Below are 274,560 nucleotides of genomic sequence, written 5' to 3' on the forward strand. Positions count from 1 at the left end.
AAAATATACCCCCCGCCAAACAAAAATGAACAGAGGCAGGGCACAGCGGCTCACACCTGTAATCCCAGCACTTTGGGAGGCCAAGGCAGGCAGATCACTTGAGGTCAGGGGTTCAAGACCAGCCTGGTCAACATGTTGAAACGCCGTCTGTACTAAAAACACAAAAATTAGTCGGATCTGGTGGCGCACGCCTGTAATCACAGCTACTTAGGAAGTTGAGGCACCACAGCCGCTTGAACCCGGGAGGCACAGGTTGCTGTGAACTGAAATTGCACCACTGCACTCCAGCCTAGGCAACAGAGTGAGACTCTGTCTCAAAAAAAAAAAAAAAATTAGCAGAGCTTCCAGGAACCTGTGAGACTATAATAAACTATCTGACATTCATGACATTTATGTCATCAGAGGTTCAAAAGGAGAGGTGAAAGAGGGTTAGGCCAAAAAAGTACTTAAAGAAATAATGGCTGACAACTTCCTAATTTTGGCAAAAACATAAACCTACAGATTCAAGAAGCTGTGAAAACTTCAAACATAATAAACTCCAACAAATCTATACCGAGACACATCATAATCAAATTTCTGAAAGCTAAAAACAAACAAAAAATATTACATGGGTAAAACTATTTGACTGACAGCAGATTTCTCATTACAAACCATACAGACCAGAAGGAAGTGCCACAATATTTTTCAAGTGCTGAAAGAAAAGAACTAACAGCCCTAAATCATATATCCAATGACAATGTCATTCAGAAATGAAGAAGAAACCAAGACATTCCCAAATGAAGGTGGTAGGGGAAGGCAAATGTGCCTCGGGAGATCTACTCTAAAAGGATAGCTAAAGAAACTTGTCTGGACTGGATATCATAAAAGAATTCTTGGAGCACCAAGAAGAAAAAAACAACAGGAGTAAAAAATATACTTAAATACAATAGACCTTCCTTCTCCTCTTGAGTTTTCCATAGTTGAAGCAAAAATTATACCACTGTCTAACGTAATTCTCAGTGTAACTGGAGGAAATATTTAAAACAATTATTTTGAAAAGTGGGAAGGTAAAGGGGCATAAAGAGAGGAAAAGTTTCAACATTTCGCTCAGACTGGTAAAATGTTGACACCAGTATACTGTTATAAGGTACACATCAGTAATATAATATCTACAGCAATCACTTAAAAAGCTATACAAATAGGTATCCTCAAAAACACTATAGAGAAATAAAAATGGAACTCAAAAAAATGTTAAGTAACCCACAGGAAAGCAGGAAAAAAAACAGAGGAAGAAAAACAAAGAGAAAACAAAAATTAAAATGACAGACTTAAGCCCTAACATATCAATAATTACGTAAAATGTAAACCGTCAGCCGAGTACCATGGCTCACACCTGTAATCACAGCACTTTGGGAGGCTGAGGCGGGTGGATCACGAGATCAGGAGATCGAGACCATCCTGGCTAACACGGTGAAACCCCATCTCTACTAAAACTACAAAAAATTAGTTAGGCATGGTGGCACGCACCTGTAGTCCTAGCTACTCGGGAGGCTGAGGCAGGAGAATCACTTCAACCCAGGATGCGGAGGTTGCAGTTAGCCGAGACTGCACCATTGCACCCCAGCCTGGGTGACAGAGCGACACTCTGCCTCAAAAAAATAAATAAATAAAACGTAAATGGTCTAAATACACCAATGAAGAGAGAAAGATTGGCAAAGAGGAATAAAAATGCCGACCCAGCTATGTGCTGCCAGAAACTCGCTTCAAATATAATTATATAGTCAGATTGAAAGTAAATGGATGAAAACACATATATCATACATACAAATATCAATCAGAAAAAGGAGTGGCTTTATAATATAAAATAGACCCCAGAGCAAAGAAAATTACCAGAAACTGAAAGAGACATTATATAGTGTTAAAAAAGTCAATCTACCAAAAAGACCTAGCAATCCTAAGTGTACATGCACCAAACAACAGACTTGCAAAATATGTAAAGCAAAAACTGATTGAATTAAAAAGAAGCATAAAGTCCACAATTATAGCTGGAAACTTTAATGCTCCTCTCTCAACAGTTAATAGAAAAACTAGACAGCAAATAAGCAAGAATGTAGAATAACTCAACTGAATATTCACCAAGAAGATGTAATCAACATTTATGGAACACTGCACCCAACAACAGCAAAATACTCTTTTGTTTTCAAATGTTCACAAAACAAGGTAGACCATATCCTGGACCATTAAAAAAAAAATACTTGAATAGGTTTTAAAGACTCGAAATTATACAGTATATTTTCCAGCCATGATGGAATCAAACTAGAAATCAATAACATAAAGACAACAGGAAAATCTCCAAACACTTGCAAACTAAACAACATTCTTCTAAACAACCCATGAGTCAAAGAAAAAGTATCAAGGGAAATTAAAATATATATTTAACTAAATTAAAATGAAAATATAATGTCAAATTTTGTGGAAACAACTAAAAAACTGCTGAGAGGAAAATTTATAGCACTAAACACATACATTAGAAAACAGGAAAAGTCTCAAATAATAATCTAAGCACCTACCTGGAGAATCCAGGAAGAAAAACAGCAAAATAAACCCAAAACTATTAAAAGAAAAAAAAATAAAATAAAAGATGTGAGCAGAAATCAATGAAACTAAAAACAGAAAATCAATGAAACAAATATTAACTTATTTGAAAAGATCAAATATGATTGACAAAATTCTAGCAGGACTGACAAAAAGAGAAGACATGAATTATCAATATCAGAAATTAAACAGGGAATATCATCACAGACTCTGCAGACATCAAAAAGATAATAAGGAAATACTATGAACTCTACACATATAAATTTGACAACTTACATGAAATGGGCCAATTCTTTGAAAAACACAAACTACGACCATTTACCCAATCCTGAAAGATTACCATACGATTCCAGTTATAGAATGTTCTTGAAATGACAAAATTGTAGAAATGGAAAACAAATGAGTAGTGGCCATAGATTAAGGAGGGTGTAGGAGAAAAGTGGGCAAAACTGTAAAAGAGCAACAAAAAGGACCCTTGTGGTGCTGGAACTATTCTATACCTCAGCTGTATCAATGTAATTATCCTGGTTGTGTTATTGTAGTACAGCTTTGCAAGATGCTACTATTGGGGAAAACTGAGTAAAGGATACATGAGATTTCTCTGTATTATTTCTTGCAGCTGCATGTGAATCTACAATATCTCAAAATAAAACGTTTAATTTAAAAATAAATAGGCCAGGCGCAGTGGCTCATGCCTGTAATCCCAGCACTTTGGGAGGCTGAGATGGGCGGATCACTTGAGGTCAGGAGTTCAAGACCAGCCTGGCCAACATGGTGAAACCTCATCTCTACTAAAAATACAAAAATTAGCCAGGCGTGGTGGCACACACCTGTAGTCCTAGCTGCTCGGGAGGTTGAGGCAGGAGAATCGCTTGAACCCGGGAGGCAGAGGTTGCAGTGAGCCAAGATTGTGCCACTGCACTCCAGCCTGGGTGACAGAGCAAGGGTCTGTCTCAAAATAAATAAACAAAATAAAATAAATAAAGCCAATTCAAGAATGTAGGTGGGAGAGGTAAAAAGAGGTAAAAGGAAGAATCAATGCCTGGTTTTTGACACATAATTTCAAAAGAAATCAAGAAAGAGTACATAGAGGTGAAGGAACAAGAAATAGAGGTCCACATGCAGAATTTCAAATGACAAAAAATAGCCAACTATTCTTACCAGCAAAAAATTCCAGGAGATTGTGAAACGGGAGGATCCCTTGAGCCCAGGAGTTTGAGGCTGCAGTGAACTGTGATCACACCACTGCACTGCACTACAGTCTGGATGACAGAGCAAGACCCTGTCTCACAAAAAAAAAAAAACAAAAAAAAAACAAAAAAAAACTTTTATATGTTTGTTATTTAAATTAGGAGGAAGAGTAAAAGTAATATAGGAAGCTAAATTATTTTCTTTTACTACAAAGATTCAAAAGCTAATTTTACATATAACTGTCTTAACCTATTAGTTAGATTAGACCAGCAATTCCCAAAGAACTAAAACCAGAAAAAAACTAGAAAAGATTGCCTCAATTTTTATTTTCAGTACTTTCAGCAGACTAAGTATTTGAATTGGCTCCCCAGCTTAACAGAATAAGAAAAGCTGTATAACGTTTTTCATCAACTTGAAGATATTTAGGTTGCTATCTAAACAATGAAAAATGAGGACACCAAGATCCAGAGGGGAAGGAAATTCAAAGAGGTGAGCCTGGCATTTGGATCTGATTTTCTCCAGATGCATCAGCCCATTCTGGAAGACAGAAGTGACGGACTGAGAAGCTGAGCATATCTTTTCTTTTGGGGGAGGGGGTTGGTTTTTTTACTGCTTGGTGTTCTCTGAGCTTCTGGAATCTGTGGTGTGCTGTCTGTTGCTAATTTGGGGAAATTGTTGACTATAATTTGTCCAAGTTCTCCCTCCTCTTCTCTTCTCTCCCTTTTCCCTCTCTCTCATCTTTTGGGATTCCAATTACACATATGTTAGCCCACTGATATTATCCTACAGTTCTTAGATGCTTTGTTCTGTTTGTTCACTCTTTTTTTTCCCTTTGTATTTCAGTTTGAATAATTTCTACTACATTTTCTTCAAGTTTACTGATTCTTCTCTCAGCTATGTTGAGTCTACTGATGAGTCCATCAAAGGCATTCTTCATTTCTGTTACTGTGTTCTCTATTTCTAGCATTTTCATTTGATTTTTCTTATAGTTTCCATCTCTCTTTTGAAATTACCCGTCTGATTATCCATGGAACAAAGTGGATTAATCTCAAAAACATATTGCTACGTGGAAGTAAACCAAACTCGAAATACTACATACTTAATGATTTCATTCACACAACATTCTGGAAAAGGCAAAACTATAAAGACAGAAAACATATCAGTAGTTACTAGGTACTAAAGGTGGCAGGAGTGGATTGGCTACAAACAGGAATGAGGGAACTTTGGGGTGACAAAATATTACATATTTTTATTAAACAAATGTATATATTAATAAAAATTTATAGACTGTACACTTAAAATGGTGAAATTTTACTGTATGCAAATCATATGTCAATAAACCTTATTTTGAAAAATATAAAACAAAATGATAGAAATAAAATAAAGCCCTGCCATTACACATACTCCAGAAGAGAGAAATTTTTTTAACTGGCCACACTAAGCATTGTGAAGACACAGAACAATGCGAATTCTCTTACACTGTTGGAGAATTGTAGATTCCTGCAAGAACTTTGGGAAATTATTTGACAATATCAGCTAAAATTGAACATATGCACACCCCACAACCCCGCCATTCCCTTACTAGGATTATACCCAAAGTAAAATTCACAAAAATGAATGCCAAGAGACAAGTACAAAAATGTTTATAGGCCCTTATTCATCATAGCCAAAAACTGGAAACAGTTGCATATAATTGGTAAGTCAATGCACTCTACATTTCTATATACTAGTGTCGTATGCACTTTTCTAAACACATTTTGTGCTTGTTTTATACTTTATAAAACATATTCCATATATAAGTATACAAAGCCTTTAATGCTCGACCCATGCCCACCTCCACAGCCTAATTTCCTGTCCTAGACAGTCTCATTCAAACAGACCACAGCCTCTCACTCTCCATGTCTTTGCACACTCTGTTCCCACTATCTGGATAGTCTGCTACGTGTCCAACTTTGATACTCTTCCTCTACGTGGCAATCTTCAACTTCACTTCAAAGCCTAAATCAGATATTATCTCATTCCAAAAGCCTTCATTGAACTCCCACTCCATGCAAGCTTCCCACAACAAGGCTGCGTTAGGTACTTCTAATTTAATTCCTCATAACACCGTATGCTTTAGGTCAGAGTTTATCAACCTCATCACTTTTGACATTTTGGGTCAGACAATTATTGATGTGAGGGGCTGTCTTGTGCATTTTTAGGATTTTTTTTTTTTTTTTTTTTTTTTTTTTTTTTTTTTTTAGCATTCTCACCCTCTACTCACTAGATGCCTGTATTATGCCCCCTCCCCACCGCACATTGTGACAAATGTTCTCTGAGCAGCAAAACCACCTCTGGTTGAGAAGCACCGTTCTGGGGCTTTGGAGGAGCCTTCCCGTGCCTGAGTTCAGAAACAAATGAGATATCAGCCAAAAGTCAGGGAGATGAAAATCGGAACGTTAGTGATAGAGTTGAGTGGAGAATGTGGCTCTACCCTGCCATCCCGGAGACAAACAGTGCAGGACGACCAAGGGCCCCCACACAGGCAGGCCCCTCGCGGGATGGCAGAGAGGAGACTGGGATGCCAATGTCCTGGGAACGGGCTGGCTGAGGGAAGGGAAAGATGGAAGGAGCTGGCCGACTTGCTGGATTTCTCCTTCCAACTCCCCAACCTGACATGAAAAAGATGGAGCAGGGTGAGGAGAGAGGCCAGGGGATTACTCAAGAATCCTTCCAGAGGGAGGAATGACGATAGCCCTAACACCGTGCCTCTGTCACAGCCTTGGGGACATCATAATTCCTGGCCTCTTGTCGGTCTCCTGCATGGAAATGGAGGGTATGGACTATGTCCTGCTCATCCCTGCATCCCCAGGGCTGGCCCAGGGCCTGGCTTGAGCTGGGAGTTCAGTATATGTCCTTTTGTTCTTCTAGTCCCCACCATTGCTGGTATTGCAGTGTGCCTGGGACCCTTAGAGCCCCACAGTATCTCCGGAGAAAGCCACGCTCCCTACAGTGAATCCTGAAGCCGCCCCTCTGCCTTCCGTGTCCCTGGTTCACAGACATTGCTCACCAAGGGAGCCTGATACGTGAAAGAAGCTCAAAAGTTCCATCAACCGGGAAGGCGTGCGGCAGCAACGGGCACTTCCTCTGCACCACAGCCATCTGACCACAAGGGGGCGATGTCCCCCTTCCAATGCCTCTACAACCGCCATCCCTAAAACTAACTCCTCACCCCAGGACCAGAGCGGACATAGGAGGGAGGTGGACTCCCCACTCCCCTTTCTAAAGGAAGGAGGTGGCCCTGCACTAGGTGATTGCCCTCATGGGCCACAGCTGGGCATCTGGCTGACTCAGGTTCTAGGCTTCTCCTTCCCCCGACCTGTCCCCCTCGAGGTTCTCTCCTATAGAGCTTGGGGCATCCCTAGCCTCTCCAGACCCAGGGAGGTGACCATTCCCCGGTGCTATCCTGGGGGCTCCACCAGCCCTGGGCTGGTCAGGAAGGCACCATGCTGGCCCTCAGCTTCCTACCCCCACCATCCCCACTTCTAAGTGGTGCTGCTACCTCTCAGGTCCTGCTTCCCTGTGCAGCCTGGATTCCTCCCAGTGCAGCCCGGAGACCTTGTCTAGCCTCATCCGCCTCTTGGGTGACTGTCCTAGATTCTCTGTCACTGGATCTTTGGACCAGCCAATGCTGTCAGTTGCCTCACCTGCTGAGGGCGTGGTGAAACAGGTGGTCACTAGGATGTCATGGGCCCTGAGCCTCCTCTCTAAGGCCTGTCCTTGCTACCCCTTCTCTTGTCCCACTCTTCTCTGATCTCACAAGGACTTCTGCCATCTCAGGACCTGGACCCCAGCATGCTCCTGCCCCCACCCCATCTACACTGTTCTGGATAAGCCCAAAGTCTTTGGAAGCAGATAGAGATGGGTTTGAATCCTTATGCAGCACTTATTAACAGAGTTGTTACTTACCTTCTGTGAGGCTTGGTTTTGTAATCTGTGAAATGGGAGTGATCATGGCCACCCTTTTGAGTTTTTTGTAAGTGACATCCTGTGCATCTCATGCAGGGCCCAACGCTATCATAGACAGCCAGTAAATGTTGCTTCCCTCCCACCATTTCACATGAGCACTGGACTCGGCATTCTACACACAGAATCGTGAATATCCACGTAACTTTGTCAGCTAGTTATTACTGGTCCATTTTATAGACGAAGAAACTGAGACACCACGAAGTCAAATAATCTGTCCGGGATCACGTAAGTGGGGAACTAGTAAAGCTGACACTTGGGCCCATATTGGATGGACGTGAAGGCAAATCCTGCTCTGCCTGGGCACTCTGCCCCAATGTTCTGCATGCAGGTAAAGGAGAGTGTTTTACCGTCCATGTTTTCTAATAGGCTTCTCAGTGCTTTGATCCTACCTCTGCAGAAGCACCCACCACCGCTCCTTTTAGGGAAAAGAGGCCTATTTACCTTTTAATTTTACTTTCAATCAGTCAGATTCAGTTCCACGTTCATAGAGACTTGGGGTAGTTCAGGGAAATCAAAGCCTGGGTGTCCTTGGAGAAAGGTTGACGTTCATGCCCACTCTTTTTTTGGGGGCCATTGACTTTGAAAAAGAGGGAAGTCTAATAACTGAGTCTGGGAAATAAAGATGCCTGCATTTCACGTCCTCTGACCCAGATCTCGGAGGATTGGGAGCAGCTGTTTCCATCTCCACAGGTGCTGGAACCTCCAGGAATGTGGTCACATGGAAGGGGAGGAGCAAGGGTGAGTGGAATAGAACTTCCAGAGGTCAAATCACCCAAAAGGTCCAGTGGAGCTGAACACTGCACTGTCTGCCATAGGAGAGGAACTCACCTGCCCTGCCAAGCAGCAGGCCGGCTGCAGGGGAATGGACAGGTTGGCCTTGCAGACTCAGGGAGCAAGCACCAGGGCATGGGCCATGCAGGGCTGTGAGAGGGCAGCCCAGAGACACCCAGGTCCCAAAGGCCCAAAGAACGGGAAATGGGGGTTTTGAGAGGGGAAGGATCTTGCCTAGGACCCATTGTGACCAGAGCCCCTTCTGCTGAGCCACACCCTGGAGCCATAGGCTCTCTGGCTTCTGCCACTGCTGACTGCCTGCGTGGTGGTCATTGAGGAAATCTGGGCCAGGTCCAATCCGCCACGAGGGATTGATTGATAATGGGAACAGAGACTGTGGGTCTCCGTCCTGACCGCTCTACTGAAGCTTTTAATAATCAGCCTGCCTCTAAGTGCCTGAAGACTCTCGGCTTCCAGCTGTCTATTAATTGTGCCTCTCAGGCCCTTGGACAGTTGGTTCAGCCTGCTGCCCACTGTGACCGCTTCCAGGAAGGCCAACGAGTGACTGCAGTTCCCAAGCTGGCCACTAGAGGGAGCCTTAGCCCGTAACAGCTCTGCCTTAACTGGCGGAGGAGAAGAAAACCAAAGGGTCCCAGAATCCCTGCCCGTCTGGACATCCCAAAGTCCTCCTCCCTTAGCTCTCCCCAGCCCAAGTGTAGGCCCCTCTTGTTTTCAGAAGTTCTTGAAAAGGGAGGTCTCCATCCTCCCCTGAGAACCACTGGCAGCAGCTCCAGCCAAAACCCTGCCTACCGGTGCCTCAGCGGCGTGGGGCCTGGGGGGAGGCTGCCTGGGAGACAGAAGGCAGATGAGATGGGACACGGAGGGACAGAGAGGAGGGAAGGAAGAGGGCAGATGCAGACAGGAGGGGCTGGAGGGGAGGAGGTGCTGAAAAGGGAGACAGGGGAAGAGTGGAAACAGGAGAGAGGAGACCCCAAGGGGGAAACCTTGAATTCAGCCTCCCCTGCCTGCCCTTCCTGCCGGTCCCAAACACCCATCCAGAGGAGGACCCGTCTCCCTCCCGCCAGTGTCGGCTGTGGCTCCAGGCCTGCCCTGTTTACCTGGCCCAGTCACACTCTCCCAAACACCAGTCCAGGATTTGGGGTTATTAGAGGCTGGGGAGGGTGAGATCCTGGAGCCGGAATCTGAGAAGAGGAAGCGCGGTGAGACGGCTGTAACCCAGCACCAGGCACACACACAACGCTGACGCTGCCCTGAATTCCACCCGGCTGCGGCTCTCACCTGATCTCCACCTCTCTTATCTCCGCTTGGGATAGAGTTCAGCTGGTTTTAGTCATCTGAAGGACTGTCATTCACAGAAGCTTCTCCTTCTCCGGCTGACACCTGCTGATACTGCAGCAGGAATGATCCAGGTTAGGTATCAAGCTCTGTCCAAAAGGCTGCCCCTGGAGGGGGCTTCAGTTTTCAGGGACAAATCGCCTTCCTTCCTGCCCTCTGTCCTCCCCATCCTGACGTCTATGGAGGAGAAACCTTGGCAAAAGTGACTAACGGAAGCAAAGAGTAAAGCCCAGGAAAACACGTTGATTGGGGTGGGTGGGGGTCAAGGTCTTCAGAGCTGTCTATACTTGCTGTGTCTCTACTTCCTATTCACTCAGCAGTTCACCAGCTCTACAAATATCGTGAGACTTTCATGAGCCTGACACTGTGCTAAGCCACTTCCTTGGCCTCCTGCCTCCTGGTGATGCTGTTGCTCTTTTCTCAAAGGAAAGGACAAGGATGATTCCTTTGTGGTCAAATTCAGTGACCTTCCTCTGGGGCTCACTCAGTTTGATCCTAAGGTGGTGGCTGGACTGTTGACCAGCCATTCTTTCCTTCTAGAAACTCTCAGCTCCTTTCCCCATCAAAACAGCACCCCTCCTAGGTCGTCCTCCTTCCTCTCTGAGACCTCTGTCTTCTTCACAGGACCCTCTCCTCCTCTTCTTCCCTTCTCCTTACATAGCAGTGTTCCCCTGCTTCTACCCACGACCCTCCGCCGTCTACAATACCTCTGTGTCAGGATGACTCACAGCCTGCAAATGCACAGCAATTTTCCTAGGTCTCTATTTATTTTGTACATCACACAACCCTCGCTACTGCACTAGCAAGAAACTTTAGGTTGTATCTAATACTTGGAACTTAGATAGCGCCAAGGCCTGGAGACAGGCCCGCTTGGTCATCCAGTCCGTTGTCCTCAGGGGTCACCCCGAGATGTCCACCATCTAATCTGGGTGGCCATGTGAGTTAAGCTGCTCTCTCTGTAGTCTCTGGACTCCACACATGGAGCATAGGAAGCTCTGGCCTGGAGCCCCAGGCCTTGTCCTCTGTGCCCAAGATACAGGGGAATGGACAGATTGACCTTGCAGAGGAGTAAGCACGAGGACAGAGCATGCAGAGAGGCAGTCACCTCCCTGGAGATAATGTTGAGAACTCCATGCAGCCACCCACCCCAACCCCAGACCCTTTCCCATTCTCTTTCTCCAGTCCAGGGGGGCATTTGAACTGACCCAACTTGAGTCACGTACTCTTCCCTGGACCAGTCTGCTGTATGACTGGAGGAAGTGGTCATCAAGATATCCCAATACACTGACATGGCCCCTGGCAGCCATCCCTATACATACCCCCCTCTTCCCATGAAAGAGGGGGACTCAAGCTGTGCACCTACCCCCTCCCCATATGGTATCTAATATAACTCTTAAATCCTTCCCTCCAGCACATGTTGGAGTATGAATCAGAAATTTCCAGTTGTTCCCAATACCCACTCTCCTCTCCTCCTTTACTAATACATCCCCAGAAGTATGGCTGTACTCATGGCTGCACAGTATAAAAGTTACATTTCCCAGCAGCTAGTTGAGGCCTTGTGACAGCTTTGGCTATTGTGATCTGAGCAGAAACAATGTATATAATGTAAATGTACCACATCCTTAAAGAGAAGGGCACGCCCTCCCCTTCCTCTTTTCCTGCTTTTCACTGACTAGAATGCAGTTGTAATGGCAGGAGCTGGAGCAACCATCATGGACCACATATTGAGGATGGCAGGGCGATCAAATTGAAGGACCCTGGGGTCCTGAACAATTTCACAGGGGAGAGCTATAATACAAGTAAGACAAAAATAAACGGCCACATTTAAGTGTTTGGTAATTCAAAGCCTTTGTTATAGAAGCTGAACTAATATGCTAACTGATAGAGCTAAAGAGATCTTCAGGGCAGGTGCAGTGGCTCACGTCTATAATCTCAACATTTTGGGAGGCTGAGGCAGCAGGATCACTTGAGCTTGGGAGTTCAAGGCCAGCCTGGGCAACCTAGCAAGACCTAGTCTCCGCTTAAAAAAAAAAAGAAAAGAAAAGAAAAAATTAGCTGGGCATGGCGACACACACCTATAGTCCCAGCTATTCAGGGGACTGAGGTGGGAGGATTTCTTGAGCCCAGGAGGACAGAGCTGCAGTGAGCTATGATTGCACCACTGCACTCCAGCCTGGGCAATGGAGCAAGACCCTGTCTCTATAATAAACAAAAACGAGAGATCTTCAGTCCATTTCTATAGCACTTTCCAGCTATGAGATTTGGGGCAAACTACTTAATCCTTCTAAGCTTTCATTTCCTTAGCTGCCTACCTATTTCCCACAATCATTTTGCAAAATGAATGAAATAGCATTGAATAAAGCACCTAATATAACATTGACATATACTTGTGGTTCAACTGATGTTGAAACTGACAGCCCAGTCATCTTTACAAAATACCAACCAGATCCCCTGCCCCCTCGATTCGGAATCTTCGAACACTCCCACTGCTCTAACTACAAACACCAAACCCTTCCTGTGGCCTACAAAGCCCTGCCTAGCTCACCCAGCCTCTCTAGCCCAACCTTCCCCACCTCCCCCGGCTCCTTCTGCCCACTCTGACCTTGCAGTCATCTCACTGCCTCCACAAACATTGATCGAGGGCCTTTCACAGTCCAGACACTGTGCTGGGACTTCGCACATACACACCTGGAGCCCTGCTCTTGCAGACTTTACGGTCTAGTGAGGGAGAAAGAAAAAAATAAGTTCACATAAATAAATAAGCATAGCTAACATTTATTGAGCACTTACTACCTGCCAAGTGCTGTCTGAGCTGTTTTTACATATATAAATTATCAACTCCTACAATCCTCTGAGTTAGGTGTTACTATGATCACCCCACATTTTACAGATGTGGAAACAGAAGCACAGCAAGGTCAAGCAACTTGCCCAGGGTCACACAGCTAGTGGGCATGGAGCCTGAATTTGAACTTGTGTAGTCTGACACCATAGCCTGTGCATTCAACCATGAGTCTGTCCTGCCTTCAAACTCATGCCAAATTACCACTGTGAAATGTGCTATCAAGGGAGTGTACGTGGGGTTCAGAGGCACGAAGACTCTCCTGCCCCTGGGCCTTGGCATGTGCTGTTCCCTCTGCCTGAAACACCCTTTCTTCCCTCTTTGCCTGACCAACTCCTGTTCACCCTTTGGATTCTGACATTCTGCACATGTCACTTCCTAAGGGACGCCTTCTCTGCTCTCCCCAGACCAGCCAGATCCCTTTAGAAACTCTTGCTCCGTAAAGCACCCTTGCTCCCGTGCACGATCACACTGTGATTATATATTTGCTGATTCTTTATAAGTTTTTCCTGATCCCATGAGACCCGGAGTGCCGTGAGACAAACAAGCACATTGTTAGTGCTCAGGGCCAAGTACAGTGCCTGTACACAGTAGGTGCTCAGTATGTATCTTTCAAATCAGTTCATTGATTGGTTGATTGACTTACCCCAAGCTGGGCCTGCTGTCTCCAGAGTGCTATGGCTCCATCTCTCCTGGTGGTCTCTTGCTGTCCTCGAGGACCCCTGCCCATGCCCCAGTGGCCTTGGCTCCTAATACCCTACACCAGCCAGAGTCCCCTGAGGGAGGGAGAGGTAATGGTTCGGCCAGATCAGATTCTGCAAATGCAAGAGGGGCTGAGGGAGGGCCGGGGCGGGGAGATGACAACCTTCCAGGCACCCCTTGGTTTCCCAGGGCCAGACCTGGGATGGGGGTTTCTCAGGACTGATCTGGGAGTCAGGAAATGGAGCAGAGGTTAAGAGGAGGGGCCCAGAAGATGGACATCCTGTCTCGATGGCCAGAGATGATCTTTCAAACCCCATAAAACCTGGAGCCATGGAGGCGGTTGTACCAGCATCCCACACGCCGTAGTCTGGAGTCCAGAGCCGGCCAGATCGATATCGTGTGAGAGGCTTTCTGCTCCAGCCTTTTCTGCTGCCAAGTGTCCCCAGAGGCCTAAGGAAATGGCGGAGAAGGCAAGAGGCACCAGAAAAGGAAAGGAAGCACATGTTTCTCAGTGTCCCGCAGGGCCAGCAGTAAGCCGAGCACCATGCTAGGTGCTGTGTGGTCATGCAGCCCTCCAGGATAGGTGTGACCCCATATGACAGATAAGGAAACTTGGGCCCAGCCATACCTATCCTCTTGGCTCCATCTGGATGAGGCGGTCTCCTGGCATGTGCCAGCAGCCATACCCAGGACAGAGCCTCGAAAGGGCCTTTTGCAGTCTCTGGGCCCAACATTTCCAGGTACAGGAGCTCACCCCTCCCAAAGCACCCCTTTCCATTTCAAGCATCTCCTCCCACCTCTGGCCTCCCTGTGGCCCTCATCTGTTACATGTGGAGCCCAGAGAATGGTGACTCTTCCAGCGAGGGGGCCATCAAACATCGGAGGCCAGCATCCCATCTCATCCTCCCTGATCCCTGAAGCTCTTCTTCTCCAGGTCGAGCTCTCAGCTCCTTCGGGTGCTCCTTGGGGCCCTGACCCTTTCCCACCACACCCCAGCTTGCCCACATCCACATCCAGTGTGTGCCAGGCACCCCCCCCCCCCCGCAGCTGATCTGATCTGCAGAGCTCATGGAGACATTCTCTCCCCTCCTTTGATCCTGCCCTTCTGCCAACCAGTGCAGCAGGGGTCAGCTCACTGTGGGAGAAGCTCCCTGCCCCACTGATGACCCCATGATCCCTAGGACTGACTCATCAGTTAGCTGAACACCGGAATGCTTGGAGAGAAGGCGGTAGGAAAGGAGATGCCTGTGTGGAGACGCAGCATATTCCGAGGGACTAGGTCTCTTGTGTACATGTGTCTGTGTGTGTACGTGTAGGCCTGTATGTCTGCACATCTTGTGTGTGTGCATCTGTGTGTCTCTGTGCATGTGTGTTCATGTGTGTGCATCTGTGTGTGCATGTGTATATGTGTGTCTGCGTGTCTCTGTGTGTCCGTGTGTGTCTGCATGTCTTGTGTGTGTGCATCTGTGTGCCTGTGTGCATCTGTGCGGGCATGTGTATGCATGGGTACCTGTGTGTCTCTGTGCGTGTGTGTGTGTCTGCGTGTCTTGTGTGTGTGCATCTGTGTGCCTGTGTGCATCTGTGCGGGCATGTGTATGCACGGGTACCTGTGTGTCTCTGTGCGTGTGTGTGTGTCTGCATGTCTTGTGTGTGTGCATCTGTGTGTATGGGGGGAAGGTGTGTCTTTAGTCCTATACCTACTGTCAGTGTTTTTAGAATGGGCCATATCCTTCCCATGTTCTGACTGCTTGTAAATTGCTAAGCACTAATAAATAGGCATTTTCACCAACTAACAGGGAAAATTCCAGAAAAACCAGTTTCTTAAAAGAGGAAGGCAGACTTTGATTTCACCACCCCGCCCCCCACCCCAGAAGGTATTGTAAAGCCCGTGGAGCTGAAATGAAGCAGCCTGCAAAGCCTCTTCCAGGTGTCCCCTCCCACCCAGCTGCGCAGGCCCTGGGGGTGAATCCCATGAAGATATGGCCATGGCTCCTCCCCTCTTAGACCGCCCACGGGACGCAGGAGGAGGGACATTTGAGGCCTGGAATTTTTAAAATACCAGTGGGCTCCACTGCAGATGGGAGGGGATGGTATCCTCCCACCCCCAGAAAGCGAGGCAGGGATCTAAGCCAGTCCAGAGGGGACTTCTTCCCACTGTGCCTTCCTCCACTCCTCAGCTCCCCACCCGTCCAAGCACAGGTGCCCATGGGCCTACACACACCCCTGCCCTAGAAGAAGCCAATCTGAGGAGAGGGCTTCTAGCGACTTTCAGCCTGGGTTGCACAGAGTTACCCAAGAGTGATTAAAATTCCCACTGCCCAGGCTGGACCTTAGACTGACCCACTCAGAATCTCTGGGGTGGGGCCCAGGCTTCAGCACTTTCCCGCCGAGCTTGAGACAAGAGAGAGCCTCATAGCCGCCATCCCTCTGCCCCTCCTTGCCCCCGCTGATGTTCCTACCTCTTCCAAGGCTGGACTCTCTTCACACCCTGCACGCCTTGTGCAACCAGAGTTATCCTGCTCATCAGGACCAGGACTGGCCCCTACTGGCCTCGGCCAGCCCCAGGCAGCAGAGATTCCAGAATCTTGTCAATAAGGCAAGCACCCAAGGTGAGGTCTAGGGCTGCTTCTCTCCCATGGAGACCCACACTGGATCCTCATGTTTCAGGTGGTCGAGGCAGAGCCCGGGGCTGAGCATCTCAGCCTGGCCTAGTACCAGCAAGAGATACACATGCAAGCAGCTCAAACTTCAGCACTCACGCAGATTTTCTGGGGATCTGGCTAACATGAAGATTCTTATCTGCAGGCCTGGGGTGAGGCCAAAGGTCCTGTCTTTCCTGTAAGCACCAGGTGATACTGATGCCAACGGTACACGGGCCACACTCTGCATAGAAAATGCAAAGGTGGCTGGGCGCCTTTAATCACACCTGTAATCCCAGGACTTTGGGAGGCTGAGACAGGCGGATCACGTGAGGTCACGAGTTCGAGACCAGCCTGGCCAATATGGTGAAACCTCATCTCTACTAAAAATACAAAAATTAGCCAGGAGTGGTGGTGTGTGCCTGTAATCCCAGCAACTCAGGAGGCTGAAGCTAAAGAATCACTTGAACCTGGGAGGCGGAGGTTGCAGTGAGCTGAGATCGCACCACTGCGCTCCAGCCTCCTGGGTGATGGAGTGAGATTCTGTCTCAAAGAAAAAAAAAGAAAAGAAAAAGAAAAAGAAAAAAGAAAGAAAGAAAATGCAAGGTCCTTTGGGTATTCTGTGTGATAATGTGTGTCAGGAGAGCTGCCCTTCTTCACCCAGAGCCCTCTGCTGCAGCCCCGTCCACTTCCTTCTTGAGGTACCAGCAGCACAGCCACCACACTGCTGAGTCCCCTCAAAGGCCAGCTGCATCAGCTCGGCTCACAGGCCATAGCTTGTCTCTCTCATCAGACACTCCTCCCCTGTACCAGGCCAACCCCCGAGGTCCCTACATCCCTCCGCAGCTGGACAGTGTCAGGGGATGACCTCCTGACCTCCCCCATCACACACCCAGGAGCCCTGGTCCACTCCCTGGGAAGCCAGCCTACAGCCTAGCCCGTAACCCCGTATCTGACCAGTGACATCAGTTTGGTTTCCCGCTTGTCCATGGCTCATCAGAGTGTGTCTCTCCCCTCAGAAGCCAGCCCTGAGAGCGGAGAAAGAGGCAAGAGCTAGGAAGAGCCTGGCCGAGAAGTCAGCTCACCTGGGTTCGTAGCCTGGCTGGGCCACTTACCCCGGCTCTGTGATTTTGAGCAAGTGTCTTCACCTCTTTGAACTGCAGTTTCTTCATCTGTGAAATGAGGACAAGGATAACCCTTACCTCTCAGGTGCACGTGCGTGAGAAATGATACCCAAGTGCTTAGCACAGGCTCTGGCACTTAGCAGGTGTTGGCTGAATGCCAGCCTTCACCAGTGGTGATGCCGAGTACCAGCTCTTCCAGCTAGAAACCGTGTGACCTCTCAGTGCATCGGTTTCCTTATATGTCTCTGTGTATAACAGTGCCTACTTCACGGTGTTGTTGGGATGACTCAGCATGACGTCATCAGCATGACGATATCTAACAGATAGCAGGGCGCAAGACATGTTCAGTCTCCACCTTGGACAGGGTCTGAGTTTCCTGTGTCTTGTATCCCTCATAGCAACAGGTTTCAAAGTATGATCCAGGGACCCCAGGGGTCCCTGAGACCCTTTCAGGAGTGCTGAGGTCAAAACCATTTTCATAATGCTATTAAGCCATTATTTGACTTTTTTGCTCATTTTCCCACAAGCATACAGTGTTTTCCAGAGGCCCATGATGGGTGATATTGCAACAGATTGTATGCAGAAACTGATATAAGAATCTGGCTGTCTCCTGGTAAGCCCGACACGAATAGGCCTTTACAAAATGCAAAGCACACGGTGGCTCATGCCTGTTATCCCAGCACTTCGGGAGGCCAAGGAGAGAGGATTGTTTGAGCCCAGGAGTTCGAGACCGGCCTGAGCAGCATAGTGAAACCTCTTTTGTACAAAAAAAAATATTAAAAAATTAGCCAGGTATGGTGGCACACACCTGTGGTCCCAGCTCCTTGGGGGCTGAGGTGGGAGGATCACTTAAACCTAGGAGGTTCCCTAGTCATAGCGAGCGCGAGCTATGATTGTGCCACTACAGTCCAGCCTGGGCAACAGAGCAAGACTCTGTCTCAAAAATAATAATAATAATGCAAAGCAAAGTCACCCTTCTCACCCAGTGCTTTTGTTTTAGAAAATATTTTTTTTCACAAAAATGCTATCTATATTAACATGTGAAGAATTTATTGCTATGGAAGTGAATTAAGTACTTTTAGTGTTCTCAGTTTTAATTTATACTATGGTAAAAGATCAAAATTTATACTATGGTAAAAGATCAAAAGATATAATCATTCTAAACAAAAGCCCTTTGGGGTCCTGAGTAATTTTAAGAATGTAAAGGAATCCCAAGACCCAAAAACTTGAGAAGGCCGCCCACAGGAGGACCGTGAGGGCCACTGAGGGCTCAGCACAAACCTGCTCAAATAAGCTGGTCCAAGCCCCCCTCCAGCCACACGGTGAGCTCAGGGGAGAGCTTGCACCATGTCATTGAGTATTTTGGATCTCCCAGAGACTCCTGTGCTGTGCTAGGCATGCCTCAATAGGTCCCACTCCCAAACTTTCTGAATTCCAAAGAATTCACCCAGAAACCCTGGGCCTGGTACACGAATGAACCACACATTTGCCACTTGATGGGCACCAGCCCTGAGAGATGTTGCCTGACAACCCGTGTTCCCCCTCTCTCTGACAGACCTCACCCCTTCCGGGATCAACCACTTCCCCATTCTCAGTCCCCGTAGTTTCAGGAGGCTCCAGAGGCAGTTGTGTGACCCAGATCCGGATAGAGTGATTGGTTTCGAGTTAATCATATGAGCCAGGCAAGATCCAGATCACAGCCAATGAGCACGTGTCCCAGTTTCTTGCTGAGAACATTGGGAGAAAAGAGCCCTCTTCTCCTAGGGCTATCGAGCTGGTGGGATGGAAGCCCAGAGTATCTGGGGGCACTGCCACTCAGATACAGCTTGCCTGAAAGTTAAGCCAACTCAGACCCAAGTGACGGGGATGAATTCCTGATTCTACCATTTGAGCTCTTAAATGCAGCTAGGCCCGGACTTCTCAGTCACTTGGGCCAAGAAACTTATTTTTTTCTTAAACAAGTTTGAGTTGAGTTTCTCTTCCAGCTGAAAGAGTCTGAATGAATAAACGCATGGAACCAGAACCACAATGCGGATGGTGGGGAAGCCGCTGGGAGGATTTGAGCTGTCCACCAGAGGCATTGCTGAAGCCCACCTGGATCTCTGGAGAGGCCCCTTTTTGCCCACCAGAGACGTGGCAGACCCCTGTCCAAACAACACAGATAGATAACGGCACAGAGTTTTCTTCAACTTTATCATTTATAAAGCCATACAATGCATCGCAAAGAAACAAAGCAGCTGTACAGGAGTGGGGACGCGTCAGTGTACAATACATTCATGTCCAGGATAAGGAGCATACACCAGGATTTATACACGGTGGCAGCGGCTATAGGCACGATGATACAAAATATAAGTATATTTCCATCTATATAAATACACAGCTGGGGTGGGGGAGGATGCTGGGTGATCTTGTTTCTCTCGCAGAGGGCCTGGGAGGCAGGGTGGGTGGTGGGAAGGGATTTCTTACATTTGTTCTGAATGACGGGTCTGAAGGGAGGAGAGAAATGGGGAAACGCAGCCTGCACACACTGATGTGCTCTCACACACACGCACAAACCAAACATAGACACAGGAGAGTTGCAAACGGCTTAACACTGACTGGAAAACAAGCTTGGGACATCCCTCTACAGTAACTCCACTGCTGGCAAGAGCCCAGGCGTGGGATATGAACAGAGGTCCTCCAACATTTTGGACATTTGAGGACAGAAGGGCCAAGAGGGACGAGGCCCCCACCCTGCCCCTCTGGGTGGCCCACTCCTCACCTGGGCCATCGCTGAGACTCCACCAACTGGTTGCCCTACAGGCCTCACCTCCCGATTCCCCTCACTGCTGGGCAACATTGAACTTGAAGTTCCATTGCCCAGCACCTCCAACCCCTACCCCCAAGTTCCCTAAAGAGATGAGCAAAACACACGCACATACATACATCCACACTTGCACATGCACACACACGTCCTGTGTTACCACTGGCCAAGGAAACGCAAGTCTCAGGATTCCAGGGCCTGGACCTGGGGTAAAGGGCTGCTGTGGGACTCCGCCCCCTAACCTCTTGGAGGACCCCGAGTGTGGGGGTAGAATTGGGTGTCTCCCTTGACTCACATGATCTTCCCAGGTCCTAAAACTGGAAAAAAAAAAAAAAGTGGGAGAAGATCCAGGAGGCAGGAGTGATGGACAAAAGTGGGAGTGAAACTGAAAAGTGGGCGTGAGACTAGATTTGATCACACTCACCACCCTTCTGTGTTCCCTGGACAGCATGTTCCCCTGGAGCCCCTGCGCAGGCTCATCAGAACAAGGCAGAATCCCCTACTTGCCAACCTCCTGAGAGCCCTTTATAGGGGCATCACGCTTGTCCAGGAGGACTGCCCCTCCTGCTCTCACACAACCACTGGCCCCTCCATCCCTCTCCTGGCCAGTCTCGGAAGACCCAGGGGGCCTCAAAAGCCAGGGGAGAAGGAATCCTGGCCATTGGTGTCCACAGCTTTCAGAGCTACTGGAGGAGAGGCTCAGATGAGGTGGCTCAAAGGCCTTTCCCAAACTTAGAATGTGATGTATCTGTCACTCAAGTGCCTGGCTAAATAAGAGAGCCAGAATACCATGCTAGCAGGCTGATCAAACCGCTCACTTCCTCCCTGTTTTCCTTCTCTGGTCCCCTCTCCATTGTTTTCTCGCCCAATCCTTCCCTCTTGCTCCCCTTGGGAAAGAGCCACATGGAGCTCACTGGGCCCCTCCCCCAGCTGAAAGGACATGACCCTCTTCCCTCCAGACACCCAGCTGGACAGCTGGCGGCAGCACGGGACTGAGCCTGCTGGGGTCTGCGTCGCTGCGATGGCCATGACTCCCCGGCTCTTTCTTGCCCATCTTCTCCCAGACCCTTTCCCATCCCAGCCCATGTTCAAGGCCAGACAGCGCTCTCCTGGCTGACACACAGATTCAACAATAAACAACAGTAAAGATTGAGGGAGGGAGAAGACAGAAGAGGATAAACATTTACAAAATAATAATTAGTAAAAGTGCTTTCTTTTAAAGGAAATCTTTGGCAAGAATATACTGCAGTGCGGAGTGGTGTGTGCGTGGAGTGGTGTGTGTGCGTAGGCGTGTGCATGGCTGCACAGCTCCCTGTGACACAGGAGGGCTCTGGTGCAGGGCCCAGAGGTGGGGCCACTGTGGGGACTGGGAAACCCTTCCTCATCATTCACCTTGAAAGGCCACACTCTCAGAAACTGACTCCTTCCGCAGGGATGCTGGGAGGGAGTTACCAGCTTTCTGGCATCAATGGGTCCTCCCGCAGGGGCACACACAGCTCAGGCTGGAATGGAGGGGCTGGTCATGCATGCAAGGTGGGCTGCGGTGGGTGGTGAGGAAGAGGAAAGCGACTATGAAAGCTGACCCCAGACTCAGTCCCGGGCACCAGCCAGGCTGCTTGAAGGGTCTGATACATCGCCCAGCCTCAAGTGTGGACAGAACATCCATGCCAGGAAGAGGCTCCTGGGCTGTCCAGTGGGAGATGAGATATTTACAAAGGAAGGGGATGGGAAATATCTCCTATCTTGGGAGATAACTGGGGTTTGCTAGGGAATGAGGAGAGGGGGAAACCCAGATATTTGGCTTGAATATCTCAGAAGGAAGAGCACTTTGGAGGGACTTCGATCACCAGGCACAAGGTTTCACTCTGGTAAGCAGGGGGTGGCCGGTGGGGCCTCTGCCCCTGCTCTCCACCTTCTGCAGACACCCTCCTTTCCAACTCCCTCAAATAGAAAGTCCACACTGACACAGCTCCTTGGAGGAGAAAAAATACAAAAGGCACACACACCCCTATGTGTGCCACACACACCCATGTCCCCGCATGCTCACACACTTGCTCAGGCCTGCAGAGGCAGGGACAGCTCCCCACACATCCTGGGGGCTGACTGCTGGGCCCCTGGCTTGCTGAAAAGTAACGGGGCCAAAGGGTGGAACATATGCAACCCCTCCCAACACTGAGCCCCACACAGTCTAGGGAAGGCCAAGGCCAGGGCAAGGAGACCCTGGCTGCTCCAAGAACAAAGGCCCCCTACATTTCAGGCTTTACTTACATATGTAAAAAGGGATAGGAATTGGTTTATACCCAGGGAAGGCAATAAAGCAATATGGAAAAACAATAAATACTTCTTGTCAATTTACCTATTCTTTTTTTAACCTTTTCTTACATTTTATTAGCTTACAGATTCTGTCAGTATGTCTCATGTATATATTATATAATATTTATACATCAGTACAATGCCTCTCTCTAGGGGACCCCCATAGGCTTAAGAATGGAGTCCTGGTGAATTTTCCATTCTGGCTTAGAGTCCTTAAATGGTGGTCAGGTGTCTTCCCAACTGTCCAGTGGACCTTAGGCCCTTTGGCCCAAGTGCAAGCCTTCTGCCCTCTGCTGCATGGGCAGTGTGGCTCAGCTGGGGAAACCAAGGCAGAAAGGGTGACAGTGAGGTTTGGCATTGTAGGTAGGCGATACGGTGTACAGGTAGCAGCCCCAGGAGCTCTGCTGAGGTCAGAGGGTGCCTGCAAAAGCCAGACCCTAAAACACTTACAGAGGGGAGGATAAGGACTCCAGGTTTCTCCCCTGAGCCTCACTGAGCAGGAAGCAGGTTCCCCAGGGTGAATTCCAACACAGGGACCCTGCAGAATAGAACAGGGCTGGGCAGAGCAGGAAGGCTCAATCCCCAGCCCCTGAAAAGGCATCATGCAGGTAAGCAGGTCTGAGATAAGGCTGGTCCTGGGGCATGAAACCCAGGAACAGGGCTGAGAGGTGGGAGCTAAGGCAGAGTCCAGGGCCCCAGCAGGAGCACATTGCCTTCCTTGCTGCTGAGCCACAGGCCTTGGGGAAGACACTCCGAGCTCAACAGCTGCCTGTTCTCACAGATCTCTTCGTATGGACACACATATTTCTACCTCCTCAAACCAAAGCTCCAGCCTTCTGGCCAAGGCGGGACAGGGTGATGCCATTGCAGACCCTCCCACTCCTGCTGGGGTCTTTGCAGAGGAGAAGGGTCTGGCGGCACCCAGGGCCACTAGAGTGCAGGTGCAGGCACCAGGAGAGAGCCTCTGCCACCCACAGCTTGGTTGTTTGTCCCTCCCCTGCTGGCCTGCCACCGCCAACCCTAATCTTTGGACAATATGCATGTGTGTCTACAAACACATGGGACAAGGACAAGCCGAGCTGTTTATAATTCGAGTGGATAAAGGCTGAACTAGATCAATGTGTGAGGATGTGGGTGCAGACACACACTCACACAACAATATAGTGAAGGCACAGCAAAGAGACCTGAGGTGCCTTGGGTCTGAGATACTTTCAAGCGAACAAGTTCTGCCACTTGATGTCCCACGGTGGCTCTGTTTGGTTTGACAATCTACCCTACAGGTGGCCAGAAAAAGATTCTCCCAGCTTGATTTCCCCTTGCAAAGCAGTTGAGTTAAGGAGACAGAGCTTTTCCATCCACCCCCCCGCCAAAATTGTGGATTCCCAAGGAGGTTTGTTCCTTCTCTTTTGAGGACATCCATCTTCTCGGGGTAGGGAGGGGGTATTAGGCGGACCTGGTTAGTTTTGGAGGCTTTGGGTTTTTGCAGTTTCCATCTACCCAGGGGAATCCAAGTTCTTCTCCTCCATCTTTTGCTTTCCCTCTTTCTCTCTCTCTCTTCCCCCTCCCCTCTGCAATTCACTTCCCTCTCCCCACGTTGCACTTTCTTCTCTCCTCCGAAATTGGCCCAAAGTCCTCCTTCTGGGTTCAAGAGTGGTCAGGATTCACGGGTCCCCTCCCCACGCGCCCCTTCCCCAAGGCACTGGCCCTGGGCAAGAGGCAGGGTTCATCTCTTTTGGCCAGCGTTCAGCATGACCTTGGAGACGAAGTTGACGATGGCAGAGGCCGGCTGGTTGGGGTCAAGTTCAGCAAAGAGGTGGCAGGCGTTGTCCGTGGTGCTGCCCTGCTTCCGGGCCACAAAGCCGAAGAGCCTGCAGGCAGGAGAGGGCAATGGGCATGAGGGGAGGGCAAATGGAACCCCAGGAGGTAGACAGCAGCCCAGGTAAGCAAGCTGGTCTCAGGCCAGCCTTTCTCCCCCATCCCTCCAGTAAGCCTCAGCATCAGGGACTCGGAGAGGCACAGAAGAGAATCCTCTGTGCACTCTCCTGACTGCAAGCCAAGGCCTGGAAACAGTGTCCCGCCTTGTTTAAGGATGGGCAGAAATCCCCCTTGGAGGGGTGCGAGGGAAGCTGCAGGGGACTGACAAAGCTGGATAGTGAGGGGTGGGGAGGAGACCAAAATAAAATGGGAACATTCCTAGACAGGCCTCTCCCCGCCCATCCCAGCCCTACCCCTACTGACTGTTCTGACACACAACACATATGCCAATCAGGAAAGTGCTGTCTGCCTGCAAAGAGCTGGGCCTCCTCAGACACCACAAGGTCAGGGAGACAAAGGTCAAGTAGTTCACACCCCTTCACACACACACTGATTCTTCCTGGGCTCAAGAACCTTGGAAGCCAGAAAATAAAAAGGGAAGGTGGACCCCACACCCATTCCCCACCCCCACCCGCAGGCCTGGAGTGACCCAGTGTTCTCTTTGCAAAACAGAGTTAAAAATATGAGGGCAGAGAACAGAATGTGAGCTCAGGCCCCCTCCCAGCCAGCATGTTGCTAATTAGAGCGAGATGGGGAAATGAGGACAGCTGGAGATTCCGATGGAAACCCCTCTCCCTACCACAGGACCATGGCAGCTAAAGTTAGCAAAGGGGGATTCGGCTGTTCGCTGTGTGCCATACACACCACCACACTCATACACACCATCACACACACACCACCACACACATACACCACCACACTCATACACACCACCACACACACACCACCACACACACACACCACCACACTCATACACACCATCACACACACACCACCACACACACACCACCACTCATACACACCATCACACACACACCACCACACACACACACCACCACACTCATACACACCATCACACACACACCACCACACACACACACCACCACACTCATACACACCATCACACACACACCACCACACACACACACCACCACACTCATACACACCATCACACACACACCACCACACACACACACCACCACACTCATACACACTGCCCACATACCACCACACTCATACACACCATCACACACATACCACCACACACACACCACCACACACATACACACTGCCCACATACCACCACACACACACAGCACACACACACCACACACATACACACCACACACCACCACACACACCACCACACACACACCCCACCACACACATACACACCGCCCACATACCACCACACACATACACACCCAACACACACCACCACACACACACACACCATCACACACACCACACACACACCACCACACACACACAGCACACATACACCACACATACACCACCACACACACACCTACCACACACATACACACCACACACATACACACCACCCACATACCACCACACACATACCACCACACACACACCTACCACACACATACCACCCACATACCACCACACACACACCACACACATACACACCCCACACACACCACCACACACACACACACCATCACACACACCACCACACACATACACCATCACACACATACCACCACACACACCCCTACCACACACATACCACCCACATATCACCATACACATACACATCCCACACACACCACCACATACACACACACCATCATACACACCACCACACACACACCTACCACACACATACCACCCACATACCACCACACACATACACACCCCACACAACCACATACACACACACACACCATCACACACATACCACCACACACACACAGCACACACACACCACACACACACCACACACCACCACACACACACACCTACCACACACATACACACCACCACACACATACACACCACCCACATACCACACACACAGCACACACACCACACACACCGCCACACACACACTTACCACACACATACACACCACACACACCACCACACACACACCACCCACATACCACCACACACATACACACCACACACACCACCACACACACACCACCCACATACCACCACACACATACACACCACACACATACACACCACCATCACACGCACAACCATCATACACACCATCACACACATACCACCACACACACACAGCACACACACCACACACACCACTACACACATACCTACCACACACATACACACCACATACACCACCACACACACACCACCCACATACCACCACATACACACCACCACACACATACACACCATCACACACACTACACACCACCACACTCATCACACCATCACACACCACATACACACACCACATACATACACACCACCCACATATCACACACACACCACCACACACATACACACCACCTACATAACACCACACACACCTACCACACATATACCACACACACCACCACACACACACCACCACACACACACCACACACATACACACCATCACACACACCACACACCACACACACCACCACACTGACACATCACATACATACCACCCACATACCACCACACACACACCACCACATACACACCACCACACACACCACACACATACCACCACACACATACACACCACCCACATAACACCACACACACCACACACACACTACCACACACATACACACCACCCACATAACACCACACACACCACACACAACCACACACATATACACCATCACACACACCACACACACACCACCACACACATACCACCACATACATACACACCACCCACATACCACCACACAAACCACCACACACATACACACCATCACACCACCACGCACACACACCACACACACACTACCACACACATACACACCACCCACATAACACCACACACACTACCACACACATACACACCATCACACACACCACTACACACACCACACACACACCACCACACATACACACCACCACATACATACACACCACCCACATACCACCACACAAACCACCACACACATACACACCCTCACATCCATACACACCATCACACACACACAACACACATATCACCACACACATATACACCATCACACACATCACATGCACACACCACACACACACCACTGCACACACGACACACACACCACTGCACACACCACACATACCACCACACACACATATACCACACACATACACAAACCATGCATACATACATACACAGGCCACACACATACACAACATATACACACCAAACACCACACACACAAACACAACATATATGCACCCCACACACACACACACACAATCCTGCATTTCCTACAGCTGTGCTCCCCCAGCCTTGTTTCAGTGGCCGGGAGCAACAGGGCCAAAGGCCTGGGGTAATGCCCAGGTGGAGCGGGGAGCTGGGGTCCACAGGGCAGCCCCCAGCATCTGCCTTTCCTGGCTGGCTCGGACCCTGAGAAGGGGTGGGGGTGATCCTGGCAGAGGGAGGGAGCATGCCAGCCCTGGCTGTGGGTGTCTACCAGGATGGAGACCCAGCAACTGCACCTGATGGGAGCACCGAGCCTGCCCTCCCCTGATATTCCTTTCAGCTGTGGCTCCCAGGCTCCCGCAATAGACCAGTCCTGTCATCTGCCACAAGGAATAGATCCAGGCAAGAAGCCTCAGCCCCTAAGGGCAGGAGGGAGCCCTTGCAAGATCCCAAGAGCTAACATCTCCTTGAATTTTGCACCTGAGATCCCTGGCTGGCCTCGCCTTGTCCCTGTCATGATTCCCTCTTAGCCCACTGCCCTGCTCAGCCTCTCCCTGTGGCCTCTGTCCCACCCATCAAAGCCTCTTCAGCAGGAGGTTCAACTCAAAACCAGCTCCTGAAGGAGGAAAAGAGGGATTTCCAGGCTTAGGGGCCCCGCTCCCTTCTGTCCCTGACCCTCTCCCCTCGCAGGGCCCTGTGGTGAGTGAGCACAAGCACCTTCAAACACGAAGTTCCAGCCTGCCGCCGTGGCCAGCAGAGACATGGGAGATGCAGGGACTCGCAGCACTGATGATCCTATGAAGCCTGGACAGGGCTGAGCCCCACCATCCCACATGGCGTCTCCTAAGCCGCCATCACTGACCATGTGATAGACTAGTCAGTCCATTCATTCGGACTGAGGCATCCTCATGCTCTTCCAGCCTCTGTTCTCTCATTTCTTCACTCAACAAATATTTACCAGCCTCCCCATGTGCCAAACATGGCCCTTCCCTCGGGGAGCCTGCAGTCTGGTGGCCATGAGGCTCCTCCCCTGAAATAGTCCCTCCTACTCCCATTCTCATTTTGACCTGTCCAAATTGAACCTGTCTTTGAAGACCCATCCTTAAATATCTGCTCTTTCCACCTCTCTGAGGTGCTAATGTGTTCTCTTGCATGAGCTCCCCAGATGGAAGCTGAACTCTCTTGCTGCCTCTCCCTCCCTTGCAACTGACATTTTTTTTTAACAGTGAACATTTTGTTTTTCTAAAGCAACCTTGTATGAAGTTTGCATGTATAAAGGTGAAAGCAGTATTTTACAGCTCCAAATGCATGACATTTACCTATTATAAAGTCAATCAATGAGGATAATAGGGTTGTTGGAATAATCCTGACAAAGTGAAAAGTGGATGACAGATCATAGTGACAGTCTCATGTCAGCTTCAGACCCCAGGTTATGCCTATATTTTGTTTTGGTTTTGTGACTGTGAGAAAAGCCTAGTTCCTACTGATAGACAACTGCAAAGAGCAGCAGAGTTTTCCCTCCCTTCTGAACACCAGGTGCAATCCAAGGATGCTAGGATCCTTGGAACACAGTTTGAAAGTCACAGAAGCATCTTAGTGCTATTTAGACATCTATCTTATCTGCTGTGCCAATGGGCCTCCTGAGGGCAGGGTCAGAGACCCAAGCAGGATCTGAGTTCCTTGGAGGCCCCTAGGACATGTCCACTGGATGGAGGAATCCACCCAAAGGTCCCAGGCCATCCCCAGAATTCAGACCTTCTGGGCTCCACATTCTGGTAAGGCTGCCTTGCTTGGCCACAAGACTCATAGGAAAGCCCAAAAAAGCAAGAACAAGTATAAGGGAGCTAGAATTGGGGCAGAAAGGATCATGTAAGCAACCCCTGCCCCACCTCCATTGCTTCCAATGAGACTCTGTTTTCCGTCCACTTCCTGCCATCCCTGCTGCTTCTGACCCTGGGAGAATGAAGGTGGCTAGACCAGAGGCTGGGCCTCTGGCCTGGAGGAAGGACAAGGCAAAAGGCCTGTATGCCTGGTCAAGCTTCGCTTGGAAGCTGAGTGACCTCGGCACAAAGGGTTTTGCTGCTCTTTCCCTACCCCTGGCCCTGGTTTCTAAATGTGCCCCATGCTTCCCTCACTGTGAAGTACAAAGGCCAGCCTGCTGGGTGGGGGGTAAGAAGTCACACTTACTTAGCAGGGGCACCACCCTCTGTTTTCATCCACCTGTGGAGAGAAAGTGGGCTCAGGGTAAATCACCGTACTTTCTCCCTAGAGCCCAGCCCCACACACAGCCAGACCTTCTGCAGGAAGCCAGGGGACCAACCCCCCATTCCCAGGGCACAGGAGCTGCCCAAGCTCACACAGAGATGCATTCAAGGTGGAGAGAACACTGCAGCCTGCCTCCTGAGGGGCTCTCCCCATCGTGGAGAGGAGAGGCAGGTTCAGGGTCAGGGCATGACAGAAGGGGTGGCTATGGGCACTGAGTCCCTAGGAGAGTCCCCATATCTATAGTGGGAAAGACTCAAAAGATACCCAACATGATTATTCACACATGGGCAGATCTTCCAGCTGAATGGAGAATGTACACACATACACATGCACATGCATGCACCCACACAGACGTGTGGGAGGGAAGAGAGCTATGTGGGAGGGAAGGTGTGTACAAGAGACTTACTTTCTTTCCTGTGGATCCAGGTCACAGAAGGTGACAGTATTGAGGGGGTAGTGGCGTCTGAAAAAGAGCCTGCAGCACAGACATCAGATAAACAGAGAATGAGTGCTAACGGGGCTGCTTATCCCCTCCTTCCACCAGCAGGTCAGGCCACCTTTCCACCATCTGTGGCTATCACAGGTCCACACAACCTCTCTCTTATGAGCAAGATGGCCTGAGCTGCTGACACTGGCAACCTAAGCAATGTACAGAGACAGATGTGCCATAGAATTATCCCAAATGCCAGGGGCTGGGAAAGGAGGAAACTGGCACTGAGGAATAGGAAATGTGGGGAGGGGTTGGAAGAAGAAGCAAAGAGGCCGGGAACACTGTTAGGAGAGAGTCCAAGTGGATGGGCTCTGCTCCTAGAAAGCAAGTCCTTTTTATCAGTTGTATTTACAGCCATATACGCAATGCTGGCAAATTCTCACAGAAGGATGGATGAATGGGTAGATGGATAGATGAATGGAGATATAGATGGATGAAGGGAAAAATGGGTGGTCAGGGATAGATGAGGGATGAATGAATGCAGGGATTAGATGGATAGATGCATGGATGGATGGATGGATGGATGGATGGATGGATGGATGGATGGATGGATGGATGCATGGATGCATGGATGGATGGATGGATGGATGGATGGATGGATGGATGGATGGATGGATAGATGCATGGATGGATGGATGGATGGATGGATGGATGGATGGATGGATGGATGGATGGATGGATGGATGGATGCATGGATGGATGGATGGATGGATGGATGGATGGATGGATGGATGGATAAGTAGCTGGGTAGATGGGAGGTAGATGCAAGACAGATGGACAGGAGGGTAGATGAGAAGTTGGGTGCAAGGAATTAATCAATTGGTAAATGGGTCGGTACATGGATGAACAGATGGGTCACAGGAAGGAGAACCCCACCCAGGAGCAGGCACAGGAGTCTTACTTTCTCTGGTTGTCAGTCAGAGTGATTCCCTGGGCAGAGACTTTGAAGTGAACGATGGTGGCAGCTGGCGTGGGGTCTGCAGCCAATGTCTCAGATGTGGCTTTGGAAATGGCCTGTGGCCCAGTGAGTGACTCCATGTCCACAGAGTTGACGAAGAGCACATTGCAGGCTGGAAGAAACCAACCCAAGGGGGAGTCATGGGAGCCGGGGTGGGTGAGGACATTAACCCAGATCCATTCTTCAGGGAGAAGGTAGCAGATAAATTTCAGGCTAGCCTTGAGCCAAGGCATCTGCACATAGAAATGTGATCTTCCCGGAGATATTTGGGCCTGGAGAGACCTCCAGCCTGCATCTGCAGGAGGGATCAGGGCAGGAAGGCAGAAAGGAAGGCCTGGGCATGGGTAGTTTCAGGTGACCACTCACCTGCCCCTTGTTTCAGCAGGTCTGCTGTTGAATTGGCAGGGCCGGAGCTATCTTTCGATTCATCTGTGGGGTCTGAGACAAAAATTCAGTAGGAATTAAAACCCTAGAGCTGGAAAGAAGCACAAGTTTGGCTGGGCTGAAGTTGAGCTCTGCAACTCTTTGGCACAAGGGACATTGCTTTTCATACCAGAACATGGCAGTCAGCCCTGAGTTAGGCTCATTCTGAATGTTTGATGATTGCTCTAAGCACCCAGCACACTGGTTGTGAGCTCTGGAGTCCAGCAGAACTAGGCTCAAACCCTCACCCCAGCACTTACTAAGTATCTATAAAACAAAGACGATGATCATGGCACCCATGTCACTTGGTTTTTGAGAGATTCCATGTACAATTTAGCCAGTGCTTAACATAAAGCAAGCCTTCAAGTGAAATTGGCATTGCTGTTATTGTTTTGCATTGATATATCTTTGTGTAGGTCAATAAATCCTCTAATTTCCGTAATTCATTAAACCATTGATCCAGCATAACTCTAATTCCAATGTTAATAAGAATTGAGTGATAGACATATTAGCTTGATTTAACCCACAATGTATGCATTTATCAAAACATCACATTGTACATGGTAGATAATTTTTTTTTTTGAAACAAAATCCTGCTCTGTCACCCAGGCTGGAGTGCAGTGGTGTGATCACAGCTCACTGCAGCCTCAAACTCCCAGTCTTTAGTGGATTCTCCCACATTAGCCACCAGAGTAGCTGGGACTACAGGCATGAGCCACCATGCCTGGCTAATTTTTTTACTCTCCTGTAAAAATGGGGTCTTCTGATCTTGTCCAGGCTGGTCTTGAATGCCTCACTTCAAGCAATCCTTCCACCTCAGCCTCCCAAAGTTCTGAAGTTATAGGCATGAGCCACCATGCCCAGCCAATATTTGCATTTTTAACAAGTCCCCAGGAGATGCTGATGCTGTCGGTCTAGGCCCATACTTCGAAAACGACAGGTTTATACAATCTAAATATTAAACAGTTTTTTAATTGCTGAACTACTATGGTAAATTCCATAGGAATATAATTCAATTCGTGTCTGAATTGTGTCATTGGTTAATAGTGCTATTTAAGTTGTATTTGAACTTATAAGCTAATAATGTTGGTCCATTACCATTAATAGTTCAATGAACTGAACTGGATAAATAGAAATTGTCCAAAAATACTGGAGGTGTTATGTGTGGGCATAGCCCCAGGAGCTCCAAGACAGACTAGAAAAGATCCTAGGGCCACAGCCTAGGAGTGCTTCTGAAGGTCCTATTGTTGAACAGAGAGAGTGGGGAGAAGGCAGCCCAGCTCCCAGTTCTGAGACCTTGCACTGGGGGTGAGGCCAATGACCCTCAGGTGAGCCCTGTGTCTCCGAGGGCTGGGCAATAGAGGCCTGTGCTGGGAGGAGTTCCAGGTGCCCACCTGCCATGCTCCAGGGCTGATGCGCCTCCATGAGAGAAGCTAAACACCCCCTCTCCAGCCCTGCCGTCTCACTCAGATTCTCATCCTGCATGTCCTCATGCTCTTGGAGTCCATTCCAACTTCCCACAATCAAAAGAAGACTTGCTCTTCCCTAACAGCTCAGCGTCCCCTCAGTCAGGGAACACCCTCCCAGCACACAGATTAGAAAATCCAGCGACATCGAGGCACTGCCTTCCCTTTCCTGAGGCTGCTTTCTCGTCTCCATCCAGACCAACCCCCAACACCTCAGTCTGCCTCCCCGCTCTCTTCCCCAGATGCCCATCTCATCCTCCAGGACATGTCTCCTGTCCCCTACTTCTCCTGTCTCCTGTCATCCCTGGGATGACACGTGGTCTGAAGATTCCATATGAATTTCTTCACACGGAGGGTTTTCCTGAACAATCTGGCAAGTCCATTTATGTATGTTCCTGGAGTCAAGCTTTTTCATAAATTTTTTCTTCTTTTTTAATAGGAAAAAAAGGAGAGTAATTTTGAGTTTCTCCAGATTGGTAAAATGATGTGTGTCCTCCAGCCCTGGCCCATGTCCAGAGTGGCTGGCAGGATCAAGACATGACGGGGGCCAGCTCAAGGGTGTGGGTGGTGAGCCAGGAGTCTCACGTCCCTACCTCGATTTGGAATGACCAGCTTGCAAGGCAGGGCCAATGGAATGATAGAGTGCTGGTAGACCAGGGCAGACAGCGATCCTGCAGGGAAGCAGACAGCATGTCAGGGGCAGCGATACTGGAAGTCAGAGGGGAAACCTCCACCTCCACCCTCATCCCGATACACACGATCTTCCACTTCTTTGTTACTTCTACCTCAACCCACCAACAAAGCTGAAAATTCACACCCTCTTTTTAACAAGATCCAAAAGAGAAGATTCCCAAGGTTCACTCCAGCAGTCATAAAGTTACCTAACAACTTTCCTTTGCAGAAAGTTCCTCCTAACATTGCTCCTAACTCGCCCCACTTACTGGGGCTCCTCTGAGAACAGGGCAGAAGGATCAGAGAATTGTGGGATCCAATCCCAACTCAGTCACATGTCACCTGTTGGTTCTCAGGTAAGTGTAACTTTGATGACTCTCATTTTTTCATGTGTCAATTCCTCCCTATTAGGGAGGATGACCCCTATCAAACAGGATAGTTGTGAGGCCAGACGTGATAGAAGGTGCTGGGACAGTGACATTCACACGGTAGGTGGTCAATTAAGGCAGCTGATTTTACTATTGTTACTCCAGTTATAATGAGAATAAGTCCCAGCTGGGCAGGACAAATACAGAATGCAGTTTGGCAGAATTAGGAGCCGCACTGCAGAGGGAGACAAGCCTCCATTCATTTTCTCCGCTGATTTCACGACAAGGGTGGCTGGCAGAGCCTGTCAGAAAGAACTTGGAGGAACCCAGGACAGGGCCAAGACTCAGGCCAGACTGTAGAGACGGGGGCAGCAGGGACAGCTCACCGAAGTTTGGCTCATTGGGGCAACCCTTGAGCTTGACTCCTCTGGGGCCGGTCTCTATCAGAAAATGCCTGACCAGCTCATGGGTCATGTCTCCTGGGACAAAGAGAAAGACATGAGGCTCAGTCCCTTCCCATGGCTTCCTCCCACCACCTCCCAAGACTGCTTCAAAACTTCTGCAGTATGCAGGGCCAAGATGGGAGAAATGGCCGAAGAGAGAATGTGACTGGAGCCCCACGGACTGCAGCGCCCTCTGCTGCTCTCCCACCCCGCAGGAAACACATGGCAGGCACCCAATCTCCTGCTTTCCTCATCTTTGACCCCAACCATTGCCAAGCCCAAGACACCCGCTTCCGAAGAGTCTGATGGGAGTTAGGGTCCTGTGCAGCACCCTGGGTCCCTCCAGCACCTCCAGGTTTAGCAACTGTAAAGCTCACCTTGTCCTGAGCCCCGTTCTGGGAGATGAGGTTACCTTTTTTATTCTGCTGCATGATGGTTGGAGGTGGCGAAGACACCTTCATGGCCAGCCCGTAGGCGCCTCGGAAGGAGTGACTGTCACGGATGATGAAGGCCCCGGGCTCCTGGTCCTTGAGGAGTGCGATGGCTGCATGGGGAAGGGACAAGGAGAGGAGAGGAAGCAAGACATTGGTGGCATTAGTTTTACTTAAGTCTCACTGAGCCTACCGACCTTTGTTCTTTCTTAGGTGAGACAACGTTCTTTGAAGTTAGAATTTAACTAGTCCTAAGGGTCTTCCTGTACTCCAGTTGGCAACCTTATTCTGTTGGGTTTTTTGTTTTTGTAAGACCGGGCCTCACTGTCACTCAGCCTGGCATGCAGGCACAATCATGGCTCACTGCAGCCTCGACCTCCTGGGCTCAAGGGATCCTCCCACCTCAGCCTCTCCAGTAGCTGGGACCACAGGCCACTGTTCAGCATGTGCCATTTTGCCTGGCTAATTTTCTTTCTTTTTTTTTTTTTTTGTAGATTCAGGATCTCACTATGTTGCCCTGGCTGGTCTTGAACTCCTGGCCCCAAGTGATCCCCCTGCCTTGGCCTCCTGAAATGCTGGGATGACAGGTGTGCGCCACCACACCCAGCTGGCAAACTTCCTCTATAAATGGTCAGAGAGTAAATATTTCACGCTTTGCAGGCCATGCAGCCTCTGCTACAACTACTCCACTCTGCCACTGCAGCAGGACACCAGCACAGAGAGGATGCAAGCCAGCAGGTGTGGGTGTGCCCCAATAAAACTTCATTTACAAAAGCAGGCAGCATCCAGATTTGACCCACGGGTTGCCGTTGCTGACCCCTGTCCCACACCCAGACAGGCTTCCCCTGAGAATCATTCCCACATTCCCAACTTTGTTCTCTCTCTCTGTAAAATGCAAAAACCTCCCACATCAGGCAGACAGAGAGCTACGGTTTCATGTTATCTTGGCAGACCTTTTACTTTGCCCAGGAAAACCAAGGCTTTGCTGTTTTTAAGAACCCTTCCAAGAAGTGTCTACAACCACTGCTTCTGTGTTCCCACACTTCACTGCGGGAAGTGCCTCCTACTGTCTAACTTCAACCCCAGCCCCCTCTGTGATGACCCCCTGCTACAAAGAGGACTGAATTTGCCTCTGTTCCTTGCCCAGGGAAGACACAGGAGGCCTCAGCCAGCTATGACCTCTGATGGACCACAGAGCCCAGCACTCACCCTGCTCCCTGGAGATCTCAGGCTTGTACCAATACTTAGAAGTGTCCTGGACAAACTTCACTTTAGCCCGTGTCTCCGGGCTGTTGTCTAAAGCAGGAGAAGGGAAGAAAGTGTTATGGGTTAAATTGTGTTCGCCCAAAACATACATCAAAGTCTTGACCCCAGTGCTTGTGAATTTGACCTTATTTGGATATAGGGTCTTTGCAGATGTAGACAAATTAAGATGAGGTCACGCAGGATTAGGGTGAGCCTTAATCCAGTATGCCTGTAGGCCTGGTGTCCTTACAAGGAGAGTAGACAGAGATACACACAGGGGAGAGCACCATGGAAGGTGCAGGCAGATACTGAGGTGATGCATCTACATGCCAAGGGACACCAAGGATGCTGGAGGCCACAAGAAACTGGGAGAGAGGTCTGGGACAGATTCTCCCCCAGAACATCAGGAAGGACCTAACATTGCCAACACCTTGATTTTGGACTTCTAGCCTCCAGAACTGTGAGAGAACACATTTCTGTCATTTTTAAGCCACTAAGCACATGGTCCTTTGTTATGGCAGCCCCAGGAAACTGACATCAAAAGCTGATGTCCTCGAACGCACAGTGGAAGGGACCTTCGGCCTCCTCATCCATCCCCTATCCCCTGCACGCCCTCTGGGTGGCTGAGCCACCTCCTGGTGGAGGGCCTGGCACTGCATTCTCGCAGAGCCCACCGAAAGCCTTCCTCCACCCCATGTCCCCCTTTCCCTAGAAGACTGTGACTAAACCCTTCCTGCGGCTTTTCTCCCACGGGCTAAAACGCTTGCTTCTAGAACCTTCCTCCACAGGCTCAGTTTCTCAACTTCAGCACACCCACCATGAAGATGAGGGCAGAAAGATCCATTTCTGCCCCCTGTTCCCCCAGGCCCCTCCTCACTTTCCACAGGGAAAGCCTATGTTCTGCATCACAAAGTACAAAAAAAACTCACTTCTCTTTGGATTAAACAGGTGATAGCTGGCCTAGAATCTAGAGGCCATCTACTGCATGTCGGGCACCCCGCTTCTCAGGCAGACAACACCCCCACACACACCCATGCCCAGACTCTTTGCAGACCTTGCAAATTTGTCGTAGAACATGAGATTCTGGAGGGAGCTCAGACAGGACAGAGTCCAACTGCCTAATTTTACATATAAGGAGAAATTCAGAGACGAGAAGTGACTTGCCCAAGTCACACAGATGGTGGCCTTGGTAAGAGGCCCTAGCAGCCAGTTTAGGACCAGCTAAACTGTATCTTCCTGTCTAAGCATCAGGATGTGTGGCCCTCACTCTCAACCTCTTCCTTCAGCTTTTGGCACCAAAGAAAACCAAAAAAAAGGGAGGGGAAATAGAAAGAGATAAGGATTCCACATTTTTCCTCTCCTGTCTTCAGAGACCGAAGCTGGCATGAAAGACACTGTAAAGTTAAGAGAGCAGATCAGGAGACACAAGTTGTGTCTCCAGTGCTTAGTCAGTTTCAACCTATGATTTACACTCCCTTATGCTTCTGGGATCTGTCTTCCGGCGATCGTGAGGGGAGAGGTCAGCTCCCTTTTCTGGCAGCTGTGTGCTGAAGAAGGTCTCTGGGTTAGGCAGCTGGGCCGTGCAACTGCTTCAGGCTGCCTTTCTCCGTCCGAAGCCCCAGGCCCCACTGCTGCCATGGCCTGTTTAATGAGCTGTCAGAGGCGGCTGCAGTCCCACATGCCTTCCTGTGTTGACTCCAAAGGCTATTTTAAGCAGGGAAGATGGTGGGAAACAGGAAGTGTCCCAGCTACTAGACGTTTTGCATCCTTCAAGGAGAGGGGCTGGGAACCAGATGTTCCCGGGGGGCGGCAGGAAACAGGGGGTGCAGGGTCATTCTAGGTGTCCTGGCTTGGCAGGCTCAGGGCAGGACCTGAGAGTGATACCAGGAGAATCTAGGCAGCTGGGGCCCATCTGAGGCGGCCCAAAACATTCTAAATCTGCCTCAAACATTCAGGGCCACGGTGCACACAGTCAAGTTAGAGGCTGGCCTTTGTGTTTAGACAATGAACTATCTAAGTAGAGGCAAAGGTGGCAAGTTCTGGCGATGGGTGAAGAATTCACTGCACAAACCTGCATGGGCTTTGATGAAGTTGGGTCTATGAGGAGTGATGTGGCCACTGCGGGGGTGGCAAAGGTGTGGAGATCCAGGTTTGGAAGGCAGGTTTTCAAGGTCATGCTAAATAATGATGACCCCCCAAGATACGGACACATGATAAAGATAACTCCAATGATGCTTGAAGACCATTAGTTTTGGGGTGGCGTGGCCTGGATTGGAAGCCTGGCTCTGCCATTTCTTGACTGTATGATACTAGACAAGTGACAGAGCCTCTAAGCCTCAGTTTGTAAACTGGGGTTAATAATATTAATACCTACTTGACCAAGTGGCCAAGAAGCTTAAATGAGACAGTACTTAGCTCAGAGCCTGGCACACAGCATGTGCCCAGCAAGTGGTAATGGCTATGAGGATGATGATAATCATAACCGTAATACTATTCATCATTATTCTTTTTATCATCCTCATCTGTATCTACATCCTCATCTCAGCATCCACAACCACAGCACACTTATGGGGAGGACACCTCCAACTCTCCTTATACAGATAAACTAAGTCCCAGAAATCAGTGATTCACCCAGGCTCGCCTGCCAAGGGAATGTCAGAACATTCACTGGGACAGATATTTCACTCTTGTACATACTTCATCAGCAGGAGAGGTGAAGATGGAAGTGGAGAGGCTCACCTGGCATGGAGTACTTGGAGAAGTCGGGCAGAGTGTGGGAGAAGGAGACAGTGCTGCCCCCGCTGGGACTGGACATGCCGCTGGCGACAGGCGAAGACACCTTCCCGTTGATGGTGGCATAGTTGGGGAGGCTGCCTGCCCGGTCTCCCACCGACATCCTTCGCTTCTCTGGCAAGGCCGGTGTTGGGCTCCCTTGCCGGAAGGCTGCTGAGTCCGGCGACGGGGAGGTGGCAGGGCTGCTCAGGCCAGGGTAGTAGGCAGGGGAGACAGGGAAGGAGGGCGTGGAAGGAGCCTGGTAGCCAGAGGCACTGCTCTGCCGGGACACTGTGGGTCTCCGATCCTCGGGGGTAGAGTAGCCACCATAGGCCACATGCCGGTCCAAGCAGGGGCTGCCAGGAACCACAGATCCAGACCCTCCCAGGTGACGGCCCAGGCTGGGGCTTCCAGGGCTGGGTACTGCATTGCCATGGAGACCGGAGGCCAGGTTGCCTTGGTGAGTCCCAGGGTGCCGGCCCAGGCTGGGACTTCCGGGGGTGGTGGCCACATTGTTGTGGAGGCCAGAAACCTGGTAGGCCCCTGTTGGGTGCCGACCCAGGCTGGGGCTCCCCGGGGTGGTCGCTGCACTGCTCTGGGGGCTGGAGACCGTGCTACCATGGAAGCCAGTGCCTGGTGGACCCATCACCTGGCGATGGCTTAAACTGGGACTGCTGGGGGCAGCCATGCTGGGGTTGATGGCCCGCCGGCCGAAGCCAGGGCTAGGGGGAGTGTTGGTGCCCACTGTTCTGTGACGCGCCTGAGGGCTCCCAGGCACGGTGTGGACGCCAGCCACACTGAACTGAGCTCGGGCCTGGCTTTCTGGAGACGAGCTGAATTGCTGAAGTGAGTAGTCGGGGCTGCTGTAGCTACTGCCCACAGTCGGGAGAGGAGAAGAGCTCTGGTAGTTTCTCTGGGCAGACGGGCTGGGCTGTCCCAGGCTGCCGGAGCGGAAGCCAGACTCCAACAAAGGCTGGGTGGGCGTCCGGGGACCCTGGTCACTGCTCTCTCCGGATGGGAAACTCCCCACTGAAGTGCTGCAGAGAGATGGAGGGTTGCGATGTCAGCGGACAGAACTGAATGAAGGGTGGATTTACAGCGTGCTCTCTGCCCTCCCCTCCAACCACAAACAACAGGAAGAATGGGCCCACGGGCAGTGCGGCAGAACGTCAGAGTTTTATACGTTACCTTACAGAACCATCAGGGGAAGAAACTGAGGCTCAGGGAGGTTAAGCAGTAGGCTTAGGACCACACTGCTTATAAAAGACCAGGGTTTCAACTTAGCTGTGTCTGATTTCCAAGCCCACGTCTTCCCCACTGCACCATGCTCACTCCTGAGCCACGTCAAAGTGAAGAGCCCTCTCCTATCGAAACTGGAGGTGGCTGTCATGATAGAGCCTCCAGCATCACACAGATTCCCAGTGGAGTTTCCTGGCTCCTGTTCCCACTGGGGGTAGCCCTGCCTTGACTCAGTTTCCTCAAGTGTGATGTCATCATCCTCAAACATTGACTGAGAGTGCTAGACTGGGGCTTTCACTCCTGGATGGCTCCAAAAAAGCAAAGACAAGGAATCATAGGGGAAGGCTTCACATCAGGGGATTTCAGGTCATTATAAGGTCTGCTCTCCAGCCACTGGGAATGTGGCCACCAATGGAGAAAGCTGTCTTGTATGGTAATGAGGCTCCTGTCATTAGGAGCATTTAAGCAGAGGCTGACAGACTTACTGGCCTGAATGTTGTAGAAGGAATTTCCTGCATTGGGAGGTTAGATGAGATGAGCTCAGAGGTCACTACCAATTCCGACTCTGAGACAATTCAGTTCAGAGGAGACTATACCTGGGGTAATTGCCACAATCAAAAGTTCCCTTGTACAGTTAAGTCTAGGTCCGCATGGAGTGACATATGAGAGCACAGCAGCACAATGTGATGGCCAGTGAGTTTTTTGTTTGTTGAAGTTTTTCCATGTGGAACATGACAGGGCTGGATTAGCTGACCCTGACTCCTTCTAGACCCAAATTTCTATCCATCTATGGCGAGAGAAACAAAGGTGGACGGGGGCTTTGCATAAACTAGTAGCTGTGGGGAGGTAGCAGGTAGGCTGTGCACCGGGAACTCCCCATGGGGAGGGGTCCTTACTTAGCCAATGGGCCAAAACCTGGAGCTGCAGGCCGGAAGGATCTTGTGGTGGGCTGGCCCTCCCTGGGCCAGGTTGGATAAGCTCAGGTTCACGGGGTGATGTGAGGTTTTGGTCGGGAGTGTGCTCTTGGGCCAGGCAAGAGCCAAGGGTAAGGAGACGGTCAGAGGCCAGGCTAGGGCAAAGTCTACTTTGCATCCCAGAAGGCGCCAGAGCAGAAGGTCACCACCTGGTATAATCTAGAATAAACTGGATTCGGAGGAGTGCGAGACAGAGCCAGGCTAAGCAGGGCGAGAGAAGGAGACACTAAAATGGAGTTCTGGAAGGTTAATCCTAGGGGAGAAAGGCTAGCTTCCTGGAAAGGGCCAACACTTCAGCAGGAGGGATTTGAGTGAGAAACAATGAACAGCTTGCTAATGCCAGGGCTCACTGAGCACCAACAACGGTGGTGGCTGGGGCAACTTAGGAAAATCCCCTTTCCTTTAAAACAGGAAATGCAACCCTCTGCTGGAGTCAGGCCTCCTGAGCAACGCAGCCTGCTGCCTGTTAAGAGGCTGGGGAGGGGGAATGCTTGGCTTAGAATCCAGAAGACAGCTGCCTCCGCTCATCTGCTCCCCTAGTCTTCCCATGGTACCCCCGCTTGCAGGGGAGGCTCAGCATTGAGCCAATGTAGACAGTGCAGCAAACTGGACCCACTGGGCCTGGCAGGGGAATTTGCAGGCCCTGTGACATCCCAGGCTAGGGAGGGCAGTGGGCACAGTGAAGAAGGGATGGTCAGGGCAGAGTCTCCCCTCCTGGGGGGCGACACCTCCTGGATCCTCCTCCTTTGCCTGGCACTCGATGCCTCGCCTGAGCTGATCGCAACCCTCCTTTCTTATGTTGTCATCCCATCTCTGTGTCCCCTCCACCTTCACCCCCACTGCCCCAGTCAAGCAGCTCCTTGCCGCACCCCTCCACTGAGTCTGTCAGCAGGGACTGTCCACCCAACTCTGGGCTTTCATCTCTGCATGATGCAATCAGAAATATGAACGCCAGTCGTCCATCCACCGAGGCACCCCCTAATGGCAGGCCACATGCCCTCAGCATCACACTCCCAACGTGGCCACAGCCCAGTCCTCTGTCCCTGCTGGGCTGTCCTTCTGGAATGCCCTCTCTCTCTTTCTTCATCTTTCAACATCCCGCTAGTTCCTCTGGACCCTCCACAAATGCCTTCAGCCCTCAGAAATCCTCCCTGCATCCCTAGCCAGAAATAATGGCCCCTTGTTCTGAGCTCCAAGCCCTTTACTCATGTGTGGGCTTTGGGCCCATTTGACTCTCATCGTGTGCAGGGAGGGCGCCATGACGCAGGTCTGGGGCAGAGGACAGAGATGTGGGCTCTGGAACCACACGCTTCCACCTGAATCCGATTTATGCCACTGCTTAGCTGCGGGACCTTGAGCAAGCTACTGCACCTTTATGCCTCAGTTTCCTCGTCTGAAAAGTAGGAACAATAACAGTGCTCACCTCCTAGGATTGCTGTGAGGATTAAATAACTGCATAAAGCACATAGCAAAAGTGCCTGGTACCTAGGATGAGCCCACGATATAAGTCATTACTGTTGGTAGATTTTCAACTTGGAGAAGGACTTTGCCGCATTCACCGTGGTAAGCCTCACTCCTTCCCGCACAGTTTTGGATGGGTGGAATTGAATGAGGCCTGGCAATTATAGGTCACTGGGCTCCCCACAGGATTCAGCACGCAGGACACGTGCCCTCAATGCACCTTGATGAAGTGGTTTGCAAGGTGCCACCATCCGGGTATGATTTCTGCCTGTCCATGCCACAGGCAACAGATCCAGGAGGCCTCACCCATCCCGTCCCAGTCCCAGGCCTGGATTCTCATCCCCCACCCACTGCCCCTTCCCAGCTTACCTGTCAGCACTAAGGATGGGGCTGCTGGTGGAGAGGGGGCTGGGGGAGACAAAGGATCCACCCAGGGTCCCGTTCCTCAGGGGTATCTCGTGGCCATAGGCCTGGGCGGCTGGAGCGCTAAAGCTCTTGGGCTCAGAGTCCTGAGCTCGGGGCCCAGCCACAGCTGTCCGTGCCACAGACTCCACATAGCTCCGGGGCTCTGGAAGGGGCAAGGGGAAAGAGACTCTGAGCACAGATCCACAGGGGTGCAGTGCAGGGCCCACCCAACCTCCCCTGGAACACAGCCTCCCGGACTCCTGCCTGGGAACATAGGAATAGCCCCCAAAGGACAGGAAAGGCTCCTGCCTGCCCAGACCCACCCTGCCCTGCAGTGACCTTTCACCAGGGCCTTGCTCAGAGGAGGGGGCTCTGAAATGGATCCCAGGCTCCGCCTCAGAATATGGTCATCAGAGACTCTTCCCTCCAAGAACTAAGAGTCTGTCCACAGCTGGCACCCTCTTTGGCTGCTCTCTTTCTTCAATGATCTTGCTCATTGAAGGCCCTTCCAGGTTCTCCTGGTGCCACTAGAGTCTGAGGCCCTACAGCGGGCCCAGAGGTCCATCCCCGCCTTGCCTGTATCCCAGGACAGTGCCAGAGTTCATGTGAGCTCCACCCCCTACCCAGAATCCAGAAACAGCCTTAGCCACCTAGCAACAGGCCTGCATTGGTGAGACTTGCCCTGTGGGGCTGCTGTGGACTCGCCAGTCCCTTCCATGCCGAGACACACCCAGGCCTCTCCGCCTGACACACTCAGCATTCCTCTAGAGACTAGCGTCAGGGAACCCCATTCCCAGGCGGAACTCAACATTCCATCGCCCACCTCGGGCATTCCTGTAGCACCAAGCAGTTTACAGAGGACCTCATTATACACGGCCCTACCTGGTGTTCAAAACGGCCTAAGAGGAGGGGGTGGGGGACACATGCTAGAAAAGGCCACTTTACAGATGAGGATACTGAGGCCTGGCAAGGGAAATGACTAGGTCCCAGATGGCCCGACTCCCAGACCAGCACCTGCCCGACTCCTCTAGGGCCTCTGAGGCTAGCTCCTAAACGAATTCCATTTGAAAAAGGAAGAAGCAGCAGAACACTTTTATTTACCCCAGGCCATGGTCGGGGAGGGATGTCATTCCTACCACCTCCACACCCCGCCCTGTCCCTGTCTTACCCAGGAGGAACCTGGCCTGAGTACAGAGCCATACTGCCCAAACTAAGTCATCCACTGAAATCAGCCTGAGAAACTGAAGAACCAGAGTCTGTGCAGCCCTCAGGAGGCCAGGCCCCTGCAGCCCCCGCTGGCCAAGACAGTGATGGTAAGAGTTGGAGAAGAGCCCCCTCCTCCAGGTCCCTCATGGGTGACAGGCCTGTGGTCCAGCTGGCTGAAATGCAACCTTCCTCCCCTTAGCCCAAAGAAAACCTTAATTTGGAAGGAGCCTCGTCACCAGGGTGCTAGCGGGGCGTTTCCAGCCTTGCTGCCTAGGGGCACAGCCTCCACGGAGTGGCTTCTGGGGTGGCCCCCAGGTCTGACATCCTACACCCAGGCCAGCGGCCTCTCTGGACACCGGAAAAGAATGGTCCCTCAGCACAGGAGCCTTTACAGAGCAGATCCCAGAGGCTGCAATGGAGTCTGCACACAGCTCCAGCCACAGCCTACCCATCTGCCTTTTGTCCCCACACAGAGCCCCCTCCACCCGACAGCAATGACAGTGGACAAGGCTGGGGTAGTTTGTCTGCAAAGAGACAGGCACGGGTGGTCTATTCTAGGTACCAGGCACAGGGTGATGTAGATCCAGGCACCTCAGCACCCAAAGCTGGAATCCATGTAGGCAGTGCCAGCAAGACCTCCTCGAAAGCCTCCCTCAACCAGCCCAGGCCACCCACTCCCCTCACAGAAAGCCCAGGCCAATTCACACCAAAGGCATGGATTCTGTGCCACCCAAGCATGAGGCTCTGCTGGAACTACGAGACAATGCAGAGATCCCCTGAGCAGGCCCAGTACACTTTTTTGTAAAGACTTAGTAGTAAACATCTTAGGCTGGTGGGTCAGGCTGTCACTGTTGCAACTACACAACTCTGCTCTTGTGGTGTGAGAGCTTACATAGACAATAGGACAGTGAATGGGCATGGCTGGGTCGCAATCAAACTTTTTTTTACCAAAATAGTCAGTGGGCGGGATCTGACCAGCTGCCACGGTGTGCTGACCCCTGATCTAACCTGTCTCCTCAGCCCAGAGAGGTGGAGCCATGTGCCCAGGACATATGGATAATTAGTGGCAGTGAACACTAGCACCAGAATCTCCAGACTCACAAGCTGGCTCTGGATGACCTAGACAGGGCCCATAGGCTCACAGGACACCCAGAGCTGGCTCTATTCAGCACTCCAGCCCATCAGCCAGAGAAGAGCCAACTCCACAGGGTTATTCCTAATGATAAAAAGAGCAAACAGTTATACAGGAAAAGTAGGATTCAGGGGGTGTAAGTACCTTGCCCAGGTCACAGCTGGCAAGGGGCAGAGTCGGCCGAGGAACCCAGGCAGTCTGGCCCCGACCTGCCCTTACCTACTGCACATGCAACCCTCTGCAAGTCGGGGAGCCAATAGTTTCAGTGAGTGCTTCAGTCTCGAGCAACTGGTAATCCAGCTTGGGAGAAGAGATCATCAGAGGGAGTCTCACCCACAGCCATGCAAATAACACCCAAGGTCAGAGTCCACTGTCCCCTCCCGTCTCTTGCCACCCTAGGTCACTCTCTGAAAACTCTTCCCAGACCCTTCCAGGCACTCAGCATAGCTTCGCCCGGGTCTCCACGGCTCTCAGAACCCCTTCTCTCCCAGCCAGGGAGACAAAGCCACTCTTTGGCTGCCCGTGGGCTCCCAGAGCCTGCCTAGCTGATCTGTGTGCCGAGACCTCACACAGCACCTGGCACACAGCAGGCCCTCAATCTGCATGTGCTCCACAAAGTCACAGAAGCACGACACTTACCCTCCAGCCCCATCCAGAGACACACAGTAAGATCTCAGAAGCCACATCCATTTTTCTCACTCCCTAAAGTTCAAGTTGAAACCTATATGAATGATACTGTGAAGGTCTGTGCTCTTCTCCAATCCACTGACATCGCTCCTGATCCGCTCTCTACCCTGATCTGCGTTTCTGGAGGCTGACTTCTAGTTACTATGTCATCCAGACCCCCTTACTCTCTGGCTCAGGACAGCTTTGGCCTTTGGCTAGTAAGGAGGGACTGGCAGGGGATGAGGGAGGGAGACAGAAGAGCAAGGTGCCAGTGGCTACATCCCCTCCCCATCTCCCTCTAGCCACACTCCAGTCAGCGGCCCTGCCCTCCAGCTCCCTCCTGGTTCCTGAAAGCCTGGGATGATGGCTCCCTGCTCCTGATAGGGAGCACTCGGGGTGCTTTACCATCCCTCACTGCTCTGCCCAGACCTTTTAAGAGTCCATCAACTGTCCTAGGTTATTCCATTGGAATGAACTATCAGTTTCCCACCATGCCCTTGACCCACACATTAGGTAAGCAATTCCCATTGCCCTATGCCCCACCCCTTTAAGGAAGTACAGGTACCCCTTCTAGCAACTGTAAAACTGAGATAAAGTGGGCCGCACAACTCCATCCTGTAGTCTAAACACAGGCACCTGAGCTGCAGCCTGGAGTCTGCGGGTAAGATGGCATAGAGGGCCCATGGGACAGTGTATTAGAACCCTGAGATGGCTCGATAGGATGGCCAAGTTCTTTAGGCAACAGTCCCATTGGCCCCTTCAGCTCCTAAACTGCAGAACACCAGAGCAGTTCTCAAGACACTGGGAGTCTGAACTTGGGGAACAGGATGGCTCGCCCAGGGAGAAGCAGCTGCATCCATTCCCACCACAATGTTGGAAACAGCCCTTGTGCCTTGGGTGGCCAACCTAGCCAAGGCCACTCAGACCCAGCCCCACCTGGCCCTGCCCTCACCGGGCCCCCACCTCCTTTCTCCTTCCCAGCACATCCTCTTCCTTGGTCAGCTGGTCTGCCCTCCGACTGCCACCCCTACCTGCCCTTCCAGTCCCACACCATGGGGTGGAGATGAACGAAGCCCTTTCATACAATCTCTACTCCTCATGAACCCAGAGCAGGAAGGACCTTTGAGAAGTTATTTGATTTCCTGAGTTCATCTCCAGAACTGTTTAAAACCCATCTTCAGGGCTAAACATCAGTTTTCCCAAGTTTTCAGATGCAGATTTCCACATTGAAAATGCTTCCTTTTTCTGTCTATTCCCTGGCTCTTTCTCTCTCTCCCACCCCAGGACAATATACTTCTACTTGCAAGCTCTCCCCTCACCCACCACCCGTGCACTTACTAGAGACTTTCTGGGACTCAGTTTCCTCATCTGCAAAGTGGGAATGAGGATACCCACCTGCCCGGCTAGGATCGGGTGAGAAGAGACAGGAAAGTTCCTCCTAATTCTTTCTTGCCAATCCCAGGCCCGGTGTTCAGAACCACTGCTCCTAGCCGCCCATCCCTGCCTTCCTCCACTCCTCACTCGCACCACCTCTCCTGCTGTTTTCCTCCTTTCCTCCAATCCTGGAGCAGCTGCATCATCAGAGGCTACAGGGAGTTGGGCAGGGCGGGAGAGGTGGGGACAGGGAGGGTACTTCATGTAGAACATTCCAGGAGCCCAAACCCTGCCAAGTGACTGCTGGCGGTGGAGAGCAGCTGCAGCACAGGGTGACTTGGGCTCCTCCAGTCTGGCACTGTCAGCTCCTCGTCCACACCCTGAAGCGTATTTTCTGTCTCCCCAAAGAGGCTCTTTGCTTGGAGAGAAGGGGCACACCCACTCTAAGTTAGATCAAGACATGTGGGTGAAAGAGGAAGAAGGGAATATGGAAACCCCCAGGTCCCAGATCTAGGAGCTCAAAAGTTAGAATTCCAAACCTTTTAGATTGGGCCACATGCCCCCTCCTCCCAGCCCCCATGCCATCCTATTCCTACCCCGGCTCAGCACTTTTGCCTAATATTGAAATGTCTGTTGGCATCACTCTCCTCACCAGCTGCCTTATGCATCCTTATATTCCCAAAGCCTGGCACACAGTCAGTGCACACAATATTAAGAATAAATGAAGCAATGAATGAAAGAATGAATGAATGTAAAGTGTTTCGCACAGTGCCCGGGACATAGCAGACATCCCTCAAATTCTTCTTCTCCCCCAGCTGAATAATCCTGCCTCTGGCCATTTTTGCCTCACGGGCATTTTTTTCTGAATTTCCCATCAAAGTATCAGCAGGGAAATCAAGTGGAGCCTCAGAGGGTCAGCAAAGAATGAGCTTTAGTCTGACCAGGGCTATGGCACATGAGTCAGGAAATAAGGAACTGGCTGCCCACAGCTTTGCTCCCTGCCCCTTCCCCACTCCACTCCCCAGACCATGGGCAGCAATTCCAACTCCCACACTGGAATCCCAGGGCACGGTGCCTGCAGGCCTGAGAAGAGCTTTGAAACAGCCACTTGAGGAAGAGACAGGAGACCAATAACTCCAGTCTGGCTACATTACCTCCTAACTGTGACCTTGGGCAGATCCCCCAACACCACCCACGGTGCTGATGTCAGCTGCATATCTGTGACAACAATGGGTGTGGCTGAGTTAACCCCTAAGCACCTTCCCCTCCAAACTCTGTGGCTCTGGCCAGAGCACTTGGGGCCCTGTAAGATGAGAGTCATTCAGGAGGTGCAGTTAGCAGATAGTTCTGTTCTATCGAGGCCCACGCCCCTGAAGTCACCCCAAAGTGAGAGACAATCACCAGGCCCTGCCAGCTTGCTGGATAGTCCACTGGAGAGTGTTTGGGATACCACGGGTCTAAGTCAACCAGCTTCGAGGAGAGCTGAGAGCCTATTGCATGGTCCGGCATCTGAAGCACAGGAACGTTGGCTCTGAGCTCTAGCTAATTCTAGTTTCTCTCTCCCAGCTCCTGCCCTGCCAGGAGCAGCGGTCAGCCTCCAGCTTGGGAGAAAGCCCTTTCCCCAGGCATGAGGCTGCAGGGGAGCGAGGAGGGGCCGTTCTCAGCAGAGGGACGCATGCTGTGGCCCACCTACTCTGTCTCTGGAAGCTGCCCTGTTCTGCAGCCCCCCAAGCAGCCTGATGCTGTTGCCCAAACCCCAGCTGGTTAGGAGAGGGCAAAGTCTTCTGGGAAACTCCAACCATCCTAGCTGGGTGACAGCAGATTTAGAGGGGCACAGGCCATGCCCGCTTAGGGGGTGGAAAATCGAGGTGGTGTGTACAAAGGAAAGTGGGAAATAGGCCTGAGAAAACCAGCCAACTGGCCCAGGGCCCAGGTGGGAAGTCAGAACACCTAACCCGTCAGAACTGGAAGCGATCACAGCACCCACCTTGCCCCATCTTCCTGGTAGAGATGGGGATGCCAGTGCCCAGAACCAGATGCTGGTCTCCCACCCAGGTTGGCACCCACTTTGTTTCACCTGCTGGTTTGAGTCCTCACTCGAGTTCTGCTCCTAGTGAGTCCAAGGCCTCCCACCTGATTACGCCCCCTCTCTGCTTCCCTGGTGCCATTGCAGGGCTCATTTAAATCAGGGGTTCATCTGGGACCCATAGACATGCCAGCTCCTTGAAACTGCTTTTCAGAATTACTTGCATGGGAATCCCAATGCGTTATTGTATACATAGTGAGTCCATAGATTTCCTGAAATACGCAAAGTTGTCTGAGATTCCCGAAAGACAGACCCGGTACTTTCAGTGTTGATAGGAAACCAGGCAGGGCTTCCAGAGGGCAAATCATGGCTCTAAGATGGGGTCTCTGAACCAGGAGAATTATCCCCCCAGGGGACACTGGCAATGCTGGAGACATTTTTGATTGTCATGACTGAGTGAGAGCTACTGGCATCTAGCAGGTAGAATCCAGGGACACTGCTAATCCTCCCACCGTGCACAGGGCAGCATCCACAACAAAGACTCATTCAGGGCCGGGCACAGTGGCTCACGCCTATAATCCCTGCACTTTGGGAGGCCAAAGTGGGTGGATCACCTGAGGTCAAGAGTTCAAGACCAGCCTGGCCAACATGGTGAAACCCTGTCTCTACTAAAAATTTTTTAAAAATTAAAAAAAATTGCTGGCCGTGGTGGTGCATGCCTGTAATCCCAGCTACTCAGGGGGCTGAAGTGTGAGAATTGCTTGAACCCGGGAGGCAGAGGTTGCAGTGAGCCAAGATTGTGCCGATGCACTCCAGCCTAGGCAACAAGAGCGAAACTCCATCTCAGAAAAAAAAAAGGAGTCATTCAGGCCAAACCGTCAGTGGTGCCAAGGTGGAGAATCTCTGCTCTGAGAAATGCCTGTGGAGCACACCCTGGGAAAGGGGATCTGAGTCCCTCCCTGTCTACCCCTGTGAGCGGCTGCACACCAGGCAGGCTGGCGCAAATGGTGCTGGGAGAGGAAGGTGCAAGAGGAGCGTTTGGGTCAGCAAGGTGACATTGCAGGAGCCCCCAGACACTGACTGCGCCTGTGCCTGGCAGCTACAAGCTCCCCCATCAGGACTCAGGAGGTGCCCAGGGTGATATCTCATCACCAAGCGTTGAGGGACAGGAAGGCCATGTACCTGGTCACCTGAGTTCCAGTGAAGAAAGAGAGCTGCCTCCAGCCAGCCTCTTCAAGCCCTGCATGAAAAGCCATTTCCAGACCCAGAGAGCAGGAAGCCACAGCAAATGCCACTTACCTTCTGAGAGCCTGACCACCACCTTCCCCTCATCTTCCTCTGAGGGAAGATGAGAAGAGAGATGGGAGGAAGGAGAGGCAGGAAAGAAGGGCAGGTGGTGAAGATGAGGAAGAGCAAAAAAGGAAAAAGAGAGAAAGATATTAACAGGGATTATTTCTTGAGAAAGAGAATCTGTGGAGAAAAGGGAGGTGGGAAAGCTGGGGTGAGGCCAGGGCCAATTTGCGCTGTCCACAGAAGGGCTCCAAGGGGAAGGCCGAGGCCCTCCCTGCACAGGACCCCAAGGCTCCAGGGCATAGTTGAGCTCCTGACTCTCAGGAGCCTGAGCCCCTCACAACCCCCGTGCCCAGGGCTCTGTGGGCCGAGTGTCAAGCAGGAGTGTGCTGGCTGGTGAGAGGCAGCCGCTAGCCCCCTTCTACTGACTCCCCGTGGCTCAGTGTCCCTGGCCATGCTGACACTCTGAGTGGGAGGCTGTGCCCAGCTGTGTAGCTTCGTGGGTCACAAATGCATGCCACTGCCCACCTACCTGGCTGGATACATCTTCTGGTAACTAAGGAAAAAAGTAAAGTTGACCCCAGGAGCCCCCACCCAGCCCTAAAACCAGAGCCCAGGGAGCAGCTTTCTGAGTTCAGTGGCCTCACATGGCCACCAAGGGCCCAGGGAGCCCTGTCTCCCTCCACCATAGGAAGGAGAGGAGCTGGGAAATGGGAGGAGGAGGTCAGAGGTGTGAACCTGGGGTGGTGTCTGCTCAGAGGAGCACCTTCTGCCAGACAGGCCCAGGGCCCTGCCCTCTACCGTGCCAACAGGACCGGCTGTTTGACCCCAGGGAGGCCGGGCAACCATCCTCCTTCCTTCCTCAGAGCTTGGGGTGCTCTCCTCAGCAGCAGGGTAAGATGCAGCCAGCATCGGGAATGGGGATGGGGGATGAGCACAGGCCGGAGAGAGTCAGAAGCCCGGAGGTGGCAGGTCTTTGAAAGGCAGGAGAAGACCTGGGCTGGGGGCAAGGGGGTCGAGGAGATGGCAGCCAGTGATGGCCACTGCCAGTCATGGGTTTCTGTGGTAGGGTTCTGTGGGCCTGAAGAGGCAGACCAAGAGACCACTCTGAATGCCAAGTGATGCCTCGTGGATGCCAGGTGAATGCCTGTCATGCCTCGTGGATGCTCAGAGCAGAGCCAGCTGGGCTGCCAGCAGAGGCCCTGGCACAGAGCAGCAGGGGCATGCTTCTCTGACTGTGTGTGAGTGTGTGTGTGTACATGTGTGTGTACCCATGTGTGCATGTGTGTGCGCCCATGTGCATGTACTCAAGGGCCTGAACACCTCGAATGTGTGGCTTCCAGCAGAGATCTCCACAACACCAAGGAAACTGAGACCAGGCCTCCAAAGCCCCAAGCTAGAGGAGGATGGAAGTTGTGCCAACTCCACAAGTCAACAGGCAGGAAGGCTGCAAGGAAATCTGTCACCCGCCAACCCTACAGAGAGTCCTCACCCAGGCCTGACGTCAGCATGGGCACAAAGCCGGCTGCTGACCGGATTCTGAGGCCCGGGTTTCTGTCCAGAACCACAGGAGTCCTCCTCCCCCTGACCCCCCTCCCCATCTTCCCTCTTCCCAACTCACCTCCTGTGGGGTGCAACAGGATGTCTGCTGGGTTGTGGGGTTTCAGGCCCAGAGCAGACAGGGGTGTCTTGGCCAGACCCGGGGGGGACCGCACTGTGCCAGGAAGAAGAGGGGAGACACAGGGAGTGAGAGGTGGGCAGGAAGGCAGACACACCAGGCATGTGAAGGCTGTGGGACCAGAGATGGTGCCGAGGAACCACCCTGAAGCCCAGCGCTTTGGCTCTACTGCCCTTTCCTGTCTGCATTTCTCCACGTTTCAGCAGTTTAAAGGATAGAGGGAAAGATTCAGGAAATGGCAACCTTGTCCTGGCTTTGGCCCCAACCTTGAGAGAACCATTTCCACCCCTAGGCCCTTAGCTTCTCGGTGCGGTCCCTTTACTTTGCAATGGCTTATAACACACATGCAGGCTTCTGCAACTGTCTCTGACATTCTCTATAATAATCTCTCATCCCTCTTCCTCTCCCCACCCAACGTGCGCGTGCGCAGACACACACACACACACACACACACACACACACACAGTCCATTTAAAACATGCACTTGGATGGATTCAGAAGAGAACAGAAGAAAATTGGGCCTCAGGATGGCACACCCTGTAAAGGACAGAGACAGAAGGAGATAATGGGCCGGGGCTATGCCAACCCTAAGACCTCAGGCCAGCCCTTGGCCAAGTATGTCCCTTGAAAAGCCCAGGAGAGAACTTCTCAATGTGGGGCTCTGTCCCCCTAAACCTCAGTGTCCTGGAAGGAGGAGAAGGCTGCAATCTGTGGCCAAGAGCACCTACTCCCTATGCAAAGCCTGGGCTCCTCCCAGGCCACGCATCTGGGTTACAAGTGTCATGTAACACGCAAGGTCAGAAAGGGCTGCTGGCTTTTTCCCATTAGCCAAGAACCCGGCCAGATTCGGAGCTGATCTGCAGGGTGGCTGTTATGCCCAGTCACGAGATACCTGGGTGGCAGCTGCCATGTCTCCTGACACAGCTCTGAGAAGGAGTTAAAAAATGAACTCTGTGTCTCCTATCAGCGACATTGGGAGCCTGCAGAGACCACAGCCCCAAGGACACTCTGCCTGCCGAATGGCCTCAACAGATTAGCCGTGGCCCTCAGATGCCCAGGAACTACCAGCAGCAAAAGCTCCACGACCCTCCCTGCCCCTGCTGCTTTCCCCAAAAGACAGTGAGACCTACAGGAATCTTAGAACAATGAAAAAATACACTCTCTCTCCATGCAAGCAACATACATAACTCATTCGTGCAGGTGAACACCCACATGCACATGCGAACAGGAAGACATCACAGGGGTCCGGATGGGTGGCCCACCCCTGCCCTTCACCCTCACTCTGTCCTTGGATGTCCAAAGGACAAACACAGCATAGGGGACAAATGGGTACAAACATACACCTCCAGTTATGGGATAGGTCTAGGCCTCACGTCTCTGTCTATCCTCCCTCTGTCTTTACACACACACACACACACACACACACACAGATGTACACACACAGATTCTGTTTCTACCACTGCCACACCCCCTCTTCCCTATCATGGTGTCTTGCTCATAGACACCTATCAAACACTTATTAATGTTTGTCAAACCAATGGCGATTGAATGAAATTAATTATGAAATAATACACCTGGCCTCAGAGACAGTCGTTCGTGGAATAATCACGAAGCAGCCCCAGCCCACAGGTATGTGCATGTTTAACCAACTGGTGCAGCGGAGGCACAGGTGGGCCCACGAGGAGGTGAACGAGACGAGAGGACCAGACAGGGCAGGAACTCTCTCTTGGTTCCTCCCTTGTTCACCTCCAGCTCCTGAATTCCTCATTCCCCCGGTTCCTGGGCAAGTGGGCCCTTCTGCTGAGGCAGATGAGTGGGCGACACTAAAGCCAGGCAAGCCTTTTGCTTCCTGAGAGAAAAATTCCACACGTTTTCTCTGCCTTCGGTCTTCTCTCCCTAACCCTGTGTGTCTGTGGAACCTCTGACTTCTTCTCGCCAAGGCACCCATGGCTGGCCAAGAGGAGGGAGAGAAGGTGGCAAAACCCAGTTCTAGCACAGCCCAGGTGGCTCCCACCCCAGGCAGGGTGATGCCCTTTCCCTGGCCATTTAGGGCTAACAGTGAATGGAAGCAGATGTCAGCTTGGAAAGTGAAGGCCTGGGAGAGAGGTTCCCCGCGGCCACAAGAGGCTGCAGCGTTGACTCTCGTGTCACCTGCTCTAGGTTCACCCTGTCCAGCACAGCAGCCACAAGCTACACATGGCCGCAGAGCACTTACAGAGTGACTAGAGTGAACGGAGATATGCCATAAGTGTGAAACACACACCGGGTTTTAAAGACTGACTATGAAAAAGAACACAAAACATCCCATTCTTTTTCACATTGATTATATGTTGAAATGCTAATATTCTAGACTGGGGTTAAATAAAACATAGTAAAATGAATTTCACCAGTTTCTTCTTACATTTTTTAAGAGATTGTAAAATAGCTCAATATTTTTATTGACTTATTTGCCTATTGAAAGGATATTTTGGATTTAACAAAAATGTCATTAAAATTAATTTAGCCAGTTTCCTGTTATGTTTTTTAATGTGACTACTGGAGAAATTTTATTATAAATGTGCTCATATTATATTTCCATTGGACAGTACTGCTCAAGGGAGAGCCACAGCTTCCAGGGGCCGCCAATCAGTCACAGCTTCAGCCTCCTCATGCCCAAGATGGCAGCCAACACAAGTTCTGCTGGCACATGGGCCACGTACATTGCCACATTCCTTTCCAGTACAGGACAGCCAGCCCCCAGGGGAATGTACAGCCAGCTCCAGTTCTCCCTCCTCTCGCCACTGCCAGTGGATAGCTTGGGCCAGGCCCAGCCAACCTGATCCCTGAACAGCACCAGTGTCTCCTTCTTGTGCTGACCCAGGCCTCTCCTGAGTACACTGAGTCCCTCGCGGCCTGGTATTAATCCATCACTTCCTTCCCCACAACCACCTCCTCCAGTTCCTCTTCATGTCTCTTCTATAAAAAGGAACACTGCCCCATGCCTCGGCTCATTTGGGTCTTGGCTTTAGGTGGACGTGTCTCTGTCCTTTGGGGATCTGCCTCCCCAGTAAGTGTATAGGGGCTGGGGGCTAAATGCCTCTGCCTGGAGGCCAAGGATGGATAAGCTGGGGGCTGTGTCAGCCTGAGGGTCCTGGGTCCCTCTCTCCTTGGTAGAAGCTAAATAGGTTGCCTGTAATAGAAGAGGTGTCTGGATACAGGCAGAAATGGAGGTCAGAAACAAAGCCAAAGTCAAGTCACAAAGAGTCACGCTAAGATGGTGGGGTCTTTTGAGTGTGGACGGTAACAAGACTCTAAACAAGTAAGAAAACTCTGCAATGTGGGAGCCCAGAGTCCCACGGTCACTCAGTCTGGACCCTAAAACTCGGGCGGCTGCACCCTTAGATGTATGAGCGTGGACGATGGGGAAGACAATGGCCACAAACAATGGAAGAGAAGGGGCCATGGGGGTGAGGAGCAGCACATTCTGGCCCCACCTGGGGCACTGTCACCTCCAACCCTCAGGCCTGGGGCACTCCCACAGGCAGGGTTGAGCTGAGGGGCTGAAGGGGACACAGGGAAGACAAGCTTCACAGGGAATTCTTACCCCCACTCGGCGGTGGGCTGCTCGGGGAGGTTCCCTCCATCTCCTCGAAGGCCTCCTTGTAGCTGTGCAAATGGGGCTGTGGGATAATACGGGCAGAAAAAGAGGGAAACCATGAGAAGGAGAAGTTTCCCCTTCAGATGACCTGGGGTATGAGGACAGTGAGTTAACCAGCCCCCAAATCCCCTCGTCAGACTGGCTCCTCACTGGTGCTCAGGGCAGGAGAGAAAAGATATCCACAAGCCCCTTCTATACAGAATGACTCATTAGCCTGGCTTTTATAGGCCAGTACACTCGCTCCCTCAATGTGGCCCGTGGACCACCTACATCTGAATCTTCCAGGGCACACATTTAGAATGCAGATTCCCGGGTCCCATCCAGATCTACTACCCTGGAATCTCTGGAGGAGGATTTGGGAAGCTACAGTTTTAACAAACTCCCTTTTGGTTTACTCATGCTGTAGTTTGAGACTCACTGCCTTCAACTACTGAAATGTCTTAGAAATGCAAACCTTTTGGAATGAAAATTAAAGCTCCTGAGAAAAACCTTATAACTGCAAAGGGTTCAAAAATAATTTTTCCCCTCTCCAGGATTTAGTTTGGAGTTTTGAAATTGTGTTCACCTATATCATGCCCAGGATTCTTACCACCTTATTAAGGTACTCTCTAGGAATCAAAAAGGAAACTTTGATCTCAATATTAATGCAAGAAGTAGGGACTTAAAGCTATTTAAGGAAGGAAATGGGCCCCAGATTCCACACGTCAGAGAAGAGAGTTTGGGTGAGGACGCAGGGGGTACAGATCACTGAGTATACTGACATCAGTGCCAAGTTGCCCATCAGGTTTCTGGAGATTTGAAGTGGGCACCACTACCCTCTGTGGCCCCAAGATACAGCTTAAGGACTCACCTCTTTGGGCCGCCCTCCAGGATTGAGAGCGATGGTAAGAGCCAGCTCGGGGGAGACACACTGGACAGGGGAGCGAACCCCAGGGCTACGAGGGGATGTGGCTTCTGGAGACTGGTTCTCATACTGTCCATCACTGGCCGCCCGCCTCCGCAGAGGGGCTGGGGGCTCTGCAGGCTGCTTCTCCCGAGCCTGCACCCCTGGGAGGAAAGCAGGGTGTAGAGGACAATGAGCGTTTTGTGTAAGAAATGATCCATCGGCCTAATCCCTTCAGAGAAGGCAGTGCCTCCTAGCTCAGAGGCCAAGCTGGGGCTGGCCTGCCATCCCCCAGTGTCTTGCCCTCAGCCCTCCTGGGCCCAACTCTGTTCACACCCCAGGTTTTCTCTGCAGGAGAGGGGATCTGCTTAGATTGGCTCAGACTTCACCAGGAATCTCTCCACACAGGGCTGAGACCAAGAACACAAAGGACTGATACAAGAAACAGATGTCAACTACTTCCAACCCCTGGAGGCGGAGGGCCAGAGCTTCCAGACAAGGGAGGGGAGGTGGAGGGAAAAGAGAGTCTCCAAGGCAACTGCATCAACCAACCAGCAACATCAAGCCTGTGGGGAAGAACTCTTGGAAAGAGCTAAATTGCATCATCTTGCAAATGGTGCTCCCAAGGAGAAACAAAGACATGACTAAGCCTTGTTACGAAGTCCCCAGCCTCACTTGGCCTCTGGGATAATTTTGGCTTTCTCTGGGGTTCCCCAATTTCATCCGGTGTACCGCTGAACCTCTTACCAACTCCCCTTATACTGGCCCCTTAGCTCCCCGCCCCAAAGATGGCGGCAGATCCCACCGTGTCCCTCCCAGCTGAAGAGCAGGCAGAGAGAAGTCATGTGCTCCATCTGCTTTTCTGTACTTCCCATCTCAATCCCACTCCACAGGCCTGGGGATGCTGTTAATCTCACCCTCCTTCCTTCCCACTCCCTCTTCCCACAGCTGGGCTGAGGCATGGAATCCATTGCCTCATTGAGCTGGTTCCCAGAATCCTAGAAAACTCACTTCCTGGGTCCCAGAGGCCAAGACCCAGCCTGAAGTGTGGGCTTCTGGTCCTGAATATCTTCTGGGAAGAGATTCCCAGCCCTGCTTTCACCACCGCTAGGACTTACCAAAGGCCCCAGGTCACATGGGTCAGTGCATGTGCACACATGCACACACACTGCCAGCCCCGAGGAATGTGCCAGTACAGCCAAGCAGAAATCACCCTCGTTCAGACAGAAACATCTTCTGCCATCCACAGTGAGGACTGCATGTCCTCAGGCGCGCCTCCCAGCACCCCTAGTCTGGCACAGCCACAAAGGCTGCCACAAACAGCACCACCTGTGAAGACTTCCTACTTGTCATGAACAGCAGGCTGCCAGCTGCCAAGCCTACAGGCAGACACACACTCACACTCACATAGGCAAAGCCGCTCTGAGACACGCCCTCATACTCTCCCATAATCAGGGGCTCCCATAATCGGGGGTGGGGGTGCGTCGGGAGAGCAGCAGGACCGGCATTTGCACATCAAATGCAGAAGGTACCGAGAGATGCCCTGAGTCTCCGCTTTGGGCTCTTTATTAATCAGGGGCAGCCCTGCTGCCATCTCAGCTAAGAAAATAGCACCCAGGATGGGGACAGTAAACTGGACGCTGACCTCACTCTGCCACTTACAAACTGTTCCACTTAAAGCAAATAAGCCCCGTGCCTTGAAGAGCCCTTATTCACAGAACAGAAAAATAGGAGTCCCATTGGACCCAGCCAGGGGCTGCCAGGAGCATCTACCTGGAGAAAAGAGCAGTGTGGTTTTGGGAAGGGTGGCCAGCTTGCTTCCTGCAGCAACCCCACACTCCCAGGCCTTAGCTCCCCAGAGCCCCCATCCCACTCAGGTCTCCTGGGCAGCTTGGACCAACACTGCCACTGGTTTCATTCCTGGCAAAAACATTAGAGAGAAACAGACATAGCCATTGATTTTCTAACAATAATTGTGACAGAAGAAGCCCATTTGGGAAACGCTCTTGGGGTTTGGAACTGAGTTCAGCCCCAAGGTTAAAAGAAATGCATTAGGGCTGATCTCAGTTCCGGGCTTCTCTGCCCCCAGCAGCTCTTTCTGGCAGATCCCTCTGCCTTTTCAAGGTGTGGCCAGTTTCCCTGCTGGGGGATCTGACGTTTGCCCTTAAAAAATAGATCTGTTTGCATTTGAGGCACCGAATCTCCTGGAAAAACCAAGAACATTCTACCCAAACTTCCCAAAGCTTTCTCCACGTTCAGGGGCCACGGATGCCTGCAGCAGCCTGGGGTGCAGGGGGCACCTGACAACCGTAGAGAATGTGAGATCCTGGCATGAGGCAGTCAGCCATCTGAAGGTGAGCTGCACCTTCCCAATCCTCTCTCCGTCACCACCAGAATGGCACGTGGGAGCATGTTCTGACCAGAGGCAGGGAAATGGAGGGAATGACCTCCAAAGAGCTAAGGAGCTGCAGGGCAGCACCTCCCTCTACGGAAGGGGGAAGACCCTGCATTCCACTCCCACGGGGCCAGCCCCTCCCCCTGCAGAGCACCAATGGCCCCATGGCACCAATGGCCAGTCAGGGCCACTCACATTCTTTGAACACAGTGTCCCACTGTTGTCCCCCTTGGCAAGCCCAGATCTGCCTGGAGTATCTGGAGAGACATGTTCCCTCTCTCTTGTCTTGCTCTATGGGAGGGGAGACTGGCATGGCAGAGGGGAGAGAAGAGAGCCCCATTGTTCCTTAGCCAAGCTGGGGTGTCTGGACACAAGCTGACAGCCAGTGTCAGGGAGAGAACACCCTCTCACGTCCCAGAGGCTGACCGATAACAAAAACAGGCCTGCTCTCCCCACCTCCCTCCCTCCCACCACTACCCTCCACCCCAGGACTTTCTCAGTCTTTGGCCCCATTCTCTCTCTCAGGGCCTCCATCTCCTACACCCACCCAGGCAGAGGCAGGTGCCTTGCACAGACACACATGTGCATGCTTGCATGTGCACACACAAACACACACACACACACACACACAGCCTAACAGAAATGGCAGCAGGACACTGGGATGATGGGGGTACATAGTGGGGCCACTCGGTCACCCTCAGAACCTCTAGGGCCAGCCCCTGTCCCAGCAGGAGGCCATGTGGCCAGAGGAAGAAAGGAAGAGAAGCTCCCAGGAAGCTGAGAAGGCTGGGGTGCCCTTATGACAACAAAGTGTCTTTAGGATCCTAACACCCTATGTTCAAGGAGCCCTGGGGGTCCTCTAAGGGCTGCTTCATACATGGGCATCAGGCCTTCCCCACAGCCCTGCCAGGATGAGCAGTTACCCTGGCCCCAGGGTTCCACACAGGCCCCCAGTCCTGAGGAGCACGACACCAGAGCAGCCCCCTTCCCAGGGAGGCGTCACTCTGCTGCCAGGACAGTGCTGTGCTGGACAACAGCTCACTCCAAGGCTCCCCTAGCGTGGGCCGGACTGCTGGAGGCAATCCCTTCATCTCACACACACACACACACACACACACACACACTCACACGCACACTCACACACCCTGCAATTCTGGGAGCTGTAGCCCTGACACAGACCGATACATGTACTTTGGCAAAGCACTGCTGCCCGCCGCCCCTGGATCACGCGGACGAGTACGCTGGTGTCAGGCTTCATGATGTGCCTCCTCTGCACCCCCAAGACTGGCCACTGCCACCCTCACAGACCCAGCTCTTCTTTCCAGTCTTCCGGTTTCCAAAAGACTGGATTCCTCAGCTCCAGGTGGCAGGGCTGGGTGTCCGACAGCATGCCTGGGGCTCCGGAAGCGAAGGCCACCTGCTGGGCCAGGGCACCGGAAAGCCACACGGCGATCACACTAGCAGCCCTAGGGCAAGCCATGCCAGCTCCCCTTAAGGCAGGCCCACCATCCCAGAACCTGCCCCTACCCAGGCCCTGCTGAACACTGCACTCCCCACCACTGGGCTGAGAGAAGGGCAGAGGGAGAAGAGAGGAGGGAGGGGCGGTTGAAGGGAGCAGTCTGCTAGAGCCATCTCCTGATCATCCCTGGACTGGGAGAAGGAGGGGCCATGGAGGCACCAGATACTGCCATTGGGAATCAACAGTTCCCATCACCCCTAGGCCTTTTCCTGGAGCTGCTCAGGGCCATGGTGTGGGGCAAGCCTGAGCACGGCATCTTCCCTGACCCAGCCTCCAGGGTCAGAAGAGCAGGGGAAGGAAGAGGTGATTCCCTGGCCCGGGCTCAACACCTAAGGGCCTGCGTCTCCCAGAGGTCAGAGGTAGATGTTAGTGGATGGCATCATTCTCAAATGAACTACCGTGACCCCAATGAAGCATCCACGAGGTCCAGGGCATGTCAAATCCCGTGCAAAATACACAACAGGACAGGACTATCGTCTGTCCACTTCTCAGATTGGGAAATTGAGCTCTAAGTAGTTAAGAGACTTGCCCAAAGTCGCAGAGGTGGTCTCAGGCAGGGCCAGGACCCCAACCCAGGGCTTCTGACTCTTAGCCATGGGATCAGAGATTAGGAGTGGGACCAAAGGGGTATGCTGTCCCCAGGATGTGCCATGCTTAAGAGTGGACAGAGCAGCAGGGGCTGGGGCACCACTCTATGTTGTGTCTGGTGGCCCCAAGCAAAGCTCAGCCTGGCTCCTGCTGAGACCTAGCCCTGCAGCCCAGGCAGTCTAGCCAGGGTGGCCGGAGTGCTGAACTGTCCGGAGCCCTCACTGAGCACCCTCATTGCAAAGGCCTGTATCTCCGCAGGGGACTCTGAATGTTAGTCTAGTCATTCCAGACATTGTTCCCAGCAGGCAAGGCTAAGGCTAGCGTGGGGCCCATGTTCATGCAGACGTGAGCTCTGGCTCATGCAGAGAGGAGGGAGAGAGGGCTGGAGAGAGGAGGGATGGAGAAGTAAGTGAGGAGACAGAAGAGAGGATAGTGAGAAATGGGGGAGGAGAAGGAGAAACAGATGGAAACCAGAGAACAACAGAAGAGGGAGAAGACAAGACAGAGGAGAGAAGGAAGAAGGTGGGAAAGGTTTGGAAGGAATAGCACGTGGAGAAGGAGTGAAAAAGAGAGAAACTGATGCTCAAAAGTGGGCCAAAGAACTGGAAAGGCAGAAGGGGGAAGGAGAGCCACCCACCGGAGAGGGAGGAAGATCGGAGCTGGTGGCGAGGAGGGGGCGGGAAGCTGCCACTGTGTCCGATGCCCTGCAGCTTGGCGTTGTATGCTGCCCACCCCCACCCCAGGGGAGCCAGCAGGAGTGGGAGGCAGGCAGGAAGGGAGGATATGGTGCAAGGCAGGCACCCCACCAACAGCACGGGGAACAGATGAACATGGGAAACACAGAGAATGAAGGGGACGGGGCATTAAACAGGACAAAACAAAACAAAAACAAAGAGAAAATCAAGATTAGTTGGTGTTTTGACTCTGGGATCTGGGCACACACTGGAGGGAGATGGGGAAGGTGTCAGACAGGAAGAGAGGGGGATCCAAGGTCCTGCTTCTCTAAAAGGCAGATGGACCTCCTGCTGGCCAGCACCACAGTGTGTCCCTCTCTTCTAACCCCAGGGTGGAAGCAAAGGTGCCCGCATGGGACCAGGAGACTTCACGTGTCCCTCACCTGCTCCCATAGGCAGCAGGCCTGTCCCTGCACCACCCCTCTTTTCCTGGGCACCTGCCTCTCCCTGGACCCAGGTAACACACCCAGCCTGAGCCCAAGGGTCACCCTCTCTCACACTCTGGCTCCTTACCACAGCCATCTGAGTGATCCTCTTTCCTGGGGAACACTTTGTGCTTTTCTGCTCTGGCCCCCAGCTCCTGGTCATCACCAGAAAAGTCCTTAAGATGAACCTTCTCAGATGCACTAGAAGGACATGCTATGTTATCCTTTCCTTGCCCCTTGTTGACTCCTAACCCACCTTCACACCACAGGGGCCACATGAGTGGTCAACACTGCCCCTGCCCTGGCCCCCAGAGCTTCAGCTATGTTACCTTTCCTCTCCTTCACAAGCTGCTCCATGCCAGTTCCTATGCTGGTTCCCTCTCTTATCTGTAGTCTCGAAACATGGGAGGCTCCAGGACTCCATCCTTGGGACCTCTCCTTACCTGTCCTCAACCCCTCGGTGACATTGCCCAGTGCTATGCTTTACCTGGCATGTATACGTTGACAATTCCCACATCTCTAAGTTCCAGCCTCTCCTCCTTAACCTCTGCAGACATTTCATGGTCATCTCAAACTTAATGTGTCCAAAAATCATGTTTCTAGTGTTCCCCTGAAACCTGCTCTTCGTACATTGTTACCCATCTCAATAAAGAGCAACTCCATTCTGTAGTTGCTCAGGCCCCAAACCTAAGCGTTGTCTCTGACCTTTCTCTTTCTGTCTCATTCCATGTGTAATCTATCAGTAATCTTGTTGGCTCCACCTCCAAAATATGTCCACAATCCAAACTCTTCTCCCCGTTCCATGGCCACTGCCCAGCAGCAGCCACCTAACTGCTCTCCCTCCTTCCATCCTGCCCACCCTGGTCAATTCAGAACAAGTCAGATGATGTCACTCTTGGGCCCAAATCCTTCCTAAGGCTTCTCATGCCATATGGAGTAAAAGCCACCACTCTTTCAATCACCTCGAAGACTCTCTGTAAGCTGTCCCCATTCCCATTTCCTCTCTGAACTTGTGTCCTGCTATGCCTCCCTTGATCACTCTGCTCCAGCCACACCAGGCACACTCCTGCGTCGGGGCCTCTGCACTTGTTGCTCCATGGTGCTCATCTCTCACTGCCCAGTCCTGATCATCTCATGGAAAGTGCAGCCAGCCACCCCCTACCTCTCACTGCTTTATCTCAATGGCACGTATCACCTATCTGACATAACCTATGTATATGTGCTTATTTGTTTAGTATCCATCTCTGCCATAAGGGCAAGGATCTTTATTTGTCCTGTTTGCCACCATTTTCACAAAGCCTAGACTGGCAAGTAGCACACATTAGAAGTTCATGTCGAATGAATGATTGAATGAGCCTTGAACTCATCTCCTATTTTCAGAACAAAATGTGAAAAAAAAAAACCAAGGGTTTTCAATTCAAGCTCCCAAATCTTGACATCAGTATTTCCCTCTATCTTTATCTATCCTTTATTCTAATTTCATGAAGAGGCATCTTACCTCCTGGTTGAGCCTAATTTACCTATGTGGACTCCTAGGCCTATCCCCTCTTACCTCCTTAGAGACCTTATTCTATCAACTTCTTTCTTTCTCTTCTTTTTCTTGTCCTTCCTCCCCACATGTCCAACCTACTCCCCTCCTCTTCTACATACAAACATTCTCATGACTCTTATATTTACAAAAAAGTCCCCAATCTCTCACTATCCTCTTTAGCTACCACTCTCTCCCCTCTTATCACAAAACCACTCAAAAGAGTAGTTGGCTTGCTGTCTTCACTCCTTCTCCACTCATCCTCAATCCCCCATAGTCTGGTTTCTGTCACCAACACGCACTAAAAATATGCCTTTGATGTTTTACACAGGGTTGCCTAATTTGCAAGTCCGGTGGATTTTTCTCAGTCCTCCTCATAATCTCTCCAGGCTGACACTGCTAACCTCCTGCCCTTCCTCCGTGAAACCCTTTACTGTCTTGACTTCTGTGATGACATGCTGTCCTGGTCTCCTGCCACCACCCGAGCACTCACTCTCAGCCCCTTTGCAGCCTCTACCTCTCTTCGTGGCCATTCCATCCTAAGTTATTTTCTCTCCAAGCCCTCTGACATTGAGATCTCATATACACCCAAAGCTTTAACCATCACCTTTGTGAGAATGATTCCAAAACCTGCAGCTCTTCCCATTCTTTCAAGCTCAATTCCAAAGTTCAGTTGCCTTCCATACGTCTCTCCCTGGAGGCTCTACTGTCCCCTCGGAGGACTCAACATGTCTAACACCAAGGCTTCATCTTCCACCCAATGTCCTCCTTCTGCCTTCCTGCTTGTTAACAGAACCATCATTCTATTTCTATTCATGGAGCTCAGAATCATTCCTGATGAACCCTCTCCCTCACCCACTCCAGTCAATCAACACATAAGTGCATTGGTTCTACTCCCACAGGATCCATGGCATCATCTCTTCATTTGTGTTCCTATGGTCAGCACCCTAATCCAGCCCCACATCACTTAGGCTATCTAATAATCTCCCAGCATCTCCTGGCTCAAAGTCTCTCCCATGTAGTGTCCTTCCTGCCCAGACCCACCAGACACATCATCCTGAACCTCAGCTCCGGTCATGGCATGTTACCCCTATGAAACCACAGGAATGGCTTCCTACATTGCTGCCAGGTAAGATGCAAGCTCCTTAGTCTGGTATTGAAGACCATCAAGAGACAGACCCCAGGCTACCTATCCTGACCTGTCCCTCACAGAGACTACATGTTCTCAATCTACTTGCCATGCTCCAAACATTTTCTTTGCTCTCCTGTCTTCACTGTGAACCCTCTCTGCCCAGTGATCCCAATTACTTTCAAAATCCTATCCATCTTCCAAGGCTCAATTTAAAAACCACACTTAACACTGCCTCCCCCAGCTCTAGCTGATAGTGATCGCTTCACCTCTCTCTTTCAGAGCTTTCTCCTTACCTCTCTTATTACAAAAGACTATTTTAAAGTTCCAGTTCCTTTTCCCCCTTCTAAACTCTAGACTCCTTAAGGATAAGATCTATATCTGATTTCCAACATGCATTGAAATCTCTACCTCTAGAGACATCTGAGATCAGTCCAGTCACACAATCGGGGCATAAGATAACCCAGTTGGACTCTCCAACTCTGACTCTTATTTCTTTTTCTTGTCTTATTGCACTAGCTAGGACATCCAATACAATGTTATATGTACGTGGTGATAACAGACATCCTTATTTTATCCCTGGCTCTAATAGGAATGCTTCCAGTGCTCCACAGGAAAGTGTGATGCATGCTATAGGCTTCTGGTCCCTACCCTTTATCAAATTAGAAAACTGCCCCTACATTCTCTATGACTTAAACTGGAATAAGACACAAGGGTGATTGGATCAAAGTGGAATAAACCAGGGACATGAGACTGAGGTATGGAGGACAGCCAATGGGGAAAAGGCAGACCTGGAGGAGGAAAGCCAGGAGAAACCAGATCAAGTTCATGGCCATGAAGAGGTTCTCCCACGGATCTGAGCTTCCTAGGTTACCATGTCAAAGCATATGTTACAGCTTCTTACAGCAGAGATGTAGAAAGAGCAGAAAGAAGTAGTGCTGAAATCTATCTTCCCTGCCTCCCAGACTGTTCTACACATTGATCTTGTCTGTCTGCCTTCATCTACACAGGTACTGCAGATACCCTGAAAGGCTACTAAGGAAATTACACATGCAGGACCTGCTGACATAAATTCTGTTATAATGACAGGGCTTGAACCAAAGAGGCAACTTCATAGCCCTGGGAACCAAACATAACTCTCCCCTCTATACATTTCATCCCTTCTCCTGAGTCACTCCCAGTTGATGGAGGAAACGGAAACAGGGTTAAGGAATGGGAACATTGTGCCAACAGTATCCTTCCCTCCCTAAGATTTCATGGCAGCCAAAGCCTGAGAGGCTACAGAATATGGAAGTTGACAGTGAAGCCCTCGAAAGCTGGTAGGAGAGAAAGGGCTAAAAGGCAGTCCACTACAAGATGGGCATCCTCCTAGGGCCATTAGGGTTATGGCCTCCTCTTGAGCAAACTCCAGGAGAGCTACATGGAAGGGTTCTTGTAGGGGAGGAAATGTATTCTGCTCCCCCAGAGAGAAGGCTCCTGGATCCTGCCCCTCATTAGACTAACATGTCACTAAAATTTAGGCCACCACTCCAACCTCACAAAATATTGGGAGGGGAATTAAATTCCCAGGGAATTCAGCGAGCCCCATCCCTCTCCCCTCAACAAAACCAAGAAGAAAAGGGTCTCTGCTGACAAAGCCAGGGGGGTGTCTTTATCTCAGGGGCCCAGATGCAGGAGGAGGCAGAAGTCAAAGCCCACCTGGACCACCCACGGAGCGTTTCATCCCTAGAGTTAAGAGCTGCTCATCCTGTGTTCCTATGCTCAGGTAAAAGGAATGGTTACTGCTAGTTCAGCTCTCTATGGGAGGTAAGGCTGATTGCCAATTTCTATGGTGTAAATACTCCCACAATGGCCAATTTCAAGCTATTATACCAATAGTGGAGCTGGGGACTCTGCTCTGCTCTGAAGTACAGGAGCAGGGAGCCTGTGCCCCCACACCAGGTCCTGAGCCAGCTGGCCTGCCCCAAGCTGCTTCCCTAAACCCACGGTCCATCTCCAGGGAGGGTGTCTCCTTCCCTCCCTGCAGCTGGCATGGTGACTCAGCTTCCCCTAAATTTAGGAAAAGGGGTGGAGGACAGAGACAGCTGCCCAGGCTCCTCTCCTCCTCGCTGAGCTCCCACCACCCTGTCAGCTGAGGGGCTGGCACAAGGTCCACCCAAACCCACAGTCTCTGGTCCACCCCTGTCTGGGCTTCACCTCCAGAATAAAGTCACCCAACAGGTCTTCCTGCCAAGTTCAGCCACCCTTGTGGAATGGGCATAGGCTTAGACCTATGGGAAGGGAACCTCGCAGCTGTCCCTCCCAACATGGCCCTGGACATGCTGCCATTTCTTGCCTTTGTCTCCCCAAAAGCTCTTCTGAGTGTCCCACTTTCCTCTCTCCCAAAAGAAAGGCCCACTCTCCGACAGGAAAAAGAGCTTTTTCTCTCGGTGCCTGCTTCCCATACAGGGCTGGTTCTCAGCAAAGACCAACAGGAAAACTGACTTGGAAGGGGAAACTTGGCCTCCCCTCAAAGACAATATCCTGAGAGGCCCCAGCAGATAGAGCCTAAGGGCCTGAGGATACCCTCTCAGCTCTTTTGTGGCCTCTGGGAGTGGGGCCTAAGGGGGAATTTGAGTCTATAAAGACCTCCCTCCAGCCTTCTCCACATCTCCCCCAAGGAACTGAAGTCTGAGGACAGACAGCATGACAGGCAATTGCAGAGTCTCCTCTCTGTCTAGAAAGTCTGTACTCCAACCCCAAAGTCACCACCTCCTGGAAGCTTTCCCTGACTGCCCTAGGTGGTAAGCTTTGCTTTCCCAGGCTCTGGGTTCTTGGTCCCACCTCTGTCCTGTCACAGTACACATTACTCTCTAATGAAATCATCTGTCTGTGTACCTGTCCACTCACTAGACTGTAAACTCCTTGAGGGCAGGAATTATTTGACATTGAACTTTGAAACTTGGTGTCTGACTTGGTGCCTATCAGACAATGAATGCGGGAAGGGATAACTGGCTAACATGTAGGCTCCAGAGACCCTCCTCCCACCAGTGAAAGCAACACCTGCTTAGGGGTCATGGCTGGACCTGTACCTCTCCCCAGGAAGACCAAATAAGGAAGGGGTAGAAGGAGTCAGAACAGAATACCTCTTACCTGCTACCCTGTGGGCCACCAGCCCTTCCAAATTCAATGGCTCCTCCTCTGGAGTCCGGGAGGGATCTGAAGTCGCTTCCTTTGGTGAGAGCAGAGGCTGAGCAGTGAGGCCAGGGAGGGAGGCTGGGGGTTGCTGAGGCCCTAGAGGGCTGTGGGTGGTCGGAAGGAAGGCAGGCAAGGAGGAAGAGGCTGGGCTCTTTGAACGGAAATCCTGGTTAGGCCCAGCTGAACACGGCTGATAATCATAAGGTGAGTAAGACCTGCCAGGAGGGACAGACTCCAGAGAGGCCCGTGGGGCTGGCTCAGGGGTTCCCAACGAATGCCCACTGGTGATGTAGCCAGATCTGGATTGGGTCAGTGGATGGGACTGACGGGAGGATCCGGAGAGGGGCTGGGAGGAGAGTGGAGAAGCCCCTGGCCAGGCCCCGGGGACACTCTGGGACTTATGTAGTGGGGCAGCAGTGGAGGCTGGCTCCAGGTCCAGCATCAGCATGTTGAGTGCTTCGATGGACTGTTCAATCTCCTGCTGGGAGGCTGCCCGCGGGAACTCAGGGAGACTGGGGATGGGGGTCTCTGCCAATGGCTGAGGGCTGGGCCTGCTGGCTACAAGACTCTCCAAGTGGACTCTTTCCTGCTGGCGTGGAGGTGGGCGAGGCTGAGGCTGCGGCTGCGGCTGCTGCTGCTGCTGCTGCTGCTGCTGCCATGAATTCAGCCCCCTCTGCACAGCCTCCCGGCTGCTTCCCCCTCGAACTGGAGCTGGGGGCAGCTGGGGTTCAGCTTCCGAAAAGGATTGAGAGCGGAACATACTGCTGGGGTCATGGGCATAGTGGGAGGTGGTCACTGGCTGTGGCCAGGCTGGGTGGGGACCCTCCCGCTGGTAGCCAGCTAAACCCTCCTGTGCAGAGTAGGAGGGCCGCATGGGGACCGTGTGGCCAGCATGGGCAGGCCCTGCCCGGCTGGCAGACTCGTAGGGGTAGCCTCCTCCATTGACCATAGGCTCCATGGGGTAGGGCTTGTCCAGACCATTGGTCAGTGGGGACAGGGCCTCTGGGTAGCCCCCCTCACTGGTGTTGGTGACCCCGTCCAGGGAAGACAGTGTGCCCACGCTGCCCGCACTGTGACCATCCTGGTTTGGCAACTCATCATCCAGGATGTCTGTCTCCCGCTCAGAAGCTAATGCCCCGCCATTGACATGAACCTGGGCAGGGACAACATGGCGTCCAGAGGAGGGCACAGCCGGGCCCCCCGCTGGGCGGGACCTGAGGTGCTGGGTGTGGTACATGGCGCCTTGCTTCTCTCGCTCAAAGCCAAAGCCACTCAGCAGGCGGTCCAGCTCCCGCTTCTCCTGGGGACTCAGGGCAGCAGGGGCACTGGAGGCCCCGGGGACAGGCTCATCAGTCTTGTCTGTCTTGGTGGAGGCTGTGGAGTTGCCCGAGTCGCTGCTCACTGAAAGCGTGTGTTCCACGTGGTTGGGGGTGGCCGACAGTGTAGGACGTGTGGCATTGACAGCCCCAGTGCTGCCATGCAGGGAGTCTTTCTTCTTCACCTTGGCATACAGGCTCCCATCTAGTGGCCCCTGCGTGTGTCCCACCACCTCTGCAAGGGACAGAGCCGGAACGGAGACAACAGACAGCAGACATTAGTGGGAGGCAGGGGTATCATCCACTCTTCCAGAGAAAGAAGCTAACACCTCCCATTCCCTGCATCCTAAAACCTCCTCTCAGCACCCTGAGGTGGGGAAAAGGGGAGATGACAGAAATACCTCTACCCTAGGCTTTAGGGCAGAGCCTCACCAACACAGGGTCAGGCAGCGGAGCCCAGCACTGAGCAGGAAGTGCTGGGGGCAAATCGCTCCAGTCCCAAACCTAGCTCTGGCATTTCACCAGCTTCCTGACCAGAGGCATGAATAACTCTCTGAGCCAGTCTCCTGGTCCATAAAATGGGGATCATAATAGAATCCAGTTGAACCACCTGAAATTGCCAATATTCATTAAACACACAGTGCTTCGAGTTTAAACGAGTTGACACATGATGTGCCGAGACCAGTGCCTGGCACGTGGTGGGAGGTCAACAGCTGGGAGCCCTAACCATTGCCATTATAAGTATCACTAATTCCTGAATGACCATTTCCAACGCATCCTTGGTTCCCTCCGCCACCCCACCTCAGAAAGTCTCACCCCTGCTTCGATTTCTGGAGTTCCCACTCTGGATTAGAGGCAGAACGCCAAGAGTAGCCACTGCCTTGAATGCCCATAGAGGTATCAGCATGGACGGCCAGTCGCCCCTGAGGATAGCCTTTGCCCAGGTAAGCAGGGGGAGAACTCAGGAGGACAGTAGGGTGCAGCGAAGGGCCCCACCATGCCCAAGGTGGTGGTGGCAGGGAGGCTGAAGGCAGAGCTGGGACTCTCTGAGACAAGCTAGCCCTCAGCTAGATTTGTCTCCAGCTCAATGCAAAGGATGCACTAGAACCATTCAGAGATACAACGTTATTCATGCTGCCCACTGCCACATTTCCAGAGGCTCCTCCCAGCTCCTCCCCAGCACTGCCCACTCCTGATAGACCCCCACCCCTCCACCAGCAAGCTCAGCCCATACCACCCAAGACTCCAGGAAAGGGATGCGGGTTCAGGGAAGGTACGCCAGGCAGGATCGCAGCAGGTCTGCAAAGACGAGCGTCCTGATCCCACCGCTCTGAGCCAGCCCAGGGGCCCCTGAAGAACGGGCCAAGGTGTGGCTCAGCCAAGCCAACAGTCCCTGTGTCAGAGGGGACACGCTTTTCCTATGCTGGAGGATGAGGAGCATATAGGGTGCTGATGCAGGGGGTTCAGGGACTAGGGCAGGAGGAGAAGCATCTTAGGGATCGTGAACACAAAAACAAGCTGTCTTCAGGGGTGAGAGAGTCCTCTTGTCTGCAGACAGCTCAGAGGACCCCCCTGAACAACACTTTCTCTGGAAGGAAAAAGTGAGCGCTGGGTGGCTGGGAGCCAAAGGGCTGACTCAGGAATGAAGAACTTCCCCGCCCAGAGGAACTCAGTGATTTCACACCCTGTACAGTCAGCAGCCCAGCCGCCAGCCCCAACAGACACACACACACATACACACGCACCTCCCCTCACTCTAATCCAGGCTCTCCGTTAGCAAGGAAAAAAGACCCTTCCCAAAGCCTACACCAGCTCCAGCCAGACACCAGCAGTCACACTCCAAGCCAGACAAAAAGACAGAGAGCACCCAAATCAGAAACACCCAGGCATGAGCATGCACTGGGTGCCACACAATGCCAAGAACCACAGTCAGAAAGCACTGGCATGAACATGTGCCCACAAATACCAACAACAGTGGCCACCATGCAGTGAGCACAGCCCAAACGCCAACACTTTGCCGGGTACTCTACACGCGCATCCTCTCTAGCCATCGTCTCCGAGCCAGACAGTATTACACCGATCACAGCAAGGGAGAAACTGAGCCTCTGAGAGGGGAAACTGTTTATTTGCCAACAATGCTGCCTGATAAAGCCAAGATTTAAAATCAGAGCTAATTTCCTTCCAAGAGTATGTAATTTGTATTATGCTACACCTCCCTCATATCACAAACACAGACACACATACACACAAATTAGAATAAACACATAACAGGCAGGAACACCCCCAAATAAATACTGAAAGCCACAAATATTTCAGAAAATACAAATGTTCCTACCATGCCCAAGGATCAGCCCTGAGGCCAGAAGTGGCAGCCTCTAAAAATAAACACTCTGACAGAAGCCCATGGCCAAAAACAAGTGATCAGACGACCACAAAACAGGAACATCCCAATCAACATACACACACACAGACCACAGGCCAGCCATGTTACAACACAGAGAACTTAGCACAAAGATGCCCCACCAGGCACTTGCATACCCCTACACACACACACACACACACACACACACACACACACACACCCTGGGGACTGGATGCCCTCCTCATTTACTGACCTCTCCAGATCCATCTCTCTGCCCCCAGTTTTCCCCAAGGCTTTGGGACCTCAGCCAACACCAGCCCCAGACAACACAGGACCAGAGTGTTGCAGCGGCCCAGGGCCCAGGGCTAGGGGCTGGTCTGAACTGAAAAGGAGTTTTGGCTAAAATACAATCTGAATCTCCACCAACCTGGCCCGGTGCCTAGACCCCTAAAGGCTGCTAAGACGCACGACCAGGCACAGCTGCCTCTTCCAATCCCCCTATTATCATTTTAAAGGGGTCTTCTCCCTGTAGGATGAGGGAGGCTGACCTTCATGCCTGCTCCCTCCAAAAAACTGAGCTCCTTGCTACGCAAAAAAGAGAACTCGGCCTGGCATGGTGACTCACACCTGTAATCCCAGCAGTCTGGGAGGACGAGGCAGGTGGATCACCTGAGGTCAGGAGTTGAAGACCAGCCTGGCCAAAATGGTGAAACCCCACCTCTACTAAAAATACAAAACATTAGCCAGGCGTGGTGGCACGTGCCTGTAATCCCAGCTGCTTGAGAGGCTGAGGCAGGAGAATTGCTTAAACCTGGGAGGCAGAGGTTGCAGTGAGCCAAGATCGCACCATTGCACTCCAGCCTGGGTGACAGAGCAAGACTCTGTCTCAAAAAATAAAAAATAAAAATAAAAAAAAGAAGAGACCCCAGCTGCCCGTTTCTAGAAGGGCGAAGCACGGAAGACAGGTGCCTCTGATGCACTCACATCTCTGGGGTGGTTCTCTCGAGGATGGGGCCCCTCGGACCAGCTGGCTGAAATCTGAAGAGCTGGCTTTCCTTCTCACTGTCCCTAGAAAGCTGCAGGCTCCCTCCTGGGCCAGGGCACCCCCTCTGCCGCCTACACTGTGAGATGCCAGAATTCTGCTCCTGGACCAGTGATCCCCTCCATCCTTTGTGCCTCCTCATCCCCCAACTTCATGCTCATGTGGTCTGAGAAGTGGAGAGCTGCAAAGCAAAGGCTGGTGTGTCCAGTGGCTTTCCCACTTAGACATGTTCCATAGTGAGAGCCACTGGGGGCAAATTCAAATCTGAAAGCACATACGCCCCTGCAGCATCTCAGTCATGATTAACAGAGAGCTTTCAGCGGCAGAGCTGTGAAGGCATCCCCCAGGCAGGACAGAGAATTGACTACCTGATATCTCAGCCCTTCCTTGCTTCTGCGGCCAAGCCCCACTCTGCATCGATTTTGAAAATGTCAATGTTAAACTTATTCTGTCATGTAATCTATCCCCAAGTGGGCTCCTGTTTGCAGCAACAACATCAGGAACAATCATAGCCAAGCCACTAAGGCATAGTAAGAAAATCGAACAGATGTAAATTGTTTAATTAACTCATTTGCTAACTACAAATGGAAATGTCTCTTGGCCCCAGATTGCACCCTCCAGGCCACTCAGCACCTTTGCTGAGCTGTCCTCCTCTTCCTATCCAAGGGAAGTTTTGAGAATACCCAGGCGGGTCCCAGGCTTATCCAGCCCCCATGGGGGCTCTGCTGAAACCCCAGTATAGCGGTAGGATCTGAGGAGCACGTGCCCCTCCTCCTTCCATCAGAGACAAGACAAAAGTCCCCCATCCCCCACTCCGGCACACACACTCTCATCATTCCCTTCTCCCCATCCACCATGGCCACATTAGAGCTTTTTACTGGGACCACAAGAAGCCGGAACACAATGTTGGTTTCAATCTGTCAAGTCAGGAAGGGCAAAAGACAGAGGGGGACAGAGAGGACAGGAGTGAAATTACGTAGAGGAGGATGGGAGAGGGACTTAAGGGAGGCTGGGGAGGTGGCTTTATGGCTCTTAATCTGAGGGGCCCCCAGCACCATCTTCTTGAAGTCCCAGCAGCCACACAGGGAGTGGTCAGTTCGGGGGAATGCATCTCAGATGAGAGGAGGCTGGACATCCAGAACAACAGGGCACAGGCTAGAGGGAGGGGTCTGCATGTCTGAGGGCTGTGGGCATTGTCACGGGTGACAGTGGAGTGGGATACACTGAAGCAGAAACACAAGCTGCAGGCGGCCCCAGGTGGAGAGCTGCAGGCCCCAAGCCCAGTGAGCCTGGACATCTGCCCTTGTGGGCTGAAAGGTCCAGTGCCCTGCCCATTCCTCTTGGTGGTTGCAAAACCCAAAATCTCTCCATGGCCCCACTGGCTTTGTTTGAGGATGTCTCCCTGCTCTTCTCAGCAGCTGCAGAGTCCCAGACTCCACCCTCGACGCTGAGCTTGATTGCACCACGGGACCTTTATTCCAGGGCCGCCATAGTCCAGACGCACGAGTCACGCTTTTGGAAAGCTCTGAGGAAAATCCCCAGCTGACTTGGGTGTGCACCCACTCCCCGAGGCTCCCTCCCAGCAAAGGGTGCCGAGGTGTGTGTGGCACTAGCTGTGCAACCAAGGATGGGATGCAGGAAAGTAAGGACGCAGCCATCTAACACACTTGAAAAAGAACAAACGAAACAAATAGGGGATGGTAAAGTCACACCGTTTCAGGGCGGCTGTTTTCTAATTTTGATGTTCATAAGAACCTCCTCTGGAGATTGTTAAAAATCTAGATTTTAGGACCCTATCCTCAAAGACTTCCAGCCCGAGGCCTGGGGCGGGGCCAGGAATCTGCATTTTTGCCAGCTCTCCAGGGGTCCTGGCACACACATGGCTAGAGGACATTAGAGAAACCCACCCCAGCTCATCAGCACTTTGGGCTCTGAGATCAGGAAACCCCACTTCTGTTCCTCATGAGAAGCAGGGAGGTTTTGCTTATTTAGATGTTAGGACAGATGGCCCAACCACGAAGAATAAAAGGTGCCAGCTATATCGACTGCAAGAAAGGAGTCACCTTCATTGGTGATGACTCAAGGACAGACCCTTCCCTGTCCGACCAGCAGGTAGGTTTTGAATAGTGAATGAGTTATTAAGGTTTTCAGGATGGATCCCTTCATGATAAAAAGTCTTTTGGGTCCACGTCCAGCAAATAACAATTCATTAAAATGCATTACCCAGAGCCGTGATGACCACCCAACGTGGGAGAAAATCAGTGCCATGCCAATAGGAAGAAGCACCGTGTCTAACCTGGACATAGGCAGTTTGGAGGCAGACTGGGCAAAACTCCTTAAAAGGAGGAGTGGGGAATCCAAGGCCATGTGCATCTGAGAGGTAGGTGAGCTTTGATGAGAAGTGAAGCTTTGCCAAGAGCCTGCCCAGAGAGCAAGTTCTGGTTGCGTTTTCCCTTATCCGCACACTCTGCCCCAGCCATGGGAAGAGGCAGGAGAGGCTACGGCTGGGGCAGGCACCAGGGCAGGAGGGGGGGCTGGGTCCCGGGAGGCCACAAGGGATGTGGCTCTGGAGAGGAGACAGGGAAGTGTGCCCTCCCACCCCACCTCAGCAGCCGGACACACCAACACTCAGAAACATAGCTCCCATCTTAATGGCCATATCAGCTTGCATTGACCACTAACCCACTCAGAGCCCAGCCTCCGGGCCTGTCAGGTGAGGATTTGAGTGCATGTGTGCAGCTTTGCTGAGTGATAGCACTCAGGAGCTAAGGCTCTTAAGCTAGACCTGGCATATCCAAGCACTCTCTACTTTTCCTCTCTCCATCCCCTGCTTTACATTTCAACAGCTCTCATCATCCACAGGGCAAAGCCCAACCTCCACACTGGAAATGTCAGACCTTTTACCATCAGGCCTCTGTCTACCTTCTGAAGCCTCACTTCCTTGTCCTCAATACCCCGAACAACCCCCACTCTATTCCTACTCAACTCTTCATACGCTCTTTCCCCTCTGTACATGCTGTTCCTCCCCTGCAATGTCCTCCCTCATCCTGTCCGTGAAACTCCCAACCTCCTGGGTAAACACTTTCAGACTCAGTTCACACTTCCCTGGGAAGTTTCCCTTAATTTAACTTCTTCCCCACTGTCCTCCAGACTCAGGTAAACCTCTACCATGCTCCTGTTGTCCCTTGAAGACATCTTTACTGTGACAACAGTCACCCACAGAATGGTCATTACTGATGTCCATGTCTGTCTTCCCACTTTGCTGAGAGCTCGGTGAGGAAGAGCCTTTATTTCTCTCTCTGTCTCTCCCTCTCCCTAGGGCGGGTTCCCAGATGGTGCCATCCACAACAAGGTCTGTGTGAATGATGCCTCTTGACGTTCAATGTGCAACCTGCATGGCTGTACAGAATGGCCCTAGAGAACAGTGCCTGTTCCATCAGTGCTTCTTGCATTACACTGAGTAGCCTAGAAAGCTTTATGTAGTTCTGTCAGCCATTGAGACATTCTTCTTTCACCACCACCCAGTGAAAAATCAGGGGTTCTAGGTGGACCCCAAGTTTCTCCCAAAGGTGAGGGAAGAGAGTCAGTGCAGCCAAAACATGAGAGACGGGTATTCCTCATATTCTGCAGCAAAGGCTGAGCATGGTGGAGGTCCTTGAGCCAGAGCCTACCCCATGGCATCCCCTACAGACCTCTCCGGCCACACTCCAGCCCAGTGGACATCAACTTTCCTAGACCAAGGACCCCTGGGAGATCTGGTGAAATAAGGGAGTTGATGAACACCCACGCCATCTGTGGATCCCAAGATACAGCATATGCATCGAAAAGTTAGGGTGCTGTCTCTGGAGATCCTCTCTGTCACCCACGACTTGTGTGGAGAATGCCAGACTCCATCCAGGGGAAACAGGGCGGCACACTGAGCAGAAGCTTTGCAGCTGCGGGAGCCTGAGAAGTGGCTCAGAGCACCCCACTGGGTTTTAACCTGCCAGGGGAAGTGATGTGAGGAAGGCATGAGGGTAGAGAGGGCCCCATGGAGAACCCTGGCATTTGGCTCCAGGAAGACCCCGACCTCCTGCAACATCCTGGCATTGGTGGCAGGGACTTCCTCGGGCTCAGTCTGTGACAGTCTTGGCCTCCACCCATGCCAGCTTCCCTTCCCACAGACAGCCAGGGATTGAGGCAGCCCTTTGTTCCCCACAGCCTGCAGTGAGCTCTGGAACTTTCTCAAGGGGAATGGGCTTCCGCAGGGGCTCTGAAGTTCTGCAGAATTAGAGGTTGAAGAGAAATCCCTGAACCTCTGAAGGAGAGCCACACAGAGAAGACACACCCTCTGAACAGCAAAGAGGGCAGGTGCCAAGTGCAGCCCAGGAGACTTAGGTGCACGTTGGGAACACGGACAAGAACAGGACCTTGGGCCCCAGTGGGCAGGGACAGACCAGTCCATGAGTGATAAATAGACACCTGTTTTTCTTTCCATTTAATAGCATACACCAGAGGGAAGCCACTGCACCTTCAGAAAGTGAACAGGAGAGAACAAGATTTTTCTCAGGGCTGTGCTGTCAGTCTTGTCACAGGTGGCTTTGTCCTCTAAGCAAGTGACCTCACCAGTGTCACCCACAAGCTTGCCTCTGGACCCAGGGAGGGTGGGCCAGCTGGGCATCTCCTGGCCACCTCCGCATTCTGCTGAGTCCAAGAAAAAAAGATGGAGGCTCAAAGCCCGAGACCCACATGGAACCCAAATCTGAATGTCAGCCTGCGGCCTTGAAGATGGAGAAAGTCAGCTTCAGACTGAAATAAAACATAGAGCGCCTCCCACCCACGGCTGCCTCCGCTGCTCCAGGCCCTCTGGGGGACAGCAGAACTGGGATCTCCAGGGCCCGGGAGGTCGGCTCAGCCAAGAGAGCTTTTTAAAAGCCCTGGGGCTTTTAGAGCTGAAGGGTCTTAGGGGAATAGTTAATCTCCCTGCCCACCCCTCACTTTATAGGCTGACAATGAAGCTCAGCAGGCTCAGGACCACCCAAGATCACCCAGCAAGGAAGTACAAAACCGACTCCTGGCTCCCCGTTCAGTGCTCTTGTCCCTAATGCTGCTTCAAGGTGAAGATGGCTAGGGCTGGAGGCGCTGGAAGACAGATTCTCCAACTATGTCTGTGGACCCAGAACCTCAGGACAACATAATATATGGTGCTTCTGTCAAGCGATGATGATAAATGTGTCCCCGGACCCTCCTTAGGACGGACTCATGGCAATTTTCCCAGATACCATCTTACTTGAATTCATACCATGCCTTCCATAAAAAGGGAGTAGGAGCAGAAAACCTGGTCGTGACCTTGACTTCAGTCCCGAGGGCCCAGGGGCCTGGAGGGCAACTGATCTGCCCTGCCGTGGACAGCCCACGCCTGCAGGACAAATGTGAATTCTCAGACCCAGCCTCCTGACTCTGGCCTGGCCTGTGTTTCCCCCAGCTTGGAGCTATAACCCGAACCTGGCACTCCCACCCCTACCCTCAGCCTATACAGGCAGCAGATAACACAGGCACACTCGGGATGGTAAAAATAGCTCCAGAGCCCACAACAAGCTGAAGTCCTTCTCTGCCAGGCCAGGGTGCCAGCCTGGGCACTCAGAGATCCCTGGCTAGAGGGGAGTCAAGCTGCCAAGATCTCTGCCAAAGTCAGGAGACAGCCGTGAATGGGAGCCCACAGGAGGCTGGTGGGGAATGGTGAGCGCTGGAGGTGCCCCAAAGCTCAGGCCACAGATGCAGGGGGGGCGTCCTGAATAACATCTCACCGGAGCTATCCACGCTTCCACCTCATTCCCTCTGCCCACCCCATTCGCGCACAAGACGAACCATTACCCCGAAAGACTTAGGACAACTCAGACACACAGCCCCCCACCAACTCAGGCACCCTCGCCCTGAAAACTGTGGCACTTACGTGTCCCAGAAGCAAGTCCAGGAGGGGGACCGCGAGGCCCGTCACATCCACATCAGACAGCAGCAGAGCGGGCCACAGCCCTGCTCAGCCACAAGCCCTTCCCAGGTAGGGTCGTGACAGAGCCTGCCCCTCCACACCCTCCCAGCACAGAAGCACCAGCCCCCCAGCCCAGGTTCAGCAGAAAGCCACACAAGGACACTCACAGGCAAAACAGCTGCCCAGCAGACACTTACCCTCTGGAGGGAGAGGGAGGAAGCAGAGGGAAGCCCGCTCTTATTTGATCCTGGTGCCCCAAGTTCCCAATAATTCCTACATGGCTGCAGCTCCAAGTGCTGTCTGTGTCCTACTCAAGCTCCCTCCGACTGTCAGGGGTGGGAGGAGCCAGTGCCGCCTGCCTGCCCATGTACACACACACACACACACACACACACACACACACACACACACACCCCACTCCCTCCCTCCCTCCACTCTCCTGCACGCTCTCTCCCCAGCTCGGCTTGCTCTGCCTCACTCTGGCTTGTAGGAAGCCAGTGGGATAAAACTCTGTCTGTAATTTCAGCCAGCTGGGTCCCCAGGGCTTCACTTATCATCCTGCAGCTATGCAGTTCTTGAATGACATCACGGTGGCTTCCCAAGCCCTCCACTCCCACCGGCCGGGAGTCAGGAAAAGTGGCCAGCCCAGCCCAGCCCCAGCCCCAGCCCCAGCCCCTGCTCAACTCTCACCCAGCACAGTCTAGCCCAGCCCAGTCCCAGCACAGCCCAGCCCAGCCCAGCCGGGTCCCAGTCCAACCCAGCCCAGTCCCAGGGTAGCCCAGCCCAGCCCCAGTCCCAAACCTATGGCAGCCCCAGTGCCCTGAGGAGAAGCAGGGAGAGAACCTGGGAGTAAGGTGAAACTGAGCCCTGAGCAGGGAGGCAGGGATGCAAGGGCCAGAGAGGGAGGGGAGAGAGGTCCTATGAGGGTATTGAGATTTATTTCCCCAAATTTTCCACATTTTTTTTCCATTCTCAGCAAATGGAAGGCAGAACAGATGACAACAATTTTCCAGCTGCTGAACAATAAGGTGGAAATCTTTTTTTCCCTTTCTCTCCCCCTTTCCCCTCCACAGGGCAGAGTCTAGGAGCCAGGACACATCCTTGACTTGGAAAAGGAAAAAGAAAAAAAAATCCCACAGGGCCCTGCACTTCCCAGAGGTGAACACAGGACCTGAATATAAGGACTGGGGTGTCACCCAGGGAGGGCTCCAGGAGGGGACAGGAGCCCAGACATGAAGTTCTCAGTGCAAAGCTTTGGATTCTGGCTTGGCAACCTGACATTTTGGGGGCCTAACTTTGGGAAGGCCAGTGTGTGTCTGGCCAGGGATATTGGTCCTCCAGACCACCTGAGATGCTTCCATTGATTGGCTGTTGGTATTTTGCTTGTTCCCAGCTGTGGAAATCATGAATAGCAGAGTATCACTTTTCAGAGTTCGCAGTGCCTCACCCTCATTCCCAACCACCCAGATGCAAGGGAGACCATGCAGCCGAAAGGCAGGTGAATGGCCTTCAAGTTCCCACCATTATCCTGGTGTGCCCTAAAAAGTGCCAGGAGTCCCTAACTGATAATAAGACACCAAATCCCCACTCTTATTAGCATGTCATTTGTGACTTATTTGCATATCAATTGAATCTCCCAACCCAATTCTCAGAGTGGACAGGAGGTGATCGGGGCTTTGCGGCCAGGCCAGTGGGAGCTTCAGCAACTGGTGTCTCCATGCAGAGGGCCCCAGTTAGTTTCAACCCCAAAGTGCTTCCACAGACACAGGCTTGCCCTGAGCTATGGCCACCCCATCCTCGCACTCAGACCTTCCCAGCTAGGTTTGGTATTGCGAGATCGGGAGGGAGAGCCCTGCCAGGCACAGCCCAACTACTTCTCCCTCTGTTTCCCCTCCAACACCTGAACCCTCAACCCCTCCCCATTGTCAGCACCCCTCTCTGGCTGCTGTTCTTTGAGGGTAAAGAAAGAAAATAAGGGGAAGAATGAAAATGGTACCCAGTGCCCTATATCCTGACCACTGACCTATCTTCACTGATGAGATAGAGTGGGACAGCTTGGTGTCACAGACTTCAAAGAGACCATTAAAAATAGGGAGACCAGAGGAGGGGAAGCAGAGAGATTCTGTGCCTCAGGCTCCACCTGGGGAAGACCACAGTTTGGACAAACTATTGCAATTATCCTCCTACATCCATAGAGCCTTCTAGAACTAACCAACAAACCCTAGGCTCTTGAAAGGTTTAAGGCACCCCAGTTTACCCACTTGTCCCCACCCTACCCAATCCACAACAGTGTTAGCAGAGATTTTGTGTGCACACAACCTCCATGTTTATTTGCCCATCTGAATACCACCTACATTATTATTTTGTACATTATAAAAATAAACTTCATTTAACTTAAACTAGTTCTAAGCGCAATATCCATGATGTCCCAGATTGAATGGGCAAAATAGATATCTTTTTTCCAATATGCATCAAAATAAATATACCTAATGTCAGTTCATATATAATTAGCAGTCTGACCCCTGAACCATGCTTTGGAAAACACTGCTACACAATAGTTCCTGCCAGTGGCAACCCCATCTGATGGTTCTCCACTATCATCTAGGGGGACTAGCCCCCAGGAAGTTTTATAAGAACCCTGATTCCCTGGCTCCACCCAGAGGCAAAACTGTCTAGAATGGGGCCTGAGAAATTGAATTTGAAAATGCTCCCCCGCTGTAAATAACAGAGAGCCAAGTTTGGCAAAAACTGCTCCTGGCTGTACTCAAATGCTTCCAGGTACAGGGATCTTACTGTCTTCCTCCAAAAGCCCAGCTCATCTTTACGGGGCTGTAACAGTGGATTTTAGCTCAATATAGGAAAAAACACCCTGGAGCCCTCTTTTCCACTAACTGGCCTTACGGTGCCCGATGGAGTGGGTCAGAACAAGCCAACCGCCCCCTCGGGAGAGCCCTTCAGATACTGAATGAAATGCGCCTGTCCTGCTGAGTCTCCCCTTTGACAGGCAACCCCTCTCCCTGCAAGTCCCTGAGCCTGACATACTTTCTGGTTGCTTCTCTGCACTTGCTTCCAGTCGTTCTTTATCGCTTTGAAGCAAGGGACCTACAAACAGCCCATGTGGGCACTCTGACCTACAAGAGGCACAACAGGCCTGTCACCTCCCATTTTCTGGAAACCATGCTTTCGTTAATGCAGCCTAAGATTATGCCTGGCCCTTCTCATTCTCATCACTTCAGTATCTGCCGGGCTAAGAACATGGACTTGGAAGTCAGACATTGGTTTGAATACAGATACTACCAATTACTAGCTTAAGGCAACCCTGAGCCAATTACTTGTCTGAGCTTCAGTTTCCTTATCTGTAAAATGGGTATACTAGTCATTGTATCCCAGCAAGTAGTGCAAAGACTGATATAACACATGAAAAGCTCTCAGCGCAGTGTACAGAACACAGAAGGTGCTCCAAAGGACAGACCACCAGCAGTGCAGCGTGGGCTTCCCCGTCTCCCTTCCCTAGCCCTGAGCCCCCTGAGCAGTACCTATGGGACCCTATCTCACCAGGTCATATGCATCACACCCAGTGCTTAAGCTTCGGGACATACAATTTGGCCTACCCTATCTCTGCTTGAAAATCATGGCCTGGAATGGCCAGCACAGAGAAGAGGCTTCGGAAATGGTGCAGACTCCAAGGATGTGATGCCATTCCATTAACAAATACTGAGCCTATCCCAACATTGATTACTGCCAATGGTGTGCCTGAAAATGCACTGCCACTTCCACCTGCAGAGATGAATTCATCATCAAGGACCACAAGGAGAGAAGGATGGGCATGGCCTCAGCTGCCTGCTTAAATACGAAAGGATTTCCCGGGGGCTTGGGCAGAGGACAGGGCACGGCAAATCCGGTTAGAAAAAGAATATGCTTCATCTTACCATGTTTCCTATTTGGGGGGAAAAAAAAAGACATTTTTTTTTCTTAAAACAAACTACAGAAAATAGCAGGAGACTAAGCTTGAAAGATGACGGCATTATTCTGTCTTCAGAGGCAGCAGTATTCCCTGTACCCCCTGAAATGGCCCTGAGCAGTGCAGTTTCATAAAACACAAGTTCTAGAGGCAGAGGAATGGACCTGGATACCTTCTGGAAACTTCTCAGGTGCCAAGGATTCTTCAAGACCCCAGATTTGCCACGTGACACCGCACTGTGGGCAGCCAGCCCAGGCAACATCCTAGAATCCCCGCATAGTCAAGCCAGAGGATGTCATGAGTCTATCAGGCCCAACCCACCCACCCGATTTCATCTGTCCAACTCAGGGAGGGGAAGAGTTTCCCACTGTCACAGATGGTCAGTGCTGGAGTGAGATTGCCACCAGGACTCCTGGCTCTCAGAGGGAGTCCTCCCCACTGCCAGATCTCAGTCAGATGCCATGAGATGGGTGCTCAGAGACTGTGAATTCTCATTACAGAAGAACCACAAATGTCTGCAGGTCTAGCTGTGCAAAGAAAGTAGGATATTAGCGCGCAATTCTACAATGAAGACATACTTCCCAACTGTAGGTCAAGTAAATGCCCCCGTTCCCTCCAGACCATCCTTCCAGCCAGCAGACCTACAACTGGAGCCAGGCGGCCAGGGCCCCTCACCCACACTGAGGGGTCTCTCCAGAAGGGAAGGGGGCCCAGCCTTCCTGGCCACCCCCTCCCAAGGCTTAGCCCCTTCCTATCAAGTTCTTTCTTTTCATTCATAGGTATAAACCAACATTCCTGGTCTGGCTCTTTGTTCTTCCTCTTAAAGAACAGAATGGCTGAGTGCTTTGGTTTCCAAGCAGGCCCGTCCCAGAGCAGAAGGAGGAAACAGAACAGTGTCCCTAGTGAAGGACTACTGCACACCCTGCAGGTGGGAGAGGTGAGATCACAGAGATGAGAGGAATCACAGAGATGAGGATCACAGAGATGAGAGATCATAGAGGAAAGAGAAGCACCTCCAGGTAGCCAGGGCTCCCCAGGCAATGTGTGACAATACTACAGATATTTGGGGTTATCACACCTGGAGGAAATACTACTGGTGTCTAGTGGGTAGAGGCCAAAGATGCTGCTAAACATCCTACAATACACAGGACAGATTCCCACAACAAGCAATTATTGTGGTCCCAAGCAATTATATTGGTCCCAAATGCCAACAGTACCACAGGTGACAGGCCCTGAGCTAGACTGAGGGATGAAGGAGCTTGGGGTGTAATAGACTGATCCCTGAACTAAGACTCAGGAGTCTTGCGTTTCAACCCCATCTGGGCCACTACTTCGCTGCTTCAACTTGGGAAAGTGATTTCCTTTTCCTGGGACTCAGTTTCCAACGTGGTAAAATCAGTGGGACGAGATAGGCTTTGAACCCTAAAACTTCTGGTTCTATGGACAGCCATCAAGGAAGAGAAAGGCGTGGCTAGAGGGAGCAGTCAGGGCAGGAGAAGGAAGAGATCTCCCAAGATAGGCATGGTGTCAAGGTCTCAAATGTCTGGGGATAGAGGGAGGAAGGGCCCGCTGCCTGGGGTGGGCACAGCAGCTGCATATGTGATGAAAACATGTCCTCAGACCTCCCCAGGACCTCCTTCCTGCCTCCCAGCCCAGTGGACAGGGAAGGCAGGGCCATAGGAGCAGGACAAGCTTCAGGCACCCCTGGCAGGGCTTCAGCATTCCAGGGTCTTCACAATTCCCATCCCAGGAAGGCAATGGGTAGGGCCAGGCCCAGGAGCACGTTCCCTGAGAACAGGACAGGCGACCGAGTGCCAGAGATTACTCAGGAAGGGAATTGTCAACTCCCAGGCAGATGTTCGTGTTGGATGAGGGTCGGGATATATCCACTCACCGCCCTCCTGCTTCTCCCCACCCTTACTGCTCCCAGGACACGGACACCATGTCAGTGGCAGTCCTCACTTGCTGAGGATGGAGGAAGAATGGGGAGAGGGGATATGGGGCTTTGGGAGCAAGGGGGAAGGAGAGGGTAGAATGGAATAAGGCAGGCACGTTGTTGACTATGTGCCTGCACGTTAATGGAGGTTCCCTTGCTTGGTTCCACAACTGCCTTTCAAAGTGGATATTGTCATGCCAATCTTCCTGATAAAGAAACAGGCTCAGGGGTTGTGGCTTGCTCAGGATTACATTGCCAGTCTGACTCTGACACTCATGCTCTTTCTGCTTCCCAGAAAGGAAGGAGAAACAAGAAAGGAGATGGAGGAGGCAAAGGGTTAGATCTTAGAAGATCCAACAAGAAAAAAGGAGTGGAGAGTGACAATAAAGTCACAATGCTGGTTTATAACAAACTCCAGCAGCCAAGTGAGCACTGTCCCCATCAAACTGGTTCCCTGGGAATTTTATGCATTCATCCTCACAATGCTACCAGGGCTCAAAGCTCTTCTGGAAACAAGTAGAACACTGCCTCAGGGCTGGTTTATAATTCACACGAATGAAACCATCTCTGCCAGTGAGGTCAATCACTATTCCTGACCCCAAACAGGCCCATTCTTTCAGCATCCACATATAAGTTGGGTTACCAAACTGGCTGGGCAGTTTTATAATTACAGCTCCCAACATTGATGGGTTGGGGTACGCAGTGGGGCAGAGGTCCATGTGGTTCCACGCAGAGAAGTGGGTGTGAGCAGAGGAGCCCATGTGGTTCCATGTATGAGAGGTGGGTGTGAGCAGAGGAGCCCATGTGGCTCCATGTATGAGAGGTGGGTGTGAGCAGAGGAGCCCATGTGGTTCCATGTATGAGAGGTGGGTGTGAGCAGAGGAGCCCATGTGGTTCCACGCAGAGAGGTGGCTATGACTAGAGGGGTCCATGTGGTTCCATGTGTGAGAGATGGCTATGAGCAGAGGAGCCCATGTGGTTCCATGCATGAGAGGTGGCTATGACTAGAGGGGTCCATGTGGTTCCACGCAGAGAGGTGGGTGTGAGCAGAGGGGTCCATGTGGTTCCATGTGTGAGAGGTGGCTATGAGTAGAGGGGTCCATGTGGCTCCATGTACGAGTAGGTGCAGAGGAGGGTGGAAGATCTGGGTGGGTATCTGCTTCCTTCCCCAAATAAGTCCATCTAGGGCTAGGCTGAAAGTGACTCACTTATGCAGAGGCCACCAAACCATGGAGCACAGGCCTGCCTGGGAGACAGAAGCCAGGGCACCACCCTTGGGCCTTTCTACCTTTGCATCACATGAGGAGCACCCATCTGCTTCTCAAAGGTTCTCAAGCAACGTACAGACAGAGAGACAAAGGCAGGGAAGAAGGAGAGATCTGAGAAGCTTTGAGCTTTCATATCAAAATCTGATCTCACTGCCCCTGGAGAAGGAGAAGAACACACATCAAAGAACACTTTGCTGCTAACAATTTTTTTAAGCAATCAAAGGCATAAGTCCCAGATAAGCAGCCAGGGCATCGACTGCCTGTAAAGATGTAAAGACTGGGCAGTCTGAAGCTCCCCACACCCATCAACAGGGCACAGGGAGATAAATGGCCCAGGGGTTGAACAACCGAGGTCCAGTGTCCTGGAACCAGGAGTGTCTGAGGCAGAACACCCAGGTCCCTGAGAGATAGTCTTGTGAGTGCAAATAATGCTTGAGCAAAGAAAGAGGGGCAGGAGAAAAGGGACTTTGGGGTGAGACTCCTGAGTCCCCTATGCACAAGAATGAGCCAGGGCCTTGTCAGAACCCTCTAAAAGTTGCCTTGTTTTCCCATGTCCACGAGCCATGGTCACTCATCCCACCTAGACAGATGCGTGGGGTGGAAGGATTCTCCTCAACTTTCAGAAAATCTAGAATATCTAGTCCTGGCACCTGTTCCTGTTTCTCAGATCCCCCAAAGGCAAGAGAGTTCTCCTGAATGTCAGACCTCCATCCTTCCAGGAGCAGCTAAAACTCACCTCTCCAACTCTACCCCCAGATCTCTAACCAGCCACGGTGTAACAAACAGACCTAAAGAAAACTGCTGTCTGGCTGCAGCCGCAGCAGACTGGGAGCCAAGGGGCCAGAATTCTAAGGGGTGATTTTGGACAGGCCTCAGTTTACTCCACTGTGCAATAGCAGAGGGCAAGTATGGGTGATCCCTAAAGTCCTGTTTGGATCTTGATCCTCAAGGATACAACTCAGAGAAGATGCTCTACCAGGCACTGTTTGGATCCCAGAGCCTCTGAACTCGGCGGTCCTGTTTCTCCTCTCCTGCTTGGTCCTGCCCGGGTGGCTTCAGGCTCCAAACTTGTATGAGGCTATTTCTGAAGCAGCCACGGAGCCCCTGAGGCTAGGACAGAAAAGGGGACTTAGAGGAAGTCTGTAAATACATGCCAGGCTGCAGAGGTTCCCAGGGCCATGCAGGGCAATCGAAAGGCTGATTTATTTACATCAGTGAAATGCTGAAACTCAATCCCCGGAGCAAGCTGACCTGGCAGACAGCGGCAGGCAGCTCCTCACCCAGAGCAGAATTAGCTAGTCCACAGCCTCTCGGGCCTTTCCACTGGGGCCGGCAGAGGGAGGGGACAGGGAGAAGGCTGGGGCTGACCAGCTCAGCCACTGTGGCTCCAGATCCCTTGGGCTGGCCTCTCCCTTCCCCATCACTGGCCTGCACATGTCTCCAGGACACAGGCACAGCACTGGGCAGAGCTGGACAGGCAGGCTTCCCACATTAACTCAGTTCCTATTCCCTAGGTTCTCAAACCCCGACTGCATAGGCCAGCAGGGCAGGGCTCCTCAGGACTCCTACCCTTGCAAGAAGTGATGAGAAATGTTATGCTGAGAAATGGTGGGTGTCAGAATCCAAGCTCTATCCCTACCTGGCTGTGTAAACATCAGTAAGTTACTTAACCTCTCTGTGCTTGTTTCTTCATCTGTGAAATAGGCACAAGAGAACTCAGGTCACAGGAGAGTCAGGAGGAGTACAAGAAATTATGGGTACCTAACAGTATCTCACATATGGGAGGGTGTATATTAAAGGAAGTGAGGGGGTAGATTCTCCTCCTCATCCCTAACCAAATCACTGGGTGGGAGCATCAATTAATACAATCCTTATGAAGGCCAGTCTGGCCCTGTCTATAAAAATTATTTCTTCATATATTCTTCTACCCAGCAATTCCACTTCCAGAAACATGTCCTATAGATAGACTTACCCAAATGAAAATGGTATATGTGCAGCACTACTCACTGCAGCATTCTTTTGGAAACAGCAAAAGATTGGAAACAACTTAAATGTTTCTATGATTTAAAGGCAGTTTTTAAAAACCTAGTTATTAAAACATAGCACACACATACAGTGGAATAGTATGCAGCTGAACAAAATGAGAAGACTCTTTACCTGCTATTATGGAAAGATCTTTACAATGTATCATTCAATAAAGAGGCTGAGGCCAAAGCCAAATCCTTACTATGGCTACAAGGCCCCAGGTGATCTACTCCCCGTTACCTTATTTCCCAACACAACCTCCATTCAGTCACGCTGTCCTCCTCCTGGCCTCCCAAACATCTCAGGCGGGCCCCTGCCTCAGGGCCTTTGCACCTGCTGTTACCTCTGCTTGGAATACTCTTCTCCAGATATTTGTCTGGCCAGCTCCTGCACTTCTTTCAAGTCTTGGCTCAAGTGTTTCCTCCTCAGAGGGCCTGAACTGACCAACTCCCCTTTTTAAAAATGTTAGCTAATTCAATGCCCACATTCCCAATCACCCTTACTCTGCTCCATTTTTCCCAGAGTATTTCTCAAGTTCTAATAGGCTCTGTCAGTTACTTATTATGGTTGTTTTTAAATGTGTTATTGTCTGCCTCCACTAGAATGGAACCACCACATGGCAGGGATCTTTGTTTCATTCATTGTTCCGTCCCCAGCATCTGGAACAGTAAGTGGCCGGCACAGAGTAAGCACTCAGTAAAGACCTGTTGGATGAAGAAGCGAATATGACTGAGAACAGCTTATGTACCAAAGAACATAGATGATGTGGGTTTTTTCCTTCTCTTCATCTTCTTCGATTGCATGGACTCAAGGTTAGGCCTATCTTCATGTCATTCCCACCCTCCTGCATGCTGATGTGTTTTCTCAAAGGGAGGAGGCCATAACCTGCAGTCTGATGGTCACTGATGACCAGTGCCAGGGAGGTAGGACCCCTGAGCAGAGGGAGTGGGTCACACCTGGGGATGGAGCCCGGTATTTAGATGATGTTGGGGAAAAGCTTCACAGACACCTAGTTCTGTATAATGGGAAGAACACTGGACTTGCAGCCAGAGGCCTCAGTTCAAAGTCCAGCTCAAGAACTGGGATGGTTGAAGGTGAACTCAGGGAAGCATTTTATAAAGTGCTACCCATGGTCAGGTAGCGGTATTAGCAAAAGTTAATGCTTAGTCATGACTTCCTGTATAATAGTTGCTGAGCTAGGTGCCCAAAGATTATTTCTGTTAATTCTCAATGCTCTAAGACAGGTACTAGCCTTCTCCCCACTTTACAGGTGAGAACACTGAGGCCCAGAAAGGCTCAATGATTTGCCCAAGGTCAACAAAAGGCAAGAGGCAGAGCTAGGGCTCAAGCCCAGACAGCCTGAGTCCCAAGACCATGCTTGCAATCACTACAGGACCTCCCAAGGATCTTCCCACCTAAAGACTATCACCTCCCAATGACGTAGGTTCCACCTCTTCCCAGCTAAGACTAAGACACTGTCCTTAATTTTAAAGGAGGCAGCCTATTACTGAAGCTATGTGAGCTCAGTGGCTTTGGTAGGATTTTAGAAGGTCTTGTGCCTGGGAGAGGGACATAGAGAAGAAAGAAGGAGATTTACAGGGGATGAATCATCCATGAGCAGCTGAGGAAGTAGAGGGAGGGTTATCAAAGGAAAAAGGACTGATCATTTGCCAGATCCCAGATCCCTTGAAACCTTTTCCCATAAACGGCCTCAGAACTGTCCATCAGACAGAAAGCAGGGACTCGGAGAGTGGACCACGAGGGAGGGGCTCTGCTGCAGGAAGATGGGGTGCCAGGTAGCAGGCAGGGGAGGCAGTGGGTAGATGCAGGCAGGCTCCAGGGAGGATGCCGCCTCTCCAAGGCTGATGGAGAGACTGGCCCCAAAGCCAGGCCAGGACAATGAGTGAAGAAGCTCAACTTTGCCAAAGCAAATCAACCTCTGAAAAGGCAGGGAGGAGCGCCCAAGGTCTGAATCGATCCAGCAAGGAATCATCTGGAATAATCCAGGAAGAGGACCTTCACCACAGAGGGCTAGATGCTGCTGTGAGCTGAATGGGGAGGCTGGAGGACTGGAGGCTGAAGGCAAGAAAGCCCACTGTGGGAGCCACACACCCACCAGAGCCAGGGGTGGCATCAACCCACCCCCACCTGCGTGGGACTCTGAGTGGCCTGGTGGAGTCTCCCCAGGCAGCCACATGGGGAGGAAGTGAGGAAAGGCAGCCCTCAGCCAGCCAAGTTCACCAGGGCAAGAAATGCAGGCTCTGTGGACACATCTACTGCGGGTTTGGTGTTCTTTATTTTGTAAAGGTTGCTTTGAAAAACTGAAAACGAAACAAAGGAGAAAAGAGGCCCCTGCACCCCTTCAATAGCAGATGGGGGAATGGAGCCCCAGGACTCTGATGAGAGCTTCCGGGACAGCTCAGCTCAGCTCAGCTCCTGGGAGCAGCAGGGGCCCCAGGGAACACCAGCCCCTCCCTCGGCCCCACACTGCAACTGTTCTCGCCTCCCTGGCCTCCTGCAAGGGTGTCCTGGCCCTCAGCTCACCTCCACCACCTCCAGCATCCTGCTAAGATCCCACCACCCCACCGCAGTGACCAGAGCAATTGTGTGAGGAAGCCAGTCAGATTTGATTGTTTCTCTTTCCTTTTACTTTCCAGACGTTGAGCAACGTTTTTATGCCACTTCTTAATCTGAAAAACAATTCTGCCTTCAGTGCCGTCTATCCTCCCAGGGGCCCTTCAAATGCAGACCCTCTGCAAAGCCAGCTCCTCTGATCACAATCATCCCCAGAAGACAGGGGACTTGCCCGAGCCCCTTACCCACAGGCTGTGGGTCAGAGTGGACACAGCACCGGGCTGACACCCCCACCCCATCTCCAGACAACCCCAGGGCACAGCTTTCTGTATCCCCAGGACTTGCACAGTGGCCACCACCTAGCAGAGGATCAGTTAAGTATCTGGAGAAGAAAGGAAGGAAAGGAAGAAGAGAGGGAGGAAATGATGGGTGCAAAGCGGCTTTAGGTGGGTAAGAAAAAGTATTTGATAGAAGCTTAAATTTCTTTTATTGGATATAATTTGAGTCAGTATCTTGGGGTCCTGACAGGTCCGGATGACTTGCACTTGTCTACAGGTCTGGCAGGAGAGGAAACAGGGAGGGAGACTGAGGGGAAAGAGTTCACACTCCCCCGACCCCTGCCTCGATCTGGATATTTGAGCACAAGGGAGCAGACTGTGCCCAGAGCTCCGGCTAGCTCTGAGCGTGGCTCCGGCCTTCCAGCCTGCACCCGATGGCAGAGATTACAGAGCACCAAAGGCACATTCACTCGGGAGGGTATTGGTTTACTGTGTGTTCCATGGGCAGAGGCTGCTGCCCAAGCATGCCAGCTGCCTCGCAGAGCAGGGCCAGCTAAGGGTCCAAGGGCATTGAAACAAACCCAGCGCTGCTCGACAGGGAACAGGGCAAGCAGGTGGCTGGCAGATACCGGGTCAGTGGTGTCATATTTTTACCTGCAAGGTCAGGCTTGCCTTGTATTTGAATTCTCAAGACTCTGATTGTGCCAGTGAGTCAGGAGAGGACTCTCCTCTTGGAGGAGGCAAAAGAACCAAGAATCCTCCTCAAGGAGCTGTCTCATCCAGGCCTCTGTCTTGGCCTCTATGCAGACCAGCACACACTAAGATCCACACCTCTTGTCCCTCAACATCGGCAAAAGAACCAAGAATCCTCCTCAAGGAGCTGTCTCATCCAGGCCTCTGTCTTGGCCTCTATGCAGACCAGCACACACTAAGATCCACACCTCTTGTCCCTCAACATCTCTACCCAAGGGGGCCAAGAGGACAAGAGGACCAATCTCCCTGCCACAGCTGATTCACCCTCTCACAGTTGGGAAGTTCTACCAGGGGGCTAACCCAAACCTCTCCTGCTAGTATCTCAGCCCTTTGTCCTGTATGATGTGATAGATCAAGGACAGAAGCTTTCAGTAGCATCTTTGAATTCCTCCCTCCCCTGCTACTGCCCCCACCACCTTGAAGTCACAGGCCAGAAGGGGCTATCCCCTCTGGAGGCCAGGTGACCATTTCCCAACAAAAATCAGTTCAGAGCCAAATCCCAGGCTCTCAGCACCCACATATAGAAACTCACCCCTGAAGTCCTCTGCTCAGATACAAGGGGCACATGTATCACTCTCCAGAAACCTTGGACTATTTCCCTGAGTTATCTGGGACCACCTGCAATCCTGTACTCCCCTCTCTTGCTGGTTTCTCCCACGTCTTACTCAAAAGTTCAGACGGCAAGAATGTCAGACCCTGAGAAAATACATCAAGGGCAAACTGTGTGGTGCACATGAGTTCCCTCCCGCAACCCCACCCAGAGGGAGCACTGGGACTCTGCTCCCCACTGCTGAAGTGTCTCACTCTTGAACCTGGAGGGCACCTTCTCACCGTTCTCCCATCTGGCCTGGGCCCCAGGAGATGAAGGGAGACAGGGCTACATAGGCCCGGGACTGGCTGGAAGATAGAACTCATGGGCTTTTTTGCTGTTCTGCCATCCAGGGATCTGAAACTCGGCCTCCCTCTCTGTGTAATGGGGCAGCCTTTCCAGGCTAATCCAGGCACCTCTTCTAAAGCTGGAAAGAGATCAGGCCACATAGCCTAAAGCATTTTGGGCTACAGATGAAGATCATAAAATGACAGGTAGCAATACAGATCCCTGACTGGTTGCAGACCCACCATGTTGGAATCCTGCCTTCACCATTTATCCAGAAGACTTCCTTGGACAAGGTCCTTAACATCACTGTTACTTGCCTCAGTTTCCTCATCTATCAAATGGGAACACTATTTGTGACCAGATGTTAATGTGAAAGTACTTGGGTCTCAGTTGTAAAAGAGGCCTGAGGACAATGAATGACACATTTCAAAACTAAGGCAGGAGACAACCATGCAGGCCTTGCAGAAGAGATGACTAACATCAAGAAGTGAAAAGACCACTCACAGAATGGCAGAACATATCTGCAAATTATATACCTGATAAGGGACTTGTTGCCAGAATATAAAACGAATGCTTACAACTCAATAATGAAAAGACAAAACAAAAATTTAAAAAGTAAACAGAGGATGTGGATGGGCATTTTTCTAAAGAAGACCATAATGGCCAATTAACACGTGAAAAGATGTTCAACATCATTAATTCTTAGGAAAATGCAAATCGAAACCACAATGCGATACCCTTTCACACCCACTAGGATGGCTAGAATCCCAAAGACAGAAAGTAAGTGTTGGTGAGATTGAGGAGAAAGTCTCACACATTGCTGGTAGGAATGCTAAATGGTGTAGCCACTTTGGGAAACAGTCTGGCCGTTCCTCAAATGATGACACACGTGATCCAGCAATTCTGCTCCTGGCTATCTACCCAAGAGCAATGACAACCTAACTCCACACAAAAACTTGCACATACAAGTTGACAGCAGCATTCTTCATGCAAGCCAAAAAGTTGAAACAATGCAAATGTTCATCAATTGATGGTGATGTATGGATAAACAAAATATGGTATGGTCTACAACAGAATATTGTTCAGCAACAAAAATGAATAAAGTAGTGATACATATTACAACATGAATGCACCTTGAAAGCACTGGGTCAAGTAAAAGAGACAAGACACAAAAGACCACATATTGTATCACTCCATTCACGTAAAATGTCCAGAATAGTCAAATCTACAGAGACACAAAGCAGATTAGGGTTGTGAGTTGGGGGCAGAAATGGGAGTGGCTGCTGCTGTTTATAAGGTTCCTTTGGGTGGGGGTGATAAAACTGTTCTAAAATGAGATTATGGTGATGGTTGTACAAGCCTAAATATACTAAAACCCATTGAATTGTATACTTTAAACAGGTGAAGTTGTGGTATTAAATTATATCTACACAGCTATTAAGTTTTTGAAGAGAGTGATGGCTGAAAACAGTTTTGTGGTTCCAAACTATACTGCCATACACACCACGCACAAACATATGTATCAAAAGTGTAAAAAGATCAGGAAGTGGAAGACTGTAAGAGGAACTGTGGAGAGCATGGTGTTTGGCAGCAAGTCCCACCTTGCTATGGGCGTCTCCCTCATCTCAGTGAGTCTGCTCAGAGGCTCAGCAGGTACCCTGAGGGTGCATGGAGGATGTGAAAGACAGGGGCCTAACTGTCTTTCACATGCGGGGGCGCACTGGCCACCTCAATCCAGGTCTTTGCGGGGGCCAGGAATACTGACGGTTTACTTTGGACCAAGGTGAGAGAGAGCCAGCTCCTGGGTTACCTGAAATGTTGACCATGAGGGCCACCTGCAGGGGTGAGAGATTTCAGCAGGATGAGGCTGGAGGGAGCGAGGGATGACTGGGCTGAGGAAGGGGGTCCTGAGCATCTGAACAGAACCATGTTCGCCACCCAAAGGGAACAGGGAATGAAAGACTTTTGGGCAGTTGGACGGGGTCTCCCAAATACCTACAGAAGTGCCTCAGGAGAGAAGCCAGAGGGCATTCAATGCCTCCAGAATCTTCCACTGGCAAAGAACCCAAGAGATATCATTTGTGTCTCTGTCTCCACACAGAGCATGCCTGTGCAACCTCACCAGGCAAGGAAGAATGTTCTGGAATGTTCCCCCTTTCTTCTCTTCCTAACCCTAAATACGTATGTCAGGAAAACAGAAAGAAAACTTACTGAGCCTCCCCACCACCATCACCACCCCCGCCCCCCAACCAACACACACACACACACACACACACACACACACACACACACACACAGCTAGCAGCCAGATAGGAGCTGACAAGGAGGAGAAGCAAGTTCACCAGCACCGGGCATATTTATTTGTTACCAACTGAAGGAACTTGTATTACCTGAGAGTGGCTAGAAAAGGGATGGAACTTGCCCTAATGTCATCTGGGGGAAGGGGAAACAGGGTAGACTTAAAGGGCAGAAGTATACAAAACAAGTAGCATTTTAATCACATCCTACAAGTTCCGCTTGTTCAGCCCAATAAGTACAAAACAGCACCCACCTATAGGTGTTTGGGGAGGATTAACCAAGAGAACATACAGTCAGTGGTGCCTGGCACCCAGAAAGTACACAGTGCTCTCATCTCATGGTCATCGTCAGCATCAGCGTCCTCAACACTGTTAGGGTTTTGGAGCTGGAAGCCCTTTTTGAAATCCATTATCCTTAATTCGCTGATAATGAAACTGAGAACCAGAGAAGGGAAGTAATTTTTCCAAGGTCACATAGCAAGTTGATGTCAGAGGCATGTCTCCTGACTCCCAAGAGTGGGGCTCCCAGAACAGAGCCAGCTATAGGTGGTTCCCAGAGAGCAGAGGGACATGGTGAATGTGGGCTTTTTCTAAAGAGGAGAGGGCTAAAATCACATCTGTATCTTCTCTCCTCCAGCACTTCAATAATAATAAAAACAGACACAAATCACTGCCAGCATGGCATGCACCACTCTGCTTTTCACATTTTATGTATATTACCTCATTGTATATCAGACAACGCTATAGCGAAAGTACTGTTATTGAACCCATTTTACAATTAAGACATTTGGATCTCAGAAAGGCAAAGTTACTTGGCCAAGAAACACACCTATAAACAATAGAGCATAGAACCAGATCTTCTGATTCTGGGTCCCCCGGCCTTAATCCCTAGAATAGAGATTGGTCTGTTCAACCTAATTTCCAGCTTCTCATCTTCTATGCACAACTTCCTTGCTCCCTTTGAAGCTAGGCATGGGTGTGTGGCTTGTTTTGGCCAATGAAACATGAGCAGAAGGAAAGCATGTGAGTTTTAGGCAGGAGCAGTGTGCAAGTCATGGTGTCCTCTTCCCACAGCCGCAGCAGCGAAGGAAGCACCTGCAAGATGAAGCCACCCTCAGCCTAGAGTATCTGTGATGAACAGAGACCTTGCTGACCCCCAGTGAACACATAGAATGAGCAAGAAATACACTTTTGTTGGGTGAGGCCACTGAGAAGGTGGGACCATTTGTCACTGTGGCATAATTGAGCCTCTCCTGACTGATAAAACCACTAAGCCATGCTCCTTCCTGCTCTGAGCCCATGGGTTGGGCCCAGAAGGAAGCCTGGCAGGACCCTCTTAGGTCTTCACACGTCATGAAAAGACACAATGCTTGAGCTCAAAGAAATGGAAAGAAATACTATCTACTCCAGCCCTCACATTTCATAAGAAGTAAAAAGGACCTATGGAAAAGTAGTTACCAGAGACACCCAGAACCCAAATCTTCTGCCTCCCAGGCCAATGTCTACCCATGCCTGTCTATCTCTCCATGTCTCTCATCTATTTATTTCTTTCTCCTTCTTGGTCTCTGCCTGTTTGCTGTATCTCTTTCCCTCCCTCTTTCCTCTTTCAAAAAAAAAAAAAAAAAGTATCCCAGAGTCCTTGGATAAGCCCAGCTCATAAGAAGTCATCACAGAACAGGGATTCCTGGCTCCAGGCAGAGGCTCCTCCCCAACCCAGACAAAAGCACTTGGGGAGTGGACTGGCACCCTGCAGAACTGGAAGATCTCCTCTGAGGGCTGAGAAGCTTGGGCACAAAACCAAGGCCCCCTGTCACCAGCTCCCGGTTCTGGTGGGATTATCCATGGAAACAAAGGAAGTACTGATGGTTGCCAACCAGGAGAAACCCAGAAGTGGGGTGGACACCAGCCCCTCGCCCTTGTCAGCCAGGCTGGGAGGCTTGTCATTCCCCTGCGTCACCCTGTCCTTTGTCCCTGAGAAATCTACTTTCTGAGAGCACCCCTCACTTGCCCAACCCCTGTTCCTATCCTCTGTTGAGTCAAGAGAAACTCTAAACAACCCATGTCCAAGGGAGTCACGGAAAGGTGGGGATGGATGAGAAGGCAGGGAGGAACCCAGGCCTGGTCAGCCCGCAGGCTTCTCAGAGGCAGAGGGCAGCCCACATCCCTTGGTTCAGGGCTTGCTTCTGAGAAGGCTTGCCCTGGAACACTATGGAGGAATTTGGAGCCTGCTCTATACAGCAGAGGCAAAAACACAGCGCCACCCCTACCCATGGGGACCTGGAATCTGGGCACGGGGCGTCAGATCTCAGGCCAAGTTGCTAATGGGGCTTCTGGAGGCTGCAAAACTGGTGTTAGCCAGAGTACTGAGCTGGCAGGCTCCAGACCTAACTGGAGAGGGGCAGAGGCTCCTGCAAGGAGGGGACCAGACCTCTCCCCATCACCCATCCTTGACCTCCCCTTCCTCCCCACTCAGGATCAAAGGCCTGGGGCATCCAAATACATGTGACCCAGAAAACTCCTTCTGAGGTGTGAAGAGCTGCACTGTTGCCCCACTCAGATTCCTGTGTTGCAATCCTAACCCCCAGCAGCTCAGAATGCCACTGTATTTGGAGATACAGCCTTTAAAGAGGCAATTAAGGTGAAAAGAGATCATTAGTGTGAGCCCTACTCCAATACATCTGGTGTCTTTATAGGAAGAGATGAGGATAAGGATACAAGCCGAGGGAAGACGATGTGAAGATACAGGAAGAAGACAGCATCTCAAGCCAGGGAGAGAGGTCTCAGGAGAAACCAACCCTGCTGAAACCTGGATCTCAGACCTGTAGCCTCCAGAACTACGAGAAAACTCATTTCTGTTGCACAAGCCCCCCGGGTCTGTGGTGCTTTGCTGTGCTGCCTGAGCAGACTAATAATACTTCAGGCATAAGAAGCAGCAGAAGGCACTGCTCTGGAAATAAAGGGTACCCAAGATGGCAGACACCCCACTCCTGGCCACTGTCCCACAACAGACAACTTTGTCCAGTTGGAGGGTCCTTATTAATGAGCTTCCATTTGATTCTTCACCCTCATCACGCCCCCCTGCTCCTGGCCCAGGAGCAGGTGAGCCCAAAGTCTCCACCACAGCCTCAGCTTGCTACACAGAGACACAGCTGGACCCGTCCCACCATGAAACGGGCTTCCCTGTGTGGTAGTGAGTCCCTGTCATCATTAGGGCTTGCGAAGTGAGACAATGATCCTGAAGGAGCCACCTGAATGGATTAGGGGTGTGGGTTCCGGGGTGCTGGTAAGCTGAGCTCCAAGGGAGGTAGAAAGGGATTTGGATTCCAATATCAACTCCACCTCTTGTCTCATGACTCTGGACAAGATTGCTAACCTCGGCCTACTTCCAGGGTCTTCATCCAGGAAATGGGGTTGGCACAGGCTGAGCTGAGCTAATGCCAAGGAGGGTCCATACATGGGGGTTTCCTGCCCCATTGGCAAGCCCCCTCCCTCTTGGGTTTTATGACTAGCCTGGCCACCTGAGCCTGAGAAATCAGCCTTCAGAGAACAGAAATTCAACAGAATTCGGGAGAAGGCTCTAAGTGTCACAGTACTGCTAGCTGTAAACTTGAACTTGGAGTTGGTCTGGGGGACTGCAGGCAGTGAGGAAAGGGTTAAACGCAGAGCAGTTTCTGAGATGATGGTTAAGTTAGGGGCAGCAGGAGGGCCTCCTAGGGGACCAGGAGCTCTGAGCCCGGTGCTGGCCATGCCTCACTGCCAGGAGAGGGCAAGGTGGGGACACAGGTCACACTAGAGGATGCAGGCCAGAGATGACATCTGCTGCTGACTGCCTGGCTGGGTGCTCCCTGCCCCCGCCATCTGAGTCTCCTGGTGGGCTCCAGAGGGAATGGTCTGGCCCCTACTATCACCCTCCCGCAGTGGGCCTGAAATAGAAGAGGTAGGCAGGGGGCCACTTTCAGAAATGGCCCCAGGTCACCTTGGACACTCTTCCCTCTACCTATTTCAAGAGGCCAGCCACTCATCAGAAGCATTCCTGAGTGAGCGGCGCACACTCTTCTCTGTGGGTGGGGCAGGGGCTCAGCTGTTGCCTGCACTGAAGTCTTGCTGAACACCTGCCTCAGGGCGAGCCCAACGGCCTCCGGGGTGCCACACTCCAGCGCACCCCTCTCGCCTAACCCTCCCTCTTTCTCACAGTCAGGATTGGGTGAACTTCTCTGTCCGTGGGTGAGAGGTAGCAGCCAGAGAGGTACTAGGCTCAGTGGGACCCAGGTACTGCCACAAAACCAGATGCCCAGAGCTGGCCCCTAGGGACGTCAGCCAACCCAGGATAGCATGGTGGGCAGTGCGGTGGCTTGAAACCCAGATCTGCTCTTGACTGGCTTGGCAAGTGGGGCAAGTTACTTAACCCCTCTGTGCTTCAGTTTCCCCATTCAAACATAATAAGAGTCACAGAATGGCTGGGAGCATCAAATGAAACGGCAACTACCAAGTTCTTGGTGCCATGGCTGCTGCATGATAAATCCAGGCCTTTTCCCTTAGCCATGTCTTGCAGGCACCTGACACGCTGGCCACAGTTGACACAAATGTGTCAGGGACCCCCGAGGACACACAGCCTGCAGCCCCTCCTCAGGTCATGCTGCCCACAAGGGGCTCAAAATGATTTGTTGACTGAATCCCCATTTCACAGCAGGGCAAACCGAGACCCCAAGGGGCGGTATCTTGTCAAAGGATTTGAAGCCAGGTAGTTTGGTTGCAGAGGCTGCATTCTTAACCACATGCTAAACTGCCTCTCATGAAGGCTGCTACAGGCAGGTAGAGGGGACAGAGGGCTGGTGAGGGAAGGTCCTGGCTGCCTCTTCTGCCCCCTAGCCCTTCCTTTTTTCCCTTCTAATCCATTCCCTCAGACAGAGGGATGGAACCAGCGGGATCTTTTGGCCAGCTAAAGGTCAGCTCGTCCTGCAAGGACAGAGGGGCCCTGTCTGGAGGCTGAGAAGCTGGCCCTCTGCCGAGAGGGGGAGCCGCTCTCGGCTCTGCTGTCCCTGGGCTGCCTCCCACTCTGACCGTCTGCTCTTCTTCCTTCCCCCACAGCCAACTACATCCTAAGCCCCGTCTTTCCCACATCTCCTCCTCGCCCTTAATTATTTTACCTTTTCTTTGCCTGGCACTTTATAGTTTACTAAATGTTTCTACATTTATCATCGCATTGACTGTGCACCAAGGAGAGATGGAGAGACAGTAAAAATTCTTTCCAATTGCCAAGTGTTCTTGTTAAAAATGCAAACATCCCCAGCACAACGACCAATTAGGCTGGCAGCCACTGAGACCTCAGAACAAATTTGCTCCAGCCTCTGCTTTCTGCTTGGCCGCTCAGCGCCAGGGGATGGAGGAGTGCTTTTCGGGAGCAGCCTGGGGGGTCGGAGGGGCCTGGTGGGGTGTCTTGGCCAATCTAAGGGTGCTGGGCCCCTGGGGGAGGAAAAGCACCCCAGGAAGGGGTTGGGAACTGAGGCAGGTGTGAGGACAGGCCATCCACTTTTCGACATTGCACAGAAAAAATGTGCTCTCAGCAAGTCCCCAGATTCTAGCCCAACCACCCTCCCTCATCCCACCTCTCTCTGAAACTTTGTGCACATTCTTGTGCCCCCAAGGTCAGAGGAGAAATCTTTATTCAAGAAAAGGCCCAAAGATTTTCAGAGAGGAGTCATCAAATCCAAAACCTTGGGGAGGGAGACGGAAGACAGCGCTGTGTAGAGGAAAGAGGGCAGGGGGAGGCCCCCAGGCCTGCCTGTCTCTAATTCAACTCTGCCATGGGCCCCAGGGGCCCCAGGATGGCACAGCCCCACCCAGGACTGGCTTCAGCTGGGAGGAGAAGCCGGACGCTGGGTGCTGGCATCCTTGAAAGGGCCATCCTGAGTCATGGGGGCAAATCAGGAGGTTCTGCCTCTGGGAGAGGTCTCAGTCACCCCAACGGAACACAGATCGGGAATGGGCTGGACCATCCCGAAGGTCCTCCCAGCTCCAACATTCTGCGGTCCTACGACCACCTCAAGAAAAGAAGCTCGTGGCCAAACCCCAGACAGGGCATCTCAAGAGTTCCTGGGCTCCGGGCATGCTCACTTTCAGAGCCCGCCCCACGTCTCCTTACACATATGCAGATAAACCACATACATAAATAGAACTCTCAAGAGATGACCTGAGTTGCAGTGGACGATTTGACATAATGTTGGGTTTGTAGCTAAATTAAACATGTATTAATTTCAATGCTGTTGCTTCTTTTCAAATTTCAGAGTGTATCAGTTTGTTCCCAGCTCTCAAACGTTTTTGTTGGCTGTTGATGAAAGCTTGCAGGCCCTAGATCCTGTGTCTCTGTTCCTAGTACCCTGACCCCAGAGAACTCAGGCAGCGAGCCTGAAGAAACCCAGCAGTGGGTTTAATACACACGTGACAAATGTTGTTTCTGCAGCACAACGGGGGGTATCTCAAGCTCCACTCAAGGCCGCGTCCTCCAAGGAGTCTTCCCAGATCACTCCAGCTCTCAAAATCCCTCCCTGCCAATCCCAGAGAACTCACTGTCCATGGAACTCACTTGGCTGCAGCAATACACTTCCACAATAACCCCCTTGTGGCCATTTTGCTGCCTTCCTTGGCTCTGTCCTCATTTTTATTTAATATATTCATATATGTGCCTTATCTTCCCCCAGTGGACTGTGAACTCTCAGAGGCACCTCAGACTTCCCCTCTGCCTCCTCTCGAACCCAGGTCTCTTGACAGCAGGCCAAGAGAAGCAAGGTCATGTGAGCAGAGGCTGTGCAGTTTGGATAGGGGCTGGGAGCCACTGGGTCCCACCTACCCTCCATGCAGTCATCTCGATGCCCACTGAAGTTGTCGTAGGAGTCCCAGCGGATGAGGGGGTCGGAGGTGTTATAGTCCACAGACACGCTCGGCCCGTTCTCCAGGTGCTCCATGCCTAAGTGGGATGGGAAAGGCAGGGGCAGTCAGGGAGACAGTGCAGAGAGGGAAAAGGATCAGCAGCTGGAAAAACAGAGAAAGCCCACAAGCTCCCCAAAAGATGCTCCCTGAGGGACTTCTCGTTTTCTTGAGCATGGCGGGCGGGACCAGTGGTTTAAGCTGGACTGAGAACTGGGAGTCCAGTTTCTTACATTCTTGAAAAGGCTCATGCTGGGTCATAGGGGTAAACCAGGACAGGCACTGAAGAATGAAGACCCCCTGGAAGAAAGCAGGGAGGACCCCTGGCTGGGTGTCTGCCTCTTTGTCTTCTGTGTGCCTGGGGCTTCTGAGGCAGTGCCAAGAGACCAGGAAGTCTGCCCCTGGAGTCAGACCCTGGGGGTGGGGGGCAGGCTGGTTATGAGCTGCATGGGGTCAGGGATAGCAGGGAAATCACAGCCCTGACATTGAAAGGACATAAAGCCTCCAAAGGTCATACCGGGCATGGCCCTGCCCCCTCTTAAAATGCTCTCCACTCCAGACAGAAACCTAGGGAGCACGGCAGAATCTCCTAGCCACCCACAGAAAACCCAGCTTAGCATTAGGACAAATACCTAATGCATGCAGAGCTTAAAAGTAGATGATGGGTTGACAGGTGCAGCAAACCACCATGGCACATAGATGCCTAAGTAACAAACCTGCACATTCAGCACATGTATCCCAGAACTTAAGGGAAAATAAAAATAAATAAATAAATTTTTAAAAACCCAGCTCAAAGACAGCATAGCTGCTAGTCAAATCTGTCAGGGTGAGTTACCTTCCTGGCTTGGCAGTCCTTTCTTTAGTCTATCCAGAGTCCCTCTGCCCATAACCTAACTTCATCCCCTTTCATTCCATTCTCAAATAAGATGGTGAACAACTGGTCTCCACTTATAACCAGTCTAGAGGCTTCAAGGTTATTATTAAACTGGCCTTCAGGTTGAATCACCTCAGTTCTCATAAATACGCATCATCTATCCAGCACCTTTGAGTATCCCCTGCCCGCCAGCCACTCCCTCCATCTACCGTGGCCCTCACTCTCTGAATATAACAGGCTGATGACCTAATGTGACCAGAACAGTTTATCCAACCCAGTGCCTCTATGTCTGCTTTTTTATTTTTATTATCCAGAGATTAAGTCACTGGTTCATGTTTAGCTAGGGGTCCACTCTGAAACCCAGATCCTCTACTGATGGCCTGCGTCTCAAAGATAACTTGGTCATTGTGGAACAGACCGGGGTGGAAGGGTGGTGGGGATAGGGTCAGGATAAAAGGAAGGAGTGAGAGAATGAATTCTAACTTGGGTTATACCTTGAATTTTCTCTGGCCCATAAGAAAATACAAACTCCACTTTGCCATACTCTGGAAATCGATCATCTGGAAAAAGAGAAGGAAAAACAAAAATAGGCAAAAAGTCCCAAAAAGGACTCCATAAAAAGTTTTCTTCTAGAAAAAATTAAAATACCATGTATGTACATGGTTAATAATATAATAATCAACGTATATTTATACATATATACATGAAATTATATCTATACAATGAAATTAAATCTCCTGCCACTCTAGCCCCTGTCCTACTTGCCTGAGGTAATGAGGTAACTGATTGTATTTCTATTTCTTTTCTACTAGCAATTTACCTCTAAGACTCTAAATAATAGCCATTATTTTTATGCCACTATTTCCAGATACCTATTTTATTTTATTTTATTTTATCTTATCTTATTTTATTTTATTTTGAGATGGAGTCTCATTCTGTCGCCCAGGTTGGAATGCATATTTATATTTTTGAGACAGAATCTTGCTCTGTCATCCTAGATGGAGTACAGTGGTGCGATCACAGCTCACTGCAGCCTCAATCTCCCAAGCCAAAGTGGTCCTCCTATCTCTGCCTCCAGAGTAACTGGACTACAGGTGCAAGCCACCACGCCCAGCTCATTTTTGTATTTTTTGTAGACAGAGTTTTGCTGTGTTGCTGAGGCTGGTCTCAAACTCCTGGGCTCAAGCAATCCACCGGCCTCAGCATCCCACAGTGCTGGGTCTACAGGTGTGAACCACCATACCCAGCCAGACATGAATTTTAAATAACTTCTGTGGATTGACCACTATGAATATGAATAATTTGGTTCACTTACACTACTACCCCCACTTCCTCTCTTCTTAAATCTGATTATTGTTTTTATTTATTCTATTGATTGTCTTTGAAACTTTAAATAAGATAGTTAAGCCTCTATTTCTTTTTCTCTTTTTAGAGACCAGGTCTCACTCCGTTGCCCAGGCCAAAGTGCGGCAGTGCAATCATAGCTCACTGCAGCCTTGCACTCTTGGGCTCAAGTAATACTCCTGCCTCAGCCCCTGGAATAGCTGTGATGACAGGTGCATGCCACCATGCCCGGCTAGTTTTTTTTATTTTTTGTAGAGACAGAGGTCTCACTATATTTACCAGGCTAGTCTTAAACTCCTGGCCTCAAGCAATGCTCCCGCCTTGGCCTCTCAAAGTGCTGGGATTACAGGCATGAGCCACCGTGCCTGGCCATGCCTCTATTTATTGATCTGTCAATTTTCGATGGCATTTCCTGACTCCTACTATGTAAGAGAAGGAAATCTGTGACCCTCCCTTCTCTCAACTTCTGCCCAACCCCTTATTTATTTTATCAGCTATTCCTTTATTTTTCCTTGTTAAGACTGCTATCATTTACATTCTGTACTATAATTATGATGGCATCTTCTGGCTCCAGTGCAAGGAGAGCTCATTAAAGAAACACCCTTTTACATGAGCCAGGCTACACTAAGGAGATCTGGACCCTCCTCCAAGCCCCAGTTCCAGTCTTTCTCTGCCTGAGCCCAGTCTAGACACAGATCACTGCCCACTGCTTGTAGGAAAATAAGTTACAGCAAGGATGGCATCTGCTCCATGGGACACCTATCATGCCTGTGCATGTCTCCATCACTGCAGGCATCACTTCATAGTATCATGTTTGTGTGTCTCTCACTGAGGAAACTGTGAACTCCCTGAGGGTAGTGCCTGACTTCTTTCTGTTCATATCTATAGGGTCTAGCACATGCCCGACACATATAGACACACAAGTGATGCTTGGTGGGTGGGTGGATGGATGGATGGATGGATGGATGGATGGGCAGATGGATAGATGGACAGATGAATGAATATGTGGATGAATGGATAGATGAATGAAGGGATGGATTAATGGATGGATGAATGGATGGGTGGGTAGATGGATGGGTGGGTGGATGGATGGATGGACGGACAGACGGATGGAAGGACGGATGTATGGATGGATGGATAGATGGATGGATGTGTGTAAAGATGAATTGGTGGATGGAGAGAGAGATGGGTAAATAAATGTGCATTTATATGTCCCAGGCATGAATGTGATATAGATAAAACTTCCAATGAATAAAAGAAAGAAGCAAAAGCAAACACCAAACCTTTCCGAACCACCTCTTCTTCTCTCAGAAAATGGTTTCCCCTTGCGGCAGCCATACCTCTCCACTATTGCTCTTCTGCCCTACAGGGTAATTATCCCCTGCTGGTCTGTCTGCCAACTCAACAAGATTTTTGAACTCCACCAAGGCAGAGACCATGTCAGGTTTCACTTTGAATCCCCAGCACTTGGTACAGATCCTAACACAAAGCAGATGCCCAATGAATGTTGAAAAGAAATGATTATCAACAGGACACACGTGACAAACTGGGAGGACAAGATGAAGGAGAGACAGGGAAAGTAATAGAAGGCTGCAAGATATAAAACAGCCCAAGGTCTGGGAGGAATTTACCTCCACTTCTACTAACAACTGGAATTCCCAGACCATCCCGATCTCAACTCTCTCTCAAGTCTCTCTCAACTCTCTCCCATCGTCACCCTGAGACTAGACAGACCACGTGGCCCAGAAAAGATGGTCCCCATACCCATCATATCCTCTCAAACTGAGCTCCTCTCCCTGCTACAGGGGTGCCCACCCCCAGCTCCACTCAAGGAGCGCACCTTTGAAAGCATCATCAAGGTCCTCCTTCCCAAAGACAACCCCCAGGTCATGGATGGCACAGGTGTGGAACTGCACACGGAAGATGACGTCTCGGGCTGGGCTTCGGAACTTCTTGTGGTAGCACTTCAGCTGGGTGGGAAGATGGGCAGAACCAGTCAGGGGTCTGAGGCTGGGAGGTCAGGTCCCAGGGAGCCTCCTTATCAGCTCCACTGACTGAGCCCCCAAGGCTCACCCCAAACCCGATGAGGGAGAGCTCATCAACACCAAACAGGATCTGAGAGTTCTGTGGGGAAACTTCTAGAACAGCAAAGAATTGGAGATCAGCCTTGGCCTCTGGGGACAAAAATGTCCTCCCAAGAAGTTTCTGCATACAAGTCAGAGTGCAAAAAGTAAGACTTGCATACAAGTCAGAGTGCAAAAAGTAAGATGGATTTAAATGGCAGCAGGAAGGACTAAAGCTAGAATTCACAGAGTCCTTGTCACCAATAAGAAGCCAGGAGGTAACAGCTCACACTGAGTGGTATTTCCCTGGAGATGCTCCAGAACAACAGCTAAGCCCAGGGTGAGAGACACGGACTGTGTGAGACTGGAAGGTCTTCCAAGAGCCCTGAGAGCCTATGGTTCCAAGCCCGGCAGCCCAGGAGGAGTAGCTGTCTTGTCCCGAGAGGCAGGAAGGGAGTAAGAAAAGAAGAGAGAGAAAATAAACAAAGATGGGGCTTGAGACAGAGGAACAGCACTCACCAAGATGTCTCCCTTCAAGAGCAGTCCTGGCTCGATGGTGATGCAGACGCTAGTCTGGCTGTCTCCTGGGATGTTGCTAAGGGAGAGAGGTGGACAGAAACCGAGAAGGCTGCTGGAGGGGAGATGACTCCCTGCTGCCCCTATGCCACAGGGTTAGTGGGAAATCTCTCTGACTCTGTCCTTTCAGTCCTCTTGAGAACACTCTCTCCTCTCCCCACCCTTCTGACCTGGTCCTTAGCCCTGGGCCTTGGGCATCCCTGGCCTCTCATGCCCATGTAATACTTACTAGATGCCAGACGTGTACACAGGTTGCATGGCCTGGTAGATGCGGAGAAATGGCCGACATCCTGTAAAAGTGGGGTGGGTGTTAGCTAAGACAGCAGAAACTGGCAGGCGGGAGGGGCAGAGGAGACAGTGAAGGGAGAAAGAGAGAAAGGAAAGAAGGAACAGGGGAAGTCGAGGTAGGAAGGGGAAGGAGGAAAAGAGGAAAGAGAAAAAGAGGAAGCAGAAAGGGGAAGAAATGCCAACTTTTCACTTGTAAAGCAAACTAAATTTATAAAAACATTGCCCATCCAACATCATTGGCCAGCAGGCGCTGCAAATATTAAACCCATTTTGAAAATGAATAGATTGGGGCTTAGAAAAGTTCAGGAAGCAATGCACTTGAGAGTCCAATGGAAGTCTTATGACCCTGTAGCTCTCGTGTTGTCTGTTACTACCCAAGGTTGCCTCTTAGAGGAGAAGATGGAAGATGAAAGGGAAGAGTTGGTAAGGGGGAGGCTGGAGGGCTCAAGGCAGGTACCTCCTTTAGACTCAAAGTTGGGGATGCCGTGCATGATCACGTGGTGCAGAAACAAGGGCTTGTTGTTCATTTTGATGGAGCCGGAGAGCAGGCCGCTGAAGTAATGCACATACCTGCAGTGGTGGAAGAAGCAGCTTCAGGGAGAGAGGTCTGCGCTGGTGCAGCAATCACTGTTCTGTCTTTTCTAAGAACATTGCCCTAGATCGCTTACCTACTCTACCCTCTCCCCAACCAACATGGTCCCCCTCCCCAACCAGGCCTCCCTCCCAGACATTCCTGCCTGCTACTGGGAGCCCCAGGTAGGAAGAGTGAGCAGGTATACCAGACCTAGAGCTGGGTCAAGCCAAGCATCCCACTTGGAGTTCGCCACCGCCCTCTGGTGGTCAACATGAATATCTCTTTCCTGCTTCACTCCCAGCCCAAGAATCTCCTGCTGTACCAAAATTTCCACCCCGCATCCCTGACAGGCAACATTTAGCTGCACAAGGCAGGCCCAACCACCAAACAGCTCTGACACCCTCACACCCCCACACAAAGCTCAAATCAAGCTTGCACTCATACTCACAGCCCCAGCTCTGCCCACAGACCCAGTAGCCACAAGGGACAGTCTAGCAAATAGTGAGCAAGACTTTAACAGATGTAGTTCACTTTCTCTACATCACACTAAAGTGCATGAAGTCCCTCTCTTGGTATCCTTGAGTTTACTTGGTAATCGAGGTAACTAGCTTCTAATAAGTATTACTAACTCTAGGGTCAACATCCCCCAATATTTTTTTGTTTGTTTGTTTTTGAGATGGACTTTCACTCTTGTTGCCCAGGCTAGAGTGCAATGGTGCAATCTCGGCTCACCACCACCTCTGCCTCCCGGGTTCAAGCAATTCTTCTGCCTCAGCCTCCCGAGTAGCTGGGATTACAGGCATGCGCCAACATGCCCAGCTAATTTTGTATTTTTAGTAGAGATGGGGTTTCTCCATGTTGGTCAGGCTGGTCTCGAACTCCCAACCTCAGGTGATCAGCCCGCCTCGACCTCCCAAAGTGCTGGGATTACAGGCATGAGCCACCGCACCTGGCCAACATCCCCCAATTCTTTAACAAAGATCTGTTGGAAGAATGGAAGGACTAACCCATACCTTCTCCTTCTAGACAGAGAGGATAAATAAGGTCCAGGAGGGGTCACTGGACTCCAGAGACACACAGCAAGAAAACACAAAGCTGGGAGTGGATGGGGAGAGCAGGAAAGAAGTCTGGACCCCAACGCATCTGCCCAATAAACTAGAGATCAGTCCTTCTGCGTCCATTAGTCAGCATTTTCCCTTTTCTTATTGGCCAGGGAATGCCAAGCTGAGTCAGTTAGACCAATCAGAATGTATGCCAAGGCCTCTGCAGGAGCCAATAGTAGGTCTCTGAGGAGGGTGGAACTAGAGCCCACATGACCATGATAAGATCCCCTCCTGTCTCTTGGCTCCTTGGCCCACCTCCAGGCCTGTGCGCCTCTGTCCCTGGGCTTGGGTGGGGCCTCCTCGGACTACTCAAGTAAGATAATCTGATGGGCAGTACCCGCTCCTATTCAGACCCCTGCCCCATTACTCAAGCCGGAAACCTGGAATAGCAGTTCCTATCAGATCTCTGGATCACGCCAACAGGATGTGTCTGTGTTCAGGGGACAATGAGTCCGGGGGCGGGTGACAATGAATGAGAGAGCTACAGGCAAAGCCCCTCCCTCTCTCTTTCCCTGCCTTCCTCTCCTCCATCTGCTCCATTCCCTGCAAGTGACACTGACAAGAAGGCAGGAGGGTGGCAACAAATGCATAGTAAACCCACAGTTGCACTTCCACATCTGGGCTCAGAGAGGTGACCCACCCACAAACAGAGGCAGTGTCAGATAGGAGCCAGGCAGACACGCCCCAACGGCACGCTGTGCAAGCGCATTTTGAACACCAGGTGATACGGTTTGGCCGCATCCTCACCCAAATATCATCTTGTCGTAGTTCCCGTAGTTCCCTCATGTTGTGGGAGGGACCCAGTGAGAGATAATTGAATCATGGGAGTGGTTTCCCCCATACTGTTCTCAGGGTAGTGAATAATTCTCACAAGATCTGATGGTTTTATAAGGGGAAACCCCTTTCCCTTGGCTCGCTCTCTTCTCTTGTCTGCCACCATGTGAGATTTGCCTTTCACCTTCCGCCATGATTGTGAGACCTCCCCAGCCACGTAGAACTGTGAGTTCATTAAACCTCTTTCTTTTGTAATTTGCCCAGTTTTGGATATGTCTTTATCAGCAGCGTGAAAATGGACTAATACACCAGGGAATCCCTAAATAATCCTATTCCTGAGAGATGACACTGATCCCTGGTCTTCAGACCTTCACTGCTCAGACTCAGAGATGTGATTCTCTGCCCATTCTCTCCAAGTCACACTGTGCCATTGGAACAGCATGCTCCTCTCTTAGTATCCTTATCCTTCAAGGTCAAAGGTCAAACTGTGATTATGGTCAGCAGACACACATGGCAAGCCAGAGACTGAGAAGGCAGTATTTGACCAATCGTTCTTCTTCCCTGAGAAGACTCTCATTGATCCACAGCTGCTGTGTCTGGGGGCCTAGCCAGAATTTTCTGCACATAAAGACATCCCATTTCTGGTTGCTGACTCTGAGGCTGGCTATCAACTGTTTTGTGCCCACTATAAGGTGCTGAGTTGCCTGAGGACTCACTCACTTCTTGGGCTTCCAATTACATTGGTGGGAATAGCCCCCAGCTGGGACAGCAAAGTTCTAGCCAGCCAAGCAAGGCAGGGTGATGGGGCATGTGTTGAGACCCAGCATGGTGAGGCTAAAGAGCTCCAGGACTCACAGCTCTAGGCCCTTGTTGGCCCAGTCAATGTGCACAGGGACTAAAAAGGCAAATGGGATGCTTTGGCCTCCAGGCCCTTCTAGTCAGTGCTATTCCTCTGTCTGGATCCTTTACCCTGGGCACATTCACTTGGAGGCTTCCTTCTCCCTACCCAGATCTCATGTTACACGTCACCTTCTCGGAAGGCCCTTCCATGTGAATCAGCCCTCTTGCCAGCCCCATCACTCTCTAGCCATCATAGTTTGCTTTTTCTTTGCAGCTCTCATGACTATCTGAATTGTTTCCTTATATGTGTATCATCCACTAGAAGCTGAGCTCCCTAAGCCCTTGCCTGGCAGATTCCGCACCATGTCACCTGTGTGCAGAACGGTGCTGACATCACAGCACACAGCAGGTGGCAGGCCCACAACTCCCAGCAGCAAACGGAACTGGGCCTGTGTCCCACTGTCCAGGTCTCCAGCTTGGGCTTGGGTTTCCCACCACCCTGGCTGCAGCCTCCCCCAAAGACCACCTGCCCCTGATGCTGCCTGTGCCTTCCTGTGGATGAGATGTCATTGAGCAACACGTCACCCACGGAGCAGGATCCCTCAGGACAGTGGGACACACAACCGGGGGCCACTGCCCTGGCCCAGGCATTACTAGGCTTTCATGTACTTTCCAGTTCTGCCACTACTCGCTATAGACCCTGGCCATGTCCCCTCCCTCGGCTCAGCTTCAAATCTGCAAAATGGGATGCCTAGGTCGTCACATGACAGCTCACCATGATTCCAGTTTAGGCTCAAATTCACTCCCTCTAAGAGGTATTCCCCAACCATCCCCCTTAAAAGAGCCCCGTTCCCCTCCTTTCAGTTCTCGTGTCTGCAGTGCCCTCTTTCCTTCCTAGCCTCGTTGCTGTCTGACATTGTTTTGTTTGTACGGTTATTTGTTTCATGTCCATCTCTCTCATTGGGTATCAGTTCACCAAGGGAAAGGACTTTTTCCTATTCGCCTGGATATCTCAGTGCTTGGAGCCATAGTAGATGATTTAAAGTTTGCTGAATGAATAAATCCATCCCTGCCCTGTTTCCTGCCTATTGTGAGACTCCAATGAGACCATATGGTTGAAAGCTCTCAGTAAAACTGTCTAAACTCTCCCAACAGAAGGTGACCCTTATCATGAGTCTCTGACCTCCCACAGCAGGGGGCAGTGACGCAGTCTCCTGTAGACTCATCCAAGCACTGAAGCAATCCTGCCTCCAGGGCCAAGAACAGCACACACCTTCCTATGCCAGCGCCTTTTTATCCCCAGACTCCTGCTTGCCCACGAAGGTTGCACTGCTCTCTAGCACAGGCCTCAGAGTCAAGTGCTGTGCCAACCTGCGGGCACACACCACAGGCTGGCTCCCGGGCTCTTCTGTGTGCCTGAGCTCATACCACTGCAGGCTGGCATCTGAAAACATGTGCCTGGTACACCCTCACCTAGGCACAGCTATCCCATCCCTGTGGGTACACAAGTCTTGTCTCCACATACAGTGAGTGCACACATACATGCATGGGGCTGAGAGCCCCAGAGACCCACCTTCTTTGGGATGGCTGGCCAATGGGCACAATCTTATCCTCATAGAACCGCTTCATTGCAAACCGGTCCAGAGCCTGGTCCGCACTGCAGGGAGAGACAGGTGGTCAAAAGAGGCAACTCCTGCATCCAAGAGCCCCTTGTTTTCCCCACCCCTGCTCCCTCAGACCTGCAGAGCCCTCTGGCCAGCCCTTGTCCTGGAGGGAAGACAAGCCTCTTCCCCCTGCCATCCTGTGCTGAGAAGCTTTCTGGAAAAGAGTGCTTCAGCATCTCTCCAACTGTGTGGGGTAGCACTCAGCCCAGGCTTTAAAGCTCAGCAGCCTGGGAGCCCAGCTCAGGTCTACACTTATGAGCCCCATGCCCTGGTACAAGTTCGTGAATCTCTCTGAACTTCACTCTCCTCACCCATCAAATGAGGGTGATAATTGCCCCTTCCTCAAAGGTGACTATGGAGATGAAGCGAGGGAACATCCATAAAGAGCTTGACACACAATAGGGGTACAGGAGTACAGTAGGGGTGTGGCCTCATCTTTGCTCATCATTAAGCAAAGATGAGACTGGCTTGGGTTGCTCAAAGTCCTAACGCTACAGCCTCCTGGCAGGCCCTCCACAGAAGATTCTACCCGTCCTCACAGAGCGCTCAGAGAAATCACTTTGAAATGAAAAGATCACGAAGCTCCAGTGACTTCCCATCACTCTTAGAGCAAACTCCAAAGTCCTCAGTGAGGCCACGAGGCCCCATGGCTCTGCCACCTCCTAGCTTACCCTCCTCTTCCTCTTCCCTCACTTGCTCAGCTTCAAACACCCCAGCCCCTCACATTCCCGTCCTTCCTCTTCTTTCAGTGTGCAAGGCTCATCCCGCAGACCTGATACGGCTCAGCCCTTCCCATCCTGGTCACTCAGGTCTCTGCTTCAGTGTCGCCTCATCAAGAGGCCTCTTCTGACCATGTACCCGCCTCTCCACTGCCCTTCTCGAGTCCCTTTACTCTTTAATGATAATTAGCACCTGCTATTACTAATGTATTTGTTTGCGTGTTTAATGCCCATGAAGGCAGTGACCTGGCTTTGCCCTCTGCTGCATTCTCAGCACCTAGAACAGAGCCTGGCACATTGGCTGTCCAATATTTATTTATTTTTTTTCTTTTTTAGACAGAGTCTCCTTCTGTCACCCAGGTTGGAGTGCAGTGGTGCCATCTCGGCTCACTGCAACCTCCGCCTCCCAGATTCAAGGGATTCTCCTGCCTCAGCCTCCTGAGTAACTGGGATTACAGGCACCTGCCCCATCATACCCAGCTAATTTTTGTATTTTAGTAGAGACAGAGTTTCACCATGTTGGCCAGGCTGGTCTCGAACTTCTGACCTCAAGTAATCCACCTGCCTTGACCTCCCCAAGTGCTGGCATTACAGGTGTGAGCCACTGCACCTAGCCATATTCCTTGTTGAATGGATAACAAAATGAATGGGTGAATCCCTCTGCCTCCCTGAAGAGTGGGATAGGAAAGGGAGTCACTGACTGGATGTTCTTTATTCTTGTTCCAAACACCTAGGTAGGAAGAGGGCCCCCTGTTGTCCAGAGGCAGAGGAATGCATGAGACAACTTCTATATTCTATATTCTATATTCTATATTCTATATTGTTCTGCCAGACCCAGATCTGATCCGACATTTCTTTCTGACTCCCTTCCTGCTGGCCCAGGGAAAAAGAAGGTGGTTTGGTAAGGAAATGGGGCTCCGAAGAGCTGGCCGTATGGGGTGCTCAGGGCAAGGCCTGCCTCCCAAGCCTGCCCCACCAGAGCCCCCAAAAGAGAACTGGACTCTCTTCCCTCCCACCCTCTGTCCACAGGCTCCTGCCTCAGAGCTGGGGGCCCCTGAACCCGTCCTCATCGCTTTGCATTCCCTCTGTGCTTATCCCGTCACTCCAGGGAACAGAGAGGCTGTGGGTGGATGAGAAGAAGGGGTCACACTGTCAATGTTCCGGAGGATGGGCGGCTCCAGGCCCCTCTTACCTGGCAGAAATGTTGCTGTAGTGCATGTAAGCCGCGATGACAACTCCTATCCTGCCTCGGTTTCCCTGAAAGAACCCCCAAACACAAAAGCATTTATTTCTAAGGCCAGCCCTGCTGCCCCAGAGCTTATCTAGAAGCCTTGGTGGAAAGGAATTAGGGCTGGAGAGAGGGGTGTGGATTTAAGGGAGAACATAAGGAGGAAGGAGGCCTCAGGGGAGGGAAGCAGGTGGGGACTAAGTCTCAGAAAAAACACATCTGATCATTCACTGCCGTGGACATAAGCTGATGTCACCTGCACTTCTTAGAGGTGCCCCCCAAGACAGAATCTATTATCCCCTAGAAAGAAAAATACACACAGACTTATATGCTCACAAAATCCAAGGATATAGGCAGGTACACACGATCATCCAAGGACACATTCAGGCACTCACACACACACACCCATGCCACAGCTCTGACCTTGTTGTGTAGAACAACGACATTGTGGGGGTCTGCGTTGAGCCATGTGTCCATGGCCTTACAGATGCTGCAGATCTTCTCCAGGGCTGGGGTGTGGAGGTCGGGCCAGCCAAATTCCAGTACCTACGGCCCAAGCCATGAGTGAGAAGAGGGCAGAAGCCCTGCAGAGTCAACCAAGCCAGCGGGAGCCGCCCACGCCACGTGCTAGTACCTGGGCGGCGGCCCGCAGCTGCTGGTTCCTGCCAGGACTTGGTTCCTCCCTGCCCACTGGTCAGCAAGGAGGCACGGGTGTGAAGAGTAAAGGCCATGCATGACCCAGTACTGGGGACCCTGGATCCAGGTCTTGGCCCTGGCAGTGACTCACTGTGGGGCCTTAGGCCTCATGTCCTCTTCCAGTCTCAATTTCCCCATATGTGTGTTTAAAAAAAAAGAAAGGCTTAGAGCTGATGACCCCAAGGTCCCTACCATAGAACTGACTTCCAACGTGCTGAGGGGCCCCAAGCACTGCCCTCAAGCTCTTCTCCCACGGACAGCTCTGAGGTCTGGCTCAGGCTGAGAGAGGAAAAAGCAAAGGGCTGTCTGATGTTCATGACTCTTTTCTAAGCCCTGGACACACAAACCATCCACTTTCCAGGCCAGTCAAGAGCAGCCTCAAGGACACAAAGGGCAGACCTGAAGAGCAGGCTTCAGGCCTCTCAAAACCTTTCTAGACTCACCAACTTTAAAGTAAAAGAGAACTCTGCAAGGACCCGTAGAGCATACCTAATCCAGCCAGGCCACTTTCAGAGGGGCGCACTGAGGCCCAGAGAAGTCCGTCACCCCCCCAGGGTCACACAGCAGCATGTACCAAACTCTCAGAGTTAGGAGCAGATGCCCATGACAAAGCCCGCACACAGCCCCCCGAGCAAACAGAGTAAAAAGCAGCAGCAGGGCCAGCCTCGCTGGCTCACGCCTATAATCCCAGTACTTTGGGAGGCCAAGGTGGGCAGATCACTTGAGGCCAGGAGTTTGAGACCAGCCTGACCAACATGGCGAAACCTCGTCTCTACTAAAAATACAAAAATTAGCCAGGCGTGGTGGTGGGCACCTGTAGTCCCAGCTACTCGGGAGGCTGAGACAGGAGAATCGCTTGAACCCAGGAGGCAGAGGTTGCAGTAAGCTGAGATCATGCCACTGCTCTCCAGCCTGGGCGACAGAGGGAGACTCCGTCTCAAAAAAACAAAAAAACAAAAAACAAAAAATGGCAGCTGGAAGGTCAAAAGCAGCAACTCCCAACTACTTTAAATCCAAAAACTAAACATCTCACAATTCCAGCCTCACCCAAGAGATTCTGTGTACTCCCCAGCAGGCAGACCTGGGTGGAAAGTCACTGCCCCAAGCTTTGCTTTCTGTAATTTACATTATGGAAAGGATAAATAGATCATTTTCCATTTTCCAGATAGAAGATGGCACTCTGACTTTGAATAGGCTTTTCAAACTGTCACAGCATTTTCCCCAAGATTATTATGTGGGAACCGCAGACAGGGAGTCCATCTGTTCTTCTCCTCCCCCACCCCAAAACAGCCACTGGCTCACCTTGGCATGGAGCTTCGTGATGTCAGGTCTCCGCTCAGAGAGGTTGAACAGCTAGAAGGAGAAAAAGGAAGAGAGCATGAGGAGGTGAGAGTCAGGAGCGCAGTGAGGGGAGAGAGAACCATGGGCTGCTGGTCCCAGGAAGGATGGTGGCATCATCACCAACTTCCTCTGAAGAGCCCACGACAGCACCCAGCAGGGCATCGATGTCCTTCCACAGCCAGGGGCCTGGCCATGAAACAGCCATGAGCTCCCTGGACCTCCTGTACCTGCTCTCACTCTCTCTCCCCTGATAGGAATTCTATCCATACATGAACATGCAGGTGAGTCCCAGCAGACACACCATCACCAAGAGGAACTAAACTGTAGGTCCTCAGGATGAAGAGGGAGAGAGAGAGAGAGATGAGGACACTGAGCCACCCCACTCCATGAGCGGATATCCTGAATGGAAGACGAGACAGGGATGGAACTTGTCTCCAGTCCCGCTTGCCTCTCGTCACACTGAACGGGAATCCAGTGGTGTGAGATGATAAGTAGTTGGCAATCTCTGGTTTCCACTTCATACATAGACCTTAGAACCTCATCCCATGAGGCTGCAACTTCTCTGTCACCAGACATCCTCCATCAGAGGGGCAAACCATCCTGGGTGGTCCCAATCAGACCCTTGACATACCTCTCCCAGCACATGCTTTTCAATGCGTGACCACTGGGGTCCCATTCCTGACCACTGGAATCCCACGGAATTCCCCAGTCTCTGGAATTCCTGCCTCTACCTCCGAGGGGGGCATGCAGAACTTCCCACCTCCACCCCACTGCCCGGGAAACTCAAAGGCCACTGTGTCGTCTCCTGGGGAGAAAAGGGGACAGCCCAGTCTGGAATAGGCAGGATAGAGAGAGGGGTGGCAGGGCACCAAGTCCCCTAGAACCCTGGACTCCTAAAATCGGAAATAGGTGGATTTTCATCCACTCTTGCACTCTGTAAAGGAATACACTTTATTATGTTACAATAGCCATCACTCAATGAATGTCTGCCACCTGCCAGCCTGTGTTAAGGACTTTACATGTAACAGCTGGCTTAATTCTCTCACCAACCGTAAGAGGTAGATCTTAGACCCACTTTACAGATGCAGAAGCTAGGGCTTAGTGAGGCTAAACAGCCAAGATCTTGTAGTTAGTAAAAGGAGAGCCAGAATTTGAACCCAGAGCTTTCTGATGTTTAAAGCCAGGCTCTTAACAATGCCCCAATGCAGCTAACAGATGGGTCTCTACAGTGGTTGAATAGTATCCTCAAAATGTCATGTCCGCCCAGAACTTCAGAATGCAACCTTGTTTGGAAACAGTGCCTTTGCCAATGTAAGTAGTTAAGGATCTCAATATGAGATCAACCTGGATCTAGGGTGGACCCTAAGTCCAATAATTGATGTCCTTATAGGAAGAGAAGGCACACAGAGACACTGAAGAAGGCCACATGGAGATGGAGGCAGAGGTTGGGGTGATGCGCTACAAACCAAGGAATCCCACCAAAAGCTAGGAAAAGGCAAGAAGGGATTCTGCCCATAGGATTCAGAGGGAGTATGGCCCCCTCAACACCTTGATTTCAGATTTCCAGCCTTCAGAACTGTCAGAGAATAACTTTCTGTTATTTTGAGCCACCAAATTTGAGGTAGAGTCATCACTTGGTGTCTATGGGGGATTTGGATCTAGGACCCCTCCACCCCGCCGTGGACAGTAGATATCAAAATCCATGGATGCTCAGGTCTCTTACATAAAATATGTACTATTTGCATACAACTTGCATATAAAAAATGTACTATTTGCATATAACTTATGCATATACTTCCGTAGCCTTTAAATCATCTCTAGGTTACTTGTAATACCTAATACAATAAAAACGCTCTGCAAATAGTTGTTCTGCTGTATTGTTTTTATTTGTATTGTTTTTTATTGTTATTTACTGTTGGGTTTTTTCTGAGTATTTTCAACTCATGGTGGATTGAATCCACAGAGGTGAAACTCGTGGATAGAAAGGACCGCCTCATTTGTTACAGCAGCCCTGGGAAACTAATGTGGCCTCCTACATCCCACCTCAAACACCCTGGGGGCAGCCACCTGAGGTTGTATAGATCAGATCTGTGGGTCCAGTCCACAGGCACCTCCCTCTAAAATGGACCCGAGCCCTCCTCTGGGGCCAAGGACGGATCGGCCTTTCTGCGTTAGTGGAGACCACTGCCAGTACCTCTCTCCCATGTGCTAAGGTGACTCCTCTGGGCCAGGCCAAGCCAGGTGCCAGCAACCCAGGGTCCCTTAAGACACATGTTGCCAAGACTCTGCCCTCAGACTTCTCAGAGGCACCGACCCTGTGCCAGCTCTGCCACTTCCTGACCCTGCAACCTTAGGCAAATAACCCCACCTCTCTGTGCTCCAGCAAGTGCCTGCTTGCTAGGGCTGCTGCAAAGGTTAAGTGCGTGGAAAGCAGTTGGAACAGGGCCTGGCTAGTAGCAAGCGCTCGATAACCTGAACTCTTATTGTTACTCTCTTCTCCTGGCCAGCACACACATGCACACACAGAGTTCCAGATGCCACATTCCAGCTGCAGCACACTGCTTAGAGCAGAGCTGGGCTGGAGAGTGATGGAAGACTCAGGCAAGAGAGCTGCCTGAGGAGAAGGGCAGATAAACAAAGAGAAGAGGGTGGGCTGGCACAGGGGCTGGTGGCAGGGATACCAGCCATGAAGAGGTGGCTAGCAGATGGAAGCATAGAGGGCACAGGACGATGGGCACAAGGCCCCATCCTCACCAGGTAGTTGCCTCCATGTTTGGACTTGAGCATCTGGGCCACCTCACGGAGGTTGCTCCGGAAGTTCTCCTCATTGGCTGTGCTGGGGAAGGAGACAGCGATGATCCTCTCTGTGACGTACACCAGGTCCAGCTCACAGCTGTCCTCCATGGTCCGGCTCACACTCATGTTTCTAGGGAGACAGCAGGCAGCAGAGGGTCCAGATCAGAATCCAGCCCACAGGGAAGGCCCCAGACAGCTGCACCCCATACACATCCTGTGTGACCCCCAGTTGCAGTCCAGGGTGCTTGGCTGCTCTTCAACCCAAGGCCAAGGCCAGAGGCTTCCTCTGGCAAGGCCAGTGTGGCCAGCTTGGGAGTGCCGGTGAGAACAAGCTGGGTAGGGCTGGCAAGGACCTCAGGCCATTTCAGAACCAAACTGATAACACCAATTCTTGGTTCCCATCAGTCCACTGCCTTCAACCTGTGACTCCAGAGCTCAGAGCCAGAGCCAGACTGGCCCAGGAACCCGGAGCTCTGGCTCCCGACACTGTGACTGCCTAGCCAGGCAGAAATCTCCCGAAAGGCCCCAGACTGCTCTGGAACAGGAAAGAGAGCCTGCGCTGAACGCTCTCCAGCCCTGGAATGGAGCCTTCCACTGCCCGCCCCTCGCTCTCTCGAGCTGTGGAGTGGGCGGGAGACCTCTCAGGGGAGAGGGCAGCTCAGGTGACAAGTCCACCTGGGTTCCAGGTAAGCCAGACCACAGCACACATTCCAGCCCTCCCGGAGGCAGGCTGACTCCTGCCCTTTGTTCCTTGGCCTTCTCCCCACCTCTGGCAGCTCCCACCGCCTGCCAGAGCTGCTTCTTGGCAGCAGCCTCCCTGATTTCTAAGGGCCCAGGAAACAAGAGGGCATGGAGCCCTTGCTGCTGCAGTGGTGGGTAGCTGCCAGCACCATGCATTTCCCGGAGAGGTGGGGAGGTCCCTGGGCTGGCCATCCTCTCCACTGGGCACCGGGTGAGGAAGGGAGGGGCTCACATCTTTACATCTCTCCCAACTTTTCTTCCAGAGGAAGGGTCCAGGATGCCCACTGGGGAAGCCCACCTCTTGCTTCTAGAAGCACCTCCCCCATCCTCCAGCTTTTTACCCCATCATCAACCTCCTAGTGTCTCGTTTCCCCTTCTATCAAATGCAGGCAGCACTCACATTTCGTTCTGCTAACCTTTCACCACAGCGGGATAAAGTGGAGAGTAAAGGCCAGTGAAAGGAATACCGCCGGGATATTTAAAAGTTATGAGGGCTTTCTGGCACTAGACAGAACAAGGCCCCGGATGCTGAGAAGCCGTGAAGAATCCAGACCTCCACCAGGGTTCAATCCCAGCCCAGGTGGGGCGTGGAGGTGGGGCAGCCAACGATGAGGCATGGCAGGTCCTCTCTGGTGGGATGACAGGGCCCCAAGTGGGATTGGGGACCAGCACCCGGGGGTAAGGAGCCCGGTTTGAGTTTGACTCTGAGTCCCGGCCACTTCTTGTCCCTATGGAAAGCTTCTCATTGCAGCTGTGGGGGTGGTGAAGTTTCTATCTCAAGCCAACTGCCTACCCAAGGGCAGTTCTTGTAGGTGGTGACCAGTTTGGGACAAGAAGCCACATGCACACATACCTGCAAGCAAGTGGGTGTGAGGGCGGGGAGCCTCAGCTAACTTGCAGCATCCCCTCCTCCCCACCCTCCAAAACCCCTCTCTGTCCTGGCTCCAAGGAAGAAACTAGAATGTCAGAAAAACTCGCAAGCCCAAGCTCCTGTGATTTCAGCCTCTCCCTCAACACAGGAGGGGGAGCAAGAGGTACTGCTGAGGGCCGTGAGTCAGACGTGGCCCATAGGGATGCTGACCTGCCCCTGTATACAGGCTGGATCCCGGGAAGGACGCAAAGGCAGAACAGTGCCACCAACCGGACAGCCTCAGCATCACACTCTGAATCCATCTGTCCAGGTCTGAGGGAAGGAGGGGACCCTCTAAGAAGCCACCTCCAGTCCGTGGACAGCCAGCAGAGGGGCCAGAAACTGCCAGGGGCTTCCACTCTACCCCAAGGCTGGCATCCCCGATCATCTCAGGAGCCTCGGTGGGTGAAGGTGAGGCAGAGGCGGAGGGGAGCAAAACAAACTCTGGATCACCAAGACACAAAGTCCCTCGTGCATCCCCTTCCCCCGGCCCCTGCCAGCCTAGCCAGATAGGGAACTTTCCTTTTATAAACTACTCTGCCCAGTCAGAACCCCCTGTTTGCAGAGAGGAAGAGATTCAGCACAGGCCTCGATGCCCACCAGCCCGAAATGCAAATCCAAGTGCTGCTTCTTGGTAGCTGTGTGACCTTTACAAGTCACCTCATCTCTCTGAAACACAGCTCTACCAAAGGGAATTAAATATGTACCTTGTGGGGTTGTTGCAAGGACTAGATGAGCTCATGCAGGTAAATAAAGACTCAGCTCAAGGGCTGGCTAAGAGCTCAAAACACAACTGTTGCCAAGGGCATCTGCACCCATCCCCTCCTGTGCCTTTCCCATTTGCCCACACTCCCCACCCGTGGCTTTATGGCTGCAGTCTGGGGCACCCAGAGTCAAGACTTAACAGGAACACCCACAGTGACCCCCCTGCTTGCACTCCCGCCCCCTGCCCCCATGGGCCAGGCATACCTGATGGGCTGGAGGTGGGGCTGGACACTCGGGGTGACCCTGGCGGAGCCCTGAGAAGGAGAGAAGAGAAGCGGCATTATGCAGGGGTGGGCAGGATGACGGGAGGAGCACACCAGAGAGCTGTCCACAGGAGCAAACACGATCCTCTTCTCCTTTCCCTGCCAACATTCCGACCCTGCCACCCTAACCCCTGCAAAAACACAACCCGCCCGAAGCCAAAGCCATCAACACTGATTCCACGTGAGCGTGCCTGCCTGTGTGCAAGCCCCAGAGGGACGAAAGGAAGAAATCCCGAATGCTGAGGACTGCACCCCACCGGGCTGGTGCCATCCAAACTGAGGGCACACTCAACAGTTACGGACTCAGTGGAAACACATTTCACTTTGATTCACTCACCCACACAAGAGAAACCCCAAGAGGAGAATACGACTGCCACCACGAAAGAAACAGGAGCGATGAGAGTAATGGCGCCCCTCTGTCCTGCCACCATCACCCCACACTTCTCTGCTTGAAAGTAGTGACGTCAAGTCATTCACTTGAGTTTAGAGACCAGAACAGCCAGGTGGAGCATGCAGGAACCAAGACGAGGCCTAAGGCAGTGAGCCATGCTCCTGAGGGCCCACTCCCCACTGTCTGTGGCAGACAGTAGCCATCTCACCCACTCCCCTTTTCACAGCTGTCGAGTGGTACGAACTTAAGCAAATGGGCCCAATCCATCCCAGGGCAGCAGGATGGTATGGCGGGTGTGAAAGCACAGGGTCAGAGGCCCCCAGACCATGGAGTTTGGATTCCAGGATCCTGCTGGACAGCCCTGTCAGTTGTAATGTAACCCCTCTGAGCCTCTTGTAATGTCACATGTAAAATGGGACAACCTTCAGGCTGGCGGTGAGAATCCAAAGGAGTTATGCATATAAGGCACTTCGCATCATGCCTGGCATTCGCCAGATGACAGCTGTTGTTTCTGTCGTTACTTTTGTATCAAGAAAAATGAAAAGGGTAGTTACAACCAAACATTCACCTCTATAGAAAATCAAAAACCTGCATCGCCTCTACCCATCCTTCCAGCCACCTCATAGGATGCAGAATCGGGATGCCCCGATTCTAGATTCTCAGACCTCCTGAGCCCATTGACACCGTCCAAACACCCATGTGCCTCTCGGAAAATGGCCTTTTCCTCCCACCAACTTGCAGCCTCTTCTTCGGGGAGACAGGACCACAATCTGCCAAGAAAGGAAGAAACTGAGGCACAGAATAACTTACCCTCAAGTCCCTAGGAAGTTGATGGCCAGGCAGGATTCACACTCCAACCCGGGGCTTGACCATGGGGTCTCCAAGAAGAGGAGACCCTGCACCCCTCTCCTGGCTCTGCAGTGCCTACGAGGCAGGATAGGTGGGCTCCGAGGCCCAGCTCCCAGCTGAGCCCCAAGTTAGAGCAGCTCTGCTAAGAGGGGGACCCTCCATCCAGCCTTCGGGAAGAAGGCTCTGCCCAGAGTCCGCTCTGTCCCAGCTGCCTCGGACCAATGAGCAGCCCCGCAGCAGTGAAGGAAGGAAGAGCCAAGTGCGGCTATCGGGGGGAAGTTTCTAAGTCTCACAGCTCTTCTGGCCCTGAGGACTCCAGTTTGCATGAGTCAAGCTTGGGGGTGGGGGGATTAGAGAAGGGTGGAGCTGGGAGTCAAGGAGTGATTGTGTTTGGTTTTCAAGACCCAAACCAGGCTGTTCCAAAACTACCCGCTCAGTGGAACACAGAAACCCAACACTTCATCTATCTCCATTCCACTAGTCCCTAATGAGGAGTCCCTGAATCTCCCCAGGCCCTAGGCCCTGCTCCAGGCCCCAGGGCCACCCTGCTATAAATAGCCCCTTGGGTTTCATCTGTTGCTGATCCATAGCCACTTTTGGAGGAAGCCACCACAGCTGCTTTGAACAACTGGAAGCCACAACGGTAGCCAAGACGTGAGGTGTGGCCGGAGCATGGGACCAGACCCAGGGAGCTGGAGAAAGACAATGGGCCATATTGAGATGGGCTTGGCAGGGGGAACTGGGGAACCAAGGGGAGCTGGGAGCCTGTAAAGGTGCAGGGGTAAGCAGGACGAGCAGGGCAGCAGACCTGGCTCCCGTTTCCCCACCGCCCTCTTCCAAACGTTACAACACTCCACATTCCTCAGCCTCCCCACCCCAAAAAAAGCCAGCGAAGATAAATAAAAACTTGGCCCAAACAGAGTCTGGCCAGGCCGCCTCCAGAGGTGATAAGGCAAAGTCCAAGCCCGCTCTGCTCCACCGGGCGGGGGGGAGAGGGGAGCAGGGGGAGGAAGCCACCCTGGACAGTGACCCCACTGCGGAGGATGGGGGACGAACAGCTGGGACTGTCATCCCCTGATGAATCACTGGGCTGCCCTCTCACTGACGGGGCTTCCTGTTTTCTGCAAAGTTTGGGGGCACGTGACCCTTGCTGGCAGAGAGAGAGCAGACATGCACGGTGACACGTCTGAGTGTCGGTGCACACAGACAGAACTCAGAGAACAACAAATGGGCTGGGGCGGGGGGGTGCGGCATGTCAGCAAACACACCCTAGTGCTCCAGAAACACAGGTGACCTCACACGAGGGTAGCGATGGCGCCTTTGGAAGCATGCCTCATCGTGTAGCTCTTTACAAGCACGGTGGGAATAAGTCAAGGCATCCGGTCATCCCTGAGCCTCCAATCTTCATGCTCACTCTCTCATTCAGCAAACATCCACCGAGTGCCACCAGCTGTGTGCCCAGCCATGCTCCAGACACCAGGGGACAAAGGAAGTGAAGTCCCTGACCTCAGAGAGCTTGTATTTTACGGACCATGATACTCATCAACAGACCCAGCGGGAGGAGGAGAGGTTCCATCTCATTTACCCATCTGTAAAATGGGCCCCGTACAGCGCTCACATAATCTTCTGCCTACTCTGCATAGAGCCCCTAGGGCAAACAACTACAGGACTTTACAAACTGTTTTAAAAAGAAAAATAAGTTCTCTGCCTGCCTGTAATCCTATCTTTTCCTCTCTGGGGATCACAAAGCACTTTACCCACAAGGCTTTGAACTTCTTCCTACCTCCTCTCAAGACATAGATCGATTATAGAACTTTTCATCCAACTCTCTAAACACCAAACAGAACTCTCCCCTATCCTCACCTCCAAAACACTGTCCTTCCTTTGCTGAAAGGGCACCATGAAAGGAGACTCCACAGCCTCCCGGACATAGTGTCTTACTTTTCTCACTGTCAGGAAGTTCCTCCTGGTATCTAACCCCCATCCTTCTTGCTGCAGATTCAGCCAACTCTTTTTGCCTTGGTCCTCACTGCAGGCAAGAGCTGATCACCACTCAGACACTACTGGGTCGCTCAAGGTCTATGACCCCAGGTTCTGTTATCTGCCGCCTTCTTCCCCGTCATGAGGCAAGGAGCAGGAACCCCCAGCCTTGGGTGGGGTTGGTTTGAAGCAATGCCTCTGTGGGAAGAGCCCTGCCTTCCTTTGAGGTCCACAGACCAAACACAACAGCTCAGGACCAAAAGAAAAGCCATTTCCTGAGCCCAGGTCCCCAGAGGGGCACAGTTGGGAGGAGGGTCTGTAAGCGAACACCAGGGGCCTTGTCAGGCAGCCAGAGATTGGTGACTGACCTACGTCAGGGGCCCGGCCCCGTTCCTACATCTCCTCTGGGGGCTGTGGCCAACCCCCACATAGCACCCCCTTCAGCCACACCCCTTCCCCTCTCCTTCCTGCCCACTAGCCTGGATTTTTCCAAAACAAAGTGCGACACAGCACACTGTCCACAAACTCCACTACACACCAACTCGGCAGGAGGAAAACAGCCATTCCTGCCTGTGAGTCCTGGGCCATGAGCCAGAGACAGCAACGCAGCTTGACAAACAGCCACATTATCACAGCAGCAGGCCCAGGTCCTCCTCCCCCGGGGTGGACTGCTGGAGAGTCCCGTGGCTGGGCAGGGGATTGGCTCAATGACCCTGGGGCCAACCCAACCTGAGACAGGTGACAGGAGCCTTAAAATTTAGGTTTTCTCTCCTCCTTTGCAGTACACAGGCCGTTCTGCTAACTGCTCACTTGCTTACCCTTCCAAAGCTCATCTTGTCCCTCCTCCCATATCCAGACAAGACAGCACACTTACCCATCTTGACACACAGGCACAGACATATCCATCCCAGATCACCAATACTTTCTTCTTAAAAAAGTCAAAGAGCCTCAGTCACAAATAAACGGCCACCTCTTTCTTCCCTAGGACCAAGGTCGTGCACACTCTTGCAATCAAAAGTTCTTCGTGATGTCCAACTTCACTCTCTCTTGCTGTAACGCTAGTTGACGGGATCCATCTGGCCCAGGCTGGGAATGTGGGGACAGCAGCTCTAGGATTTGGCTCCTGAGTGTGCCCAGACCATTGGCTAGAAGGCTTGGTTCACACACCATCACCCTGTCCCCTTGCCAAAGGTTAGGAGTTCGGGATAACACCAGACCCCAGCAGCAGTCCCAGGAAGGGATGGAGTGGCATTCACCGAATCATTCAGCAATGCCAAGCCTCTGTTTCCTCATCTATAAAGTGGACTCATAGGCTCTGCCATACAGGGGTATCAGGAGGATCTCAAAATAGCCAACACAGCTCCCAGCCCTTAGTCAAAATAACAGTAGTAAGAATGGCTCACAGTTATTGAGCACGTATGATATATTTTGAGTACATGAAGCTTGTATATCCTTGGTAGTAGGTACACACAAAAGATTAGGTTCCCCCTGCACCCCAGCCCCAGAAACATCACAAGCAGGGACAAGGGCCCCTCCCCAGTACGAGTACCCCATGCCCAGAGGAATTCACGCATACCTTGAGCGGAGCCTTCCCCACTAATTTAAGAGGCATGCTCCCTGCTCCACCTGGAGAGGTCCCATGTGGCCCTTGGGATGCTGCCGCTTTGTAGGGCTGGACATGCAGGACGGCCCCAGGGCAATGTGGCGGTGGCAGTGGGCTCACCACAGGAGTCAGGCTGCCTATAGGAGCTGCCCCTCCTGCTCCCGCAGCACTCCCTCCAGGGCCCTCCCCACCGTGGGTCAGGCAGCTGTCAGATGATAGGGCCTCGTGCCATCAACATCTACCCCTGTGCCAACCACCAAAACCACTCCCTGTTCCTCTGCAGCCCAGGGCGGGTGAAGATGGAGGGGCCAGCACAGGAGGCACTGTCAGAGAGGGGCAGGGAAGAAAGGAGAAAGCCCCACTGTGCTGGGAGTCTGCCCCTGGGGTGTGGAGACAAGCCCAACCCCAAACGAGGCTCAAAGCACGTCCTGGAAGAGCCCCTGAGCCCTTCTGCGGGATCCTTCCATTTCAGGCATCCGCCCCTTCCCCTCTCCCCAAAATGGGAGGCAGGAGGAGCCCAGGGGGACCCGTGGACCCATCTACCAGCCTCCTCCTGAAGCAACAGCATCTAAGCCACACAGTGGTGCTTGCTATTTTCTAAGACTCTTGTCTCCAGGGAAGCAGGCCCTACCACTTCCCCAAGGACTAAGACGGCCCCAAGAGTCAGGGCTCCTTCTCTGCCTCAGCCCTCAGTTTCCCTTGCTGTGGTTTTGCACATTTCCCCTTGCTCCCCATGGCCACTCATCACACACCAGCCTGCCGTAGCATGCCCTCTCTCCTCCCGCCCGGCCTGAGCACTGAGGCCTGGCGCAGTCGCGGACATATGAGCTCTGGATCCCGCTTAGATGGAGGTGGCAGCCAAGACGAAGGCCCAGCCTGTAAGGAAACGGGCCTGCCCACAATCCCAGCCTCTCCTTCTACAGAGAGGTAAGGGAAGCCCACAAAACAAGGCATTATCCACCTTTCACCCCATTCCCCCTGGCCACCAGGGCCCAGCCCCATCCTTCTTCTCCCCCTCCACACTCACGTTGTCCTCGAGGCTTTTCCGTGTGTTTCCACCCCGGGAGGCTCCTTCTCCCTGCAGACAGAGAAAAGGCAGTCAGAGAGGGGAGGCGAGAAAAATAATCAAAACGCACCCAGGTCTTCCACCTGCTGGGTTCGTCAGGAGTGGCAGATGAGGAGGTTGGCAGAGGGGCCTGGAAATAACTTTGGTGTTTGTTTCACATTTCTTTGCTCATATCAAGGCCTCCTCAGAGCTAACCAAACCCTCTTGTTTACAACTCACCACCACTTCTGTGGGAGATACTGTTATTCTCATTTTGCAGATAAGAAAACTGAGGCACAGACAGGCTCATGCTTTGGCCACAGTCACATAATTAGAACCTTGGCGGAGTCAAGGTTTGAACTGAAGTCCTTCATCTCCAAGCCCATGATTTCCTGCTGATCATCACCAGGAGATCTCTCTCGGCAGTTAACCTCAGTTTCCCCACTGCGGAACCCACCTACTTTCCTCCCTTCAATCTTGCACATAGCCTGGAGGAAACGGTCCGTCTCTCAGCTAGGTCAGAAAGACCTGTTTGGAAAGATCTGCCTGGCTTTCTCACATTCTGCATATTTCATAAGGAAGCCCACATTTAACTACCGGCTGCTCCCTCTCAGCTCCCACCCCGCCTCTCCCTCTCTGCCTGCCCAGTTGCCTAGCAGCCCATTTCCGAACACGCGGGGACAGTCAGACGCCCTTCTCCCAGCGTCAGCAGCCACCCCACTACTTCCCCGCAAGTTCCCCAAATCTATTCTGGAAGCATTTCCCCAACCACATCTGTCCGCTCTCCCCCAAATCCACTCTCCACTTCTGGCCTTCTCACTCCTGCTCAAGCTGTTCCGGCTCCCCCCACCACCATCTGCCGTCACTCACCGTATCCACTACATTCTTTGGTGTGTTCTCAGTGGTGATGGGCTGTAGACAGAAGGAGAAACAGCATGAGCCCTCAGGGCAGACATCCCAGGGATGGGCTCTCTCCCCATGGCCGGTGGCCCTGATGGGCAGAATGCCCCCTCAGACAGGGATGATGAGGCCAACCCAAGACTCAGGCATAATCTGGTTGGCCCCAAGCACAGGGGGAAGAGTGTGGCATGCGGAAAACCATCCTAATAGTGCTAGAACCATCCAGTTCTACAAACCTTCACCAAAGACCCACGCTCGGTGCCCGGCGTCAGTCCTCTGGTTCATACAGTTGCTGACCCTCAAATTGGAGGGGTCAATGACCTACAGCATCTCATTCATTCCCAAGAATCCAGGAGGTAAGTACCATTGCTACCTTTTAGCCCCACTCTACAGATAAGAAACTTAAATGACTGAGCCAACATCATCAACTCTAAGAGAGACGGCAGGATTTGAACCCCATGTTGGGGCTTTAAGTGATATCCCAACAGCCTGAAATAGTGCAGCCAGCCAGTCTCATTACTTCAGTGGGCTTTCAGGCCGCCCACCATTGGGCCTCACACACCTCCATTTCCAAACACAGAGGCTCTGCTCCATCAGCCCCGGCCCCTAAACCCTTCTTGCTTGTTCCCACATCCAGGTCTTTACTCGTGGAATGCCTCCCCCTCTTTTCCTACAAGGAGGGCTCTCTTCCTCCAGTTAGCCCTCCCTGGCCACCGCAGCAAGTGGGATCTCTTTCCCACCTCTGAACTCCAACCACCTCCCTGTCTGGTCCTCAGTGTATGAATAATCTCATCATGGGAACACATGACTTTTTTCCCCAACTACTCTTTTATTTGTGATTCTTATTCCACCTTCATCCAAAATAGATTCAAAGCAACATTTGGACCAATTCATTTGGAAACTCCCTCCTACCAGGGCAAATGTATGCATAGTGGGCCATCAACAAACACCTGTTGGCTGATCCCATTCCTTACCCTGGCACCCTCCTTTCTTCACTCAGAGCAACAGAAGGGCTTCCTACTAAAGATGGTCTGATTTCTCCCCATAGCAAGAAGAGAAGCTTCTTATGCCAGGTTCACCTCCTGACCAGAATCTAGGGCTCCGTTTCCAACTCAGTAAAGTGGTTATGGGGCCTCAAATTGGGCAGAAAGGCCTGAGCACAACTGCAAAGGTTCTGAAGCAGAGCTTGGCGAGGACGAGTGTGACCCAGGTTTGAGACCGTGTGTCTCGGCGCAAGAGGCAGCTGCTACAACCCCATCCCAAAGAGCTGAGGGAGGAGCTGCTCATGTCCAAAGGCAGGGGAATGGACAGAATGCCCCTCTAAAAGGTTCCCGCATCAGGGAGGAGGAGTGGGCCCAGATGGGCATGGAGGAACAGACTGGGCTGAGCGGAGGTAACAGTGCTCTCTCTGGAAATGGCCCAGACTCTTCTACCCCTACTGCCTGGAAGACAGGCGGCTGAAGTCAAAACTCCTTTCCAGGGGATGAAACTTCCTAAGCAGTTCAGGGCCAAGGCAGCTGGGGATGGTAAAGGGACAATGGGGTCCAGGCACAGGGGTTGGGGGACCGGGGCAAACCCCTCCCACACATCTCCTCCACTCTCCTCCCCACTGCTAGGTACACCCCCTTCTCTCCACCCAGAGTCTGAGGATGGCTCTGGAGGAGGAGTAAAGATGCCATGTTCTGCCCTTTCTCAGCTCAGCCCTAATCCTAACCCACTAATCCCCTAGCCCACTCAGGGTAAGCTGGAGCTCTTGGAGCTGCCTGCTTATTAGGACCAGGTGCTCCCCTCAGCCGCCAACAACCCAGCCCCACCCACCCCCTACCAGGGACCCCACCCCCACTAGAGCAGTGTCAGCCACTCCAGGCCCTCTCCACCCCCCAGCCTTTCCCTTCTTTTGCAGGGGCTCTGTCCTTCCCATGTGGAGACCTGAGGGTGGGCAGAACAGCCCAGCTGCCTCATCTCAGAGCTGCTCTGGTCTCCTGTGGGAAGGAAGGGAACTCCCGGAAGGCAGACCACAACGGCACTGAGACACAAACCCAAAGCCCTCACTCCTGACCTGTCCGCTACCCAGCCTGCTAGAATGGACAGACATGGAATGGGCTGGACAAGCTAAAGATGATACACCTGCCCCAGGCCCTTTCAGGGCCCAGATAAGCCTCTTCCTTCTCTGGTTAAAGCCTCCTAATAGGCCTCGACCCTCAACAGAGCATGATCCCAGGGGTCTCAAACTTGAACGAGCATAGCACCACCTAGAGGGCTGTTGATACACAGGTGCCTGGGCCACCCCACATATACACAGTTAGACCTAAGGTGGGACCCAAGGACGTGCATTTCTATCAGGTTTCCAGGCAACACAGGTCCCAGATGCTTCTCCGAGAACAACCAGCCCGAGCTAACAGCTCCCTTGCCACCAGGCAGGACAACTCCAACTCAAAATCAGCTTGGGAGCAGGTGGCAGGATTTGGACCTACTGCTCCCTAAAAGACCTTGGCAGCAGACTGCTGGGGTCCACATGCTAATTCTCTCGGCTGCTACCTAACTATGCAACCTTAAGTGGGTCACCTTGTCCTTCTTGCTCCTCAACAGGCCCGCACAGGGTTATGTTTTGGGGATCAAATGCAATAAAGCACATAAAGCACTTAGAAGTGTACAAGACACTAGGAAGCTCTCAATACTTGTCAGCTATCACTATTATTTATCATCTCTACCCTTGGGGCAGCACTTCATATCCCTGAGGCCCAGGCCCTCTCCAGCCCACCCTGCCTCACTGTGACCCTCCTGCCCCACCCCTCCTGGGTCTGGCATGGTGCAGACAAGGGAGCTGAAGTCAATATTAGAAACCACAGGCCTCAGCAGTGCAAGAGAAACTTTCTCCTCCTGCCAGTGATCATCTGAGCACCATCCCCTTTGCCCCCACCCCTTCCCCATGCCAGCTGGAGGGCAGCCACATGGCGACGCTTGCCAGAGATCAGATGCCTTCAGCTTACTGGTTGAGATGCTTTCTGAGGAGCTAAAAATTTCCAAACCCCCACTCCCCACACCATCTAAACACCCGAGTTGTCCTGCAGTGTTTGCAAACACAGCCAGTATGCATGCTGCCCACCCCTCCTTTGCCCTCCAACCCAACTCTCCCAGGATTCAAGTCCTATTTCTCTGTTTCCCAACCACTGCCAGCCTTGGGGCTACTGGAAAGGAAAAAGGCATGGGACTGGTAACAGGAGGGCAGGATCCCCTGAGGCTGCCACTGCTCCATGCCCTGCAGGGAGACCAGAGCCAGTGGGAAGCCCTACCATTGACACTGCCTAGTGAGTCCAGCTGGCACTCCTGGGACCCTCTGGAACTGAAGCCCCTGACCTTCGTCTTCACTCCATTCCTGGCCAGGATGTTTCTACAGCTACCACACACACACACACACACACACACATACCCCATCCTTGCATGCCACTCCTAGGGACATGGGCTCTGAGAGGGACTTAAGACATCATCTCCTCCATCCCCCTGTTCCACACATGGGGAAATTGAAGTCCAGGGAGGTCTGATCTGTCGAGCCTTTCATGGTGAGGTTCGTGGCATGACTGGAGCTGGTTCCCAGGTTTGTAAAGCCCACTTCCAGGCTCATCTCACTGCCCTCACCCTTGGCCCCAGCCATCCTGCTGGCAGGGTTAGCTGGTACCTCCCTGCGGGCTCTTCTTCTCCTTCCTCCTCAAGTCAGCTGCAGAGGGATGAAGTGGGTGGAGCCCAAACACAGACAGACCCCTAGGTCTGACCCCACCCACTGCCCAGTCCCAAGACAAAGCCTGGAGCTTAAGGTCTCCAGGCTTTCCAAAGTGAGAGCAGCTGACTCACTGTCCCACCAAGGGTCTTCCAGAGTCCCCCTTACCTCCAGGAGGGACAACTCAGAATCCAGTTTAGGAGCAGGTAACAGGTTGCTACCTGAAAAGCAAGCCCTGCTCTTAGCGGGCCCCTCTGCTCTAGAGTCCCAAAGCCAGCAGTTAGAGCACAGCAAGGTGGGGACTAGGGCGAAGCCCTTGGGGCACAACATTGAAGAAGGCATCCCTCTCACTGTCTGGTCCTGCGAGTGCCACTTGCATAATCCTGAGAGTGATGACTCTTCAGATCTTACACCATAGAGGCCTCACTGGCCTGGCCCTCGTCCTAGCCCTGGCCCTGAGATGCCTTTTCATAAACTTAGTGCAAGAACTACAACTATTCTTTCAGGGCTGGCAATGCCCGGAACATAGTGCTGGGCTCTTTGCTTTCCTGATCACCAGTCCTCAAAACCACCCTGGGAGGTGAGCATTACCACACAGTACAGTTTAGGAAACTGAGCACCTGGGAGATGCAGTGACTTGCCCAAGTTTCCACAGCCAGTCAGTAGGAGAGCTGCTGTTTGAACCTTGCTCCTCACCTCCCCATCATGCTATCTCCCCTCTCCCTGGCAATGATCTCCAGGCAGTTCCTCTGATAACTGCCTTCCTGTGGGGAACAAGCTTTCTGAGAAGTGAAGGCTAGTTGTAGCAGGTCTTCTGTCCAGGTCCTCAGTAGGAAGACACTTCTTAACCACACTTCCACAGAAAGAATAGGAACCAGGCTGCAGTAGGAAAGACTGAGATCAGACAACAGAGAAAACTTCCTGCATTCGAGGGGTCGGGAACCACAGGGTGGATAAGGGAAGCTCCACATCCTTTCCTCAATTTTTTTTCCAAAAAAAGACATACATGCCCTCTCCACACATGCCTTTACCCTCCCCCACTGCATGGGCCTGAGGAGGGTCGAGGAGGGGCCAGGAGGGGCCTTTGTGCTGGAAGGTTGGGGGGTGGCTGCCATGACTGCCTGGAGGCTCACACAGGAGGACACGTCAGTGGCCTGCAAGGAGGGTGGGCTGGGAAAAATATATCTGTGCTGCTGTTTTGGAGGAAGGAAACAACAGGATGGGGGAGGTTCCCAAGCCTGAGCCCAGGGATGAGGGGAAGGGGACTGGGGAGGGGGGTGTGCAGAATGCGGGCTCAGCCTCCGGAGGAACATTCCGTCCAGAAATTCCTTACACCCTGCCCCTTTCCACCCTCCAACTCTCCCAACTCTGGCCCCCTGGGAGGCCTGGAATCTGGGCGGTCTGGGGGCCAAAAAGACCACCCCATGACATCACATCTACTGCCACGGCAATGAACCGTGAGGTCACGGCGCACTGCCTATCAAGAGGGGAAGGAACTGGGAGCCGGCAGGGAGGGCTAGCGAGGGCTGGAATGGCCTCAGACCCAGGACCCAGAGAAAGTTATTCCAGGCTCACTTGTTTCAAAAATAGAAGCATAAGCAAATGCAGGGAAGGGGCTAAAAACAGAAGGGAAGGGCAGGGAAACAGCCTTCATGGGGCACTTGGAGCATGGCAGCCTCTGAGATGGCACGTTAGAGGCGTGGCCCCATTTAATCATCCCCACATACAGACCTATGAGAGCCCTTTATCAACAGCATAATTACAAAACCAAGGCAGTGGCGGAAGGCAGCAGAGGGAGACAGCTCTTTCTCCATGCCCCGTGCCTCCCAAGGCATCACCTCCCTTCACTGTCACAAGCAAGGGCTCTAGAAGGAGTACTTTGAACACCTTTCTGCAAATGAGGAGACGGAGTTTCCAGGGAGGGTGGCTGCTCAATGTGAGATCAGGCCTGCGCCTCTGAGTCTGAGACCTCTGAGGTCTGCACCTCCCAGAGCCCTGTGCTCTCCCCTCCCTCAGTCTTGAGAAAGTGGGAGCCAATGGGTAAGGGCTGGAGAAAGAGTGCTGAGCAGACAGGGCTGGCAGAGGACGCTGGCAGCGGAGCCTGCGACCCTGAAGTGTATCTGCTCAGTTGCTCCAGGGGCCCCATCGTCTCCCAGCAGGCCCAGGCCACCAGAGGAAAAAGAATAGGCTCCATGTGATTAAGGGGAAAGTTATGTCTGATTTCTTCACAGGGGAAGGATCTGGCCAGATCACGCCTGTCCTCAACCCCTTCTCCTAATTCACCTCGAGGGGCCCAACACCCAAATCCTGGCTGAGGCTGTGCAATGGTGGACACCCCCACTGCAGCCAGCTTGCACAGGTTGGAATATTTTGTGCTGTTTCTTGTCATGTCCTTCACTGGTTATGGCTTTCCTCCCCGACTTGACCAGGCACTGGAAGCCTATGCCCTTCCTCCACACCCCTCCAGCCACCCTTGCCTATAGCCTTGGAGCCACACTGAGCATCTATGCCAGCCCTGCCCTCCCCGACAGTCCCTCCCTGCCAAGCCACCCTGAAACTGGCAGCAAACTCCTAGTTCTAACACTCTGCTTTGGGTCACTTCCCCACTCGGGGACTCAGGATAGCCCTTAGTGCTTAGCACGTCAAGTTCAAGTTCCCCAGTGTGGTTTGTGGACTCCTCCAATATCTGGCCCCTTCTCCCTCCAGCCACTCCACTGCTTACTCTCTCTTCTCCAGCGTGCAGCCTCTGGTCACAGCTGCTCAGTCCCACCAGGCCTATCACGCTCATCCCTGCCCCCATTCCTGCACCCACACTGCTCCCACCACCAGCCCCAGGCAGGGCCACCAAGGGTTGTTTGGGCCCCGGTGATACAAGATTGCCCAGTTCTCTCTTCCCCCTAGCAAGACAGACTTGCCCAAAACATTTATACTAGATTGCCTGGCCCTCTTTCAGACTCAGCAATTGGTACCCTGGTCCTACGCCCTCTCTGTTTCAGCCCTGCTAACTTCCAAAACACCCTCCCTCCTTCCCTCTTCTCTTCTATTTGTTCCAGACTTAAACTAGGCTTGAACAGAAGGCAGGTTTCCCCAACCACCACAGCATGAGCAAATCAAGCAAATCACTTCCTCCCCTGAACACCAAGGCTACCACCTCTCGTCAAAACCCCAGAGTCAGGCACTATTTCCATAGTGTAGTTCTCTCTCTCCCACTGAACAGACGGTTCCCCAAGGTCAGGACCCTTCACCCTACTTGGACTTTTCAAAGCAGGGGTTACAGGGGAGGTGTTCAGCACATTCAGGGATGCCTTGGCCTTTGTGTATCTTGTCACTTCGTAACCCAGTCAAATGGCAGGACCTCAGTGAGCGTGAGGACTTCTACCCAGGCAGCTCCCTGAGGAGGGGATCTTCCATCAGCATGGTGCCTTATACCTGATAGGCATCAGTGAGAATGCTTTGTGTTTTTTGTTTGTTTTGTTTTTGTTTTTGTTTTGAGACGGAGTCTCGCTCTGTTGCCAGAATGGAGTGCAGTGGTGCGATCTCAGCTCACTGCAACCTCTGCCTCAGCCTCCCGAGTAGCTATGACTACAGGTGCGAGCCACCACGCCCAGCTAATTTTTGTAGTTTTAGTAGAGATGGGGTTTCACCATGTTGGCCAGGATGGTCTCGATCTCTTGAACTCGTGATCCACCTGCCTCAGCATCCCAAAGTGCTGGGATTATAGGCGTGAGCCACCATGCCCGGCCTAAATGCTGTTCTTTAAGAAGCACTTTGAACTCCTTTTGGCAAATGAGGAGACTGAGTTTCCTCCTCTTTCTGATGACCTTAACCTACCAAGTTCTACTTTGCAGAACAATGGAAAAATGAGTTTATTTGCCTTTCAACATATTCTCACTCCCATTCTGCACCCATTCCATGTCTTGTCTCTCTAGGCTAAGCAGCCCTAGGGGTTGCTCAGGTTGGGGTTTTCAACCTCCCTCCCCATGCTCAGCATCCTCTTGGGAATGCAATGCTCAGAGTTTGCCCATCCCCTTTGAAAATCAGCCATTTTTTCAGGATTTCCCAAGGATGGCCACCCGTGGCCTGCCCAGTGCCTTGGGATGAAATGCATCAGGTCAGAGTTCAGGCTGACTGAAGTGACTGTACATCACCCTTGAGGGAGCAAGCCCGCACACTGAAGCTGAGTGCTCCACTCTCTTTCTCTGCTTTCAATTGACATCACAGCCTTCTCTGCTTCCGTGAGGCAGCACAGTGCCTTCTAACCTCAGCTCTGACACTGGGAGACCTTCAGAAAGTCACTTAAGAAGATCAGAGCCTATTTCCTTATCTGCAAAAGAACAGGATGGGACTAGATGGTGTCTACAGTCCTCTCCACCCTGTGGCTCCAGGTCTACTCCATGCCCATCTGTCTTCAAGAAGCACTGACACCTGTGGCAGAAAGGAACCCTGAAGCCCCAGCACATAGAACAGTGCCTAGCACTGAGGGGTCCTAAGCCCAGGGGGTAGGTGCTCAAGAGATATGTATTGGCAAGATGGCTGGATGGTTACATGGATGGACAGACCCTCCCCCACATCCCAAGCCTACTGGCAAATAGAGAAGCTAGCTGTTTAGAAAGAGGGGCCCAGGAGAAGTCCATCACCCAGCAACATCGCATACTTACATCAGGAGTAAGCACCGAGGGCAGCCTAGGGAGAAAAGCAGACCAAGAATCCACTCCTGACCCAGCCCTGCCACTGCGAGCTATGTGACCGTGAACAAGGCACCCAGTTTGCTCCATGCATTGTTTGTTCCTGTCTTCCCAGGATGGGCTCAGGCCTGCCAGGCTTCCACACAAGTCACTGTGGGGTCCCAATGGTCCCACGTCATGGAAAGGGCTTTGAAAACGGCAAGGGCTATGCAAGTGACAGTGATATCAGTCATTATTTGTGCTTAGGAGGGTGAACTCTGGTGCCAGACCACCGTGTCAGAATCCCAGCTCCCTCTTTTAATAGCTCTGTGGCCTTCGGCTTCAGTTCTTCATCTGTGACATTGGGATCATCACAGCACCTCCCTCATTGCACTGTCATCAGGATTAAATCAGTCTATTTTTGTAAAGTGTTTAGAACAAAGCTCGGCAGATATGAAGTTCCAGTAAAGGGTTAATCTCTCACTGTTGCTATTATTACTATTATGAGTGAAACCAGCCTCCTCGGACTCCCATGGTGTCCCTCTTCAATCCAAGCATGATTTCCTACTGGGCAATTTCTATTCCCCATTCACCTCCTCCCCTCCAGACCCCCCACCCCGACCTACAGACCTCCAAGTCATTCTACAGTGACATTCCAAGCCCCTGTGCTGGGCCTGCCTGGGCGAGGAGAAGCAATGTGCACACCATTCCACCCCCAGTCCAGCTCTCCTGCCCACAGAAGACCTGACATCCGCCGACCTTGGTGGCCAACCCATTTGGCGATCACCCTTGAAAAATTCCTTTGACTCTTATTTTTCAGAAGTTGAGAAAAGCTGCTTCAGCTCTTTCCAAGGATCAGGAGTGTCTGTGGCAAACAAGCCCCCTCGCCTCTCCATCCTGCCCCACCAGTGCCCCACAGGAGGGTGGTGACCCTAGGTCCCTTCTACCCAAGGCCTTGGGCAACATCTGTCGAGTAAGATGAAAACATGGTTGAAGATTAAGCCACTTTGCCCTGGCTGGCCCGGGCGCAGGCTGGGAAATGTGTTTGGCTGGCAGGGCCTGAAGCTGGGCAGAAATTCTATGTCTGAGAGGAGGGGTCCTAATCCCAGGGGTTGGAATTTAAGCAAGATCAGTGAGAAGGCCAGACGGAGAGCTGGAGCTGAACTGAGACATGAAGAAAACACAACACACAGAAGGACAGACACACCATGAGGGACAGGGAATGGGCAGGGAGGCTGGAGAGCAGCCTACTGCGGCTGAAGGGCAGGCAACAAATGGAAAAGGAAGGAAAAATACAAACCCGCCCTTTCCTCCCTCTTGTGAACCTGTTCAAAGCACTTGCCTCGCCCGCCCGTGAGGAAACAGGTGCTGAGTGCTCTTGGGGAAGCCAAACTTTCTCCCGGTTTCCCCTGGGCCACTTTCCCACTCCCCAGGGACAGTAGCAGAGCTTCCAGTTGAAGGCAGCTGCCACCCTCCCCCATGGCCCCCCACCTTTAGGACTCGACAGCCCCACCCATTCGCCAGCTAGGGAACAGGAGCCATAGCAGTCCTGTTTACTGAGTACCCAATCTGCCAGACATCGGGCTGAATGCCTTCCTTCCAGCCATTCAAGAAACATATATGGAGCACCTACCGTGTGCAAGGCAGTGGGGACACAACACTGAACAGAACAGATAAAACTCCCTTGTCGTAATGGAGTTTACACGCTAGCGTGGGCAAAGCCCCTTAAACAAGACAAATAAGTAAAATGCATCGTGTATCGGGGGCGATGCATGCTGAGGGGCAGTGGAAGCATGGAAGGGAGACTAGGTGCTGGGGAAAGGGAAATGCTGACCCTTGAATAAAGATTTGAGGTTCGGCCAGGCGCAGTAGCTCACGCCTGTAATCCCAGCACTTTGAGAGGCTGAGGCAGGAGGATCATATGAGGTCAGGAGTTTGAGACCAGCCTGGCCAACCTAATGAAACCCCATCTCTACTAAAAATGCAAAAATTAGCAGAGTGTGGTGTTGTGCACCTGTAGTCCCAGCTACTCAGGAGGCTGAGGCAGGAGAAATAGCTTGAATCCGGGAAGTGGAGGTTGCAGTGAGCCAAGATCGCACCACTGCACTCCAGCCTGGGCGACAAAGTGAGACTGTGTCTCAAAAAAAAAAAACAAAACTTGAGACTGGGGGAAAAGCCTTACGGGTATTTGCAGGAAGAGCATTCCAGGCAGGGGGAAATAGCAAGTGCAAAGGCCTGGAGGCATCATGTATGTTCAAGGACCAGCAGGAAGGCCAGATGGCTGAAATAGAGCGAGTGAGGTGCTGAGAAGGAGACGAGGTGAGAAAGGAAAATGACAAGACACAGGTGAATGAGAAGGAGCTGAAGCAAGAGGAAACCTGTCATGTAGGGCTGCTTGGGCCAATGGAAGTACCTGAGCTTTTGCTCCAATGAAATGGGCCAGCACTGAAGGGCTTTGAAAACAGGTGAATTAAATGGATTAATGTGCTTACTTTGGTCTTTTGGCAACCTTACAGCATAGGTACCATCACTAACTCCCATTATGAAGAAGACAAACAGAGGTCCAGGGAGGTTAGCAATGTCAGGGTCATACACCAAGGAGCAGGGGAGCTGGGATGCAGAAGGAGGTGGTCTAACTTCCTTGCTCTTTACTGCTGGGGAGGCGGGTTGTGACTCAGGCAGGGGAACCTCTGGGAGCACAGTCTGGTGTCATAGCCATTTCACCACCAGGCGGCTGATCCAGCCTCCTCGAAGGGCAGAGCCCCTGCACAGGTTGGGCACACCATAGAGACACGCAGCCTTGCTCAGGCATGAGTCCCTTCTGGATTCTAACTGCAGTCCCTCCAGCTGGAATGCCAACCTATTCCCTTTTGTCCCAACCTCTGACCGCTCTTCATGTAAACAAAGCTCATGAGACTCCCAGCAACCAAACATCTAGCTTCTGCCTGGTGGTCCCTAAACCCTGGACCCCCAGCCTCATAAAGCAGCCAAGAACATTCTGTTCTTAGCCACAAGGTGGGAGTTCAGCTGGAAAAAGGAGAAATGTACACTCGCCCCTCCCCGCCCGCCCTCCTCGGACTCCCATGGTGTCCCTCTGCAATCCAAGCGCGATTTCTTGCTGGCAGTTCCAAGCCCGACTGCAGTCCACCCCCAGCCCCCGCTGTTGCCAGATGACCCTCCACTGGGCTCCGTGTGAATAACACTCCACATCTGCAGCAGCAGGGCTGGGCAGCACTGAGGCCCAGGAGAGCCTGGCCCTAGTGAGACCAGGGAAGGAGGGACCACTGCAAAGAAGGTAAACAGCCCCAGCAAGGCCTGAGCCGGAACGTGCAGAGCAGTGACACTCAGAGTCCCAAGCACTTCTGTGCACTTCATTTCACTCCATCACCACCCTGAATAGGGAGGGAGGGAGGGAGAGGGTACACTCATCAACATGGAGGGGGCCCTTGGAGCATCCTGACAGAAAGGAAAATTGAGGTCCAGAAAGAAACAGGATGGGACCACCCACTTGTCATACAGCAAGTGGATATTGATGAAAGGAAGGAGACTCTGCGGCCTGACTGAGCGCCCAGTGTCTGGGCTGAGCAAGTCACCACAGAGGTGTGTGAGGTACCTACAACTGCTTGAGCTCCAGAACAGCCTCGCCCCGCCCCAGGCTCCTGCTAACATCAGTACCAACACAGGCACCTCCACAGCCTGATCCAATTGTGCTCACAAGGTGCCCTTCTGGGACACACCCCCACACCTGTACACAGGCACACACGTGCATGCGGGCAGCCCCCTTCCTTCCCCAGCAGCCCCCAGAGCCTTGTCTGCCTCCAGGGCCACGGTGGGGAGGAAGAAGACCTCTGAAGGGTGAGAAGGTGGTGAGAGGCAGGAAGGAAGACTGCCCAGTGTGCCAAATCAGCCCAGCTGGCATCAGGGTGGAGCAGGACCCTCTCTACAGCTCACAACTCACAGGGATCCTGCCCCAGTCCGGGCTATGGTGCAAGCCTGATTTGGGGGTGAGGGGAAAAGAAGTGGGGTAAATGGAAAGGGAGCAGAAAAGCAAAGTCAAGCCAAGGGGCTTAGAGGCAGAACAGAGGTCGCCTGTGGGGTGAAACTGCCCAGGTGAATGGGCTCTGAGGGTCATCCCCCACCTCCAGCCCCAGGGTGCCTGACCTGGCACCAGGCAGGCAGAAGGAGATGCGTGGCAGCCCCTGGTCCTTGAGCCCCGGGACAACAGGCACCTGGCCAGGCCTGGAGACACACAAGATGCCCTTTTATGGGTTTTTCTAAGGACGCAAGTCTCAAGGTTGGAAATAGCAGGCACTGCATCTCATCAGAAGGGACCTCATGACTCATTTCCTCCCAGGCCTGCTTCGGCCCAGGGAGGTCGACCCTCCTCCTCCACCTAATTGCCCGACACCCCAGTTACCAACATATTTGGGTCTAAAGAAAGCTGCAGCTGGGAGCTGCGGAGGGAGGGGAGGCGGGGCTTGCAGGGCAAGGAAGGGCGTCACTCACCACCAGCTCATGGTTGGATGGAGGAACACAGGGGGCAGCCACCTGTGGAAGGAACAGAGAAAGGGCAGGTGAGCATCTCTTGTCTCCAGAAACAGCCAGCACCTCCTGAGGTCACCACATGCCTCCCCCCCCGCCCCATTCCCTCACACAGGCTGACTCCTTCCGGGTTGAGCGTTCTTCAGCAGACTATGGAGCAACATAGAAAAAATACTCCAGCAATAACACCTGGAAAAGGGAGCAGGGGCCGCAGAAGGCAAAAATGAAATGAGTGTAACAATTAAAATTCTGAGACAAATATGCAGATGCTGGGAGACTGGAGGTCACTGCACCGGCATTTCAATAACAGAGGCTTCAGGTAATAAGAAGAAGGATTTTTTTTTTCTCTATGTCCTGAAATTTCTACAATGTGGTAAAATTCATTTTGCATTTTTAAAAACTGTGATTAGGACCATCATCAGAAAAGGGAGAGTCACCTCCTTGGTTCTCCCCATTGCTAAGGGATCTCCCCCAAAGTTCAGTGCTGCAGAAGGCTCCTACCAGCTCTGGCAGTTTCCCAGAGCATGCAGGAAGTGGGTGGTAAAGTGACCCACCAGCCCTTCCGAAGAAAGCCATGAGTGCGGCTAATACATGTGGAAGGCTTGGAGAGGCAGAAGCACCCTCTGTGAGTGAGCTGTAATCTTCACAAGTTTCATGATCCTCATCTTCCTCTCTGATCCAGAGAAGGAGATGGCAACTTGAACCTCCAGACAGAGGGAAGAAGGGAGAGGGGGAGAGTAGACGGGAGGAAGGCAGCCGGGAAGAGGAGAGTAGAGGGGAGGGAGCCAGAGGGAGGAGGAGAGTAGAGGGGAGGGAGGGAAGGCTCCATTGCTCCCTTCCCTGAGATAACATTTTCCTGGCCAGGCCTGGCAGCCGAGCTATTACCCTGACAATTAGCAGGGGCATTATCAGAGACTGAATGTGCTCCTTTTTTCTAGCCAGGACACGTTTTTCTTGGAGCTCAGTCCTCCACCTTGGCTCCAATTCCTGACCTGAACACCAGGCAAGGGGCCCACAGTGGGCACAAAGTGGGAGACTCTCCCTCGGGCATGAGGCTATCTGGGAACAAGCCATGGATGTCCAAAGAGGGGGTAGCTGCCTCCCCCAGACAGGGGGCAACCCCTCTCCACCCACCAGCCCGGTGGAATGGTAGCAGCAAGAGCCCTCAGCCCAGCCCCAGCTGGTGCTGACTGGGCATTGGGCACCCTAGCTGAGCCCTCCCTCCAGCTGACCGCATGCTGTCATCCCACTAGCCCAGGGATTCCCCAGGCTTGACACACCAGCCCAGACAAGGACAGCACCTGTGGGGCAGTGTGCTCCAAGCTCTGGAAGGGGCAAAGTTGGCTGGGAGTTGGCATTCCTGGGTTCTTGACATAGTCAGGCTACAGACTCCCTGCCCAACTCATTCTCTAGCAAACAGGCCCAAATGGAGTCCTAGCATTTATTCCCCTTTGCTCCACAGAATTCTAGGACTAGTGGGAGAATCACAGGGGGCCAAACAGAACCGACAAAAATAATACCCAATACTATTGAGTGTGTACTAGATGACAGGCATGATTATAAATGCTTTATCTCTGTTAACACCTTTAATCCTTGCAACCACCCAGTAAGATGGGTTACTATTGTTATTTCCTCAGTTGCGGTGCACAAGGCATGGAGAGGTTAAATTGCCCAAGGTCACACAGCTGATAAGTGGCCGAGATTTGAACCCAGGCGTCTAAGTCCCAAGATGAGATGTGAAGGGAAGCTTATCACTCGTGAGAATTTCGGGAGAATGAGGAGACACAGGGGGAACAGAACTGCCCCCAGAAGCCCAGCGTCCTTAATCTACACCAGCATGGGGCTATGAGTGATTGTTTTAGAAGAGGCCTCTGAGGGACAGAACCCAGGGCTGGGGGAGAGGGTGCCAGGGTAACAGACTGGGAGGGAAGGGGAGTTCCCCAGAGCTGGCTGTGGCCTGCAGGGCTCTCTGCTTGCCCTGCCTACGAGACCAGGTCTCAGCTACAGGGGACACTGCTGTCCCTGCCAAGCATAGCACCAAACGCTGCTCTGGGGACTGGGAGGTTTCAAGGTCATGGGCCAGGGCCCCAGGGTGCCTTCCCCCAACCCACTCTGTCACCATGGGTCCCTCAGTCCTGGGGGAGAGAGTACAGTTCCCAGGACAGCACCCTTGCTGTGTTCTTTCTTCTGAGCTTGGGTTGGGCAGGGACCGCGAGCCAGGCCAAGCTGCCAGAGGACGGGCTGATGCCTGCCGCTGCCAGGGCCCCAGCCTCCACCAGTCCCCTCCCTCCCAAGAGGTGTGTTTCTGCTCTCCATTTAGAAGCTAGGGATTGGAAAAGGGAGGGAGGGGGTTATGGCTACATTTTGAACTAGGAACAGAAGAGACAGGTGTTCTCTGAGACGAACAGGACGGTCTCCCTCCCAGACCTACTCTCAGGCAGTGGACAGGAGGGGGCCCAGGTATCCTGACCGCAGGTCCCTTCCCTGGCCTCCAGAGGCAGAGGCACCCCCTAAGAACCTGGCCCTGCAGGGGAGCTGTCAAGCCCCAGCCCGAGGGCCTGATGCCTGGGTGCCCCCTCATGGCCTGCCACCCCCCACGACGTCTTCCATCCTCCGCCCACAGTCATGCATTCCAGGCCCGCTGGCCGGCCAGCCCACTGACTTTGTTGTGTGTTTCAATGTTTCTTGTCTCTCTCTTTTTTTTTTAAGCAGAGAAATGTTTCCTTAAAAGGCTCTCGCCTTCCCTCCGGCACCCTGGCCCCTGGCCACCCTCTCAGGAGTCCAGAATGTGCCAGGGAGAGCCAGGGCCCCCTGCCACTCTGTGGCCCATGCCCTGTGGCCCCACAGTCCTGGAGTCCCCAGGGGGCCCAGGTAAGGAAGCCTCCCTCTGCAGAGCGGCAGACTCTGAGGGTGGCTCTAGGGGGTCTTGGTGCCAGCCCTGCTATAGGCTCACCTCCCAGAGCTGTCAGTGCAGGATTCCAGGGCTCAGACCCAGAAAGTCAGCCTCAGGTAAGCCCCCTTCTCCCAGTGGATCTCATTTAGAGATTTGGAACTGACAGGGTGTCCTGCTCAATCTTTTCACTCTGAATAACATAGCAATAAAAATCACAGCAGCAAATAAACTCCCATCACCCTTGCTCTGTGCCAGGCACTGTTCTCAGCAGTTTGCATTAATTAACTCATTTAATTATCGTAACAATGCTGAGCGTAATCATTATTATCCCCATTTTGTGGATGAGAAGACTGAGGTACACAGAGGCTAATGAGTTGGCCAACAGGAGGCACAATGTAAAGTCCGGGTCCGGGTCTGGAAACATGCTCTTGTCCTCTGTGCTAGAAACACACATGTCCACAGAGCCATCCACAGTCACAGGAACAATGCTCATGGAGTGAGTGCGCTATGTCTACACTCAGCCCTTTCCTCACACTAACCGAAGCTTAATTACTGTACCAAGCCCTTTGCTCTCATTGGATGCTATTATCCCCGCTTCACAGGTGAAGAAACTAAGGCACAGAAAGGTTAACAATTTGCCCAGCACTGCAGCAAAGCAGTCTGGCTCTGGAGGCTGCGAGGTGGAGCCCCGGGGGTGCAGCTGGAAGGTGAGCATGGTAGCCTCCCAGACCAGGGCTGATGCCTGGCACTCGTCAGCCCCCACACCCACTAGTATTTTCTCAACTTCAGAGGTCCCTGAGCACAATGGCAACAACAGGGCACACCCGCGGAGACACCCCCAGGACACGAGGGCCTAAAAGCGCTAGAGAGCAGCCAGCCCAGGCAGGGAGCTTCCTGCATGACCCAGGCTCTGCTGTCCTCTCCCTCTTCGTTCTATGCTCGGCCCCCTTATCCGGGACCTGAAGCCACACACGGGGATGGGTTCCTCTCAATCCCTCCGACACCTAGTTCTGTTCTTCCTCAGAGCCTGTGCGTATGCAGTTCCCTCTGCCTGGAACGCTCTTCCTCCAGCTGTCTGCAGAGCTGTGTCCTTCCTGTCCTTCTAGCTTTGGCTTAAATGTCACCACCCCAGAGACCCTCCCTAATTCCGTTATGTTTCTCTCTCTTTCACACACGCACACACCCACACAATATTCTCTCTCCCACACTCATATCTCTTCCTTCACAGACCTTATTACAATTTGTAATTATAGGTGTGTGTGCTTCCTTGTCTATAATCTGTTTCCCCCTCTAGAAAACAAGTGTCATGAGGGCAGGAAGCACATCTTATCCATCAAACTAGTCCAGCACAGAGCCAGCACACAGTAGGTACACACTAAATGTCTGTTGAAGGAATGAAAGTGATTCGAGGCCTGAATCACTTTCAGGTGCCAGGGAGGCACCTGGGGTCACTTGTGGTAACAATCGCTGCTATTTGTTAAGTACCTACTAGGCGCCAGGCACTGGGGCTAATTTTATCATACACCTGATCTCTCTGAGACCCTCCAAGCCCACAGAGTCAGCAATATTGCTCCCATTTCACATGTGGAGAAACAGAAGCTCCACAAGGTCACGATGTTTGCTCAGGTTAATCAGCTGGGAAGGAGTTTAGATCATAATCCCACTACGTCTGCATTTGTGAAAGGTAAAATTTCTTGAGATCTTGGCCCTTTGGGTGTCTGCTGCAGTGGTTATGCAGTGGTAACCCATTGAGGTTTTTGATTAGTCTCATCACAAGACTTAGGTTGTCCATCATGGTATTTCAGGTGACTGCAGTTATACAGCTGAGGGTACACAATTACCAACCACAGCAATATGTGCTTATATATTTCCCTTTTGCTTATTTCTTTATGAATACATTTCATCTGCTCATAACTGTTATACCAATGTGACTATCATTAAACACCTGAGTGTTTATGCTTGCAAAAATATAAGTGTTATTATTGCCTATTTTATTGTGTAAAATGGCCTATGAAATGTTCTGTCGTGTTTTTACATGTTTCTCAAACCCCCTTTTAAAAATGTAAATAAACATCATTTAAAGAATGTTTGTTATTTTTTCCAAAATTATATTTTTGGGATTTTACCATTTGGGATTATGACATTCAGGATTCTATGCTCGGCTCCCACTGGGAGGAGGTCATCTGCAGGTGGAATCTCGGTCTGTGGACTCCAGGCACTGCTCTTTGCAGATCAAGAGAAAACCCAGGCATCTGCCTAGCACTGCCCCTCTCACCTCCCAACCCTGCAAGTGGCAGGACCAGGGCCCCAACTGGGTGACACTCCCATCCCCAGGCCCCCAAGAAAGAGCCAACATCTCAGCCTTAGTTATGTAAAATCCCAAACTCCTAAGCTTGCCTAGCCCTCCAAAGGGGCCCCACACACACATTCACATTCACCTGGCCCCTGAGACTGAAGAGGACAGCCTTGCCCCCAGCTTAAACAAGACCCATGTGCATCTGGGAATTCAGCATTTCATATAAGACTGAGTGGAAAAGGGGTCCCCCCTCAACCATCTCCTGCTAGTCCCTTTTTCTTTACTGTGGTAAAATGCACATAACATAACCTTTACTATTTTAACTATTTCTAAATATATTCGGTGGCATTAAGAACATTCACGGTAATGTACAACCATTGCCATTATCCATTTCTAGAATCTTTTCATCATCCCAAACATCCTTACACCCATTAGCACTCATTTCCCCTCCCCCAAACCCCTGGTAACCTCTAACCTACTCTCTTTCTTTATGAATTTGCCTATTCTAGGTACTTCCTGTAAGAGTAATCATATAATATTTGCCCTTTGATATCTGACTTATTTTACTTAGTATTAGAAGCTGAATTCTATGTCCTCCTTCATGTATCAAAGTCCTAACCCTCGGCAACCTCAGAATGTGACTGTATTTGGAGACAGGGTCTTTAATGAGGTAACTAAGTTAAAATGAGACCCTAATCCAATTTGACTGGTGTCCTTATAAGTGGAGGAAACGAGGGCACAGAAATATACCAGGGAAGACCGTGTGAAGGCACAGGGAGAAGGTGGCATCTCCAAGCCAAGAAGAGAGGTCTCAGGAGAAACCAACCCTGCTGATACCTTGATCTCAGCCTCTGGATTCCAGCCTCCAGAACCATAAGAAAATTCATTTCTATCGTTTAAGTCACCCGGTGTATGGTATTTTGTTATGGCAGCCCAAGCAGACTAATACCCTTAGCATCATATTTTCAAGAGTCATTCAGGTTGTAGCATGTATGAGAACTTCCTTCTTTTTAAGGCTGAATACTGTTCCATTGTACAGATTACACCACCTCGTGTTTTTCCATTCATCCATCCATGGACACCTGGGTTGCTGACACCTACCTCACATCCCTGCCCCAAAAGGCACATGAAAGGGAAGGAAACTGGGGTTTGTAGAGTACCCACTGTGTGTCTCTGAGCTGGGTGTTTTACATGTCTTATTTTTTGTGATCTTCTTGACAAGTTTTTCAGGTAAATGGGCTTGGAGAAGTTAAGCAATTTGCCCCAAGTGGAATAACTAGTGGTAGTCACTGTGGCGGAAACAGAAGTGTTCGTTGCTAAGATCTCTGCACACCAGGCACTGTTCCGAGCTTTTGTGTATGCATCCTTCACTCCTCACAACCACTCACGAGGCAGGCATCAGCATCCCCGTCCTCCAGGGTCTCAGGCAGTCCTCTCAACCATTCTGCCAGACCCGAGACGGCGCAGCTTCCAAAGGACGGTATCAGGGCTGTCACCTGGGTCTGCCGGACTCAAACACCTGCCTAGCCCCACCTGTCATGCTGCCTCTACAGTGGGACAGGGCCCATGCTGTGGCAGAGGTGCCAGGGCTGCGGGATCACAGAGAGAAGTCAGGGGATCCAGGCAGGCTCCATGAAGCAAGGGCAACTGAGCCTGGCATGGAGGATGCATTGCTTCTGTTTGTCCACTGTGTGTCTCACCCACTACCCTTGAAAGCTCCGAGAGGAGGCAGCACATGGATCATTTCCATTGAGAAGTCCCCATGCCTGTCTCAGAGTCTGATGCTCACTTGGTGAGTGGATACAGTTTTGAAAGGTGGAGATGGGGAAAGGACATTTGGGGGTAGGAATAACACATAAAAAAGGCACGGAGGCGGGAATGCTTGGTGTGTTGAAAGAACCACTAGAAACCCTCTTTGGCTGGGACACAGGATGGGTGAAGGAAAGGAAGAGGGGCATTGAAGCAGGCATTGGAAGGGATGAAGAGAAGAAGGATGACGTAACTGTCTTTCTAGGCTTGACCATGGGCAACCTTGAATGCCCAGTGAAAGAGTTCAATTTTAGCCATTGGCACTGGGGAGCCACTGAAGGCACTTGAGTAGGAGAAGGACCAGGTTGAAATTATGCTCCAGATAAAAATGTCCAGGAGTAGGATCTGGGGGAGGTGACGGGTGGGAAGTTTAAGGCAAGCAAGGATGTACAGTCACATCACTAATAACAACAAGGAGAAGGAGAAAGTGGGGGAGAAGAGGACCCTATAACCCATAGACAAGAGGCCATCAGGCACCCTGAAACCCAGGGGCCCTCATCTCCACCCCAACAAAACACACATTTGCAGTGACCCCCATCCCCACCCTTGACTTCTCTTCCTCACCCAGAGCACGGGAGGGTGCCACTACCCACTCTTAGAGCAGACCTGGCATGCCCACAGCTCTGCCTGCAGTTCACCCTCTGGGCCCTGTCCCAGGAACCTGTGGCCAGGAGGCAGGCAGCTTCTGAGCCCTGGCCTCTGAGACGATACCAGAGGGGTCCAGAAAAATCCAGACAATGATCCCAGAAGGCCCCAGTCTCCATGCCTGTGATGAGGAAATAGGCAGGTGACCCCCCCAATCTGTGGACAGGGCTCACACCATGAGTCCACTGGAACTCAGGAAGGCCCCAGACAACCCCTCCAACCCGGTAAGGCAAGCTGGGAGGCCCAGGGGAGAGGGCCAGTTGTTGGCCTGGCAGCCAGGAGGGAGGCAGGCCTCCTTCAGGATTTGAGGATGCTCAACAGACAAGGAGCTGCAAGAATGCCAGGGCCATGGAGGGAGGGCGTGGGGACAAGATTACCAGGCTTACCTGGAAGGGCCAGAGGTCTCAAGGATCCCAGCACAGCTCAAAGACACTGGCCTCCCAGGCTGAGCCTCAGGCCCTCAGAAGGAGGGATCCTGGAGAGAAGGTGGCCACTGCCGTGGCCCCTTTCCTCCCCAGGCCTGTGCCCTCCCCACCAGGCCGCTGGCCTTCACCAGGGCTTGCTCCAGCCTCTTCAGGCTCCCCGGCCTGCTAGGCTGTTTCCTTCCCTTATATAGAGTTCTGTTTGGACCAGGAAATGAAGCGCATCAAGTTCCTGGAGGCAAGAAGGGGCCTGTTTCCAGCGACACCAAGCCAGGGCACACACGCCCAAGCCCTGAGTGTCCCTCCAAAGACAGTGGGGACAGGGAGCGGGCCTGGCCATTTCCCCAAACCCAGAACAGGCTGGGACCCAGAACCTGCAACAGAGAGGACACAGAAGAGTCCCAGAGGGCTGGCTCAGCCCTGTCCCCAAGGCCCCAGGCCCCACCCCTCCCCAAATCCTCCTGAGCCAAGCTCCTCTTAGATCACTGGCCCCATCAACCTGTCCCCAAAGCTGCAGCTGCCCACTGCTTCCTCCTCCATTTCCTCTTCTTGTCTCAGGATCCTCTTTCCTGGCCCCACTCATTGACCCCCCAGCCCATCACTAGGCTCCCTATCCTGCAAGTCACTCGAGATGGGCTCTCCAGACAGAGGAGATCCTCTTCAGACAAGAACCTCCCCACCTCTAACCACACCCACACACAGAGCAGCTGTCAGGCCCACATAAAGGCCACTCAACAACCACACCTGAACGAGGCAGGGAAGAGCAGGTGTGCCTGGCCCTTCAGGAGCCTGTGGAATGTGGAGCTCCGGGCAGCTTCAGTCAGAAGCTGACAACAGCAAGGGGAACTCAGGGGGACCAGCAGTTCATGCTGTGGGACCCATGGGCCTCCCACCCACTGAAGCTAGCCCCTCCCAAGCCAGCCTGGACGAAGGCACGACACCATGGCATTCAGATGGACCCACCCCAGGTGAATGCAGGGAGTCTTCTCTGAAGATTTGCCTCCAGACAACCCAAGCAGGGATCTCAAGGGCCTCGGCTCAGGGGCCACACTCACCCACACCCCGAATCAGGGAAGCTGGGAGAGGTGAGGCTGCACACCAGGCTGGACTTCTTAGGAGCATGTGCTGATGAGCAGGGGGGCCAGAGACGTGGGGCTCAGCAAAGCTGCACTGAGTACCTGCTGTGTGCCAGACCCAGGGAGCACGAGAGAGCACAAGCCTGCCGGGACTCGGTGAGAGGGTCCCCGCAATAGCCAAGACAAAAGGCCAGGCCAGGCAGGGCCACAGGGAAGCACCAGCAGGGGTCAGAGGGCACGGAGGGGCCCAGGGCATGACCCGTCAGCATCCTGGATTCACGATCCTGCCCACACTCGGCCACATCCTGGCCTTCCTGCATGGCACTGACAACCCCAGCCACCACCCCCAGCTCCACCCATCACCCCTCCCTTAGCCCTGCACCCCCGACCCACCCTGGCCACCAAAGTTGTTCAAGCCAGAAGCCCGAGTATCCTCCTTCATTCTTTCCCCTCCCTTCCACCAAGCCTAGGCAATTCCTCCTCCTAAATACCTCTCTGAGCCACAGACACCCCTTCCCAGGTCCTATTAATCATAGAGATGATTGCAACAGCCTTCAACGCTGGTCTCCCTGCCCTCAGCCTTGTCCCCTCCAGCCCATTCTCCACTTGGCAGCCAGGGAGCTATTTCTAAAATGCACATCCAGCAGTGTCACTTCTCTGCCTAAAGTCCTTGCATCGCTCTCAGCTCACGGGAGAAAGTCCAAATGTCCTAATATGGCCATCAGGCCCTTCGGGACTTGGCTGTGCCTCCCTCTCCACGCCCGTTTCTCACCTCTCCACCTCAAAGCCCTTGCTCTGGCCAGAGAAAACCACGTTCGGGTCCGCTTTCATTCAATATGGTGCACTCTGAGCTAGGGGCTATCAACCCATTTTACAGATGAGGAAATGAGGCACTAAGAGGTTGTATTCTCAGCCTAAGGTTACACAACCGGTAAATAATGGATATTGAACCAAGTTCTGCAGTGGTTGTGTCCAAAGTCTCATATCTGCCCAGGACCACACCACCTTGCCCAGTCGGGAATCACAGAAAGTTTCATGGAGAACATGGCCTTTGAGGTGGGTAGGGAGGAGAGATGCCAGGGGTCAGAGAACACAAAGAGACAAGTTAGCTGTGCCCAGGGCACACTTGGCCAAATGGAGAAAGGTGGTCAGAGAGGCAGCTAATGCCACACTGCACATGACCTAGAGGGCCAGGCTGAGGCCAATGTCCAGGGCCCTGGAGTGGCCTCATGCCCCCAGAGCCAGTGAGAAGGCATGGGTGAGGGGTGGGGCTGGAGCCCGAGAGTCCAGCCTGGAAGAGGCTCTGAGCTGGGCAGGGAGCAGAGGAGAGAGGTTATAGAGCGGCTCCCAGAAACATAAGAAGATGGAGGGGCAGGAAAGTGGGGCAGTCGGAGCTGCTGAGGCACGCTGCTGGAGGACTGGGGGTAAGCCAGCCGCCATGCTAGAAGAGGAGGTGTGGACAGGCAATATGGAATGCAGGCTTCAGAGCTGCCTTCTCCAGCAACCCAAAGAGCAGGAAAACCCCATCCCTTCTCCCCGGCCTATTCTGAAGCAGGGAGGCTGGGGGACAGGGCCGGCAGCACAGAGAACAGAGCTTCTAGGAAGTTCCTAGAAGAGCTGCTCAAGGAAAGGGCTGTGGTCTGTGGTCGTGGTTCTAGTGGGACTCGTGTGAAAGGAGGTGACAGGCATGGGGAGTGAGACCACGTGTTCACGCAACAATGCCCACTGAGTGCCCCTCCATGCCAGGCTCCCAGCTCTGGAGACAGATGAATGAGGATGGCCCCGCCCAGATGGGAAACTTGTGGCCCGGTGGGGGAGACAGGCATGTAAACAGAGAATTATAAAACAGCCCCAGTAATGCTATAATGGAGGTATGAAGAGGGCTAGGATTTCACTGGGATTCAAGTCCATCTGTTTTTCCACCCAGAGGGAGGCTGCCCACCCCACCCCCTCACTTTCCACCAAGGGTTTCTGTTTCTAGATGGGAACTTGAAGGGACAAAAGTCTTTGACCTTAGCTGTGCTAGAACAGTAAGGCAGGAAGGGTGCATGGGAAAAAAATCTAAGAGCAATGGGAAAACCCAAGGAGCCAAAGGTCTCAGGCAGTGCTGAGGACCATGCCAACCACCACGGAGACGTGTGAGAGTAGACTGTGTGGGGCTAAGTCAGGCCCAAAATAGAGAATTCTGGGTCTGGAGCCACACTCAAACCCGCACAGACATCAGGGACCCACACAGACATCAACCCCTGTCTTCTGAAGCTAGGCCATCGTCTGTTTGCCAGCCAGGACAAGGGCGTAGAGACCTCTCCCCTTTCAACACCTGTGCAGTTACTTGCAAACCACAGGTATTCACCTCCCGGTTTCCTAATTTCAAGGATGCTGTTAATTGTTTGTAGCATCATCAACTGAATAACAGTTTTTGAGGAGGGGGAAAGGCCACTGGAATCGTACACATCGATCCTAAGGTGCATTCCAATTTCGGAAATGTTAAAATGTTTTTTTAAAAAAGACATCTCAGATTTGAAGAAGTGCCTTAAATTTTTGACTCTTCGGGTTCCCTACGCTGCCTGTATCACAGCCCTATGTGGTGGACAATCAGGAAATCCTTTCTGATGTCTACCTATGTCTTCTTTTAAGAGTTTAAGGCTGGCCAAAGGGAGGAACAGGGGGGAAAGCAACCCAACCACATATTGTTTAGGAAAAAAATCCCACATTCTCAAAGCTGGTCTATGGCCTTATGTTCCCTGGACGTCCACAGAGGTCATTTTTTCTCATCGCCTGACTCCAGGCAGCTTTGCACTAAGCCCAAACCTGGTACCTGGGAGCAGATTCAGCTCTATGAGATCGTAACTCCTTCTGTCTGCGGGTCTTCATTTCCAGATTCGTGAACACACTAAGAAGCCAGGAGTTTCCAACTACAGGGTAAGAGGAGGGATAGAAAAATACCTGGACTGGGCCGGGCGCGGTGGCTCAAGCCTGTAATCCCAGCACTTTGGGAGGCCGAGTCGGGCGGATCACGAGGTCAGGAGATCGAGACCATCCTGGCTAACACGGTGAAACCCCGTCTCTACTAAAAAATACAAAAAACTAGCCGGGCGCGGTGGCGGGCACCTGTAGTCCCAGCTACTCGGGAGGCTGAGGCAGGAGAATGGCGTGAACCCGGGAGGCGGAGCTTGCAGTGAGCTGAGATCCGGCCACTGCACTCCAGCCTGGGCGGCAGAGCAAGACTCCGTCTCAAAAAAAAAAAAAAAAAAAAAAAGAAAAAAAAAAAAAGAAAAATACCTGGACTGGGAGTCAGGCATGGGCTCAAATGCCAGTTTTGCTACAGACTAGCTATCGAGATCTTATTTAACCTCCCTGAGTCTCAGTCTGCCCCTCTGTAAAATGGGGGTGAGATCCTCTTTGCAGAGTGACTGGAAGTACTCAATAAAGTTGACTTAGGTGGCATAAGTAAAAATGTCTGGAATATGCTTAGGAGATGTTAGTTCCCTTCTGTGTTAGCCTGGAGGTGATTAATGGTATTCTCTGCAGCTCAACATCCTCATTTACAGACCAGTAAATTCTATGCACCGGGCTCAGTTCTAAGCATCTTATGCGTCCCAAAGCACTTAATCCTCACCTCACCCCTGTGAAACAGGTCCTATTCCTATCCCCATTTTACAGAAGAAACTGAGAAACAATAGAGGGAGAGGAAGGAGCTGATTTTTAAGATCCCATCTATTGTCAAAGTCAAAGAAAGAGTGGGATACTGTACGATGCGAGAACTTTCCATCAAAAAAATCCACTGTTTTTCCTGAGCTCTGAATTCTTCCACGCATAAGCTTCAGTTATCTGAAAATTCACTCAGGTGGAAAACTCCTAGCCCCTAGATGGCAGCGACAGGAGGCAGTACAATTGTTCTACACAATCAGCGCACATCAGGGCCTGGTGTTCTGCAACCCCATCTGCTCTGACGGACAAGGCTGCACCAGGAGGCCCCGGAAGCAGAAAGTCCCGAGGGCAGAGCAGCCCCGCTCTCTGTTGCTCCTTGAAATCCATCTGGGGCCGAGTGGCAGGAAGCCCCCTCTCACTTCCAATTATCAGGCAGCAGAGACTTGACGCACGGCCAGCACTGAAGGCCAGAGTAGGCCTGGCTGTCACCAGCATTGTTTGGCTCCATTTGACGCATATCCACCCCTGGTAATGCTTCCTTGCTCCCAGGCAGACCTCAGAGATACACGTATCTGAAACCAGGTCTGGAGGGGAAGGAGGAGGGCAAATGAAGGGGCAGAAGAAGACCTGGCTCTCTGTGGCTCGGAAAACACTGAGAGATTTTAAACGGACAGAAAACAAAGCTGGCATCAGCTAAAGACCCGGTGACCCAGACACTGCAGCCCTGCATACACACATACAGCTCAAAACAGCCCAAGGCACACACAGTGCACACGCCTGACCACTGCCAGACCCAGATGCAAAGTCACCCCCTGGTGCTTGGGCCCCACCCCAAGCAGAGCCATGCAAACAGAAACACATCAGCACCGCCAACACATCCACTGGCAGGGGCACTCTGCATGGCCCCAAGCACAGCTGATTCCAGGAAGCCAGAAGGGAAAAGAGCCCCTAGGTACAGACTGGGGCAGGGGGAGCATGAGCCAGCAGAGATGGGGGGTACAAGAGCAGCCCAGGGCCTCTGAAGCACACCCAGACCTCTGAGCTCCTTTCAAAGTGCCCACCGCAGCCGAGGCAAGCAGCAAATTCCCCTCACACTCGCCTGTCCCATCTGAGCCCCGCCCATCCTTCTGGAACAGCAGGTGAAGGGATAAGGCACACCGGCAGAAGCTGGGTGGGAGGTGTCAGAAATGGAAGAGCAGGTGCACAAACAACAGGGTGGAGTAGATAGGAGGATATGCAGCCTGAACATTATGGGGTGGAAACACAGGAAGCTGGAATTTTAGGAATAGAGGTGGTGAGAAGGGACAAAACAGAGTTTAGGGCTTAGGACAACCATATTATTTGAACACATACAAGGAACATGTACTTCAGACAGGTTATCCCATTTAATCCTTCCAACAAGAGATTCAACAAGCAGTAGCCTCTTTTCACATATGAGGCTACTGAACCTTACATATGAGGCTACTGAACCTTACATATGAGGCTACTGAACCTTACAGCAGAGAAATGTGTTGGCCAAGGTCACACAGCGATGCGTGGTTGAGCTGGGACTCAAACTCAGACTGCATATTCTATACTCCTTGAGGCAAGGCAAGTCACCTGGATGCTTAGAAGACAAGACAGAGTAGCGATGGGGCCAAGGGAGTAGGAAGGCATAGGTGATGGGAGGGGCTGATCCAGAGAAGCAGAGAGAGGCAGAGGGGACAAGGTGTGGCACCCTGCTGGCCGGGACCCCCAGCTCCTAAGAAGCACAGGGAGGGAGGAACTCAGGCTGCTGTGATTCAGTGGCTGGGCCTTCGGGGAGAATTTCCGGAGCCCCAGACAGCTCTGTGCAGTCTGGGAGCCACCTACCCAGTGGAGACACTGAGCCATTACTCACAACTGTTACTCACTTTGCCTCTGCACCCATGTCCCCATCACATCACTTCCTCCCACTCTGTTCCCTTTGGGTGGCCAAGGGGGCAGCAGATCTTCCCCAGTCCCCTCCCTCGCTTCATTGGCTCCAATCCTGCCAACTGTATCCCCACCTGAGTCACTGGGACAGAGACGGGAGATTCTGGCCAGCCCAACCCTGACAGCTGTTGCCCTCTGCTCTGTTCCGAGAAACCAAGCTGCCTGGAGGAGCGGTCACTGGGCAAAGAACGTTCCAATTCCAGTGCTGGAAGGACCTCCCCAGCATTTCAGTTGGCATCCCAGCAGATGCCTGAAGAGCCAACAGGATCCCACCTCCACGCTGGACAGCTCTGCCAAAGGCCCCAAAACTAGGAGCCTCTCTGTTCAGAAAGATGCGTGGACTTGCAGAATTTCAGCACTGCTGAAAAAACAACGCCCCTAACTCGAACTTCTCATTTCGCAATTGAGGAAACCAAAGCCCCAAAAGTGGAAGCAATTTGCCTAAAGTTTCACAGTGCCAAGAGGGACTAGCAGGCCACCTGACACCCCTGCCATGGGTCCTTCTGCGGCACTACACAGACCTCTCTCTCTGCCCCAAGTCAGAGCAGGCCCCTGAAGTTGACTCTCTCACACTCCTGTTGCAAAGCAACACTGAAGACAGGAGATCTGAAGGCAAGGTGAGGAGGGGGAGGAAGGAGTTGCAGTCAGACAGTGGTTACTGGGGAGGAATCACTTTCCAACAGTGAAGGGCACTGGACTCCAGGCCACCTACTCAGAGCAATCTGCCCAGGAGGCAGGGAGATGGACTGCAGGCCCTCTGGAGGCTCTGGAGCTCAAGGGCCAGGCCCTCTGGCAGGAGGAATTCTTAGGGTCCCAGCTGGGAACTTGGGAGAGTCCTGGCCTCCTCTCCAATCACCTCTCCTCCCCCAGCCCCCACCCCTCACCCTGGCTCGCCCCTGCTCTCCCACGGCTCCAGCCTGGAATCCAGGCCTGACCACTGCCTCCGCTCCCACGCTTGGCTCAGCTCAGCCAGCCACAGCAGAGGCAGCCACATGTGTGGTGGTGGAAGCAGTTTGTGAGCCACTGAATTCCTTCTAAGCCTCCATAGGAGCCTCATCTATCTCTTGTGCTCTCCCCTCCCACTCTGGGCAGTTGTACTATCCCAGCCAAGAAACCCCTGCATCAGCCCCATTCTCTCCCACTGCACCAGTAATAGTAATAACAATAACAAAAACAGCAATGACAATCACCAAGGTTTATGCAGAACAGCCTGCGTGCCAGACCCCGTTCTATTTGTTTCCTGCATTTTACAGGTGAGCAAAGGGAAGCACTGGCAGGTCAGGTAAGTTGTTCATGGTCACATAGCCTGCAAGAGGTGGGGTCAGGATTCACACGCAGACCACGTGGATGCAGAGTCTGTGAAGTTGACGCCCACATCACGCTGCCTCATGAGAGGTCATTGCTATAGGAAATAAATGCTGCTGAAATTCCCTCTCCTTCATCAACACACAGTCCCTGAACATCTGGGACATGCCAGGCACCTGGCCTTTGAGACACTCAACATCCCATCTAACTCTGGACAGGCAGCCACTCTCTGCACTCACCAGGCCATATAGAGCCAGGCTGGGCATGGCTGTCTCTGAGCAAACAGGCTCCTCCACCCTAACCAGGGAACACTGCTGTTCATTCATTCATTCATTCATTCATTCATTCATTCATTCAACAAACAGTGAGGGGCTACTGTGTTCCAGGCCAGATGGTAAAGGAGGCCTCCAAAAGGATCCTCTCGGTGCCTTAGATATGTAAGCTGCCTACAGTCTACCCTCACTCCTGCCTGCTGCAGTTCATCCATCCCAGGGTTGCGTGTGAAGACTTGCCAAGGATGGCTCTCTCCTGGCCTGAAAGTTCTCCCAGGAAGGAGATTTCAGGGCCTCCTTGGCCTCCCAATCCAGGAGGGGAGGACGGTATGCTGGAAGGAAGCCCAGAGGGATCAGGGAGATGAACTGACTTGGGAGAGGATTTTCCAGCCCCAGGGCTGAGGAATTTGAACATAGGATTCCAGGAACTCAGGCCCTGGCTTGAGGCCTGTCCCTAGGACTCCCCTGCCCAGTACAGCCATCACAGTGGCCCAATTGCCTTTCCTAAATCACAGTCTCATCATGTCTTCCCTATATTAAAATCCCCTGCCGCTCCATTCTTTAACCTGACTCAGAATATCCCCCACCCCCGTCTTGGGCCCCAAGCAACACTTTCGGGCTCTCCCCAAAGCCATCCTTTCCCACACATGCCATTTTAAGCCTCCATATATTGTGAGTTTGCTCCATGCCAGGCACCGGGCTGAGAACTTTACAAATAACATCTCATTTCATATCCACACTAGCACTACAAGGTTGGAAATATGAACCCCATTTTACAGATGCAGACACTAAGGCTCAGACGCATGTAGCAGAGCTGGGAGGGAGACCCACGCTGGTTACTGCTCCTTACCTGCATGCCACTGGGCCTCTGCGCATGCCTTCCCCTGTGCCTGAAGAAGTCTTTGCCCCTTTTCCTCCTGGCAAAACTCCTTCCCAAACTTCAAAATCCATCTCAAACGGCACCTCTTCTCCAAAGCTTCCTCCACTCTGCCAGCTCACGTGAGCTGCCTCCTGCTTGACATTCCCGCTGCGTTTTGCAGCAACACTCTGTATACTCCCCTCGTCTCCCCACTAAATTGTGTCTCCCGGTCTTTCCTGCCTCATACCCAGCACCTTGACTGGCACAGGGTAGATGCCCTCAAAGGCTTTTAAAGTGAACAATCCAGCGGTCCCATGTGCCCTGCTGGACTCAGCTGCTGCCGCACCGCGTCCACAGTGGGTCCACCAGCACCGCCCCAGATCCAAGGAGCCCACCCCTGGGGCCGGCCCATCTCTGCCACCCCCAAATCATAGCCCAAACCCCAGCTCATATCCCTGGGTGGAGGCATGTCCCCATGCCAGCCCCCCCTTCCTGGCTTGGCGGCCCCTCTCGCTCAACCAGCTCTGCCATTTCTGGGAGTCTCAGCCGGTGATTAGGGCCCTAATCAGCAGGACTTCCTGCCAGCGACTGCCAGAGGTGGGGGCGGGGCGGGGAGGGAAGCAAGGTCAATCCAAGGTGAAGTTCCACAGCGTTGGGACTGGGGGACGCCCAGTGGAGGCCCCGGGGAGATGGACTCACAGACCCCCCCACCCCTGCACCTCTTCAGCCCTTCATTTACAGGTGAGGGCACTGAGGCCCAGCGAGAGAAGGGACTCAGGCGGGACTCCTCCAGAGGCTAGGGACGGAGTCAGGCCTAGACTCAGATCTGCTCACTTGAGGACCACTGCTCTCCCACCCAGATGGACCCCAGGGTGAAGCCCCTCTCTTCCGCTTCCCCTGAAGCCCTCTTCCCCACCCCTACCACCTACCCCAGCACCAAGTCCAGCATTGAACCCACAAACTGCTCCCACACAGGGTGGCTGGAAACCAGCTGATTGCCCAGGTCTGGTCAAGGTCAAGGGGCAAAGGTGAGGCCCACCTCTACACGAGCAATGGCCTAGAAATTGGGCAGAGGTGAGCAGGGGCCAAGGAAGGAAAGCAAGATAGGGCCAGGCTGAGCTCAGGAACGTTCCCCAGCTGTCATCATCATCAACCCAAGCCCATTCTTTCTCCAAAAAAAAGCTTAATGCCTTTTGCAGCTGCAACTGGGCGGGCCAGGGGTCCGGAAATGGAGTTCACCCCCGACCCAGAGCAACCCCAGCCTCCCTGGGTGGGAACCGGGTTGGGTGGAGAATATAGCTTGGCAGGCCTTGAGGGCTGACCCCTGCTAATGAGGAATGTCAGTGGCACCGGAAAGCAGGAGACCCCAGAGAGGGCAGAGGCCTGGGATGGAGAGGGATTGTGGCCAGGAGCCCTACCCTTGCACGGGTTCAAAGCTCTCAGCTTATATGGCATGCAGGAAGAGCGGACATGGTTCTCCCTACACGCTACCAACAAGGGATTGCAACAAGAGGAATGCCAGTTCGATTCTGGGGGAACCTAGAGGGCATAAGACACAATAATTTGAAGCAGTTATTTGGTGATCCTACTTTAAAATGTAGATGCCACCTCTATGGGTGTAGCCCATGGTCCAGGGCAGGCTTCCTGGAGGCCAGGCTAGGTCCTTGCTCAGCCTGGGAGTCTCTGATTCTGTGACTCTCATCAAGGCATGGGATGGGATCCAAGAAGGGGAGCTCGGGCTGGTTTATAATAATGCATCTTGTTTACAGTGATGGCAACTTTCTCAGAGTCCTCCGTAAACACAGATCTGCATGGGCTCCCTGAACAGACAAGACCTCCGGAGGGCCCCTCAGCTCCCTGCCTGCCCTCTAATTGCAGAGAAAGAGAGACAGAATGGGGGCAGAGAAGATTCTGCCCTGGGATCTGATGCTAGGACCTCTTAAGGGGAAATGACACCAGCATCTTCTCCACTCTCTAGTCCCATAATTTTCTTCATCTTACAGATGGAACAACAAGACAAGAGAGAGAGAACTCTATCACCACCACCACCAATAATAATCATAATAACTAACCTTCATTGAGCACCTACTATGTGCCAGACACCGCCCAAAGTGCTTTAAATAAATTAAGTCATTTGATCCTCACACCCATACCTTGAAGCAGATGTTATCCCATTTGACAGTGAGGAAACTGAGGAGACCAGTTGGTTGCCCAGGTCTGGTCAAGGTCAAGGGGCAAAGGTGAGACCACACAGCTGGTAAACCAGGTCATCATGAGATGAGCCCCAACAGTCTGGCACCAGACTCACATTCTCAGCCTCCAAACAGACCTCAGTCCAAGTCTAACAAATCCTCACCAGGCCCCATCAAAACCCTCACCCCTCTGTCCTCCATTAGTCAGTCATCTGTGTGTTGAGCAGCACTCTGCCAAGCACAGCAAGGATCCCCAGAGAGGCCAGAGGTGCAGGCCTGCCCTCAAGGAACTTGTAATCCATCCAGAAGACAGGTGAGCAAACGGGAAACTTGCAAGGATCACAGAACACTGTTGGGTCTCTCTGAGGGAGAAGATGAAAGTCGAGGAAGGTCCCTGGGGGAAATGGACCCATGTCTGGGGCCCCATAGTGGCCAAAGGGCCAGAATTCCCCCCCAGCCACTCCTGTGACCCCTCACCCCCATCAGCTCTCCAGGCCCCCACCCTGCTGGTCCAGTCCCTCCTGTCTCCCACACCCAGGGCTGAACTACAGGCCTTCAGGGCTGAACTACAGGCTTCCAGCCCTAAAAAGGCAGGGACTGCACAGCCCAGACTAGCCCTGGAGGAGGTAGCGCCAAGGACTGGCTCGGGCCCACCCACCACCCCTCCCACATGGGCTCCAGCTCCACAGAGACAAGCCTGTCCCCTTGAGGGAAGGCGAGGTGGGGCAAGTAGGAAGATGGCCAAGTCCACCAACCTGGGTAGAGGCTGCACTGGAGCTCTCTAGTGTCCAGCAACATCACGGATGGGAAAGCGCTCCAGACCATCGGAGGGAAGGAAAGAGGGAAGGGCCGGTGTGACCTTGCATAATGGAAGTAGCACCAGGGGATGTGGGCACAGCCTGCCAAGCTGGCCACCCTGCCATCCCCACCCCCTTGTCCCAGCTCACTTATGCCCACACTTCTGCATGCCTAATAGCCCTAGAAAGCTAAGAGCCATCTGGCCAGGGAGCTACTGAGCCAGGGGTCATTGGTGAATAGTAATGGGGACAAAGTCTAGGCCAGTCCTCCCAAATCCCAGTCTCCAGAAACCACCCTCTCCCTCCACCCACTTCTGATTTGCTTATTTGGAGGCTGGTAACTGGGAGGGCTTTCCTGCCTATCTCCTCTGCCCCCCACCTCCAAACATATCCCTCAACTGGGTCTCAGTTTCCTGGGGTCAAAGCAGCTTTTGGCTTCAGAACTAAGCCAAGAAACCAGAAGTACTGGCAGCCGAGAGCCTTTGCCTGTCACCCTCGCTCCCGCCCTGGTGTCCCAGGCTCATAGCACACTCAGGTCTCCCGATCCTTCCCTGCATGCCCCTCCCACCATCACTGAGTCTCTTTCAAACCCCAGGAAAGAGTGTCATCATTTAGCAGCCTCATGTAGTCCCTGACTGGAGAAGAGGGACTGAAGTTAGACATCAGAAAGGACCTCCCTCTCAGATGAAACCAAGACTGTGAGGGGGCTCCCCTGGTCGGAGGCGGTGGTTGAGCTGGGTGATCTCAGTCTCCAACTGTGTCACCCTCTCGTCAGGAGAAAAGGGGGCACAGGCATCCACAGAGGGGCGGTGGAGGAGGCTGGCTGTAGGAAGGATGGAGTCCATGGTGGGTTTCAAGCCCACCCGGAACCACTCATGGGCACTTACATCATGGGAAGCCCAAATCTGTTTGGTCTGGGGAAAGCTTTGGCCCCAGCCCCCTCTGGTTCTCCTCTCACTGCCCACCTCAGGAAAAGCATGTTTGGAAAGGCCTGTGAGAGGTACTGCTCCTCCCCCACTTGTCCTCCTGAGAGGCCCTCGAGAGCAACTGCCTTGCCTTGCACCCCTCACCCCATGCCAGTTACGCAAGCCCATTTGACGCTGCCCGGACAACCCTGCATTGTTTACAAACGTGGAAACTGAGGCTCAAATGAGACCCACGCCTGAGTTTTTCTGCATCTCAGGTCTCGACACTGCCCTCGGTCTGCCATCTCCAGGCTGGCTAAGGAGGCCTGTTTTGGGGAGGCCAAACTGGGCAGGGGTTCAAGGTGCCCAACATCCCAGCACCCAACCCCGGTCCTTGCACACTGGCCCCAGAGCCCCTCAACAGGGAACATGGGCTCTAACTGCAGGGGTTGGGGGTGAAGCCTGTGGTGCTTGCTGTCCCCTCGACTCCACACTGTCACACAGCCCACCACAGGCAAGGGGCAGAGTGGGCCAGGAGGAATAGGAAGAACCTCAGAACCTTTGCAGGAAGCAGCTGGGGGCGGACCTGGTAGGCAGTTGAGCCACGGGTGTGAGGGAGAGGCACAGTGCCAGGGCAGAGCGTCAGGCTCTTGGTTCCTTACACATTGGCAGGAAGGAGGGGGCCCCTGCGAGTGGTCTGTGCCCACGCCCTAGGCCAGAGGACACAGCTTCCTGATCCCCCATTCTGGTGTCAGAATTCTCTGACTCCAAGTATCCCAGGCCCTCAGCATCCCAAGAGACTATCCAGGTCATCGCCTCTAACCACATCCCAGCTCAGGAATCCTTCCAAGCCGTTGTCCAGCCTCTGTCTAAACTCCCCCCAGGACAAGATGCGCTCCACCTTACAAGGCAGCCCATCCTCCTGCTGACCCACCAGGGTCCTTAGGAAGCTCTTCATTCACATGAGCCGAGATTCCACCTCTGAGGCTCCTCTTCCTCAGACCAAACAAAAGTCCTTTCTGGCCCCCCTTGACTCCTGCTCCTATCTGGGTAGAAACAGGAGTCTGAGTGTCCCCAGACTCCAAGGCTTCAGCCACAGTCCATCAGAGGCCAGAAGTTGGTCCACAAAACAATAACATCTTCTCTGAACCCATAAGCACCCCACCCCAGCCCCGCTTCACCTGGCCACCAGGTTCTCTGTGCTTATACTTTCTGGACACCGCCACCTCCCTGGGAAATTCTTCACTGGGGCTTTGCGGGAAGTGAAGTGTGAAGAAGCATGGGATGAAGGATGGGGAAGCAGAGCCAGAAGGGCTCAAGACCAGGCGCCTAGAAGAAGAGGGTCCCAGGTTGCCTCCTCCACCGCCAAGAACCCTCAGCTCCTGGTTACAGTGCTGGCTCCCAGCCCTGCTGGTCAGCCGGACTGGCTGAGACCCTCCCCAGCCTGGTCCAGCCCACTCCTCTCCAACTCCCTGCCCTCCATGAGTAGCAAAGTCCAAGACAACCCCAGGCTGGGTCTCCAGCGCTGATCCCATGTGGGGTTCTCCCACCCACCTCTCCATCTCAATCCACATCCTCCCTCACTCTCACCCACAACCCTGGGCCAGAGGTGTCAGGTGCCCCAGTTGTAGAAAGTGCTGAGGTCCAGGGAGAGCTGGAGTGGGAGAGACAGAGTGGCCATCAGCTGGCAGGGGCAGGTGCAACTTGAAGTCACATCTGAGCCACCATGGTCTCCACCCACCCCAGGCAGCTTCAAGAGGGGAAGAGAGGGTGCTCCCCCTACACCTTCCCCACTGCTGCCACATTGAAGAGGTGGCTAGTACTTCCAGAAGAGAAACCCCTGTCTCCAAAGATCCTGGCACCCCAGTTTCCAGGTCCTCCACCTATTCTCACCCCACAACCGCCTGCCTGCCTGCCCTCCTCCTCCAGCTCCTCCCCACGCAGCACCTATCCTGTCCCCTAACCCCATCCCCTCCCCTGCAGGGATCCTAGCCTGGGAGCACAGCAGGCTTCTCCGGGTTCCCCCCGCCCATCACCCCCACCCAGTTTCCTCTTCTAGAACAGTGGCCAGCCTAAAACATCTGGGCAGGCAGTCCTGGCCCAAGTCCTGGATTGGGGGTTGGGGGACAGATACTGAGGTCAGCTCTGTATGGATTCTCCAGCCTGGGAACGGGTGGCAAGCAGGGCATCAGAGTCAGAGAAGAGGAGGGGTGGAGGGAGAAGGAGGAGAAGGGGAAAGCAGCTGCCCCTGTCTGTTCATTAACCACCTGGATTAGCCATTTCTACCCAGAGGGATGAGGAAGGAGTAAGGGCTAGTGGTTGGAGAGGACAGAGGGGGCACTCCTGCCAGACTGTGCCCATGGGCAAGGGAGCAGGGCCCATACTGAGGAGTGGAGATGGGAAAAGTGCTTTGAACCCTAACCTTACCAGGCCTTCCAGCCCCTCCCTGCAATCAAGGTCAGAGCTCAGGGAGCTAAGTGAGCCTCTAGGAGAAGAAAAGTGCCCTCATAGCAGCTCAAGTGGGTGACAAGGAAAGAGATGAAGAAGAAAAAATACTCATGCCCCCGCAATGGGCAGGCAAGTAGCAGAAGAGACCCCCAAGCTTCTCCCTCCCTTGGTCCCTGTGTCCCTCCCTACTTCCCCAGCTGGCCTCAGTCCCAAGCAGCCACTGACACCAGCAACTTCCCCAGCAAACAAAACTCCTTCTGACTGGTCGCTCTCTCAGAGCAGGGACAAGCCGCACCCCAGACATCCCTGCCAGAACCACAGAAACATCTGAAGACAGGGGACTGACAAGGTTGGCCTCTGAACAGCTTGCCTAACCCGGAGACATGGGACCAGGCAGGCTGACCTCACCTTCTCCTAATCTGATCTGTGGTCTTGACAGCATCAGTGTCAACAGCCCAGCAGCCCTGGCCCGCTTCATTTCCCTCTACACACAAATCCACACGCACACTCACACACACGTACACCATCACACGCGCATACTCACTCACTCACCTTTCCTGCAGGAGCCACTAAGTGAGGTGGGTGTCTGAGCCAAGGGACTCCCAGGACAGGGGCGGTGGCCAGTGGCAGAGGCAGCGGCTGTGGCTGGCAAGAAGCTGGTTTCCCAGAAGAAGGCAGCGAGTGAGCCTGTGTCCAGGCAGGGAGCGGGGTGCAAGGAGCAGAGCTGGTCCCAGGGCCACTGCTGGGAGCAACTGAGCAGAGGGCTCTGCTAGTCGGGTTCCCTCCCAGGCCAGCCCAGGGGGCGGGCCAACAGTGCACCGCCTCCTTCCCGGAGTCAGCCAGCAGTGGGCCCCCTCCACCAGCCATGGCCTCCTTTAACCCCTGCAGTGCTCTGCTGGCTGCACTCTAGCTGGCTCTGGCCAGGCCCTGGCAGGGCGCAGACACCTGGGGCAGGAGATCACCAGGGAATGTGGCTGCCCCTCCTTCAGCCACTGGCCCAGCAGCCTCCCTGGGGACAGGAGGGGCAGGGCCAAGAAGGCTTGGGGGACAGGGGTGGGGAAATGGGTAGGGAGGGGTCAAGACTCCATAGAAAAGACACAGGTGCAGAGAAATGGCCAAAGGGCTGCTGGGTGGAGAAGAATGTTTGCTGAGATAGTGAAGATGATAATAATCATAATATAGCAACTCTTAGCTTTTCTACAGCACCCTGCTCTATGCTGTTTCCAACTCATTTTGTGACTGGAGGCCAGGAATCTCACTTCTGAACCTGCTTTTTTTTTTTTTAGCTGTCAAATGTGAGATAGTAATCTCTGCTGTTTTCTCTGGGCTGAGTTAGGACATTTGTGACTGTACATTCAAAAGTCATTTAAGCTGAGCTCCAGTGAAGGAAATACATGCTTCAACTCTCTTTGAAATGGACCAAAAAATAAGACGGATTGACGGAAATGTGATAAAGCAAATATATTAAAGTGTTCATTGTAGAATCTAGGGAGTTTACCATATAATCATTTCAACTTTTGTACATGCATGAAGTTTTCCATAATAAAAATAATGGGGAAAGTGATGTGAAAAGTTTAGAGCACCATGCGAATGATAAAAGTGAAGAAGCAGATAGGATTATTTAGAAAGGAAGGGGAAAGTTATTTGCTCCACACCTATCAGACGCTGGGCACTAACGGCCATTAACTCTCACTTAGTCTTCTAATCACCCAGTTACTACAGCTGAAGATCGTGACCTCGGAGCCCAGAGGTGACTTGTGGAAGTCCAAGCCACACGGTGTGGAGGACCTCACACCTGAACCTGGCTGGCTCCAGAGCCGAGCTCGACACCACTCAGACATCCAGAGGTTGAAAGGCCCTTCCTTCTCTTCCCCATCTGGGCCAGTGGCCTGTATCTCTGAGCCTCAGTTTCCCCTGTGACACAAAGGTCTTTAAGAACTTTTCCAGTCCTAACACACACTAATTTTATTAATTCAGCCAAACCCTTCCCCAAGCTTCAGTTTTCCCCAGAAGTACAACGACAGGGGAGTCCCTGAGAGGGGATAAGATTTTGGAGCATGTGGGGCCAGAGCCACAGGGAGATGGCCAGCACTTTGGAGGGCTGGCTCGCCCCCAGTCAGGGACAATGAGACCCTTGAGGATGGGGGGAGAAGAACACCTTCTCGGGACCTCATACAGGGAGGGCAGAGATAGAGGCATGGCTCCCTCGTGGTCTGCCTCCAGAGCGAGATTTCATCCTCTCCTAGCTGGAAAGAGGGTCTGGGTTCTGAGTCCCAAATTCCAGCATCCAGAACCCACCAGCCTCAACAGCAACCTCAATCTGGGAGAGTGTGGATGCTGTCCACAAATGGCAAGGATGGTGAAAGCAGAGGGACTACGGGGACACTTGGCCTAGTCCTCCCTAGCCGTCGGCCCAGCCTCAAACCAAGTCTCCCAGTCACCGGCCCCAACTCTGGGGCAAAGGTGACCCCAATAACATTATCCTCCTTAACCCCTACCCACCACCCCCACTGCAGACTAAGGGCCCCTCTGGGGCTTGGGTCAGCTCCGCTTAGGTGAGGGAAGTTAGAGGATCCTGGGCCAGTTTCAGCTCTCTAGAGGTGGATGTGGGGAGTGTGCTATAAAATTAGAACTCCTCCCACTAGCAGGTACCCAGAACAGCAGAATGTTCCATCTTCCCCTTCTCTTCCTTCCAACCCACATCCATATTATCCCAACTGACATCAAAGGGTCCCAGCTCCCCACTGTCTGCCACTTCCAGTCCAAGCTCTGCAGTGGAACATCCCGGCCTTTCCAACCTTCTCTCCCTCCATCCCCCAACCTTGATGGTCAGGCCTTTCTCATACACCATTCTCTCTCCTCCCTGTCAGCATTCAGGGCTCAATTCAGAAGCCATCCTCCCTGGATCCTTCTCCAGACTCACCACTTGGAGGGCACTGTCCCCTCCTCTGAACACCTGGGACTTCTGTGGCTCACTAACGCCCTGACATGCAGTGGGTCAGATGCACTTCTATGGCTCCCATTTTTGGAACGATGAGGGATTCGTTCATTCTTTCCCTACCCCTTTCCTCATTTGTCCAGTGCCCAGCACAAGGTTGACACACAGTAGATTCTCAGTAAGTGTGGAATGAATAAATGAATGATGAAGAGATGGATGGATGGATATTCAGTTCATGATTGAATCAAAGGGCATTTTAAAATGCTTAATACAGCACTAAGCTACACCAAAGATAATCTTATGAAGACTTTTATATTTGAAGCTATATAATCGCAGGCAGAAACACGGGCTTTGCTAGGACCCAGGACATCCCAGACACATCCCACAAAGGTCTGTGGCAGATTGGGCAGGCGGGGGGCCAGGGGTGCTGGAAGACCCTTCCTCCAGCCACTCTCAGGAGACTTTGGAGGTTACACTGTCCATCCCCTACCCCACTCTTACCCTTCTTTCCAGCCTGCCTGCTCCAGCACCTGGGTATAGAACTATAAACCCAGCAAGTCCCTTGAAACCTTAAGAAAGGAAGTCGACAAGCTAGAGGATTTCACAGAAAAAGAGCAGCCTTCCTCCTTAATTCTAAGAGCTGCCCATAGCCCATCATCTATCCTCAGCTCTCCCCAGTGTCAGTTCCACCATCTCAGTCTCTCTCTCTCTCACTCTCTCTCACACACACACATGTACACACAGACACACATACTCTCTCTCTCTCTCTCACACACACACACACACACACACACACACACAGTGAGAACTGCTTTCTGAACAAGCCTGCTCAGCCCCCTGGCTCCCTCCTCCCAATTCTTCCTTCCAAGCCCCTGAGGACCAGGGTTCCCAGTGTCTCCACCTCCCATCCCCAGCCTCCTCCCCACCTCCTTAAGCCAACCCATATCCCTCTCCTTGTCCCTACATCCCCCCTCCCACCCGAATGCAGGATTGCACATCTGGTTCCAGTTGTGGTTGGTCCCTTCAAGGGTAGGCCTGGGGGTTTCTCATAAACCTGAATAATACCAGCCTTGGAGCCCGATGGAACTGGGGTAAGGGAGGGCAGGAGGCTGAAGGGGTGGGGGAGGGAGAAAAGACAACAGCAAGAGGTGAGGAGACGCAGAACCGAGAAAGGAGATGGCAGTGCCTGGCATCGAGCAGGCGCCCAGTGGATGCCTGTGAGCTGCAGACAGAGGCTGCAGAAACAGATGGCAGGAGAGCCAGGAGCAGAGAGAATGGGACAAAGAGGGTATCAGAAACGGAGACCCAGAAGGAGGAAAGAGATGGAGCTGGGGGTGGCAGGACAGAGCCTGGAGCAACAGAGAGGCCATTGAGGAGAGCAGGGAGCAATGAATTGTGTGTGTTGGGGCCAGGTGCTGAGTTAGGCACTTCCACTGGAAGAGAAGGGACGCGACAGAAAGGGGACAAAGGACACAGAGAAGCAGAGAAGAAAGGAGAGGAGAAAGTCAAGAGAAAGATGGGGCAAGGTCCAAGCTTCGTGAATCCAGTTTTCCCTGGCCTCTCAGCCCCAGCCCCACCCAGGGCCCCTCAGTGGCGGGGACAGGCAGGGGAGTTCAACCCAGAGATGCCTTCATTTGTTCCTTCATTTCACTTTAATCAACATTTAAGCTCCTGCCCTGCACCAAGCTTTTCCCATGTGTACTCCACACAGATGCCAGTGAAAATGTGGGAGTGGCTATGATTCTCACCCCAGTCTTAGAGATGGGCTCAGAGCAGTGAGGTTAAGCAAAAGCACAAAGTGGCTAATGAAAGAGACAGAATTTGAATCCAGCTCTTCCAACTCAAGACCATGTCACCATATGACACAACTAGGAATTCCAGGTCCCAGCACCACCTCCGGAGGGCACCACATCACCTGACTCCCACGCTCAAGGGGCCAGACACTCAGGTTCTTACAGCACTAAGGAGAAGTTCCTCTGAGCTGGGCTAAAAGCTGACAAGATTCCCAGCAGGGAGCGGTTGGTTCCCCAAATCGTCCTGTGATGGGTAGGAAGTGTTAGTCTCTAGGGCAATTACTGGAGCCGCCTCCTCTAGCACCCTGGGCCCTCACTCTCTTCTTCCCCCTCCATCACAAAGAAGGCAGGGCCACATGCCCAGGTCCCAAGGGGAGAGACCACTGGGGCACAGCTCTGCTTTCTTCCCAAGATGCCCTGGAGCAGAGGCTATTCTGGGCCTCTGAATCCTGCTAGGCCCAACACACCCCATAGAGAGCCAGGCCCTGGGGGCCACTCTAGGCATTCAATGTCTGTGCATTTGAACTGCACCTTCCCTCTTCTGACCATGCTGTCCCCGCTACAGCTAGGGATGAGTTTGGACTGTCTCCCAGGGCGCTTCCATCTCAGGATCACCCCCTATTGGGCCCCCCTCACTAGGACTCACTCCAAAGATGACCCGAGAAGCCACATTCACGCTGCTGCCCTGAAGCCTCCCATCCTTGCCTTTCCTTCCTAATGTCAGGTCTTCTTCTATGTATCATCCTCAAAACTCAGGCCAGAAGGAGGCAGGAGTAGGGGCACTCCCTGCTCACCACTGTGTCCTCTATGACATCTCATTGGCATGTATTTGCATTTGCATCCTCTCTCAAAGTGCAGAAATGTGCACAGCACCAGGCCCTTTGCTGCACACCCCCACCTCAGGAAGGAGAAGTGCTGGGCTTTCCACATTCCAGCTTCCTACTCAGAATTGTACCATAGTCTCGGGGCAGAGGTTGGAAAGGGAAGGAAAGTCAGGGGAAAACAGCCTACCAACAGCTTATCCCCAAGGCACACACTGGCAGCCCCTCCCTCCTCTCACCCTGCCTGTTTCTAGCCAGAAGAGCACTTGGGTCCAGCACCAAGAGCCTCAGACTGGGAGTCAAGGCCTCAGGTTCCAGCCCAACTCAGCCTCCAACACCCTTGATGATCAGAGGAAAGTCTCAGTCCCTCTTGGCTTCAATCTCCGCATCTGATGGCCTTAAGGTCTCTTGGAGATGCCCAGTAACATGTTTCTAGGCAGGTGTTGGTCCTTGGCAGAAAGTACTGCGCACAAATCCCCTGTCTCCCCTGAGAAGCACAATTTTAAAGCAGTAAGGACCCTGGGGCTCTAGCTGCCTCCAGGGCAGGGTTTCCCTTGGGTCTATCCCTGCAAAGACCACTGGTATCAGCCTGGATGCCTTCAGGGAGCCCTTCTTCCCATAGCACCACACCTACCATCCCAAACCCATTATTTTGAGGCTTCTAGACTGGATAACTGGGGAATCCCCAGAACTAGACTATCTGTATCTCAGGAAGGTGTTGGCAGGATCCCTGATGAAATTCCTGGAGACAAGAGAGAAAGCTGAGTAGATTCCTAGCCAGCAAGCAAACGGTGTTGATGAATAGATCAATGTCAACTTCCTGACTTGCCAAAGGGCTATGTCCTCTGCCCTGGCTTGTTCAACATACTTATCAGTAACTTTGGTTACAACTTAGAAGGGAGGCTTACCAAGCACACCAAGGAACAACAACAACAAAAAAAAGCACAAGGAAAAGCTAAGATGCTGAAGTGAACTGAAATGCAAATCTGACTTTATAAAGGAGCCAGAATTAGCAAGGGAACATTTTATTTTTCTTGGGGTAATGTCCAAAACAAGGGTTCTGAAGTCATAAAAAACCTGAACCAATAATAGTTCATACAGTAAAAGGTCTAAAATTTGTTGAAAACAGAAATTCAGTTTAGCTAACAGTAGGATACGCTTGCCCCCAAAAGGCACAGGCACTTTTGACTATATTCATGGAGGTATAGCATCTAGACCAAAGGAGATAAGAATTCTACTCTACTCCACCAGACACCATCAGAAATGTCAGTTTCTTTTCTGTACCCTATACGCCAAAGAGCATCCAGAGGAGGACAGCAATAGAAACTCAGTAAATATTTGTTGAATAAAAACCACAAAGAAAGGTTAAAGAAACCTAGTCCAATTTTTGTTTCAGATAGTAAAGAACACAGCAAGCACCATCAACTCCTTGAAAAAATTGTCTTGGGAAAGTGAACCATGGCAAGGGCCACGCCCAAGTGCACCTCCGCTGTCTCTCTGTCCCTTCATCTGGGAACTCCTTGAAGCCTAAGGCCATTTCCATTCATCTTTGAATGGCCAAGAGGCAGAAACTACCAGGAGCAGCTGCTAGGAATAGGATAACATCCTGACAAGGCCAGGCCTGTGGGCCCCGGTCAGTGGGGAGCGTGCTGGCCACACCCCGAGAGCTGACCTTTAGCCAAGCTGGCTGCTGGGCTGGGGGAGGTGAGGAGGCCTGGCTGGTGGCAGAACACTTGGCTCACACGTGCTGTCCCAGGCAGGCCCTGGTGCTGGCCAGCTGGCTTCCCACTCCCTAGGCCTCCCCCTCTGCCACCATCTAGTAGTCCTGTGGGGACCCACCCCAGCTGGGCATCCTCGCCCAAAGCCCAGAGCTGTCCACTGGCCCAGGTCCAAGTTTGGTTCCTGTCTCTCCTCTTCTCTTCCTTCTTCTGTTCCCCTCCCTCCTCTTCTGTCACCTGCATAGCCCTCTTCCTCCTCTGCACTCCTCTGCACAGCACCTTCCTTCCCCTCCCCTGCTTTAGTTTACCCCTCACCCCACACTCCTTCTCCCTAAGCCCATCCTCCAGGGCTCTGCTCATGGCCATTCTCCCTGCCCCGGGCTCCTAGGGAAAATCTCCCCATTGCCTCAGCCTCCTCCGCTCCCTAGAGTTTTTAGTGATGTAGCACTTTCAGGGTTGGAGAGAGCTGGAGACTTCCCTCCTGAGGACTTGGGATCTGCTCCTATAGAAAATAATCATCACCTTGCTCCACTTTGAAATGGGGTGCTATCCCTCCGGGGGAAGGGAATCACAGAAACCTGGCCCCATCCTACCAGGAGTGGAGAAGAGAGCCTAGGCTTTGGAAGTGCACCGACCACATCTGAAGCTGTGTAACCTCGAGCAAGTTATTTCACTGCCCTGAGTACTGAGTGTAAGATCTGGCCCAGAGCAGCTCTCCATAAATGTTAGCTCCCCCAACATTCTCCTTCTTCAAAGACGCCATCACCACCTCCATCCCAGCATTACGATTCATCTCTCTTATGTATCTGCCTGCTTAATAATGCTCAGAGTTAGTGAGTGTTTCCCAACTGACATACGGTTCCTAGAGCTTTGTGAGGATTAACTCATTCCAATCCTGCCAACACCCCGTTGGGTATTGATCTTTATGAACCCCATTTTACAGAGGAGGAAACTGAAGTTCAGAGACATCAGCTACGTTTGCTACTCCTCTCCTAACTACAGCAGCTGCAGCAAGCCAGCAGGGCCTCAGGGTCTGGCTGGACCACATTCCAGTATATCAGGGCTCTCCTTGACCTGACAGGGGCTCTCCCGCCCCTACCTGCACACCCCAGGCCCTCAGGGTTCCCTCTCCATCCTCAAGGTGGCTCCCACCACTGGGAGAAACCTGCTTCCTGGAACCTTTGGTTTTGCTTCAGGGAACAAATCTTCCCAAAGCTTTATTCAACACACACACACACACACACACACAGAGTCATGCAATCACTGGAAGCCTCCCATAGTGGTGGCATCACAGGCTGGACGTCCCCAGGTTTTTCAGTTTCTGTACTCTTCCATATGGCAGGTACTCAGTGGTTCTTTCTCTGGTTCTTATCCTTTTCCAGTTGGCTCCGTCCCATCTATCACTCACCCCTTCATTCCACAAGTACTTTCTAAGTGCCCGCAGTGACCCAGGCCCTGTGAGGCCCTCCAGACAGCACACGAACACAACCAGGTGGGTCCCTGCCCTCAAGGAGCACTTGATCTAGGAGAGGGAGCCGCTGAAGGAACAAACATGAACACACGACACAAATCACAAATCACAAATCACACTGAGTGACCTGAAGGGAAAGAACATGCAGCTGGAGGGAGAGACATTTAGATTCCAACAGCTGATGGGCACTTAACATGTGACAAGCCCTGGCACAGCCCCAGTGCCTGCATTCATCATTCCCTCCCCTCCCCTCCCCACACCTGGGAGTAGATGTTATTCTAACCCTATTTTGTGCAGTTGAGGGAGCTCAGACTCAAGAGGTGAAGCCACTTGTCCAAAGTCAATGATAATGAGACAGCAAATAAGCAGGGGTGATAGGACTTGATTCCCAAGTTTGTACTCTTAACCACTATGTCATTTGCCTCTAAGAGGCTCAGAGAGGGTTCATTAAGGCCCACTTCCCAAACCGGTGACTCTCCCACGCCACACACACACACACACACACACACACAAGCCAGCAGCAACCTGCCCAGTGCAGAATGCAGCAGGCCCAAATGCAGCATTGGCTTCACCAAGACGGCAGTCCCCAACCTCCAGACTCTCAGCTCGTTCTCCCACTCGGATGGCTTGGACACTTCACCTTTACCCTGGTAGGCTTCAAGGTGGCTGAGGGACTAGCTAAAACAACGTGAATGGGGCTGATGATGACCCCTTCCCAGCAGGGCTTGCTTGAGAAACGGTTCCTTATCTCATGGATGCGAACAGGGTTGGGGCAAGAAGGGCCCCCAAATCCGGGAAACAATCACTCCAAGCCCTCCCCAAGGCCACCCAATCAAGGCTCACAAAATGTTGAGGCTTTAGAGTTGAGCAGCCGAATCCTCTCCTCGTAATGACGTGGAAACGAGGCCCAGGGAGGACAAGGAGGGAGTCCCAAAATCACCATAGGGAGAAGCTCAATGATGTCAACCCTAGACAGGGCTCCAGCTCCCAGCCCAGTGCTCAGGCTCTGCATCACACTGGTCCCCAGGAGGGGAGGTGTTAGCCTGGCCATCTGGGGATGGAAGCAAGAGCCTCACGTCCGTTTCTAATGTCCATGAAGAGGGAAAGAGCAGCTCGGGCCCCTGGGGTAGTGAGGGATCTGCAGAGCCCGGATGAAGGATGCTCGGGCCTGGAGCAGCACAGTCCTGCCCTCCACTAGATGATCCAAGCAGAGGCTGGGGCGGGAGGGGTGGGAGAGTGAGGGGCAACAGCTAGAGCCCCTCCCTCTGGGTGCTCCTCACTAGGTACCCCATGGGTGACTGTTTTCTTGGAACATTGTGTTCAGGCTGTAAGCCTTGGCTCAAGCAATCTACCCTGGCAAATCTCCAGCTGCCTGTTTAATAATGTACAGCCAATCGGCCATTAACTGCAAATTAAAAATATAAAAAGAAAGAAAGAAAGAGAAGTCTGGTGGTTATTTTTGTTGTTGTTGGCTTTTGGGTTTTTTCTTCCAAGTACTTGGTGGTGGTTGTGAAAAACATTCAGGCCAATCATAGCCTGCCCTGGCTGGGGGACCCTGGCAGGTTCCACTTGCCTTTGCCCACTCCCACCCACCCCACTGAGCCCAGGCGCCAAAGAGCCCGCTCCCATCTCCACAATCCTGGTGACACCCTGGGTCAGCTACCCTAGGGGAGCTACAGGGTGGCCTAGGAGGACCGAGGGAGGGGATGTGGGATATGCTGGCAGGCAGAGGGAGTCCAGCTCTAAAGGGGCCAGTGCTTCCTAGGAATTCCACTCCCATCTGGCCTGTGTCAGGAGCAGAAGGTAGAGCTGGCATGACCCAAGCAGGTGTGAAGAGCTGAGTAAGACACCAGGTGGCCAGCTGTCCCCCTTGGGTCCCTCTCCTGGGTTTCAGCTGCTTTCCATGTGGGATTCAAGATTTGTGGTCAGATCAGGGGAGCTCAAAAGCAAAAGACTCAGGAGAGCATTTAGGGCCAGAAGGGGAGACACTGGTCCTGTAAGAAGATTCAAACAGAATGGTCCTGGGCCATCTGCAGAAACTGGCCTGGGCTAATAAGCCCGCCAGGCTCTCCTTGCCTCTCCAGCCTGGCAAGGTGCTGCCTCCCCAAACATCTAAGCAGAGCAAGGCAGTGCCACACGTGGAAAGAGGCAGGAGCCAGGGGCTAGGCTCCTATGGCTCTACTCTGGTTCCCTGGTGACCCTGCCCAGTCTCATGCCCTCTCTGGGTCTCCATCTTCTTGCTATGCTGAAGCGAATGAGCTGCAGTCTCCCATCCTGCATGGGAATGTCAGCCAGAAAGGGACTGCCAAGGTGAGATGCAGCGCAGCCAGCATGGACCCTAATCCTGATGATGACAATGGTGATAGCGATGAAGCCGATGATGATGACGGAGCTATCATCTATGGAGCTCTTAGGGTGCTCCAGGTACTCTATCTGGTTTATTCCTCCTGGTAACTAAGCAAGTACTGTGATTCTCACCATGATAAACAGGAAACTGAGCTTTGAAGAGGTTGTTGCTTCTCCCAATGTCACAAGGCTAGGGAGTGATCAAGGCAGTAGTTGGACTCAGGCCATCTGGCCTCAGGGCTCTTTACCATGCTGCCTTAGAGAGTCCAGTCAAGGAGAGTGGCACAGACCCCACCATCAAGAGCCCCAGCAGCCCTTCCTGCCCTACCTACACATCATGCTGCTGGCCTCTCCTTCCACCATCCAGCCTCCTTGGGCCTTTGCTTCCCTTGTGTTCCCTAGACCCCCTGTGGGCTTCCTGCACACATGCTGCTCACACACTCTCGTGAGTAAAGGACCCAAAGATCCACACTGGCAGACACTTGCCCCCACACAAGCACATTCCCACACATATACATGCACACAAGGGTCCTCAGACACGCAAAAGATCCATGCACACACTTCCATGAACATACATGCACACACACAGGCGCACTCGTGAGCTCCATCCAACAGCGGCTGGGTGCAGGTACCCATGGGCTGTCTGGGCAGGCAGAGCTGGACAGGTGTCCGCCATAGTCCCCAGGGGGCTACTCCAAAGGGGAGAAGCTGCTGGCTAATAACACTGTGGTGCATTCCTGGCACCTCAGCACGTTCCAGCCTCAGTGTCTCACCCCTGTGGGCTCCACACCCGCAGTGCTAACTGGGAGGAACTGCAGAAGGTGGCGCCACCAACACAGGCGCCCTGGCCAGGGACCAGCTGCTCTCCCTTCTAGCCAGCTTCCCCCTCTCGAGGGGCCCCAGGCCCATGTGGGCCTCAGTTTCCCCTCAGAGACATCCACACAGGGAAGGAGGGGAAGGTCTGTATTCATCCTGAGAAGGGGGCCCAAACAGAAGCCTTCCTCCTGCACAGTGCCCGTCCACCACCAGTCCCTCCAAGCTTGGCCAACACACACCGCACTGTACTGCCTCAGGCACCAAGTCCTCAGTGCCTGGGCAGAGCCTGGGCAGCCGGAGGTTACAGAGCCCCTCCTAAGCAGTGGGAGGCGGTCAACACCTTATCTCATCATGACTGTGGTCACTTGACAGGCGAGGAGACTGGAGTTCACTGAGACAGCACCCAGAATGTGAACCCAGGTCTTTCAAGTCCTCAGCCAGGGGTCTGTCCATGGCCTCGAACAATCCTCCCTCCTGGTCAGCTCTTGGAGTTGAATATTTTCAGTGACACTGGGTAGATCAGGGAAAATGTCCCTCTCAGGGAAAAAACTCATGTTCATTATAGGCTCAGAGATGGGGGACTCTCAGCACACACAAACAGGCAATGCTCCCACAGTGTCAGGCATCTGGGGCCTCTGCAGCTGCCTTGAGGTGGGAGGGGTGTCCTTGGAACAGGAGATTGGAGGATATGAGCTCTCCCCCGCCCCGCCAAGTCCCAGAGTCACAGAGGGCTCTGGAAGCCTTAGGGAGCTGTGAAGTCAGAGAAAGGGGGTCCCCCATCCAGGGGTCAAGAGGACGGGGTCTTTGAATTTTGTTTTTTTGTTTGTTTGGCTTGGTTAAAAAAATTTTTTTTTTATAGAAACGGGGTCTTGCTACGTTACCCAGGCTGGTCTCGAACTCTTGGGCTAAAGGGATCCTCCCGACTCAGCCTCCTAAAGTGCTGGGACTACAGGCATAAGCCACCGCACCCGGCCACTCTTGAACTTTGGGCTATGGATCAGGATGAAGGGCTGAGACCTGGGGAACAAGGGAGGCTTCTGGAGGGAACATGAACGATAAAGAATCCTGAGGGGCACAGCAGAAGGGGGAGTAACAGGGACACAGAAGAGTCAGGCAGGAAAGAGAAAGAACAAAGAAATAAAGACAGGGAGGGGGATCTGAAACACCCGAAGGAGCAACGTTGCAGGGAGAAGATGGAGACGCAGGCACTGGAAAGTCCTGTGGGATCCTGGTGGTCCCAGGGAACAGCCCTCACTTCAGTCTCTTTCTCCCCCTGTAACATGACAAATGTTCTAGGGCTGCAGTTCTAAAGTCTGTGGACACCCACATACTCACACACTCACACACACACAACTCACACACACGCACCGCTAAATCTCAAGTTTCCCTCTGGGCAGCTCAGTCAATGAGGTCTAGAGCTATCCCAGGCACTTCTCCAATGAGAACACTGCGGCCCACAGAAGGGCTGTGGCTTCCCCCAGAGGTGCCTTGGATCCGAGGGAGATCGTTGGGAAGAGGACCTATGTGTCCCCATGGCCTCAGTTTCCCGGAAGGCAACAAGACCAACCAGTCGAACTGAGGCATGAGGCCTCCTAAGGAAAGGAAGGAGAGGAAGGAAGCAGCTCAGGGACTCTGGGGCATGACTTTCCCAGCCCCAAGGAGACAGGATCAGGGAGGGTCACAGCAGTGACCCAAGCTTGACAGCAGCTCAGAGAGGACAGGATCTTGGCTGGCAATGAAAGCACAGGCTGGGGGCACAAGGAGCAGGACCACGGTGTGGAGCGCAGCTGAAAGACGGGGTGTGTTCCCATGAGGCCACCCTCTGGGCGGCCTGCCCCCACCCGGGTAAGGCAGCTGTGCTTCCCAGAGCCCAGTGGCCCCATGGTGGCCAGCCCCTTCTGAGCCAGCCAGGCAGCCTTACATGGACATCTCAGGGACATGGTATTTATGAGATGAGGCATCCAGCGAAGCAGCCGTGTGAGATCCCCCTCCCTGCCCAGCTTCACCCCAAGGTGCCACGCTCCTCCCACTGTCTCTGCACACACACCCAGCCCCTTCCAGAGCCCCCTCTCCTTCCTGGGGACAGGGAGGTGGGACTGGCAGGCTAAGGCTGTACATGAGAGGGGTCCAGACACTGGACTCCTGATTTCACCAGGAAATAAGGACCCATCAGAAACAGTCAGCATGTATCACCAACTGGTCGGTGAAGGTGGTGCCAATGATATATGTCAATACATGATTACTATGGAAACAGACAAAGGCCTGAGAGAGCGCAGTTTCTACATTCTTCTGCCTGATTCAAAGAAATCAACCCAAATAAGACATTTTTGAGATAATTAGAGAAAATTGAACACAGACGGGGTAGTAGCTGATCATAAGAAATTATTATTAATGATGTTAACTGTGATAATGGTATTATGGTAATATTAAAATAAAAAGTCCTTATCTATTAAAGATGCATACTGAAGTATTTCAAGTAAAGTGATATAATGTCTGGGTTTTGCTTGAAAAATACCCCAGCAAAAAAAAAAAAAGGTGGGGAGAAGAGGGAGAACAAATGAAACAAAAACAGCAAAAAGTGGATGGTTGTTGAAGCTGGGGGTAGGTACAAGGGAGTTCATTAGACCATTCTTGGTACTTCTGTATAGGTTTGAAATCTCCCATAATAAAGAATTCACACACACACACACACACACACACATACACACACACCCCACGGAGCCCAGGCGCCAAACAGCCTGCTCCCATCTCCACAATCTGATTCCATGTTTCCTAAAGTGTGAGATTCAGGATGATCTTAGTTGGAAACATGGCTCAGCAATTTTATTTTAATATTCATGTATTTCAAGAAAAATTAAAAACATATAGATTAAACCCACAGTTTCTGTCACTTAGAACAGATAAAAGGTTAAAAAAGCAAATCGGGTTTTTTTTATTTTTAATGAAGTGAGCAGTCATGTAGGATGGTGGTAACTGACACGGTCAAATGGGAAAGGAGAAAATGCTGGATGCCATTTGGAAACAGTGAGCTCTCCCAAGGTGCCCCCTCGTGGGAAGCTGACATGCAGTCCCACACAGCAGTCACGCACCCTCTTCCCAAACTGTCCTCTGTGTCCTGAGCATGCAGGCTCATGGCTGCACAAGAGATATCGGTCACAGAGGAAGACCACGCTGGCGGTGGGTGGGTGGATGGCTGGAATGGAGAATGACGATGGTAAATGATGACGACAGTGGCTGTTCACCAAGGGTGGCTATGGACTAGTTCTTTACTTCCATTTTCTCCAATCCCCATATAGCCCTCATGGGTAGACCTAACCATCCATTTTACAGACAGGTAAAGTGTGACTGAGAGAGAAGCGACCTTCTCAAGGCCCCAAGACCAGTGGGTGGCAGAGCTGGACATTGAACCCGCATTTCTTTGATGCCCAAACCTGCACTTCTTGAACCACCCAGACGGGCAGGCAGGCAGGTAAGCAACCAGTCCAGCAGGAACCTGAGACCCAGCAGAGGGTGGGGTAGGGTTAGGGTGGGTTAGGGTAGTGCCCTGAAAAGGCTTCCTGCTTGCCCAGGTTTCTAACTCTACACCTCTAGGAAACTGAGGATGGGAGAATGAGGAACTCAGACCTTCTACAGGGTTCTTAACACCCGGAGATCCCCAGCCAGTTTTCGTGGCAGCCCAGGCCCCAGGCCACTGAGCAAGTCTTGCCTCCCATTCTTGCATCTTCTCTCAGGACCGGGGTCCTGTGCCCTGGGATGAGACAGGTTGAAGGGAACCTAGTGCTGCACTGTGCGGGGAGGGGGCTGTTGGGACATCAGCAGCCCAGGGGTCCTGGTTTCACCCATTCCTTAGCTGTGTAATGTAAGGCATGCAGCTTCACCTCTCTGAGACTCAGCTTCCCCCTCCTCCCCACCTTACTCTCTGTTCCTGCTAAAATGGAATGGTAGTAATAGCAACTTCTTCACGGGTTTTTTGAAGTATTTATCGACACAACTCACATAAAGCACTTAGGATGGAAGCTGGGGCCTTAGCATGGAACCTTAGCATGGAACCTGGTATCTTAGCATGGAACCTTAGCATGGAACCTTAGCATGGAACCTGGTGTCACCTTAGCATGGAACCCTAGCATGGAACCCAGTGCCTTAGCATGGAATCTCAGAATGAAACCTGGTATCTTAGCATGGAACCTCAGAATGAAACCTGGTATCTTAGCATGGAACCTTAGCATGGAACCTGGTGTCACCTTAGCATGGAACCCTAGCATGGAACCCAGTGCCTTAGCATGGAATCTTACCATAAAACCTGGTGCCTTAGCATGAAGACTGGTGTCTAATTGCTTAATAAATGATAACCACTATTATTATTATTATGGACTATCCCACCCAATATCCACACTCAAGCCCTTTGGTTTTCAAGGTTCTGATGAGACTGGCCTGAGGGAAGCAGCTGGGTGGGCAGCCGCCGGAGGACATGGAGGCAGCTGGACGCCTCTGTGGGTGGAGGGAGAGAGGGGCAAGTGGGGGCCTCAGCTCTAGCCTCTCCAGGAATGCGACTGGGGCTGAGAGGGTGGGGGTGAGGGGAGATGCCTCGCCGCTGAGGTCAGGCCCTATTCAGAGCTGGCAGAGTGTTTATCATCATCCTCACGTGTGAAGGGAGGAGGGCAGAGAGGGAAGCCGGCAGGAGGAGGAGGAGGAGGAGCAGCAGCTGCAGAGGGTCTGGGAGGGACTTTCAGTAGGGCCACCGCTGCACAGTCCCTCACCTACCCTTGCACTGGGGTCCTGGGAGACCTCACCAGTCTCTCCACTAACTCATCCAGTGAGTGGGGGGCAGAAGGAGTGTCCCCCACTCATGGACCCACCCAGGAGCAGGATATCCACCCCACAGCGTGCCATTTGCAAAGCTCTTCACAGTAACCCTGCAAGCTAGGTGTTATTTTCATTATCCCTATCTTACATTTGAGGAAATTGAGGCTGGGGGTGGTCAAGCATGCTGCCAAGAATGCTCACTGATGCTAACCCCATCTCCTGGTCTCCGCACAGAACACAGAGGCAGCTGGATGCCTCTGAGGATGGAGGGCGAGGGGGGCCAGTGGGGGCCTCAGCCTCTCGGGAACACGGCCAGGGGTCGGACGCTGGCTTCCAGGGGTGGATGCAGGGCAGGGGGCATGTAAGAACAGATGTGGTCTTAAAGGGCACAGGTGGCCCATGCTGTTTTCCCAGGTCAATGCCAGGCAGGCTGGGACTCTAGCACCCAGCTCCTGATCCACCCCTCCAGACACACACCCCACCAGTGCGGGAATGCTCAGCCTTTCCCTGCCCAACACAACCATTTCCATCCTTGAGATTCCAATTAAGGGAGTCCCAGCTGCTCCTTCAGTCCCCTGTCCCCCTTCTCAGGTCCCCACCACCAGAGGATGACCCCTCCTTAGGACAACCCCAGTTCCCTCCAGCTGCAGTTCAATCTGTTTCCCCCTAGGCTGTCCTCCAAGAAGACCAAGAAAAGCATCTAGTTACCCTCAGGGACTGTCTGGTAGCCACTCCTCTACTGAATCATGAACCACTCTGAGCCTCAGTTTCTCCTCATGGAAAAAAGGAAAACAACTGGCACCCAGGGAAGTAGTAGGATGCCAAGGCCCCATCAGTGAGGGAGGTCTTCGGGATGTATGTAGGGTTTTCCCCTTGCAGGCAGGCTCCTCTCTCCTTAGCTTCCCTGTCTCCCTCCCAAATCCTGGAAAGCTAAGTACTCCCTCTCCTCCCGTCCTCCCCCAGCAGCCTACAGAACTTCAGGGAACTCCGCCCAGTTAGGGAGCCTTGCTCAGTGGGTTTCCATTCAAATTCCAGAGGGTTTCCCACCACCATCTCAGGGTCTCTCTCTCTCTCTCTCTCTCTCTCTCTCACACACACACACACACACACACACACACACACACACACACATACACACGCAGGCTAAAGCTGCAATTCCTGCCTTGGCTCTGTGGTTGACCCACTTTGGTCTCTTGGTTACCCTCTTCCAAACTGATCAGATCAGAGAGAGAAACCACTTTGGTTGGCATCACCTTCGCCTCTCCCTGAAAGGAAGAATATCCCAGGTGTGTCCCCAGGAGGAGTGAAAACTCCAGGTCCAAGTCCTGAAAGTATCTGAAGCCAAGCCCTGTGGAGAGGCATTCCCACTGTGACTTAAAGGCGGGCCTTTAAGATCCTCTAATCCCCTACATACCCTGGAACAATGCTTCTCCCATCTTACAAATGAAAGGAGGGATTTGCACAAACCCTCACAGAGAGCGGGAATCAAAGGTCACAGCTGAAAACAAAAGAGGCCAGGACCTGAATGATATACTTTTATCCCAAATGAGCCTGGTGGGACGCCCCCGCCATTCTTCATCCACCCCACCCATATTGATATAGAAAATGACTTCCATACTCCCAAGAAAAGAACGTTCGCTGAGTGTAATGATGAGTTCTCTCTATCAACTTGACTAGGCTACAGCACCCAGTGATTTAACCAAACACTACTCCAGGTGTCGTGCGAAGGTGTTTTGTAGATGTGATTAAAGTCTACAATCAGGTACCTTAAGTAAAGGAGGCTAACCTTGAAAAGGTGGGTGGCCTCCTCCAATCAGTTGAAGGCCGTAAGAGCACAAACTGGGGTTTCCTGAAAAATAAGATATTCTGCCTTAAGAATCTGCAACATCAACTGTGACCTGAGTCTCTGGCCTACACACTTCACACTTGTCAGGCCCCACAATTGTGTAAGCCAATTCCTTACCATAAATTTCGTAATATGGGTTCTGTTTCTCTGGAGAACCCTGACGAATAAAGTGAGCAGATAACAGAAGTCAAGAACTGGGCCGGGTGTGGTGTCTCACGCCTATAATCCCAGCACTTCGGAATGCCGAGGCGGGCAGATCACCTGAGGTCGGGAGCTCAAGAGCAGCCTGACCAACATGGAGAAACTCCATCTCTACAAATGTACAAAATTAGCTGGGTGTGGTGGCGCACGCCTGTAATCCGAGCTACTTGGGAGGCTGAGGCAGGAGAATCGCTTGAACCCGGGAGGCGGAGGTTGCAGTGAGCTGGGATCGTGCCATTGCACTCCAGCCTGGGCAACAAGAGTGAAACTCCATCTCAAAAAGAAAAAAAAAAAAATCAGGAACTATGGGTCCTACCAACATAAGGAGCTCCCATTGGCCATAGCTAGATCAACTGGATCCAAGAAAACAAAAATGATCATCTGAGTTTATGATCCATAAAGTAAATGTCAAGGTGTCCATACTGACTATAAATAATTGAATAAATAAGTGAATTGGGGATAAGTCACCATTCTTTACAGCAGAATTCCAATTAATAAATGTAGAAGGAATGATGGAAAGAGAAAATCAAACACACCCAAATTGAGGGGCATTCTTCAAAGCAACTAACCAGCACTCTCCAAAAGTGCCAAACTCATCAGCAACAAAGAAGGACAGAGGAACTGTCCCAGATAGGAGGAGACCCAGGACACATGATGACCACATGCAATGTGGGATCCTGGATTGGATCCTAGATCAGAAAAAGGGCAGTGGTGGGAACACTGGCCAAATTCTACCACAATCCTCAGATTAACGTCAGATCAATGTGAATGTCCTGGTTTTGATAACCATGCATGGTTATGTAAGATGTCAGCATTAGGGGGAGTTGGGTGAAGGATATAAGGAAACTCTCTGTACTATTTTTGCAAATTTTCTGTAAGTTTAATCATCTCAAAATACAAAGTAACAAAACAAAAACTTGGGTCCTAAGGAAGACACAGATTAGGGTCAGATGAGAGTTGGAGGAGAGTTTAAGAATTAAGTCCTTGGAAGGGGAGAGGAGTTCAACCTGAGAGGGTCCCAAGACACCCCCAGGAATCAGACAAGGGATGCTCAGACTAAGAGGGCAGAGGAGGAAGAATGCAGACCACCCAGGGAGCATGGCAAACAGAGCTGGCCCAGGGATAAGCGGCACAGGTGCTCCGGCATGGGGTCATCACCTGGAGAGAGCCAGACTGCATCCAAGGACAATAACCATACCGCTGCCACAACACCACTGCCATCACAGGTCACTGGCTACCACGCACCAGGAGTGGAAAAGCACTCTCCATACATCTAATCCTCACCACAAGACTGCAGGCAGGACTCATGACCCCAGCTTATGGACCAGGAAGCTGAGAACCTGTGCACTTCAGAAAATGGCCCAAGGCTACTCAGCGATAAGCAGGGGAGGCAGGAAGCAAATCAGCTCTGATGTATATTTCCAAATAGCTAGACAAGAATAATTCCAGTGTTTCTAGCACAAAGAAGAGATAAATATTTAAGGTGATGGATATCCCAATTACACTGATTTGATCTTTACAAATTATATGACTGTATTAACCTATCATGTGAGCCATGAAAATATGTGCATCTACTAAAAAAAAAAAAAAAAAAAACGGCCAGGCTCAGTGGCTCACACCTTTAATCCTAGCACTTTGGAAGGCCTAGGTGGGAAGATTGCCTGAGCTCAGGAGTTTGAGACCAGCCTGGGCAACATGGTGAAACCCCATCTCTACTAAAAATACAAAAAAAAAAAAAATTAGTCAGGTATGGTGGTGTGCACCTGGAGTCTCAGCTACTCAGGCAGCTGAGGCACAAGAATCACTTGAACCCGGGAGGAGGAGGTTGCAGTGAGCAGAAATCGCGCCACTACACTCCAGCCTGGGTGACAGAGCGACACTCTGTCTCAAAATAAAAATAAAATAAAATTTCTTAAAAATCAGCTCTGACTCCCCAGGCCCCAAATCTTAAAACAAGAGACTTTGACTGTTTCCTGTCCAACCTTCCTCCTCACAATGTAAAACAGCTACTGAGAGCTCACCACCTCACAAGACGGCCGGTCCAGTGGAGAACATTCAAATTGTCTTCCCTGGAGGTTCGGCAGGCCTCAGTAAAGCAAAACACGACGAGCCAGTCCACGCTCACTTCCTCCACCCAACCCAACTGCAACCTCTGTCCTCAGACTTTATTCACAAAGGGGTGTTGATCATAATTGCTAGTAGCATTTATCTATTGCTCTGAGCACTTCGTAGGCATTAATGCATTTAATTCTTACAACCATCTTATAAAGCAAAAACTGTTTATGACTATTACAGATCAAGAACTCAAGTCACAAAGAGGCTGTGCAACTTGCCCAGTGTCAGAGATAGTGAGTGTTGAAGAAGAAAAGTCAGACTTGGAGTTCAGCTCAGATTCTCTCCCCAAGCCTCTCCCTAAGCCTGGGCTCAAGTCCCCGGTCCTGGTTCCAGCACCTTACTGGTTGTGTGAGCACATTGCTCAACCATCTGAGCCATTTCCTCCTCTGTGCCCTAGCGATTATATTAATACCTATCTTGTAGCGTTGCTGTGACGATAAGATTAAATAGATCCTGTATGTGCAAAGATATAGGAGTTTTGGATGCTGTGCACTGATGTGGAATTCAAGCCAGTGTGAGTTCTGTATGCAGAAGAGGGCTCCAGGGCTTTGCTGCTGCTCCTCCAACCACATATGACCCCCGAGTCACCTTCCTCCCCTGCTTCCTCGAACAGGACATAGTCTGAACCCAGACACCCCTGGACACCCTCGCTTGGGTGCGCCGGGCCAGTGCCAGAGGAAACAGGCCGGGAGTTAATCTGTGACTCGCTCTGTGTTCCTCTGTGCCCCAAGACACATACACCCCTCTCCTCCTAATGGCCCCCCGCTAACATCCCACCCACCTGCCCGCTGCAAGGGGCATTGGCCAAGTCCCTCATCAGCCAGGAGCCAGAACCCTGAGAGAGAGGGAGCGGGGTGTCAAAGGTCCTTGGCAGGGAGGAGCAGAGAGAAACAACTGTGGCGGAGGGGGGCATGCATGGCCAGCAGGTGGCTGCAGGCAGAGGAATCCATTGGAACAGGGTAAGGCAGCACGAACCACAGTCATTCCGTGGAGCTGCCCTGGCCTGCTGGCTGGTGGATTTCTGGGGCAGTTAGCTGTTTGTTATTTCTGGGGCACTTAGCTCTTTATTATGCTAGGATCTCAGAAGAATAGAACAAGAGTTATCTATTGAGCAAAAGCCTATCACATGCCAGGATTTTACCTACATTCTCTCTAATCCTCCCCCCAACCTTGCAAGGTCAGCATGATATCAGCAAGATATCAATGTCACCATTTTTATACAGCTGAGGAAACCTGATTTCAGAGTGGGAGTGACTTGCCTGATACAACGTGGTTCATGTAAATAGCAGAGTCAAGAGCCTCCTAAGCTGGAGGCCACAGGGACTCCAACTGCATGCACCAGACCACATCTCCTGCTGTCCAGGCTCAGAAAGCGGATAGTTCTAGGTCAGTGGCTTGGGAGGCTCAGAGAACTACGACTGAGTCTGAGCCTCCAGGCAGAGCCCAGCAGCAGAGAATGCTGGGTTCTCATAAGGCATCCTGGGCCTCCCTCCATACCAGCAGGTTCTCTCAGCCAAGGTGGAGCCCCAGGAGGCAAGGAGCTGCCACTCCCCACTGCCAGGCTCACCACACCCCGGGAGGGGGTGATCCACCAGCAAAGGCCTCACTCTCCCTGCCTAGCCAGCTCAACGGGCACCACAGACCCCCCCGAGCTAGCCAGAAGCAGCCAGGTTGGCTGGTGTGGACCAGGGGTCTCCTCCCACCCCACTGACAGAGCTCCTAACCTGAACTGGACCTTCTGCCCTCCCCTGGCACCTCATCACGAACCCTGCCCTCCTAGATCCCTCACCTGCTCAGTGGGACTCCACTGGTCTTTGTTCCCTCTAGCACACTTCATTCAGCATCCTGTTCCACCGGGACCCCAGGACTTTCCTCTCTCCCTCTCCATTCTCCATCTCCCATTTGCCCTTCTCTCTGCTCTGGGCTCCTACCCTCCCCCTCTGTAACTCCTCTGGTCTCTCAGATGCAGCAAACCCCTGTGTGATGTTTACACAGCCCCAGAGTCAGAAACGCTGAAAAATATGAGACCTTTGGGGAGCCACATTCCAGGAAAATGAGAAGCCAGTCACAGCTCAGTGTCTCCTCACCCCCAGCCTTGCCCCTCCCTGCTATGGGGAGCAGGCTGCGTGTGTGTGCATGTGTGTGTGTGTGTGTGCGGGCGCATGTGTAAGGAGAGAGACAGAAAGAGAGAGAGAGACTCAAAGATGTCAGGGGAAGTTAAAACTTCTTGCAAAGTTGTTATAAAGCAAGAGGAAGTAGCTTCTCCCCCGAAAACCTGCCTCATCCTTGAACCCATCCCCAGTGAAGCTGAAGCCAAAAGAACAGAGACCAGGGGAAGCAGCAACTTCCCCAGGGCCTGCATCCAGTCAAGTTGAAGAGGCATTTCCAGGGGCAAACACGGGCTCCTCAAGTGCTGCCAGGGACTCCAGCATCAGATGTTGAAAAATAATGCAGATCGCTAGGTCTAACCCCAGATGCACTGAGCCAAACTTGAGAGGGCAGGAGTATGCTGAACAGGCTCACCAAGCGATGCTGAGGCTCACTGAACACCTCGAGGGAACACTGACCCATCGCTCTCCCCTAAGCAATGATAAAGTCAGAAAATCATGAAGTCACAGCTGTGGGGAGTAGAGGCTGAGTGTAGAACAAGAGAGGTCCCTTGCTGTACTGAAATCTATCAGACATTAGAGCCAGACTCTCAGACCTGAGCAGGAAGCCCACATCACTGCCCGCTGGTTGCATAACTGGTGTTAAGACTTTCCCTTCAATGGCCCATTTGACAGTGTGAACAATCACATCTGCTTCATGTGTGGTGTTTCAAGGATTAAATGAGAAGAGTGTCAAGTAGTCACCATGCAGGGGATACTTAATAAACAGTGGCTATAGGCCACGCACAGTGGCTCACACCTGTAATCCCAGCACTTTGGGAGGCCAAAGCAGGCAGATCATGAGGTCAAGAGATCGAGACCATCCTGGCTAACACGGTGAAACCCCGTCTCTACTAAAAATACAAAAAAATTAGCTGGGCGTGGTGGCAGGCGCTGCCTGTAGTCCCAGCTACTTGGGAGGCTGAGGCAGGAGAATGGTGTGAACCCGGGAGGCGGAGCTTGCAGTGAGCCAAGATCGTGCCACTGCAGTCCACCCCGGGGGACAGAGTGAGACAACATCTCAAAGTAAATAAATAAAAATAAAGATAAAAAATAAACAGTGGCTATAAGCAAAAGCAAGGAAAAGGTAAATTCTTTGAAAAGATCAACAAAACTGGCAAACCTTTAGCTAGACTGATTAAGATTCAAAGAAGGAAGACTCAAATTACTCAAATTAGAAATGAAAGAGGGGACATTGCTACCAACCTTACAGAAATAAAAAGAATTATGAAGAAATACCATGAAGAAATCAGATAACTAAGATAAAATAGACAAATTCCCAGAAAGGCACAAACTACCAAAACTGACGCAAGAAGAAATTAGAAGTCTGAATAGATCTATAATAAATTAAGATATTGAACTGGCAATCAAAAAACTACACACAAAGAAAAGCCCAGGTCCAGATGGCTTCACAGGTTTAAATGTTCTCCACAAACTTTTAAAGAAGAATCAATACCAATTCTTTACAAATTCTTCCAAAACATAGAAGAGAAACAAACACTTCTGAAATCATTCTACGAGGCCAAAACCAAACAAAGATATCACAGGAAAAAGAAAACTACCATCCAATATCTCTTTTGAATATAGATGCAAAAATTCTCAACAAAATGCTAGCAAAGTGAATCCAGAAACATTTAAGAAGGAGAAATACACCATGATCAAATGGGACTTATCCCAGGAATGAAAGGTGGTTTTAACAACTGAAAATCAATTAATGTAATATACTGTATCAATAGACTAAAAAAACAAAAGCCACATGATCATCACTAAAAGAATTTGACAAAATCCAACACCGTTTCATGATTTTAAAAGCATTCAACAAACTAGGAACAGAAGGAAACTTCCTCAACCTGATGAAGGGCATCTATGAAAAACCCACAGCTAATATCATGCTTAGTCATGAAATATTGGATTGTTTCCTCCTAAGTTCGGGAACTAGACAACGATTTTTGCTCTTGCCACTTCTAGTAACATTGTACTGAAATTTCTAGTCAGGACAATTAGGCAAAAAATGAAATAAAAAGCATCCCGGGCCGGGCGCGGTGGCTCAAGCCTGTAATCCCAGCACTTTGGGAGGCCGAGATGGGCGGATCACGAGGTCAGGAGATCGAGACCATCCTGGCTAACACGGTGAAACCCCGTCTCTACTAAAAAATACAAAAAACTAGCCGGGCGAGGTGGCGGGCCTCTGTGTTCCCAGCTACTCGGGAGGCTGAGGCAGGAGAATGGCGTAAACCCGGAAGGCGGAGCTTGCAGTGAGCTGAGATCCGGCCACTGCACTCCAGCCCGGGCCACAGAGCCAGACTCCTTCTCAAAAAAAAAAGCATCCCGGTTGGAAAGGAAGAACTAAAACTATATTCACAGAGGACATCATCTTGTATGTAGAAAATCCTAAGGAATCCTTTAAAAACTATTAGAACTAATAAATAGTGATGATTGTAAGATAAATCATCACTACACAAAATCAATTATATTTTTATATACTGACAATGAATGATCTAAAAATGAAATTAAGAACAACTCCATTTAAAACAGCATCGAAAAGAACAAAATACTAAAGAAAAACTTCACAAAAGAAGTAAAAAAGTATACTCTGAAAATTACAAAATATTGTTGAAATAAAGAAGATATAAATAAATATAAACATATCTCAAGCTCATGAATCAGAAAACACAAAATTGTTTTTTGGTGTTTCTTGTTTTTTGTTTTGATTAAAGTCTCACTCTGTCACCCAGGCTGGAGTGCAGTGGAGCAATCTCAGCTCACTGCAACCTCCACCTCCCGGGTTCAAGAGATCCTCGCACCTCAGCCTCCCGAGTAGCTGGCATTACAGCTGTGCACCACCATGCCTGACTAATTTTTGTATTTTTACTAGAGATGGGGTTTCATCATGTTGGTCAGGTTGGTCTCGAACTCCTGATCTACCTCAAGTGATCCACCCACCTCGGCCTCCCAAAGTGCTGGGATTACAGGCATGAGCCCCCACTCCCAGCCTCAAAATTGTTAAGATGGCAATATTCCCCCAATTGGCCTACAGATTCAGTGCAAACCCTATCAGAATTCCAACTGGCTTCTTTGTAGAAATTGACAGGCTGATCCTAAAATTTATTTAAGGGACATAGAATAGCCAAGATAACCTTGAAAAAGAATAAAGTCAGAGAATTCACACTTCCCAGTTTTGAAACTTAATACAAATGATGCCAAGACCATTCAGTGGGGAAAGAATGATCTTTTCACCAAATAGTGCTGGAACAAATGGATAACCACATGCAAAACAGCATTTACCTTACTTCACACCATATATAAAAATTGACTCAAAATGGATAAAAGACCTAAATGTAAGAGCCAACTGTAAACTCTTAGAAGAAAACAGGGGTAAATCTTTGTGACCTTGGATTTGGCAATAAATTCTTAGATATGAAAGCAAAAGCATAAGCCACTAAAGAAAAAATAAAATAGACTTCATCTAAATTCAAAACTGGCTTTTAAGACAACCAGAGAATGGAAAAAAAAAAATCAGATCATATATTTGATAAGGAATTTGTATCCTGAACATATAAAGAACTTTTACAACTCAATAATAAAAGACAAATAACCCAATTTTTTAAATGAACAAAGAATGTCAATAAACATTTCTCCAAAAAAGATACACAAATAAAAAACACATGAAAAGATACTCAACATCATTAGTCGTCAGGGAAATCAAATCAAAACCATGATGAGATATCACTTGACATCCACTAGAATGGCTACAATCAAAAAGTCAGATAATAACAAGTGTTGACAAGGATGTGGAAAAATTGGAACCTTCACATATTGCTGGCAAGAATGTAAAATGGCACAGCTATGTTATGGGTTGAATTATGTCCCTCACAAAAGATGTGCTGAAGTCCTAACCCCCAGCACCTTTTTGGAAGTAGGGTCTTTACAGATGTAATCAAGGTCTAAAATGGGGTCATGAGGATGAGCCTTAACCAACTATGACAGTTCCTGATAAAAAAAAAAAAAATTGGACACAGAGACACACAGACACAGAGGGAAGATGATGTGAGGATACAGGGAGGCCACCATGTGAAGACAGAGGATGGGTGATGCATCTATAAGCCAAGGGACACCAAAGATCGCTAGAGACCCCCAGAAGCTGGGAAGAGGCAAGGAAGGGCCCCTGCAGGTTTCAGAGGGAGCACAGCCCTGCCAACACCTTGATTTTTGACTTCCAGCCTCCAGAACTGTGAGACAATACATTTCTGTTGTTTTAAGTCACCTAGTTTGTGATACTTTTTTAGGACAGCCCTAGAAAACCAATATAAGCTATTGTGTAAAATAGCTGAGCAGCACCTCAAAACAATAAACATAGAGTTACCCTATGACTCCACAATTCCACTCCCAACTACACACACCCAAGAGAAATGAAAACAGATGTCCACACAAAAACCTGTACATGAATCCTCATGGCAATATTAGTCATAATAACCAAAAAATGAAACAACCCAAATGTCCACCAAATGATGAATGGGAAAACAAAATGGGCTACACTCATACAATGGAATATTACTCAACCATAAAAAGGGAGCTACAGCATAGACATGCCTTGAAAATATTATGCAAAGAAAAAGAAGCCAGTCCTGAAGTCCACAGCTATGAAATAATCAGTCAGCAAATATATAGAGACAGAAAGATTAGTGGCTACTGATTGTTGGGGTGGGGTGGGGGAGAGAGAGAGGGATTAGGGGTTCAAGCTAAAGGGTACAGGGTTTCTTTCCGAGCTGCTGAAAATCTTCTAAGATTGACTGCAGTGATGGTCACATAACTCTGTGATGCTACAAAAAAAAATCATTGAATTGTATACTTTAAATGTGCATATTGTATGGTATGTGAATTAGTTATACCTCAATAAAGTTGTTTAAAAAAAAAAAAAACGGGAAATTAAGCCCTCAACCCCAGGAAGCACTATTAAATACATGGTATTGGGCTAGCACTGGCCAAGAAGACAAAGACAGGGCTTGGTCTCCAGAAGCCATAGACCAATGGTTCTCAAATGTGACTGCAAAGGAAGTGCACATGGGAAATGTTATTAAAATAAACTTTATTATGATATAATTTACATACAATAAAATGCATCCATTTTAGGAATAGAGTTCAACGGGTTTTGACAGGTGCACGCATAATTACCACAATCAAGATAGAGAACATTTCCATCCCCCAAGGAAGTTCCTTCACACACCTTTGCAGCCGATCTCCCCACCACTCCCAACTCCAGGGAACTACTAACCTGCTCTGTCACTAGCGATTTGTCTTTTCCAAAATGCATTAAAAGGAAATCACCCAATATGTGCCCTTTTTGTGTCTGGCTTCTTTCAGCACGATGTTTTAGAGGTTCATCCACACCGTTGCGCATAGATCATTCCTTTCTATTGCAGTGTAGTATCCCACTGTACTATGACATCACAATTTCTTTATCCATTCACCTGTCATTGAATATTAAGGTTCGTTCCAGTTAGGGGCTCTTGGAAATAAAGCTGCTATGAATATTTGTGAACAAGTCTTTTTACAGACATGTGTTTACTTCTCTCATATAAATATCTTGGAGTGGAATTTCTGGGTCATACAGCAAGTGTATGTTGAATTTTATAAGAAATGGACAAACTGTTTCTCGAGTGGTTGTACCATTTTACATTCCCACCACTGGTTACCACTTTTGAAAATCCCAGTGCCCAGGTCAGGTCGTAGCCAAAACAAATTAAATCAAAATCTCCAGGGAGTAGAATACAGACATTGGTTTTCTTAAAGCACCCAAGTGATTCTAATGTGCAGACAAGACTTCAAACCACTGCTAGAGATATCAGGGGCCATACAGCGGGCGAAGAAGCAAAAGATATACTATATTTGCCTATAGAATTTCCTCACTCTTCCTTGATAATGGAGAGAGAGAAAAGAAGGAAAAACAAAAGCAATCTCTATCTAGTCTTCACACCACTGCCCACAGAAAACTTTGTTGATCTCTCAGATTCTCTCCACCTTACAGGAGGTAGAAGGCCAGAAGAATACAAAACAATAAACACATGTTAGCAACTTTTTAACAAGTGAGTTTTGAGCTTAACATTTTAGTAGTGTTACCATTCCCAGCACTCACAAGAGCTCTACAAGATAAATACTGCTAGAATCACCGTGTTACAGATGAGGAAGCTGGGGCCCAGAGAGGTTCAGTAACTTGCCCAAGATCACACAGTTAGTTATTGACGCAGCTGGGATTTAAACTTAAGCCTGTCTCCAAAGTCAAAGAGCTTAAACACTCCACTAAGCTCAGAGCCATCGATGGGTCCTGGGGCCATGAACCTCCTCCCACCCAGGTATTTACGCTAGCAGGAGAATACAAGCCTCCAGCCTAACTGTAAAAGAAGGCTGCAGGTGTGTTTACAAGACTAGCAGGAAAGGTAATGTGCAATGAGACTGAGAGGTGGGGGTTAATTATGGGATTTCCTTTCCTTTCAAGCTTAAAGGATGAGCTTTAAGCTCTTTTGGTACAGGGGAGGAGACCAAGTTGTTGCTGCAGCCTCCTCCCTCCGCCTCAGTTGGTACTTGGGACAGGAAAGTTACAGGGCCTGGAAAGAGGTAACAGAGAGCTAAGGAAGGAAACCAGTGGGTAAGAAAGAGCCACCCAAGAGGCTGAGGCCTGGGCCATCTGCCTGCCCAGCAGCTGCCTGGTCTTTTCACTGAACTCTTGTCTTGACCTGCAGTGGACGAAGAGTATTTGGCTGGAAGACGCTGCTGTTGTCAACTGAAACTGCTATTTCAAAACAAGGAGTGAGGATCAGCAGGGAGGAAAGCATTTTCCAAAATGTATCCAGGGGCTAGGGGAAACTGGGTGCTTGCCACCCAGGAACTTTCTGTACTATCCTTTGCAACTTTTCTGTAAACCTAAGACTATTCTAAAATTAAAAGTCTACTTAAAATAATAAATATATAAATAAAACTTATTTGAAAGTTATGGAGTCATACAGCAGGGGACAGAAGAGAAAAGCAAAATGGAAGAAAAGCTGCTATATACACACAGCACATGTGCTAACATAAAAGTGGAAGGTAGGCAGGGTGTGGTGGCTCATGCCTATAATCTCAGCACTTTGGGAGGCCAAGGCAGCCAGATCACTTGAGCCCAAGAGTTCAAGACCAGCCTGAGCAACATGGTGAGCCCCATCTCTACAAAAAGTAAAAAAAAAAAAAAAATTAGCCAGGTATGGTGGCGCACACTGCAGTCCCAGCTCAGACTCGGGAGGCTGAGCTGGGAGGACTGAGGATGGCTTGAGCCCATGAAATCGAGGCTGCGGTGAATCGTGACCACACCACTGCACTCTGCCCTGGGCAACACAGTGAGATCCAGTCTCTGAAAAAAAAAAAAAAAAAAAAAAAAAATTGGAAGACAAGTCCTGGGCCATTCATTTTAAATCCTCAACAGGAGAGAAACAACTGGGAACAGATAAGGATCCCAATGAGGGGTAAGGGTGAGAACTAAGGGAGACTGGGAATTCACTTCCTTCAGGAGATGTAGTGGGAGGGCTGGAGAATGGGGTTTCCATGAACTACAGTAAGATTCCTGGCTCTGACCCAGATCCCTCTCTTCAGTGTCTGATGCTTTCACTCTTGTTCTCTCTCCTCACCTGCTCCCTGCCCATTTAACTCAGAGCAGACCAGAATCACATCCAAGGCCCCTATGCCAAGGTGCCATTAGCCAAGGTGGGCACCGTCATGGGGCCTGGATGTTGGATCTGTACAATGGGGCCACTGTGAGCCCTGCCCACCTCACAGAACTACAAAGATGAGGGAAAACATGTTGTAGATTACAAAGTTCTGTGTAGAGAGAGGTGACTAAGGGTTCATAGCAGGTCTGCTCCTAACAGTCCCAAACTGGAAAGAACCCAAATGGCAATCAACACTGGAATGGATAAATACATTGTGGTTTCTTCACATAATGGAATACAACATAGCAATTAAAAAGAATGAGCTCCTGCAACCCACAAGAACACGATGAGCCTCCCAGACATAATGCTGAGCGAAATACGCTAGACACAAAAGCAAACATACTGTGTGATTCCATTTCAATGAACATTCAAGAACAAGCAAAACTGATCTCTGATGATACAGATAAAGATAGCAATTACCTTTGGGGCATATTGACTTGAAGGAACATAGGGGTTGCTTTTTGGGTGCTGGGAATGTTCTAGATCATGATCTGGTTCTCATGTATGTACAAATCTATCAGAATGTACATTTGAGTTTTGTATAATTGAGAGTGTGACTCAAACCCCAATTAGAAAAAGGAATATGATTAGAATTATTATTTGGAGCACCCTCTGTGTCAGAAGGTAGGAAGGCTTTTGGGAGGGGTATTTAAAGTGATTTTGCTGCTACTTCTCTCCCGCTTTCCTCCATCCCCTCAGCCTCTCCCCAGAAAGGAAGGACTTGTTTCTCAAAATTCCTTTATTCCATCCTTCTATCCCTTTATTGGCACTCCTACTATGGACTAGGTACTATTCGGGAAGCTGGGGTGTAACCTAGCTCTCAGCCTTCCGATGCGCAATCAACACATAGATAACATTGACTGTGAGCCGGCACTGAGGCTCTACCTCTACCAGCAGGAGCATTTTCTCTCAAGCACGTCCAAGTGGCAGAGAGCTGGGCACAGAATATCTGTGATTCTTTCCAAGCTTCAACTATCGTTCCAAGAAAGGAGAAAGGTGCCTACTATATGCCAATGTGCATTTAATCCTCTGCAACCCAGCTCACATATCTGGAAAGCAGCGGGGGTAGAGTTCAAACCCAAGTAGGTCTGATTCCCGTACCCTGCCCTTCCCAACACTCCCATGGCCTCCTAGCTGCCAGGTCTGCATTGCCCTGTCTCTGGGCATCTGTAGTGTCACCCTTCAAGATGGCCCCCACTGATTCTTGCCTCATGGTATTCAAGCCCTTATGTAGATTCTTTCCACACTGAATAAGGCTGACCTATGTAACCAATAGGATATTGCAGAAATAACAGTGTGTCTTCCAAGGATAGTGTATAAAAGACATTGTGGATTCTGCCTTGCTCTCTCTTGAATCATTCATTCACTCTTGGGAAACGAGCCACCATGTTGTAAGGACACTCAAGCAGCCTTATGGAGAGGTTCGTGTGGCGAGAAACTGAGGCTACCTGGCAACAGCCAATCCCAACTTGATAGCCACATGACAGAACCACCTTGGAAAATGATCCTGTAGCCCGTCAGGCCTTGAGAAGACTGCAGCCCCAGCCAACATCTCAACTGCAACCCCATGAGAGACCCCTAGTCAGAACCAGTCAGCTAAGCCACTCCCAACATCCTGACCCCCCAAAACATTTATTATCATGAGATAGTAAGTGTTTGATGCTATTTTAAGCTACTAAATCTGGGGGCCATTTATTATACCATATCACTCCATATACATAACACAGCCCCTGTCAGAACCATCGCTTCGTGCTGCAGGAACAGTCTGAGGGTGGTGTGTGAAGGCATTAGGAAGCAGCCACTTAGCGGAGGAGTGGCTAGAGCAGGCTGAATAGGGAAGGATCAACATCAGCAAGAAACCCCAAGTGCATGGTGGTACTGTGAAAGGAGACCAAGCAAAGCTGAAACCCTGGAGCCATCTCTCCTAGAAATTTCTCACACACCTCATCTATCTCAGTAAGTGAAACCATGTGCACCCAATTACTCTGGCCAAAACCTGGGAGTCATCTTTAAGCCCACTCCCACTCTCACACCCAACATCCAATGGCTCAGTGAGGCTCCAGCTCTCCCTCAGAAGGCATCCCAGACCCAGCCCCTCCTCACTGCCTTTCTGGCGAGCACCATGGACTAAGCCACCAGGCTGTCTCGAGTAGGCAACAGCAGCGGCCTCTTGGCCCATGTCCCTACTCCCATCCGGGTGCCTGCTCAAGGCCAGAGTGGCCTTCTCAGAGTAGAAATCCAATCGCATCCCTCAGGCCCAAACTCCCCAGCACTCACTACTCTCCAGCCCTCTTTCAAGTGTAACAAGCTCCTCTCACCTCAGGGCTTTTGCACCTGCTCTTTCTCCTCCCCTACATCATCATCTGGGTCCCACCTCACACAACTCTTCCTCCAAGGAGTCTTCCTGGGCTACCTTAGCAGAATTCTTCTCTAACCCGTTGCTCCAGCTCATTCACTTCAAAACTTGCTTGCCTATTTAGTGCCTGTCTCCCCTATTGCAAGACACATGAGGGCCAAGACCTTCTCTATCTGTTCACTTGGAACAGTGTCTGGCTCATGGAAGGAGATTACTAAACATTTATTAATGCATCCTGCCTAGAAGCAGGGGATGGACAAGATGACCTCCAAGTTGACAAGGCTATAAAATCCACAGTATAGAGCTCTGCTGTGGCTCTGTGGCTCCCGCTGCCCTTCCCAGCAGGAGAAAAAGGCAGGGCAGCAGTAAGAGCTGTGGTTTCAGGGAGAGACCCACCAGCTGGGTGGAGCGCTCACCACCAGTGGGTCCCATTCCCTATAGAGGAAACTCCTATACAAAGCCCATCTGTCTCTCTGGTTACTGCCCTGCCAGTATACCCTCTCCTCCACTTAGGTGGCCTCCTTGAGCAGGGCAGAGCAGGACTGCTGCAGCCTGGTGCATTCTGAGCCCCCAGCACACGTGAGACTCCTGAAGTAGGCTATGCCCCCAAAAAGTCATCTTTGGTATTTACCTGCTCCCATGCACAAGGCTACTGCATGACAAGGGGCCATCTGTCACATCTTTCTGGGCCTCTCTGGGCTACCCATCTCCCCTAATCAGATCCTCACTGCCCGTAAGTTTATCCCATTATCCTCCCTAAATGTATCCTGCTGCTGTCAAGAGATGGAAAGAAAAAGGAGGAGTGGCAGGCAAGGATGGAGAAATGCATGCCAGTAGGCAGTGAGGGACAAGGAGAAGGAAGCACAAAGGCCCAGGGACAGAGAGTAGGTGAAGAATTACACTGGGACACCTTGAGGATGTCACTCAACCTGGGGTGCCTCAGTTTCCTCATCTGTAAAACAACAGGATCTTTTGGCCAATGTTTTATGCTCTAAAGGAATTAAAAGAACAAAGTCTGATAATGCGTGTGAAATGCTGTCTAAGATCCAAAGCACTGTACAAATGTCCATTGCTATTAAGAGAAAAGGTTGCAGGAAGGGCAGGAAGAAGGGGTAGATTGGGGAGGAGCAAGAAAACTGGGAAGTTCTGGTGTTTAAGGCAAAAAAAAAAAAAAAAAACTCTGCTCTGGATAAACAGAACAAGGAGGGAGGTGGAAGGAGAAGCAGAAACGTACTCTCTCTCCAGGGGAGAATAGGCTGAGGGAGGCCGCAGGAAAGCAGAAGACAAGGGAAGGGGCAGAAAACTCACTGCATGGAGGTACCTGCTGCAAGCCAGGCCCTCCGCACCTCTGCAAGGGGAGCATTCCAAGCTGGAGTCTACAGATGGAGACGCCCTCCAGCAAGGTGTGTGCTTGGCTTAAGTAAAGTTTCTTTGGAGGAAGATTCCTTCCAGACCTGCTTGATCCATCAGCACCCCTTCCCCAAGGTGACACTTGTCCCTCCAAGTTCCCAGCAGCTGAGCATCAGTCACGACATTTTTGAGCACCCACCCTATGCCAGGCACTGGGCTGGGCACTTCACATACATTATCTCATTGAATTCTCATAACAACTTTATGAGGTAGGCTTCTTATTCCCATATCCCTGAGGATGAAACAGAGGCTCACAGAGGTACATACCTTGCCCAAGGCCACCCAGCTAATAAGAAGCAAAACATGAAATGCACCAGATACAGGTCCCCAACTGCTCAATGAATGCTCCTTTTGGAAGCATCTTCTTCTACTCCCTGAACTCCTTGAAAGATCAAATACGAAGAGCAAACGCAGGGAGTGAAAGGGCAAGGAGGGTTACAAGCAACGATGGGAGAAGGTGCAGACATTTGCTGCAAGGGAAAGGCAAGGAATGCCGTTTCCACCCCCGGACAGAGGTGAGCCATTGGACAGAACCATTTCCTTCCCAAACTCATAACCCATCTTGGTGCGGATCCCCCACCCCCTGTTATTCCAAGAAGCTGATATATGACTCCTGGGTCCAAACCTCAGTGGATACATCAGGGGCTGAGCCAGCCTGGCCAACCAGGGCCCAGCAATCCCTCCAGTCTTCTTGCCTCAGTTTCCCTCTCCCACCAAGACCAGCCAGGAAATACTCACGGGGAAACTGAGGACCAAAAGGAGACCTGGCCAATAAAGAGGAAGGGACAGTCTCTCAGGGGGTTCCAGACCAACCAATCCTGACCCCCGACCTCATTCTCCACTTAGGCCACCCACCCGCTTCTCCTGCCCTGGGGGTCCTGTGGCTGTAGACACTGAGGTTTTCTAGTTGGCCAAATTGGGCCAACTGGGGCTTTGCACGGCCCGGGGTAACCGAAATGGATCCCCTCCCCCTTCCCCTCTCCCCCTTGAGAACTAGCAGAAACACCTTGAAAGGCCGCTCCCTCGGAGCTCAGTCCCCACCAGACACCCCCAGTAACCGCCCAGATTGCGCGCCGCGCCCCCAACTCACATCCCCCGACTCCCCAGCCTGCCCCTGCCCCCGCCCCCGGGCCTTCGCCTTCACCTTGACCTGCGCCCGCTCCCAGGCCCAGGCGCTTTGCATAAACAAAGAGAGGAGGAGGGACGCCCCGGGCACCGCCCCCGCCCCGCCGGCGCCCCCGCTCCAGTCTGGGACCCCGAGCCAGGCCTGTCCCAAGTCCTCCCGGGCCCGCCAGCCCGCGGCCCCTTACCTTGGCCTGGCATTTCCGATGACAGGAGAAGCTGCAGACTGCAAGAGGGCGAGACACAGAAAGAAAGTTTTAGCCGCGAGGTATGAAATGGAAACTCCGCGAAATCTCCTCCCACCCCAGCCCGCAATCCGCGCTCGGGAGGGAAGGAGGGAAGGAGGGACGGAGGGAAGGAGAGAGGGAGAGAGGGAGGGGACGGAGGGGAGCGGCTGCCGGGCCTGCGGGGCGGGAGCGCCCGGGACTGCGGACCCGCGGCCGGGGAGGCAGGGGGCTCCCAGCGCCAGAGCCTCCCCGGGTGCGGGAAGGTGGGGGGAGCAAGGGGGAGTCCCCCACTGGACCCCTGCCAGGGGCAGAGGTAGCCCGGACCCGGGCCCCACGCCAGCCCCACCAAGGAATAAGGGGGGCCTTCTCGCCTTACACACACACCAGGCAAGCAGACGACATCGCAAACCACAATCACACTTACTCTGACCCAGAGGCAGACACACAGACCCAATTCAGAATCCAGGGGAGGGTCCACGAGTATACACATTACACCCACACACACACACTCACCCAGAACCACTCCCACCCATCCATACATCCGTGCACACACACACAGCGTCACACACAGATTCATCCAAGAAAACCCCTGACCCAGGGCACCAACACACACGATTTTGTGGGACACCCTTAGATGCAGCCTGACACAGATTTGTGAATACAGACATGTGAACAGATGCTCACATAAACTTCATGTGCATGATTTGAAACACACACACATACACACACACACACACACACACACACACACACACACAGGACTTGCTCTTCTTCCTATTACCAGAAGTTGGAATCAAATTTCCTATAAGGTTCCCAAAGCCTGGAATGTCCCCAGCCCTGCTGCCCCACCCCCCAGGGCTCTGGGACTCCACCAAGGGATTTGGTGACCTCCCTGCAGATCTCATGGGTGGGTGAGGGGTCTCCTGGGTTCTGCACTGCTTTGGGTCTTGTTGGCTGCCCAGGACCTGCTAAGGCTGGGGGGTTAGGAACTCTGGTTAGAGAAATGGGGAGGGCAAGGTAGGGGAGTGCCCTGACTCCAAATCCTCACAGCCACAGCCCAGGACCACAGCCTTCCACCTCCTTCTCCTAGATCTACTGCACCCCACCCCCTTCCAGCTTTGAACCAGCCTGATTCTCAGCAGAGGGCAGAAAGGGAGGTTGAGGCACAGACGAGGACCAAGAGCAGCCCAAAGAGGCTCCGGGGTTCCCCACACTAAGGCTTCTTCTGGTTTGTCTGAGGCAGAAGGGGCTGGGAATGGGGAAGAGGGAGAAGCTGGGAGGCACACTGGGTGGTGCCTGGAAAGGGACCTTGGCCACTGTCCCTAACATGGGATCTTCTCTCAGAACCTAGTCCTGGCCCAGCCCAGGCCTGTGACTCACCGGTGCTGAGCAAAGCTTTCCTGACCCCACCAGCCACCCAACCCAGCTCAGGGACATCTCCACCCTGGCCACAGCAGGATATACTCCCCGCTCAGCCACACAAGCGTTACCATCCCTCTGACCTTTCTGCTTCTCCCTCTTCCTCAGCACCCCCACCAGCCCGGGTAGCAACTCCCTCCCTTCGCAAAGGTGTTCCCTTTTGGATAGCAGCAGCCTCTCCTGCCCCACCCCATCCAAATAGAGGAAACTTCCCCTTTGTGGGTCTGACAATGTATGCTCCTTTCTAGGGGACCTGCCTCTCTCTCTCTCCTACAGAGGGGGGGGGGAGGGAGAAAGAGAAGGAGAAGGAGAAGGAGAAGGAGAAGGAGAAGGAGAAGGAGAAGGAGAGAAGGAGGGAGGAAGGAAGGAAGGAAGGAAGGGAAGAAAGGGAGGGAGGGAAGGAAGGAGGAGCCTGGTACACAGGCGAGGCTTAATAAATGTTTGCTGAGTTGGACCTGTCTGAAGATCTCCCCTGAGGTTTACACGCACCCCCATTTAGTCATGTCCCCCCCACTCTCAGATCGTTCCTGAGCTGTAGACCGCCACCTCAACGTCTCATGTCCAACCAAAAAGGAGTTTCTAAGTATCCACCCAGTCTAGACATGAGGGACACAATAGGGGCCGGACTCTACCTCCCTCCAGCATGCTCCATACTCTGACAGTTCCCAGAGTGCCTCAGGGCCTTGGCACTTGCTGTGTCAGCTGCCTGGAACACTCCCCCTCACCCCAGCACCCCATCGTTCCCTGGACCGAATCCCTCTTATCCTTTGGGAATCCACCCAAAGTCATCTCCTCAAAGAGGCCTCCCCTGACCACTCAAATTAGAGTAGCTTTCCAATTATTCTTTTTCAGCACCCTGGTTATTTTCTAAAGTTGCCCTGGGTAACTTCTCTCTAGTCTATCTCCACACACTACACTCGGGAGGGCAGGAAGCATGCCTTTCTCCTTCGTACTGTAGCCCCAGCAGCTAGAACAGTGTCTGCTTCAGGCCCATGAGACCATACAGCATCTTTGTGCAAACTAGAAGGAGGCCCACCCTCTGGGCACACCAGCCCTGGGGACACACAGCTGGGTTCATGCACAGTGTCTTTGTGGAAATGGTGAGAAGGTGCCCTTTCTCCAGGCAGATCGGCCCTGTGCCAAGATGCATGGCTTGGTAGGCAAAGGGTGGGCTGACTCCTGTGCTGTCTCGGGTAGGCACCCTTGGCAGCACATGGCCTGCATGACTGTACAGGGCAGCCCTGCCTGTCACACAGTGGGCACACACTCAGCAAATGCCCTCAAGTGAGGAGGCAAACGGAGAAATCATCAGGTAATTGCAATACGCTATGCTGAGTGCTTCCTGCACACTGGAATGCAGAAAGCTTGTCCTTGGCAGCTCTACAGAGGAGAACGAGGGAAGACCACCCCCACTCCAGCTCCCAGCCCAGAAGACAAAAGCTTAGCAAACTGAAAGCAAGTGGCAGATGCCAAGCAGGGCAGGCTTGGCCAAGCCCCCATGAATGGATATTGACACCTGCAGAAGCATCCGCCTCCAACCCCAAGGAGGCCCGCTTGCTGAGTTTCCTCCAGGGAAGTCCCCTATGCATGCCTGTCCACCTATCTCACATCTCCTCCCAACGGACAGTATGTCCTCCTCTCTAATTTGCGTCCCTCTTGCTGTAATCTCAAGTTTGGGCCTGCCAATCTGCTGGCCTCTCACTTTCAGATCGATGAAATATTCAGATGGGTTACAGAAAGGGAAACTGTGGCAACCAGCCTCGCAGGTAGCTGCCAATATTTCTTGCGTCTGCTACTCATACCCTTCTGGAGTCCCCTCCACACTAAATAGGGCTGATTTATATAATCAGTCAGATATTATAGAAATGACAGTGTGTGACTTCTGACGCTAAACCATAAAAGACACTTTGACTTCAGCCTTGGTCTGTTGGATCATTTGCTCTGGGCCAGTGACCATGTCATGAGAACACTCAAGCAACCCTATGGAGAGGGCTGTGTGGTGAGGGGCTGAGGCCTCCTGCCAATAGCCAGCCCCAGCTTGACAACATTAAGTGAGCCATGTGGTAACTGGATCCTCCAGCCCCAGTCAGGCCTTCAGATGAATACGGCCCCAGTGACATCTTGACTGCACCTTTTATAAGACACTCCGAGCCAGAACCACCCACCCAGCCAATCACTCATGAATTTCTGAGCTGTGGAAACCATGTGGAATAATAATTTTGATTTTTTTTCTTTTTTCTTCTTTTTTTTTTTTTTTAGACATGGTCTTGCACTGCTCTGTCACCCAGGCTAGAGTGCAGTGGCACAATCTCAGTTCACTGCAAGCTCCATCTACCAGACTTAAGCGATCCTCCCACTTCAGCCTCCTAAGCAGCTAGGACTACAGGCATGTGCCACCATGCCCTGCTAATTCTTGCATTTTTTGTAGAGAGGGGGTTTTGCCATTTGTCCAGGCTGATCTCGAACTCCTGAGCTCAAGCAATCCTCCTGCCTAGGCTTCCAAAAGTGCTAGGATTACAGGAGTGAACTATGGTACCCAGCCTGTATTTATTTTAAACCACTAAGTTTATGGGTAATTTTTTATGCAGTACTAGATCACTGATATCAGAACACAAGACCCATCAGAATGCAAGAGCCAAAGGTAGCAGATGCTGGGAACCAAGGCCAGAGGCCATCTTCTGGGTCCTACCTTGCCCCTTGGTGCCTGCAAACCCTCGCTTTAACTCCTTCCTCACTTCCCTTACCCTACCAAGTAATTAGTCATTGTGTTCCAGAAAGTAACTCTTAAGAGGCTAATGTATTCTGTAACAGCCCAACTAAGACACCCCCCACCACCATTGCCACCTACCCCTTCCTCCCTTCAACAGAGAAAGGGGAAAAACCCAGTTTCCAACCCTGGGAACATCAGATACTGCTGGGGAGACAGCCAGTTTATGAGTGACAGGGACCAGTCTGTGAGTGACAGGGATGCTCACTCCACAGGTACCATTTCTCATCAGAAGGATGGGGACACGCAGGGAGGAACAAGAGCAGGAAAACCCCAGCCTTCTCCTCTCCTGAATCCTCCACAGAGACACATGTCAGGATGGGCCCCCACCTGAGCAGATCATGACCTCCCAGCTCCTACAGAAGGCCCCAAAATTACAAACTCACCCATGCACCCTCCTGAACCAGTGACCTTGTCCAACCAGAGCTCCATGGAGCCCCAGGAGCCCCATCTCTGCCACAATATCAGCACTGCCCCTGCACAGCAGGGCCCAGTGGTGGCCTGAGAGGGAGCAGAAAACCCCTTAGTGGAAAGGGACCCTTAGATTACTCTGCTGGGGTGAAGAACTGCACCCCCAGCCCTTGGCCCCAGCTCCCGCCCCAGCTGGGCTGCCGGTACTCTGTCCTGGGGTTGCTTCCTGCCTCTCGGGAACACAGGAAGCCAACATTGTTGGGATCTAAATGGCCTTTTCCTCCTGGACTTGGGTCGGAAAATGAGCACATAGCCTCAGTGTGCACCTGACCCCGGCGATAACCACTCGCATGCCTGGTCCAGCTTCAGCTCCTTCCCTGGCCGGCACAGAGCCACAGGCCTGGCCACCTGCCTGCTCACCGGTCACTCAGCCTGCCCTGCTGGTTCATCTCCACGGCCTGGGCTGGAGGTGTGTGGTAGCTAATTTAATGAGTCAACTTATATAGGCCATGGTACTTAGATATTTGGCGAAACATTGTTCTGGATGTTTCTGAGAAAGTTGGTTGGTTTTTATTTTTTAGATGAGATTCACATTTAAATCAGCAAACTTTCAATAAAGCACATGACCCTCTATAATTTGGGTGAGCCTCATCCAGTCAGTTGAAGGCCTTAATAAATAAGACCGACCTCCTCAAGCAAGAAGGAATTCTGCCAGCACACGGCTCTGGACTCGAACTACAACAGGCAGGGGTACCCCGCCTGCCAACCTACCCTGCAGATTTTAAACCTGCCACAGCTCCACAATCACGTGAGACAATTCCTTAAATAAATCTCTATCTTTTTTTCTACACACATCCTGTTGGTTCTGTTTCTGCAGAGAACCCTGACTGATACAAGGTGTCTCAAGGGATGGTCAGGGGACATGGTGTGGCTCTGAAGTAAGAACAGGAAGAAACCTTCCAGATCAAGCTTATCCAGCCCGCAGCCTGCAGGCCACATGTGATTCAGGATGGCTTTGAATGTGGCCCAACACAAATTCGTAAACTTTCTTAAAATATTATGAGATTTTTTTTTTTTTTTGGCAAGGCAGGGGGGCATATAAGATGGTTTCTTATATGCACCCAACTCTTTCTTTCTTCTTTTTAGTCTTTCTTTCTGAGACAGGGTCTCGATCTGTTACCCAGGCTGGAGTGCAGTGGTGTGCTCACAGCTCACTGTAGCCTCGACCTCCCCAGGCTCAAGTGGTCCTCCCACCTCAGCCTCTGGAGTAGCTGGGACTACAGGTGTGTACCACCACACCCAGCTATTTTATTTTTTTATTTTGTTTAAAGATAGGGTCCTGCTATGTTGCCCAGGCTGGTATCGAACTCCTGGCTCAAGTGATCCTCCCACCTCGGCCTCTTTTTTTCTCCCTCCCCCAAGATGGAGTCTTGCTTTGTCACCCAGGCTGGAGTGCACTGGCATGATCTCAGCTCACTGCAACCTCCACCTCCCGGGTTCAAGCAATTCTCCTGCCTCAGCCTCCCAAATAGTTGGGATTACAGGTGCTCGCCACCATACCCGGCTAAGTTTTTGTATCTCTAAGTAGAGAAGGGGTTTCACCATATTGGCAAGGCTGGTCTCGAACTCCTGACCTCATGATCCACCCACCTTGGCCTCCCAAAGTGCTGGGATTACAGGTGTGAGCGACCGCACCTGGCCCCATTATGAGATTTCGTGTGTGTATGTGTGTGTGTGTGTGTGTGTGTGTGTGTGTTTTAGCTCATCAGCTATGGTTAGTGTTAGTGTACTTTACGTGTGACCCAAGACAATTCTTTTCCAATGGGCCGCAGGGAAGCCAAAAGATTTGACACCCTGTTCTAGACCATCCCATCCAGTAGTGTTCAGACTTTTATCTTTTATTTTTACAGCCAAATTCCTCAAGCAGATGGCTATGTGGAATCACAATGACTCTAGTTAAGATTCACTGAATGCGGCCGGGCGTGGTGGCTCACGCCTGTAATCCCAGCATTTTGGGAGGCCGAGGCAGGCGAATCACAAGGTCAGGAGATTCAGACCATCCTGGCTAACACGGCGAAACCCCGTCTCTACTAAAACTACAAAAAATTAGCCGGGCATGGTGGCTGGTGCCTGTAGTCCCAGCTACTCAGGAGGCTGAGGCAGGAGAATTGTTTGAACCCGGGAGGCGGAGCTTGCAATGAGCTGAGATCGCGCCACTGCACCCCAGCCTGGGCGACAGAGAAAAAAAAAGAAAAAAAGAAAAAAAAAGATTCACTGAATGCTTGCTATATATCAGGCTGTTTGGAGTCCACCATATATATATATATAATCTCGCTTAATCCCATAGTAACCTGATGAGGGAGGTACTGCTGTTTGTCACTTTTGTTTTTTTTTTTTTGAGATGTAGTTTCACTCTTGTTGCCCAGGCTGGAGTGCAGTGGCGAGATCTCGGCTCACCACAACCTCCGCCTACCAGGTTCAAGTGATTCTCCTGCCTCAGCCTCCCAAGCAGCTGGGATTACAGGCACGTGCCACCATGCCCAGCTAATTTGGTTTTTTTTTTTTAGTAGAGATGGGGTTTCTCCATGTTGGTCAGGCTGGTCTCGCATTCCCAACCTCAGGTGATCCGCCCACCTCAGCCTCCCAAAGTGCTGGGATTACAGGCATGATCCACCACGCCCGGCTTTTGTCCCATCTTAAAGTTAAAGAAACTGAAGCTGAGAGGGGTGAGCAATCAGCCCAAGTTCTCACTAGTAAGGCTCAGAGCGGGGATTTGAATCAGGTTATCTAAGTCAAGGGCAGGACCACCACAGGATCCTGCCTCCTGACGGATTTAACTCCTAAAACCAGAGCTTCTCTGACTGAGGTGGGCAGGGGTCCCAGAGCCCTGACCCCTTAAGACTCCCTTGGATTCATCTCTTTCTTACCCTCTTTGGCCCCTAAAGCTCCTCCAAAAACCTTACAGCTCCTTCAGAACACAGTTTAGAGCCTCTAATCTAGTCTCACCTCCTCATTTAGAGAAAAGAGAAAGCCAGACCCAGAGAGGTTAAACATCTCACCTGAGGTCACACAGCCAGGTGGTATTAGTAGCAAGCCAGGGCTAGACACCCAGGGTCTTCCCACCCTACCAGGCTACCTCTGGTGGTTCCAAGGAGGCCCTCAGACAAAGGGTGGAAGCTGGGTTCCCCAGTGAAGTAACAGGGAGAAAGAGTTCCTAGAAACAAGGTTTCCCCAAATCCAGTGGGTGCCGGCTTCTGCATAGGCTTGTCCCGTTAAAGGATGGATCATCTTTCCAGGTGCATCCTGCCCTAAGGAAACTACAGGTGACTGTCACCCCTTCCAGGCTCACCAGAAGCACTGAGAATGGAAGTTATCTAAGTCTGGGCCCAGATCAGGCCCTGATGGCAGCCCTCAGGCTGCTGAGCTGCCATCCTGGTCTCTTCCTGTGGGTTTCGGCCTGGTGGGAGGTAGAGCCCCTGAGCAAAGCTCTGAGTCCACACAGCCTCCCTCTGGGGCCCCAAGTGCAAATGGACTCCCACAGAGCACTTCCCCAGGGACCTGTGGGAAGCCGACTATTTGGACTGAGGAACTCCTACACATCCCTCAAGACCCAATCTGCACATGCCTTCCCTGCTGAAGCCTGACAAGAAGGTCTCTACTGAGTCAGAGACGGCCCTCCACACACACAGACACACACACACACCTGTGTCAGCTTTGGCACCATGCTCCATGATTGTCTGACTGTGTCTGTCTTCCCAGATAAGGGACTGGCTCTCAGTACCAGGACCCGGCACAGCATCTGACCCAGAGGACGGCTCAGTTCCTGATTGCCAGATGGCTGCACGGAGCGCGGAGGAGGTGAGCAGCAGCCTGCGTAGAGGGAGCTATCCTACCTCTGCAGACTCCAACCAGGGAGTTTTCCAGGCCCTCCCACTGTCAGGGCCTCAGCAAGTATTCTTAGTCCAGCTCCCTTAATCATAGATGAGAAAACTGAGGTCTGAGCTATTAATTGACTTATCCAAGATCACAGAGGCTGTGAGAAGCAGGGCCAGAAAGAGAGCCCGGGCCACTAACAACGCCCCTGCACCTGTTCTCCTGCTGTTGTCTCGTCTGTCTCTGCATCTTTCACAGGGAGCCTTTATCCCTAGCACGAGGACCTATCTTACAGGCACACAGAACCTCAATGCTCCTCACAGCAGCCCCCCAGAGACCCAGGACAGGGTTCATATGCAGGAGTCCGCAGGGGTTCACAGGTCCAGCGGAACCCCTTTGCCTGTACATCTATGACGCCCGCAGGTCCACCACCTTAGTTTCTTATCTGCCTTATTCATATTTGAGTCTTCCAGAACCAGGACCAGACCCCAGGTTCCTTTCCTCTCTTTCCCACCTCCTTCGGCCATATTACATCAAATGGGGAATGCAAGAGGGAGGGAAATGGAAGAGGAGCCCAAGCTATAGGTCCAGGCAATTAGGGGGAGATAGGCCAAACGCCCCACTGTCTCCAGATCTGAAAGAGCTTCCTCACTGCGCCCTGCCTCCAGCAGAAGTTTCTTCAATGTTGCAAGTTCCATGGAGACTGGGAATCCAGGGCCTTGACATTCCATGCACCCCACCCCACCTATCACCCCGAGCCACTCATCAAGAGAGTTGCCATGTTGTAGCCAAGACTTGAAGGCTGAGAGCAGAGCAAACCCATTGAGTCAGGCTCAGTGAACAGACATGAGCTGGAATTTGGTCCACACGTGCCCCCTCAGACAGGGAAAAACCCATACAACCACATCCGGTGGCCCTGGATGGGTGGATGAATGGATGGACGAGGGGACCTATCCACCTCGTGCCATCGTGAGCTCCTGACTCCAAAACACAGATAGTGGCTTCACTCCTGCATCTCCCACCAGTGAACCCAGTAGCCCCGGCCTCCTCCCAGGCCTGGTGATCCCAGTCCCCTTGCTGAGGCTGCACACGTGACCTATAGAACCAGGAGCCTTCTTCCCTTCTCCCTGTCTGGGCCTGGCCCCTGCACCTTCCGCGGCCCAGTCCTGACACCTGCTGGTCCTGCTACAGCATAGCCCTGGCTTTCTTCCCACCAAACTCCCCACCCTCCAGAGCCCAGCCAGAGCTGCCAAACCAGTCTGGCCACCCACCCTCCCCTCCAGTTCACACCAGCAGGGCCAGGCTGAGATTAGGTGAAACCAGGGACATGTCTTGCTCACCCTGGGAGCAAGGGGTGCTGTTCACATGAGGTCAAATCTTCTCCTCAATCCAAGCCCTCAGGCCAGGTCAGCTGGGGAATCTAGAGCCATGGAATGCGAGGGCCACCAGAGACTGCAGCCAGAGACATGCCCAAGGTCACACAGTGAATGTTGGCAGGACTTCCTTCTGCCCCCAACCCCAGGCGGCCTTGTATCACCATATTGGGAGTCCCTGAGGTGACAGGAAGACACTAGGGAAGGAAGAAACCATGGGGAAGGACGAGAGGCTAATTTATGCATCCTCACGGGGCAGGGTGGGGGGCTGTTTTGCAAACAAAATGCAAAACTTCACCCCTAGCAATTCTTCTGTGACTTCTCCCCTGGCTCCATCCCTAAACTGCCAGCAAGTCCCAGCCAGACCTCTTGGGAGGAGGGTGACACCACGTGGCTGATTTTGGTATTGCAAAAGTCCCGGTTGGCCGCTTTCCCTCCCGCTGAGAGCACACATCTGAAAATCTCACTCGGGCCCGCTCCGGGGTGCCTTGGCAAGCGAAGTGACCACTCTCAGCCTCGGTTTCCTTCTTTGTAAAACAGGGATGACACCAGCACCTTCTGGGGGGTGTGAACATCAGATGAGGTCATGCCTGTGAGTGTTTGGTATGCAGTAAGTGCTTTAGAGATTGGTCAACGGGCTCTGAGGCCCAGCCTCCCAGCCTGCTGGGACTTTGACGTGGAGAGGGCGGCTAGAGAGAGGGGCCAGGGAGAGAAAGCCGCATGTGCAAAGGCTCCAGGCAAAAAGGGCATGGCCTGCCTGGTATGCCCAACAGAGTGAGGAGTCATGTGAGGCGCCAGTGGTTTAACATGGAGTCAGGAGCAGAGGAACATGAGGCAGAGAGCTGGGCAAAGGCTGAGCCCACCAGGCCTGGCAGCTGCGGAAAGAGGTCTGTGCTCTGTCTTGGGGATTGTGAGGGACCCCCAAAGGCTTTAAGCCAGGAGCTGACATAACTGGATTTATGTTTTTAAGTCCCACTGGAAGCTGGTGTGGAGGGTGGGTTGCTGAGAATAGGTTAGGAGACAGGAGAAGGCAAAGGTGAGTCAGTCGCCCACATGAGAAATGACAACAGTGGAATTGGGAGTGGATGATGCCAAGAAGCTCGGGGACTCCAGCTGTCCTTGGGAGGCCCTGCAATTGGTGGGATGTGGGGGTGAAGGAGAGGGAGGCATCAGATGGGGCAACGGGGTGAGTGAAGGTGTCAGCCACTGATATTGGGTGCAGGGAGCTCCTGCTGATTTCACTGTGTGATCTGGGACAAGACCCAACTTTTCAGGCAATAATGACAGCCAAGCCCCAGGCCATTCCAGGAGCTCATGAAAATAGTGATTGAAAAGCCTGGCAGACAACAAGTCCTCCGCTGAGTCTGACTCAGGGCCTCTTAAAGTCACCTCTGAGCTGCCACAGGAGAGGGCTGGGGCATCCTTTCTTTGCGGAACACCCAGTGCCAAGCACATGCCACCCACACGACTTCCACACACCAACCACATCCCATCCACATGCCTCAAAACACGTCAGTCACACGACCTCAATGCTCCTGCCACAAACCCTCCAAACAGCTTCTACATACAGACCACAAGTTATCCACACATCAACCACACACCCTCAGCACACATCATCCTCACGCCATCCACACACCAACCACACACCCTCAGCACACACCATCCACACACCAGCCACACACCCTCAGCATACATCATCCACACGCCATCCACTCACCAGCCACACACCCTCAGCACACATCATCCACACGCCATCCACATACCAGCCACACACCCTCAGCACACATCATCCACACACCAGCCACACACCATCCACACACCAGCCACACACCCTCAGCACACATCATCCACACGCCATCCACATACCAGCCACACACCCTCAGCACACATCAACCACACACCAGCCACACACCATCCACACACCAGTCACACACCCTCAGCATACATCATCCACACGCCATCCACATACCAGCCACACACCCTCAGCACACATCATCCACACACCAGCCACACACCATCCACACACCAGTCATACACACTGACCACAACCTCCACATGCCACCACACATCAGCCTCACACCCTCAAAACACATCATCCACATGCCATCCAGACACCAGCCACACACCAGCCACACACCCTCAGCATACATCATCCACACACCTTCCACACGCCATCCACACACCCTCAACACAACCTCCCCATGCCACCACATACTAATCATGCATCTTCCACATGCCACTCACATGCCACTCATATACCTTCTTCATGCCACTCACATGACACCCATATAGTTTCTTCATGCCATTCATCCTCATACAAGCATTCCATTTCCACGCCACCCTCCACCTGCCATGCCCACCACACCCACCCACATGCTTGTCATCCAGTGAGCTCAGCATCCTCCACCAGACGAGAACAAGGCATCAGGTTGGGACCCCAAGGATGTGTGCACAGCAGAGTCCCAGCCTGGCCCAGGCCCAGCCATCTCATTCCCCTGATGGGTGCTCCCATCCCCCACAGCCCAGACAGCTGCTCACCTTTGCAGGTGCAGCCTTCCTGGGTGATGACCTGGCGGCAGATCCCACAGGGCTTCACCTTCTTGAAGGTCTTCACCTTGAAGTGGTGTGTCTTGGGGGCCTCCAGATCCTCTGGCTGTGGGAGGAGAGGCACAGAGTCAGCCCTGGGTAGAAGGCTGGGGTCCTGGGGAAGGAGTAGAGGAACCTGGGGGAGAGGTAGGCAGAGACTGGGAAAAGGATGGCAAGAGCCCCTCAGGGTCCAGAGGAGGGAGGAGGTCCCAGGGACAGAGAAAGGTGTGGGGTGGCAGGACATTCATCCCAGACTCAGGTGGGGCCCGTGGCCTGAGTCCAGACAGCAGCTGGAGAGCTCAGCTTCCGGGACGTGCAGCCCCCACATGGCTTCCTACCTTGGCTTTTTTTCATTTATGACGAAGGCATGGCTCACACACAGCAGACTGCGCTCATTTTAAATGTATGGCTCGATACGTTCCACACATACACCCCACAGAGCCACCTCCCTGAAGACTCCCTCATGGCCTCGCCCATTCCTCTCCCCAAGGTTAATACTATTGTGGCTTCATCACCAAAGAGTCACGGTGCCAGATTTTTAAACTTCCTCAAGATGAAATTATCCAGTGCATAGTCTTGCGTTTGGCTGCCTTCACACACCATGAGTCTGGGGTCCTTTAGGTGGCTGCATCCAGCGCAGCTCCTCCTTCGTCCCTGCCGTGCGCCGTCCCGTTGTGTAGATGCAGCAGGTTTACTTGTTTGTTCTACTGCTGATAGGCCTTCGCTTCTCTAACCCATGACCCCACAATGCCATTTCCCCTCATTCTCTCCGCATTCCACCCTCTCCACCATCCCCTGCCCCAGCCCAGAAGGCTTCTTCCATCTTTATTTTTATTTTCAATTCTTTGCATTATGAAAACACAGAGATGTGGCTATCCTTTTGAAATGACACCACCTCATGCATGAGAGGCAGGCTGGTGGCCCAAGCCTTCCTCTCAGCCTGACTTACCATAAAGCCCTGGGTCAGTCGCCACTCCACCACTACCACAGTTTCTCTCTCTGGATGGCACCACACCCCTGGAGCTCTGACAGGTTGTCCTTTGAAATCACATATGGGAACATGCTCTAAGATGCAGAGCCCTGCACAGACACTGCCCAGCTTGCAGGCCCCACGGTGGGGATGGGTGCCCCTATTTGGAGGACTCCTCAGGGAAAGCATCCCCTGCTCCAGGCACTCACCCTGGGGTCTAACCTGATTCCCTTCCCAGCTGTAGCAGAAGGGAGCAAGACACAGACACCAGCAGCTCCCTCTCTCCCCTCTCCCAGGCACAGACCTCTCTGACACCCCTCCACACACATGTGCGCACACACAGAGACGCGATCCCAGCCCTGCGGTGTGCGGAGCATGCGGGAGGAAAGTCCACTTGTTCCTGTTCCCCTCCTTGCACCTGCCCCAGAGCCCCCTGGGTCTGAAATAGAGGCTGGGGAGGAGGACTGTGAGTCCAGAGCAGGTAGAATGACGGTGTCCCACACACAAGCCCGCGTGTCTAGGACTCCTATCTGAAGACACTGCAGAGGTGAGTCCTGGGTGACAGAGACTAAGTCGTAGAAACACAGAGAGAAAAACAGACAAAATGAGACTGAGTCAGAGGCAGAAAGCCAGAGAGGCAAAGAGGCAAAGGCATAGAGGGGCAGAGGGAAAGAGAAAAGGACAAGGGAGAGAGAGAGGGGTGCGGGAAGCAGACAGGACAGAGAGAGAGGAGAAACAGAGAGACAGAGAAGAAAGACAGACCAAGATAAAGGCAGACAGAGAGAATGAGAGAGATGAGACAGAGACACGCAGAAACTAACAAGGGGGTCAGAGGCTCAAAGAGAGACAGAAGGACATGGGAGCTCCCAAAGGCCAAATCCAGGAAGATCAGAGCATCAAAATACATGATGATAGGAATGGCTTAAATGTGTGTATGCTGACAATCAGAAATGCAGTCATCGCCACATAACGACAGTGGTCCCATAAACTTATAATACTGTATTTTTACTGTCCCTTTTCTACATTTAGATAATTTAGATATACAGTTCCCAGCCTACAGGGTTCAGTACAGTGACATGCTGTGCAGGGTTTTAGCCCAGGAGCTACAGGTTATACCATACAGTAGCATAGGTGTGCAGTAGGCTGTACCATCTGGATATATAAAAGTACTCTCTATGATGTTTGCACAATGACAAAATCCCCCAACAACACATTTCTCAGAATGTATCCCCATTGTTAAGTGACTCATGACTGTAACTGAATAAACAAAGTTTGATAAGGCACAAGATATTTACATCATCTCCAAGCACCTCCCCACATCATACTTAGAAATTACAAAGAGGAAGAAAGTAACTTTTCCTGGCTTCCTCCACTTTAATCAAGCGATCAAAGTCAGCATCACTCCAATGGTAATGGGATGATGGAGCCAAGCTCGGAGCAGGGCTACACTGAGAACAGACGCCGCTTCTGCGGTATCCCTGCCAGAAAGCCTCAACCTGAATCTAATCATGAGGAAACATCAGGCCAACCCAAACTAAGGGACAGCCTACACATTAAACGTCCTGGAATCTCCAAAAGTGACAAGGTCATGGAAATCAAGGAAAGGCTGAGGAGCTTTCCAGACTGAAGGCAGCAAAAAGACTTGGCAACCAAAAGTAACGGCAGCTTCTGAACCAGGTTCTGTTGATGCCCACAGGACATCACTGGGACCACTGGCGGGACTTCCCTGGGTCTAGATTGAATGGTAGTAAGGTATCCATGTCAGTTTCCTGATTTTGATAGCGGGGCTGGTCAGGTAAGAGAGTCCTTGTAGAAAAATCAGAAAAGTATTTAAGGGTGGTGGGGCATCATGTCAGCAACTTACTCTCTGAGTTCTGGAGGGGAGAAATGTTCTTTGCACTGTATTTTCAACCTTTCTGAAGTTGGTTAGAAATTCAGAGAGACAAGCAGAGACAGCAGGGGTGGGGGAGCAGAGACAAAAGCCCAGGCTAGAGGTGGGGACTGCTGAGGGTGGGGAGCTGGAGCCCAGCAGTGCCCCCTGGTGGTCATGGAGGCCTCTGCAGGGTAGATCCAACCAGCCACCTCCTGGGTTCTGATATTCAAGAGAGCTGGGTTCTAGGAGCTTCGGCTGGGGTTGGGGTGAGGGTCGGGCAGGGTACTGCCCAGCTCTGGGCCTCACTCTGTCACCCCCATCCCACAAGAAGGGGCAGGTAGGTCCCTTCTATTCACCTGTCTCACCTCCCCTGGTTTCTGTCTCAGGCCTGGACTTGAGGGACTTCCCTTAGATTTCTGCCACAAACATGCCAGGGAGGGGGCCCTGGTCAGTGTCAACTGCAGCAGTCCAGGCCTGGGGTGGGGGGAGGTGCAGAGGGCGGACCTGGGATTCAGTTTAAGTGCTGTCTGGGGGAGGCAGAAAGGAAACCCTAAAGCCAGCTTTCCCGGTCCGACTCTGGCAATCCCCAAGCCTGTCTCTCCCACCCCACTAAGTCAGGCAAAGCCCATTGCTGCTTACCCGGCAAACTTCCCTCCCCATGCCCCATATCCAGCCCTTTTCCCAAAGCCTAGGGATATAGGCCTTCTTCCCAAAGCACAGTTAGGGCAGCAGAGTCTCCCAGAAGACAGCCCTGGCAGCCCAATGACGCCATGAGTGGCATGTGCAGCCTTCCAGACCAGCTTCTCCCAGGGGCCCCAGTTTGCCTGCTCTGCCAGCGCAGCCCCAAGAAATCTGAGTTTACAAAATATTTCGCTCCTGGGGCCTGGAGGGCAGGGACAGGGCTTCAGGTCCATCTCTGCCCTCGCTCAGGCCTCTCTAAGCAGCCACAGGGGATGCCCCAGGACACTCCTGCCCCTCAGCCCTACTGGGTCCTGGCTGTGGCTGAGCGAGCACTGGGGGAGGAGTCTGGAGACCTGCCTTCTAGGCTATGCGACATTGAGAATATCAGTGACCTTTCCTGAGCCTCACAGTCCCCAGATGAAAAATGAGGAGTTTGGACCAGACAGTCTGAGTGTAGAGAGAGGGGAAATGACACAACAGTCCCTTTGGAATGAAGCGACTGAAAGTGATGAGGGCGGGACTTGCGGATGATTCAGAGAGTGGAATGAATGAGGAGACATCACTCCTCCAAGGAGGAGGCTGTGAAGGGTGGAAGCTGTGAAGTCCCTTGCTCTGGTGGGAGCGAGGGAATAGCTCTGCCACCTCCAGGCAAGGGGCCCCAGGCTCTGCTGGCATCCACTTAGTTCCACTGTAAAACAGGGTCACTGAGGTGATCTTGTTAAAACAGTCATCCCATAGGTTTGATGTTCCCAGGATGCTAGAGGAGAAAGTCTAGGGTCGGTTAGCTTCCTATCCTCAAATATATGAAGGAAGAGTCATTGTAAGTAGGCACCAGACGTCATCTGTGAAGTTCAGAAGGCAAAACCAAAACCAGTGGGAAGGCACTGCAAGAAGGCATAATGAGACTCAGTGGGAAAAAAGAACTTAACAATCAGACGCTAAAATATGGGCTAAGAAGAAAAGCGGGGTGCCTGGTACCTATCTAGCCCTCCCCCCGGGTTGTTCTGCAGGTACAGGCAGAGGATGTAAACAAGCCCCATAAAGTGCAAAGTGCTGTTCAAGGGTAATGGCTTGTTATGACAATGATCGTCATTTTTCCTGACAAGTGGCAGACAGCCTCACGGAGCACACCCCGGGGCCCTTCCTTTGCTGGTTCCAAAGGAACCTACCTGGGGAAAACTCAGGGGCAGAAGGAGACACAGCCACAGCTTGGAGCCGCCTGGTCTCTCCACACCCCCACCCCCCAACCCCCACCTCTCTCAAGAGCCAGGGCCCAGAAAAGGGGAAGGCTCCAGCCTGTAAGTCCTTCTTCTCCTCCCTCCAAGCCCAGAGCTCTAGCCCCCACCCTGCGACCAGCCCACCCAGCATCAGAGGGCTTTCGTGGCCCTCGGGGCTTCCTCTCCCTTCCCTCCCTCCATGCAGCCCAGCCTTCCTGCCCGGGCGGCCCAGCCAGAGGGGTGTGGCACATCTGGCTTGGACAGCCTTGGCGAGAGTCCTTGGCCCTGGGGTGGGAAAGTCTGTTTGTTGGTTCCTCCCTGCCCCGTGGGGGCAGAGCAGCAGTGAGGGTTGGGTGGTGATGAAAGGGGGTGATAGACCCCAGGGTTCCCAGCTCCTGAGCTCCTCCTACAAAACTGCCTCAGCGCTACCTTCCACAAGCCTTCCTGTGGCCAAAAAGCCCTGGATGATGTGGGGAGAGGGCTGGAGTCTGCAAGCCAGGGAAGGGGATCACCACACACAGGCCTAGGGCAGACCTGGGAGGTCAACTCCTCTCACATTCGCTCAGCCCACTAGCCATCCACTGCCCCATCCCCCCTCACCCTTAGGCTGGGAGGCCTGGTGGGCATCCAGCATCGTTTAGGTGAGAAAGGCTCAGATCCCCAGTGGGGCTTCAGGCTGGCTTCTGGGAGTCCCATGGGCACCTCAAATTCCAGCTTCCTCCAACCCCATTACACCTTTACACACACACAAGTCCCCCACCCCCATGCCTAGCCATGTTCTTGGCCTGACCATGTTGTTGGTCGCCCCAAGTGGAAAGCTCTGAGTCACTCTCAACTCCTCCCTGCACCTCCCCCACCCCCAACTAACCAGTTGCCAAATCCTGTGAATTTTGCCTCCTAAACACTCATCATCCTGTGCTTTCTAATCCTACTGCCTCTGCCCTATATGAGGCCTTGGCACTTCTCCCCAGGGCTGTTGCAGCAGCCTCCTGGGCCCCGACACCAGGCCGCTCCCACCCATAGCCCCTACACTACACAGCCTCTTAGGATCACAACTACAGCTCTGTAGGGTCTGGCACCTCCACTCACCCCAAATGCTGCCATGTCTTCCCAGGTGTCCGGAATAAACCCTGCCCTCCCTGGAGCCAGCAGGGGAAGAAGTATTGGTCCCTACCCAGCCCACCCTGCCAGTCCCAATCCCCAAGATCCACTTCCTGACTCCCTGCCCTGTGTCCACCCAGGCTGCTCCACACTCCCCAGCCACCCGCAACCCCTCTGCACCTCTGAGCCTCTGCCCAGAATGCCCTTCCTCCCCTCTTTGCTTGTCTAGCTTCTAGACACCTTCAAGGGCCTGATTCAAACTTCATCCCCTCATCAGGGGTCTTCCCAGATACCCCTGGATCCCTGTCAGAATCCATTTCCCCACCCGCTGTCTCCTCATTTTAGTTTGAAAAGTGCAAAAGCTTTGGAAAAGATGAACACGCATGTTCCCTTTCCCTATGATCACACTTAGAAATTCAGCATCAGTACAATCCCATTGTCTAATACAGTCATTCTACTGCCCCAAGAATGTCCATGAGAGCCGGGGCGTTGTTTTCGTTTTCATTTTGGATTCAGGACGCAATCAGGATCCTGAACTGCCTTTAGTGGCTGAGTCTCTCATCCTTTAACCTAGGCACGTTATCCACCTCTCATTTTTCTTTCTGACACTGATGTTTTTAAAGGTTTCAGGGCAGATGTTTTGCAGAATGCCCCTCGATTTGGATTTTGGTCATTTCCTCACGCATCAGTGCAGACTAAGATTCTGGGGAGGAATATGATTACCTCGGTGTCCCCTGCTTTTCCCAGTCGCTCTTTCTTTGAGCCTCACCACAGTACTTGCTGCAGTCTAACGGCCCCTGCACTTGTTACCTGGGCAAGTAGCTTAACTTGCTCTACCTCACTCTACTAATCTGTTCAATGGACCAATGACAGTCACCTCCCATAGGCTGTTGTGAGGATGAAATGAGATTGTGCTGTAAAGTCAGTGGAATGGGGCCTAGCGCATGGTGAGCGCTCAGCAGCAGTGAGCGATTCGCGTTGTATCTTCTGTGTGTGTCAGACTACCCGCCAGGTAGACGTGTCAGACACACATCTGCTCCATGTCCTCCGCATCCAGCACAAGCCTGAAGAATCACATGGGTAAAGCTACTGCCTGGCCTCTGTTTTCTGTAGTGAAATCACACCCCCTTCCCATGGACCTGCCCTCAGAAGAGAGAGAACGTGGGGACCACCCTCGTCACAAGCCAAGACACCAGGTGACCAGGTGCTGTCATCTTCTGGCTGAGGAGATGCTCCTGGACTCCGATCACTGGGAATCGCCAAGGTAAGAAGGAAGGCAGACAGTGACATTTCCCCAGCACTTCCCAGGCCACTGCCCAAGAGCCTTTAACTCCTGACTCAGTTTCCTGAGCAAGATGAGTTCTCTCCATCAGGGTCTTTCTCTTTCTCTCTCTCTCTCTGTCTCTCCTGAGCGAGGTAATTCTCTCCATCAGTGTCTGTCTGTCTCTCTCTCTCTCCTGAGCAAGATGAGTTCTCTCCATCAGTGTCTCTCTCTCTCTCTCTCTCTCTCTCTCTCTCTCTCTCCCCCCTCCTTCTTAATGCAGGTTGCCCACATTTCTGATGCATCAAGCCCATTTTCTGCACTGAAACAAAATTATGTCCTGGCATGGAAGGGTTCAGAGATGGGGCTAGTCTGAGGCCCCATCAGTGGGGCCAGGTGCCCTAGTGAGGGATTGGAATGGACTTCCTCATTTAATCCTCACAATGATGCCCTGCGCTGGAGTGAGGAACCTGCCCAGGGCCCTTCCTGCATGGCCCTGGGCCTTGCTCTGTTGCCAGGGCTGCAGTGGTGTAATCATAGTTCACTGTAGCCTTGACCTCCCGGGCTCGAGTGATCCTTCCACATCAGCCTCCAAGTAGCTGGGACTACCAGCGCACACCACCATGCCTAGCTAGCTTATTTGTTTTTCATACAGACATGGTCTTACTGTGTTGCTCGGGCTGATCTTGAACTTCTAGGCTCAGGCAATCCTCCCTCCTTGGCCTCCCAAAGTGCTGGGATCACAGGTATGACCACTGTGCCTGGCCAGACTCACCTGTAGATCTAGTTTAAAATTCACCTCCCAAGGAGTCTTCCCTGAGACCTCCTCCCCCAGTCCAGGTTAGGTCCCATTTACATCCCCCAGAGGTTCCCTCTTGGTAACACCCATCCTGCTTGCAATCATGTGCCCAATATGTGCAAGCAGCTTGAAGAGAGCAGGCTCTCCATAATAATCCGTGAACAGGGCCGGGCGCGGTGGCTCAAGCCTGTAATCCCAGCACTTTGGGAGGCCGAGACGGGTGAATCACGAGGTCAGGAGATCGAGACCATCCTGGCTAACACGGTGAAACCCCGTCTCTACTAAAAAAAAAAAAATACAAAAAAATTAGCCGGGCGAGGTGGCAGGCGCCTGTAGTCCCAGCTACTCAGGAGGCTGAGGCAGGAGAATGGCGTGAACCCGGGAGGCGGAGCTTGCAGTGAGCCGAGATCGCGCCACTGCACTCCAGCCTGGGAGACAGAGCGAGACTCCGTCTCAAAAAAAAAAAAATAATAATAATAATAATAATAATCCGTGAAAAGGATGGAAAGGTGCATGGGGAGTGTAGTTAGAAAGCCAAATGACAGGATGCTTCCTCCATCACACGACCTCCCCAACACCATGCCCCAACCCTGGGCTGCCCACCACAGTCCTCTTCGCTGATTTAGGGCTCATGCGTCATTCTTAGGGCTTGATTCTCACAGACCCCATATGCCCTGCCCCAAAGCATTCCCAGAATGGAGAACCCTGGCAGAGGATGCAGCAGATGGGGTTGGAGTCTCAACTCTGACTTGCCGGGTAGCCTTGAAAATGTGCCATCCTACAAGAAGCACTAACATTTATTGAGCTCTTATATGTGAGAGACACTTTTCTAAATGCATGTGTGGATTAGCTCATTCAAAACCGAACAACCCTCTAGGTAGGTGGGGAAACTAAAGCACAGAGATGTGAAACTACTTGCCTATGGTCACACAGCTGTCAAGTGACAGGCCCACCCAGGATCCAGCCCAGGCATTGCACTCTCAGCCAGCATGCTACACTTCCTTTCAACAGTGCAGAAAAAAAAGGGCAGTGCTGCTCCCCAATTTTGTGCCTCACACATCACTTTGCAAAACTTTACAAAAGGAGAGTCTTATTTCAGACCCTGGCGATTCTCATGCAGCCCAGCCTACCTCCCAAACCCACAGTCAGGAGGCCCTTACAGGTCAACCAAACGAGAGAGAACAGAGAACGAATTCAGGACCAAAGCGACAGATTGGGGTCTGCATGGCTGGAATTGTGCACAAGGAATCCAGAGCTCATGAGGACCCTTCTGTCGAAAATGTGTGCTTAGCACTGGGCAGGACACCAACTCCAGGAAACAGAATACATTATCATCTGCAGCTGGATGTGGCCTTAGAGAATAGTGTCCAAGTTTCAGCGAGGTCCAGAAAAGTCGAGTAACCAGCTTGAGACCACTCAGCTTGCTCAGGGCAGGGCCAAAGCTGCACTTGACTCCCAGGCCCTGCCTGGTGGCTCTTTCAGCCTCACCCTGAGCCCCTTCCCTGTTCCTGAGCACAGAGCGAGCCCCTCTGGAAGGAAGGGCCTGCACCTCTAACTCCACCGCACAACATCAAAAAGCCTCAATTGCTAGCCATGCAATTATTTTCTAAATAAACCGTACTTGAATATGTAATAGCAAATGGGCTCACTTGATGAGAAAATCAAGTTATGCATAATAAATAGCTCTGCTCCTCAGCTAATAAAGTGATTTTTATTCCTAGGGCTTGTTAAAACTACGCACTCCAGATATATTACTTCTTAGATGACACAGTTGCAGCTTTCCCTCTACAGGAACATGTGAACCAATAGATGCAAGCACTCAGTCTAGGGCACAAGACCTATCTCTGACAGATTCTCCCTGAGGCCACCGACCCAGCCAGTTCCTGGCCTCAGGGTAGCTGGTCAGAGTCCCTGGGCAGTCAGGAGACACAGCCCAAGGAGTAGAGCCCTGTCCCATGACACCCTTCCCAGGGAGATCTTCCCCCAGCATCAGGTCTGGGATACAGAGGATCCCAAGAACCAGGCAGGAGACTGTGGAGTGGGAAAGGGGCCAGCATTTGCTGTATGCACCTACTGTATGCCTACATACCTGATCTTTTGACATCTATTGTCTCTTTCCCCACCCTAGTCATACAAGGAATATATTATTCTCCCCACTTTACAGATCAGAAAACTGAAGCTCATGAAGGGAACTGTTTTACCAAGCCTGCCCACACCAAATGATGGAAATAGGGTTTGAGCCTAGTCCTGTCTGGTGTCAGGACTGCTTCCTCTGTCCAGTTCCTACTGCCCCAGTCTCTGGCCCACCCTGGCCATGGGCATCACAGCCAGCCAAGAAAGAATGGGGACCAGGAGAGGAGAGGAAAAGGAGGCAGGGGAGGGACAGAAGCTTTTCTAGTCAAAGACACTCAAGGCTGGGCGTGGTGGCTCATGCCTATAATCCCAGCACTTTGGGAGGCTGAGACGGGTGGATCACTTGAGGTCGGGAGTTCGAGACCAGCCTGGCCAACATGATGAAACCTCATCTCTACTAAAAATATAAAAATTAGCTGGGCATAGTGGCGCACACCTGTAGTCCCAGGTACTCGGGAGACTGAGGCAAAAGAATTGCTTGAATCCAGGAGGTGGAGGTTATAGTGAGCCAAGATCATGCCACTGCACTCCAGCCTGAGCAACAGAGCAAGACTCCATCTCAATTTTTAAAAATGAATAAATAACAATAAAGACACTCAAGGAGACCTACAGCTGCCTTGGTCCCCAGACTTCCCCCTACTCTCAGGGAGGGTATAACACCCGTAGAGCACTCTACCTGCCAGGCACTGCCCTGGGGAATAGGATACAAAATCTCATCCCTACCTCTCTGCACCCCGTTTGTCTAAAATCCTCATTTCACCCATGGGGAAGCAGAGGCTCACTGGGATGAGGCACTTTTCCCAATATCAGTCAGCTGAAGGGGGCTATAGAGCCCTCTCTCCATTCATAGCAGCTCATCACCCCTGGACTACCTGCCATCCTTCTTGTGTCACCCCTGGACGTCTACCTGCCATCCTTCTTGTATCATCCCTGGACGTCTACCTGCCATCCTTCTTGTGTCACCCCTGGACGTCTACCTGCCATCCTTCTTGTGTCACCCCTGGATGTCTACCTGCCGTCCTTCTTGTGTCACCCCTGGACGCCTACCTGCCCTCCTTCTTGTGTCACCCCTGGACGTCTACCTGCCCTCCTTCTTGTGTCACCCCTGGACGTCTACCTGCCGTCCTTCTTGTGTCACCCCTGGACGTCTACCTGTCGTCCTTCTTGTGTCACCCCGGATGTCTACCTGCCGTCCTTCTTGTGTCACCCCTGGACGTCTACCTGCCATCCTTCTTGCTGCAGATCTCCCTCCTGCCTACCTCTGTCCTCAGCACAGAGACGAACCTGGCCAAGGCTCCCATTTTCCAGATGTCAACACCAGCCCAGTAAACCACAAATGCATCCTGTGTGCAGGCCTCCGCAGTCACTCTCAATCTATTAATCCAACCCATCCCAGCACCCTGGCCCAACATGCCACCCAAACCTCCTCATTCCAGGCCCCCTCCACAACCCTTTCTTTCTTTGCCCAGAGGATACCTGGCTGCCCAAGTTTGTGTTCCCACAACTGACCCCAGCATGGGCTTGCCTGGGCCAAGAGGGCCCTCCCAAGGAGTGGCCAGAACAAGGAAAGGGACAGGAAAGGCCACATCTGGATCACAGTCCTGAAGCCCCCTCCCCCAAACCAGTCATCACTCTCTCAGAGCCCAACAGTAACCTCAGCCAGGGACGACTTCCTCGCCCTCCTGACCCCATGCATGCCTTTGCCTAGCCAAGACAGTCCCACAGGAGCCCCTTTGAGGAAGGGGTCCTCTCCTCCTCTGACCCCCAGCCCTTCTGCAGCAGGCAGCCCTCTCCCATCCCCCTTTTCCCAGAAGCCTCAGCCTAGGTCTGGCCTTAAGACTTTTAACCTTCACCACATGGCCCCAGGCCTCTCTGCTGGCCCCCCAGGCATCCCCATCCTGGGACCCACCTTCTTGAACCTGGGGCCAAGAAAGAAAGGGGGAAGAGCAGGCCATGGCTCCCTTCTCCGGGATGGGGAAGTCTTGGTAGCAGGGGAGAGCTATGGAGGAAGGGATGGCAGTGGGTGGAAGCTGAAACTGGGTGTAGAAGGAATAAAGGGGATGGAATCTGAGAATTCTCCCCCAGTCCAGCTCTTCCAGACTTAATATTCAGGGCTACTATTCTCTGCTCCCCAGCCCCACCACTGCCTCCTCCTCAAGCTCTTGGGCTCAGCAAGTGAGTGGGGGGCGGTGAAGAATTTTCGCCCCATTATGGGATGTGAGTTAGGGGGAAAGGCTCTAAAGAGAAGCAAACTTCTCCATGGCTTCCTTCCACTTACAGCTCTGGGACTCCACTGGGGGGCGGGGAGGTGGGACAGGGGATGTACTGACCCGGGTCCCTGGGCCTGGGCCCTGTTGGTGGGGAAAGTCTTCCGGCTGAGGGTTGCTCAAGTCAGTCTGTCCTTCTGTAGGTCAGAGACAGAAAGGCCCCTCCTTCAAGACTGACACCCCCCACCCCAGGCTCTCAGCGAAAGGATAAGGTGGCAGGGGCCGCTGGGGGACGGGAGGCTTAAGGAAGAGTAATGTCGTAGCTAAAGCAGCCAGACCTACCCAGAGCATGCAGGACAGACAGATCCACGTCATCTTTGCCGGGTCCCGTCCCTGGGGCACGCCCAGGGCCTGCGAAGAGCCCCTGAAGCTAGAGTCCCCGCGGCGCTGGTAGAAGGGCTCTCTGAGTCCGCTGCTGCTCCAGCTCCGCCAGCATCTGCTGGGCCTCTCGCCCTGCTGCCTCCAGCTCACCCTCCCTCCTCCTCCTCCTCCTCTCCCCCACTCCACCCCCTCGTCCCAGCCTCCTCTCTCCTCCCTCCTCCCAGGCTCCACCGGTGGCCTTGAGGGTCAGGAGCCCTGCTTTGCAGGGGCGTAAAGGGGACAGGGAAAAGAGACAGCTACCAGAGGCAGGGCCCCCCTAAGCCGCGCCCCCACCCCGGGACACAAAACCCCTGTGTGCCACTAAGGCTCCTCCGTCTTCTGATCTGGTGCTGGTGGGCCTAGAGTCCTCCCTCCTCACTGCAGACCCCCACCCCCAGCAAACCAGCCTGGGGGTCTTCACTCCTGGAACCCTCCGGACCACTGATGGATGAACAGGCAGCTCCAGGCCCGCACAGCCGGCACATTCAGGGTGCCTTGGCCCCTCCCCCTCTCCAAGTACCCGTGCCTGCCTTCCTGGCCTCCTCGGAACACACATGCATTTGCACACACAGACTGGGACAGACTCTGGTGCCCACGCGCCAAGCTCAGAGCCCAGGACAGGCCTTAACACAGAAGAAATCAGGCCTGAGACTGGGGAAGAATGGCCCTGGCCCCAGGCTGTGAGTTTCATTCCAATTTTTTTCCTATTTCTTTTTTTTTCCCCCTTCTTTCTTTCTTTCCTCCAAACATCTGTCCCAGCCCTTCCTGCCTTTCTGAAAGGGAACCCCGCTCCAGGCTCCCGCGAGAGTATGTTTTTCTTGACTGTACCCAGGGCCAACATTTGGTTTGCATTTCCCCACTTCCTTCCCCTCCTCCCCTCTCCCCCTCCTTGGGCCCAGTTCTCCCCTCCCACCATTCCACAGGCCTCCTTCTTCCCCACAGCGTCCCCTGCCCACCAGCCCTCCCCTCCCCTCGCCCCCACCTCTGCCCAGGGACAATTGTTGGGGTCTAGAGGGTGGAAAGGAGGCTGGGTCAGAACCCAAAAGTATTCCCAGGGAGCACTAAGGGGGAATCCAGCAAAGTCTGCCCCAGGCCCTCATTGTCTGGAACCACCACGTTCCCCTCCAAAAACACCCTTCGTCTTTGAGCTCTGGCCTTGGCTGGACCAACTGTGGGTGGGTGGGGGCCAATGAATCACCCGTTCTGCTCTTTGGAGCTGTCCAGGAGAAGGAGGGAGGGCTCAGTCCCACACCCTCCTGTGGACACACACACACACAAGGACGTAGTCCAACTCACGTCAACACACAAGAGCCCGCCCAGGGTAGGCACTAGGAGACCTCGTTCCTAGACTGAGTCACTTAGCAAGAAAAATCCTCTTGCCTGGCCTCCTATGTACACTGTGCTATACATGCACCAGGGCCACATGCACAAAGGGTTACAGATCCCCTGCCTCCCTCCCCCACTCACCCAAGACCACGCCATGCCGCTCTCCGTCAGCACCACATACCGTGCAACCACCGGCCTCCGCCTTCACGGGACCTGCCCAGCCACTTGTGCAGACTCCCAGCCCAGGGACCACCCAAGACATCTACCTGGGAAACCCCAGAATGAAGGGGAAACACTGACTCTTCATCTGAAAAAAGACTGCTGTATTCGGATACACAGGTTGTCCACGGCACCAGGAACTAACCATCTATTGTTTGGTGGTTCTGAGATGTCAGGGGAGGACACTGAAGTGAAGTGCCAATTTCCCATCCTTCCTAAAGCCGGTACCTGAGTGAAGAGTCTTTGTTCTGTTAAAGGAGTCAGGGTCTCCTCTGCATACTTCTCCAAGTCCTTCAGAGCTCTAGGGCTGGGAAAGATCCTGCCTCTAGCATCTTTTCCCTGCCAGGATCACAATGATCCTCTGGACTCCCTACCCCAAGCCTACTGGGGCTTCACCGACATTTTATGTCACTGAAATGAACCAACACTGAAACGAACCACTGTTCCACAGTGGGTTGGGCCTGCAGTCACGGCTGGGGATGTCCATAGACAAACCTCCGCAAACCCTCCCATCTCCCCTGGCTAGAGCACCAGGCAAGCAAAGGGGAGTGATCTTCAGGAGGCCCTTCACTGCTGGCGTCACTGAAGACGCCTACAGGCAGCTTTCTCTGGAGTTCTGAGAAATCACCTTGGAGCTTCCCAGAAATACTGGAAAACCAGACCAAAGACCAAGTCACAGCGACACCAACTTGTCTGGCCTCCCACGCAGCCCAAGGAGGCCCTGCTGCCTCCCTAGGCTCCTCAGCTAGGACCGAGAATGGAAGTGGGGGACCCTAGTGCTGGGGGTTCCCTTGGAGAAACCCTCCCTCCAGAATACCCCCATCCCCCTTCTCCAAGCCTATGGGGTCTCTCCTGTATAGTAATTACTCATCATCAGGAAGTCCTTCCTGCTAATTAACCACCATTCTCCCTGTTGAATGTTGACTCTGCCAACTGAGGTGTCTCCAACTGTGTGTAATGACCCTGTTCCAGGCTTGTCAGCCTTTGTTCCTCCTTCACAGCCTGGTGTCTACACCCCCACCCACACATGGGCAAGGACATGTCCTGTGTTTTGTATCCCCAGAGCCTGGCATACAGTAGGCACCAGACATGGTTGAAGAATGACTCAATCACCCAATCAATTAGTCAATGGGTCCTCACATATTTTCCTCCTGTAAGTATTCACTGCTTCCTTCCCAAACCTTCCTTCTCTTCCCCTCAAAAGGGCCTCAGGCAGCCCTGCCTGTACACCTTCGCCCACGCTTTCAGTGCCACCCTATCTGCAGCCACCTCTGCCTGCTGCCAATGCCCCGCTGCCAAGCTCTAGCCAGTTGCAGACTCTCCACAGGCCCGGATGGTTTCGTTCATCCTGGGATCCCCACCCTGTGCCCAGACCCCTGTCTCACACAGCAGACATGGAGTACACACTGGAGGACTGGCCAGGGCTCTACACTGGCATCCAGAAGCCTCTGAACCCAGCCCCAACCCTGCGTCATCCCCACCATTCCTGCCTTCCCGCTGCATGCAGAGACCTCCCTCCACTCCTCCCTCCAGCCCCCTGCTCAGCAGCCAGCTGAAGAAACAGAGTCAGGTCTGTGGGCTCTGGTGCTGGCCCTGGGCCTGGAGGAGGGTGGAGCCAAGGCAGAAGGAAGGGTGAGTGTGGGCAGGAATGAGCTAATGGTCTTAGAGCCTGAGCCTGGCAGGCCCCTCCCTGGGCCTCAGTTTCCTTTACCTGCAGAATAACCAGGCTGATGGCCTCCAAGTTCCCTTCCAGCTCCTCCTTCTGTGATGCCACGAGTTTCCCAGGCCAAGGCCCCATCCCCATCCAATTCAGTCTTCCTTTCCTTTGACTCTTGTCCATCAAAACATTCTTATGTCCACCCCTCTCCTACCAGGGCATTAAGCCTTTCCTTTGTCACCACTGGTCACAGCATCTGAAGGTCACAGAGCATTTTAGAGCTGTAAAGGCCTTCAAGCTCAGCTGCCCAGGGGTCACAGTAACAGCCATTGGGGGTCACCTAGAAGTTCAATGAGGGGAGCGGGCAAGGGGTCACAAGGACCTGCTGAGGGCAGGCCCCTGCTGAGGGGGACACCCATTCCTTGGTTCCCCACTACAGCATGCAGCAACACAAGCCCACATCTCCACATCTTCTGATCTGCCATAGAACCCCCATCTCCATATTTTATATAAAATATTTTTACAAAATTGAAAAAATACAAATTTGAAAGTGTTGGCTTAAAAAAAACCACTCTGAAGGCCCAAACCAATGAGTTTGCCAGGAAGGTTAGTCTCAGGGCACCTCTAGCCTTATCCAGCCCCCTTGCTTAACAGACAGTCACACTGCATCAAAAGAGGTGGTGTGACTCATCAGAGGTCACAGAGCCCATAAAAAGCAGAGATTCAGTCTCTCGGCTCCCAGACCCCAGATTTTGTCCCTAAACCCTGCAGCCTGCCGCCTCTCACACTGGGGCCACTCACACTGCAGCCTTCCTCCCAGACCGTCCTGAGGGGCTCATGTCCAACAGGTAGGTGCAGAGCTGGCAACGGGGTTCTCCACCAGTGTCCAGGTATAGATCCCAACAGCACGAGACCCAGGAATCTGCACCGAAGCACTCAGCTCCTGGACCTCCACCCTCTCACCCCCTCAGAATCTGATACTCTTCCCCCTTCCCCAGGCAAGATTAATACCAATTAACTAGGCACTTGGCTTGCTGCATCATCTTGAAGGCTCCTACTAACCCTCGTTTTATAAGTGCAGAAACTGAGTCATATAGAGGTTCAGCAACTGGCTCAGAGTCACACAGCTAGTATGATGTGTGAAAATGGAGCTCAGGGCATCTGATTCCACATCTCCCATGGATGGAGAATTTTCTTACAGCTATATGGTCACCCCAGGACTAGGGGCTCTGCTTCCATGTTGTGGTGACGTATTGACTGTTCTCTCCACTCACCTAAGGGCTGATGCTGAGGCTCCAGGGAGGGGTTCAGCCAGGTCTTGCTTGGCAGGAAAGAGTGGGGAGCCAAGGATAGTGCTACAACGTGGGTCAAGATGAGACCAACTGGCTCCCTAGTGGCTTCAGAAGAGTCAACAAGGAGAGATCTGGGTGCAGGCAGGGTCTGTCCCTTGAGGCTCCGAGAGCCTCCCTTAGGTAAGCCATGCTGCCTCACCCATACACCTCAGCCTCTGAGTCCTGGGTGCCCCGACCTCTAGCAGAGGGCTCGTAAGTGGGAGCTCAAGTCCTATCCATGCCCCACCCACAAAACCCTGGCATGAGATTCATCAGCCCAGAGCATGGGGCACTACATTCTAATGCCCACCAAGGCACCACATGGGCCAGGGGAGGCCCTGCCCCCAGCCTCCACATCCAGCACTCCTCTAGTACCAGATTGAGGTCACTCTCTTTCACTGCAGAAATGTGGGTGCTCTCTGAGAGAGGAGGCAGAGCTCCAACCAGGCCCTGCATGAGCCTCAGTATCCCCAGCTGACACGAGAAGGAGCCTCACTCACACCCCTTCCCCATCACGCTGGGTGGGGACCGTGTCTGGGCCCAATCCCAACAGTGCTTAATAAGATCCTTCCCAGAGCTCTACTCCGCAATCTTGATCTCTTCCCCAGCTCTAATTTCCTGCCTGACTCAGGCCTCTCAAAGGCTGGAGGGAGGCAGCTGCAGCTGTTCATCCACCCTCCCACCCCCAGCCGCCAGCTCAAATCCTGGCCCAGAAGGAAAAGGAGAACGGAGTGAAGTGGTTCCATCATCCTCTACCTCTGCAAATGGGGAGGGGGTGTTGCTAAGCAGTCTGGGGTCCAACTGACCTGATCCTGGCCGGCCATTTCCCACTTCAGGCTCCTTTTCTCAAATCTAGAAATCCAGACTTCATGGCATCTGAACTCAGAACCCAGTGGAATGTGGACAGGGCTCCAGCCCTGTGATCTGCAGCTGCAGGGCCTGCCTCTCAGCCAATCCCTGAGGACAATGCATTTTGCTGGAAGATTTCAAAGCATACCTTGGGTAACTGGAACGGAAGCCTGCTGGCACCTTTCCCCACTGCGGAACAGCAGAAAGGGAAACTGAGGCTCAGAGGTAACACCTGGGAGAAGGAGTTAAAAGTCCAAGCTCCTAATGAAGCAGAAGGAGCCTGTGGATGGCAAGCATGGATACTGGGAGAAATCTCTCCATCCCTACATACTCTGGCCTGCCTAATGGTCTGCAAGATCTCTGCTGGAAGCAGACAATAACAATGATAATATCCCTGTTTTTTATCAAACACCTGTTATGGAGTAGGCACAGTTAAACACTTTAAGTGCATTACCTTATTTAATCCTCACAACACTCCAACAATGTAGATATTTTCATTATCCCCATTTCACAGATGAGAAAACCAAGATACAGGCAGATCCTGTAACCAGCCCAAGGTCTACAGCTGGTAAAGCCAGAATTCAAACCCAGGTGGCTGGCTCCATAGCTGGGAGTCTTAACCAGAATGGAGGACTTTCCCCTCCCCTGTGACAGGGGACCGTCCCTGTCCCAAGAGAGTGGGTCAGAAAGCCAGGACTTCCAGTCCCTGGAATCCTTCCCCTCATTAGAGGGTCCTGGGGTCCTGGGGGCTCTAGGTTATGATCTTGGGGTTCTCCTGGTCCTCCAGGGAGACTTTAAAGTTACGCACAGTTTTTCCAATTCCCTACTTTGTAGCTATGCCCCCACCTCCACCTCCACCCTCAGGTCTATACTCCCCCCACCCACACACATACACACGTTACACACCTGCTGAAGGCAACGTCAAGCATCTTCTCTGAGAATCCCAGGGAGACCGATATTCAACCAGGACACGCCCACCCACAGCACTGCACGTTCCCCAGACCCCTGCTCCTGCCCCCAACCCAGCTGCTGCTCCCTCCCTGGCGCCCCAGCCCCCATCCTCTCCCTGCCCAGTTCCCTGGTCCCTCCATCCTCCTGGATAAGTGGGAAATCCCTCCTGCTGTTCCCCAGCCGCCCCATTCCCGTGTCCATTTGACTTCCTTACCTCGCTGCCTTAACTCGGCGGCTTCTAGGGATTGGGGAGCAGGTGGCATTTCCAGGAACCCACCTTCTCTTCCCATGGAAATTTGAGAGGGATGCTTAAAACCCCAGGAACTTTACTCTGTATCCCCAAATCCGCCGCCCTCCCACAGACTCTGGTGCTATCCTTCAGACTTCTGATCCAAGCCCAAGACACTCAGGGGTGTGCGCTGGGGGAGGGGCAGCAACTCTCCTTCCTGGATCCCAGCAGTCTGGGTGGCGACTCCCCCGGAGTCCCAAACTCTGCTGAGAGCCAGGCTGACGACGGCCAAGACGGAGGGTCCCTGAGAGTGGAGGGTAGTAAGTCAGATCGAATGCCGAGGAAACTGCGGGAGGGAAGCGGCTGGGAGGGAGGGGGCGGGGGTCCGAAGGGGCCAGGTGTTGCCGAGACCTTTTACCTGGCTGCGGAGGCAGAAGCGCAGGGGCAAGAGGCACGAGAAGAGGTACTTGCCCCAACGGATCACGCAGGAGAAGCACCAACTCAGCCGAGTCATGCTGACCCCTGGAGTGGGCGCCTGGGGCGCGAGGGTCGGGAGAGGTGGACCCGCCGCTCCTGGCGCAGAGTTCCGGGGTTGGGGCGGGCTAGGAAGGCGGGTGCCCTGCCCTACCCTGTCCCCGGTCTCCCGGAGTCTCAGCCCCGGAGGAGCAGCCGGTGTCCTGCCCCCTCTAGCGGGAGACGCGGGGCGGGAGGCCCGCGGCGCGGCCCGGACTGGGCTCCATCTCCGGGGAACCCCCACGGGGTGCGGGCGGCAGGGGGCTTGCACCCTCTGAGACTCTTCCTCCGCGTCTTTCTCCTCCCCTGGCGGCGTGACAGCCTCCGCCTCCTGCTTCCCGGGCGCGCTGCGGGGAGGGTGCCGGCACCCCGGCAACTTCTGAGGTTCGGGGAGCCGCGTGGGGGAGGCCAGAGGGGACCCGGCAGAGGCGGCGCCCGGCGCCGGGCGTCCACCTGCGAGGAAGGAGCGGCAGCCGTGGGAGCCGAGGCGGCGGCGGCAGCATTGTGCTCCTGGCTGCAGTGAGGGTGTGAGCCTGCGTGTGTGAGTGAGTGTGGATTCCCTCCAGAGCCCACTCCAATTCCCATATTGCTCCCCAGGGCATAATGTAATTAACTTAAACGGAGGCCTGCGGCTTCCATGACCCAAGTAGACACATCCCTGTGCCAGGCGTGCACGTGGGGATTCTGTGCACAGTCTGGACCAGCTGTCCAGTCCCACCTCCAACCTCTGACCCTGGCCACACACTCCGACTCCTCAGCCAGGATCTCTCTCTAGCCAACTCAGTGTGAGGGCGCTCAGACGTTCAGCACATCCAAAGGGCCCCTACAGGTTGGAAGGGACCCTGCCTGGGAGAGAGGAGAGCTGGACCAGCACTCTAGGACTGGAGCTGCACCTGCCTGCTCTGGGTTCAGGGCCTCAATTTCCCATCTTCTCCCTTCTGCCTGCCCTCTGCTACCTCTGCTGTGCTCAGCTGAACAGAGGATGGGGGCCTCTCGGGAATATTGTGTGAGGTCATCCTATTAGGACCCTAGAACTAGGGAGAGGGAAGGAAAAAGAGGGGAGGCGGAGGTCCTGGACTCTGGAGAGAGATGGGGAGAGACACAGAGACAGGGAGACAAAGGCAGAGAGAGGCAGGCGGAGACCCACAGACAGACTGCAGAGAGCTGGAGGGGCACCCATGAGTGTTGCTCGGGGTTCTGTGACTGCAGAGAAAGTGGGAGGGCAGGCAGCCGGCCAAGCCGGGAGAGAATGGGGCGGAGGAGCTGCCAGGGGGCCTCTTCCGCAGCAAGCGCCACTGGAGCCCAGCCAGACCCCTCCCCCATCCCCCTGGGGCTGGGCTGCCCTAGCACCATCTCAGGGCCATTTTTCCAGATGATGCTGCCTCCCTGTCCCCTTCCTCTCCTGCACCAGCCAGGGTCCCTTTCCCACTGTGTGAGCAGAAGACCTGAAAGTTTCTCAGCTAGCTCACCCCTGCCCCCAAGCTCTCCTCCGCCTGCCCCCCACCACAGACTCCTCAGGCCCTGCCCGTCCCCATTGCAGCTCCCCACCTCGAGACAAGGCAGGGGGGTCCAGCATTTGGGGGAGACTAGCAGGACCCCAGGGAGGGAGAAGGAAGAGGTTCCTGCTGGTGAGTAGATGGAGAGGGGGGAAAGAGAGACATTAGGAGCCCTCATCCCCTAACAAGCCCTCCAGCAAGGGGGATCACCAACCGCCACACATGCTCTGGATAAAAGCTGGAGGGGGCGTCAGGGAGGTAGGAGGAGAGGTAATGAGATCCCCACACTAAAGTGAGCCCATCGCCAACAGGCTGGGCCTTTGTTCATGCCCACAGTCACCAGGGAAGCCCTAGCACTGCTGAGTCCTGTTCCAAGTCTGACAGGGGGCCTTCCTCCTCTTCCAGGGGCCTTCCATCTCCATAGCTTCCCTACCCCATCTCAGAGGAAATAGATAAGGGGAAATAGATAAGACATGAGACAGAAGGAAATGGGGTTTAATCCATCGCAAGTAGAATGAAGTTTCATCCAAAGGAATCACTTGTGGAATTTCTAAAATAGGAGGAAGTTATTCAGACAAGATTGGCTAAAGTGCGACCCTGCCTAGATTAAGAGAGGAGGACAAGGTGACTTTTTCTTAAGAAAATTATCAAAACCTTCTCAGCACTTGGGCATGAGAGACACTCAACAAACAGAAGGAAAGAAGAGTGAGCCAGTAGAAAGGGAAGGAAGCGATGACAGCATCCAAGGCTTCCCCGCCTGAAGCCAATGATGAACTGAGCTCAGCAGGGCAGAGTCCATTTCCAGCCACTGCCCAGCAGGAGGTGCCTCAAGCCAAGGACGCTCCAAAGAGAGAGGAGAGAGTCCAAGGTTTACAGGGACCTGAAGCCAGGCCTGCCACTGCCTGGAGGGTATCCCAGCTTCCCACTTCCAGCCTCTGTCCACCCCCTCATACCCCATATAGCTTCATGCCAGGTGCCTCAATACCTGAAGGTCAATGACATACTGCCACAAGTACTCTGTTCTGTTTTCGTCACCAAGGGAGGACAGAATCCCAAGGATAACAGCTGCAGGATCCCCAGACCCCCCTGAAGCCACTCCAGAACCTCCTGGAAGATTCTAGCCAGGATCCCCTTTGCTTCTTCTTTCACCAAAATTCACATATGGGAGTGGGAGAGTTGGGTGGGGGGTTCTAATCCCAAATGGTCTTCTGTCAATCTTGATCCCTTTTCTCCCTCAAAACACTCAAAGAATCAGAAACTGCATCAGGCCATGCACAGTGGCTCACACCTGCAATCCTGGCACTTTGGGAGGCTGAGACGGGCAGATCACTTGAGGTCAGGAGTTTGAAACCAGCCTGGCCAACATGGTGAAACCCCATCTCTAGTAAAAATACAAAAAAAAAAAAAAAAAAAAGCCATGTGTGGAGGCGGGCACCTGTAATCCCAGCTACTTGGGAGACTGAGGCAGGAGAATCACCTGAACCTAGGAGGCGGAGGTTGATTGCGCCACTGCACTCCAGCCTGGGTGACAGAGTGAGACTCCATCAAGGAGGAGAGAGAGAGAGAGACAGAGAGAGAGGAGAAAAAGAAAGAAAGAAAGAAAGAAAGAAAGAAAGAAAGAAAGAAAGAAAGAAAGAAAGAAAGAAAGAAAGAAAGAAAGAAAGAAAGAAAGAAAGAAAGAAAGAAAGAAAGAAAGAAAGGAAGGAAGGAAGGAAGGAAGGAAGGAAGGAAGGAAGGAAGGAAGGAAGGAAGGAAGGAAGGAAGAAAGAGAGAGAAAGAAAGAGAGAGAAAGAGAAAAGGAAGGAGGAAGGGAAGGAGGAAGGGAAGAAAAGGAAGAAGGAAGGGAAGGAAGGGAAAGAAAAAGAAAGAAACGGCATGCAGCACCTGGTAGGTGCTCAGTCCATCTTCCCTCCAGGCCCCTGAGCGTCAGGGACGGAGATGCAAAGCTCCCCACAGTGGACCAGACACAGATGCTCAGATGCAGGGAAACGTGTATTAGAGGCCAAAGTATCCCCCATGGGTAGGGATCGGGGAAGCCTGGGCAGGTTCTGGGCTGCCCTGAGGGCCTCATGCCAGGTCACATGAAGAGATCTCTCTGTAGCCCCATGTGGAGGTCCAACAGTGGCCCCCAGCTCCTCGCCTTTCCCTCCCCAGTGCAACTTTTGAAGAGCTGGTCACCATCCTCCTGGGTTAACCTATCCCCTGGGGACTCCTTGTCCCCCTGCTCATGTGACATGGCCCTTTCCAGGCTCCCACAAATCCCGGACCTGTCTCCAAGCCTTAGCACCCCTGCTCGTCCTCCCTCCCATGCCTCTCCTCAGCCACAGAGTCCAGACTGGCAAGGGGGGCTATATTGGGGGTCTGGCCAGGAGTTGGAGGAGGAGGAATGACTTCTCCACCCGCCACCACGTCCATGAGACCAGAGATCTGGATTCTGAGTGCAGGCCAGGGAGGAGGCTCCACAGTCTATGGCCAAGTGGGATGGAGCCCATGTTTGCAGACACAGTCTGCTCTGGGCCCTTCTCCCCAAGTTTGCACTGGGTCAGGGCTAGGAGGGCCCCTTTTACCTCCAGAGAAGCAATAAGAGAACGGGAAATTTCCCAGAGGCAGCCAGCACAGGTGTTGGGGAAACAAGAGAGCAGGTCATGGGAGGAGGGCCCACCTGGCTCAGGGTAGGCACAGAGCCTCCTCTGTCACAGGCCCTGAGGCCCACAGTTCCCCTGGCTGGTTTTGTCTGCAGGGGCACAAAGGCAGCTCCTGTTAGGGAGAATCACTTGGGCATCTGATCGGAGACTCCAGCTCTTGCTTTCACACCCACAGAGAGATGCACAGAGACCACTCCCCCGGGACCCCTCAGCCTTTCTCCACCATTAGATGGGACATCACTACAGGCCCGCCTCACCCCCACCCGCTGGGGAGATAGAGTTTCACCACTCTCCCAGTCGCAGAGATTCCTCCCAGGATTCCCAAGGGGCTGTCCTTCAGGTCCCACCTTCCAGGCAGGTTCCCAGGCCCCTCAGCAGCTGCACCAGGGATGGATTTCACCAGCTGCACGCATGGGTGAATTGCCCAACCATATACAAGGCACGGAACTCACACCCAACCTCTCTCCATACAACAGAATACAGGTTCCTGCAGAGCTGGGGCTCTATCTCCTATGGACTCCGTGTCGGTGTCTCCTGGGCCTCCTCTGATCACCCCATTAAAGTCCTTCGATTACTTTGAGCCTCAAATCTATGTGATATCAATACGTTCATTTCTTCATAGCACTGTTTCTTTTTGATACATTTGCTGGATTCTTCCCTGTCTCACCCCTTTCCCTACCAGAATGCCAGTCCCAGAGGCCCTTATCAGTGTTCATGCCTACATCCCTAGTACCTAGCATGGTGCCTGCAGGGGGCCCATAATCATGAGTTATTCGGTAAGTGGAAGGAAGGAAGGAAGGAAGGAAGGAAGGAAGGAAGGAAGGAAGGAAGGAAGGAAGGAAGGGAGGGAGGGAGGGAGGGAGGGAGGAAGGAAGGGCCATTTCTGCTTCCAAATCCACTGACTCCCTCCCACAGCTGGATTATGGGCCAGTAGGAATTGCCATTTTCAGGGTTTTGCTGTCACTGTAGTCAGGACCGTGAGGTCTTTATTCACCTCCACTCCACACACCCCCTGATGACAGTCCCCACCTCCCTGTTCTGAAACAGCTCCCCAATATAGCACTGATTCCGGTTAAACTTGAACCCCTGCCCCTGATTTATGTGAGAACATGGAGGCCCAGAGAGGTAAAGTGACTTGCCAGGGGTCACACAGCTAGAAAGTGGCAGTGCCAGAACTGGAAGAGGCCCTCATTCCAGAGTACAGCCTTATAACCAGAAAAGCAGAGAGAAGGGAGAGGAGGGAGGGGGAGAGGGAAAGAGAGGGGAAGAAATGTTTCTCCTCTCATGGATATCCCAAGGAGGTGAGTCCCTAAGTTCTCTGTCCCCTTCACCATTACTAGCCCAGGTCTCTGATCTCTGACAGGCAGGAAGTTCCTCTTGATACCTAACCTCCATCCCCCCTTTCAAATTCCAGACCATTTCCTCTTAGTCGGTCTTGCCTGAGGAAGGAGAACAGCTTGATCACTCTCTTCTGCACAATGAATGCCTTCAGACCCTTGCAGCTCATTATTCAAGCCCCTATCCCCACCCCACCCCCACCCCCCTTTATTCTCCAGGCTGAGAATCTCAGGTCCTCTGGGCCCCTTTCCAAATGACTTCCATCACCACCCAGCAGCTGACATGATAAACGGAGGGGTGGGGGCAGGGTGGGATATGCCTGGAGTGATGGTGGGTATTGATCCATGGGGATCCCACAGGCCAGAGCATCTGAGGATGGGGAGTGGGACAGTGGCCTGTGGTCATCTTGATTATCCCTCTGCCCTGGTGTGTTCCGTGCAGGGCCCAGCATGGAGACTGCAGACCTAGGAGCTGGGCGCTGGGTCTGAGCCCAGGCTCCCACAATGAGATTAAAGCAGGGACTGTCTAATTGATTCTGATGGAACTGGGAGAGAGAGTGAGATGAATGGAGAGTGCAGGAGAAGGAGGAAGGAGGGCCAGGGAAAGGGGGAGGGCAGGGGAGGGCCCAGTCTGGGAAGCCCATGGCATCAGCACTAGCTAATACAATTACCATCCACCCCCACCCCCAGCCGCTCCTGCTGCAGCCCCCTCCCCTTCCTGGGAAACCAGCCCACTGGCCAGTCTGCTCCTGAACTGGACAGAGAGGGTAGTTGGGTTGGGAGGCACAAGGGGAGGGGAGCTGAGTTAAAGCTCCTAGTCCTAGGATCCAAGATGATGCAGAGAGGCTGCGACAGTGACAGTGACTGGCAGGGAGCTAGAGACACCAGGAGGGAGAGACAGGAACACGGGGGAGATACAGATAGATTATCAGGTCCCCAACCACTTCAGGTCCATCTATCTAGCAGCTTCCCTCCATCTGGCTTGCTGCCACCCCACCCACCTCTCTCCCCTTGGATCATCTCACTGGGCTCCTCTCCAGGGCCCACTCCCAAGCAATGGTTACTGCAGTGTGAGAAGGAGTCTGGAAAATAGAACCCCAGGACTCTTCAGTGCCCCACTCAGCCCGGGGCCCTCAGCCCATGCCCTGCAGATAGCCAGAGAACTGTGATAAGGACGAGGGCAGGGGGACCCAGGTCACCCAGACAGATCCCAGATGGACCCAAGACTGAGATGAGGACAGGAGGAAGGAAATGGACCCTCCCAGAGAGACAATCCAAAATAGGAGCGGCACTGGGGCTGAGACCTGGCATCAAAGACTGGAGATGTGAGCAAGCGCCAACCCAGTGTGAGTGGTGAGAAGGAAACAAGCAAAGCAGCAGGGCAGGAGGAATATGAAAGGAAAGGGAGACAGGGAGGAAGGTGGGAGGCACCTGAGCATCCATAAAGAGCAGCCAGTGGTAGTGAAGGGCCAGCACCCTGGAGAGGGGAGAAGAGTAAAGGAATCAAAGAATGAGGAGAGAATGCAGCTGGGCAGCCAGGGAAACCGCGGCAAAGACAAGGTAGACACAGCCTGACATCGAGGCTCCAGAAGCAAGCATGACTGGAAGCTCCCAGTGACTCCTGCCTCCCCAGGCTCAGACCACCGAAGGGACCTACCCAGTGGGGAGTATGGACTGAGACCCTCAAAAGTCCAGCTGCGGCCCCTATGATCAGGAGCCACCCTGGGCCAAGGGTCTCACGGTACTTGATTCCTGTCTAGAAGTAGGCCATCACTGGGTCAGGTCCAGGACAAACTCCTGGGGGGCTTCAAGTCCCCCCATTTGTGAGTGCTTCACTGCTCCACAGAATTCAGGAGAGATGGCACTCACTGTGCCCTGGCTGGACCTTGCATCCCCTCACATCAAGGCTAGAGACTCTCCTGGAGCCTGAAGACTTCCATTCTGGCTGGTGAACTGAATGAAATAACTGGTTTCCTCTCTTTCCCACCCCAAGGATCCCAGACCCCTCTGTGATCCACTTGAACTTGGCTTCTGGCACGTTCTATGTTCATTCTGTCTGGTGGCTTTAGGGCAGAGCAGGGCAGGCCCAGCCCCAGGCAGACCAGAGATGAGGAGGTCTTTGATGTGACATCCCTTAGGCAGCCTGGCCCCATCCCTGCCAGGGCCCTGCCAGCCCTGTGGACGGATAAGCCTGGGGCACTGCCCCTCTGGGAGCCTCAGTGTCCTCATCTGCAACACGGCTGCTTCTGTGTTTGGTTTTCTTTCCTCCCAGGGCAGTTGAGTGCGTGCTGAAGAAAACGTGTGCGTTGCATCATCTCCATTGTCCCCACCCTCGCCTCCCAAACAGAAGAATTCAGGTACAAAGCCAGCAAAGAGACCAAGGTCAACTCCTGGCCCTGGCACTTGTGGGCCATGTGACCTTGGGGAGTTATTTTCCTATGCTGAGCCTGCTTCCTCTTCTGTAAAATGGAGACTAGGATCCTAACCTCATGGAGTTTAATCGTGAGGATTAAATTAAATGTGAACATGCCTGGCAGGGGACCTGATTCATCGAGGCACCCTCGGGAGCTACTGAACAATATCTCACCCACAACCCCTCCTGGCTCTGCCAGCTGCACACTGCCCACCCCACACCCACTAGACAGATGCTCCCCGCCAGAGCCCTCAGCCAGAGCACCCTGTCTGGAACACACAGTTCACACCACTGTCCAGGGAACGAACGCCTGAGGGAGAGGAGCCAGGAGTCCCAGAAGGATGAGGCCAAAACAGCTTTGTTAGGAGATGCAGTTAGCAAGCTAGAGGAGAGGTAGAATAGAGGCACATGAAGAGGCTGGAACCCAAGAAGAGAGAGGAATTGGAGGATATGATGCTTCTCAGTCCAAGAAGAGAAAGGAGGAAGCACAGCAACGATTTCCTGAGCCCCTGCAGCCCAACTCAAGACAAACACAAGGAAACAGGCTAGGACTAAAGCAAAAAATACTCAAGTCAGACATTAGGCGGAACTTCCAATGAGGCACCACATTGCCAGAGAGGCCTCTCTTTTCACCCTATTATTCCCATACTATTCCCCATGCTCTTCTTCTAAACTCCAAATGAGGTCTGAGTCTTCACTGTCCCATGACACAGCATAAAATCTCAGTATCCAAAGCCCTGGCTCAACTTAGCAAGAAAACAGGCTGGCCCTGCTGTCCCTGTCCCCAAATCTCCAATCTCACTTAGTCTGGAACTCGCTGTGTGAATTCTCTTGCAGAATCCAAAACCCATTTCCAGGGCCATCTTAGACCCCCTGGGGAATGAGGCTGCTTCCCACGCAGACATCTGCTCCCATGCCTCAGAGCCCTTTCTCCAATCAGGTCTCACCTGGGCCACTCAGATTGTCCCCTTCCTTAAGTTTTCTGTCTCTGAGGGGCAGACTGAGGTGCACAGGCTGAGAACATGAGGTGGGAGCCGGGAAGGAACTGGGGAACAGGAAGGAGTCTGGAACTTGGATAGAAAGGGGACAGACACATTTTCTTTATGTGGCCAAAGGAAGAAAGCAAACATTGGCCTGGAAATAGAGGAATTAGGCTGGGCGCAGTGGCTTATGCCTGCCAGCACTTTGGGAGGCTGAGGCGGGAAGATCACGAGGTCAGGAGTTTGAGACTAGCCTTGCCAGCACGGTGAAACCCCATCTCTACTAAAAATACAAAAATTAGCCAGGTGTGGTGGCACGTGCCTGTAGTCCCAACTACTCGGGAAGCTGAGGCAGGAGAATTGCTTGACCCTGGGAAGTGGAGGTTGCAGTGAGCTGAGATCGTGCCACTGCACTACAGCCTGGGCAACAGAGCGAGACTCCGTCTCCAAAAAAAGAAAAGAAAAGAAAAATAAAAGAAATAGAGGAATTATATACAACATATACAGACACACATAAAGCACAGGTCCCCTGAGGGACATGGAGAGTCCCCTGGAGGATAAGGATGAACGCTGGGACCCTGTAGATGGGGAGTGAGGGACTGAGAGAGAGAAGAATGGAAAAGGGAAGAGCTGGGTCTCCCAGAAAGAGAAAAGAACACACTAAAGGAACTTTCTGACCATTCGTGGATTCCAAATGACTGTGCTGACCTGCAAACTGGATGCAAAAGGACGTGCAAATGAGGTAGCTTGCCAGATAATTCTTAGTCTATATCACTTTGACTATAATGAGGTGACAGTTTGGGGGCTGCCCTACAGGTAGGAACTACCCCAGTCCTCCTCCATGAGCACCCCATCTCCCTGGAGAAAACTGTCTTTCCCTCCAGGCTCGGGCACCAAGGAGGGGGACTCGTGGGACCTCTTTCCACCCTTGAGTCTCTTTCTAGGCCCTTAGGCCCCCTCATGCCTTTGCCCTGCCCGCCCTAAACTTCCTCCTTCGGCAAGGGGCTTGCCCTTTCGCCTCAGAGTAGGGAGGCCCTGAGGACAGACTTCTGTTGATGAAAGGAGGAAGGGAGTCCGTAAAGGGGAAATCAGTTACATTCCGGAGGTCAGGTCAGGATGTAACTCCAGTGCCTCCCCAGTGCGTCCTGTTCTCTGACTTCACACCCTGGATGATTGGGAAGTGCCTCCTGATCCCTGCCCTCCCACCCTCCTGCTGGCTTCAAACCTCACCATCCTGTCAGCGGCCTCAAGACCACACCTAAGACCAGGAAAAAGACAGTCCAGAGGAGCCATCCCCATGCCCGATCCCCGGCTGCAGCCCTACCACCACCCTACTCTTTTTTGCAGGCAAGGGAGCCAAGCCCAGAAATGTGAAGTGGATCCTCCGGGTGCAGTGGGCCGACTGAACACACATGTTGAATTTTGCTCTGTCTTAAGCCCCCACTAAAACAACAGTAAGGGGGTTCCTTTTTTTATTATTGAAGCATAAATCCAAGAGGGAAAAAAAGGAGCGGAAACGGCAATGAGAGCGAGCAGATGTTCAGCAGTGTGCAGAGCCCAGCCATGGCAGCTGTGGGGGTGTTAAAATATTTCTGGGCCAGTAGATGAAGAGCCACAGCACCCCACAGGCCCAATGCGCCAGCCCCTCCCCTGGATCTGCAGGCCTCTCTTCAATTCAGCAAGGAAAGGGCCAACTACTGGTCCAGCAGGGAACCTAAGGACCCCTCCAGCCCTGCAGTCCAGTCCCTAGGATCACTGGTTAAATAACTTGATTATCACCTCTGACAACAATGTCAAAATTCTGGGAGCCAGGGAGTGACGGGCAAATCGGAATCATAAGCCTGAGAACGCTGACCCCTGAGCTGCCTGGGGAACCAATGAGAAGCAGCCAGGTTCGCTCACAGCACAGAGCCCCCAAAGGCTCACGATTGGTGGCTCAGATGCTTTTGGGGATAGGGTAAACGCGATCCTAAAACAGGAAGGTTGGTAGAACATGGAAGAAGAACTCTGTGTCCAGCTCTCATCCCTGATCCTGCAGAAGACAGCAGATTCATTACAGAGAAAGGAAAATAGCCAGGCTGTGGCCTGGGGACAGCAGGCCCTGTTGACCAGACTGCAAGGCTGGAGGGGTCCTGAGTTAAAGGCTGGGGGCTAGCAAAAAGTGAGTGTTTGCTACCTGACTGTGACCTGCCCCAGGCAGAAAAGTGGAGGCCCAAGAGCAGGAACCCAAAGACACAGACAGGAGTTCCCCCAATGAAGCACCCAGCCAGATACCCCAGAGCAACCAATCCACCCTTGACTATCCCTTTACTAAGGAAACTTGCAGGGTAATGGAGGACAGCAAAGGCAACCGGAGGAAGCAAGCAAGATGCAGGAAGAAGAAGCTGCAAGATAAGTGACCATTTACATCCTCAGCGAGATGAGAGAAGACAATGCGTCCAAGAAACAAGAACAAGAGACTATTAGATAGAAAGAACATTCCAAGAACAAAAAAGGCCTTGAAACTGTTAAAGCCCGAGTCCCTGGCAGAGCCCTGAATGAGCCTGTGCCAGGCAGCTGCTGACCCCGGCCCTTGCCCCTACTCCTCACCACACTGGCAGGAGGCTGGGCCCTCCTCTGAGAGCTCTGCGCAGCCCTTGGGGCTCAGGACCTCCTGATGGAGAATGAGTCCAAAATCTAGAGACCAGAGGGGAAATGGAGGCCCAGGCTTGGGAAGGGCAGGCCACAAGCCTGCAAGGAAGAGATAGAGGGGCCAGGGCAGGGAATGAAAAGGCATCGGGACTGCTGAGCTGAAGAGTCTGCAGAAAGTCCCTCTGGACTCTGTTACCCATGGACCCAGCAGAGATTACCTAATAGCACCCCCAAGGGCAGAAAGCCCCCACCTTCCAGGTAGGAAAGTTGATGCCCAGAGCCTAGAGCGAGTGGAGCAGGCTCATCACTCAACCTACAACACAACCGCCGCCTGGTATCTGGAAGGTCTGTGCGTCCAGTCTCGTGGTCTGCACTTGGGGTCGAGTTCTGCCTTTATCACATACCCGCTAGGACTCCAGGGTGGATCCCGGCACCCCACGTTCCTCTCTCTGCCCATGTGTTGCCCACCAGTGCCAGAAGTTTCCTCCCAGGAGTCGCTGGGGCCAGAGCCTCCATCCAGGCTTCCAATTGCAGCAGGGTAGGGGGAAGGCCTCAGGGCCCCAGCAGACATGTCCCCCAAGGAGACCAGGAGGGACCTGGAGGGCTAGACCCTGTCTCTGCTACAGACTGCCCTGAAAGCACACCAAGCATGGTCTATTTTTAGCCGGGACCCAGCAGGCAGCCAGCCACCCAGTGCTATTCTAGACTGTGGATCAGCAGGCTGGCCAGGGTGAAGGGGCGCCTTGGCTGAGGCTCAGGAGCACCTCCAGAAGACCTCAGAGTGGGGGAAGGGCAGAGGGAGTTGAGGTGGGAGAAGTCTGGGGAAGATTGAAATACCAGAAGGGCAGAGGGTGAAGGGGCTTCCCTGGCACTGGCAGCGGGGGGTGAGGAGGAACAGACCTGGCCTCTTCTCAACACCCAGGAAGGCAGGTGGCCCGGTGAGAAGGAGGGATAGGCATAGGGAGAGTGAGCTGGAGGAGGAGAGAAGACAGAAGAGGGAGAGGAGAGACAGAGATGGAGGATTAGGCAGGGAGGCAGAGTGACAGGGAGACTCAGAGAGAGGTGGAGGTGGCAATGGTGACAGCCCCCACTCCTGGGTAGGAGAGTCAATGTCCTGGCCTCTACCCCACCACACCCAGGCCTGACGGCCTCCTTTCAAAAGCCCCAGCCTCCTTTCTCCCACTGAGGCCACTCAGCCTTGGTCTAGGAGGCCCAAGACCATGTGGCATCCCCGAATCCTTTCAAGACCCCCTCTGGCCCACAGGTTACACATAAAAGATGTCCAGCTGGGACGTGGACACGCACACATGCACATGCACACACACACACACATAGGCACACACGGCCTCCTGGGAAGAGGGGACAATGGAGAGGGGACAGGGGTGTCCCTTTGTCCCTTGCCTGGCCTTGGGAGCGCAAATCCACACAAAGAGCTTCACAAAGGGCCTCTGGCTCACGGAGGGGGAGATAAATGGGTGGAGGGGCAGAGGGGAGCCCCCAGAGCTGGAAGTGCCCAGTCAGTGGCTCTGGGAAGCAACATGGGGGCCGTTCTCACAGCCCAGAGGCAGCTAAAGAGCTTAGGGGGAAGGGGCAGCAGGCAAGGGTGGGGGGTTGGGGGTGGCAGAGATGGGGGATGGGACTCCATCTCTCAGGGCTGGAGAGAAAGCTGGGCCAGAAGTCGCCTCCTGGTGAGGGGGCAGTCAGAAGTGCCAACCTGAAGGACGCTACTGAGGGAGAGGGAGCTGGGCTTCCTTGCCCACGCTGAGCCAGGGGGCAACAGGCCCAACCGCACCCCAACCTCAAAGAAGGTGGTTGCCACAGACACTCGCCTCACGTGGCCTCACATCTGGCTGGAAGAAAGGCCCAGGGCCTTCAGGTTCAAAGGCCAGTCTGGGGAGGAGGTCCCAGGACAGGGGCTGTGAATTAGTGAAGCGAGACAATGACCCCTTGCTACCAAGGGACCACTGAGAACAAGAGGAAGCCCTCCCCACCAAAGGGTCCAGGCTGAGGGGCCTGTGCTTCTCAGCAGAAGAGGCGAGGAGGTGCTGGAGAGGCCAAGTGCAGAGGGCTGGGAACCCCGAGACCGGGCTCTCATCCAACTCTGCACCAATAATGGAGAGACTGTGGATAAGCCACGTTCCTGGGCCTCAACCGCCCACTCTGTGAAACACGGTAATTATGCCTGCTCAGGTCTCCCTTTAGGGCTGCTGTGAGCATCATATAAGACTCTTTTTAATTTAAAGACATTCATTATCATGATTGCTAACTGCCTTCTGGCCCGCCTGCCAAGTCAGAGACCCCAACCCCAGGGCTCTCCCCCATTCCTGGCCCCACCTGGCTCCTGGCCGAGTCAGCAAGTGAAGAAGTTAACTAGATGACCTCAAAGGCCCCTTCCAGAGAGAGAAGGAAACTGATGTCTCTTGAGCACCTACTTCATGCTGGGAACTTTACATACCTTACCCTCCTTAATTCTCTCACTAACCCTGCGAGGTAGGTGTCATCATTCCCATTTTCCAGACAAGAAAACGGAGGCGCACAGTATTAGTCAGCGGCAGAGCCCAGACTTGCAGCCAAACCAGCCTGAGCCCTGGTCAGGTCCATGCTTTTCCCCCTCCAGCCCTCCTTGTTTTGTTTCCGTGAGGCTCTGAGCTCATCTGTCCCCACCCTCACCCCCAATGCCAGAACTCCAGAGAGAAGCTTCCAAAACAGCCCCCACCCACACACACACCCGTCCCCAGCTAACCTCAGAAGTCAGCCGACTGCAGAGAGTGACAAAAGAGGGCAAGGAGATGCCCAGGAGGACAGAGTGCAGGCAGGTACCAACCACACTGCCTGCCCACTGTGTCCCAGAGTTTGGCATATGCTCTATACTCCAAAACTGACGCTTTGTCACAGCAGCTGAGGTGGGCTCTAGTCTGCCCATTCTACAGGTGATGAAGCTGAAGATCAGAGTCACTAAGCAGTTTGCCCAGGGCACCCCACTAAGAGGTAGTAAGAAAGGACTCTGAGTCCCCATTCCCTCTGCTACAGTTTCCCCTCTGAGCTGAATGAAGCCTTGGGGACGTAGTGTGGAGTCACATAGGGAGAAAAGGGGTCTTAGGAAGGATGCAAGAGAACCACAAAGAAACCATCCATCCCCCCGATCCAACCCCCCCGCCCTGCGGAATACTGCCTCCAACACACTCACGCCCCTGCTTGCTTTGCTGCAATCCCATTAAGAGGCAAGGGAATAAATTAGCCCTGCTTAGCATATTGAGTGACTGGGGTTGAAGACGCTGTCTGGGTGCCTCACACATCTCAATGCAGTCTGCCGGCTGCTGCAGTGGTGAGGAGCTGATGTGGGTAGTGGAGGCAGGGGACAGTCTGGCCTGGTCTGACCTCCCGCAGATGGCCTCAGCTCAGTGCCCAGAAATAGTCTCTCCTGCTCCAGCTTCATTCCCCTAATGGCACTGCAGCTTGGCAATGGCTCTGAGCACCCCTGCCCCACACATCATCCAGCCCAGGCCAGCCCCAGAGGACACCCAAGGTTATTGTCAGGGGGAGGGTGAAGATGCCCATTCTCCCGTAGCATGAGCTTTGGTGTAGAAGGCTGTGTCCAGGGGAAGAGGAGATGAGCACAATGCCTATTCCTGAATGCCCCTATCCAGAACCCTCTGTACCTATGCCTCAGTTTCCCCCTTAGCACAGAGGCATCCCAAGCAGAAAGGAGAAACGGGGAGGAGAACAGAGAGGGTGTCAGAGGCCAGATGGGATCAGCCCCATGGTCCAAGCAGCACCACGTCAACTAACACAGCTGGGGAAAGGGATATTAACTCAACAGCCAAGAGCCAGCCTAATGCCAGGAGGGCCGGCAGCCAGGCTGAACAGGCCTAGGCCTGGAGGGAGCATGGTAGCCTGGGGCCCAGCCTGCTGCCTCCTTCTAGGTGCTTGGGTCACCTCTGCCCACCCCTCCCATGCTACCTCTGACTCCCTGGACCAAAGGCCCTGGACCTCTTCATGCCTCAAAGTCCTGCAGCAGCTACAAGAATGCACCTCGCAGACCTCCTGCTGCGGGAAGCAGAAATGACGGGGGCCCCAGCTACCTACTTTAGTTTAGTTTAGTTTAGTTTAGTTTAGTTTAGTTTTTGAGACAGAGTCTCGCTCTGTCACCCAGACTGGAATGCAGTGGCGTGATCTCAGCTCGCTGCAACCTCTGCCTGTCAGTTTCAAGAGAGTCTCATGCCTCAGCCTCCCGAGTAGCTGGGATGACAGGCGTGCGCCTCCATGCCCAGCTAATTTTTTGTGTTTTTAGTAGAGACTGGGTTTCATCATGTTGGCCAGGCTGGTCTCGAACTCCTGACCTCAGGTGATCTGGCCACCTCAGCCTCCCAAAGTGCCGGGATTACAGGTGTGAGCCCCTGCTCCTGGCCTAGCTGCGTACTTTAAAATCCATTGTTGTGTTTGCTGAGGCAAGGCCCCCCACAGGCTTCTCCCTGCCATTGGCAGAGTGCAGTGGCGATACTAAGGCAGACCCCTGCCTGGGAGACACAGGATTTCTTTTTTTTAATTGGTTTTTTATTTTTTTAATTTCTATTATTTAGAGATCCCCCAGGCTGGAGTGCAATGGTGCAATCATAGCTCACTGCAGCCGCAAACTCCTGGGTTCAAGTGAGCCTCCCGTCTCAGCCTGCCGGGTAGCTGGGATGACAGGTGTGATCATCTCACTGGCACTAGGGACAGTCTTTCTAGATCAACTTCACCTCCACGTTCCCTGTTGACTTTGCTGAACTCCCCTTGGAGTGCAGTGAGGTTAGGATGCTTCCCCCAGGCCTCTTTTCCTCCCTCCTCCCCTTGGGGTCAGGTTTACATTGCAGTGTGAGGCTCTCCCAGCCTCCCCTAGCTCTTTCATTTCAAAATCAGGCTTTTCCCCTAGTAAAATCCTCCATTCTATCCTATCTTGTTTCTCAGAGGACTTAGACTAAATCCCTTAGATAATGATACCACCAATAGTAACATCTTGATTAAGAGCTATCAATATGTCCCACCCTGTACTAAATGCTTTTAGGACAGTGGAGGAAACCAAGGCACAGAGAGGTTACATAAGATCTTCATCAACACACAGCCCTTAAGTGGCCAAGCCCAAGTGGAACTAAGTGTAAGCTCGAAGGCTGCTTGTACACCTACTCCCTCACACTATAACACAGATGCCAGCCATCCCTACCGCCTGCCTTCTGGGGGAAGAGAGAGGGTAGAAAAGTGACTTGAGGCTCCTGAGGAGTGGACAAGACAGACTCACAAGAAGACACAGATGGAGCATGAGAGTGACGGAAGGAGAGAAAGGAGGCAGACAGGAGACCAGGATAGACCAGGAGCAGAGCCCGATCTGGCCCCGAGAATCCTGACCCCGCAAGCAAAAGCCCCTCTACCTCCCCAGGGCAGGGCCAGGTTGGAATATTGGACCCAAGGAAGCAGTAGAGAAAGGAAAAGGTGGCTGTAGGGCACTTTCCCACCCAACCACTTCTGGCCATCCTTGGCCAAACGCTCCCCATCCCCCACCTCCCTCCAGCCCTTTCCCCACCCACTGCGTATGTCAGGAGGCTGCACCACAGGTGCCCCTCACAGCACCCAGGTCAGGAGACTCCAGCTCAAATCATCCCTCCCCTCCTCTCCATCCAACCCCTCAAGGGTAGGGTGGACATGCCTAGTCTGGGTCCAGGGTCCCAAGAAAGCCAGGCTGTGCCCTGCCCATTCCCCAAGGGAGTGATGTCTGGACGGGCAGCAGGTGAAACTGAGCCAAGAGGACATGGCGGAGGGCCAGCCACGAGGTGAGCTCTTGGCTCAGATCCTGGCCTGGCGGGTTTAAGTTCTTGGGGCTACTGGCTGGGGTGTTGAGGGCTTGGTGGAGGATAAGTCAGGGAGGAGGAACGGCAGCTGGCTTCCAGGGGTCCACGAAGGGAGGAGAGGCTTCACGGTAAACACAATACCTGTACTGCACCACCCCCCACCCCGCCCCAACCAAACGCACACACACACTCATTCCCTTTTGGCCCAGCCATGTGAGAAACGCCCACCGGCTGTTCCAGTAACCCTACACCCGCCTGTCGTCTTCCACCCTGAGCCAGGGATACTTTAAAACATCAGTCCCTCTCTCGGGGGCCTTTCAGGGACTCCTTGGCCTACACATAAGTGTAAAGCCCAAACTCTTCAGCTTGGCATTCAAGGCCCTTTGCATGCAGACCCACCTCTTTCCCAGCTTCTGATCCTGCCTCTCCCCCAACCCTACTCTGCACCCACACTTAACCACTCCACTCCCTGAAAGGGCCACATGCTTCTAGCACCTCTGCGCCTGACCGAAATGGCCTTGCCTCTCCCTCTGGGTAGGTGAACTCCTGCTCAAACTTGTTAGGAACTGGTTCAAAGTGTCGCCTCCTCTGGGAGGGCTTTCCAGACTGTCCCAAGCAGAACAGGCCAGTCCCTGCTCTAGAACCAGGTGACAGCCCTGGGCACAGTGTCTCAGGGTGATGTGTTGGACCCTCTGCCTCCCGCACTGACCTCCCAGGAGAGGATGGAGTAGAGATGGCATATGTATGCATGGGGCTTGGCAGAGGTGAGGGGACGGTGGGAGAGAGGAAAGGTGCATGGCTCAAGGATGGAGGGGGGATAGAGAAAGGGAAGGTGGCAGATGAGTGGAGGAAGAGGTGAGCAGAAAGGCAGAGGGGCTGAAAGGTGAGCAGACAGGTGAGGATTCAGAGGCTTCCCCAGTGCACAGCCAGCATCCACCCAGAGGCTGCAGGCCAGAGGCCCTGCAGACTGCAGGCTGGGTCAGAGGACTCTAAGGAATCAGGAGACTCCAGGCCACCCTAGATCCCTCTCAGTTTCAGCCATGGCAGGAGGAGGTGGGTGAAGTGGGATTTGATGGCAACGCTCAGAAGTTCCTGGGAAGGGATGCTGGCAGGAATGCCAAGACCAGCTAGCCCAGAGGACACCCCTCTCCAGCATCCTGGTGACTGCCACCTCTGCCAGCCCCAGCTGGTCACCAGGCTCTTAAGTCCTTTCTCATGCTCTTCAAACCTCAAAAAGTCCTTCTGTCAGTTGACTTCACCTGACCCTGTACACATTCCTATCTGACTTCCAGCCATGTGTGAGCTGGCCCCCACTGGCCTTACTCCAACCCCCATCTCCACACCTGCACCCCCCTGCTGGGTGCCCAGAGAAGCTCAGGCTCAGGTGGAGCCCCGGGCGCAGGGAAAGCCACTATTTCCCAGACAGAACAGCTCCATCCCGTACAGCAGCCCACCCAGGCCTCTCACCACCATCCTCTTGCATTTGCCCTATCTGCATTCTCTCTCCTGTCTGTGGGATCTCTACCTGTCTGCCTCTCACCATTCATCCAGTCATCCCTTGGGCAACCTTTATTGAGTATCCAGATGTCCCAGGTCCTTTGCTAAGTTCCTGGGATGCCAGGCTCACTGAAGCTTGGCACTGGCCTGAAAACCCTGGCTCGTGGACTTACCGGGGAGACACACTTTAAACAGACAGCAGCAGAAGCACTCAGCACTCTCATATCCCAGGCCAGAAAGGAACCCTAGGGCTTGGGGTCTGCCATTCCCTATCCCTGGGGTAGATTTGCAGCTTCCTGCTCTGGGCTTTACAGCTACTCAGGCTAGGAGGCAGAAGGGCTGGCCAAAAGCACCAGGCTGGGGTCTTGGGGGTAGAGGTGAATTTAAAAATCAGAGCTGGGACAGTCAGCAAGGGGACCTGGCCCCTAAGCATAGCCTGGGTCCCCTTTCCTCCCCACTCCTTGGCCTCTCTGCAGATGGCAGCCTACACTTCCCACTCACAGGCTGCGGCCCCTCTGGGGTCTGCCTTAGCTTGCCTGCCCTTGGCACCAGGCTCTGTCCCAGTGCCAGGAGCCCTGGGCAAGTTCATACATCAAACAAGGAGGCAGTGGCTGGCTTCTTGCCCTTCTGGAAAGAGCAAACAAATAGAGGGTGTGGCCCTATCTTCAGCCTCACACCCCCTACCCATGCTAGGGACCCAAGCCTGCCTCCAGAGGGTGGGTAAGAGAGGTGATCGGTGGACCCCCACCCACCCCACTCCAAAGCAGGACTCCAGAGCTTCTTCCTCCTTTCCCTCCTGAGGCCCACAAGGCCTGGGGACAAGTGAATTGAGAAGAATCATTACAAAGGGACATAAGAGGGTGCTAGAGAATCTTCTCCCATCCCCAAGGCATCCCTCACCCCCATCGTCAAAATGCTGAAGTTCTCCCTTCAAATGATTCCTTTGATTCCAAGACACTCGGGTCTTCCAGAGACATCATCGAAATGGAGGGATACATATACCGAACAGAAATCTGAGTTCATGATCTTCAAAAGACATGCATGAAAGTGTTCTTAGCAGTCTATTCACAGTAGCCCAAAACTAGAAACAACTCGAATGCCTGTCAATAGCAGAATGGATAAATCGCCAGCGTGTCTTCACACAGTGGGATGCTGTCCAGCAATGAGAAGGAACGCTCGAAACCACACCCGGAAATGTAGATAAAATTCACAACCATGATATTGAGCACAAAAGAATACATATGATGTGCTCCACTGATTACAAGTGCCTTCCATTTATTAGACATTCTAGAACAGGCAACTCCCTGTGGTTAGAAGTCGGGATCGCGAGCTGCCCTCCGAGGGGGATTAGTGACTGGAAGGGGCAGGAGGCACATTCTGAGAGCTGGCACTGTTCTGTTTCCAGACTCTGCGTGCCAGGTATGTGAGTACATGCGTGTTTTCAGTCAGCAGGAAGTTCGTACACTTTTCTGTGTTTATGAAATATTTCAACACACTAATACAAATACCTTGACAGCCACCATCTCTGTGAGATGAGAGGGGTTATTTTCAACTTCCTCCTGCAAGTTGGAAGAAGTTCCTTCCACAAGTTCCTTCCACATGCAAACCATCTCCATGTCCAGTCCTTTCTCCCAAGTTAGTCATGGCCCCACTCAGCCCTCTCCCTGACCAACCGTCTCTAACCCTGACCACTCAGCACCTCCTGCAGACGGCTGCCCCGCCTCCCAGGCACCTTGCTTTGACTCTCACCCTCCCAATCCATATACATACAGCATGCGTGCAAGGGCTCCCAGGGATCGAGGAGCAGCCAGGGAAAGCCTTTGTCCACTTCTGTAACAGGTCCCGGCTCTTCTGCATCCCAGGACCTTCAGGTGTGCTGCTCCGACCACCTGGAATGCTTCTTCCTCCCAGCTGCTCTTGCTTCGGCTCCTCGCTCAGATGCCACTTCCTTCACCTTCCCGGTGCAATCCCTCTGGGATCCTTACCCGTCACATCCTGAACTTGGCCTCCATAGCACTGTCTCCAGTCATGCATTTCTCTGTGCAACGACTTGTTTGCAGTCTGTTCCATCTCTCCCACTGGATTGACAACCCCCTGAGGGCAAGGACCTGGGCTGTCTGCTTTCTACCCTATCCCCAGCCCCAAGCTCCATGCCTGGCCTATAGCTGACGCTCAAAAATGCTTGAATCAGTGTTGAATAAACGAATGGCCTTACAGGCAGCCTCTGGGGAAAGCAGTAGTTGCATCTGGGGATGAAACCCTCACTTATCTGGACCCGGGACTCCTGGGATGTGGTCCCAGTGCCGACACTCACTTCTAGTGTGACCTTGGGCAAGTCACACTGAGGACCCCTACTCTGGTCCTCAGTGTGCTGGTTTGAAATGCAGGGGGTGGATAAATCAGGGCTATAGTGGGGCTTGAAGAAATATATGACATTGTGTATGTTTGCACAGTGGCTAAGTGTGTGTCTGTGTTTCAGTGTGTGTGTGAGACTGTGTGTAAGTGTGTGTGTACGAGTGTGTGTGTCAGCATGTGTATGAGTGTGTGAGTATATGTGTGAGCATGTGTGTGTGTGAGCATGTGTGTGAACTGTGTGTATGAGTATGTATGAGTGTGAGTGTGTGTGTATGTCAGTGTGTGAGCATGTCTGTGTGTATGAGTGTGTGTGTGAGCATGTCTGTGTGTGAGTGTATGAGTGTGTATGTGTTGAGCGTGAGCATGTCTGTGTGTGTATGAGTGAGTGTCTTGTGTGTGAGTGTGCCTGTGGGTGTATGAGTATGTGTGAGTGTGTCTGTGTGTGAGTGTATGAGTGTGTGTGTTGTGTGTGAGCGTGTCTATGTGAGTGTGTATGAGTGTGAGAGTGTATGCGTGAGCGTGTCTGTGTGAGTGTGTATGAGTGTGAGAGTGTGTGTTGTGTGTATGTGTGCATATGAGTGTGTGTCTTGGGTGAGTGTGTGAGTGTGCCTGTGTGTGCGTGTCTGTGTTCATGTCTGTGTGTGAGTGTATGAGTGTGTGTGTTGTGTGTGAGCGTGTGTGTATGTGTGTGTTGTGTGTGAGTGTGCCTGTGTGTGTATGTCTTGTGTGTGTGTGAGTGTGCCTGTGTGCATAAGTGTGTGTGTCTGTGTGCATGAGTGTGTGTGAGAGCATGTCTGTGTGTGACCGTATGAGTGCATGTGTGTGTGTGAGCGTGTCTGTGTGTGTATGAGTGTGTCTTGCATGAGTGTGTGAGTGTGCCTGTGTGTGTGTGTGTGTGTGTGTGTGTACCTTCTCCCTAGCAAGAGCACCCATAGGTTACACATCAGATTCTCAAAGGGATCTGTGTCCTCAAAAGACTCAGAAGCACTAAGATCCTTTTCAGCTCTGGGGTCTCTGATGCTACATAACAAGAGAGAGAGGAAGAGGAGGTCATCCAACCCATGGGGGAGGGAGTCAGGCCAGATCCCAGAACTTCCAAAAGGGGTGCAGGTCGCACAACAGGAATGCAGAGGAGGCTGCAGGACCAGGCCCCGGGAGAACTTCTAACTTAGTGAGTCTCCGGGCTGAAAGAAGCAGAGCCAGAAGAGCTGACTACAGAACAGAAGAGGCAACAACAGCCCGGAGTCTGCTCCCCACTGCTCCCGCCCCATCCACAAGCACCCACTTGTCCTGGGATACAGCAGAGAGCAAGGAGGCATGACTGGCACCCAGAGATGCCCGTCAGGCCCCTTGGCACCCAGAAGGCTTGGCGGGAGGGCTCAGGAGGGTGCCAAGCCCAGCCTCTTGCTCCTGAGGCTGACATGTGGGACCATAGGAGGGGTCAGGGTGCAGGGCAGTTGTGGGACCGAGATAGGCCACCTGGGAGGGGCAGAGCCCACAGCTGCAGGCACTGACAACCCAGAGCTGGACTTGGAAGCCTAAGAGCCAAGACATGCACCCTCTCGAAGCCAAGGAGAGCAGCAGGAGCCAAAAGCTGGCCAGGGGAGAAAGAGGAGTGGGCAATGAGAGCTGGGGGACAAGGCAGTCCAGGAGAAGGAGGAGGATAGTCTGCTCGTGGAGGAGGAGGCAGCATGACAGGGGAAAGGGGCGATGTGGCCTGGGTAGGAGAGGGGTGTGCTGAGGGGACAGGAGAATATCGAGGCTGGGTGTGGACACAGGCAGCAGGAGCTCAGGCTGTGGCTCAGGGAGAGACACTGGGCCTATGGCAGGACCTGGGGCAGGAATGGGGGGTGTGTCTGCAGCAGGACTGGCATTAGGAGTGCCCTGGCAGGCAGCCCAGATGTCTGGGTAGCCACTGAACCCTGGCTCCTGAGGGGATCAGCACCCAGGAGATGTTTATCCACCCCAAGAACGAGGGTGTCACCCCTCCTCTAGTGAGAGCCCAGGTGATGGGTGCAGGCTGCTCTTCCCTAAGCCCCTGAAGCGGGGAGCCCCGAGCAGCAGCAACCCCCACTGGAGCCAGAGTCGGGGCACAGCAGCTGGGATGGAGCTTGATCCCCACAGATAGAGGAGGGAGGGAGTCACAGGCGAGCTCCAGGCTCTCCCAAGAGGCCTCTCAGAAACCAGCTCATCTGATGCAGACCGACACTCATCCCCATCCCTGTCCCTGCCACTGTCACACAGCGGCACACACGCCCTCCCCTCCTTCTCCCCTTGATCATCCACCTCCAGAGCCCCGGCTCCTCCCTCCATCTCAGCCCCACTGCCTGTCCCTGTCCCTGGCCCACCTCACCTGGCCCAATAGGCACCCGCCCCATGTCAAAGGTGACTGTGTGGGAGGTGGGGAGGCAGGGACAGGGGTGAAGAAAGAAGACCCACCAACAGTGAGTCCTGAGGTCACAGGGACCTAGAGAGGAATTACCCATCCCTGGTGACCCCAAACACCTCCTCCTACTCTCCCAGGGAGAAACCAGCACCACACCTATACCAGGCCTAGTGGTTCCCTGGCAGACACCTCCTCCAGAACAGACACCTGCCTCCCAGCTCAGACCTATCCCCACTGCCAGGTCAGCTCCCCACTTGCTAGTCTCCGAGACTTACCCAGCACAGAGAAGGCAGGGGTGAGAGGCCAGCTGTCCCCACCATCCTTGGGCAGTTCTTGTTCCAGTGGCCCCCACCCTCTTAACTCCAGAGCCCTCTAAATCAAGGGACACCGCCAGAGCTGCCCTTTGGCCCAGCGCAAGGAAGATTAACCATTTCCCTACCTTGCCCCAGCACTCTGGGCCTGCCCCTCTTGGATGGCTCCTAAACCAACCTCACCCAAGCTATTTGCCCTTCTAGGAGTCAGGTCCTATATCACCCTCTTCCCAAGGGCACAAGAGACCCAGGGGAGCCCTCCACCCAACTGGAGGACCCTTCACCCGGTCCTGGCCCTGCCTCCCCCTTGGTCCACCTGCCTTCCCACACTTCCCAAGCGGACTGGCACTGTCCTGGGTTGGCTTCTTACCTGTGTCAGGTGCCCTGGGCTCTGCCAACCGCCAGCTCCCGACTTGAGGCATCCTCCCTCACCCATTCCCGCAGCCCCGACCTGAAGCAGTAGCTGCCTTCTCTCCGCACAGGCCAAACCCCGAGGCTCCCAGCACCCAGCCCGCGCCGAGGCCCAGGGACTTCCCGAGGGCTGGGGACCGCAGGGTGGCCCAGGTCGCAGCTCTTCGCAGCACACCAGGCTCACAGTGCAGCCCATCCGGCCTGGCGCCCGGCGAGACGCGGGAGCCCCAGGAGCCGGCCCGCCCCCAGCCCTTGCTACAGCTCAGCCCCGAGCGCCTGCGACATTGGCAGGGGAGCAGCAACGCCCCCCAGTCTGGCCCCGACACAGTCCCTGCCTTTACGGCCAGCAGCGACAGGAGACCCCATTGTGGGGTCTGATGAGGGTCTGCAATACCGATCCCGGACACAGCCAGTGATGAAGCCGACCTCAGGGAGGGGGGAAGAGAGGGTGGCAATGGTAGAGTCCTCGGGACAGGAACTTCAGACTGTCTGACTTGGGGGGCAGGGTGAGAAACACACCAAGAACATGACAGAGGGACAGGGAGAAGATAAAGGGAGACAATCAGGAAGAGGCAGAGATGAGGGACAGAGATGGGGACGCAGCCTCAGCATGGGGGATATAGGTGCAGGACCGAGCCCAGGGTAGAAACTCTGGGGCATCCCTGGTGCTGGTTTTTAGATGCGGTTCCTGGGGTTTGTGAAAGCAGCCGTCCTCCCAGGCCCCTGCTCCGCTTCCCCGATACTAGCCTCTGGGGCAGCCCAGCCTGGAGAAACGAGGACCCGGCATGGAAAGACCCCAGCCTCAAGGAGGCAGAGCACAGCGAGGATGGGAGGCCCCAGCCCACGTGGGAAACCCGCCTAGCCCATTACTGGGCACAGGATCTCACTGGTGGTCTCACATCCATCCTTTTGGGAATGGGATCAGGACTGGGGGGTCGGCACTGGTAACCAGCACTCACGGGGACCGCTCAGCTCACTAAGGTGGAGAGAGGAAGGAGGAGCGTGGTGGGAACCTCGCCCTCTCCTCCCCACCCTGGAGCGCCGCCTCGCAGCCCAACCAAACAACACGGAAGAAACAAGCACAGGAACAGCCCTGCGGAGCTCCACGGCCTCCCTCTGCCCCCTGGTGGCAAGAAGGAAGAAAAGCAGGAGCAAGTGCTGAAAACGAAAAGGAAACTAGCAGCAGTCCCACTAACCACAGTGGATCAGCCCTCATTTGGCCAACAGGTGACTCTACCCCAGGCCGGCCTGAGGACCCATTTCCCATCTCACTATTCTGCCCCAGTGCCCTGGATCCTGCCTCTACCACTTCTTCCCTGCAGCGTCTTCGGTTCCCCCACCGCTGTGAGCCAGGTTCCCCCTCCAGGCTGCTGGGCTGAGACTGAGTCACTTCTTCCCAGGCTGTAAATCCTGGGACAGCTCTGCAAGGCACTGTCACTAGGGAGGGGCTCAGGCAGCAGAGCCGCGCTCTCGTACCCCAGCCAGCCAGGCTCTCCTGGGTGAGTAGCTGGGAGACCCTGGAACTTATGGGGACAGAAGGGGAGTGATACCAGGAGCCAGGGAAGATAAATTTCACACAGGATCTAGGCTGGAAGAGGCTGCCGAGACCATCAGTCCAATCCTTGGTCTACAGGTGGGGAAACTGAGGCTCAAGGAAGGTGAGTGATTTGCCCGAGATCACACAGTGAGTGCGTAACCAGGCCAGGATGGAGACCCAGGTCTCTGGACTTCTGACCCCATCCTCCCTAAATCCCATGTCCCACCCACCTCCCTCATTTACCTCCGTTTCTCTCTCCCCTCCCCTCCACTGTGTCCCACTGCTGCACCACTGCCACCCCACTCCAAACTCCAGCAGCCGCAGCCTGGGAGGCAGGACACCTGGGTTTTCCACTCCATACCTGGTCTTGACTAGGATCTCAGAATAAGGCCACCAGCTGTCGGGGCCACAATGTTCCTCTCTGGGCCCCAGGACCCATCGGGAGGAGAAGAGGATGAGATCCCCCTGGAGAGAAAGGCAGTATTAAAACCAGGCGCCCTGCTCCGCACACACACGCAGCATCTGCTCAGGCCCAGCCCTGGGGCCATGCTTTACTTCTGCACCCTCTCCTCAAAGAACACACATTTTCCACTCAGCTGGGGCCCAGGAAACAATGAGTGGGTGTCTCGAGGAGGGTGAGTACCCAGGCAAGGCTGAGGGCACCCCATGGAGAAGGAGGGGACACCCCCAGCCTAGTGTCCACATGACATGAGCCCTCACAGGGTCACTTACACCAAGTCAGGGCCCAGAACACGGGCCTTTTGGGCACACAGACCTGAGTTCAAATCCTGGGTACCTCTGTGATGTTGGATAAAAATCTTACCTTCTCTGTGCCCCAGGTTCCCCTCTAGCCTCCCAGGGTTATGTGGGGATTGAATGGGACAAAGATGTTAAACAATTAGCACAGTGTCATCACCCGGGGACTGCTCAATCGGTGGAGGCCACACCTTCATATTCACATGCTGGCCTACAAGATAGAGCTGGGATTTTCTCCCCACTGGGTAACTTGCTGTGTGGCCGGAGATAAGTCTTTCCCTCTACAGACTTTCCCTCTGTAAGCTCTACATCCTCCTTTGTATAAGGAGAGAGCTGGGCAGTGAGACTCAGGGTCCTTCCTGGGCTCACAGTCCAAGTCACAGGGAATCACATTACCTAGCATCCCATGACTGGGTTAAATTAGAACAGGGGGGTGAGAACAAGTGAGTCTAGAAATCTAACTCTATAAAAGGAACAACAGGTCCAATTTGAACAAACAGGTGAGTTAGGGATGCTGCTAAGGTTAGCCACTGGGTGGCCTAAAGGATCTCTTAGGTCGTGTACAACTTTGGGTTTAATATGACAGAACCAACACTCCCTCAAGTTACCCAGAGAAGCTACTGGCTGTGAAATCCTAATTACAGCATAATGCTGCCAAGTGAAAGGGGTAGACATAAGCAAGGAGAAATTAAGAAAGGTAAGAGACTCGTTACGATGAGGAATCTTCTTCAGTGTTTTGGGGGAAACTGTCCACAGTGTGAAGTCATCAACTTCTCACTCTGGTTTGCAGTTTAAATGTCTCTGGTTATGGCATCAGGTATTTTGGTATCTCTGCATGGCACACACATCAGGCATGAAGGTTTTCCCTTGAAATTTACACCAAGTTGCCCAGCTCCAGCTTATAAGGCTTCAAGAACAGGGCAGTTCTTGTTCTTTGTAATTCCATGGGAGAAAATTGGTTTGGAGGAATCTAGAAGGAGTCAAGATCCAGTCCAGTCTACAGGTAGATAATAAACTGAGGCTGGGCACGGTGGCTCACACCTGTAATACCAGCACTTTGGAAGGCCGAGGCAGGCAGATCACTTGAGGTCAGGAGTTCAAGACCAGCCTGAACAACATAGTGAAACCCCATCTCTACTAAAAATACAAAAAATTAGCTGGGCGTGGTGTTGTGTACCTGTAATCCCAGCTACTCAAGAGGCTGAGGCAGGAGAATGGCGTGAACCCGCGAGGTGGAGGTTGCAGTGAGTGGAGATAGCACCACTGCAGTCCAGCCTAGGCAACAGCACACAACTCCATCTCAAAAAAAAAAAGATAATAACTGAAAAACAATGAGCAGAGCTACAATCTAATAACAGGCACACTATAATTTTTCTTCTGAAACATAATTTTTCTCTCTACAGTCACTCTCATTTCTATCCAAGATAATCAAAGTAAGACTAATTTATTTGCAAAATAAGTTTAGTCTCATCAAACACAGCCTGACTAATTAAATAAATGCAGCAAACATAGTAATCGACCACAGAGGTTTTCTTTTAAAGCTTGCTTTGTTGGAACTTTTGATAAGAAATCTCAAATTGGATTTTTTAAAACCTCTTGAGGCTAGAAAGCCAAACCAAAGCAGACTTCAGACTTCACCAGCAATACCTATAGATTCCTTCTCTGGACATTTTCAAATATGACATCCCAGTCAATGCCCTAGTAGTATAGCCAGTACTGTCAATATATCCTGTTATAAAGAGAGCCGATTCCTATTGAACGGAAACAAATAACTGTATTACCATACAAACAAGAATATTCACAAATAGTTTCTGAATTCTGGAAGGATCCTATATGGAGAAAAAGTAAATGTTTCCATTTTTGTTCACAAAAGTACATTTGGCCAAATTGCTGTAATCTATAGATAGTTTAAAAGAAAAAGAAAAAGTTTCATAAACTATAGCAAACAAAATATTTAAAGAACCAGCAAAATTTCAAATAAAAATTCATAAAAAACATTATCCTCCTCAGTTCATTTAACCTCATGTAATTAACTTTGTTCTGCTTGATATTGATTAGAAGTTTCATAATAGCATCTGTTTCTTCAGTAGGGTTATGGAAATTCTTACCCAGTCCAATGCTATGATCGTAAAGTTACCAAAAACCTATACTTGTCAGAGTCCTTTCCATGAATCTCCTTGAACACATAACACCTTAGAATTATAGCTGCTTGAAAAAAAGTTTTCAGAAAAACACCAGAAAAAATCAATTAATTGTGGAAAACATGTCTTGAAATGGCCATGGTTAAAGACCTTATTTGTGTTTATTATGATGATGCAACTCAGAAGGAAATTTGGGCATCAGAGACATAGACAGAGCTGAGTTTGCTTTTGCAAAGTGCTCCATCGGTAAAAATGCAACAGTTTTGGGTGATTCATGGTGAATCTGTTTTCATTTTAATCATTACATATTCATTTTAAATTAAATTAACAAAAGTGAATCAATTTAAAGAATATTACCCTTCAGCAGACATGGCCAAAATGTGAAAGGTGGTTTAGAGATAATGGAAGTTTGGAAGACCCCAAATTAGATGATCGTGTTATCAGTGAAGAGTGCCCTCAGCTGCTAGTAACAAAAACCTAACTCCCAGTGGCTTAAAAACAGCGGGTGAGGGGTTTTTTGGTGGTGTTATTTTACACATAACATTTGCTAATGTTGGTTGGGGGCTCAGCAATGTCCAAGGCTGGCTGCCCTCTTTCTGATTCATTTGCCCTTTTCCTCATGGCCCCATGCTGGTTGCTGCAGCTCTAGCAGTCACAAGCAAAAGGAAAGAAAAGGGAGAGAGGGTGCCAAGCAGTGTCTTTCTTTCTTTTTGGTAGGAAAAGCAAGGGTTTTCCCAGAGCTCCCAGCAGCCTTCTCCTTGACCTTCATTAGCCAAAATCATATCCTTGGCCACTGCTAGGTGTAAAGAAGGCTGGGAGAGTAGGCAATAGATTGCATAACTGGTTTAAACCATCCTCATCCAATGGCGGTTCTATCAGTGAGTAAGGAAGGGGCATCACAGCACGATAAACCAACATCAGTAAAAGCAAACTGAGAGTGGCTGCTGTCTCTTTAAACTTCCTGTCACTATTTATACATGAAAAGAGAACCCAGCAGGAGAGTATGACCTACCTTTAAAAATAGGCTTGCCAGTGGCAGAATTGTAGGCATTTGTTGCATGATAAATTTGACATTTGTGGTAAGGCAAGATTTACACTTCCATTAGAGGGTGGTTGAGAAGGAACAATGACAGGCAGACCAGGTGGGCTGTGTAGAAGTGAAGCTTTCAGGCATACCTGTGGTATGAGTGTGTGACCAAAAGCAGTAGACAATGAATCGCACTGGTGACACGTGATCCATGAATCACAGTAGAAATGTCTCCCATTATTTATTTCCACAACCGTTGGTTGAGCACTTATTATAGTCCCTGAAAGAGAACACAAAGATGAATGGAAGAGAATTCTTGCTCACAGGCTGGGAGAGGGCGGACTTGCAAACACATCATTGCAGTATAGTGGGGTTCATGTTATAATGGAGAATTGATGAAGGTGCCAGAAGACTCAAGCCAGGGGACAGACATTACCTGCCGGGGGAAGTTAAGGCAGGTTCCAGGAGAAGCCGTTCTCCATTACTGAGATAGGGGCAGCAGTGACCTTGACCCCAGCTCTTCCATTCGTGGACTGCCCCAGCTCTATGGTCTCTCTGCTAACCATCCAGACTCTGGGAGTGGCCTATGCCCCAGCCTCAGAGCCATTTAAATCAACCGGTCATTGGCACTGGTTGTGCAAAAGAGTGGCTAGCAGCAAAGGAGCATTCATTTTCCCTTCAAATCACCACCAGACTACCTCAAAGAAGCCTGTAAAATAAGTAAAGATTGTGTACCTGTTGTCCAAACACAGCTCAAGTGCAGCCCTCCACCTCCTTCCCACTGGATTGCCCCCAATTTGCTCATAGAGAGGACTCCTTCTGAAGTCTCTGCTGTAAAGCCAAATCCTTCCCCCTTTCTTCTTACCAGACAGTTGCAAGCTTTCACAGGTGATCTACCAGGAAGTTTAGGAATAAACAAATGGAAATAAATTCAAGAAAAGGAAAAGAATAAAAATGATCATCCATAGAGTGGAGAATTCAGATAATGGATCCTCAACCCCAGCTCCACACCTGGGACTCCCGCTTGGTCATATGGACCCTGGCAGTCTCTAACCACAAGTCTGTGATCCCTTGACTTAACTGTTCTTCTCCAGATGTAGACATGGGTGGGGCTCAGAAGGGAGGTGTCGTCTGACTTGGTTTCCTTATTTCCCTTTATTCATCAAGTGCCCTCTAACTGTTAAGTCACTCTGATCCCTGAGCTGCAGCTCCTACAGTTGGACACACCTGGCTGGGGCCTTAGGTTGGAAATCACCTTTGCTTACTGGGATTTTCTTTGGGGTAGGATGGCTTGGCTTGACTTTATTTTAGAAAACGTGTTCATTTCTGTGGGACCTGAGGATTTCTGATAAACTGGCTGCCCTCCTCCTCCCTTATGACCACGTACTAAACTCTGACTTCATACATGGAAGTAGGTGAAGAGGCCACAACCTCCTCCTCCCCTCTTTTTATACCTCGCCATTTTGTGGGAAGAGGCTGACAGTTTTCCAATTTGATGTTTATTGCTTTGCCCTAAGACTTTGTCTTTGGTGAAAATGCAAATACTGGTAGGGAGGGAACGTACTAAAATGTGTGTATCTGAGTGAACTTATCATAGATCTTCAGGCCTGGCAGCAAATGAGAGGTGGATGACTCTGTCTTCCTCGATTTGCAGATGAGAAGACTGAAATCTATAGGGGTATGAGACCCCACTCAAGGTCATAAGACTTATAATGGTAGAATCATGATAGAACGAGAACTAGATGCTAGATGTCCTTACAACCAATCTAAGTAATTTTCCAAAGGCTTTCAAATGGTTCACTAGAGAACCCTGGGGCTTTGAGGGGCTTTTTAGGGGTCATTTGTGTTGGGAGATCAGCAAACCCTCCCCCCACAGCAGCTCGGCTTTTGTCTATTTCACATATCGGGCTTCTGGGAAATTTTTGTTTCAGCAAAATGCTTCACAATAGGAAAATACTTGAAAAGTCTTGAATGACTCTGTAGATTTTGGGGGTAAATTCAAGGACCAAGATTGAGGCTTTATCCTCTCAAATGGCTAAAATTCCTTTAAACAGAGAACAAGGCTTAAAATACAGGTTAACGCAAGGTGTTGCTACCACTTCCTTCACCTAGTAAATTTTAAGAATCAGGGAGAACATAGGAAAGGAAATAATAGAAGGGGTCACCTGGGAACAGGTTTGCCTTCTTGCATTTTGCTTAGCACTGGCCCTTCCCTGAATGTCCAAGACTAACCTGGTCCCCCTATCCGAATGCACAGACACAGCTGAGGATAGAGAAGGCTAAAGAGGGACAGAGGTAGAGACGTAGGCCGAGAGGATGCAATTGTAGGTTGAGCTAGGGCTAAGGCGTTTTCCCCGTATTCCATCTTACTCCATACTCAGGCCAGGCCTTGGAGTTATGGAAGGTGGAGAACACTGGGAAGCCAACCTCCAAGAAGCCCAGGTTGGAGGCAAAGGAGGAAGGTGAGCTCTAGTTGCCAAACCAACAGGGAAGCAAAGGATATCCCAGTAACTGCTCTCACATCCTTGATGAGAGTGCCTTGAATCCAAGCTACTAAATCACATTTCCTTCCATCTAACCTTCCAGTTAGATCAAACCACGACTGAAACTGAAGAAGATACGGAATATTACAGACTCATGGATGTGGTTTGGTGAGGAGCATTCATCACTGACATGCCACCTACAGCAAAAGATTACAGCCCCTGTAGACTAGAAACTGAGACACTCAACAAGTATGTTGTGGTTGTTACCTATGCCCTAGTGTTCCTAGTGAGCCTGCTGGGAAATTCCCTGGTGGTGCTGGTCATCTTATACAGCAATGTTGGCCGCTTCATCACTAATGTCTACCTGCTGAACCCAGCCTTAGTCAACCTACTCTTTGCCCTGATCTTGCCCATCTGGGCCACGTCCAAGGTGAATGGCTGGATTTTTGCACACCCCTGTGCAAGGTGGTCTCACTCCTGAAGGAAGTCAACTTCTATAGTGGTATTCTACTACTGTCCTGCATCAGCATGGACTGTTACCAGCCCATTGTCCATGCCACTTGTACACTGATCCAGAAGCATCACTTGGTCAAGATTGTTTGTTGGCTGGGCGCAGTGGCTCATGTCTGTAATCCCAGCACTTTCGGACGCCAAGGCAGACAGATCACCTGAGGTCAGGAGTTCGAGAGCAGCCTGGCCAACATGGTGAAACCCCATCTGTACTAAATATGCAAAAATATTAGCCGGGCGTGGTGGCACCCGCCTGTAGTCTCAGCTACTTAGAGGCTGAGGCAAAAGAATCACTTGAACCCAAGAGGCAGAGGTTGCAGTGAGCCTCACACTTTTGTCTTCATCGTGCCGCTGCTGGTCATGCTGTTCTGACACAGATTCACCCTGTGCATGCTATTTAAGGCCCACATGGGGCAGAAGCACCAGGCCATGAGGGTCATCTTTGCTGTTGTCCTCATCTTCCTGCTCTACTGGCTCCCCTACCACCTGGTCCTGCTCGCAGACACCCTCATGAGGACCCGGGTGATCAAGGAGATCTGTGAGCACCGCAATGACATTGGCCAGGACCTGGATGCCACTGAGATTCTGGGCATCCTTCACAGCTGCCTCAACCCCCTCATCTACGCCTTCATTGGCCAGAAGTTTTGCCATGGATTCCCCAAGATCCTGGCCATGCATGGCCTGGTCAGTAAGGAGTTCTTGGTACGTCATCACGTTACCTCCTACACTTCTTCCTCTGTCAATGTCTCTTCCAACCTCTGAAAACCATCGACAAAGGAATATCTTCTCATAAGGAAAGAATAACCAACACCCTGAGGTTGTATATGGAAGGCGGTCTGGCTGTGGACAGGCACTGTCTGGGTTTTGGGGGGACACTAGAGGATGTGGGGAAGTTAGGAACTGGTGTCTTCAGGGATCATGCCAACCTTCTGAAGAGCTGCTGAGGTACCTCCAAGGACCAGCCTTTGCAGCTCCATGGAAAGGAAGCACCAGCATTTCTATTGAACGTTGCATCTTTATCCCACTAACTGGCTAATTAATTCAGTTTTTTAAGCTAGTTTGACTTCCATTTCTATCATTTGACATCAGAAGAGCCCTGACATTGTCAGTCCTTACGTGGGACGTTTTTACACAGATGAAGCTAAACCACAAAGGCAAACTTGCTAGGTGGACAGCAGAAAACTGAAAGAGGAGAGGACAGACGAGAGGAGCTTTGAGCAGATGGTGGGCAAATGAGCTGTGGTCTCTTCAGCATGCGTTCATTCCTGTGATCATTATTTATTGAGCATTTAATAGGCTCCAGGCACCAAGGACATAGAGTGAACAAACTGACAGGGCCCTGTCTCCAAGGAGGGAAAACAGACTAGGAAAGAACTGCAACTCATGGAAAGCATTTTGGGAGGGAGGGGCGAGCTCTCTCTTGGAGCTCCTCATCGTCTTCTTCCAACCTGGACAGTGCCTCTCCGTGCCTACTCTTCTTCCCCAAATTGATTTGGCTATATTTCTAGATAAATTTTAGACACTGCTTATCAATTTCTGTATAATATCCAACTAGGATTTGGATTTGGATTGTATAGAATCCATAGATCAAGTTAGAGAAAATTGACATCTTAACGGTATTGAGTCTCCCAGTCTATGAGCACAGTATCTTTCTCCATATATTTAGGTCTGAAATATAATAAAATTTTAAAGAGTTTATTCGAGCAAACAACAGCTCATGAACTGGGCAGTTCCAAACCAGAAGCAGTTCAGGAGCTCCACTGAGGGAATGCAAGAGAGAGGCTTTTATAAGTTGGACACAGAAGTATAGCAAAAAAAAAAAAAAAAAATTGATTGGTTACAGTTATACAGCTGCTTTATTTGGTCTATCCTGTTGGGAAGTCCCCATTATATAAGTTCGTTGGCTACTTCTGATTGATTGAGATAAGTTTTGTTTTTCTTTAATATGGGCATTTACAAGAAATAGCTTATGTTTCACTTATGTTTGCAAATCAAGCCAGCTTGAGGTAATTTATAAGGCCTACCTGGTTTTGTCTTTTTGGGGATTCCTGAGGCCTGATTCCAATTTTAATTTACTTTAACAATGTTCCCTTTTTGGTCATCCTTTCAGCAAGCAAGGAGTATGAGAAAGCAGTATAGCATTATTCTCAGTTACTGCTACCGATGTAGTCACTGGAACAAAGAGTCCTGTAGATGCCATCATCATCAACAGCTATCCTGGGATGTAAAATCACATAGTCAGCACTATCCAAAATTGCATAGTCTTTGTAGGCTTGAGTAGTTGGGCTGTTGACTTATCCAAGTTGTCTGATCCTTGATGGCAATCATTTGATGAGTGAATGGCTGGTGGGAACCACCATGTGAGAGACTACGACACACTCAGGATATAAAGGCAACGACAATCAGGAGAATAATATCCAAGGACTGAAAAATTCCCTGGAGCAGAGTTTCCAGAATTTAATCAACTAAATAAATCAATAACAGAGGTAGTACCTGATTTAAAAAACAAAAAAACAACAATAAAAAAAAACATATTAGTTTCTTAAGGTCTTTAATTTTGGGGCAACTATTTCTGATTTGTTGACATAGAAACACCATTTCTTATCAATATGAGTGTAAGTTTTTCTTGTTAAGTTACATAGCTTAAAGAAAACTCAGGGTATGTATCTATGAAAACAAAAGAAAAACAGAGGTTAATATTTCGAGCAAACTATGATCTTAGTTTTTTAGTCCAGAGTTTAGTTAGTTGAGATTTCTAGATTTGAGTTTAAAGCATCTTCAGAAGATGAAATGAGGATGGCAGCTGCAGTCTGATGAATTTACCTCATTTGCAGTTTGAATGTCTCTGGTTATGTCGTTGGGTGTCCTGGTAAACTCTCCAAGTGATCCCCATAGCAGCAGGCATGAAAGTTATTCATACATGATCTGTTGTAGTGATTTTTCTGAAGCTAAAATCATCCAGCTTCAGCTTGAAGGGCTTGGGAAATGGGCAGTTTTAATTTTTAGTGAAATCAGGAAAAACCAAGACTCAATCCAGTTTACAGGGACATAAAACTTCAAAAAAATGAACAGGATCAGAATTTGATAATGGGTGTGTTACAGTTTTCTACTGAAATACAGTCTTTATTATAGTCACTCCTATTTTTACCAAAAATAATCACAATTATTTTGTTTCTACAAAATAAATCTAGTTTTGTGATTGCAGTGTTGCTTTTCTGGCTGGAAACCTCTGTGGCCAGTGGTGCCTCTGCCCAAGTTTTGGTCTTGAATCCAGGGAGAATGAGGTAGGCAGAGAAGTAGAGGGTGAGCAAGATGAAGAGAAGGTTTATTGCATGTGAGAACAGTTCAGAGGAGACCTGCAGTAGGGTAGCCCCTCTCTGTAGGCAGATTGTCTCATTGAGTCTTCAGCTCTCAGCAGAGAGGAGGCCCTGAAATGGGTGGTTCCTCTATGTAGGCAGATCATCCCAGTGAGTGTTCAGCTCTCAGAAGAGAGGGTAGGTCTTCTCTGCAGCTGATCATTTTGGTCATCTGCCACTCTCAGCAGACAGGAGGCCCTGAAGAGGATAGCTGCTCTCTGCAGCTTGTCATCCAGTTGTCTGCAGCTCTCAGCAGAAAGGAGGCCCTGGAGAAGGTAGCTCCTCTCTGCAGCTGTTCTTCCCAATATCTGTTCTGCTCTCAGCACAGAGAGTAGCTCCTCTCTGTAGCTGGTCATCCCAACATCTGTTCAACTCTCAGCAGAGAGGGTAGGTCTTCTCTGCAGCTGGTCGACCCAACTTCTGCAGTTCTCAGCAGAGATGAGGCCCTGGAGAGGGTAGCTCCTCTCTGCAACTGGTCGTCCCCACAGACTGCTCTTCTCTGGCTAAGTCTGGGGTATGTATTGTCTTCAGATGGGGGAAGTGCATGCTGATTGGTCCATCAGCAGCCATGGATGGGCACAAGAAAAAGCACTACAAGCTCTACCTCCAGTCCACAGGACTGGCAGCCCAACCCCCAGACTTTGGAGGTGGGGCTTCATCAGTGACCCACCACCTTCCTTCCAGGAGCCTGTCTGCCTCCTGCCACCATCCATGGCATCCAGGCTGCTCACATGAAGGGGCACACACAGGCCAGTGCTGAGCTGCCCTCAGCCCCATCTTGGATTTCCTCCCTTGCTTGTCAGTGCCCAAAGTCCAGAAGGGGGCTGAGGAGACAGGGGGCTGGTGTCCCAATACTGTTCTAAGTGTGCACCCACCCAGCAGGGCTATGACAGTGCCCAGGCTCAGATGCAACCTTACTGCATGATTGGAGTGGACACCGGGAGTGGGGAGAGGCCAGGCAGCAGGAGCAGGCACTTCTGAGCCTGCAAAGGACTGGGAGGCCTTCCGAGGCCTCCAAGAGCACAGAGATGCCAGGATCTACAGCTAGGCTTAGGCAGCTGCAGTGGCACCCAGGGATGGGTCCATAGAGCAGAAGGCCCAGGCTGCACCTCCTCGCTGCAGCCGGTGTCTTGGCAGTGGCCAGATGAGCCACTGCTGCCATCAGTTTCATGAAACTTGACCTGAATGTGTATGTAAATGCAAGAATAATAATTCTATATATGCTATAAAATATGATAATATCCAAGGTGCTTTATTGTGTTTGTATCAGTCAATCTTAGTTATTTAAAACTAGCTGTAATGAGAAATCCCAAATCAGACGTTTTTTATGTTAACTTTTATTTTAAGTTCAGGATACATGGGCAGGTTTGTTATATAGGTAAACTTGTGTCATGGGGGTTTGTCGTACAGATTATTTTGTCACCCAGGTATTAAGCCTAGTACCCATTAGTTATTTTTCCTGACCGTTTTTCTTTCTTCTCCCATCCTCCACCCTCTGATAAACCCCAGTGTGTGTTGCTCTCCTCTGTGTGTCCATGTGTTCTCATCTTTTAGCTCCCACTTATAAGTGAGAACATCAGTATTTAGGTTTCTGTTCCTGCATTAGTTTGCAAAGGATAATAGCTCCTAGTCCATCCATTTTCCTGCAGAGGACATGATCTCATTCTTTTTTATGGCTGCATAGTATTCCATGGTGTATATGTATCACATTTTCTTTATCCAGTCTACCACTGATGGGCATTTAGGTTGATTCTATGTCTTTGCTATTGTGAATAGCACTGCAGTGAACATATGTGTAGCTGTCTTTATAATGGAAGGATTTCTATTCCTTTGGGCATATACCCAGTAATGGAATTGCTAGGTAGAATTGTATTTCTGTTTTTCGGTCTTCACCACACTGTCTTCCACATTGGTTGAACTAATTTACACTCCCACTGACAGTGTGTAAGTGCTCCTTTTTCTCCCCAACTTGGCCAGCATCTGTTGGCTTTTGACTTTTTAATAGTAGCCATTCTGACTGGTGCCAAGTAGTGTCTTATTTTTTGTGGTTTTGGTTTGCATTTCTCTAATGATCATTGATGTTGAGCTTTTTTCATATGATTTTTGACTGCATGAGAAATCTCAGATTAGACTTTTTAAAACTTCTCTAGACAAGAAGTCAAGCAAAGAACTCAAAGAACTTGCCCACTTATGTCCTATTACAAAGAGAGTACATTTTTATTGAACCAGTGCAAATACCCATATTGCAAATAAGAATATTTAAGAAGAGTTTCCAAATCCTGGAACCATCAGGTAGGAAGAAAAAGATAAATATTCCCTTTCTATTTAAAAAGTATATTTTATCAAATTAATGTAAGTTATTGACAGCTTAAGAAAAAAGAAAAAATTTCTCTAAATCTAGAAAACAATACATTAAAAAAACCAACAATGTTTCAACAAAAAGTCATAAAATGAATAATCATAATCATTCTCATCAGTTAATTTAGCCTCATCTAATTAACTTTTTTGTTTTGTTTGATATTTTGTTAACAGTTTCATGAAACTATCAGTTTTCTCTTAGAGTTTTGGAACTACTTACCCTGTCCAATAGCATAATCTTAGTTATCAGACGCCTGTACTTACCAGTCTTTTTTCTACTAATTTTTTAAAAATTGGCAAATATGTACATAATAATGATACATATTTATGGGGTATATAGTGATGTTTTGATGTGTACTATGTATAGTGATCAGATCAGGGTAATTAGCACATCCATCATCTCAAATATTTGTCATTTTCTTGTGCTGGGAACATTCAATATCCTCTCTTCTAGCTATTTGAAAATATATACTATTGTTAACTATAGTCATTGGACAGTGCTATAGAACACTAGAATTTATTCCTCCTATCTAATTGTGTATCCTGTAATTGTGTAAGGAGAGTGTAGTCTCTCACTACTCCCCCTGCCACCTGCCCTTCCCAGCCTCTAGTAACCTCTCTTCTACTTTTCACTTCTATGTGTTCAACTTTTTTTAGCTTCCACATATGCGTGAGACAATGCAGTGCTTAACTTTCGGTTCCTGTCTTATTTCACTTAATGTAATGTTCTCCAGTTCCATCCATGTTGCTGAAGTCATCATTTTCTATGAACATTTTGCAATGTTGTGTCATAGTTGCTTCCAAAATCTTCCAGGAAGAAAATTTGGTTACTCTTAAAAATAGAGCATTATAAGACAATCATTCGTTTTATAACTGATAACATTATACCAGAAAATATGAGATTTCTAGGAATTTTATACAATTTCTAGAACACTCTTATCAATGACAAATATAACTTAGAGGAAGTTCAGCATCACTTATTATTTGGCAGTGCCTCTCACGCAATTTAACACATCAAATAAGTCTAATTAATTTAACTTCCCTCTTGTTACAAGGAGATAAAATTAATTCTTTTGACATATTTCAGGGACCCTGCTGGAAACTCTCAATGTTAATTTGAGGTCCAAAAGACTTAATTTAGAATGTGATTTTGGGGAGCTGTCAAAAATGTCAAAAGGTTTAAAACAAACACTTGATTAAATAGGTTCACAGGTCACTGTGAAACAATACCAAAGTGACAATGATTTTAAAGGCAAACACAAAACGTTTCATTGTGGGGGAAAAAAAAAGTTTAGCTCTTTTAGTATAGAAAAAAATTCACTTTTCTTCAATAATAAAAGGCTTTTAAAAAGACAACATGAAGTACAAAAAATTACCTTGATTAAACACAAAATCTGTGTTTCTAAGCCAATTATTTGATGAGTAAGGAAAAAAACCTTTCACAATCACAGGGAGACCAATACTCCAAGAAAATGTGTCCTTTTAACAGAGAGAAAACCTAATTCTAACTCTGCATCAGTACATTACTGAGTTTTTTTAACTTTCAAGTAAAATCTATCTAATCTTAGTACTGTGACCACAAATAAAGTTCTTCTGTCATAGACCTTCTGCAACTTTCTATATCTACTCATTTTTTTTTGTCTTAGTCTTTTTCTCCTTTTTTATTCTGGATCAATAAGTCATCTTGCTCTAAGACAAAATTACTCTCTTTTCCTCTTAAGGAAAACACATATGTTTTATACTTTTCCTTATTAAAAATACATCTCACTTTTAAAATACATTTTTCATATACATATTTATATACAGTTGTTTTCCTTCATCCTTTGTTTTTTGTAGTTTTAATTACATGTATTAATTAAAATTCTTAACCCTTAGTAGCCTTAATATCTAGTGAAAATTAGGAAGTACGTGGTTTCATTGGTTTTAAATCGTATTTCCCCATAGCACAGGATATGCTTACCAGTGCACGCAATTATCTCTAGTTCCTCTTTAACAACCAGCCTAAAGTACATAAGCTTAAATCTACATTTATTTAGTGATTAATAATTTTAGTAGTTTGTCTCATATGGAAATGATCTAGATATTTAATTTATATTTATATTTTCATATTTAATTTTAATGTAGAAGTCTATCCCATTATAAAGTTCCCAGTTATGAATGTTAAGTCTTTTGGCTACTTCTGATGGGTTGAACTTATAAGTTCTGTTTTTCTATAGTATGAGCATTTATATTGATTTCTCTTTTCAGGTCTTTGAGGCATTGCCACACTGTCTTCCACACTGGTTGAACTAATTTACACTCCCAGTAACAGTGTATAAGCGCTCCTTTTTCTCTGCAACCTTGCCAGCATCTCTTATTTTTTGTCTTTTTAGTAATAGCCAATCTGGCTGGTCTAAAGTGGTATTTCATGTGGTTTTGATTTGAATTTCTCTAGTGGTCAATGATATTGAGCTTTTTTTACATGATTGCTCACCACATGTATGTCTCCTTTTGAAAAGTGTTCATGTCCTTTGCCCACTTTTTAATGGGGTTGTTTTTTCTTGTAAATTTGTTTAAGTTGTTTATAGATGCTGGATATTAGACCTTCGTCAGATGTATAGTTTGCAAAAACCTTCTCCCATCCTGCAGGTTGTCTGTTCACCCTATTGATAGTTTCCTTTGCTGTGCAAAAGCTCTTTAGTTTAATTAGATCCCATTTGTCAATTTTTGTTTTTGTTGCCATTGCTTTCTGTGTTTTCTTTTTTTTTTTTTCCCAAACAACCATTTATTTACCTTTTTTCTTGTTCACTATAATGAAAGATATGAATAGAAAAAAGATCCCGATTTTTAAGGGTTTTTTTTGTATGTGTCTCATTCCAACTGAATGTGTAATTCCCTTCTGTATCTCAGATGACCTTCTTGCTGTGTCCTCAGATGGCCTTTTCTCTGTTCATGCATGTTTTGTTGAAATTTCTTCTTTTTATAAGGACCCAAGTCATATTGGGTAAGGACCCTTTAAACATCTGATTTTAACCTAATTACCTCTTTAAAGACTTTATCTCTATATATTGTGACATTTGGAGGTACTGATGGTTGGAACTTCAACGTATTAATTTTGGGGGGATGCAATTCTGTTCATAACAGATACCTAATGGAGAGAGAGATTACGCCTTAGATTTATTTTTTAAAAGATAAATATTGCCAGAAATAAAAGCATGGTATAGAAGTTAAAGACTAAGGCAATGCTACAG

The 274,560-nt window shown here is 51.8% G+C and overlaps 2 protein-coding genes and 1 pseudogene across 37 annotated transcripts; 1 reads left to right on the forward strand and 2 right to left on the reverse strand.

The window, feature by feature from the left end:
- Positions 1–19,383: 19,383 nt before the first annotated feature.
- Positions 19,384–232,894, reverse strand: TNS1 (tensin 1). 36 transcript variants are annotated; one of them, XM_015110937.3, is made up of 36 exons: positions 225,726–226,278; positions 213,094–213,208; positions 200,674–200,711; positions 141,288–141,329; positions 128,373–128,414; positions 127,485–127,535; positions 121,576–121,625; positions 118,914–119,085; positions 116,121–116,171; positions 114,546–114,668; positions 114,087–114,151; positions 112,085–112,168; positions 107,678–107,790; positions 107,162–107,222; positions 106,876–106,951; positions 106,134–106,263; positions 103,444–103,509; positions 101,999–102,115; positions 68,450–70,045; positions 62,139–62,225; positions 56,967–57,163; positions 56,063–56,138; positions 52,423–52,515; positions 51,334–51,357; positions 50,811–50,849; positions 43,072–43,270; positions 38,996–40,065; positions 36,221–36,307; positions 34,993–35,124; positions 34,524–34,616; positions 33,691–33,768; positions 31,575–31,646; positions 31,152–31,320; positions 30,167–30,235; positions 29,683–29,715; positions 19,384–24,188 (listed from the first exon to the last, which is right to left on the reverse strand). In XM_015110937.3, exons 1-36 carry the CDS (start codon positions 225,756–225,758, stop codon positions 24,044–24,046), a joined length of 5,688 nt encoding a protein of 1,895 aa, XP_014966423.3. In that variant the 5' UTR covers positions 225,759–226,278; the 3' UTR covers positions 19,384–24,043. The 36 variants fall into 36 exon arrangements, with proteins under 36 accessions (XP_014966423.3, XP_077813664.1, XP_077813665.1 ...); XM_077957538.1 differs by lacking the exon at positions 62,139–62,225; XM_077957539.1 differs by lacking the exons at positions 50,811–50,849; positions 62,139–62,225.
- On the reverse strand, positions 22,632–23,362 carry LOC144333479 (uncharacterized; annotated as a pseudogene).
- Positions 232,895–265,778: 32,884 nt separating the features above from the next.
- Positions 265,779–267,324, forward strand: LOC100429751 (C-X-C chemokine receptor type 1-like). Its single transcript, XM_015110954.3, has one exon. The coding sequence runs from the start codon at positions 266,007–266,009 to the stop codon at positions 266,376–266,378; it is 372 nt and encodes a 123-aa protein (XP_014966440.1). The 5' UTR covers positions 265,779–266,006; the 3' UTR covers positions 266,379–267,324.
- The last annotated feature ends 7,236 nt before the right edge of the window (positions 267,325–274,560 follow it).

Source organism: Macaca mulatta, chromosome 12 (genome assembly GCF_049350105.2).
Source record: "Macaca mulatta isolate MMU2019108-1 chromosome 12, T2T-MMU8v2.0, whole genome shotgun sequence".
In the NCBI taxonomy this organism is placed as follows: Eukaryota; Metazoa; Chordata; class Mammalia; order Primates; family Cercopithecidae; genus Macaca; species Macaca mulatta.

Excerpts from the sequence above, each read along its gene's own strand:
- TNS1 (XM_015110937.3), bottom strand. The coding sequence starts at position 225,758 with ATGACGTGGATCTGTCTGTCCTGCATGCTCTGG. Across the intron at positions 128,415-141,287 it reads CATCCAACCATGAGCTGGTG|CCCATCACCACTGAGAACAC; the intron begins GTGAGTGACGCC and ends TTCTGTCTACAG. Across the intron at positions 102,116-103,443 it reads TGGGCCAGAGAAAATTCAAG|GCATGGAGCACCTGGAGAAC; the intron begins GTATAACCCAAG and ends CATCCCACTTAG.
- LOC100429751 (XM_015110954.3), top strand. The coding sequence starts at position 266,007 with ATGCTATTTAAGGCCCACATGGGGCAGAAGCACCAGGCCATGAGGGTC.